Source organism: Bufo bufo, chromosome 1, assembly GCF_905171765.1.
Source record: "Bufo bufo chromosome 1, aBufBuf1.1, whole genome shotgun sequence".
Taxonomy (NCBI): Eukaryota; Metazoa; Chordata; class Amphibia; order Anura; family Bufonidae; genus Bufo; species Bufo bufo.
In genome coordinates this window covers 521,261,918-521,550,275 of record NC_053389.1, presented here as the reverse complement: position 1 = coordinate 521,550,275, position 288,358 = coordinate 521,261,918, and positions in this window count along the sequence as shown.

The following is a 288,358-nucleotide window of genomic DNA, read 5'->3' as shown; positions in this document are numbered from 1 at the left end:
GAGCTGGGGGTCACGGCTGGAGGCAAAATGGCTCACCCCGGATCAGCAGCTGGGGGGTTTGTGGGGCTCTAAGGACCTCCCCCGTTAGGAGGAGTCATTGTTATGGTTTATGTTATGTTGTATTTATATTAATAAACGGCTGCTGTGGCCAATATATTCCAACAGGTGTCTGAGTCTTTTTGGGATGGTTGGGTATGTTGGTATATGGTGGGGGCGGAACAGGTAAGAACAGTTAGTGGTAGTAGGGGCGAGCAAAATATGACCAATACCCCGTCATGAATATGAGCTTGTCCACATTGGCTGTGGACAGGCGGCTGCGCTTGTCTGTGATGACGCCCCCTGCCGTGCTAAATACACGTTCTGATAATACACTGGCTGCAGGGCAGGCCAGCACCTCCAAGGCGTATAGGGCAAGTTCAGGCCATGTGCCCAATTTGGAGACCCATAAGTTGAAGGGGGCAGACCCGTCATTCAGTATGTGTAGGCGTGTGCACACATACTGCTCCACCATGTTGGTGAAATGCTGCCTCCTGCTAAGACGTTCCATATCAGCTGGTGGTGCTGGTTGTTGTGGCGTGCTGACAAAGCTTTTCCAAATTTCTGCCATGCTATTCCTGCCTTCTGAGGTGCTGGCGGTCGTTGCGGAGACACTGCAGCATGTAATCGCTCATGTGTGCCAGGCTGCCCAGAGGCAACGAAAAGCTGTCCTCTATGGGAGGTGTATCGTCTGTGTCCTCTGTATCCCCCCAGCCACGCACCAGTGATGGCCATGAGCTGGTCTGGGTGCCACCCTGCTGTGAACATGGTTCCTCCTCCTCCATCTCCTCCTCCTCATCCTCCACCTCGTCATCCTCCAGAACTGTGCCCTGGCTGGACAATAGTGTACCTGGCTTTTGTGGGTGCAGGAACCCACCCTCGGAGCCACTTGTAAATGACTGGCCGGAAACCCTACAAAATTATCCCTCTTCCTCCTCCTCCTGTGCCACATCTTCTTCCATAATCGCCAGCAGCGTTTTTTCAAGGAGGCATAGAAGTGGGATAGTTACGCTGAGAACGGCGTTATCGCCACTACCCATGGCTGTGCTGAAGTTGGTGGTGAAGGTGTTACGCTGACTGGATGAGGAGCTGGTAGAGGATGAGGAAGCGGAGTAGGAGGAGGAAGCTACAGGAGGCAAACTGAAGTGCCCTGCAATCCTCGGTGGTGGAAGGACATGCGCAAAACTGCTATCTGCCTAAGGCCCAGCCACCACTGCATTTACCCAGTGTGCTGTTATGGAGATATAACGTCCCTGACCGTTCTTACTGGTCCACGTATTCGTAGTGAGGTGCACCTTGCCACAGATGGCGTTGCGCAGTGCACACCTGATTTTGTCCCCCACTTGGTTGTGCAGAGAAGGGATGGCTCACCTGAAAAAGTAGTGGCGGCTGGGCACGACGTACTGTGGGACAGCCACCGCCATAAGGCCGTTAAAACTATCCGTCTCCACCAGACGGAATGACAGCATTTCAAAGGACAGTAATTTTGAAATGCTGGCATTCAGGGCTAGTGATCGTGGGTGGGTAGGGGGGTACTTCCTCTTCCTCTCCAGCGTTTGGGAGATGGAGAGCTGAACGCTTCCATGGGACATTGTGGAGATGCTTGGTGACCAAGGTGGTGGTGTTGCTGGAAGATCCTCTGTTTACGGGGTGGCAGGTGGCACTGTCACTCCAGAGGTGGATGAAGAGGCCGAGACTGCAGATTTGTTTGCCCAAAATGGCTGTATTTCAAATACCTGAATCAAACCCTTGTATTTAAAGGGTGTATATCACACGCCCTGAACCAGACTAGGCCTCAATTAAAGATTTGTGCACCAAATGGCGGTATTTCAAATATCTGAATAGAACCACACTATGTAAAGGCTGTATCTCACAATGACATATGTAGCAATGGCTGCAATTTTTTTTATTTTTTGCCCAAACGGGTGTTAGTTTAATAACTGAATATGACAACAGTATACAACACTGGAATTTCAAACGTGCTTATGCTGCAAGGCCTGAAAAATTGTGTATTTTGCCCCAAAAAGGGTGTTTTATTAATAGAAGAAAATAAGCCCTGTATATACAGGCTGTATCTCACATGGCCCGACCCACACTAGGCCTCAATTAAATTTGTTTGCCCAAAATGGCTGTATTTCAAATACCTGAATCAAACCCCTGTATTTAAAGGGTGTATCTCACACGCCCTGAACCAGACTAGGCCTTCTTTTAATTTTGTTTGCCCAAAATGACTGTATTTCAAATACCTGAATAGAACCCCTGTATATACAGGCTGTATCTCACATGGCCTGAAACAGACTAGGCCTCAATTAAATTTGTTTGCCCAAAATGGCTGTATTTCAAATACTTGAATCAAACCCCTGTATTTAAAGGGTGTATCTCACACGCCCTGAACCAGACTAGGCCTTCTTTTAATTTTGTTTGCCAAAAATGGCTGTATTTCAAATACCTGAATTGAACCCCTGTATATACAGGGCGTATATCTCACACGGCCTGAACCACACTAGGCCTCAATTAAAGAGGACCTTTCACCAGAAGAAAGCCTCTAAACTGACTATACAGAAGTGTAGAGCGGCGCCCAGGGATCCCGCTGCACTTACTGTTATCCCCGGGCGCCGCTCCGTTCTCCGGTTATAGCCTCCGGTATGTTTGTAGTTAGGCTCCACCCACTTGATCCTGCCACGGTCTTCTTCTCCTATGCTGTAGCGCTGGCCAATCGCAGCGCTCAGCTCATAGCCAGCTCATATGGTTCCACGTATAGTGTGAGTGCCCAGTATATTGTTTTATATTGTTCATTTGTTAAAGGAGGGGCGAATCCTTTATTACTGAGAGCACCTCCCTCTGTGGTTTCACTCACTCCTGTGCGTCTCATATCAGTTACTTAACTATTCCTGAAATCGCCTTTGTGACTGCACGGAGAGTCTGACACCATGGATATGTGGAATCATATAGAAACCAAAAATCAAAAAGTCAGCAATTACAATTTTGAAGATAAATTATACACTGAAAATAGAGAAGAAATATGTATAGGAAGAATATTTAGAGATTTAGAAGGGTTACTTATACGCCAATTAAAACAGAGATGGGAAATTAAAACCCTTCAGAGATGCATAGATATTGACCAGATACCAAAAGGGCTAACACATAACAAAAATCCGGCCCAGGATTTATGTAGCGTAGAATTTGACTTGGAATGGAACAAACTGCTACATGAACAGTCTGTAGCACTTACAAGTTTGATTATTAAAAGACGCGGCATAATCTTGGAAGAGACCACCAAAAAGATTGCAGATATGAAAATTTTGACGGACAAACTCCCTCAGACAGAAGAATTAGTTATACTACAAACCAAAGTATGTAGTAATCTTGATAGGATTGAACGGGAAATTATGGAGAAAAAGATCAAAAAACTTTTCTTTTATAGGAAGGATAGGAAAGACAATAAAGATCAACAGATGGAGAGGAGAATAGTAGAAGACACTAGAGATGATAACAGTAGCACGACTAATAAATCACGGGAAAATTACACTAATGACACTAATAGACACACGAATTTTAGTATACCTATTCAAAATAGGTTTGACATTTTTGAAGAGAGAGATTCTTTTTTAGATCGGACCCCGCCTCACCACCGTATACGTACAAGACACATGTCACCACAGAGGGGAGCACAGAAAGCACAACACGAATCCCAAGCAGATCACCAGTACAATTTGAGAGACAGGACACAGTCACACAGAACACCACAGGAATACAGGACCCAACAAACAGGGAGATATCACCAGCAACACAAACAGCACAATCACAATACACAATCCAATGCACAGTATCACAAAGAAGTAAGAGTAAAATACGGAGAGGAAGGAGGAAGGGAACGTCACCATCACAGATAATAGACCCTTCAATAACTAATGACTCCATCATAAATTTAAGTTCAACCATAATATCAGATGTTCAGAAACAACTCCTTAACAAAGGTCTCAAATTTGCCCCTACAGAGAAACTAAACAAGTTTGCGACCTTCATAGGGGTGGAAAAGTTTGTACGGCGGTTGTGCCTTAAAAAATACTTTGCTAAAAACCCAATTGAAAAACAAGTAATGGACACAATGCACTGCGGAAAGTATAACCATACTCAGTTAAAAAATCGCTCAAAGAAGTACCCAAGATGCGAAATAAGTCAAGAAATGGCGACATTTAAAGAGAGTGTTGCAAATGATATACGAAAAGTGAAAGATACCAATAAATATAGGCGAAAGAATTTAACAAAAAAAGAGATTGACGTGTTAAAACAATTACAAAAAGATAATAACATCATCATCCGCCCTGCTGATAAAGGGGGGTCAATAGTCGTACAAGACACAGACAAATACAATTTAGAATGTTATAGACAACTGACAGACGCTGACACATACCAGAAATTAAATGGGGATCCCACAGATGGGTTTTTCATGGAATTAACTAGTCTAGTACAAGACGGCAGAAATAAAGGGGTTTTAACGGACGATGAATATAACTTTATATTGAATAGATACCCAAGATTGCCGGTATTCTATTGTATACCAAAAATTCATAAAGATATTATTAATCCACCCGGTCGCCCTATTGTTTCTGGTATTCAGTCATTAACTTGCAATCTGTCAAAATACATTGACGTCTTATTACAACCCACGGTCAGGAAAATCCCATCATATACCAAAGATTCCACACAAATAATCAATATTATAGAAAATTTGAAATTCGAGGATGAGTGGTGGATGGGCACCCTTGATGTTCAATCATTATACACAGATATAAGACATGAACAAGGAAAAGAGGCAGTGGATACACAATTGAGGAAGGAAGGAAGATTACAAGAAGGACAAATAGATTTTTTAATACAGAGTGTAGATTTTATATTAACTCACAATTATTTTATTTTTTAATCGGATTTGTACCTACAGACACGGGCCACGGCCATGGGTACCAGGTTCGCCCCTAGTTATGCCAATTTGTTTATGGCAGAGTGGGAAGAGCGAACTATAGCCCCCCGACTAGGGGTGGACCTGGTACCATGGCAAAGGTACATAGATGACGTGTTTTTTATTTGGAAGTCGGGTAGGGAATCATTGGATAAGTTTTTATTAGAGATCAATTTTAATAATTTTACCCATAATATTAACAAAGAAAGAGTTGAATTTTTGGATTTAAATTTTGTTACAAAAGACACATCATTACAAAGCTGTACTTATATAAAACCCACAACTAGGAGCAGCTATATTTTATACAGCAGCTGTCATTTACCTAGCTGGCTAATAAATATACCGCAGGGCCAATTCCGTAGAATAAAGCGCAATTGCACAGCAGATGTTAATTTTGAGGAAGAAGCTAGAGAAATGAAGAAGGCATTTTTGGAGAAGGATTATCCTGAGGAATTAATTAATAGTTCCTTAAATAAAGTTAGGAGTATGAAAAGAGAAGAATTTTTCCTAGAAAGTAAAAAGGATAAAGAAAGAGAGAAAGAAGATTTGAGGATTATTTTGCCCTTTAATGAGGAATACAGAAAGATACAAAAAATAATAGGCAAACATTGGCATTTACTCCAAAAAGATAAATTAATAGGTTCCCTAATACCAATGAAACCACAAATCTCCTTCACTAAAGCCCCCAGCCTAGGCACTTTAGTAGCACCAACGATAAAAAGAAAAGACACAAACAATCAAAGTATACAAAAATGGTTGAATATGGAAGGCTTCCATAGATGTGGTAAATGTGGGAACTGCAAGGAAACCACATTTCCCCGTAAAACTAAAGAAATCACGTCTAGGACAAACAATCATAAACATATAATAAAAGAATTCCTCACTTGTAACTCGGATAACGTCATATACATTATTGAATGCCCATGCGGACGTCAGTATGTGGGAAGAACAAAAAGAACCTTAAAGAAACGCATCTCCGAACATGTTGCGAACATTAGAAAAGGCTTGGACACGCATGCTTTGTCCAAACATTTTAAATTGAAACATGATAAGAATCCAAAAGGATTAATATTCGCAGCAATAGACAAAGTGGATAAAGGATGGAGGGGAGGGGACCATATAAGCAAGATGTCCAGGCTAGAAACGCAAAGAATTTACAAACTGAACACTTTAATGCCGGGGGGACTGAACGCAGAATTTGAATTGTTCGGGTTTCTGTGAATTTGGGTGGATGTGCCCCACGGATGGCAAAACCCTTTCCAGTGTACATAAGCTGGGGGGTTCGGCCCTTCGCGAGACACATCCACCTATACATCATACCTTCAGAGCCACAGACCATTTAGTCCCACACTACCATTGTCGGCAAGAAGTAACATAAGTGAATTATCAAAGTTAATAAGAAATGATCAAAAACGCCAAGATTGTCAAAATACCAAAAAGATGCAGTTCATAATAAAGAAGACAACTAAAATTAATAAAATTAATGCATTTTTGGGCAATAAGGATCGCTAACTATTATGTATTAATCTTATTGATGATTTCATTGAGTTTTATTACTAGTAATGTTAGATTTCAATTCGTTTTAGATTATATAATGGAATTTATTGTTATAGATAATAAGGTCATTAATTCAAATATTTCTAAATATTTATTGATTACCCTTGTATATACATATATTTATCAGTATCGCTGTATGCTTAGTAATAATCGGTTATCGAATATATGGCCATTATAGATGTTTTAGACTTCAATTTAGCGACATTGATTAATACTGGGCGAAATATAGAAACATAGAAATAGCCTAGTTAATAAATAGGGAAATAGGATGTATTGGTCTATCTTTTTATTTTATTTTATTGTATTTATATGGATGTTATACACATATATTTATGGAGTTTGTGACTATTATTCCCTGATAATTGTTGTACAGGCTTGTCCCTTATCTATGTAATATTACATCTTGCCGTATAAATGAATAAGCGGCTTATATATAGATTAAACTTAACAATGTGACTGGTAATAAGGTAGATCCAGATAGAGTAACAAAGACTTGGAAATGCACATCGTACTGACTGACATCACAATGTGAAAAATAGGAGGAGCAACATCATATTGGATAATTGGATTCAGCATCACATTTTGGCATAAAAAGGTCTTTTGTAAGGGGAATTGTTCATCACTGAGGAAGGAGCAACGTGAAGCCCCGAAACGCGTTTGATCCAAGACCCCCAGCTTACCTTCACACGAACTCCTGTTGTACCTAGTGCCGCAGTTATTCTAGGTTGGCGCTATAAATCCGGAACGCTTCACAAGCAAAGAGGACCTGGCACGCTGACACACGAGGAGCCTGTAATTCTCATATCCAGAGAACAAGCCCTTTTTTCGTGACCGCAGAGTTATACCAGTGTGGAAGCAGGCAAACAGAGGCTTGGAGGACATCGGCTCTTCAATTGTACGGAGCGGTGCCCAGAGCCTTATAGACCGGAGGCGGAGACAACCAGAAGGCGAGCAGTCGGTGACACAGAGAACCGGAATCCCAGCAGTGAAACTTATACCAGCAATTACTGAACAGTGAGTAGAAGCGGGACGCCGCAACCAACACTCACTATAACAGAATACTGCCTTTCATTGCTCCTTTGGTCCTTTGGAATATTCAGAGACTTTTTTCCAACATATTATCCATATTCCATAGATTGGAATGAGACATTATTTATGAATTACCACCCCTGCTATTTAACATTTAGCTACATTATTAATTCCTTGCTATTGTCTACTATAAATTGTCTAATAATTGAGTTTTATATTTTATCAATTTTAGTCTATTGTATATTCTATTCTATTATACACTAATGTATTCCATTTTTTGACTTTTAAATAGCACAGTCTATTGTATTGTATTTTATTATTATCAACATCAAGCTACATTAATAAATTGTTTAATTACTATATTATCGCCTTATCTTATGGTTCCACGTATAGTGTGAGTGCCCAGTATATTGTTTTATATTTTTAATGTGTGGGACTTATTTTAATGAATTACTAACATAAAAGTTAAGTTGTAGTAGGATAACTAATCAGTGATATACTGTATATATTAAACTTTAATTTAACACTTGCATATCTAGAAAATAGTGGTTTTGGGCAAAAAAGTGTGTTTTTAAAAACCCAGAAAATGATGGCTCAGGTGAATACCGTAAAAAAATAAATAAAAAATCTGTGTAAAAAAAGCAATTATTTGTCACCTTACATCACAAAAAGTGTAATAGCAAGCGATACGCACCCCAAAATAGTGCCAATCAAACAGTCATCTCATCCCGCAAAAAATGAGACCCAACCAAAGATGATCGCCCAAAAACTGAAAAAACTATGGCTCTGAGACTATGGAGACACTAAAACATGATTTTTTATTGTTTAAAAAATGAAATCATTGTGTAAAACTTAAATAAATAAAAAAATTGTATACATATTAGGTATTTCCGAGTCCGTCACAACCTGCTCTATAAAAATACCACATGATCTAACCTGTCAGATGAATGTTGTAAATAAAAAATAAATAAAAAAACGGTGCCAAAACAGCTATTTCTTGTTACCTTGCCTCACAAAAAGTGTAATATAGAGCAACCAAAAATCATATGTACCCTAAACTAGTACCAACAAAACTTCCATCCTATCCCGTAGTTTCTAAAATGGGGTAACTTTTTTGGAGTTTCTACTCTAGGGGTGCATCAGGGGGGCTTCAAATGGGACATGGTGTAAAAAAAACAGTCCAGCAAAATCTGCCTTCCAAAAACCGTATGGCATTCCTTTCCTTCTGCGCCCTGCCGTGTGCCCGTACAGCAGTTTACGACCACATATGGGGTGTTTCTGTAAACTACAGAATCAAGGCCATAAATATTGAGTTTTGTTTGGCTGTTAACCCTTGATTTGTAACTGGAAAAAAAATATTAAAATGGAAAATCTGCCAAAAAAGTGACATTTTGAAATGGTATCTCTATTTTCCATTAATTCTTGTGGAACACCTAAAGGGTTAACGACGTTTGTAAAATCAGTTTTGAATACCTTGAGGGGTGTAGTTTCTAGAATAAGGTGGTTTCTATTATGTAAGCCTTACAAAGTGACTTCAGACCTGAACTGGTCCTTAAAAAGTTTTTTTTTTTTTTTATTTCTGAGTAATTTCAAGATTTACTTCTAAACTTCTAAGCCTTGTAACGTCCCCCAAAAATTAAATGTCATTCCCAAAATGATCCTAACATGAAGTAGAGATATGGGAAATGTAAAGTAATAACTATTTTTGTAGGTATTAATATGTTTTATAGAAATAGAGAAATTAAAACTTGGAAATTTGCAAATTTTTCTAAAATTTGGGCAAATTCGTTTTTTTTTTATAAATAAAAATGAATTTTTTTTTACTACATTTTACCAGTGTCATGAAGTACAATATGTGACGAAAAAACTATCTCAGAATGGCCTGGATAAGTAAAGCGTTTTAAAGTTATCACCACATAAAGTGACACTGGTCAGATTTGCAAAAAATGGCCTGGTCCCGAAGGTGAAAATGAGCCCGATCCTTAAGGAGTTAAAGCCCAATGATGTAAATGTACTGCATGGTGATTGGGCGGCTTCATGAGCTGCGCCCGCCCGATCGGGGTCAGTGTTCCGGCAGTAAATGATAGCCAGACCCCTGCTGTTTGCGCCGGCATCGGTGAAATCACCAATGCCGGCGCATTTACCCCTGCATGGCCGTGGTCAGCGATGACCGCAGATCGTTCGAGATTCAGACATGTGCGGGGTGTCCATCGGGTTCCTGCGCTGCGTGACGAGGACCCGATGGCAGTGAAGGTAGCCCGATGATTTCCTTAGGCATCTTGTTTGCCCTCCGGGAGAGCCTGTGAGATCAAGACCCCTGTATTACACCGGTAAAACACTTAGGCCCCTTTCACACGAGCGAGTATTCCGCACGGATGCGATGCGGGAGGTGAACGCATTGCACCCGCACTGAATACCGACCCATTCATTTCTATAGGGCTGTGCACACGAGCGGTGATTTTCACGCATCACTTGTGTGTTGCGTGAAAATCGCAGCATGCTCCTCTTTGTGCATTTTTCACGTAACGCAGGCCCCATAGAAATGAATGGGGTTGCGTGAAAATCGCAAGCATCCGCAAGCAAGTGCGGATGCAGTGCGATTTTCACGCACGGTTGCTAGGAGACGATCGGGATGGGGACCCGATCATTATTATTTTCCCTTATAACATGGTTATAAGGGAAAATAATAGCATTCTGAATACAGAATGCATAGTAAAACATTGCTGGAGGGGTTAAAAAAAATTAAAAAAAATTTAACTCACCTTAGTCCACTTATTCGCGTAGCCCGGCATCTCCTTCTGGCTTCATCTGATCTTTGTGCAGCAACAGGACCTTTGGTGACGTCATTCCGGTCATCACATGATCCATCACCATGGTAAAAGATCATGTGATGGATCATGTGATGACCGGAATGACGTCACCAAAGGTCCTGTTGCTGCACAGAGATCAGATGAAGCCAGAAGGAGATGCCGGGCCGCGAACAAGTGGACTAAGGTGAGTTAAATTTATTATTATTTTTTTTTAACCCCTCCAGCGATGTTTTACTATGCATTCTGTATTCAGAATGCTATTATTTTCCCTTATAACCATGTTATAAGGGAAAATAATACTATTTACAGAACACCGATCCCAAGCCCGAACTTCTGTGAAGAAGTTCGGGTTTGGGTACCAAACACGCGCAATTTTTCTCACGCGAGTGCAAAACGCATTACAATGTTTTGCACTCGTGCGGAAAAATTGCGGGTGTTCCCGTAACGCACCCGCACATTTTCCCGCAACGCCCGTGTGAAAGAGGCCTTACAGTCAATGCAATTAGGGTTGTTGCGATACCAAAATTTTGATTCGATTTCGATACCATAAAAAAGTATTGCGATACTCGATACCATTCGATACCACGCGAAAAAAATTAAAACACCAAAAAAGCTGTGTGCATTCTGCATTTAAAAAAAATGGTGAATCGCGCAGTTTTAGTTAATTTCTTTTTTTGTTTCGGCTTTCACCGCATAGATTTTAAGAGTTTGGACTTTTTAGACATGGCGATAAGTGATATGTTTATTTATTTATTGTTTATATATATTATATGTAAAATTGGGAAAAGGGGTGATTTATACTTAATAATATTTTTTTTTAGCTTTTTTTTAAATAACTTAGCCACCTTAGGGGCTAGAACTTGGGATCTTTTCATCCCTTGTCCTTTTTACCCTGATAGAGCTCTATTAGGGTAAATAGGACTTTACACTGTCCCTGCTGCCCTGTGCATAGTACACACAGCAGCAGGGAGCTAACCATGACAGCCAGGGCTTCAGTAGCGTCCTGGCTGCCATGGTAACTGATTGGAGCCCCAGGATTACACTGTTGGGGCTCCAATCAAAAGCTGCCACTGCACCACCAATGACGAGGAGGTGAGGGGACCCTGTGGCCACTGCCACCAATGATTTTAATACTGGGGAGGGGGGTCGCACCACCAATATTTTTAATACTGGGGAGGGGGGTCGGGCGCACTGCGCCACCAATGATAATTAACCTTTAATACAGGAGGCAGGTGCCGGCAGAAGAATCACATAGCTGGGAGATGCGATCAGCGGCAGTTAACCCCTTAGGTGCCGCACCTCAGGGTTTAACTGCCGCTGATAGCGGCTATGTGATTCTGCTGCCGACACCTGTATTTGTATTATATGTTAACTTTCATTGGTGGCGCAGTGCGCCCGCCCCTCCTCCTCCTCCCCTCTCTCTTCTTATTGGCAGCAGCGGCACAGGGGGGAGGGAGAGAGTGATTCCTTCTCCCCTGTGCTGCTGAGAACACAGAGCGCACTCCATGTTCTCTGATGCTAGGCTGCACAGTAGCGCAGCCTAGTATCGATAAATGTCAAATCGATACCGGGACAAAAGTATCGATTGGGTATTGATATTTCGATACCCGCAACAACCCTAATTAGAATACAGAAGTATATTAATGCATTGAAAAGAGGATCAGACCCCCAAAAGTTGAAGTCCCAGAGAGGGACAAAAAGTAAACCGAAAAAAATATATATAATAAAAATAAATCTTTAAAAAAAAAAATGACATTTTCAAGTCCCAGAAAAAAAAACTGTTCCCAAAATAAAAATAAATAAAAATTTGAAAAAATAGGCAAAAAAAGAAAAGTAGACACATTATGTATTGCCGCGTCCATATAGACCGGCTGTCACGGATGATGTTGCAGATAGCTGGAAGTTATAGATAAACATCCGACTGACTTGATCCCAAACTAAGGAGCATAAAGGTGACCCCTATAAAACCCTAAGAGCTCACCCTGACTACTAAGCACATACAAGGGTCTCAGAGGTAGATGATTGCATGCCCTCGTACCTAGACTGTCTGACACCTGAAAACCCTATAATAGTGAGGGGACACGACCACCGGCTCCCTGCACTTAATACGAAGGGAGTCAGGGTCACCTAGAATCAAGCCAGCAAGAAAACACAATACATGAAAGGACTTATCTGAACAAGCAGCAACAGAACAACAGAAGTCTCCAGCAGTGAACACATTCAATCCAGGAAGTAGTATAAACCGCAAAGTGAGGCAGTATGGGAGGGAATATAAAGGAAAGAGGATTAGTCTAAATAGGTGACACCTGGGAGAAGGAAATGAGATGACAAAGTGAAACCAAAAACAAAGAACATCATGCAAGAGGTAGAAAAGGACGTCTGTCAGACCTTCTCACAGAAGTGGCTGTGACAGTACCCCTCCCTCTACGGGTGGACTCCGGACACCCAGAACCCACCTTCTCAGGATGAGACCTATGGAAAGCCTTGATGAGACGAGTGGCCTTAATGTCCGCCACTGGGACCCACATCCTCTCCTCCGGACCATAACCCTCCCAATGAACAAGGTATTGGAGAGAAACGAGGATAATGCGAGAATCCACAATCCTAGAGACCTGGAATTCAAGATTACCATCAACAAAAATTGGAGGAGGAGGCAAAGATGAGGGTACAGTGGGTTGAACATAAGGTTTTAATAGGGACCTATGAAAAACATTAAGGATCTTCCAAGTCTGAGGAAGATCAAGACGGAAGGCAACGGGATTGATGACGGACAAGATCTTGTAAGGCCCAATAAACTTAGTACCCAACTTCCAGGAGGGAACCTTCAGTTTGATATTCTTTGTAGACAACCACACCAGATCACCCACATTCAGGTCCGGACCAGGCACACGTCTCTTATCCGCCACACGCTTATATCTCTCACTCATCCTCTTCAAATTACCCTGAATCTTTTGCCAAATAAATGACAAAGACGAGGAAAATCTCTCCTCATCAGGTAAACCAGAAGACCCCTCTCCAGAGAATGTCCCAAACTGTGGATGAAACCCATATGTACCAAAAAATGGTGACTTATCAGAGGACTCCTGGCGACGGTTATTTAAAGCAAACTCAGCAAGGGACAAAAAGGAATACCAATCCTCCTGATTCTCCGCCACAAAACAGCACAGATATGTGTCCAAATTCTGATTGAAGCGTTCGGTCTGACCATTCGACTGTGGGTGAAAAGCAGAAGAAAATGACAACTAAATCCCCAAGCGAGAACAGAAGGCCTTCCAGAATCTTTAAACAAATTGCGTGCCCCTGTCAGAAACAATGTCTGAAGGAATGCCATGCAATTTAACAATGTGATCAACAAACGCTTGCGCCAACGTCTTAGCATTGGGTAACCCAGGAAAGGGAATGAAATGTGCCATTTTGCTAAAACGATCGACTACCACCAGAATCACAGTCTTCCCCGAGGAACGAGGTAGGTCCGTAATGAAGTCCATAGACAGATGCGTCCAAGGACGGGAAGGAATGGGTAACGGGAGGAGAGAACCCAATGGCCGTGAATGAGGGACTTTGGCACGAGCGCAGGTCTCGCAGGCTGCCACAAAACCCTTAACCGTCTTACGAAGAGCCAGCCACCAGAATCTCAGAGCAATGAGATCTACTGTGGCTCTACTCCCCGGGTGCCCAGCAAGGACAGTATCGTGGTGCTCCTTAAAAACCTTGTGTCGTAAAGCGAGAGGCACAAACAACCTCCCAGGAGGACAAAGATCAGGAGCCTCTGCCTGCGCTGCCTGAACCTCTGCCTCCAAATCTGGATAAAGAGCAGAGACAACCACCCCTTCAGCCAAAATGTGACAGGGCATCCGTCTTCACATTTTTAACCCCAGGGCGGAACGTGACAACAAAATTAAACCTAGAAAAGAATAAAGACCATCTGGCCTGTCTCGGGATCAGACGCTTGGCTGATTCCAAGTAGGCCAGATTCTTATGGTCGGTAAACACGGTTTCTGGCTCCCTCTAGCCAATGGCGCCATTCCTCAAAAGCTAATTTGATGGCCAACAACTCGCTATCTCCCACATTGTAATTTCTCTCTGCGGAGGAGAGTTTCCTTGAGAAAAAGGCACACGGTCGCCATTTGGCAGGAGAGGGACCCTGAGATAAGACCGCACCCACACCCACCTCAGAAGCGCCCACCTCAACAATAAAAGGTAGAGAGACATCAGATTGTACCAAAATGGGAGCGGAAGCAAAACTCTCTTTGATACTAGAAAAGGCCTTAAGCGCATCTACCGACCAGGAGGAAAAATCTACCCCCTTTTTAGTCATATCAGTGACTGGCTTAACAACAGAGGAATAATTCAAAATGAACTTTCTGTAATAATTGGCAAAACCCAAAAACCGCATCAGCGCCTTCTGATTCTCAGGAAGCTCCCAATCAAGCACAGCGCGGACCTTCTCAGGGTCCATGCGAAAACCAGAAGCGGAGAGAAGAAAACCAAGAAATTGAATCTCCGGAACCGCAAACACACATTTTTCCAGTTTAGCGTACAATTTATTCTCCCCACAGAATGAGCAAGACCTGACGTAGGTGGTCCCTATGAGTTTTGAAATCAGGAGAAAAAAATCTAAATGTCATCTAGATACACCAGTACAAATTTCCCCATTAAATGATAAAAAATGCTGTTCACAAAATGTTGGAAGACGGCCGGAGCATTCATCAAACCAAAGGGCATAACACTATTCTCGAAATGACCCTCAGGGGTATTGAAGGCCGTCTTCCATTCGTCCCCTTCCCTGACCCTGACTAGGTTGTATGCCCCTCTTAAATCCAACTTAGAAAAAACTTTAGCCCCAACAATCTGGCTAAACAGGTCCGGGATCAGAGGAAGTGGATATGGGCCACTAATTGTGATACAGTTCAGCTCCCTGAAATCTAGACAAGGTTTTAAAGAACCATCTTTTTTCTTAACAAAAAAAAAAACAGCGGCAACAGGTGACTTCGAGGGTCGGATGTGTCCCTTTCTCAGGCTCTCAGAGATATAAGTACGCATAGCGACTCTTTCAGGTTGGGAGAGATTGTATAAACGTGATTTTGGCAGCTTGGCGCCTGGGATGAGATTAATAGGGCAATCGTACTCCCGGTGAGGAGGCAGCTCCTGGACACCACTCTCGGAAAACACAGAGAGAAAAGATGGTACAGTCTTGGTAGAAACCTCTGAAAGAGACGCCGTGAGGCAATTCTCTCTGCAAAAGTCACTCCAACCATTTATTTGCCTTGCTTGCCAATCAATGGTGGGGTTATGTTTAGTGAGCCAGGGTAGCCCCAACACTAGAGGAGTAGGTAATCCGCTTAGGACGAAACATGACATATCCTCAACATGAGCATCACCCACAGTCAAACGGATATTGTGAACTATGCCCTTTAACGATTTTTGAGAAAGTGGAGCGGAATCGATAGCAAAAACAGGTATATCCTTTTCCAAAGTGCATACCTGGAAACCATGTGTTATAGCAAATTGATTATCAATGAGATTGACAGCTGCTCCACTATCTACAAAAATCTCACAAACAATGTTCTTGCTATCTAGCGCGACCCTGGCAGGTAGGACAAAACGGGAACTACAAGCAAACGGCAAGCCTTCAATTTCCGCATCAACCTTGCCAATAGTAGCAAATGGAAAGTTTTTAGAGGGTTTTTTTCTTTTTGTTTCTTTATTACCTTCAGAAAACTCCCTGAATCTCCTAGAGGGGCAAACATTAGCCACATGATTTATACCCCCACAACAGAAACAAACCCTCCTCTGAGAACTGAATCCTCTACTATCAGAGGCAAGCAAACCCAGCTGCATGGCCTCCTGCTCAGAGGGGATTGAGAGAGACTGAGACCCCTGCGCACTGAATGAGACCGCCCCACTGTCCTTGGACTGAATATGACAGGAAGGAGTGGTCTCTCCTCTCTCTCTAAGACGCCTGTCAATACGAACAGCTAGAGACTTGGCAGACTCCAACGAGGCAGGTTTCTCATGAAAAGCAAATGCATCTTTCAATCCCTCCGAAAGACCATGGCAAAATTGACTTCGGAGTGCAGCATCGTTCCAACCAGTATCAGCTGCCCATCTCCGAAATTCAGAACAATAAATCTCTGCAGGCTGTTTACCCTGGCATAAAAGACGCAGTTTAGATTCAGCCAGAGCAATACGATCCGGGTCATCATATACACATTATGTATTGCCGCGTCCATATAGACCGGCTGTCACGGATGATGTTGCAGATAGCTGGAAGTTATGGATAAACATCCGACTGGCTTGATCCCAAACTAAGGAGCATAAAGGTGACCCCTATAAAACCCTAAGAGCTCACCCTGACTGCTAAGCACATACAAGGGTCTCAGAGGTAGACAATTGCATGCCCTCGTACCTAGACTATCTGACACCTGAAAACCCTATAATAGTGAGGGGACACGACCACCGGCTCCCTGCACTTAATACGGAGGGAGTCAGGGTCTCCTAGAATCAAGCCAGCAAGAAAACACAATACATGAAAGGACTTATCTGAACAAGCAGCAACAGAAGTCTCCAGCAGTGAACACATTCAATCCAGGAAGTAGTATAAACCGCAAGGTGAGGCAGTATAGGAGGGAATATAAAGGAAAGAGGATTAGTCTAAATAGGTGACACCTGGGAGAAGGAAATGAGATGACAAAGTGAAACCAAAACAAAGAACATCATGCAAGAGGTAGAAAAGGACGTCTGTCAGACCTTCTCACAGAAGTGGCTGTGACACCGGCTCTATAGAAATATTACATGACCTAACCCCTCAGGTTAACACCGTTAACATCACTAAAATTGCAACACCTACCTAAGACAATTACCCAAAAAATTTAACAAATATTGTGTAAAAATATCACATGAACTAAAAACTGTTTCAAAAAATCCATTTTTTTTTGTCACCTAACATCACAAAAAGCGTAATAACATAGAGATCAAATTTTCGTTACTTTTTTTTTTTTTTTTTAAACCAACAATGAAATTTTGTGCCTGAGTTATACCTATGTCATGAAATACAGTATGTGACGAGAAAACAGTCTCAGAATAGCCTGGATAAATAAAAGCGTTTTAAAGTTACTACCACATAAAGTGACACATGTCAGATTTGCAAAAAATTGCCTGGGAAAAAAGGTGAAAAATGGCCCGGTCATTAAGGGGTGAATTTGCATTTGTTATGAGTTCTGAGTTGTTTCTCTAAATTCTGAACATTGTGTGATTACAGGGGTTCCAGTTCCCATTGCGCGCCGCCGGACTTCCTCTGAAGTAATGGAGGTTGTGGGTGGTGGTGTCTGCAGAGGAGGAGGTGGGCAAGGGAGAGCAGGCTGGACCCTCCCAGTATGCCGATGCTCCAACACCACCTGATGTTGGAGAAAATGTGGAGGTGGAGGCCGAAGAAGATGGTCCCTCTCACCAACCACACCCCCCCAGTTCCTGATGAGGAAGAAGAGGAGGAGCTCACCAGCACCCATCAGGAGGGTAAATATGTGCACACAGCAATATAATTCTTTATCCATAATAACATGTACAGAAACAAAGGGCCAACAATGAAGGGAAAGACACACACTACAGTAATATAAAACAACAACACTAGACACTAACTCTATAGTTTACATAAAAATCATTTACTAACCAACTAAATAACATTTGACTCTACATAACTATAATAAACTAACCAACTAAATACAATTATACTCTACTGAACTAGCACTAACTAACCAACTAGATAACATTATACTATACAGAACTATCACTAACTAGACAACTAGATAGGCATCATAAATATCATAAAAAAAAGTTATGTAAATCATCAGTGCTTTAACAAATACTCCACACAATGCACTAATTGCCTCTAATTCTTAATTAAAAGTAATTATATATATTTTTTTTTATCCTAACAGTTCTTCGTAAATTGAAAAAAATAATAATCCAGCAGCAGTATGAGGATAAAAAGAAATACTGGAGATAAAAAAAAAACATAAAAAAAAGATTAAGGAGCAGCAAAGGCGTTTGAATCATCAGCTGTGCCATCTCGAAAAGAAGGTGCTGCAGCTGGAAGAGAGGCATAGTAAGGGCAACCAGAAGTTGCTGGACCTCCATAAGGAACTAAAACAGTTGCCTTAAAGGCATTTTTGGTCCTCTACATTCTTAATAAATATTTTGTTACGTTACGTGTGCTTTCGTTTGTTTAGATTTTCATGTTTTTGAATAATTTTAACCTATAAGGTTGCAGGAAGTAACCTTTAGTCCTTGGCCAAACTCGTCAGGATCCGGACAGGCAGCAGCAGCAGGTGAAGGTAACGGTGGAGTAAACGGCCTACACAAAACTCAGCAGGATCAGGTCAGACAGTAGCAGCAGCAGGCACATTGTAACGTAGTATAAGGCCTATACATAGCTCGGCCACACTCATCAGGACAAACAGCAGCAGGTAAATGATCATGTGTAGTATAAGGCCTACACATAGCTCGGCCACACTCATTGGGAGAGACAGCAGCAGGTACATGGTAAAGGTGTAGTATAAGGACTACACATAGCTTGCCAAAACTCAGTCAGAACAGACGGAAGCCTGTTCTTTGTTTCTAGGATGAATATGTTCCCACTAATGGGCCCCCACTAGACCAGGGCAACCACACCTTTGACAGCAACATGTTCTTTGTTGGCAGCAGGAATGTGTTCCCATACATACAAATTTTAATATATTCCTTTTACTATTTTTATTTTAAATGATTTTGAATTCAGTAAAGACCACAATAAATATACAAATAAATAAAAATGTATATATATTGTGGGGGTTAAGCTCGGGATCGCCTTTGCTGGTATCAAAGGACACTTGTCTGTTTCATACAATTCCGACCAGCCACCAAGGTATAAGTTTTCAGCTCAGGTTTATTAAGCAGGTTGTATAAATAAAGTAGAACAACAAAAGAAAAATCTTGCCTGTCCGGCACTTACTAAACATCAAAGGTTCCTATCTATCCACTGGAGGGCTTTTGCCGGCCAGCTCACAAAACAAGGCTTCAGCAACCTAGTACCCTCAGTGCTGCTTCATTAAATACCTCACAGGTGAGAGTCTTTCACCTGCTACTTCATATAGGAGAGGAATCTTGGGGAAATATACCTCCCTTCCACTACCAATCCAGCATATATATATATATATATATATATATATACACTGCTCAAAAAAATAAAGGGAACACAAAAATAACACATCCTAGATCTGAGTTAATTAAATATTCTTCTGAAATACTTTGTTCTTTACATAGTTGAATGTGCTGACAACAAAATCACACAAAAAAATAAATGGAAATCAAATTTTTCAACCTATGGAGGTCTGGATTTGGAGTCACACTCAAAATTAAAGTGGAAAAACACACTACAGGCTGATCCAACTGTGATGTAATGTCCTTAAAACAAGTCAAAATGAGGCTCAGTAGTGTGTGTGGCCTCCACGTGCCTGTATGACCTCCCTACAACGCCTGTGCATGCTCCTGATGAGGTGGCGGACGGTCTCTTGAGGGATCTCCTCCCAGACCTGGACTAAAGCATATGCCAACTCGTGGACAGTCTGTGGTGCAACGTGACGTTGGTGGATAGAGCGAGACATGATTTCCCAGATGTGCTCAATTGGATTCAGGTCTGGGGAACGGGCGGGCCAGTCCATAGCATCAATGGCTTCATCTTGCAGGAACTGCTGACACACTCCAGCCACATGAGGTCTAGCATTGTCTTGCATTAGGAGGAACCCAGGGCCAACCGCACCAGCATATGGTCTCACAAGGGGTCTGAGGATCTCATCTCTGTACATAATGGCAGTCAGGCTACCTCTGGCGAGCACATGGAGGGCTGTGCGGCCCTCCAAAGAAATGCCACCCCACACCATTACTGACCCAATGCCAAACCGGTCATGCTGGAGGATGTTGCAGGCAGCAGAGCGTTCTCCACGGCGTCTCCAGACTCTGTCACATCTGTCACATGTGCTCAGTGTGAACCTGCTTTCATCTGTGAAGAGCACAGGGCACCAGTGGCGAATTTGCCAATCTTGGTGTTCTCTGGCAAATGCCAAACGTCCTGCACGGTGTTGGGCTGTAAGCACAACCCCCACCTGTGGACGTCGGGCCCTCATATCACCCTCATGGAGTCTGTTTCTGACCATTTGAGCAGACACATGCACATTTGTGGCCTGCTGGAGGTCATTTTGCAGGGCTCTGGCAGTGCTCCTCCTGTTCCTCCTTGCACAAAGGCGGAGGTAGCGGTCCTGCTGCTGGGTTGCTGCCCTCCTACGGCCTCCTCCACGTCTCCTGATGTACTGGCCTGTCTCCTGGTAGTGCCTCCATGCTCTGGACACTACACTGACAGACACAGCAAACCTTCTTGTCAAATCTCGCATTGATGTGCCATCCTGGATAAGCTGCACTACCTGAGCCACTTGTGTGGGTTGTAGACTCCGTCTCATGCTACCACTAGAGTAAAAGCACCGCCAGCATTCAAAAGTGACCAAAACATCAGCCAGGAAGCAAAGGAACTGAGAAGTGGTCTGTTGTCACCACCTGCAGAACTACTCCTTTATTGGGGGTGTCTTGCTAAGTGCCTATAATTTCCACCTGTTGTCTATCCCATTTGCACAACAGCATGTGAAATTGATTGTCACTCAGTGTTGCTTCCTAAGTGGACAGTTTGATTTCACAGAAGTGTGATTGACTTGGAGTTACATTGTGTTGTTTAAGTGTTCCCTTTATTTTTTTGAGCAGTGTATATATATAGAATGGGCATTTTCGCACGCGGCGATCCCCATGAAGTTTTTATTGGTTAAGTATTTAAATTTTTCTTTTAAGGAAAGGGGGGTGATTTGAACTTTTAGCAATTTATTTTTTTTTTTAATATTTGTAAAAACTTTTTTTTCCTTTTTTTTCCCCTCTTTTTAAAGTCACCTTGGGTGACAATAACTGGCAATCATTCGATTGCCCATAGTATTCAGTGATGGCTAAATAGCCATCATTGAAGACTTCATTTGCACTATATCAATACAAGGCTGCCACCTAGTGGCCTGTATTGATATAGACATCTAATAGACTCTGAAGCCTGCTTGACGCTTCGGTCAATTACTGCAAGGTAACAGGTTCCCCAATCTCAGCCGGGGAACGCTGTTACCGGACCGGAAGCGCATGACTTCCGCTTCCAGTCTGCGCAAATGACCATGGCACATTTGACCACGGCATCTGAAGGGTAAGATGTATGCGATCAGCCTTATGGCTGGTTGCATACATGTGCCGCGGGTTAAGGCGCCCACTGCCCGTGCGAGCGGGCGCCATGTTTAGGGATCGGACCCATGACATACAGTCATGGGTCCTTAAAGGGTTAATAAACCTTGTCATACATTTCTACTATTTATACTCTTTTGTTTAGCAGCTGTGTCTTCAGAGAATTAAGCATCTGTCAGCATAAACTGTCCTATGAAAACAGGCATAATTCCTGGTAGAGATGTTCCTGTGGACTAAAAGTATGTATATTGTACAAACCCATTATGCCATTCTGTAGAAAACTGCATTTTTATGCTTCAGTGTACTGAAGGGGGTGAACCTAGCCAATTGGTGCAACTTAGCTCCTCTGCTTTCAAGGTCTGGTAACTCCACTGTCCACTTGACTGACAGGGCCAGGTTTCTTAAATGTCCTCTCGTCTGACCCTGCCACTCTGCACCTGTGCAGTGCAATACAATTTTATTGCATGCGCCGTATAGTGCTTCAACTAGCCCCACTGAACAGATGCTTACTGAATGGGATTCTAAGGCTGGTTTCACACGGGCGTTGCGGATTGGGCCCGGATGAGTTCAGAGTGCGTTCAGTGAAACTCACACTATTTTGCAACCAAGTTCAGTCAGTTTTGTCTGCGATTGCGTTCAGTTGTTTCCGCGCGGGTGCAATGGGTTTTGATGCGTTTTTCACGTGCGTGATAAAAAACTGAATGTTTACAAACAACATCTCTTAGCAACCATCAGTGAAAAACGCATCGCACCCGCCCTTGCTTGCGGATGCAATGCGTTTTTCACGCAGCCCCATTCACTTCTATGGGACCAGGGCTGCGTGAAAAACGCAGAATATAGAACATGCTGCGATTTTCACGCAATGCAGAACTAATGCGTGAAAAACAACGCTCATGTACAAAGCACCATAGAAATGAATGGGTCAGGATTCAGTGCGGGTGCTATGCGTTCACATCACGCATCGCACCCGCGCGGAAAACTCGCCCGTGTGAAAGGGACCTCATGCCTAGCGAGAGGATGCTGATGATGCCTGGCCCAGTCAGTCAATTGTGGGGATACAGCTTGAACGCGTAGAAGCTAGGGTGCACTGAGGGACTAAGGCCCACCCTTGGTGTACTGAAGCCCTCACTTGCATGAAAATAAAAATGCACTTTTCTACTGAACAGCACAGCAGATTTGCTCACTTAAAGGTATTCTTTTAGTCTGCAGGATCATTACTACCTAGCATTATGCCTGGTTTAATATGGTTAATCCTGCTGACAGATGCTCCTTAATCTGCAAGGAAGTTCTGATTATGTCACATCAAAATCTCTGTTCTGCACTACTTTTTTGTGACATATTTATAGCCACTGATTTGACCATTTGACAATGTCTCCTGTTTAATCAATTAGTAGAAAAAATACCAAACCATTCCACATCATAGCTCACAGTGAACATACGTAAAACAAAATGAATACTCAACAAATTGGAAAAAAATGCATATTGTGTGGTGAGACATTCATAAAGATTGTAGCCTAGCAGTTACATTCCTGTATATTTGTAAATTATAAATTGGTGATAGGTTGAATTTGGTTGCTTGCTTTAGGAATGCCTCTATCATTCTGTTTCTGTAGTTTTCACAAATTTTATTAATTGGGAAACAAAAAATCATATCTAACACTTCCCTCAGTCAATGTGAGTGAGTACTCACTTGTAACCAGTGCTTTAAGTGGGCCAAAAGAGGTGCCGGTACTCTATTAGGCGCCGGTGCTCCCCCCCCCTGCACATCAGACCCCCCCATCACACACATATATATTAGTTCCTCTATGTACCAGTACAGTACCCCCCCCACCACCGCACATTCGTTCCTCTCTGTACCAGTACCCCCCTGCACATCAGACCCCCCCCCCCACTCATCACACACACACACATTAATTCCTCTCTGTACCAGTACCCCCCTGCCAGGGGGGTACTGGTACAGAGAGGAATTAATGTGTGTGTGTGTGTGATGAGGGGGGGGTCTGATGTGCAGGGGGGTACTGGTTCAGAGAGGAACGAATGTGCGGTGGTGGTGGGGGGGTACTGGTACATAGAGGAACTAATATATATGTGTGTGATGGGGGGTCTGATGTGCAGAGGGGTACTGGTACAGAGAGGCACTAATGTGTGGTGGTGGTGGGGGGGGTACTGGTAAAGAGAGGAACTAATGTGTGTGATGAGGGGGGGGGGTCTGATGTGCAGGGGGGTACTGGTACAGAGAGGAACGAATGTGTGGTGGTGGGGGGGGGGTCCTGGTACATAGAGGAACTAATATATATGTGTGTGATGGGGGGGTCTGATGTGCAGGGGCCCCCTACACATCAGACCCACCCATCAGACACATATATATTAGTTCCTCTATGTACCAGTACCCCCCCCCCCCACCACCGCACATTCGTTCCTCTCTGTACCAGTACCCCCCTGCACATCAGACCCCCCTCCCCCCCCTCATCACACACATTAATTCCTCTCTGTACCAGTACCCCCCTGCCAGGGGGGGGGGGGGGGGTACTGGTACAGAGAGGAACTAATGTGTGTGGGGGGAGGGGGGGTGCCTGTCACTCACCAGTACTCTTCAGAAGTTGGATTCCAAAGCAAAGTCGATGTTCTTTGCTGCACCGTCCGACTCCTGACTCCAAGGAGGACCAGTCACTGGTCGCCGCACTGATCGCTCCTCAGTCACAGGCGCGCGGGAAGGAGTTGACGTCACCTAACGTGAGGTCAACTCCCTGCCTGCGCCAGCCTGAGCCGTACTCTGCAACGACCCGCCCCCCTCCACTAGCTGCCCAGCCAACGACATTAGGGAGGAGATACTGCCAGCTCTCCGCTGCGCTCCGGTACCGGAAACCCACGTACTGGGCGCACGGAGAGGTGCTGGTACTCTCCAGGGCAATTTTTGGAAGTGGCGTTCCGGCCCACTTCAAGCACTGCTTGTAACCCTCAGATGCAGTCTGAGCTTGCTTGAAAATAATCTAATCAATCATGTCCAAACAGCAGAGCAAAAAGGATGATTGAAAAAGGATTGTGATGCAAAATGAGCACTGATGGATGCACATGCTTGAAAGCCTAACACCCCGGGGAAGAATGAGATTAATGAGCGCAGTTTTACAAATCCTTCTTTTCCATCTTTCAGTTTGGTTATTACAGTCTGCTGCTTTCAAAACCTTGGAGATCTTGGTGCTGCAATTTATACGTAGAATTGCTGGAATGCATAATTTTGCAGATAGAGATTTATGTTGATAACTGAGATATCTTTTACTTTCTTTAAAAGTACTTTATGCTGTGATATTTTTTCTTCTTCTTTTAGATTCTTTATGTTCCTAATTAGTGTTGGGCGCGAATATTCGAATCGCGAATAGTAATCGCGAACATCGGCACTTCGAGAATTTGCGAATATTTAGAATATAGTGATATATATTCGTAATTTCAAATATTCTAGATTCTTTTTCATCAGTAACCTCCCTTCTTGCTTGTGGGACAATGAGAAGGCGGCAATATCTTTGTCAGAGCTTAGCAACATCCCTAGCAACCCATAGAAAAGTTGCCTACCCCTTACTATATAAGAACCTCCCCAGCAGCCATTTTTTTCTACAGTTTTTTAAAGTTCTGAGAGAGACAGCAGATGTCATTGCTGTGCTCTGTGCTTTCCTGTGTCATTACATTAGATAGATAGTTATATATATAATATAGATAGTTAGTGGGAGATAGTCAGTGTAGGTTATATCCTGATACAGTGTAGCTGTTGCAGTGCAGGGTGTTAGGTAGTGTGATAGGTTCTGCTGTCCATACATACATGCAGACCTGCTAAAATGGGAAGTTTCACATATTGCGCCAAAATATTTGCATCATTAGTGGCGATTAGCGCAATCATGAATATATTGGAGCACTCTGCATATAAAGCCATTTTTAATGTTCTGCCGTGCCAACCATTCTTTCCAGTCTCAGGAAACTTCTAGCAGCTTGGAAAATGTAGCAAAAGGGACCGACGCCTGTACTTCTCGCGCATTACACAAATATTACATTGCCGATTTTTGGCAATCAAGAAAATCATCTCTAATTCGCGAATTCGCGAATATATGATGAATATTCGCCCAAATGTTCGTGAAATATCGCGAATTCGAATATAGCCCCTGCCGCTCATCACTATTCTTAATGATAACTGTAGCTTATTTTACAGATTATAGTCTGTGGTAACAAGGCTATTAAATGCCTTCATGAAGCAAAACTGTATGATATTACTTTTCTAACAAAAAAGCCTAGAAAGCGGTGACACCCATCTTTATAATCAGCTGAATGCTCCTACAATGTAGTGTGGCAGCAAAAATAAAGACAGTCCCTTTAATCCCACACTAAGGACCCATTCAGAGGGCTGTAGTGCTTTGCGGATCCGCAAAAATGCTGAATAGTGATGAGCGGCAGGTGCCATATTCGATCTAGACGAAATTTGCGAATATTCGATAGAATATTCGTTTCATATTCGTCAAAATCGAATATTCGTCATTATTCTAGTTATCGCGATTATTAGCCGATATAAATAATCGCGTATTGCGATTTTAACTTTAGGCTACTTTCCTATTGGTTTGATATCTAGAATTAGCGAATATGACGAATGTATTCGTCATATTCCTCAAAACGAAGATAACGAAGTATTCTCCATCTTCGTTTTAGCTACCTATTTGTCAACTTCACTAATTCTAGCAATCAAATAGGAAAGTTGACTATAGAGACAGCTAAGTTTAATTCACTATGCGATTATATTACTTTGCTTTTTTTTTTTTTAAATTAATAGTTAAATACTTGATTATTATAATGATTCTACTTATAAAAATAAAAAAAAGCTAAGTAATATAATCGCATAGCGAATTAAACACAGCTGTCTCTATAGTCAACCTTCCTATTTGATTGCTAGAATTAGCGAAGTTGACGAATAGGTAGCTAAAACGAAGATGGAGAATACTTCGTTATCTTCGTTTTGAGGAATATGACGAATACATTCGTCATATTCGCTAATTCTACCAAGCCAACCATAGTAAACCAGATCCAAGTTGAAATAGCAATGTGATTTTATTCAAGTTATAATAATCGAATTTCGATTTCAACTTAGCACTGCTATATTCCATATTAGGCTAGAATTAACGACTATGGAATATAGCAGTGCTAAGTTGAAATCGAAATTCGATTATTATAACTTGAATTAATCGAATTGCGATTTCAACGTAATTCTCAAATCCGACAGTACATTCTAGTATGGAGACGTTCCCATGGTGATGGGGACGCTCCATGAGCACGGAAGTCGTCAGAAGCGGCAACAGGCACTGACTTGAGCAGCCAGGAAGCCAGGAATCCTAAGGACAGGTAAGAACTACTTTTGGGAAGTGGGAAAGAAAAAAATATAACAATAAAAAAACCGAATATTCGAAATATCGAATTTATAGCACTATATTAAAAATATTCGAAGTGCCGATATTCGCAAAAAAAAAATTGGATATTCGAATATTCGCGCTCAACACTAATGCTGAACCGTTCTTCTGCAAAAAAACGGAAGGTGTCATTTTTAGGCTACTTTCACACTTGCGGCAGAGTGATCCGGCAAGCAGTTCCATCGCCAGAACTGCCTGCCGTATTCGGCTCAACTGATGGCATTTGTAAGAACGATCAGGATCCTGATCAGTCTGAAAAATGCCTGATCAGTCTAAAGAATGCATTGAAATGCCAGATGTGTCTTTCCTGTGTCATCTGGCAAAACGGATCCGGCATTTATATTTTTCACCTTTTATTCGGTCTGCGCATGCGCAGGCCGGAAGGACGGATCCGGCATTCAAAATACGGAATCGGCACTCAAACATTCCTATGGATCCGGCATTCAGGCAAGTCTTCAGTTTTTTTGGCCGGAGATAAAACCCTAGCATGCTGCGGTTTTATCTTTTGCCTGATGAGTCAAAAAGACTGAACTGAAGACATCCTGATGCATCCTGAATGGATTACTCTCCATTCAGAATGCATGGAGATGAAACTGATCAGTTCTTTTCCGGTATAGAGCCCCTAGGACGGAACTCTATGCCGGAAAAGAAAAACGCTAGTGTGAAAGTACCCTTAATATTTTATATAAAGATTTCTTGGGTGAATAAAAAAAAGGTGACATGTATATAAAAAAAAATCCTGTTAGATTGCATTAGCGCCATTTTCTCTTGCTTTGACTACACGGAGAGCTTTGTGATAAACTTGTGCTTGGTTGGCATCTGTTTGAGACTTTATTTTTTGGTGTTATCATGGCTAATGTCGAAAGCATCTTCTGTACTGGCTAATTTCTCAGAGATTTGGACGGCAGCCAGCTATGCTGTCTGAAGAACCGAGAAGGAGGAGGCAGTGGGTTCATCCCATTGTCTCCCAGCACCTACAGAAGGGCCACTTTCATACTTTATACTTTGACTTGCGACAAGTACCTGATAAATTTTAGGGTTACTGCCGTATGTCAGTTGGTACATTTGATTTGTTGCTTGCGTCTCTATGTTCTGGACTTACTTTCCAGGACACAAACATGAGGCACAACATTTCACCTGAAGAAAGACTTCTAGTATGTTGAGGTAAGGTTATTTGTCGATCCTTAATTTAAACTTGTGATTTTTAGCTTTCAAGAACTGATAATTGTATTTTCTCTCTTCACAGGTTCCTTGCCACTGGGAACTCTTTTGCTTCATTGCATTATGAGTATCTGCTGGGAATCTCAACCATATCTGGGAACGTCTGTCACACATGTCAACTTATCTGGTAGCGACTCAGAGATGTGGCGATGCCCCAACCGAAGGCAGAAAATTGGCTTAAAATTGCTGATGTTTTTTTTTCAATCTGCGCAGTTTCCTAACTGCATAGGGGCATTGGATGGCAAGTACAGTCGTGTAAAGAAGCTGCCTCACTCAGGGTGACAATATTTTAATTTCAAACAATATTTTTCTATAGTGCTGTTAACCTTAGTTGACAGTAATTATAGATTTATTATTGTTGATATTGGGGCCTATGGAAGCACAGCAGACGCTTCTCGCCAACCAACTTGCCTTGCCAGAGCCCAGACGACAAGCAGGTTCTTCTGCTTCAGCCGCTCCATTTGTAATCGTGGCAGATGAAGGGTTTGCATTATCTCCACATGTAATGCGAGCTTTTACCCGACGTGATTTGGATGACCGGAAGCGCATATTCAATTATTATCTGTCTTGTGCACGTTGATATGTTAAATGTGATTTCGGAATACTTACCAATAAATGGAGAAAGTGTTCATGTCATACTTTCAAATGAGTCCACAAAATGCTACTCTGGTGATACAGACATGTGCGATTTTACACATCTTCCCCAGGATTCATGATGGACCAGCAGTTCGAGTACTCTTTGCTGATTACTTCATTAGTACAGAGGGTGCATTATCATGGCAGCTGGACAGCATTTCTGGTTATATAAAATTATTTTAAATTAAGATTTTTTTTAGCTCGGCTACTTTAGGGGGCTTCATAAAAATGAATTGAGGGCGGCTGCGCCTCCTTGTAGGTGTGTTTACCAGAGGTGGGACCATCACCAATCAGACAATGGGGGTACATCCAAGCCGTATGCCCCCACTGGCTATGATGAGATAACCCCTTTAATTGACAGAGCCGAGCCCTGAAATATTTCACTGATGAGGCTTCATTGCTGCTTGCACTGTAGACCTCAGGCGAAAAAAAAAAACAACCCTCTGGCGAAGGTGACTATCAAGGAAGTCAATGCCTGACCCCAACTGCAGTGTGTATGGTCTGTACTGGAGCTGTGATGGCTAACCTCTGGCACTCCAGCTGTGGTAAAAATAAAACTCCCAAAATGGAAACTTGTTTGCTGTTTAACCCCTTAAGGACACAGCCTTATTACACCTTAGGACCAGGCCATTTTTTGCAAATCTGACCAGTGTCACTTTAAGTGCTGATAACTTTAAAACGCTTTGACTTATCCAGGCCGTTCTGAGATAGTTTTTTCGTCACATATTGTACTTCATGACACTGGTAAAATGAAGTAAAAAAAACAGATTTTACAAACTTTGTTAACCGTTTAGGTGATGCACAAGATTTAATGGATAATAGAGATACAATTTCAAAATTTCAGGTCGATTTTCCATTTTAATATTTTTTTCCAGTTACAAAGCAAGGGTTAACAGCCAAACAAAACTCATTATTTATGGCCCTGATTCTGTAGTTTACAGAAACACCCCATATGTGGTCGTAAACTGCTGTACGGGCACACGGCAGGGCACAGAAGGAAAGGAATGCCATACGGTTTTTGGAAGGCAGATTTTGCTGGACTGGTTTTTTTGACACCATGTCCCATTTGAAGCCCCCCTGATGCACCCCTAGAGTAGAAGCTCCAAAAAACTGACCCCATTTTAGAAACTACGGGATAGGGTGGCAGTTTTGTTGGTACTAGTTTAGGGTACATATGATTTTTGGTTGCTCTATATTACACTTTTTGTGCGGCAAGGTAACAAGAAATAGCTTTTTTGTCACAGTTTTTTTTGTTATTTACAACATTCATCTGACAGGTTAGATCATGTGGTCATTTTATAGAGCAGGTTGTCATGGACGCGGCGATACCTAATATGTATACATTTTTTTTTATTTATGTAAGTTTTACACAATGAATTAATTTTTAAAACAAAAAAAAGGTTTAGTGTCTCCATAGCCTAAGAGCCATAGTTTTTTCAGTTTTTGGGCGATTATCTTAAGTAGGTCTCATTTTTTGCGGGATGAGATGACGGTTTGATTGGCACTATTTTGGGGTGCATATGACTTTTTGATTGCTTGCTATTACACTTTTTGTGACGTAAGATGACAAAAAATTGCTTTTTTTACACCGTTTTTTTTTTTTTTTTTTTTACGGTGGTCACCTGAGGGTTTAGGTCATGTGATATTTTTATAGAGCCGGTCGATACGGACGCGGCGATACCTAATATGTATACTTTTTTTTATTTATGTAAGTTTTACACAATGATTTTATGTTTTAGTATTTCCATAGTCTAAGAGCCATCGTTTTTTCAGTTTTGGGGCAATTATCTTGGGTAGGGTATGATTTTTGCTGCAAAGGCACAGAAGCCCCCCGATAGGAGAGGGAGGGAGCTCCCTGAACTGTTAACTTTTTCCATACAGCGGTCCGTACGGACCGCGGTATGGAAAGGGTTAAACGGCTGACATCGCATCGCAGATGTTAGCCGTTTATACCAGGGTGTCAGCAATGTGCTGGCACCCTGGTATACCCACTAGACGCCAACGATTATTCACGATCCCGCCTGCCGCACCGCCCGCAACCCTCCCCCTGCACCTCCCACCGGGCTAAAATCACTCAGGGGTGCAGGGGGGGGGGGATACAGATATATTTTAGGAATACTAAAGTTTCTGATCAGATCGGATCAGAAACTGCAGAAATCGCAGCAAACCGCAGGTCTGAATTGACCTGCGGTTTGCCGCGATCGCCGACATGGGGGGTCACGGAACCCCCCTGCGCATTTAGCCTAGGTGCCTGCTCAATGATTTGAGCAGGCACCGGGTTCCGATCACTGCCAGCCGCACGGCAGTGATCGAAAATACACAGGGCGTACATGTACGCCCTGTGTCCTTAAGTACCAGGGCACAAGGGCATACCTGTACGCCCTATGTCCTTAAGGGGTTAAAGAACTCCATAGAAATGAATGGAGCATGCTGGGAGTCGCAGTTTTACCACAGATGGAGTGCCAGAGGTTGCATACCCCTGCACTAGCAATTCTAACACATGTTAATATACCTTTTTTTGAATAAAAATTTTTAGGAAATAAATAGATGCAAATTTTTTTGTTTATAAAACAAAATATTTATTTTACAGAACAAAATAAAAAATATCATAATTCATAAAGGTCACGGGTGAATGAATATGGGTCTGTAGCAGAGGTAAAGGCCTCAGGGAAGACCCGTATAGCCCTTTGACCCTGATACATAGCAGGCTGAAAGGGCTGCTGTTGCATCTGAGAAGCAGCTGAGATATGTAATTGTTTCCCGGCCTCATTTAGAAAATTGTACACATGCATAGGCATTGTAGGGCCTGCAAAAAGCTCCAAAACAGCTGTGACTGAAGCAACACACATATGCTGCCTGGATCGTGGAACCCTTTGCAAAAAAGGCCCCATTCCCAACATAATAGAGTCCTCCTGACACTCAGGCCTGTTTCGGGATAAATACTTGAGAACCTGACTGTCTACCAGGTCAGGGCCGGCGCCTCCCAAAACAGAGTAGGCAACCGCGTAGAGCGCACTCTGCCTGGGGGCGCCAGCTGCCGCCTGCGCCCCGCCCCCTACTTGTCATCCCTTTGACATCATCTCCTTCTGTTCCTGTACTTGCCGGCTGGATGCGCTCCGATGAGTGCGAGCATGAGTTTGTTCACTTTGGGCAGAGAGAGCGGTACGCAGCTGACACACAGCTACGAGACCCTGGTGTATTTAAATCTCATTTAGGCTTTCTTTCAGAAAAGTTTCTCCTGGGATTTGAACTCACGACCTTTACACATCAGTGGCAAAGCATTTACCCTCACAGATATGAAAGCTGTATTACCAGTTGCCTAAATAAAAAAAAATATATATATAAGACTTCTACTGTAGGTAACTTTGATACCTAGTGTACGTCCATATACATGTCAGCTGCCCCAACACACCCAGCTCTGCTACATCCATACACAGTGTACTGGGGCAGCTGTCATGTGTATGGATGTACACTAAGTATCAAAGTCATCTACAGTAGAAGTCTTATATATATATTTTTTTTAAGTAACTATCTATACAGCTCTCATAGCTGTGAGGGTAAATGTCTTGCCTCTGATGTGAAAGGTTGTGAGTTTGAATCCCAGGAGAAACTTTTCTGAAAGTATTTTTTTTTTATTTTTTATTTTTAAATACCGGACTGCTACTTAACGTTTTTTTTTTAAGTAACTGGCTACACTGCTTTCATAGCTGTGTGGGTAAATGCCTTGCCTCTGATGTGAAAGGTTGTGAGTTTGAGTCCCAGGCGAAACTTTTCTGAAAGTGTTTTTTTTTTTTTTTTTAAATACCGTACTGTTACTTTACTGCCACGGGGGAGGGGGAGGGGCTATTGGCGCCATGATACTGGCACATGGAGGGGGGAGGAGAGAGGCACTTGATACTGGCACATTAGGGGGCAGGGGGAGAGGATGGCACTATGATATTAGCACATGGGGGGGCAAGAAATGGACATGAATCATGAGGGGCAGAAATGTGAAATGATGGGGGGGGGCAAGAAATGGACATGAATCATGAGGGGCAGAAATGTGAAATGATGGGGGGGGGGGCAAAATGTACATTTGCTTCTGTTGACAAAAATCCTTGCACCGGCCCTGACTTCAGGCACGCAATCCCGCGAGACCAGTGACCTCCAGAGGTGGGTCTCGCAGGATCACGCGCCAAAGACACATGATCTTGGCAAGAGCCAAGGCAATGTGGACCTGGAGCACAGCGAGGAGCAGTACCTGGTGAGCACCCCTGGCAACCGCACTCTGACAACCTGCACTAGGGTGTCAGAGGCTGCAGGACAGTGACTGGCAGCAGGGTGGCACACACTTGTGTACAGGGGTCAGGGCACACCTGCTGCTTAACTAGGGGCCATAGATTCTGACTGGCACAGGGTGCCCAGCAGAGGCACATGGAGCCTAATAGGTGGCACAGCTTGTCTAAAGGGCTATGAATGGTACAGGATGCAGGACAGAGCCAGACTGGCAGAGGGCACAAGGCAGCATACTGTTTTATGTTGCCCTGGTGGCACAGGATTTCATACATTGGCTGAATGGCGCCTGGCAGTGAATAGGTGGCACTGCTCGTGTTTGGTGTGCCAACCTGCTGAACAGCGCAGAGTGATTGGCATCACTGGGATGGTACTAGGTGGCAGACAATCGCTGGATATTATATATACATGACCATAGTCAGACTGGCACAGGGTACGCGACCATAGTCAGACTGGCACAGGGTACATGACCATAGACTCGCACAGGGTACACGACTATAGTTAAATGTTGCATACAATAGGTGGCTGAAAAAGGGGCGGGAAAAGGGTGTGGTCAATGGGCGGAGTCAATGGGCGGCAAAATTAGCTTTTGCCTAGGGTGGCAAAAATCCTTGCACCAGCCCTGTACCAGGTCTGGAGTATTTGATCCCGAAACAGGCTGAGGAGGAGTAGGACGTTTACACTTTGTAGCCCTCCTGTCACCATTCGTTAGTTCTGGTGTATTTGGTATCTCCGCCGGTGGTGTTGCTGGCATTGGAGGAGTTGATGCTGGAGAGGAGGGCTCCTGCGGGGACATCACCAGCATACTCTCCGCAGACTGGATTGCTGCAGGTTCCTCTTCCAGACTGTCAACGGTTCTTTAGAAGGAATAAAAAAGAAATATTAATAAATTATTTGACAATTTGAAAATTGTTATTGAATAATCCAAATATAAAAAATAAAAACTTATGGTCTAAGATCGAATATTGGTTTTAAAAACTGCAGCTGTTGTGTGTACAGGTAGAGTTTCTTTTTTTGGCCTCCACTATCGGCACTTTGCCCTTTCCGGGCAGTTTCCACTCTTCTGAACTAATCCCGGCAGGAATGCCATCTTGTCTTAAGATTTTTTACTGTGAAATAAAATTTAAAAAAACAATTAAATAATTTTGCAAATTTTTTAGTGATTTTTTTTTTTAATGATGAGGATGTCAGTTTAATCTAGTGTACATGCATGTAGTATATAGCATGTGCAGCATACTCAGAGAAGTTTGCAAACCTCTCTGAGCATGCTGCACATGCTATACACTACATGCATGTACACTAGATTAAGGCTAGGTCTACACGTCAACATTTTGTTGCACCAATGTCGCGCGACAATATTTATAATAATAATCTATGGTGTCACACTGCGACATGCGACATGCTGCGACGCGAAAGTCGCAAAAAAACATTCGAAATGGATTTTTCTGCGACTGTCGCGTCGTAGTCGCAGCATGTCGCAGTTCGACACCATAGACTATCGGTATAAATATTGCTGCGCGACATTGGTGCGACATCAATGTCGCGCGACACATGTTGCAGTGTAGTTGTGCCCTATGTCATCGTGTAGACCTAGCCTAAACTGACATCATGTTTATGGACTTAGAAAATGAAAGCAGGATGCTCAGAAAACTTTACAAATCTCTATGAGCACGCTGCACATGCTAGACAACATTTTAATGTAAACATTTTTTTTTATCTATTAATATAAAAGAAAGTTTACTTACTAGGATTTCTGCGACTTCGTACCACGACCTATCCTTATGGACACTGTCGTGGTACAATTCGGAACGCGTGTCCCACAGTTCTACTCTCTCCTGAATGAGCACTATCAGTCGCTCAACAGAGAATGTCATGGCTGCTAACTCTCAAAATGGTTTTCTCTATCTGAATTAATTTCTCTCTCTAGACATGGATTGTCTGATAAAGTATCAATTTTTGGGGGGGGACTGGGTCAATAAAATTGCGGACATCTATCCGCATGAATGCTGATTACATACGGATATGTTTCCGTAGTAATCCGCATTTTTGCAGACTCATAGTCTTGTATGGGTCCATGGAACGTTTTCTGTGGACAAGTATAGGACATTGAAGTTTATATTTGCACAGCCGCGGTACGGAATAACAGATGCGGACAGCACACAGTGTGCTGTCCGTATCTTTTGAGGGCCCATAGAAATAAATGAATCCGCAGACCATCCGCAAAATTGCGGTATGGGTGCGGATCCGTTCATACGGCTGTCTGAATGGGCCCTTTAACCCCTTAGGGACGCATGACGTACCGGTATGGCATGTTTCCCGAGTCCTTAAGGACCCATGGCGTACCAGTACGTCATGGATTTAAACCGCGATTGCGGCACGGCGGGGGCTAATCGGAACAGGATGCCCGCTGAAATCATTCAGCGGGCATCCTGTCACAACGCCGGGGGGGGTCATGTGACCCGCCCATCATGTGACCCGCCCTTTTTGCTTCAAAAAGGAAATCATTCTGTAAAACTTACATAAATAAATAAAAAGTATACGTATTAGGTATCGCCGCATCCGTGACAACCTGGTCTATAAAAATATCACATGATCTAACCTGTCAGATGAATGTTGTAAATAACAAAAAATAAAAACGGTGCCAAAACAGCTATTTCTTGTTATCTTGCCTCACAAAAAGTGTAATATAGAGCAACCAAAAATCATATGTACCCCAAACTAGTACCAACAATACTGCCACCCTATCCCATAGTTTCTAAAATGGGGGCACTTTTTTGGAGTTTCTACTCTAGGGGTGCATCAGGGGGGCTTCAAATGGGCCATGGTGTCAAAAAAAACAGTCCAGCAAAATCTGCCTTCCAAAAAAACGTATGGCATTCCTTTCCTTCTGCGCCCTGCCGTGTGCCCGTACAGCAGTTTACGACCACATATGGGGTGTTTCTGTAAACTACAGAATCAGGGCCATAAATATAGAGTTTGGTTTGGCTGTTAACCCTTGCTTTGTAACCGTAAAAAAATTATTAAAATGGAAAATCTGCCCAAAAAGTGAAATTTTGAAATTGTATCCCTATTTTCCATTAATTCTTGTGCAACACCTAAAGGGTTAACGACGTTTGTAAAATCAGTTTTGAATACCTTGAGGGGTGTAGTTTCTTAGATGGGGTCACTTTTATGGAGTTTCTACTCTAAGGGTGCATCAGGGGGCTTCAAATGGGACATGGTGTAAAAAAAAAACAGTCCAGCAAAACCTGCCTTCCAAAAACCGTATGGCATTCCTTTCCTTCTGCGCCCTGCCGTGTGCCCGTACAGCGATTTACGACCACATATGGGGTGGTTCTGTAAACTACAGAATCAGGGCCATAAATATTGAGTTTTGTTTGGCTGTTAACCCTTGCTTTGTAACTGTAAAAAAAATTATTAAAATGGAAAATCTGCCAAAAAAGTGAAATTTTGAAATTGTATCTCTATTTTCCATTAATTCTTGTGGAACACCTAAAGGGTTAACAAAGTTTGTAAAATCAGTTTTGAATACCTTGAGGGTGTAGTTTAAAGAATGGGGTCATTTTTGGGTGGTTTCTATTATGTAAGCCTGACAAAGTGACTTCAGACCTGAACTGGTCCCTAAAAATTGGGTTTTTGAAAGTTTCTGAAAAATTTCAAGATTTGCTTCTAAAATTCTAAGCCTTGTAACATCCCCAAAAAAATAAAATATCATTCCCAAAATGATCCAAACATGAAGTAGACATATGGGAAATGTAAAGTAATAACTATTTTTGGAGGTATTACTATGTATTATAGAGGTAGAGAAATTGAAACTTGGAAATTTGCAATTTTTTACCAATTTTTGGTAAATTTGGTATTTTTTATAAATAAAAATGATTTTTTTTACTTCATTTTACCAGTGTTATGAAGTACAATATGTGACGAAAAAACTATCTCAGAATGGCCTCGATAAGTCAAAGCGTTATAAAGTTATCAGCACTTAAAATGACACTGGTCAGATTTGCAAAAAATGGCCTGGTCCTTAAGGTGAAATAGGGCTGAGTCCTTAAGGGGTTAAGCATATCTCTGCAAAAAGTTTTGGTATAATTTTTGAATAAAAGTTACTACAAACCGGATTCCAAAAAAGTTGGGACACTAAACAAATTGTGAATAAAAACTGAATGCAATGATGTGGAGATTGGCAAATGTCAATATTTTATTTGTAATAGAACGTAGCTGACAGATCAAACGTTTAATCCGAGTAAATGTATCATTTTAAAGGAAAAATATATTGATTCCAATTTTCACGGTGTCAACAAATCCCCAAAAAGTTGGGACAAGTAGCAATAAGAGGCTGGAAAAAGTAAATTTGAGCATAACAAAGAGCTGGAAGACCAATTAACACTAATTAGGTCAATTGGCAACATGATTGGGTATAAAAAGAGCTTCTCAGAGTGGCAGTGTCTCTCAGAAGCCAAGATAGGTAGAGGATCACCAATTCCCACAATGTTGCGCAGAAATATAGTGGTGCAATATCAGAAAGGTGTTACCTAGCGAAAAATTGCAAAGACTTTGCATCTATCATCATCAACTGTGCATAACATCATCCGAAGATTCAGAGAATCTGGAACAATCTCTGTGCGTAAGGGTCAAGGCCGTAAAACCATACTGAATGCCCGTGATCTCCGGGCCCTTAAACGACACTGCACCACAAACAGGAATGCTACTGTAAAGGAAATCACAGAATGGGCTCAGGAATACTTCCAGAAACCATTGTCAGTGAACACAATACACCGTGCCATCCGCCGTTGCCAGCTGAAACTCTACAGTGCAAAGAAGAAGCCATTACTAAGCAAGATCCACAAGCTCCGGCGTTTTCACTGGGCCAGGGATCATTTAAAATGGAGTGTGGCAAAATGGAAGACTGTTCTGTGGTCAGACGAGTCACGATTCGAAGTTCTTTTTGGAAATCTGGGACGCCATGTCATCCGGACCTAAGAGGACAAGGACAACCCAAGTTGTTATCAACGCTCAGTTCAGAAGCCTGCATCTCTGATGGTATGGGGTTGCATGAGTGCGTGTGGCATGGGCAGCTTGCATGTCTGGAAAGGCACCATCAATGCAGAAAAATATATTCAGGTTCTAGAACAACATATGCTCCCATCCAGACGTCATCTCTTTCAGGGAAGACCCTGCATTTTTCAACAAGATAATGCCAGACCACATTCTGCATCAATCACAACATCATGGCTGCGTAGGAGAAGGATCTGGGTACTGAAATGGCCAGTCTGCAGTCCAGATCTTTCACCTATAGAGAACATTTGGCGCATCATAAAGAGTAAGATGCAACAAAGAAGGCCCAAGACGATTGAACAGTTAGAGGCCTGTATTAGACAAGAATGGGAGAGCATTCCTATTTCTAAACTTGAGAAACTGGTCTCCTCGGTCCCCAGACGTCTGTTGAGTGTTGTAAGAAGAAGGGGAGATGCCACACAGTAGTGAAAATGGCCTTGTCCCAACTTTTTGGGGATTTGTTGACACCATGAAATTCTGATTCAACATATTTTTCCCTTAAAATGGTACATTTTCTCAGTTTAAACTTTTGTTCCGTGATTTATGTTCTATTCTGAATAAAATATTAGAAGTTGGCACCTCCAAATCATTGCATTCAGTTTTTATTCACGATTTGTATAGTATCCCAACTTTTTTGGAATCCGGTTTGTAGAAATATTTTACATGTCATGATCCAACCTAATTTCTAAATTATACATATTGTCAAATAAATAAAAAAATAAATAAATAAGACACCAAGGAGTCAAATTAAACCTTATATGGAATGTAATGATTATATATGTAATGTAAGTGATTACAATATTTTACCTCAAGAATATGTTTATTAGGGAAAACTGTACAATTGAAAAAAGGCTGTAATACCCTGTTTGGCCACCTCTAGCCTGAATACAAGATGAAATATGGTTGGACAGAGGCATACAGGTTCTGTATGGTTTCCTTTGGCACATTTGCCCACAAATGTTGCAGTTGGACTTGTAGATCCTGCACATTTGTAGGTTGTTGAAGCTGGTGTCCCAACTGGCCTCATTAATGCTTGATTGGTGATAAATCTGATGATTAATCAGGCCAAGAACTAGGAAATCTGGCAGAGATATTCCTGGGAATCCCTACCTGTGTGTGGGCATTATCCTGCAGAAAAATGCCTGTTGGAAACCCTGCCATGAGAGACAACACATGTGGCAACATATATCGCTGAGCTGTTAGTGTCCCTCGTATCACTAGTAACGGTGACCTACTGTCATATGTGATGGCTCCTCAAATCATCACACCAGCAGTTGGGGCAATGTGTCAGATTGAAACGCTCACAGGAGACCTCCTTACTCAAACCCAACTCTTGTAAGATCCCAAGCAGAGGTTGGATTCATCGCTACAGGTGATATGGTTCCAGTCCATTGCAGTTTATGTTTCTCTGGTTATCAATGGCAGGATAGATAATAAATGCCATACTACTACATTTCCTTCTGCTAAGTTCCTGACAATGCTCCAGGCAGAGAGAGGGGTGCGGTGGACAACAAAACTTTGGTATCTGCTCATGCTTGTCGACAGATCAAACAATCCTGTCTACTGGTGGTTGTAACAACGGCTGCTGTGCGCCAATGTTCTTTTGCTTACCGCCACGGTCCTGAGCACCATGTTCAGCAGTGATCTGCTGCCTGTGCTTCCCCATTCACCGCTGCAGTCCTGGGCTCTGTTCTTGCAGGTACTGTTTCTTCTGGGATCCGCTACACAGTTTCTTTTCAGCTTTGGCCGCAGCATGCTTGCTGCTTCGTTCCTGCATCACTTCCTTAAGGGCCAGCGCACGTCACTTCCTGTGCTTTATGGGTTAGATCATGTGACCTCGGTGACCAATCCTAGCCCTCCAGCATGTATATAAGTGGCTTAGCCCCCTTCCAAGATGCCTTAGTGTCAAGGTCCTTGTGTCCTGCAAAGGTTGCTGATTTCTCTGCTTGCGTACCTGAACCATGGTTGTGTTTCTGGACTCTGCTACCTGTTTGATCCCTGCCTGCTTGCCTTGACTCTCCTGTTGCTGACTTGGACTGCCTGACTTATACCTGTGCCGCCTCCCCTGACCTATTGCTTGTTTGACTTCGGCTATGCCTCATCCTTCAGTCCTGCACTGTTGCTCCTGGTTACGATTTAGCCTGCTGACTATGTCTGTACCTCTGGTACTTTGCTCAGGTACCCCCTGGTACGCCTGGACCAGCTGCCTCGTGTGCCAATCCTCCTCAAGAGGTAGCGACCTGGTGTTCCTCTTGGGAAATCCTATCCCCACCATCAGGGGTACTGTGAAGAATGAGAGGTTCACTTAGACAAAGCCCTTAGAGGAGGTAGGAACGCACGGCACAGTATCTTCACACCCGCTGGTTCGTGACAGTGGTCTGTCTAGACCATCTGTAACCTGTTCACCATGTGTGTGCCCTCCAGTAACCACTGCTCTCAACACCTCCTATCAGCTACATTAGAGTAGCTAGTTGGCGGCAATTTGTTGAAATGATCATCCTGTTACTCTCAGGATGCACCCCCTCTTAAATTTGGTCAACTGGGCAGAATGTCTTTGAGTGCAGAATAGAGACATGACCCAGTGACTAATCAGACCACACGTGTAATCATATCTGTTTTTTATTTTGTTAGTGTTCTTTATTAGCCAATTTTGTTTAAAAAAGCATCTATAATGTCCCCTCTTGAGCATTACTAAGGATAATCCATATTTAACACGTACTATACACTGATTATAGACAACTGTAAGATGCAGTTAGGCTTCTATGTCCCTGGACACTTACTGTCAAGGCTAATTGCTGACAGTCCCTCTCTTCTCTACTATCCTGGTGCTTGTTAGTGAGCAGTATGAGGGTAGAGAAGAGCAGGACTATCAGAGTTTAGCACTGACAGTAAGTGTTACACACAGGGACAAAAGCAGAATGCCTCAGTCCCTGTGTGTAACGCTTGCTGTCAGACCTAATCACTGACAGCCCTACTGTCCTCTACATTTCTGGCACTCACTAACTAACAAATGTAGCTGCTTGGATGCACAGGGAAGATAGAGGGGCCGAACTCAGTTTGTACAAGCAGAATAGGACAATGCTGTTTTGAATGCCTCTGGCTCGGGCTGTGCGAATGCAAAGGTGAGGTGCCTCTAAGAGCTCTATAATCTAAAATAATGAAGGGGAAGAGGCAGCACCCTAACTTGATGCAGACAAAAGATTCTCTTTAATCCCAATGCACTATTTCGGCTGACAGACTTTTTAAGCTATGTCACCCAAAACATTGCATCTGGATTAAAGAGAATCATTTGTATGAATTAAATTGATGTGCTGACTCTAACCCTTCTTTATTTTTGACTTTCTACTGGTGGGGCAAGTTGGACAAAACCCCATTGAGGAGTGCACCCACACACTTTAACTGCTAAAAGTGCTGTCTGCTGCATACAGGGAGTGCAGAATTATTAGGCAAATGAGTATTGTGACCACATCATCCTCTTTATGCATGTTGTCTTACTCCAAGCTGTATAGGCTCGAAAGCCTACTACCAATTAAGCATATTAGGTGATGTGCATCTCTGTAATGAGAAGGGGTGTGGTCTAATGACACCAACACCCTATATTAGGTGTGCATAATTATTAGGCAAATTCCTTTCCTTTGGCAAAATGGGTCAAAAGAAGGACTTGACAGGCTCAGAAAAGTCAAAAATAGTGAGATATCTTGCAGAGGGATGCAGTACTCTTAAAATTGCAAAGCTTCTGAAGCGTGATCATCGAACAATCAAGCGTTTCATTCAAAATAGTCAACAGGGTCGCAAGAAGCGTGTGGAAAAACCAAGGCGCAAAATAACTGCCCATGAACTGAGAAAAGTCAAGCGTGCAGCTGCCAAGATGCCACTTGCCACCAGTTTGGCCATATTTCAGAGCTGCAACATCACTGGAGTGCCCAAAAGCACAAGGTGTGCAATACTCAGAGACATGGCCAAGGTAAGAAAGGCTGAAAGACGACCACCACTGAACAAGACACACAAGCTGAAACGTCAAGACTGGGCCAAGAAATATCTCAAGACTGATTTTTCTAAGGTTTTATGGACTGATGAAATGAGAGTGAGTCTTGATGGTCCAGATGGATGGGCCCGTGGCTGGATTGGTAAAGGGCAGAGAGCTCCAGTCCGACTCAGACGCCAGCAAGGTGGAGGTGGAGTACTGGTTTGGGCTGGTATCATCAAAGATGAGCTTGTGGGGCCTTTTCGGGTTGAGGATGGAGTCAAGCTCAACTCCCAGTCCTACTGCCAGTTTCTGGAAGACACCTTCTTCAAGCAGTGGTACAGGAAGAAGTCTGCATCCTTCAAGAAAAACATGATTTTCATGCAGGACAATGCTCCATCACACGCGTCCAAGTACTCCACAGCGTGGCTGGCAAGAAAGGGTATAAAAGAAGAAAATCTAATGACATGGCCTCCTTGTTCACCTGATCTGAACCCCATTGAGAACCTGTGGTCCATCATCAAATGTGAGATTTACAAGGAGGGAAAACAGTACACCTCTCTGAACAGTGTCTGGGAGGCTGTGGTTGCTGCTGCACGCAATGTTGATGGTGAACAGATCAAAACACTGACAGAATCCATGGATGGCAGGCTTTTGAGTGTCCTTGCAAAGAAAGGTGGCTATATTGGTCACTGATTTGTTTTTGTTTTGTTTTTGAATGTCAGAAATGTATATTTGTGAATGTTGAGATGTTATATTGGTTTCACTGGTAAAAATAAATAATTGAAATGGGTATATATTTGTTTTTTGTTAAGTTGCCTAATAATTATGCACAGTAATAGTCACCTGCACACACAGATATCCCCCTAAAATAGCTAAAACTAAAAACAAACTAAAAACTACTTCCAAAAATATTCAGCTTTGATATTAATGAGTTTTTTGGGTTCATTGAGAACATGGTTGTTGTTCAATAATAAAATTAATCCTCAAAAATACAACTTGCCTAATAATTCTGCACTCCCTGTACAGTTGTATTCTGAGAGCTCTATATCAAGCTAGACAGGCTAGGATCTTGACTTTAAAACAAGACCTGAACAATCTATCCTGAATTAGAACAGGTACATTTGAGGGCAGGAGAAGAGGGTGGGTTAGGGAAGGTGAAGTAGGCAGTGTGAAGGGAGAGGATCCCACACACGTGAGGATGATTGATCCCACACAATTAAAAAACTCTGAATTAAAAAAAAAGATTGCTAGTAAAAATGTCATGCATAATTTTTATTTTTATTAAAATGCTTTGGACATGGTGTTATTCAACTCCAGTATAGATGACTATATGAAAAAACACCAGCCTACCTAGAGTTTGGTGCAGTTTGGGAAAAAAAAAAACACCAAGCATGGCAAGAAATGCCCAAAAACAGCACAATAAATAAAAGGCAAAAAACACTATCTGTAGTGCATTTCATAATGCAATATAGAATTTAAAGTAACATCAGGATATAAAAATGAAAAATTAACAAAGCTGAGAAAATGCTTCAAAATGTTGTACAAAACAGTAAAATGGGCAAAAACACCAAAAAGTGTTTAAAACCACTCTACTAGTGTGCATTTTAGGCCTCATGCACACGACCGTTCCATTTTTTGAGGGTCCGCAAACCGCAGATCCGCAAAAAATGGAAGCCGCCCGTGTGCCTTCCGCAATTTACGGAACAGGCAATTTACGGAATTGTAGACATGCCTATTCTTGTCCGCAAAATGGACAAGAATAGGACCTGCTATATTTTTTTTTGCGGGGCCTCGGACGGAGGAACGGACGCGGACAGCACACGGAGTGCTGTCCGCATCTTTTGCGGCCCCATTGAAGTGAATGGGTCCGCATCCGAGCCGAAAAAACGGATGCGGCTCGGATGCGGACTCGAAAAACGGTCGTGTGCATGAGGCCTAACAGAGGGACTATTGCAGTGGTGTTATTTCATTTTTACTTGAACAATGCTTCTATTTATATGTAAATATAAGGCAGGTAATACAATGTCATATGTCAGTTTCACACGTTCAGTATTTGATAAGCATTTTTCATCACTACCTGTACACCATAAGCAGGAGTGGGTCCAAAACACAGAAAAGGTAAAAATTATTTCTATTACATGTAGAGATGTCCCGAATAGTTCGCCAGGCCACCACTCATACCGTTACAGGGTGTCACTCACAATACCTTGCAGATAAAAAAAAGCTAATTTATTTTTTCTCTGTGATATAATCGCAGTTGCCAGACAGTGAGAGGCTGCAGGCTCACAGACTGTACTGTGGCCACTGGCCAGGCCACCACTCATACCGTTACAGGGTGTCACACTCACAATACCTTGCAGATAAAAAAAAGCCAATTTATTTTTTCTCTGTGATATAATCGCAGTTGCCCGACAGTGAGAGGCTGCAGGCTCACAGACTGTACTGTGTCCACTGGCCAGGCCACCACTCATACCATTACAGGGTGTCACACTCACCTTACCTTGCAGATAAAAAAAAGCCAATTTATTTTTTCTCTGTAATACATATAATTGCAGTTGCAAGCCAGTGTGTGTCAGGCCCACACAGACTATACTGTGCCCACTGCCCACCACTTATATAGGGTGGCACAGTAGCTTGCACGCATAGTACCACTTATCTAAAAAAAAATGACAGGCAGAGGCAGGCCACCCCGCAGGGGCCGTCGTGGTGCTGTGATTTCCACTGGCCCTGGAATAATGCCCAGTGTTCAGAGGCCACGTACCCTGAACCCGAAAAATTCTGAGAAAATAGTTGACTGGCTTACACAGGACACCCAATCTTTAACAGCTTCCGCTAAGAACCTTGACGCACCATCCTCCTCCAGCTCAGCTTCGGTTACCTGCTCTCAAGTTACCACTCTCCCGCCCGCCGCCACCACCACCACTACCGCCAGAGCCACCACAGCTGCTTCACTTGATCCGTCAGAGGAGTTATTTACACATCAGTTGGATGAAATTAGTGATGCGCAACCATTATTGCCAGAGGATGTAGATAGCAGGGATATGTCTCAGTCAGGCAGCATAACACACATGGACGTACAGTGTGATGATGATAATGATGTTGTACCCGCTGCTGCTTCCTTTGCTGAGGTGTCAGATACAAGTGAAGTGGTTGATGATGACGATGTGTCCGTGGATGCCACGTGGGTGCCTGCTCGAAGAGAAGAAGAAGAGGGGGAAAGTTCAGAAGGGGAGACAGAGAGAAGGAGGAGACGAGTTGGAAGCAGGGGGAGGTCGTCGCAAGGAGCTAGTGGCACAGTCAGACAGCATGTATCGGCACCCGGGGTCAGCCAGACAGCACGCCAATCAACGCATGCTGTTGCCACCACCAGAATGCCGTCATTGCAAAGCTCTGCAGTGTGGTATTTTTTTTTGTGTGTCTGCCTCTGATAACAGCAATGCCATTTGCAACCTGTGCCAAAAGAAACTGAGTCGTGGGAAGTCCAACACCCACCTCGGTACAACTGCTTTGCGAAGGCACATGATCGCACATCACAAACGCCTATGGGATCAACACATGAGTACAAGCAGCACACAAACTCAAAGCCGCCATCCTCCTCCTGGTCCAGCATCTTCAGCCGAGTCAACCACTGCTGTCCTCCTTGCCCCCGCTCAACCATCCGCCACTCCGTCTCTCGCCTTGAGCAGTTCCTGCTCATCTGCCCACAGTCAGGTGTCTGTCAAGGACATGTTTGAGCGTAAGAAGCCAATGTCACAAAGTCACCCCCTTGCCCGGGGTCTGACAGCTGGCTTGACGGAACTCTTAGCCCGCCAGCTTTTACCATACCAGCTGGTGGAGTCTGAGGCCTTCAAAAAATTTGTCGCTATTGGGACACCACAGTGAAAGGTACCCGGACAATTTTTTTTTTCAAAAAAGGCAATCCCTGATATGGGACGTAACAGGGATTAAACTGATAGGAATAGTACTAGTTAAGACACCACTCATATAGGGTGTCACAGCACATTGCTCTGTGCACGCGCAGTGCCCCAACTTGGGAGTAAGAGGACCGACCAAGCTGCTTTTTCCATCTCCCGTTTCCTAAAATCAATTCAGTTTGGTGTATCAGAGTTTGGTCTGTCACTGTGAAGGCAGTCGAAGGTACCCGGCCTAAATTTTTTTTCACAAAAGGCAATCCCTGATATGGGACGTAACAGGGATTAAACTGATGAGAATAGTACTACAGAAAATACCACTCATATCGGGTGTGACAGTAAATTGCACGGCGCAGACGCAGTGACCGTGGATTAAAACAAAGGGGAGGGAGCCAGCGTTTTTTTAACCATCTCCCCGTTTGAAAAATCTATTCAATAAATGGACCCCAGATTGGGGACGTAACAGGGATTAAACTGATGAGAATAGTACTACAGAAAATACCACTCATATCGGGTGTGACAGTAAATTGCACGGTAAATTGTAAATCACATGTAAATGTGGAAAGGAATATGTCGGCAAGACAGGTAGGGAATTGAGGAGAAGGATAGGAGAGCATGTGAGCGATATCAGAAATGGTAGAGACACATCGGTGGCACGACATGTGAACACCGAACATGACGGTAGGGTGGATTGCCTTTCCTTCATGGGGATTGAAAAAATTAAGCCAGGAATGAGAAGGGGTGACTTTGATAAAAGGATCCTTCAATGCGAAGCGAAGTGGATCTTTTATCTCAGGACGGTCCACCCCTCTGGTCTAAATGAACAACAGAATTACTGCTGTTTTATATGAGTATCACCTACTTGGAATAAATACAGTAGGATTCCACCATTCAAAAGTGGAACTAGTAGGGATGTACAGGGTGGGCCATTTAAATGGATACACCTTAATAAAATGGGAATGGTTGGTGATATTAACTTCCTGTTTGTGGCACATTAGTATATGTGAGGGGGGAAACTTTTCAAGATGGGTGGTGACCATGGTGGCCATTTTGAAGTTGGCCATTTTGAATCCAACTTTTGTTTTTTCAATAGGAAGAGGGTCATTTGACACATCAAACTTATTGGGAATTTCACAAGAAAAACAATGGTGTGCTTGGATTTAACGTAACTTTATTCTTTCATGAGTTATTTACAAGTTTCTGACCACTTACAAAATGTGTTCAATGTGCTGCCCATTGTGTTGGATTGTCAATGCAACCCTTTTCTCCCACTCTTCACACACTGATAGCAACACCGCAGGAGAAATGCTAGCACAGGCTTCCAGTATCCGTAGTTTCAGGTGCTGCACATCTTGTATCATCTGAAGGCAATCGTCTATGCTGTGAAGATACGAGATGTGCAGCACCTGAAACTACGGATACTGGAAGCCTGTGCTAGCATTTCTCCTGCGGTGTTGCTATCAGTGTGTGAAGAGTGGGAGAAAAGGGTTGCATTGACAATCCAACACAATAGGCAGCACATTGAACACATTTTATAAGTGGTCAGAAACTTGTAAATAACTCATGAAAGAATAAAGTTACGTTAAAACCAAGCACACCATTGTTTTTCTTGTGAAATTCCCAATAAGTTTCATGTGTCAGATGACCCTCTTCCTATTGAAAAAACAAAAGTTGGATTCAAAATGGCCGACTTCAAAATGGCCGCCATGGTCACCACCCATCTTGAAAAGTTTCCCCCCTCACATATACTAATGTGCCACAAACAGGAAGTTAATATCACCAACCATTCCCATTTTATTAAGGTGTATCCATATAAATGGCCCACCCTGTAGTATCTGGCCAAACTTCCCTTATACCCACATTAGCTCGTCTAAAGTGACGAGCATGTGGGATGTGATGGTTGATTTGGCCCGAACACTGATTAGCCATTTGGATGGAATATAAATATCATATTTCGCATTGAAGTTTATGTATTTGTCTCCATGGCCCAGTTGGTGGCTGTTATGCCGAGCGCGGTGGCGTGGGCTCGGCGGTCCTGTCAAATAAATCCAGTTTTGCGATTGTGCACATATACAAAAAGCAGGCAAATTATCATTTGCGTTGCGATCAGGCCGTGCGGAGATGAGCCTAGAAGTTGCTATGTAACTAGTGACGCTTAGATGCAGGCCCCTACCTCACTTCCGGTTAGCCCGCACCATGTGACTCCAACTTCCGGTCCGGTGGAACGCATGCGAGCGGCGTGCGTTCCACATGCAGCAACATACACCTCTATGGATACGGACAGGTGAAGCAGGTAATCAGGGGGGCGTACATTCACTGGGAGGTGAGGTATATAAAGAGGTGGATAACAACTGTTGAGTGCTCACCCAAACTCATTGCTGTTTGTGGTGAGACACCAGCTGTCATGGGACCCTTCCCATGTTACAGCAAGGATAAGAACTACCCACTATCCTGAGAGAAGATACGAGGCCAAAACTACCTTGATCTTTAGTAAGTAACCTGAGTCTGTTGAAAATTATCTTATATGCGGTACTCAGTGATATGTGTGACCTGTATTTAGTGTATGTTTGTGATTTTATTTTTAGTTGCCCTTGAATACATGTGAGAAGTCCCCTGATGATGTCTCAAAAGCAAGACAGAAACGTGGCATGTAGGGCTTTGTAATTATGGCCATATAGAACACTAGACCCATACTGAGGGAAAGGATCAATGTGGGGTCGCCCCTGTCGGGGCAGGTGCTCCATGTGTGTTAGGCAGGCACTGATAATAGCCCCCAACCCTCTTTGAGGTAGGAAAGACACAATAGGGCCTAATAGGAGCTATTTACAGTGCCAATACCAACACAAGCACCCTGGTTGCGCTGGTTCCCGGTATCATCTACCACCAGGACCTCCTCCACTGGTTGTGGATTTTGCAAAAGACGTGGTAAGATCCACCTTTTTTTCATTTATTTGAATTGGTATAGTGGAGGTATATGTTGTTGTCCATCACTTTGTGATAAATCAATATTTTAAATGACCTAGTAAATGTTACGTTTTAAGAATCCCAGTTTACAAAATTAATCTGTTATATATTTGGGTGTAATCAGATACCACCACAGATATATCCAGTGTGGTGATATAATTAATTTCATCTAAGTTTAATTAAAATTTTTATTTTTTTAACCCCTCCATCCCCAATTTCTGTATTAAGAATGCTATTATTTTCCCTTATAACCATGTTACAAGGGAAAATAATAAAATTTACACAACACCGATCCCAAACCCGAACTTCTGTGAAGAATTCTGGGTTCGGGTCTGGGTACCAAAGATGCCGCTTTTTCTCACGCGCGTGCAAAACGCATTAAAACGCTGTGCACTCGCGTGGAAAAATCGTGCATTTTCCCGTGACGCACCCGCATCCTTTCCGGCCCTCACATGCGACGCCCGTGTGAAAGAGGCCTAATAGTGACGCCTGGCATCTGCATGTCATACTGACTGACAGTATTATTTCACTACCCCAGCACATCCCCTATGTGTGTTACTGCAAGGCACAGTGTTCTACACCCATATAAAGGCTCTCTGCAGCCAGGAAGTAGCAGTTTTTTATACGATTTGTCGCAAATTAATTCGGATCAAAGTAAATTTTTCAGGAAAATTCGGCGAACCGGCTGAATCGAATTTTTGAGAAATTCGCACATCTCTAGCTACAATAATTCATTAAAAATTATTTGGTAAGCAGTGTCAGAAAAAAAATGTCAAGCCCTGTTTTACCCCCTGTACTCCCCCCTGTACTCCATAGGGCTCCCCCATTCATTGGCATTGCTTACTGTATTCTGTACAGTTTAAAGCTTTGGGCCAACTATTTTCTATGCTGAGTTAATTTATGAGCACTGCAATCATTAATTTTACATTGTGCTTATGATTCATAAAGATATATGGTATTTGCTATGAAAATGTTTCTGTGTATGTTTAAACACAACAGGTCAAGGAACTTATAAATTATGAATTAAGAGGACATACATTAGAGTACAAAATGACATTTGCTATCTGGCCAAACTCCTTAAGAAATTTAATTTCAAGATTACTGTAAATAACAGTTTTTAGTTGAAAAATATTAGCAAATCTTTTCCTTCCACAAGCAGGAACAATCCGAAAATAAGGCATGATATTATGGCAATCTTTACTTTGTGCCCCTGACAAAAATTTAAAGAAGGGGGATTAACCAAAAGGACAGAAAAACAGTATAAAAATATTTTTTTTTGTATATATATCTATGTATATATATATTAATAATAATATTCAACTCAGGCTGCTTTAGGCAGGGGCCAGTAGCATGCCTTCCATGGAGGCAGACCACGAGAGTGCTATGGCCCCAGGGAAGAAAGGCCTCAAACTGAACGTTTTCTCTTGTTCCTGACATGAACGCACTTCAGTGCAAAATCAATGCTGTCTGTATAAATTCTGTATAAAGTACTGAGCTCCCCCTAGTGGTGGCTTCAGACAGACAGTTTTATAATACACTGTGTGATGGACTACACAGGCATAGGACTGTATAGGAATATATTTAAGAGAGTCGTCTAGTTAATACATTGAATAATATGGTGTACAGAATGAGCATCGTATTAATAAAATACCTGCTCCAATATTTCTGACATAGATGTCGGATAAATTGTGTAAAGAGGAACTAGAAAAGGCTGGGTCCCATAGCAAACTTTTAAATAGGGACCCCTCCATAGAGCATGAACACCCCAAAATGCACTATATGGTGTACATGAGGTGTAAATCTGTCAAAAGAGTTTTAAAAAAATTGCCCTGTGTGACCTGACAGTTCCAGTCGGCTCAGGAAGGAGGGGACTCTGGAGGAAGTGCTTTATACACTGCGTAGTGTTGCACATACTCCTCTCTTTTGATTGTGGGCCAGACAGGGCCCCCTTGACATTGTGGGCCACTATAGCTATAGCAGCTAGCTATAGCAGCTACTATGGCCCGGGGTGGAAGTTGACCTTTTTTTATCATTAGAATTTCTTCTGTTAAATAAAAAACAACAACATTAATTCATCAGAAATTTGAGCCTCATGTTGTGTGTTGTCTTGAAGTATTTTATGCACATGTACTGGGAAACTGGGTGGGGCATGGCGTCCCTATGAGATCTGTGTATTCTCCTATGAGGGGATATATCAGTCCCTGCGCTCTAGAATTCTGGCTTTAAAAAGTCGCAAAATAGGGCTTTTGGGACTTTTTACACTGCTCACTCCAGTTTTGAAAATTAGGTGCAAACGTGGGCATGGTTTGCTATACTGCTTAGTTTTACTCTAGATTTATCACTATGACATTTTAAAAAAGTTACATTAAAGTAAAATAATTCACTCCAGTTGATAAATTTGGCGTAAAGTACTCCAACACAGCCCTTACGCTTATGATAAATTCTGCCCCTTAGACTTTTTGTAGTACTGTTAATTAATACTATTGAACTACAGCTATAGTCCAAAGCAATGAGGCTGGGGTAACACATCTCATATGTCATGAAGATCGCATTGTTTCTTTGGGACATTGCATCTAATGATTGTCAATAGGGTTGTGATACGAAACGCGACATGCTCTAAAATAGTCGTGTGACAACAAATTGCAGACAACTTCCAAATCATTTTAGAATTTTCTGCAGATGAAAAGACCCATTTCCAGCTGCATTGGGCTCATGCGCATTGCACATATGAAGCAGAAGACAGTACACTTTACTTCATGACGCAGCTGGAGATGGGTCCCTGTATTATCTCTAGTAGGGATCGCAAATATTGTAATCACTAATTTTTTATCGCGAATATTGTCACTTTAAGAATTTGCGAATATCTAGAATACAGTGCTATATCTTCGTAATCTCGAATATTCTAGATTTTTTTTCATCAGTACCCATGATCCCTCACTGCTTCTTGCTTGTGGGCTAAGGAGAAGGCTGCAATATCTTTGACTTTAGGAGTAGTGTTAATCGCGAATTTTCCTATTGCCGATTTTCGCAATCAAGAAAATAATGACTGGAGATAAAGAATTCACGAATTTGCAAATATTCACCTGAAAATTCGCAAAATATTGCAAATTCGAATATTGCCCCTGCCACTCATCACTGCTTATTAGGGATGAGCGAACCCGAACTGTATAGTTCGGGTTCGTACCGAATTTTGGGGTGTCCGTGACACGGACCCGAACCCGAACATTTTCGTAAAAGTCCGTGTTCGGGTTCGGTGTTCGGCGCTTTCTTGGCGCTTTTTGAAAGGCAGCCAATCAACAAGCGTCATACTACTTGCCCCAAGAGGCCATCACAGCCTTGCCTACTATTGGCATGGCTTTGATTGGCCAGTGCAGCATGTGACCCAGCCTCTATATAAGCTTGGGTCACGTTGCGCTGCACGTCACTCTGCTGATTCAACCATAGGGAGAGGTTGCAGCTGCGACGTTAGGGCGAGATTAGGCAGTGATTAACTCCTCCAAAAGACTTCATTCTGTGATCGATCTGCAGCTGTGGATCATTGAAGTGCTAGTATTGACTTGCTCACTTTTTTGAGGCTGCCCAGAGCGTTTTTAGATCACTTTTTTTCTGGGGTGATCAGCGGCCATTTTGTGACTTGTGGTGCGCCAGCAAAAGCTATCACCAAGTGTATTTAACCATCAATAGTGTGGTTATTTTGTGCTATATCCTACATCAGCTGCAGGCTGAGCCTGTGTCACCGAAGTGCATTTAACCATCAACAGTCTGGTTATTTTTTGGCCATATACTACATCAGCTGCAGGCTGAGCCTGTGTCACCGAAGTGCATTTAACCATCAACAGTCTGATTATTTTTTGGCCATATACTACATCTGGTGCAGGCTGAGCCTGTGTCACCCAAGTGCATTTAACCATCAACAGTGTGGTTATTTTTTGGCCATATACTACATCAGGGGCAAGTTGAGCCTGTCACCCAGCGCCTAAAAAATAGACCTGACATTTCTATTCAACCAAATCTGTACTGTTTTAGCTGGTCAAGTTATTTGTAGTGACCGTAAAAGCACACTTTTTTTTCTGGGTTGAAAAACTATTCCCAAATTTGCCATTCTCCAAATAACTAGTTTCTGGTATTTGAGGCCTACTTGAAATCTATCCCAAAAAGGATATCTTACATTGAAGGTACTGATAGTGTCATTCAGAAAAACCTAAGACACACGCTACCGTGCAGATAGAAGTCTGATTCTGAGATTAAACCTTAACCTGTCACACAGTGCAAAAAAAAACAGGTCTCACATTTCTATTCAAGCAAATCTGTACTGTTTTAGCTGGTCAAGTTATTTGTAGCGACCGTAAAAGCCCTTTTTTTTTTCTGGGTTGAAAAACTATTCCCAAATTTGCCATTCTCCAAATAACTAGTTTCTGGTATTTGAGGCCTACTTGAAATCTATCCCAAAAAGGATATCTTACATTGAAGGTATTGATAGTGTCATTCAGAAAAACCTAAGACACACGCTACCGTGCAGATAGAAGTCTGATTCTGAGATTAAACCTTAACCTGTCACACAGTGCAAAAAAAAACAGGTCTCACATTTCTATTCAAGCAAATCTGTACTGTTTTAGCTGCTCAAGTTATTTGTAGCGACCGTAAAAGCACACTTTTTTTTCTGGGTTGAAAAACTATTCCCAAATTTGCCATTCTCAAAATAACTAGTTTCTGGTATTTGAGGCCTACTTGAAATCTATCCCAAAAAGGATATCTTACATTGAAGGTACTGATAGTGTCATTCAGAAAAACCTAAGACACACGCTACCGTGCAGATAGAAGTCTGATTCTGAGATTAAACCTTAACCTGTCACACAGTGCAAAAAAAAAACAGGTCTCACATTTCTATTCAAGCAAATCTGTACTGTTTTAGCTGGTCAAGTTATTTGTAGCGACAGTAAAAGCCCTTTTTTTTTTCTGGGTTGAAAAACTATTCCCAAATTTGCCATTCTCCAAATAACTAGTTTCTGGTATTTGAGGCCTACTTGAAATCTATCCCAAAAAGGATATCTTACATTGAAGGTATTGATAGTGTCATTCAGAAAAACCTAAGACACACGCTACCGTGCAGATAGAAGTCTAATTCTGAGATTAAACCTTAACCAGTCACACAGTGCAAAAAAAAACAGGTCTCACATTTCTATTCAAGCAAATCTGTACTGTTTTAGCTGCTCAAGTTATTTGTAGTGACCGTAAAAGCACACTTTTTTTTCTGGGTTGAAAAACTATTCCCAAATTTGCCATTCTCAAAATTGTGGTGAACGGGAACAATGAGGAAAACATCTAATAAGGGACGCGGACGTGGACATGGTCGTGGTGGTGTTAGTGGACCCTCTGGTGCTGGGAGAGGACGTGGCCGTTCTGCCACAGCCACACGTCCTAGTGTACCAACTACCTCAGGTCCCAGTAGCCGCCAGAATTTACAGGGATATTTGGTGGGGCCCAATGCCGTTCTAAGGATGGTAAGGCCTGAGCAGGTACAGGCATTAGTCAATTGGGTGGCCGACAGTGCATCCAGCACGTTCACATTATCTCCCACCCAGTCTTCTGCAGAAAGCGCACAGATGGCGCATGAAAACCAAGCCCATCAGTCTGTCACATCACCCCCATGCATATCAGGGAAACTGTCTGAGCCTCAAGTTATGCAGCAGTCTCTTTTGCTGTTTGAAGACTCTGCTGCCAGGGTTTTGCAAGGGCATCCACCTAGCTCTTCACCAGGGGTGGAAGAGATAGAATGCACTAACGCACAACCACTTATGTTTCCTGATGATGAGGACATGGGAATACCACCTCAGCACGTCTCTGATGATGACGAAACACAGGTGCCAACTGCTGCGTCTTTCTGCAGTGTGCAGACTGAACAGGAGGTCAGGGGTCAAGACTGGGTGGAAGACGATGCAGGGGACGATGAGGTCCTAGACCCCACATGGAATGAAGGTCGTGCCACTGACTTTCACAGTTCGGAGGAAGAGGCAGTGGTGAGACCGAGCCAACAGCGTAGCAAAAGAGGGAGCAGTGGGCAAAATCAGAACACCCGCCGCCAAGAGACTCCGCCTGCTACTGACCGCCGCCATCTGGGACCGAGCACCCCAAAGGCAGCTTCAAGGAGTTCCCTGGCATGGCACTTCTTCAAACAATATGCTGACGACAAGACCTGAGTGGTTTGCACGCTGTGCCATCAGAGCCTGAAGCGAGGCATTAACGTTCTGAACCTTAGCACAACCTGCATGACCAGGCACCTGCATGCAAAGCATGAACTGCAGTGGAGTAAACACCTTAAAAACAAGGAAGTCACTCAGGCTCCCCCTGCTGCCTCTTCTGTTGCTGCCGCCTCGGCCTCTTCTGCTGCTGCCGCCGCCTCGGCCTCTTCTGCTGCTGCCGCCGCCTCGGCCTCTTCTGCTGCTGCCGCCGCCTCGGCCTCTTCTGCTGCTGCTGCCGCCGCCTCGGTCTCTTCCTCTGCCTCTGGAGGAACGTTGGCACCTGCCATCCAGCAAACATGGGATGTACCACCAACACCACCACCTGCGTCACCAAGCATCTCAACCATGTCACACGGCAGCGTTCAGCTCTCCATCTCACAAACATTTGAGAGAAAGCGAAAATTCCCACCTAGCCACCCTCGATCCCTGGCCCTCAATGCCAGCATTTCTAAACTACTGGCCTATGAAATGCTGTCATTTAGGCTGGTGGACACACACAGCTTCAAACAGCTCATGTCACTTGCTGTCCCACAGTATGTTGTTCCCAGCCGCCACTACTTCTCCAAGAGAGCCGTGCCTTCCCTGCACAAACAAGTGTCCGATAAAATCAAGTGTGCACTGCGCAACGCCATCTGTGGCAAGGTCCACCTAACCACAGATACGTGGACCACTAAGCACGGCCAGGGACGCTATATCTCCCTAACTGCACACTGGGTAAATGTAGTGGCGGCTGGGCCCCAGGCGGAGAGCTGTTTGGCGCACGTCCTTCCGCCGCCAAGGATCGCAGGGCAACATTCTTTGCCTCCTGTCTCCTCCTCCTCCTACTCAGCTTCCTCCTCCTCTTCTTCCACCTGCTCATCCAGTCAGCCACACACCTTCACCACCAACTTCAGCACAGCACGGGGTAAACGTCAGCAGGCCATTCTGAAACTCATATGTTTGGGGGACAGGCCCCACACCGCACAGGAGTTGTGGCGGGGTATAGAACAACAGACCGACGAGTGGTTGCTGCCGGTGAGCCTCAAGCCCGGCCTGGTGGTGTCCAATAATGGGCGAAATCTCGTTGCAGCTCTGGGACTAGCCGGTTTGACGCACATCCCTTGCCTGGCGCATGTGCTGAATTTGGTGGTGCAGAAGTTCATTCGCAACTACCCCGACATGTCAGAGCTGCTGCATAAAGTGCGGGCCGTCTGTTCGCGCTTCCGGCGTTCACATCCTGCTGCTCGCCTGTCTGCGCTACAGCATGACTTCCGCCTTCCCGCTCACCGCCTCATATGTGACGTACCCACCAGGTGGAACTCCACCTTGCATATGCTGGACAGACTGTGCGAGCAGCAGCAGGCCATAGTGGAGTTTCAGCTGCAGCATGCACGGGTCAGTCGCACTGTGAATCAGACACACTTCACCACCAATGACTGGGCCTCCATGCGAGACCTGTGTGCCCTGTTGCGCTGTTTCGAGTACTCCACCAACATGGCCAGTGGCGATGACGCCGTTATCAGCGTTACAATACCACTTCTATGTCTCCTTGAGAAAACACTTAGGGCGATGATGGAAGAGGAGGTGGCCCAGGAGGAAGAGGAGGAAGAGGTGTCATTTTTAGCACTTTCCGGCCAGTCTCTTCGAAGTGACTCAGAGGGAGGTTTTTTGCAACACCAGAGGCCAGGTACAAATGTGGCCAGACAGGGCCCACTACTGGAGGACGAGGATGAGGAGGAGGTGGAGGAGGATGAGGATAAAGCATGTTCACAGCGGGGTGGCACCCAAAGCAGCTCGGGCCCATCACTGGTGCGTGGCTGGGGGGAAACACAGGACGATGACGATACGCCTCCTACAGAGGACAGCTTGTCCTTAACTCTGGGCAGCCTGGTACACATGAGCGACTACATGCTGCAGTGCCTGCGCAACGACAGCAGAGTTGCCCACATTTTAACGTGTGCGGACTACTGGGTTGCCACCCTGCTGGATCCCCGGTACAAAGACAATGTGCCCACCTTACTTCCTACACTGGAGCGTGATAGGAAGATGCGCGAGTACAAGCGCACGTTGGTAGACGCGCTACTGAGAGCATTCCCAAATGTCACAGGGGAACCAGTGGAAGCCCAAGGCGAAGGCAGAGGAGGAGCAAGAGGTCGCCAACGCAGCTGTGTCACGCCCAGCTCCTCTGAGGGCAGGGTTAGCATGGCAGAGATGTGGAAAAGTTTTGTCAACACGCCACAGCTAAGTGCACCACCACCTGATACAGAACGTGTTAGCAGGAGGCAACATTTCACTAACATGGTGGAACAGTACCTGTGCACACCCCTCCATGTACTGACTGATGATTCGGCCCCATTCAACTTCTGGGTCTCCAAATTGTCCACGTGGCCAGAGCAAGCCTTTTATGCCTTGGAGGTGCTGGCCTGCCCGGCGGCCAGCGTTTTGTCTGAACGTGTATTCAGCACGGCAGGGGGCGTCATTACAGACAAACGCAGCCGCCTGTCTACAGCCAATGTGGACAAGCTGACGTTTATAAAAATGAACCAGGCATGGATCACACAGGACCTGTCCATCCCTTGTGCAGATTAGATATTAACTACCTCCCCTTAACAATATATTATTCTACTCCAGGGCACTTCCTCATTCAATACTATTTTTAATTTCATTTTACCATTATATTGCGGGGCAACCCAAAGTTGAATGAACCTCTCCTCTGTCTGGGTGCCGGGGCCTAAATGTGTGACAGTGGCCTGTTCCAGTGGTGGGTGATGTGAAGCCTGATTCTCTGCTATGACATGAAGACTGATTCTGCGCTGACATAAGGCCAGATTCTCTGTTACGGGACCTCTCTCCTCTGCCTGGGTGCCTGGGCCTAAATGTGTGACAGTGGCCTGTTCCAGTGGTGGGTGACGTGATGCCTGATTCTCTGCTATGACATGAAGACAGATTTTGTGCTGACATAAGGCCAGATTCTCTGTTACAGGACCTCTCTCCTCTGTCTGGGTGCCGGGGCCTAAATGTGTGACAGTGGCCTGTTCCAGTGGTGGGTGACGTGAAGCCTGATTCTCTGCTATGACATGAAGACTGATTCTGCGCTGACATAAGGCCAGATTCTCTGTTACGGGACCTCTCTCCTCTGCCTGGGTGCCTGGGCCTAAATGTGTGACAGTGGCCTGTTCCAGTGGTGGGTGAAGTGATGCCTGATTCTCTGCTATGACATGAAGACAGATTCTGTGCTGACATCAGGCCAGATTCTCTGTTACAGGACCTCTCTCCTCTGTCTGGGTGCCGGGGTCTAAATGTGTGACAGTGGCCTGCTCCAGTGGTGGGTGACGTGAAGCCTGATTCTCTGCTATGACATGAAGACTGATTCTGTGCTGACATAAGGCCAGATTCTCTGTTACGGGACCTCTCTCCTCTGCCTGGGTGCCTGGGCCTAAATGTGTGACAGTGGCCTGTTCCAGTGGTGGGTGACGTGAAGCCTGATTCTCTGCTATGACATGAAGACTGATTCTGCGCTGACATAAGGCCAGATTCTCTGTTACGGGACCTCTCTCCTCTGCCTGGGTGCCTGGGCCTAAATGTGTGACAGTGCCCTGTTCCAGTGGTGGGTGACGTGATGCCTGATTCTCTGCTATGACATGAAGACAGATTCTGTGCTGACATAAGGTCAGATTCTCTGTTACGGGATCTCTCTCCTCTGCCTGGGTGCCTGGGCCTAAATGTGTGACAGTGGCCTGTTCCAGTGGTGGGTGACGTGAAGCCTGATTCTCTGCTATGACATGAAGACTGATTCTGCGCTGACATAAGGCCAGATTCTCTGTTACGGGACCTCTCTCCTCTGCCTGGGTGCCTGGGCCTAAATGTGTGACAGTGGCCTGTTCCAGTGGTGGGTGACGTGATGCCTGATTCTCTGCTATGACATGAAGACAGATTCTGTGCTGACATAAGGCCAGATTCTCTGTTACGGGACCTCTCTCCTCTGCCTGGGTGCCTGGGCCTAAATGTGTGACAGTGGCCTGTTCCTGTGGTGGGTGACGTGATGCCTGATTCTCTGCTATGACATGAAGACAGATTCTGTGCTGACATAAGGCCAGATTCTCTGTTACAGGACCTCTCTCCTCTGTCTGGGTGCCGGGGCCTAAATGTGTGACAGTGGCCTGTTCCAGTGGTGGGTGACGTGAAGCCTGATTCTCTGCTATGACATGAAGACTGATTCTGCGCTGACATAAGGCCAGATTCTCTTTTACGGGACCTCTCTCCTCTGCCTGGGTGCCTGGGCCTAAATGTGTGACAGTGGCCTGTTCCAGTGATGGGTGACGTGAAGCCTGATTCTCTGCTATGACATGAAGACTGATTCTGCGCTGACATAAGGCCAGATTCTCTGTTACGGGACCTCTCTCCTCTGCCTGGGTGCCTGGGCCTAAATGTGTGACAGTGGCCTGTTCCTGTGGTGGGTGACGTGATGCCTGATTCTCTGCTATGACATGAAGACAGATTCTGTGCTGACATAAGGCCAGATTCTCTGTTACGGGACCTCTCTCCTCTGCCTGGGTGCCTGGGCCTAAATGTGTGACAGTGGCCTGTTCCAGTGGTGGGTGACGTGAAGCCTGATTCTCTGCTATGACATGAAGACTGATTCTGCGCTGACATAAGGCCAGATTCTCTGTTACGGGACCTCTCTCCTCTGCCTGGGTGCCTGGGCCTAAATGTGTGACAGTGGCCTGTTCCAGTGATGGGTGACGTGAAGCCTGATTCTCTGCTATGACATGAAGACAGATTCTGTGCTGACATAAGGCCAGATTCTCTGTTACGGGACCCTTCTCCTCTGCCTGGGTGCCTGGGCCTAAATGTGTGACAGTGGCTTGTTCCAGTGGTGGGTGACGTGAAGCCTGATTCTCTGCTATGACATGAAGACAGATTCTGTGCTGACATAAGGCCAGATTCTCTGTTACGGGACCTCTCTCCTCTGCCTGGGTGCCTGGGCCTAAATGTGTGACAGTGGCCTGTTCCAGTGGTGGGTGACGTGAAGCCTGATTCTCTGCTATGACATGAAGACTGATTCTGCGCTGACATAAGGCCAGATTCTCTGTTACGAGACCTCTCTCCTCTGCCTGGGTGCCTGGGCCTAAATGTGTGACAGTGGCCTGTTCCAGTGGTGGGTGACGTGATGCCTGATTGTCTGCTATGACATGAAGACAGATTCTGTGCTGACATAGGGCCAGATTCTCTGTTACGGGACCCTTCTCCTCTGCCTGGGTGCCTGGGCCTAAATGTGTGACAGTGGCCTGTTCCAGTGGTGGGTGACGTGATGCCTGATTCTCTGCTATGACATGAAGACTGATTCTGTGCTGACATGAAGCCAGATTCTCTGCTATGGCATGAAGAGACTGATTCTGTGCTGACGTGAAGCCAGATTCTTTGCTATGGCATGAAGAGACTGATTCTCTGCTGACGTGAAGCCAGATTCTCTGCTATGGGACCTCTGTCCAATTGATATTGGGTCATTTTTATTTTTTTGTTTTTTATTTTAATTCATTTCCCTATCTACATTTGTTTGCAGGGGATTTACCTACATGTTGCTGCCTTTTGCAGCCCTCTAGCTCTTTCCTTGGCTGTTTTACAGCCTTTTTAGTGCCCAAAAGTTCGGGTCCCCATTGACTTCAATGGGGTTCGGGACGAAGTTCGGGTCGGGTTCGGATCCCGAACCCGAACATTTCCGGGAAGTTCGGCCGAACTTCTCGAACCCGAACATCCAGGTGTTCGCTCAACTCTACTGCTTATCTCTACTAAATTCAAACTTCTTTGTTTAGTTAATACTGTATGTAATGTCTGGGTTTTATGTGGCATCATTAGAAAGCTGAACCTCAGCTATACAGCAGAATGCTGACAGTTTAGTGGTCCCCAAGGCTTAAACAGTGTACTTAAAGGGAACGTGTCATTAGAAAATCACCTTTTGTTTAAATCAAGTTTTTAGGTTAAACATATTTTTTATGAATTTTTGGTATCTACAGTTAAAAAAAATCCTCATCTGCAGTTTTCACATCGTTCACTAAGTTTAATCCGTAGTTTCAGGTGCTGCACATCTCGTATCATCTGAAGGCAATCGTCTATGCTGTGAAGATACGAGATGTGCAGCACCTGAAACTATGGATACTGGAAGCCTGTGCTAGCATTTCTCCTGCGGTGTTACTATCAGTGTGTGAAGAGTGGGAGAAGAGGGTTGCATTGAGAATCCAACACAATGGGCAGCACATTGAACACATTTTATAAGTGGTCAGAAACTTGTAAATAACTCATGAAAGAATAAAGTTACGTTAAAACCAAGCACACCATTGTTTTTCTTGTTAAATTCCCAATAAGTTTGATGTGTCACATGACCCTCTTCCTATTGAAAAAACAAAAATTGGATTCAAAATGGCTGACTTCAAAATGGCCGCCACGGTCACCACCCATCTTGAAAAGTTTCCCCCCTCACATATACTAATGTGCCACAAGCAGGAAGTTATTATCACCAACCATTCCCATTTTATTAAGGTGTATCCATATAAATGGCCCACATTGATATGCAACTGACAACACTGGCTAATCCCTCAGGCTGATGTTAAGAACTGAGACTATAGCCAATGTAATCCTGTCAGGAACACATCGGAGCAAATATAAAAATACATAAATCACTTCTTAAGGGATTAGCCAGTGTTGTCAGTTGCATATCATTGTGGTGCACCTTTCGCAGTAATTTATGTATTTTTATATTTGCATCCACACATTATCCCATCTTGTGTAGGATGCCATTGTGGTGCATGTGGTCCGCTGCCGACATCCTCCATTGAATGCATTTTTGCTGGGGATTGCCGTGAGCAACGAATCAATTGTGGAGGAATTGCTCCCCCGGTTATAAACACGCCACAGTGTTTGGGGTTTCTGAGCATTTCCTCCCATTTAGGCCACTTTATTTCAGTTATTTTTCTTGATATTTTTAGAATGTGCCATACTGCTGGTAGCATTCTGTTGCACCTGGTAGCCTGTGTCACATGGCCTGTTATAGGTGGGGCTTACAGCCTTATCATCTCTCCCACTACCTGAGTGATCTCACTATGGAGGTATGTGGGAGCTTGGCTGTAAGTTGTATCTTAGCACCTCTCACCGTATGTAGTCTAGTGGTAGGACCCATGCCACACTCAGATACCTTGACGGTGGTGCAAAAGGGCTACGATGTGTTCCTGACAGGAATACATTGGCTAAAGATTCAGTTCTTAACATCAGCTTGAGGGATTAGCCAGTGTTGTTAGTTGCATATCATTGTGGTGCACCTTTCGCAGTGATTTATGTATTTTCATATTTGCATCCACACATTATCCCATCTTGTGTAGGATGCCATTGTGGTGCATGTGGTCCGCTGCCGACATCCTCCATTGAATGCAATTTTGCTGGGGATTGCCGTTAGCAACGGATCACATGAGGAAGAATTGCTCCCCCGGTTATAAACACGCCACAGTGTTTGGGGTTTTTGAGCATTTCCTCCCATTTAGGCCACTTTATTTCAGTTATTATGCATAAGTATGACTAAATTAATTAAGCACTTGGAAAGCATTGAATAATTTTAAACAGAATTAATTTTACTCCAACAATTACCTGATCTACATCATGCGTAGTAAACAGTGTATGAAAATGTAAGGGAATAACAAAATTTCTAAAAGTCTTGTTTTTCAGTTAAAAAGTCTTACTTGACCAAGGCCCAGTACTGTTAAAAGTGCTTCAGGCATCTGCTTTTGCGTTTGTGAATGGTCATATTTTCCCATTGCAAAAACCAGCAGTAGTCCCCCATCATGTTGGGATTCCAGCGGCCTTGATACCTGTTCTCCATTGTAGAAATATCTTTATCTAACCGCTCTCCATGTTCGTCACTTACGTGTCCCACTTTGGGTGGGAAAAAGTCAAGATAGGAATGTAAGAAATGCACTTTCAATGACATTTGGCAGCCAAGATGTTCATATGCTGTAAGCATGTTGTCTACTAATTTAGCATAGTTTGCAGCTCGTCTATTCCCAAGGAAGTTCTGCACTACTAGCACAAATGCATCCCAAGCTGCAAGTTCCAGAGGGTTGAGTTTTGTTCTGACTGTGTCATCATGCATTAGTTTGTTGATTTCGGGGCCAATAAAAATTCCGGCCTTTATTCTAGCATCAGTTTTCAGTGTGCTAAACTGCTCCTTCAAATACTGGAAACCATTTCCATCACGATCAAATTTTCCATTAAACCAAGTTTAATGTGAAGTGGTGGAATATAAACTTGAAGTGGATCGACCAGTGATTTGTGTTGTACATTGTACTGACCAACCGTGTGCTCGACTCTGAGAGGCCACTGTCTCATTTTGTAATGATTGTTGTCATCACGACTGTTCCATAGGCACAAGAAACACATATGCTTTGTGTACCCTAACTGCAGGCCAAGCAGCAGAGCTATCATTTTCAAGTCAGCACAAATTTTTCATTTATGTTCTGAGTATTTGATCATTTTCAAAATTAACTCCATAGAAGCATGGGTCTCTTTCATTCCAACCACATGAGCCAATGGAACAGATGGTTTTCCGTTACCATTGTGCAACAAGACAGCTTTCAAACTTGTTTTGCTAGAGTCTATGAATAGCCTCCATTCATCGGGAACATGTGTACCATCTAACTCCATCATAAGACCATTTAAATCAGTACAGAAACAGACATCGCTTTCCATTGCATAGTATGCAGCTAACTTGGTGTGTCAATGACGAAAGTGTGAAGTTGTGGTGCCTCGTTGTAGCAAATTCCATTCCTGTAGTCTAGAAGCTAGTAGTTCTGACTTTTCTTTAGATAATGACAGATCTCTTACCAGATCATCTAAATCAAATTGACTCAGCAAGTGCGGCTGACCTTCCAGTTGTTCTGGATCAGGAAATACATTGTGACAATCAACATCTTCTTCTTCATCAGGATCAGAACCGTCTGTTTCAATTGCAGCTCCTGCTGTGGGAGGGGCAGGCACTGGATTCTCTACATCGTGTGTTACTGGTTTAAGAGCAGACTCGCAGTCAGGATACACAATTTGTGACTTGTTTCTCTTTGAATATACGACAATTTTAGCCATGCAAAAGTAACAGCCCGAATGGGGATTTTTCTGCTCATTCCAAACCATAGGCACTGCAAAAGCCTTTCCTTTCCTTTTACCATTCAACCATTGCGTTAGCCCAGAGTAACACACAGTGCAACAAACATGAGGTACCCAGCTTTTATCTTGATCTCCAATTTTACAGTCAAAGTAATACTTGTAAGCAAGACAAGTATTACCACAAATGTAACAAAAATTGTCTTCATTGTTAACACATTTGTGTTTATCCATCTTAAGTTTCAAAACTGATAACACTATAACAGATCACTTTATAAAAATCTGTCCCACTTGCCTTATATACTTACTGATGACATCAGCCTGAGTGTGTCCAGACAGGTCTGGACATGACCATTGGAATATTTCCAATATATTGCATTAATATTATAACTGAATAGGCTTTGCATGTATAACTTAAAATCAAGACGTGTCAGTCAAATTCCAAGTTCATATTTGGAATCAGCATGCTCATTTTAGTATAAATCACATGTTTTTCTCTCAGCAGCAAAATCATTGTTGTGTGGTGAAAAGGCATCACTTGTTGGTCAATGAGGTCAGCTGCTGTCAATTGTGTCTATGGCCTATGGTTGGTGTTGGAAAGCATATGTCTAAATGCTGTTAAAGGGGTTATCCCATGATTAATGTAAAAAATGAAAAATATTACATAATCTAGAACATGACAACCTCTATCTAAGGGTATGTTCACACGAATGTAAGGGCTTCATGCCCGTGCATCGACCGTGGAGAAGCCGCATGCGGACCACAGACCCATTCACTTGAATGGGGTCCGCGATCTGTCCGTTACGCAAAAATAAAGAATAGGTTCTATCTTTTTGTGGAACGGAACACCACAGAAGCACTCCGTATTGCTTCCGTGGGGTTTTGTTCCGTGCTTCTGTTCCGCACAGTATCTCCGGATTTTTGGACAGGAGTGAATGGGTCCGCATCCGTGATGCGGAATGCACACGGCTGGTGACCCATGTATTGCGGAACCGCCATATGCGGCCCGCAGCATGGACATGGAGCCTGTAACGGGGTTCCGAATGTGCACTCGGTCCCCCATTACCCGCAGACCTGTTGCTTAGCTTTGGGAATGAGGATCTGTGTTTGACCTCATTCCCAGGGCGGCTTTACTGCTGGTTAGCTCCCTGCTCCTAAGTCTGCCTTGAGCGCCGAGCTGATCACTCGGTGCTCAACTGGTTGGTCTGTCGGTCATATGACGCTGGCCACGTCACATGACCCTCACTCCCCACTATAGATACAGGCAGCCTGCTAGCCACAGGTTGCCTGTTAATTTCTAGGTTCCTGGCTATTTGTTGGACTACTGAATACTCACCTGATTCCGTTCCCTGACGATCCTTTGCCTGCTCCTCCTGTACTGCATATCCGTCCTGGTATTGTGACCTCGGCTCCCACCTGACTACTCTCTTAGGACTCCTCTTGTACTTCTCTACTCTCCAGGTATTTGACCCCGGCTTCTCCTGACCATTCTTTGCTTAACCCTTTGTACTGCGTAGCTCTCTTGGTTCTGACCCGGTCCGTTCATGTTCCGTATTTTGTCTTGTCTGTCTTCCCTGCACGTATCCTAAGTTAGGGACTGTCGTCCAGTTGTCCCCTGTCATCAGGACTCGTGAGGCAAGTAGGCAGGGCCAGGGATGAGGGTGGAGCGCAGTGGTCACTATCCTTCCCCCTGTGTGTGTGTGTGGACGTGACCGTTACAGAGCCCTTGCGTTCGTGTGAACAAGCCCTAACAAAGCTAAAACTAGCAAAGTACTTCACATGGATCCAGAGATCTCCCCATTAATTGCTCCAATTGTTCGGCTAGATTCATTTCAAGCTGTAGTTGCATGTCCTTTCTTAGAGGGAGTGTCCATCATACAGAACCAGGTCATGAGCAAGCTACTCTAGCAAGTCCTCAATGAAATAAATGGCTGCTCTCGACCATGCAAGTCTTCCTTTGCTGCACAAAAGATGCAACTAAAGAAAGAGACAGCATGCCTGCAATAAACACTGCAAGTGTCACTGGAAAAGGATAGAGCATGCCTGCAAACGTCACTGGAAAAACTCGCAGCAGAGAAAGAAGCAGCAGCTGCAATAGCCAAAGCAGAGTTCCTAGAAGCCTTGGAGTTCCCTGGATCCCAAGACAGATGACAACTATGATCCAGTATATCAGCCATCTTTTACAAAGTGCCAAAGATCCTACCTTGAACCACAGTACCTCAAGCAGGACGGTATGCGACAACACGATGCTGACCACAACTACCGCCCTGCAGAACGAAACCTACCTACCTACCAACCTTGGCTTCGACTCAAAGGGACACATTTCGCGTAAGAATGGTATTATACAGACTTCCGTAAGCCAGAAACCCCTAAAAGGTATAGTCATACACCACATATGCAGTATAACAACAACACCCCGGGTAGTATTGGCTCTAACCAGGCCGTCATGGACTTCGCTCAGTTCTTTGCTAAACGTGAGCTGGTTACCAAAGGACTTATAAAGTTCACCGATCACCCAGCGAACTACAGGGCATGGCAAGCCTCTTTCCAAAATGCCATAAAAGACTTAGATCTTTCCTATAGTGAGGAGTTAGATCTCTTTATATAGTGGCTTGAAAGAGAGTCTGCTGAACACGCCAAAAGAATCAGAGACATTAACATTAACTATCCTGACAAAGGCCTAAAGATGGTGTGGGAAAGACTTGATGAGTGTTATGGGGTCAATAGAAGCTATAGAAAATGCTTTGTATAAGAGAATTGATAATTTTCCCAGAAAAGTGGGTAGGGGTTACCAGAAGCTCAGGGAACTCAGCGACCTGTTAATAGAGGTACAGGTTGCTCAAGCAGAAGGAGATCTGCCGAGGCTAGCATTCCTGGACACCGCCAGAGGTGTCAATACAATTTTCAAAAAACTCCCTTATAATATACAAGAGAAGTGGATCATGCATGGTTACCATTATAAACAGTTTCATAATGTACCATTCCTCACTTCGTGGTGTTTTTAGACTTTGCCGCTGAACATGCAAGGATCAGAAACTATCCCAGTTTTGATTTTACATTGTCATGTCCCACTACCCCTGGTGTCAAAACTCATAAAACACTAGTGGCAGTCCACAAAACTAACGTTGCCTCCAGAGGTTCTCCTTACAGGCAGTTTAAGTCTTCTCAAGAAGAGAACATACCCAAATATCTTACTAAAAATGCCCCCTGCACAAGAAACCACATTCTCTACTAACATGCAGAGCCTTCAGGGAGAAGTCTTTAGAAGACCGCAAATAATTCCTGAGAGAAAACATCTGCTTCAGGTGCTGCGCTACAACATTGTACTTCACCAGGAACTGTAAGGTCAGTGTGACATATACATAATGCGGTAGCACAGAACACAACATGGATTTACACCCTGGACCACCCTCTCAGGTATCATCCCAAGCAGAGGAGCATGACGGAAATCAGATATAGACACTGACATAGATACCCAAGTAGTCACTTCTCAGCGTACAGAGATCTATAAAGGACTCGCAGGAGGGAAGTCCTGCTCAAAAATATGCTTTGTCAGAGTTTATCTGGTTGGCCACCGAGATTAGGGGATCAATGTATATGTAATCTTAGATGGTCAAAGAAATCCACCTTCTTCGACACTTTAAACATTTTAGGGCCCGGTTCTCCCTACTCCTTAAGGACATGTGCTGGTACTGTTGAGATGGCAGGGAGAAAGGCAACTGGGTACAAGGTAGAGTTCATAGATGGTCAGACCTGTTTGTGCCTGCCAACCATACTGGAGTGCAACCACATTCCTGACAACCGGTCTGAGATAGCTACACAAGAGGTGGCAGGATACCACCCCCACCTGAGGAGTATAGCTCACCTGATACCAGAACTGGATCCAGAAACCCCAATAGTCTTACTCCTTGAAAGAGACATACTACAAGTTCATAAGGCTAGAACACAGATTAACGATCCCGAGAACGCTTTGTATGCCCAGAGACTTGACCTAGGGCGGGTCATCATAGGGACATCTGCCTAGGAGAAGCACACAAGCCAACTTCAGTCAACAGTATGCTCACCAACACACTTGAGAATGGACGTCCTTCCCTTCCAGCCATGTCAGAGCAGTTTCCTGATAAAAAAATTGCCACATAGAGCTCCTGTGGTTGTCTTTTCACAGATCCTTCCTGTGAAGACCACGCCTGCGATGGTGAGCAAGATCAATTAGGGTGCACAGTCTTCCACAGGACAAGAGAAGACAACAGGGTAGCAATGTCCATAGAAGACAGGCTGTTCTTGGATATCATGGATCAAGGAATAGCAAAAGACAAGTCAAAAAGCTGGGTTGCACCTTTGCCGTTTAAACCCTGGAGACAACGTGTCACGGCGGGGAGTGGGGAAAACCCCCCACCATACGATGACTGGGGATAAGGAAAGCAACTAGGTCTGAACACAAGGATAAGGGAGCAGGTCACCTCCTAATGCATCCCTATACCTAGCCCTAACTCCTGACCGTATGAGCGGACGTGGATGGTAGGACGGCTCATACCCTGGATACCTGAGGCCCTGAGTCGCCTTGAGAATCCCTCACAAAGGAGCTGAGGAGAGGCGCCCTGTTCTTCCAGGACACGGAAGAACAGGAGTCTCAAAAGGCCTAGGCTTTTGAGAAGCTTCTAGAAGCAGGGAAAGGAAAAGACCATATGCAGCAAGAGAATCGGCAGGTAAGAAAACAAGACAACACACTTACCTGCCGCTGCCACCACAACTGGAACCCATGAATACGTACCGGAGTCCTAACACCAAACAGGACACCATACCAGCAACTCACACAGGTATCCAGCACACCAGACTCCGCTAGGACCCCCATGCCGCAAGGTGCATGGCAGCCCCATGCCGCTGGAGACCTCGATGTCCCACTAGGAGGTCCTCACTCTGGGAGATGGAACATGAAGACCAGGAGAATAATTCCAACACACACCATGGCTGGAGTACCATTGACTCCTGGCATCTAGCCACAGGTAAGATGAAGCACCTAGTGACCACGACCAACAAGGTGGTTAACCCCTCCAGCACCAGACAATAGAGGAAACAACTGAAAGGGGAAGTGTACACACCAGCATAAAAAGCTACCCATTGCCGCAGGCAACAACATGCAAGGCAACCATGTCACGGCACACACCACACAGGCAACAGCAAGCGTGGCATAAGTGTCACAGCGCACACCAAAGGCCGTGACACAACGCTTACCTAACAACAAAGAACTTGTCTACAGTCGATTCATCTCCCTCAAACACAAACTTCAGAGGACACCAGAGACGAGAGAACATTTCTTTACTTTCATGGAAAGAATCCAGAACAACCATGCAGAAAGGGCACCTGCTCTCCAAGACTCCGAGGAGTGTTGATACTTACCCATATTTGGCGTGTATCATCCTAAAAAGCCAGGGCAGATAAGAGTAGTATTCGACTTGAGCGCCAGACTTCTACGCTTCTGCAGAGATTCCGTAGCATTTATGGCCGACATACAACAGATGTTCCACTGCTTCCTCATCAAGGAAGAACACAGAAACTACTTGAGATTCTTCTGGTACCGCAACAATCACCCCAATGAAGACATTATAGAGTACCGAATGAGAGTGCACATCTTCGGAAACAATCCTTCCCCTGCAGTCACTATCTATGGTCTCAGACATTCAGCCCAAGAGGGTGAAGCAAAGTATGGGTCGGATGTCAGATCCTTTGTGGAAAAAGATTTCTACGTGGACAACTGCTTGAAATCGACACCCACGAACGAGACCACAATCAATCTCCTGAAAAGGGCTCAAGAAATGCTTGCACTATCTAATTTGAGGTTGCACAAAATCGTCTCCAACAGCAGTGAGTTAATGGAAGTTCTTCAGATCATTCAAGTGATCTAAAGAACCTGGATCTTAGTACCGACTCCCTTCCCATGCAGCGGAGCCTCGGTTTGCTCTGAGATTTGAAGGCAGACGCATTCACCTTCCAAATCAGCAAGGAAGAAAAGCCTTTTACATGTAGAGGAGTCCTGTCCACCATAAACAGCTTATATGATCCTCTGGGATTCGTAGCGCCTGTTACCATCCAAAGTAAAATGATACTAAGGGACTTCACCACAGATATATCTGATTAGTATGATCTGCTTCCCATTGAGAAAAAGGATCTATGGAAAGGTTAGAAGAAGTCTCCTGAAGCTTTGACCAGCCTTTATGTGGCACGACCCTATGCTTCCGTGCCATCTACTGAAGTCAAGATACAAAGACTATACGTCTTCTGCGATGCTTCAGTCAAAGCAACCGCTGCCGTAGCATAACTAAAGACCATTGACGTCAAAGAACAATGCCATATAGGATTTGTCATGAGCTGGCGCCACTCCGCGAAAACACGATTCGCAGGTTAAAGCCCTGTGCTGCTGTGCTTGCAGTGGAGTTGGCTGAACTCATAACATCAGGAATGAATACAGACAGCAAGGTAGTCCTAGGCTATATCTGCAACAAAACCAGACGTTTATAAGTTTATTTCTGCAATTGGGTGCTAAGGATTATGAGATCCACTTGTCCTAAACAATGGTACTACATGCCCCCACAGCATAATCATGTGGACCACGCGACTAGATCCGTTGCACCAAGCCATCTTAAGGACACAACATGGTTTATGGGTCCTGCATTCCTGTACCATTCAACATCTTGCAGTACCAGAGTCGACATATTTAAATTGGTAGACCCAGATACAGATAAAGAAATCAGACCTGAAGTATCTGCTCTACGCACAGTGACTTCAAACCACCAACTCAAATCCTATTGTTTCAGCAAGTTCTCCATCTGGATGATGCTCTTTTTTTTTTTTGCTACAGCCTGTGTAGTTCATACAGCTCAGACATTACCTGTGAGCCAGATGCCCTGAAAAGGTTGGCATCACTGTGAACATGTCTTTACCGCTCCTAAACTGAAAAGGTCCAAGAACATAATAATTTGCACAATACGTGAATGGACTACCTCAGCAAAAGCCAAGCAGTCTCCAAAGACAACACTTTGGAAAAGCTTGGTCCCACCATTGACCAAAATAGGTTGCTAAGAAGAAGGATTTAGTGGTGGCAACTGTTGATGCCAGACAGGGAGTGTTCTTCCTCCAGCAGAGGTAGATTCATTTCAGTTCACGTCTATTTCATTTCAAACTTTTGGTGCTGCAATTTCTGTATTCCTGTAGTTATTAGTTAGGTAAAAATGTATTGCACCTTGTTTTTTTGTTAATAAAGATTATTGCTTTGTGGGAGGTGCTAGGCATTGTGGGTAGCACCTGAAATCCTTTTGCCTGATTTTCCTTTTTGTATTAGTGGTATTCCCCTTCCTTCTTTTGTTAGTTCTTAATTCTTATTTCTTCACTTCTTTTGTATGTGTTTGGATAAGAGCGTCCTCCTGGATCACCTACTAGCACGAGCGCTGCCCCGGCCGGAAGCACGCGCGGTGCGAGGGAGCTTGTTGTTCTGGTTGCCCGGGAAACCGCTTCGGTGACGTCACCTCTGAAGATACCGTAGCCTCTGTGGGACAAAAAACCTCCGACGCGTTTCGGGGCCTCTCGGGCTCCTTCGTCAGGGATGGTTTGTTCAAAGTGTCCGTGGAGGTTAAATAGCTGGTTCGGTCTCCATGGCAACTGTATCAACAGGTTTTAAAGGGACGGACGTTCCATTTTCTAGTCCTATGTAAAGCGCTGTAAGTAGAGTCGTTGTTTGTATACATGCGATGATGGTTATTATTTCTTTGATTGTCCAAACACATACAAAAGAAGTGAAGAAAGAAGAATTAAGAACTAACAAAAGAAGGAAGGGGAATACCACTAATACAAAAAGGAAAATCAGGCAAAAGGATTTCAGGTACAGGCTGCATTACTATACATACAGTACAGACCAAAAGTTTTTGACACACCTTCTCATTCAAAGAGTTTTCTTTATTTTCATGACTATGAAGGCATCAAAACTATGAATTAACACATGTGGAATTATATACATAACAAACAAGTGTGAAACAACTGAAAATTTGTCATATTCTAGGTTCTTCAAAGTAGCCACCTTTTGCTTTGATTGCTGCTTTGCACACTCTTGTCATTCTCTTGATGAGCTTCAAGAGGTAGTCCCCTGAAATGGTCTTGAAGGAGTTCCCAGAGATGCTTAGCACTTGTTGGCCCTTTTGCCTTCACTTTGCGGTCCAGCTCACCCCAAACCATCTCGATTGGGTTCAGGTCCGGTGACTGTGGAGGCCAGCACCCCATCACTCTCCTTCATGGTCAAATAGCCCTTACTTTCAAAGTTTTCCCAATTTTTCGGCTGACTGACTGACCTTCATTTCTTAAAGTAATGATGGCCACTCGTTTTTCTTTACTTAGCTGCTTTTTTCTTGCCATAATACAAATTCTAACAGTCTACTCAGTAGGACTATCAGCTGTGTATCCACCTGACTTCTCCTCAACGCCACTGATGGTCCCAACCTCATTTATAAGGCAAGAAATCCCACTTATTAAACCTGACAGGGCACACCTGTGAAGTGAAAACCATTTCAGGGGACTACTTCTTGAAGCTCATCAAGAGAATGCCCAGAGTGTGAAAAGCAGTAATCAAAGCAAAAGGTGGCTACTTTGAGAAACCTAGAATATGACATATTTTCAGTTGTTTCACACTTGTTTGTTATGTATATAATTCCACATGTGTTAATTCATAGTTTTGATGCCTTCAGTGTGAATCTACAATTTTTATAGTCATGAAAATAAAGAAAACTCTTTGAATGAGAAGGTGTGTCCAAACTTTTGGTCTGTACTGTAGGTGCCCAACATTTATGTCCACAATTGCTGTACATATACCAATACCTTCTCACACAGATAGTCGGCTGACATACTGTATTTAGCCTGTGTATTTTTTTCCCCCTTTTCTTTTTCCAGTGCCATTGATCTATTTATTTTATCCATTTAGAGGGTAGTAGTTGTTTAGTTTGCAATTCCAGCGCTGATGTCCAACATCACCCACGGGTGATATATTAGCATTTATCATATGGTTTTCACTAGAGCCTCAGATGGTGAGGGTGGACTTGAGCTGTTAGGCTAGTTACCAGGCGCTACTCCAGATCAATCCCCGAGTCAGTGGAAGCTGGTCCAGGTGGACCAGAAGATACCTGGGTAGGTACCAGAAGTACACACGTAGTCAGGCAGGCGGGGTCGTTACCAGGAGCAACAGTGCAGTACCGAAGGATGAAGCAGAGGCATAGTCAGACAGGCAAAAGGTCGGCGCAGGCGGCACAGTTACAGGTCAGGCAATCTGCGTCAGCAACAGGAGAGACAAGGCAAGCAGACAGGGATCAGATGATAAGCAGAGTCCAGGAATGAAGTATAAATCAGGAGAGAGTATCAGGAACCAGCAAACTCTAGGACCTTGACACTGAGGTATCTGGGAAGAGGGCTGAGCCACTTAAATACCTGCAGGACAACCAGGGTTGGTTAGCGAGGTCACTTGACCTAACCCACACAGCCCAGGGAGTGATGCGCTCCCCCCTTAGAGCAGTGTAACACGAAATCAGCCGACCTCATGCTGTGTCCAGGGCTGAGTGGAATCTGTGGAGTGGAATCCTCAAAAGCAATACCACCTACAGAAACAGAGCCCAGGACCGCAGCGGTGAAATGGGAAGCACCGACCACTGGTCACCGCTGAGAGCGGCGCCCATGACTGTGGCAATAAGCGGGGGAACAGCGCCATACAGCAGCCGCTGTTACAGTACCCCCCCCCCCGTACACCCCCTTTTCTTGAGTCCACAACAGGACAAGAGCCTTTTTATCAGGTCAGGAGCATGAATATTCTCCTCCGGCTCCCAAGACTACTCTTCCGGACCAAAGCCTTTCCAATCCACCAGGTAGTACGTTTTCTTACCACGTTTCCTGAAGACCATGATGTCCTTGACCTTGAATGTCTCTTCTTAGTCTTCAGACACCGGAGTCGCCATAGACGGAGCTGTAGAGAAGTGGTTAAGAACTACCGGTTTGAGCAAGGATACATTGAAGGAATTGGGGACACGAAGAGTGAGAGGTAGCCATAGATTATAGGTCACTTCATTGATCTTCACAACTACGAAGGGTCCCAGGAACCTAGGAGCAAACTTGAAACTAGGAACCCTTAAACGGATGTTTCTGGAGGAGAGCCATACCTTTTCTCCCGAAAAGAACTAAGGTGGTTTTCTTATTTTCCTGTCCGCATTCGTCTTCATTTGGGTCACTGCTTTATCGATTCAAATCTTGTTATCCTGCCAGATCTTCAAAAAATCCCTAAAAAAGGAATCCGCCGCTGGTACCCCAGAAGATATAGGAACAGGGAGAGGAGTATGAGGATGCTGTTCAAAAATGACAAAGAAAGGAGATGACCATTGTGGGGTTTCGCTCTGGTAGTTGGGATAAGCGGGTGCAGTTCAGAGGCAGAGGCAAAGTACAAGTTCGTAATTAAAAATGTCCGTGTTTATTCACACATAAGGTCAAACAAAAAACACTCTTTGCAAGGTTGGTGTTTGTTTACAACAAGTAGAAAGTTCGTGCACAACAAAAAAAAACATCACCTTGTTGGTGGTTCTGCCTCCAGCAGTAAAATTGCAGGCTTTAGGTGGCCTGCTCTCCCAATACACAGGTCTCAGCTTTTCAGCCCAGCACAGGGCTCAGTTCCCACACCAGCGATTGCTAGAGCTCCTCTGTCAGAGCGAGATAATCACTCACAGCTGACGCTGCTGGCTGGGTTTTTTATAGGCCAGTCAAGACTCGGCCTGGAAAGTGGGGAGTAGTCACCCACCCATCACTTTGAATACTCCCAGTAATAGCCGTCCCGGATCAGCTATACAGCCATACTAAAATAGCAAAGTGTCAATCAGCATTAGCTGCCGCTGTCGCCTGAAAGTACCAGCTCTTACTTCACCGAGGCTAGGGACCTCTGTGACACATACCTTCCGTCAACGACGGACCCTTGTGCCATCCTACATACCTCCCCCCTTTGCTCAATCCTGAAGGGGTGAACACTTGCCAGACAGTGTACCCGGGACAGGGTATCCGCGTTTCCCTGTAAGTGGCCTGCCCTGTGTCCCACTGAGAACGTGACCAACAGATAATAGCGGAGAAACTTGAGTGCCCATTTGATAGCCTGGCACTCTCTCTCCACTATACTGTACATAATCTCGGCTGGGGTGAGTTTGCGGCTCAGGAAAACAATGGGATGTTCCTCCCCATTGATTTCCTGAGAGAGTACAGCTCCAAGGCCTACTTAAGAGGCATCGGTCTGTACCACAAACTCACTCTTGAAGTTGAAAACCGGTGACCCGCACAGGACCGACTTCAACGCGCAAAAAGCCTCTTCTGCCAGGTCATTCCAGCGGACCATCACGGACTTCCGTCCCTTCAAGAGCCCTGTCAACGGAGCCATTAAAGTGGCAAAATGGGGAACGAACCTCATATAATTCCCAGGAACGACTTTACTTACCTAGTGGTGACAGGTCGGGGCCAATTCTGAATCGCCTCTATTTTATTCACTTGGGGTTTGATAACTCCACGTCCAATGACGTACCCCAGGTACTTAGTCTCCTCTAACCCTATCGCGCATTTCTTTGGGTTAGCGGTCAGTCCTGCCTTCCTAAGGGAGTCCACTACAGCCTGCACTTTGAGTAGATGACTTTCCAAGTCGGTACTGTGGATGACGATATTGTCCAGATAAGCCGACGATTACCGACCATGTGGATGAAGTACATTGTCCATGAGTTGTTGTAATGTGGCGGGGGCACCATGCAGACCAAAGGGTAATACTTTATACTGATACAGCCCCTCAGGGGTGACAAAGGCAGTTTTCTCTTTGGCAGCCTCCTTTAAGGGCACGCACCAGTAGCCCTTCGTGAGGTCCAAAACAGAAAAATATCGGGCTTGTCCTAACCTTTCGATTAGCTCATCTACCCGGGGCATGGGATACGCATAGAACTTGAAGATTTCTTTTAGTTTGCGAAAATCATTACAGAACCGTAATGTCCTGTCTGGCTTGGGTATTAAGACTATCGGACTGGCCCATTCACTTTTGGACTCCTCAATGATGTCTAGTTGCAGCATTAGCTGAACTTCCTCTGCGATGGCTTGTCACCGAGCCTCGGGTACCCGGTATGGTTTTAACCTGACTTTTGCCAGAGGCTCAGTGATAATGTCATGCTGGATTATGGAAGTTCGTACAGGGAGGTCCGAGAACACATCCGTGTTCCGACTAATGAACTCCCTGGCTTCTTGAGCCTTTTTAGAGGAGTGGCTGTCAGCAATTTTTACTGTGGCAACTGCTTCTCTTGCATCAGACCGAGGAGCCTGAACCTTTTCTGCTACAAAACCTGGCCGCGGGCTGTCTTCAGTAGAGGACTCCCTATCTTTCCATGGTTTTAGTAAGTTCACATGGTACACCTGCTCCGGCTTTCGCCGCCCCAGCTGTTGTACCTTGTAATTTACCTCTCCCACGTTCTCGAGTATCTCGTAGGGCGATATATGATGAATATTCTACAAAATATTCGTGAAATATTTGCAAATTCGAATAGAACCCCTGTCGCTCATCACTATTCGGTACTGGGCCTATGAGATCCATAGCCATTCGCTCGAACGGGACCTCGATAATTGGGAGAGGCACCAGGGGGCTCCAAAAATGTGCCTGGGGGCTATTTATCTGGCAGGTTGGGCAAGACTAAACTCTTCTACCTCTCTGAACACACTGGGCCAGTAAAACCGCTGTAGTATCCGGTCCTGCGTTTTCTGCCACCCCAAGTGATTCTCAAGAACATGTTGGTGGGCAAGCTCCAATACAAGATTGCGATACGCCTTGGGCACCACCAGCTCCAGCTGTTCAATATGTTCCCCCCGTAGTTGGTTTACACGATACAGCATTTCCTGGTGAACGACAAAAACGGGGAAACATCGACTCGGCCCCAGGTTTTTGTGGTTCATCATCATTGTTGCCACATTCTCCAAGGCCCGGGATAAGGTTGGGTCCCGATGTTGTGCGGTTCCGAAAATTTCATCGGAGACATTGAGGTCTGCCAATTCAGGACACTGCGGCAAGTCCTCAATGTCTCCTACCAACACACTCAGCGGGGTTGTCTCCCCCTCTTCCACCTCGTGGGTCCACTTGCTGCCTCCCTTGGATAGAGACACCAGGGCGGTGGGATAGTCCTTGAAATCTCCATGTATGCACACGACCCTGATTTTTCGGCCGCACCAGGGTAGCTCTTACCAGGGACACCAGACTCCCTGAGTCCAACAAAGCCACTGCCAGAGTGTCTCCCACTTCTACCTGGCACAGGTGGTTATTGTCTATAGTCTCTGGGATAGCTGATACACACGGCTTCCTGGCGTACAACGAGTTGCGGTATCCATAATTAGTATCCATGTGTTCGCGCCAATGGGGACAGTCGGCCCTTACGTGGCCAGGCTCCTGACACTGCCAGCATACTATCAGAGCCAGGTCTATGGGGGGGTACACCCTGGGTGGGCTTGGTTGGCACAAGTCTCTGGGTCTGATATGGAGATTGCTGTGGTTTGGCTGCCCTCCTTCTAAATTCCTGGTATCCTCATAGCGTTCCACCAGGTCCACCATCTTAAGGTCATTACCAGGAGACACCTGGCCGATCCAGTGCTAGAGGGGGTACGACAAAACCCTCGAGAACACACCAGCCAACAGATGGTCTAACATAGCAGTGGGACTCAGCACGTCAGGTTGCAGCAATTTTTGCAACAGGTATAATAAGGTATAATACTGGGGCCTCACGGGCTCAGCCAGGTTAAACTCCCACTGATGCACCTGCTGGGCCCGGACTAATACATTTACCCCCAGTCTCGCCAGGATCTCACCCTTTACTGTTGGGTAATCAGCTGCTTGATCATCCAGTAAGTCAAAATACACCTGCTAGCGTCAAAACGCCAGGAACGGAGCGATGACCTCAGCCCATTGCTCCCGGGGTAACTTCTCTCTCACAGCTACCTTCTCGAAGATCACCAAATAGGTCTCGATTTCCAGGCATCTTGGACGCTCTGTGATGCTCCTGCTGCTTATAAAGCCATTACACAAATAACTGGAATGGGGCAACTACAGTACCCTGAAAGATTATCAAAATTAGCGTTATTCACTTTAGAAAAAAGATGACTGAGAGAGATCTAATTACTATGTATAAATATATCAGGGGTCATCACAGAGATCTATCCCATCATCTATTTATCCCCAGGACTGTGACTGTGATGAGGGGACATCCTCTGCTTTTCTAGGAAAGAAGGTTTGTACACAAACATAGAAGAGGATTCTTTACGGTAAGACCAGTAAGACTATAGAACTCTCTGCCTGAGGAGGTGGTGATGGTGAGTACAATAAAGGAATTCAAGAGGGTTCTGGATGTATTTCTGGAGTGTAATAATATTACAGGCTATAGCTACTTGAGAGTTGATCCAGGGAGTTATTCTGATTGCCTGATTGGAGTCGGGAAGGAATTTTTTATTCCCCTAAAGTGAGGAAAATTGGCTTCTACCTCACAGTTAGTTTTTTTGTCTTCCTCTGGATCAACTTGCAGGATGAAAGGCCGAACTGGATGGACAAATGTTTTTTTTCGGCCTCATGTACTATGTTACTAAGTTGTATGTTGTAACAGCAGATGGTTTGTTTCCTGCTGTTGCTTATTGGCCTCTCGTTGTTGCAGGTTAGCTTCCACGAGGGCTTTCACGACAGCTTCCATTTTGTCGAGGGACACTGGTTGTAATCTCACTGGTTTGATGTAAGATATACAACTGTGCCTGGAAAAACTAAAATATTTCGGCCTTCACGCCAGCCTCACTGCAATGCGCACATCCTCCACCAATTGTGAGGTTTCTCTCTGGTAGTTGGGATAAGCGGGTGCAGTACAGAGGCAAAGTACAAGTACGTTATTCAAGTGTCCGTGTTTATTTACACATAAGTCGAAACAGAAAACACTCTTTGCAAGGTTAGTGTTTGTTCACACCAAATAGAAAGTTCGTACACAACAAAAAACGTCACCTTATATCACCTTAGCAAGTTCTGCAGCCGAGGGCAATCCATCGAGCCAACTTACCCGAGATCTCGCGGGAGTTGGAGCGATGGCTCGGATTTACCTGGATCACATGACTTTCATCCAGCGTAATAGGAAAAGAGAGTGTCTGTCTCAATTCTTGATATTGGTTATAGTCGTTATTTTTGTTCAGTTATACAGCATGGCCATGCTTGTTATTGCGGAGGTGCTTCTAGTCAAGTGTGCGATCCAGACCAGACGCGTTTCGGGAACTCTCCTTCCCTTCATCAGTGGTACAGAGATCTCGGGTAAGTTGGCTCGAGGAGTACGTAGCGAGACGCCGGCTCTGTCCTGCGCCGCCCGGCTCTCGCCAAACTAAATAGAGGCACGAAAGAATAAAAGGAAGGTAAGAGGAATCAGCTCATATGAGACTGTAAATTACTGGCACAAGAGTGATTACAGCTGAAAAAACGCCACATACAATTTGCCATAACATCCACTAACAGTCCTTCTATAGAGACATAAGGAACTTAACTATATGTGTAACACCGTATAAAGTGAAAACCTACTTCCGGCGGTTGCTAGTAAACCAGGGATCAGACTGGACACTTATATATATATATATATATAATCTGATTGCAAACAACTACAAAGCACTCTTACTATTCTGTTGAAGTACTGAATTACTTAGCGAATCTGTTGTTGGATACTAGAGACTATTCATACCCGCGATTTTCCAATTGTATGTGAATTTTATTTTATTTTATGCTATATAAGAATTTGATTTTATGATGTTTAATTAAACTGTTTTACTACTAAGACCAAATGTAGAGTGTTCACCCATTGCTTTGGTTCTTCTTACAATATTCACAATTAGGCCCCATTCACACGTCCGCAATTCTGTTCCGCATTTTGCGGAACGTAATTGCGGACCCATTCATTTCTATGGGGACAGACTTTGTCCCGCTCGGATCCGGAATTGCGGATCTGCACTTCCGGGTCCGCACTTCCGTTCCGCAAAAATATAGAACATGTCCTATTCTGGTCCGCAATTGCGGACAAGAAAAGGCATTTTCTATATAGTTCTGGCAATGTGCGGATCCGCAAAATACGGAAAGCACATTGCCGGTGTCCGTGTTTTGCGGATCAGCGGATCCGTGGATCCACAAAACACATACGGACATCTGAATAGAGCCTTAGAGGGTGGGTGTCCCTCTATTCTGGGGTTTGCAGCACCATATCCATAATTCGACCCAAAGTGAGCCACCGTTATCAAGTTGTAACTTATATTTCAAGACTAGACTTCTTATAAAACTGGAGGTGGAAAATGAATATTTGAAAGGTAAAAAATAAGGATTCTGGATTGATTTGTTTGTAGAGAAGATTCCAGAGACATAGGCTTCTTTCACACGAATGATACGGATTGGCACAGGGTGCGTTCAGGGAAACTCAAACCATTTTGCAAGCAAGTTCAGTCAGTTTTGCCTGCGATTACGTTCAATTTTTTCCGCTCTGGTGCAATGCGTTTTAATGCATTTTTCCCACGCTTCATAAAAAAACTGAAGGTTTACCATCAACATCTCTAGGCAACCATCAGTGAAAAACACATTGCAACCGGATTTGCTTCCGGCTGCAATGCGTTTTTCACTGAAGCCCCATTCACTTCTATGGGGCCAGGGCTGTTTGAAAAATGCAGAAAGTAGAACATGCTGTGTTTTTCATGCAACGCAGAAGTGATGTGTGAAAAAAACAACAACTCATGTACATAGATCCATTGAAATTAATGGATCAGGATTCAGTGCGAGTGCTATGCATTCACGTCACGCATTGCACCTGTGTGGAAAACTTTCTTGTGTGAAAGGGGCCATATGGTTTAGGCCTCTTTCACACAACCATTTTTTTTCCGTTTACGGGACGTTTTTTGCGTTCCATATACGGTCGGTATACGGAACTATTCATTTCAATGGTTCTGCAAAAAAATGGAATGTACTCCGTACTCATTCCATTTCCGTATTTCTGTTTTTACGTTCCGTAGAAAGATAGAACATGTCCTATTATTGCCTGCAAATCGCATTCCGTGGCTCCATTCAAGTCAATGGGTCCGCAAAAAAAACTGAACACATACGGAAATGCATCCGTATGTCTTCCGTATCCATTACTTTTTTTCTGAACCATCTATTGAAAATTTTATGCCCAGCCCAATTTTGTCTATGTAATTACTGTATACTGTAAATGCCATATGGAAAAACGAAACGGAATAACGGAAACAGAAACGGAAACACAACGGATCTGTAAAAAACGGACCGGAAAACACTGAAAAAGCCATACGGTCGTGTGAAAGAGGCCTTATTCAGTGTTTAATGTACTGCAAATCTGACATTGCAGTAAACAAGTATTAATAAACACAGGGGCAATTCCTGCCATTATAATACACATTAAAGGGAATCCATCATTAGCGACCATCTTATCCAACTGGTTGCATAGACACATAATGCGGTTCACCTGATGAAATATCAAACACTGTTTTCTTTTGCTGAGGCTTTGTTCTTGAGTTATGATACTATTTCTTAATATTCAAATTGGGTATTGGGTGCAATGAGACCATCACTATTGCTCTTGTTGCACCTAAGCTCCACTCACTTCTGTGGCCAGCCCCTCTCTGGTTGCTTTGCCACTACCTGTCTCTGTCAATTCAAAGCAGCAAGCAAGGTGCTGGCTAGAGAAATGAATTGAGCTTGGGTGCAGCAAGAGCAACGCTGATGCCCTCATTGCACCAAAGGTCTAATTTGCATATTAAGTAAAAGTATCATAACATTGATGACCAAAAGAAAAACTGCTTTTTGATCAGGTGAACTACATCTATGTGTCTATGGAAACATTAGGGTGGAGAGGTCTCAGGTGACAGATTCCTTTTAATGAATAATCTTTCACTACTTCTGATCATTATGTAACATTCTCCTCTCTCAAGCTGATAAAGACAATTTACTTTCTCCGCTATTTGACAACTGTGCATAATTCACTTAAACAATGAGTGTTTTATTAACACACAGACTGTAACTCAATTTATTTCAGTGTATTCTCCTGAATATTAAGTATAACTTGGAAAATCCATTTCTGTGAATTCATTTTATGGTACATTGGTTTAAATGACAATTAACACCTGCTTTTTCAGAAATCCTTGCATAGATCTTAGAGAATTTGTTATAGTAAAACTAAAATTGAATTACACCATACCATGACCAATTATGTGATGAACTCTATCAAATGCTTGGTTCAGGCAACACATTAATGTTTGATAATATTTTAAGGGAAACATTCAATTGAAGGACAAAATGATGTCTTCAAATGGTCTTTTTATATATTGCTTAGTGCAGCGCTTATCTTCACAGACCATAGTTTTTGTCTTTTACTTAACTACATATTTGGCAGTGATTGGAACAATTACTTCTAGATATGTCAGTCTTTTGCTCCACTTTGTTCTTGATTTGTTCATTTTCCTCAGCAGATGTATGACTAGATAACGGCTTCCATTAATTTTATACTTCCTTGGCATCACACTCTTTTAATTTCTACAAATAGCTTTGCTCCTTGCGCCCTTCAATATTTCGTATCTACTGCAGTTTCTTTAAAATGACTCCTATCTTCCTTTAATAGGTCTAATTACCTCTCTATTGATTTAGCATCATTATTATCTCTTACGGTGTCTATCCATTGTTGAAATAATGATGAAGTGAGAAATTAATACATTAAGAAAATTAAATATGGCTGTTGTTTAATCTTGTTTATACACATATCAGTTCTCTGATTTGGCGTCATAAAAACATAAATAACTGCCTAAATGCAATTGGTACTACAACTATAAAATACAGGTAATAACATGCCATGACAAGGCAGTTGTTTTTAATACTGCTGAGCACTATAGATGTAAGTAACCCAGAATCCTTTATTCCCTTCTCCATAGTTGTCTTCAAGGACTTCTGTTACATCATATAGACATCACAGACGGTGTCATCCATTTGGAGCCCCTTTCTATGATCCAGAGTAGAGAACTTCTTTGTGGTTCCCACCTTGGCGGACTTAACCCATCCACATATTACATGATTGGCCATTGGTGGCTGTCTAAAGAGAAAAAAGTTGTCTTCTCATTTTAGTGTTTGATGAGCTTAAAGAGTTATTCCCATCTCAGACATTGGGGGCATATCGCTAGGCTATGTCCCCAATGTCCGATAGGTGTGGGTCCCACCTCTAGAATCTGCACCTATGCTTACAACGGAGCTTGCAAAGTCCCTGAGAGCACACTGTGTATGCGCGGCCACCTTCCATTCATTCCCATGGGGGCGCTGAAAATAGCTGAACGACACACTCTGCTATTTTTGGAACTCCCATTAAAATGAATAAGAGGCACACTGCGCAAGCGCGGCCACCACTCCGTTCACTTCTGTGGAGACAGCACTCAGCTATTTTTGTTGCTCTTATAGGAATTAATGGAGAGCAGCCATATTCAAACAGGCGCGTGACAGATTTCCATGGTATCCATCCAACCCAGGGTTTTTCAAGGTGCACCTAACTTTAATTCCTGAAGTTCACAATAATAGTTGTGCTGCCAATGCTGTCCCGTTTCTAAATAATCCCCAGCATTCTTATTTACAATCCATACTTCCTATTTCTTTTCTACTCCCATCCCTTTACACATGTACAGTATTGAATGCAGGTGTTGCCTGGCCACTCAACATGACTGTATCTGTGGAAGGGTCCGCTGGCTCCATCTATCAAATGTTTTTCGTACACTGCTGGTTGCTTACTTTCTTCATTCAGCAGCTTTCTTTTATAGGGAAGTTTATTCCTGTGGCACAAGCACTAGAGATGAGCGAATCAAAGTTGACAAAGTGGAATTCAGTCTGAATTTCAGTAAAAATTCGATTTGCACCAAATCAAAATTTCCTGGCGCTTCACGGTAACGAATTGCATTTTTTCCTAAAATGGCTGCTGCACATGTTAGGACATGGAGCAAAAAACTCTGGGAAAGAGGGATCAGCCACAAAGCCATGCATGCGGCCAACAGCAGCCAGCCAGCCCTGTGATGTCACACACCTATAAATAGCCTCAGCCATCTTGGATTCAGCCATTTTTCAGCATACTTAGTGCAGGGAGAGATGACAGCAGGTGCCAGGGACAGTGCTAGGAAAGACTTTAAAACTTTTATTTTGCTGAATAGAAGTTCAGGAAAAGATCATTAGAAGTGTAGGGAAAGGATGAGGAAGAATTATTCCACACTATAAAAGCAGAACAGGTTCCAATAGGGGAGTTTACAGCCTGGGTAATAGGAAAAATCCTATTACACCTTGCTGCACTGACTGGGGACCCAAATTGCAATTATACTGCTGCTTTCAGGTTTGCAATAGATAATACCTTTGTAATTCCAGCATACCGTTCTTTATATTGGGGTGCAAGTGCTGTGTGATACAGTCATTAACAGGGTGTATTAATAGGAAATATTTATATGTCTTATTAGCCCTTGTTCGGTGTAGTTATATGTTCTAAAGTCTTTTTTGGAGTGTATTAGTGTAAAAAAAAAGTATTATTTGACGTTCAGTGGTGCATTTATATGTTCTAAACCTTTTTTGGCCTTTCAGCATTGCAGTTCTAAGTTAAAAAATTTTTTTTTGCTGTATATTAGTGGCAAAAAAAAAGTATTATTTGCCGTTGTGTGGTGAAGTGAGAAAATGATAGCCCTTTTTGGCATGTATAAGTGGCAAAAAAAAGTGTTATTTGCCTTTCAGCGGTGCAGTTATATGTTCTAATGCCTTTTTTGGCATGTATTAGTGGGGGAAAAAAGGCTTATTAGCCATTATGTGGTGAAGTGTAGTGATGAGCGGCAGGGGTCATATTCGAATTTAAATATTCGTTAGGAGTAGTGTTGATTGCGAATTTTCTGTAATACGAATTTTCGTAATGAGAATTTTCATGATGCGAATTTTCAAAATGAGAATCAATGATATCGTGAAAACTCAGATCCGATGGTATATTCTAACCCCCAGGCGTTCCCATGGTGACGGGGACGCTTGTCGGGGAGGAGTATTCCAAAGTGGAACAACTACAGATTAAAAAAAAAAAGATTAATATTTTAGAAAACGAATATATTAGTTTTTTTTAGAATATTCGTAATATTCAAAAACAAGAATATATAGCAATTAGAGTTGAGCGGACACCTGTATGTTCAGGTTCTATGGGTTCAGCCGAACTTCGGAAAAAAGTTTGAGTTCGGGACCCGAACTTAACCTGAAAATGACCCCGAACCCGAACCCGAACCCCATTGAAGTCAATGGGGACCCGAACTTTTGATCACTAAAATGGCTGTAAAAATGTCATGGAAAGGGCTAGAGGGCTGCAAATGTCGTCAAAATGTGGTTAAGAGCATGGCAAGTGCTCTGAAAATAAATGTGGATAGGGAAATGACTTAAAATAACATAAAATACGTAAAAATAAAATATAATAATCTTGATCTAGGAGGACCAGGTCCATATGGAGTAGGAGGTTGAGGAGGCAGTGGATGTGGCAGTGTAGGTGGAAGTGGCGGTGGAGGAAGAGGAGGTAGCCTACACTGCTTTTTGGTTTAAAATAAATTTTTATTTTTTTAAATTAAGGTACACTCCAAAACATTGGGAAATATAACCCTCCAGTCGTGCTAAACACACGTTCAGACAATACACCGGCTGCAGGGCAGGTCAGCACCTCCAAGGCGTAAAGGGCAAGCTCAGGCCATGTGCCCAATTTGGAGACCCAGAAGTTGCAGGGGCTGATCCCTGTCAGTCAGTTTGTGTAGGCGTGTGCACACTTACTGCCCCACCATGTCGCACGTCCCCGTGATGTTCACCATCCAATTTGATATCTGATCTATCAACTTTCGATGTTCTTTTATGAGCCTACCATGGTGATCACGAGTGGTGGGGAATCAGTGTTCCAGGCCAGAGAGGGAGCATGAGAAAGAGAGACCACATCCAACGGAGGATTCATTTTTTCAAATTTAAAATTAGAGTTGAAATATGGGAGGAATTATTAAAGCATAAAAGTGTAACAACTTTTCAAAGTTTAACCATTGAATGAAAGATTGTGGTGCGCATTAATTGCTGAATAATTTATTAAATTTTATTCCCTGTCACCTATGCATAGCAGGTGTTTATTCACATCTAAAATTGTATAATGTCAACCCAAGAATGTAACAGAAAAATTATTGAAATTTATTAAGCTGTCAACTAGGTAGAGGAGGGGTATATTACACCCAACAATTTGTGAATTTCACCAAAAAATGTAACTGACAAATATTTTTTTTTCACCGGTCCACTAGGTATAAGAGTGGTACATCACACCCAAAAATTAGTGAATTTCACCAGAATATATAACTAACAATTTTTATTTTTTTTAACCTGTCTACTATGTATAGCAGTGGTACTATACACCCAAAAATTTGTTTATTTTGCCAGAAGATGTAAATGACAATTTTTTTTTTTTTTTTTACCGGTCCACTAGGTATAGCAGTGGTACTATACACACCAAAATTGTTGAATTTCACCCTAAAATGTAAATGACATTTATTATTTTTTTAACTGGCCTACTAGGTATAACCGGCCTACTACTGCTATACCTAGTAGACAGGTTAAACAAAAGAAAAAATTGTCATTTACTTTTTCGGGTAAAATTAACAAATTTTTGGGTGTATAATACTTTCACCATAAAATGTAATTGACTATTTTTTTTTTTACCGGTCTACTAGGTATATCAGTGGTAATATACACACCAAAATTGGTGAATTTCACCCTAAAATTCAAATGAAATAATTTTTTTTTTTAACGGGCCTACTAGGTATAGCAGTGGTACTATACACCCAAAAATTGGTTACTTTCACCCGAAAAAGTAAATGACAATTTTTTATTTTTTTGCTTAACCTGTCTACTAGGTATAGCAGTGGTACTATACTACCAAAAATTTGTTTATTTCGCCAGAAAATGTAACTGACAATTTTTTTATTTTTTTTTACCGGTCCACTAGGTGTAGCAGTAGTACTATACACACCAAAATTTGTGAATTTCACCCTAAAATGTAAATGACAATTTATTTATTTTTTAAGTGGCCTACTAGTTGAGCAGTGGTACTATATACCCAAAAATTGGTTAATTTCACCTGAAAAAGTAAATGACAATTTTTTTTTTGTTTAACCTATCTACTAGGTATAGCAGTGGTACTATACACCCAAAAATTGGTTAATTTTACCATAAAATGTAACTGACAATAAAAAAATTTTTTTTACCGGTCTACTAGGTATAGCAGTGGTACTATACACCCAAAAATTTGTGAGTTTCACCCGAAAAAGTAAATGACAATTTATTTTTATTTTTTTAACCTGTCTACTAGGTATAGCAGTGGTACTATACACCCAAAAATTTGTGAATTTTACCATAAAATGTAACTGACAAATGATTTATACTTTTTAACGCTCTACTAGGTATATCAGTGGTACTATACACCCAAAAATTTGTGAATTTCACCCGAAAATGTAAATGACAAAGTAGTGAAATGATATAAAATAAAACACGTACAAAAAAATAAAATGGATTTATGAGGTGGAGTTCCATATGGAGTAGGAGTTTGAAGAGGCGGTGGATGTAGCGGAGTAGGTGGAAGCGGCGGTGGAGGACGACGAGATAGCCAACACAGGTTTTTGGTTTTAATTTAATTTTGCAAAATTAAGGTACACTCCAAAAGAGTGTGAAATATCCAAAATACAAACATGAGCAATTGCGCTGCAGTATAACAATGGCTGCTTAGTGCCGGTATACATGTCTATTCTGCACAAGGTACGGACAAGTCCTGTGAGATCCATGCCTGGTTCATTTTAATGAACGTGAGCTTGTCCACATTGGCTGTGGACAGGCGGCTGCGCTTGTGCAGCGTCCCACTACGTGTGTGTGGGCACTGCTCAAAAGCACTTTTTACCTTATTAAAAGCACTAGGTTGTAATGTATGATTTTGTATGTATGTATCTGCAAAGTCCCTGTTTACAGGCCTATTAGGTGTAATTTATACATCCCACCACTAGATGGGGATAAGGTTCAGGTCAGGGTATATATATAGGTTAGGCCTAGTGAGGGGGTTCTGAGTCCAGATCCTTGGAGTAAAGATGTAGTTCAGAAGAGAGCAGATCTGAGGTAGTCAGATCAGATTAGTGGGAGAGAAGATAGAGTGAAGACTTCATGACACAGATTAGTGAGTGGAGCCAACTTCGCTAGTAGGTGATATTCAGATGTGAGGCGCAGAAGAATGTTTTCCTTCTGTGGCCGGACTATAGACTTGCATCCCTGACCAGTAGTAGAAGAGTTTGCCTCCCTGGAAAAGAAACAAGCATTCCTAGGAATTCATCGGTGATAAGAGCCATTATTGAGGTATACAGACACCTTTGCGGTCGTTGCGGAGACACTGCAGCATGTAATCGCTCATGTGTGCCAGGCTGCCCAGAGGCAACGGTTTTATAGCTTCAGGCAGCCACACCAAACTTCTAAGAGACAGTTGAGTTTTCCTGTCTAAAATATTCAGCTTGTAGGGAAAGACAAGGAATAGGATCTAACGCATCTAAAGGAACCAGGTACACCTAACCCACTGCTCCAAAACCACGAAATCTAAACAGCCTAGAGACAGTGGATTTGCAGAATTAACTCTGTACCATCAAGAGACTGCATATTTGTACTGCTGCAACCAAAAGACATCCAAAGTAAAAGTTGTGAGTTGCATCTTATCACTGTCTACCTCATTATTACTACTCCGCTTTTGCACCCTGCTCCCTCTTCTGCTGTGCTGGTGGCTCTGTGCGACCACCGCCTCTTCCTCCGAACTACATAGGTCACTCGCATGACCTTGATTCCATGTGGGGTCGAGGACTTCATCGTCCTCCACATCATCTTCCACCCAGTCTTCACCCCTACCTTCCTTGTCGGTCTGCACACTTTCGAAAGCCCCAGCAGTTGGCATCTGTGTTTCATCATCATCCCAGACGTGCTGCGATGGTCCTCCCATGTACAGCTACAACATGGTTAGCACTCCTTTTTTCTGAGATTTATGATTTTGGTTATCTAATCTAAGCAAACACCTTCAATTGCTTTTGTCTCAAGATAATTAAATTAGTTAAGATATTTGAGTTAACAGAGGGAGTGCTAACCATGGTACATCTGTACTCATCTTGAAAGATAAGTGGTTGGACATCGGTGCACTCAATCTCTTCCACTTCTGGGGCAGGGCTAGGTGGATGGCCCTGGGAAAACCTGCTAACAGAGTCATCAAAAAGCAGAAGAGATTGCTGCATGACTTGGGGCTCAGACTGCTTGCCTGATTTGCAAGGGGGTGAGGTGAAAGACTGATGGACATCGGCTGCAGGTGCCAACTGTGGTCTTTCAGCAGGAGACTGGGTGGGAGACAATGTGAAGGAACTGGATCCACTGTCAGCAACCCAATCTACTATCGCCTGTACTTGTTCAGGCCTCACCATTCGTAGAGCAGCATTAGGCACGACCAAATACCGCTGCAGGTTTTGTCGCCTACTCGGTCCTGAGGAAGGGGTTTCACTTGTGCGTGTAGCTGGCACAGATCGACCATGTCCTCTCCCTGCAACAGGTGGTCCACCAGCAGCACCACGATTTGGGCCACGTCCCTTATTTGACGCTCTCCTCATATTTTTCTAATTTAGGATCTTACCCTAAATGGGTGTTTAATTAATAGTAGAATAGAACGACAGTATGTAAAGGGTGTATCTCACACGACCTGAACCAGACTAGGCCTCAATAAAAGATTTTTTTGCCCAAAATGGCTGTATTTCAAATCCCTGAATCAAACCCCTGTATGTAGAGGGAGTATCTCACATGGTCTGAACCAGTGTAGGCCTGAAGTAAATATATCTTTGCACAAAATGGCTGTATTTCAAATGGCTGTATTTCAAATGCCTGATTCAAACCCCTGTATGTAGAGGGGGTATCTCACACAGTCTGAACGAGTGTAGGCCTGAAGTAAATATATCTTTGCACAAAATGGCTGTATTTCAAATGGCTGTATTTCAAATGCCTGATTCAAACCCCTGTATGTAGGAGGGTATCTCACACGGTCTGAACCAGTGTAGGCCTGAAGTAAATATATCTTTGCACAAAATGGCTGTATTTCAAATGGCTGTATTTCAAATGCCTGATTCAAACCCCTGTATGTAGAGGGGGTATCTCACACAGTCTGAACGAGTGTAGGCCTGAAGTAAATATATCTTTGCACAAAATGGCTGTATTTCAAATCCCTGAATCAAACCCCTGTATGTAGAGGGAGTATCTCACACAGTCTGAACCAGTGTAGGCCTGAAGTAAATATATCTTTGCACAAAATGGCTGTATTTCAAATGCCTGATTCAAACCCCTGTATGTAGAGGGGGTATCTCACACAGTCTGAACCAGTGTAGGCCTGAAGTAAATATATCTTTGCACAAAATGGCTGTATTTCAAATGGCTGTATTTCAAATCCCTGAATCAAACCCCTGTATGTAGAGGGAGTATCTCACAGGGCCTGAACCAGTGTAGGCCTAAAGTAAATATTTCTTTGCCCAAAATGGCTGTATTTTAAATGGCTGTATTTCAAATCCCTGAATCAAACCCCTGTATGTAGAGGGAGTATCTCACATGGTCTGAACCAGTGTAGGCCTGAAGTAAATATATCTTTGCACAAAATGGCTGTATTTCAAATGGCTGTATTTCAAATGCCTGATTCAAACCCCTGTATGTAGAGGGGGTATCTCACACAGTCTGAACGAGTGTAGGCCTGAAGTAAATATATCTTTGCACAAAATGGCTGTATTTCAAATGGCTGTATTTCAAATGCCTGATTCAAACCCCTGTATGTAGGAGGGTATCTCACACGGTCTGAACCAGTGTAGGCCTGAAGTAAATATATCTTTGCACAAAATGGCTGTATTTCAAATGGCTGTATTTCAAATGCCTGATTCAAACCCCTGTATGTAGAGGGGGTATCTCACACAGTCTGAACCAGTGTAGGCCTGAAGTAAATATATCTTTGCACAAAATGGCTGTATTTTAAATGGCTGTATTTCAAATCCCTGAATCAAACCCCTGTATGTAGAGGGAGTATCTCACAGGGCCTGAACCAGTGTAGGCCTGAATTCAATATTGGTGCACCAAATGGCAGTATTTAAAATCTCTGAATGTAACCCAAATGTATTAAGGGTGTATCTCACAATGACATCTGCATCAAAGGCTGCCAACAAATTTTTTTGTGCCCAAACGAGTGTTTGTTTAACAACTGAATTTGACAGCAGTATATAAGCCTGTAATTTCACACGTGCTGATGCTGCAAGGCCTGAAAATATTGTTTTTTGTCAAAAAAGTGTGTTTTTCAAACCCCAGAAAATGATGGGTGTAGTTCTAGCTTAAATTGCACACTGACTAATCAAGATGTTTTAGATTGCCAAAAAAGTATATATTTTTTTATAACAGAATATGAAAGCTGTATATATTAAACTTGAATTTAACACTTGCAGATCTGGAAAATACAGGTTTTTTTTTTAAAAAAGTGTGTTTTTTAAACCCCAGAAAATGATGGGTGTATTTCTAGCTTAAATTGCACACTGACTAATCCAGATGTTGTAGATTGCCAAAAGTCTTTTTTTGGTAACAGAATATGAAAGCTGTATATATTAAACTTGAATTTAACAGTTGCAGATCAGGAAAATACTGTTTTCTTGGCAAAAAAAGTGTGTTTTTTAAACCCCAGAAAATGATGGGTGTATTTCTACCAAAAATTGCACACTGACTAATCCAGATGTTGTGGTTTGCCAAAAAAATAGTGATTTGCAATGTCCCAAAAGCTCAGATGCAGTGCTGGTGCACTGAGCTTGCATAAAATGGCTGCCGCCGCCTTTCACCTAACTAACAGAATTCTAAAAGTTACTTTTTTTTGGTCAATGGCCTCAGGGCAGGGTAAAACGATTGTGTCCTGCACCCACACAACTATTTCTCTGTAGATCGCTGAGTTAGATTCTCTCCTATTCTCTCCCTGAAATCACAAGTCCAGCAGCATCCTCTCCCTACACTTGTAACAGCAGAGTGACGTGCAGCGTTACGTGACTCAAGCTTATATATAGCCTGGGTCACATGCTGCTCTGGCCAATCACAGACATGCTATTAGTAAGCATGGCTGTGATGGCTTCTAAGGTCAGACAGTTAACTGCTTGTTGATTGGCTGCTCTGCAGCCTTTCAAAAAGCGCCAAGAAAGCACCGAACACCGAACCTGAACTTTTACGGAAATGTTCGGGTCCGGGGTCCAAAAATCCTAAAGTTCGGTACGAACCTGAACCTGAACTTTACAGTTCGGGTTCGCTCAACCCTATTCATGATATATTCATGAATTTTAATATTTGTTATATTCGACTTACCGATTTTTACGTGAAAATCGGGAACGTAATGATCGAGTGAGTACATGATACTGTAGAAAGTCTGTCTGATAAGAAAAAATGGTGCGCAACTACTTTGAGAAAGCTGAGGAAGAAATTGTTATAACTGTAAGTAATATTATATTACAGCACTTTTTTGTTTACATATTGCATGCATGCAGAACAATTTTTATATGTAGATTGAGTCTTGCAAAATATTCGTACATTCGACTATTAGCGATATTGATACGAATTTTTATTTTTCGCAATACAAACACAGTTTATATGGTAAGAGTAGATATTATTGATTGGTGCACTAAGTATTCTTGTTACTTCACAGCACTATGTGTGTAGCATGTATGTATGGACAACAGATAAATATCTCTCACCTGCACATAGCACATCCATTTTCCTGCCACTCAATATATACCACACACTATATACCATACACACACATACACACGCACAATATATATAGATTATATTTTATGTCCATGAGCTTGTCTGACCGTAAGTATTTGCTGTTTTCTTTTGCGTTACCCAGGGTGCACCACGGGGTGGCAAACCAGCAGTACACCCCATACCGTACAGTCACTTAACTAGACAGTCTCTTCAATAAAAAATAATAAATAAATAAAATTAAGGATAAAAAAAAAAAATGGTAAAAGTTCACCACTGTGTTTTCTTCTTTTTTTTGGCGTCGCAGACAACCGTGTGGTGCGGGCTTATTCACATTCAACAGACAGTTCAAAGAAAGAGTCGAGCTGCCTCACTTGGCTGTGATTTGAGAATCTTGATCAGGATAGGATACAACAGCTTTTTGGTGATGCCAAACAACGAGGTTCCACAGGAGGATAATCTCGGTCACAAAACCACCCCTCTGTGGATATAAAGGTTCAGTCACATAGTGAAGGTCCACCAATGTTTCCAATAATAATAGATTTTATTATACTCACGGAGCGTGTTATAACCACAGAGATTTTATTCTGTTTTATGCCTACTGATTTTATACCTTTGTGAGTATAATAAAATCTATTATCATTGGAAACATTGGTGGACCTTCCCTATATGCCTGACCCTTTCTATATAATGTAACACTATAATGTAACATTAAATCTAATATTTCCCCTTCAACGACGTAACTACTTTTTGCTGTTTTGAGGAGGAATTTTTTTGGAAAACTTGTATTTTAAAAAAATTGGGATTATATGCTTGCATTTTTATCCTGCAGCAAATGTTGGTGCGGGGCTATGACAGGACCCGGAAAAGAGGGGAGAAGCGGGCCATCATCCGGGCTCTCTGGTTTGAATTGTCACAAAAATGTGGAATCTGGCACAGAAAAAATTGCTTAATGCATTTAATTGCATTTAGTTTACATAACATGTCTTCTAAAGCATGTGTGTTAACTCTACTACATCCGTATTTCATCCCTTTAAAAAATGATTACTTAATACCTGGTGTGACACAAACAAATTTATCTGGTTACATCATATATCTCTACCTCGTTGTGAGTATATACAGCCAGGTCCATAAATATTGGGACATCGACTGGCTCTATACACCACCACAAAGGATTTGAAATGAAACAAACAAGATGTGCTTTACCTGCAGACTGTCAGCTTTAATTTGAGGGTATTTACATCCAAATCAGGTGAACGGTGTAGGAATTACAACAGTTTGCATATGTTCCTCCGACTTGTTAAGGAACCAAAAGTAATGGGACAGAATAATAATCATAAATCAAACTTTCACTTTTTAATACTTGGTTGCAAATCCTTTGCAGTCAATTACAGTCTGAAGTCTGGAATACATAGACATCACCAGACGCTGGGTTTCATCCCTGGTGATGCTCTGCCAGGCCTCTACTGCAACTGTCTTCAGTTCCTGCTTGTTCTTGGGGCATTTTTCCTTAAGTTTTGTCTTCAGCAAGTGAAATGCATGCTAAATCGCATTCAGATCAGGTGATTGACTTGGCCATTGCATAACATTCCACTTCTTTCCCTTTAAAAACTCTTTGGTTGCTTTTGCAGTATGCTTTGGGTCATTGTCCATCTGCACTGTGAAGCATGGTCCAATGAGTTCTGAAGCATTTGGCTGAATATGAGCAGATAATATTGCCCGAAACACTTCAGAATTCATCCTGCTGCTTTTGTTAGCAGTCACATCATCAATAAATACAAGAGAAACAGTTCCATTGGCAGCCATACATGCCCACGCCATGACACTACCACCACCATGCTTCACTGATGAGGTGGTATGCTTAGGATCATGAGCAGTTCCTTTCCTTCTCCATACTCTTCTCTTCCCATCACTCTGGTACAAGTTGATCTCGGTCTCATCTGTCCATAGGATGTTGTTCCAAAACTGTGAAGGCTTTTTTAGATGTCGTTTGGCAAACTCTAATCTGGCCTTCCTGTTTTTGAGGCTCACCAATGTTTTCCATCTTGTGGTGAACCCTCTGTATTCACTATGGTAAAGTCTTCTCTTGATTGTTGACTTTGACACACATACACCTACCTCCTGGAGAGTGTTCCTGATCTGGCCAACTGTTGTGAAGGGTGTTTTCTTCACCAGGGAAAGAATTATGGACCTTTTATCTGCTCATTGTAATTGGGATAATGAGTGAATAACACACACCTGGCCATGGAGCAGATGAGAAGCCAATTGTCCCATTAATTTTGGTTCCTTAACAACTGGGAGGCATATATGCAAACTGTTGTAATTCCTACACCGTTCACCTGATTTGGATGTAAATACCCTCAAAAATGTTAGAATTGTGTCGATGTCCCAATATTTATGGACCTGACTGTATATAGTTATATGATTTTATACGTTTCACACACACATAAATATATATAGGTCTTTTTGTTTATATATACAAACCGGATTCCAAAAAAGTTGGGACACTAAACAAATTGTGAATAAAAACTGAATGCAATGATGTGGAGATGGCAAATGTCAATATTTTATTTGTAATAGAACGTAGATGACAGATCAAACGTTTAATCCGAGTAAATGTATCATTTTAAAGGAAAAATAAGTTGATTCCAATTTTCACGGTGTCAACAAATCCCAAAAAAGTTGGGACAAGTAGCAATATGAGGCTGGAAAAAGTAAATTTGAGCAGAACGAAGAGCTGGAAGACCAATTAACACTAATTAGGTCAATTGGCAACATGATTGGGTATAAAAAGAGCTTCTCAAAGTGGCAGTGTCTCTCAGAAGCCAAGATGGGTAGAGGATCACCAATTCCCACAATGTTGCGCAGAAAGATAGTGGAGCAATATCAGAAAGGTGTTACCCAGCGAAAAATTGCAAAGACTTTGCATCTATCATCATCAACTGTGCATAACATCATCCGAAGATTCAGAGAATCTGGAACAATCTCTGTGCGTAAGGGTCAAGGCCGTAAAACCATACTGGATGCCCGTGATCTCCGGGCCCTTAAACGACACTGCACCACAAACAGGAATGCTACTGTAAAGGAAATCACAGAATGGCCTCAGGAATACTTCCAGAAACCATTGTCAGTGAACACAATCCACCGTGCCATCCACCGTTGCCAGCTGAAACTCTACAGTGCAAAGAAGAAGCCATTTCTAAGCAAGATCCACAAGCTCAGGCGTTTAACTGGGCCAGGGATCATTTAAAATGGAGTGTGGCAAAATGGAAGACTGTTCTGTGGTCAGACGAGTCACGATTCGAAGTTATTTTTGGAAATCTGGGACGCCATGTCATCCGGACCAAAGAGGACAAGGACAACCCAAGTTGTTATCAACGATCAGTTCAGAAGCCTGCATCTCTGATGGTATGGGGTTGCATGAGTGCGTGTGGCATGGGCAGCTTGCATGTCTGGAAAGGCACCATCAATGCAGAAAAATTCAGGTTCTAGAACAACATATGCTCCCATCCAGACGTCATCTCTTTCAGGGAAGACCCTGCATTTTTCAACAAGATAATGCCAGACCACATTCTGCATCAATCACAACATCATGGCTGCGTAGGAGAAGGATCCGGGTACTGAAATGGCCAGTCTGCAGTCCAGATCTTTCACCTATAGAGAACATTTGGCGCATCATAAAGAGGAAGGTGCAAAAAAGATGGCCCAAGACGATTGAACAGTTAGAGGCCTGTATTAGACAAGAATGGGAGAGCATTCCTATTTCTAAACTTGAGAAACTGGTCTCCTCGGTCCCCAGACGTCTGTTGAGTGTTGTAAGAAGAAGGGGAGATGCCACACAGTGGTGAAAATGGCCTTGTCCCAACTTTTTTGGGATTTGTTGACACCATGAAATTCTGATTCAACATATTTTTCCCTTAAAATGGTACATTTTCTCAGTTTAAACTTTTGTTCCGTGATTTATGTTCTATTCTGAATAAAATATTAGAAGTTGGCACCTCCACATCATTGCATTCAGTTTTTGTTCACGATTTGTATAGTGTCCCAACTTTTTTGGAATCCGGTTTGTACATAAACCGCAAACATCATTCAGTATTCCGGTGAAAGGCCCCATCCATTATATACATCCCCCCACTTAATTTGCATGCTATTATATATATATATATATACACACCCCAGTAAATTAACCATATAAACCACTAATTAAATGCAATATGAGAGGTAATATTGTAATAGGGGGAAGGTAAGGGAGATCATGATGTTAGTGGTGTAAAATGATGATTTTATGTGAAAGACTCCCTCTAACCACTGAATAGACCAGCGATAAACTCTGCCTAAATAGCATATAAAAACCTAGACAGCTTGCCACCTATTGGCTAGCGACTTTACCCCTCCTTCTAATAAAAAAGTGACTGACAACTAAATCAACAGGGAGGGAGGGCGGGCTGGCAGCAGATCTTCAAAATGCGGCTTGGCAGACAGTATAACGCTGGCAGCCACAAAAAATTATATACCCAACATAACACCATCCAATAACCCCTTATCCAATTTCCGAACTGTTGCTTGTGCAGCACAAGGGAAAACACATGAGGCTCACAGTGGGCCGATGGAGGTAGTGGTTGTTTGTACTCACGGTTAGCAGATGCCTCCCTGAGTCAGCAGTGCAGTGGATGGGAAGACAGCACAAGATCTTCCGGGGCTCTCTCCGTTGCAGGGAACACCAGCCAGATGTCGATTGAGGTGCCCTTGTGTCACGGCCGCTATCCCAGCAGCAGTCGTGTCGCACCAGACGGAGTTGAAGGGGGACCCTTATCTACGGATGGGAAATAGAATTGCCACCCCTGACTAACCCTAAGCTGGCACCTGTCTGCCCTGATACCCTAGACGGGGTGTGAACCCGTGCGGCGAGCAGTATGCCTAAACCCTCAGTCACCCTAACAAGATTAGACTGGGGAAAGGCCAATGGGAGCACTAGTCACCATCACTCACGTCTAGGAGAACAACAGGGGAAGACAGCAACAAACAAACAATCAACAGCAGAGATAGACTTATCCAGTCACGAGCAGAGAAGGCGATCCCAAACAGGACAGTCCACGCCGGACAAGAGCTCCACAGCAACACCGTCAAACGATCTCTTTCAAAGGTCAGAATAGCACTGGAAGTAAGGACTATATCTGGCAATGACTGCAAGTGAAACTGAAACTAATATAGTATCTGGGAGTGGCAGACAGGACTCACCTGAGAAGGATGCCTACAAACTCCCAGTCAGTCTGGATCAGTCACAGTCGTGACACCTTGATGGTGGTGATGTTTAGGGTGCTTGTGGCTAGGCCCCTGTGTACGTGATGCCAGCATCGTTAGGTAAAAATGTTGAGAACAGTAGTTGTAAGAATGAGGAGTCAGCAATTGTAAAACAGTTGAACGTTTACGGAAGAATCAATAGTCTCTGGACAGTTGGTACAGTTTATTAATGGACAGCTTTGGTATGCATAACAAGTTCAAGGGTATTCTATTTTCTGGTAGTGGAAAATGTCTATGAGAAATTGTCCTTTTAGGAGTAGACTCTTGACAGGCAAGGATCCTGATAGAAATCCTATATTTAGTTCACAGCACACTGGCACTGAAGATGCTACTAAATTATTCATCTGAGTATTCCTTTAAGGGCGTCCCCCTCACAGCAGCCAAACACATCTGCTTCATTCTTTGCCAGGAACCTCTTCTAGAAATGTTTTTTATGGTTTCCCACTACCACCCGGAAGATTAAGTCAGTGATGAGGACAACTTGGCCTAAGCTGTCTAGTTGTGTCCAGGCACTCTGTAAGCTTCTCCTGGTCACTGGTGCTAATGAGGTTTATAAGCCTTGGTTAGCTGTTACCCTCAATAGTCTCCTTGCATCTCTGTGTATAGATTCACTGTCTGGTGCTGGTCTTCTGCAATGATCTTCTCCAGGCTTGATCAGGGCCCAGAGGAACATGAAGCAGCTACATGGTAAATTTGGACTTACTCCTTCCTCCATGGCTTTGCTTCTTACTCTGACTACATTCTAGTCTCCCTCTCTTCTATACTTCACTCTAAGCTAGACACCCCCCCAACATATATACTATGTGGTGCCAGCACCATCTAGGGGAAAATAGATGTAAATGTCATTGCCAGACAGAAAATAAAGAATATTATACATTACAATTACAATAAGTACAGATAAATATCTGTACTTATTGTAATTGTAATGTATAATATTCTTTATTTTCTGTCTGGCAATGTCATTTACATCCATTTTGTGTTTGAAGTGTTTGAAGTGTCCCTTTTCCACACATATGTGGGAAACTGCATTTGGTTTCCCTAAATGTCAATAACCCAGCCACAATACCCTATAGGGCACCTTCCTAACAAATCCCATGTCACCTCATCCTACCTTGTAACTTAGGCTAGTTTTACCCATCTGTAACACCGGTTTTGGCATTTTATTTAACACCAAAATGAGGCAAATACGCCATATGGATAATCATATTCCCATGCAGATCCCTCCATATAGTAATTTCTTAATCTTTACCTTTGTTATGATTTATGAGTTGTCTAAATTCTTTAAAAGCAATAAAGTCAGGGGGGCGTGGCTAGGCTGCCGAACGAGATGGCTGCTTGAGTGAAGAGCTCCTGCACCTCAGCAACTATAATCTAGCCTGCTCGTTACTATCCACTGCAAAGGCTTCAATCTCCTACCTTCCCAGATGCTCTACTCCTCTGCAGTCACAATGGGGAAATCGAGGAAGCTGCAGGGTGGGAATCTTGAAAATTACTTTGACTGGGGACGGTCTAAAGATGGCGCCGAGGGTACAGACAGGCCGGCATTGGGATCCCCCATTAGCGCGATGTCACCAGCGCTCACAGCCCACTCACCCTCCCCACCGATTCTACCAGGTAGTACTGACCTGCTGCATGTGTCTCCCCCGTCGCTTCCACCGACTCCAGAGGAAGCCAGAGTCCTGCAGCACAGCATACAGTGGATCCAAGATGGCGCCCGTTCTCTGGCGCAGCAGGAGCAGCCGCTCAGCCTCCAACGCCAGCAAACGAGTCAGCGGCGAGTGAGTACACCCCGCATATTACTGCGCCCCTGGACCCATTTCAATCACTCCCTACCTCAGATAAGCCAGTCACTGAGGATTCGCTTAAGAACATGCTTCTTGCCCTGAAATCCTCCCTGCAGGCAGACATAGCAGGACTGATTAACCCTCTATCCGCCAGGCTGCAATCCACAGAAGATAAAGTGCAGCATGTGGAGGTGAAAATGGGCGAATTTGCCGATTCACAAAACGCCATAATCGATGCCCATAACGCCATGGCTGATGAGCTGGAGGCTATTAAATGGAAAATGGCGGATCTAGAGGACCGTTCCAGACGGAACAATGTCAAATTTAGGGGTATTCCTGAGGATGTAGCCCCACAAGATCTGCAAACGTATCTCAAAGGGCTAATAAAAGCTCTATTGCCACAGATCCCAATCCCGGATATGATCATTGATAGAGCACACAGGCTACCCAAACCTCCACATCTGGGCCCTAATATACCGCGTGATACTTTGGCGCGTATTCACTTCTTCCATACCAAAGAAGCAATCATGGCTGCAGCAAGAAATAAAACTGCACTGCCTGCGCCATATCAGAAGATTAAACTATTCACAGACCTCTCTATGGTCACCCTCCGTCGACGCAGAGCACTTCAACCTATCACAACAGCCCTCAGGGATAATGACTTTCCATACAAATGGGGCTATCCTCTAAAGATCCTCGTCCGCAAGAATGGACAAACGCACGCCATCAAAACCCTGGAAGAAGGAAAGCAATTACTTCATCTCTGGCAGATTCCACTGTCCTCCAGCAATGTGGGAACTGACCCCACCACCAAAGCTTCTGAGGATTCACTTATAATGGAGAGCTGAACCCTGGAGCCCAGTAAATAAGAACTTTTCAATGGAGCTGAATAGCTTTGTTCTCCACCATATTGGAACTCCCTGTGTTTTTATGTTCGGGCGCTGAACCAGCAGAGTCCATATAAATGGGTGCAGGTCCCTCTGTCACCATCACCCTTTTGAATTTACCTCAATCTAGTGTTGAACTTTCGCCCTGTCTTCACCTAGACGGTTATATCTGTCTTGTTCAATACCTACTAAGCCTTAGACGAATACTTAAGCTACATTCGTTGTTTGTTATTCTTTCCTCCCTCCCTCTTTTCTCCCTCTCTTCCCCTTGTTTTTGTACCACAAGTGCCAGCAGTCCCTGCCTCATTGATATTGAATTCTAGTACGGTATTCTCACACCAAAATCTGAATTGGTAGTTCCCTCTTGACATCATGGGTCTTAAAATCATGTCCCTTAATGTTAAAAGCTCAGAAAAGGTCTTATATGTGGAAAGAAGCTTTAACAGCTAATGTTGATGTTTTGTGTATTCAGGAGACTCACCTACTACGAGCAGATGCTGACAGAGTGCGCCATCGCCTATTTCCTGAGGTCCTGCATTCACATTGTAACAAGAAAAAGAGAGGTACCCTGATTGCGATAAAAAACACTGTCGCCTATACTCACATCAAATCTAAAATTGACCCACAAGGTCGATATATTATCCTAGTCTGCTCCATCAATAATATTACATATACGCTTGTTAACCTATATGCCCCCAATTCACACCAGCTAGCTTTTTTACATAAACTGGTGCGCAACGTGAACAGGCTTAAACAAGGGGAATTGATTGTATGCGGGGATTTCAATACTGTTTTGCATCCCAATGTCGATTCCTCATTTTCCGCCAGACGCTCTGACGCGGGAGTTGCTACTTTCCTGCAATCTGAGGGTCTCACGGACGTGTGGAGAGCGCAACACAGCCTTGAGAGAGACTATACCTTTTTCTCTCCAATACACATGTCCTACTCAAGAATAGACATGTTTATGGTAGACCACACAACCTTACTTCATACTATTTCAACTGAGGGTAGCACGGAAGCACTGAAAAACTATAAGGAAAAAAACAGAACATGTAAAAAACAAATAAAAGCGGCCAAACTAGAGACCGAGAGATTAATTGCCAAACAGAGTAAAACTAACCCTAAAATGTTCTTCAATTATATAAATGTTAAAAAGTATAAATCTGAAGGTGTCGGCCCTTTAAAGAGTAATGAGGGGGGAGTCGCAGAGAGCGACGAGGAGAAAGCAAAGCTGTTAAATATTTTTTTCTCCAATGTATTCACTGAGGAAAATAAACTGTCAGATGAAATGCTGAATGCTGAAATAAATTCGCCATTAAAAGTGTCCTGTCTGACCCAGTAAGAAGTACAACAGCGACTTAAAAAAATCAAAATAGACAAATCGCCAGGACCGGATGGCATACACCCCCGTATCCTAAGGGAATTAAGTAATGTCATAGCCAGACCCTTATTTCTGATATTTGCGGACTCTGTACTAACAGGGAATGTCCCACAGGATTGGCGCATGGCAAATGTGGTGCCAATATTCAAAAAGGGTCCAAAAACAGAGCCTGGAAACTATAGGCCGGTAAGTTTAACATCTGTTGTGGGTAAACTGTTTGAAGGTTTTCTGAGAGATGCTATGTTAGAGCATCTTATGGGAAATAAGCAAATAACGCCATATCAGCATGGCTTCGTGAGGGATCGGTCATGTCAAACTAATTTAATCAGTTTCTATGAGGAGGTAAGTACTAGACTTGACAGCGGCAAATCAATGGATGTCGTGTATCTGGACTTCTCCAAAGCATTTGACACTGTACCTCATAAAAGGTTAGTATATAAAATGAGAATGCTCGGACTCGGAGAAAACGTCTGTAAGTGGGTAAGTAACTGGCTCAATGATAGAAAGCAGAGGGTGGTTATTAACGGTACATACTCAGATTGGGTCACTGTCACTAGTGGAGTACCTCAGGGGTCAGTATTGGGCCCTATTCTCTTCAATATATTTATTAATGATCTTGTAGAAGGCTTGCATAGTAAAATATCAATTTTCGCAGATGACACTAAACTGTGTAAAGTAATTAACACTGAAGAGGACAGTATACTACTACAGAGGGATCTGGATAGATTGGAGGCTTGGGCAGATAAGTGGCAGATGAGGTTTAACACTGAGAAATGTAAAGTTATGCACATGGGAAGGAATAATGCAAGTCACCCGTACATACTAAATGGTAAAACACTCGGTAACACTGACATGGAAAAGGATCTAGGAATTTTAATAAACAGCAAACTAAGCTGCAAAAAACAGTGTCAGGCAGCGGCTGCCAAGGCCAATAAGATAATGGGTTGCATCAAAAGGGGCATAGATGCCCGTGATGAGAACATATTCCTACTACTTTACAAATCACTGGTCAGACCACACATGGAGTACTGTGTACAGTTCTGGGCTCCTGTAAACAAGGCAGACATAGCAGAGCTGGAGAGGGTCCAGAGGAGGGCAACTAAAGTAATAACTGGAATGGGGCAACTACAGTACCCTGAAAGATTATCAAAATTAGGGTTATTCACGTTAGAAAAAAGACGACTGAGGGGAGATCTAATTACTATGTATAAATATATCAGGGGGCAGTACAGAGATCTATCCCATCATCTATTTATCCCCAGGACTGTGACTGTGACGAGGGGACATCCTCTGCGTTTGGAGGAAAGAAGGTTTGTACACAAACATAGAAAAGGGTTCTTTACGGTAAGAGCAGTGAGACTATGGAACTCTCTGCCTGAGGAGGTGGTGATGGTGAGTACAATAAAGGAATTCAAGAGGGGCCTGGATGTATTTCTGGAGTGTAATAATATTACAGGCTATAGCTACTAGAGAGGGGTCGTTGATCCAGGGAGTTATTCTGATTGCCTGATTGGAGTCGGGAAGGAATTTTTTATTCCCCTAAAGTGAGGAAAATTGGCTTCTACCTCACAGGGTTTTTTTTGCCTTCCTCTGGATCAACTTGTAGGATGACAGGCCGAACTGGATGGACAAATGTCTTTTTTCGGCCTTATGTACTATGTTACTATGTTTATATTGGCCTCATTAAATGGTCTGACCACACCCCGATTACTATCACTCTAGAAGAACAGTTTCAATCCACTAGACCCCCTATTTGGAGGAATAATACATTTCTCTTTAATAATCCAACCCATATCTCTGAGCTTTCTACACAGTTAAATGAATACTTCCAATTTAATAATGGTTCGGTTTCTAATAAATTTATCTTATGGCAAGCCCATAAAGCATATATACGAGGCTCTCTAATCAAACTGAACTCTATTGTGAGGAAGCGCAGAGAACAGGACATTACACAAACCTTAGAATGTATCGCCAGACTGGAGGCAACTAATAAACCAGCCCCAACATATCAATGCTCCAATGAGCTTAGAGAGGCACGTAATAAGCTTAGTAGCCTACTTCTTCAAAACTATCACAAGTCTCTCTTAAGGCTCCGCTCTAAATATTATCACCAAAGCAACAAAGCTGGCAGACTTCTAGCACAACAACTAAAATCTCAACAATCAAAATCTAAAATTCCACATCTGTTACATCCCGAGAACAAAGCAAAACTGACAGACCCCGAGAAATTGCTAACCAATTCAAATTGTATTACCAGTCGCTTTATAATTTGAAGGAGACCACCCCTCTCCCCGGCGACTACTCTACTTTGGTGGAGAATTTCCTCACCCACGCATCTCTCCCGACTCTCTCTCAAACACACTTGCATTCCCTCAATGCACAAATCTCGCTAGCTGAAATTAATAAAGTTATCAAATCTCTTAAGATAGGTAAGTCCCCAGGTCCGGATGGACTCTCTTATGAATATTTTCGCCACTTCCAGAGTACTCTTGCTCCCTACATGCTTGAAATATTTCAATTAGTGCAAGAAGGTCATCCTTTTCCCTCAGACATGTTGGAAGCACTAATAGTCACTATCCCGAAACCAGGAAAATCCCCAGATGTTCCTCAGAACTTCCGCCCCATCTCGCTGCTTAATTCAGACATAAAAATTTTCGCAAAAATTATTGCCAATAGATTAGCTCCACTCCTCCCCTCTCTGATTCACCCCGACCAAACTGGGTTTGTGAATGGCCGACTAGCATCTGACAACACTAGAAGGATCGTTGACTTATTTAATTATGCTGAAATACATAGCCTTCCAATGCTTGCGATTACACTAGATGCGGAAAAGGCATTTGACCGCCTGCATTGGGACTACACATTTTCTGCTCTCCGTCAGATGGGTTTCACAGGACAGATTCTGCAGACTATCTCTAGCTTATATTCATCTCCATCCGCGAAAGTCTGGGTTAATGGTGTAGTGTCAGATCCGTTTAAAATTACTAATGGAACCAGACAAGGATGCCCCCTATCCCCCTTATTGTTTATCTTGGCATTGGAACCCCTAGCTCAATCTATAAGAAACTCACCTTCAGAATAAGCCTTTAGATGCGAGGCTTGTCTACTCCCGGGGAGGGGGGGGGGTATAAAAATAAAGAATATTCGTCATTCCAAATATATATTCAATTAATATAGCACCATATATTCGTAATGACAAATACTCCTTTTTCTTTTTTACAGTACTCAAGCGGACACTGATCCCTCCCTCCTGAATTGGTCATTATGGATGATCTGTGGTTGTTTATCTTAATTGTGCAACTGGGGAGGAGGGAGGCTTGACCTTGCTCAGCCAATCACTGTCCACAGCGCTAAACCGCTTTAGCCAGTGATTAGCTGAACCAGCATTTCCAGCCTTATCCCGTGTTTCAAGTCAGGGCCATGACTGCAGAGCATTATGGAGCAGAAGAATATCAGTATGGCAGTGGAAGGGGGAACTATGAGGTGAGTAACACTTATATTTTAATTTTTAACTCATCCTGACTATTAAAAAATATGTATTTTCTACATATTCGCCCACAAGCTAAAAGTAGGGATGGATCAGTGTCCAGCGCTATATTACTATATATTATTTTTTTTGAATATTCGTAATATTCTAAAAAAAGAATATATACCAATATAGCAAACATTCTAAAAAATGAATATAGAGCAATATAGCTAATATAGTGCTATATTAGTTTTTTTGAATAGTCGTCATTTTCTTTTCCATCTGAACATGAATGATTCCTCCCAGCTTCTTGCTTGTGGGCCAATGAGTCATTGGCCCACAAGCAAGATGCAGGGAGAAATCATGATTAAAGAATTAGATCGGCACTCACAAGGGTCACGCAGATGCAACAAAAGTTAAAATTTATTTGCCTAAAATTCCCTATGCATAAATATTAACACAAAATGTATTGGCCAATACTCAATTGCTAAAAATTAAAAACATTGTACAGATATTAGTCAACCTGGATGGTTCTTAGAATAATATTGTATCAAATCCGAGGCTCATATACAATGGGTTTGATTAAATCCACATATATACAGTCATAGGCGTGCGCACGGGGTGTGCCAGGTGTGCCTGGGCACACCCTAATCACACCTCCGTGCTCAGCCTCCTGCACTGCCGCTTGAGCCCTGTCTGTCCCGCACAGCCACAATGACATCTTCAGACTGCTACCGTGCTCCCGTGCTCCCATGCTGCGTGTCCCAGCGGCCGGCCGCGTAACGTCACTCCGACGTCACGCGCCTGCTCCACCTGCTTCATTAATAAAGTGGGAGGAGCAGGCGCGTGCGGCGTGACGGAGTGAGTGATGTCACGTTACGCTGCCGCCAGCCTTGTTTGAATGTTTAGAAGTTGAGAAAGAGACGCGGCACTCACCGGACTTCTTGATGCTGGTGGCTGTTTATTTCAGATAAAGCATCATGCGCAGGCAGGGGGGCGGGATGGCCACAGTGTGCGTCGGCGGCGACGGCAGTTTCGCGCTGGAATAGCCCTTCTTCTGGCTTGTTTGAATGTTTGAGAGCCTGCCCAGTGCCCAGTGATTGTGGAGTACTAGCTGGAGTCTCCCAGTAAGTAGTACAAGTTTACAACACCATTTTTACAACACTTTACATAAGACCCTGGCGGCCTCCACCCCCTGTTGGGGGTCAATAGAGATGGCCCGAACTATCCGACGGCGAACAGTTCCCGGCGAACATAGCTTGTTCGCGTTCGCCTCTGCCGGGCGAACACATGCGATGTTCGGTCCGCCCCCTATACATCATCATTGAGCAAACTTTGACCCTGTACCTCACAGTCAGCAGACACATTCCAGCCAATCAGCAGCATACCCTCCCTCCCAGACCCTCCCACCTCCTGCACAGCATCCATTTTAGATTCATTCTGAAGCTGCAGTCTTAGTGAGAGGAGGGAGACTGTAACTGCTGCTGATTTAATTGGGAAATCGATAGCTAGGCTAGTGAATTCAGTGTCCACTCCAGTCCTGAAAGACTCATCTGATCTCTGCTGTAAGGACAGCGTCCTGACAGCACCCCAAAAAGCCCTTTTTAGGGCTGCAACATTAGTCTGCTTTTTTTTTTTCCTTTATATACATATTGCAGTTGCCTGGCCTGCCTGTGTGTGAGGAGCTGCAGGCCCACAGACTGTAGTGTGCCCACTGCCAGTGCTCACCCCTGTCATTCCGTGTGGCACAGGACTTTGCTTAAAAAAAGGCACTTAATTTTTACACTTTAATCTAAGGTTAGTTGCCTGCCAGTGTGTGTCAGGCTGACTTCCACTGACTGTAGTGTGCCCACTGCCAGTGCCCACCACTCATACCGGCTGGCACAGGACTTTGCATAAAAAAGGCATTTAATTTTTACACTTTAGTGTAATTTCAGCTGCTTGCCTGCTGCTAGTGTGTGTCAGGCCGACTTCAACTGACTGTAGTGTGCCCACTGCCAGTGCCCACCCCTGTCATCCCGTGTGGCACAGGACTTTGCTTAAAAAAAAGGCACTTCATTTTTACACTTTAATCTAAGGTTAGTTGCCTGCCAGTGTGTGTCAGGCCGACTTCAACTGACTGTAGTGTGCCCACTGCCAGTGCCCACCCCTGTCATCCCGAGTGGCACAGGACTTTGCTTAAAAAATAGGCACTTAATTTTTACACTTTAATCTAAGGTTAGTTGCCTGCCAGTGTGTGTCAGGCTGACTTCCACTGACTGTAGTGTGCCCACTGCCAGTGCCCACCACTCATACCGGCTGGCACAGGACTTTGCTTAAAAAAGGCATTTAATTTTTACACTTTAATGTAATTTCAGCTGCTTGCCTGCTGCTAGTGTGTGTCAGGCCGACTTCAACTGACTGTAGTGTGCCCACTGCCAGTGCCCACCCCTGTCATACCGAGTGGCACAGGACTTTGCTTAAAAAATAGGCACTTAATTTTTACACTTTAATCTAAGGTTAGTTGCCTGCCAGTGTGTGTCAGGCTGACTTCCACTGACTGTAGTGTGCCCACTGCCAGTGCCCACCACTCATACCGGCTGGCACAGGACTTTGCTTAAAAAAGGCATTTAATTTTTACACTTTAATGTAATTTCAGCTGCTTGCCTGCTGCTAGTGTGTGTCAGGCCGACTTCAACTGACTGTAGTGTGCCCACTGCCAGTGCCCACCCCTGTCATACCGAGTGGCACAGGACTTTGCTTAAAAAATAGGCACTTAATTTTTACACTTTAATCTAAGGTTAGTTGCCTGCCAGTGTGTGTCAGGCTGACTTCCACTGACTGTAGTGTGCCCACTGCCAGTGCCCACCACTCATACCGGCTGGCACAGGACTTTGCATAAAAAAGGCATTTAATTTTTACACTTTAGTGTAATTTCAGCTGCTTGCCTGCTGCTAGTGTGTGTCAGGCCGACTTCAACTGACTGTAGTGTGCCCACTGCCAGTGCCCACCCCTGTCATACCGAGTGGCACAGGACTTTGCTTAAAAAATAGGCACTTAATTTTTACACTTTAATCTAAGGTTAGTTGCCTGCCAGTGTGTGTCAGGCTGACTTCCACTGACTGTAGTGTGCCCACTGCCAGTGCCCACCACTCATACCGGCTGGCACAGGACTTTGCTTAAAAAAGGCATTTAATTTTTACACTTTAATGTAATTTCAGCTGCTTGCCTGCTGCTAGTGTGTGTCAGGCCGACTTCAACTGACTGTAGTGTGCCCACTGCCAGTGCCCACCCCTGTCATACCGAGTGGCACAGGACTTTGCTTAAAAAATAGGCACTTAATTTTTACACTTTAATCTAAGGTTAGTTGCCTGCCAGTGTGTGTCAGGCTGACTTCCACTGACTGTAGTGTGCCCACTGCCAGTGCCCACCACTCATACCGGCTGGCACAGGACTTTGCATAAAAAAGGCATTTAATTTTTACACTTTAGTGTAATTTCAGCTGCTTGCCTGCTGCTAGTGTGTGTCAGGCCGACTTCAACTGACTGTAGTGTGCCCACTGCCAGTGCCCACCCCTGTCATACCGAGTGGCACAGGACTTTGCTTAAAAAATAGGCACTTAATTTTTACACTTTAATCTAAGGTTAGTTGCCTGCCAGTGTGTGTCAGGCTGACTTCCACTGACTGTAGTGTGCCCACTGCCAGTGTCCACCACTCATACCGGCTGGCACAGGACTTTGCTTAAAAAAGGCATTTAATTTTTACACTTTAATGTAATTTCAGCTGCTTGCCTGCTGCTAGTGTGTGTCAGGCCGACTTCAACTGACTGTAGTGTGCCCACTGCCAGTGCCAACCACTGATACCGGGTGGCACAGTAGCTTGCCGATAAATAAGGCATTTAATTTTTAGACAGTAGTCTAAATTCAGTTGCTTGCCTGCTGCCAGTCAGTGTGTCAGGCCCTCTTCCACTGACTGTAGTGTGCCCACTGCCAGTGCCAACCACTCATACCGGGTGGCACAGTAGCTTGCCGATAAATAAGGCATTTAATTTTTACACTTTAGTGTAATTTCAGTTGCTTGCCTGCTGCCAGTGTGTGTCAGGCCCGCTTCTACTGACTGTAGTGTGCCCACTGCCAGTGCCAACCACTGATACCGGGTGGCACAGTAGCTTGCCGATAAATAAGGCATTTAATTTTTAGACAGTAGTCTAAATTCAGTTGCTTGCCTGCTGCCAGTGTGTGTCAGGCCCGCTTCCACTGACTGTAGTGTGCCCACTGCCAGTGCCAACCACTGATACCGGGTGGCACAGTAGCTTGTCGATAAATAAGGCATTTAATTTTTACACTTTAGTGTAATTTCAGTTGCTTGCCTGCTGCCAGTGTGTGTCAGGCCCGCTTCCACTGACTGTAGTGTGCCCACTGCCAGTGCCAACCACTGATACCGGGTGGCACAGTAGCTTGCCGATAAATAAGGCATTTAATTTTTAGACAGTAGTCTAAATTCAGTTGCTTGCCTGCTGCCAGTGTGTGTCAGGCCCTCTTCCACTGACTGTAGTGTGCCCACTGCCAGTGCCAACCATTCATACCGGGTGGCACAGTAGCTTGCCGATAAATAAGGCATTTAATTTTTACACTTTAGTGTAATTTCAGTTGCTTGCCTGCTGCCAGTGTGTGTCAGGCCCTCTTCCACTGACTGTAGTGTGCCCACTGCCAGTGCCAACCACTGATACCGGGTGGCACAGTAGCTTGCCGATAAATAAGGCATTTAATTTTTAGACAGTAGTCTAAATTCAGTTGCTTGCCTGCTGCCAGTGTGTGTCAGGCCCACTTCCACAGACTGTAGTGTGCCCAGTGCCAACCACTCATACCGGGTGGCACAGTACCTAGCACGCGTAGTACCACTTATCTAAAAAAAAAATGACAGGCAGAGGCAGGCCACCCCGCAGGGGCCGTCGTGGTCGTGGTGCTGTGATTTCCACTGTCCCTGGAATAATGCCCAGTTTTCAGAGGCCACGTACCCTGAACCCGAAAAATTCAGAGGACGTAGTTGACTGGCTTAGACAGGACACCCAATCTTCAACAGCTTCCGCTAAGAACCTTGACGCACCATCCTCCTCCAACTCAGCTTCGGTCACCTGCTCTCAAGTTACCACGCACCCGCCCGTCGCCACTACCACCACAGCCACCACAGTCGCTTCACTTGATCCGTCAGAGGAGTTATTTACACATCAGTTGGATGCAATTAGTGATGCGCAACCATTATTGCCAGATGATGTAGATTACGGGGATATGTCTCAGTCAGGCAGGATTACACACATGGACGTACAGTGTGATGATGATGATGTTGTACCCGCTGCTGCTTCCTTTGCTGAGGTGTCAGATACAAGTGAAGCGGTTGATGATGACGATGTGTCCACGGATGCCACGTGGGTGCCTGCTCGAAGAGAAGAAGAGGGGGAAAGTTCTGAAGGGGAGACAGAGAGAATGAGGAGACGAGTTGGAAGCAGGGGGAGGTCGTCGCAAGGAGTTAGTGGCACAGTCAGACAGCATGTATCGGCACCTGGGGTCAGCCAGACAGCACGCCAGTCAACGCATGCTGTTGCCACCACTAGAATGCCGTCATTGCAAAGCTCAGCAGTGTGGCATTTTTTTTGTGTGTCTGCCTCTGATAAAAGCAATGCCATTTGCAACCTGTGCCAAAAGAAACTGAGTCGTGGGAAGTCCAACACCCACCTTGGTACAACTGCTTTGCGAAGGCACATGATCTCACATCACAAACGCCTATGGCAGTGGTCGGCAAGCCGCGGCTCGCGAGCCACATGCGGCTCTTTACACACTTTAATGCGGCTCTTCTGCAGGGCTCCAGATGCCATTAGCGACTAGACCCGCCGCCGCAGCTCTGCTCAATACAGCGGCGGGCACAGGAGATGATCGTTCTCAGCAGCGCAGGAGGAGTCTCTCCCTCCCCCCTGTGCTGCTGCTGTCCCCGCCGCTGCCAATAAGAAGAGGCAGGAGGAGGAGGGGAGGGGCTGTGGCCACTGCGCCACCAATGAAGAAAACTGACCTGTTAATACAAATACAGGAGGCGGGTGCCGGAATCAAATAGCCGGCACCCGACCTCTGTGACAGGGAGCTGCGATCCGCTGCAGTTGAGTTAACCCTTCAGGTGCGGTACCTGAGGGGTTAACTGCCGCTGATCGCAGCTCCCTGTCACAAAGGTCGGGTGCCGGCTATTTGATTCCGGCACCCGCCTCCTGTATTTGTATAAGAAACGTTGGTGGCACAGTGCCCCCCCCCCCCCCAGTATAATAAACGTTGGTGGCACAGTGCCCCCCCCCCCCAGTATAATAAACGTTGGTGGCACAGTGCGCCACCCCCCCCCCCCCCCAGTATAATAAACGTTGGTGGCACAGTGCGCCCCCCCCCCCCCCAGTATAATAAACGTTGGTGGCACAGTGCGCCCCCCCTCCCCCAGTATAATAAACGTTGGTGGCACAGTGGGAAGTGCCAATGAGGGTTAAAAATAATAAAAGAAAATTAACTCACCTCCTCCAGTTGATCAGGTAGCTGCCGGTCTCCTGTTCTTACTTCTTTCTAGTTTCTTCAGGACCTGTGGTGACGTCACTGAGCTCATCACATGGCCCATTACCATGGTGATGGATCATGTGATGAGCACAGTGATGTCACCACAGGTCCTGCGTCCTGAAGAAACTAGAAAGAAGTAAGAACAGGAGACGATCAATTGGAGGAGGTGAGTTAATTATTTTTTTATTTTTTAACCCTCATTGGCACTGCCCACTGCGCCACCAATGTTTATTATATTGAGGGGGGGCGCACTGCGCCACCAATGTTTATTATATTGGGGTGATGGGGGGGGCGCACTGCGCCACCAATGTTTATTATACTGGGGTGTTGGGGGGGCGCACTGCGCCACCAATGTTTATTATATTGGGGTGATGGGGGGGGCGCACTGCGCCACCAATGTTTATTATACTGGGGTGATGGGGGGGGCGCACTGCGCCACCAATGTTTATTATATTGAGGGGGGGCGCACTGCGCCACCAATGTTTATTATATTGGGGTGATGGGGGGGCGCACTGCGCCACCAATGTTTATTATATTGAGGGGGGGCGCACTGCGCCACCAATGTTTATTATATTGGGGTGATGGGGGGGGGCGCACTGCGCCACCAATGTTTATTATATTGAGGGGGGCGCACTGCACCACCAATGTTTATTATATTGGGGTGATGGGGGGGCGCACTGCGCCACCAATGTTTATTATATTGACCTTGTACTAAGCATTCTGTATTCAGAATGCTATTATTTTCCCTTATAACCATGTTATAAGGGAAAATAATACAGTGAATAGACTTTCATCCTAGGAACCATGCGTGAAAATCGCACTTGCTTGCGATTTTCACACAGCCCCATTAACTTCTATGGGGCCTGCGTTGCGCGAAAAACGCACAACAGAGCATGCTGCGATTTTCACGCAACGCACAAGTGATGTGTGAAAATCACCGCTCATGTGCACAGCCCCATAGAAGTGAATGGGTCCGGATTTAGTGCGGGTGCATTCCGGTATTTTGAATGCCGGATCCAGCACTAATACATTCCTATGGGGAAAAATGCCGGAGCCGGCATTCAGGCAAATCTTCATTTTTTTTCGCCGGAGATAAAACCGTAGCATGCTACGGTTTTATCTTTTGCCTGATCAGTCAAAATGACTGAACTGAAGACATCCTGATGCATCCTGAACGGATTACTCTCCATTCAGAATGCATGGGGATAAAACTGATCAGTTATTTTCCGGTATAGAGCCCCTGTGACGGAACTCAGTGCCGGAAATGAAAAACGCTAATGTGAAAGTACTTTAAAATATTAAGTTTAAATCCCCCCTTTCCCAATTTTACATATAAAATATATAAACAATAAATAAATAAACATATTACATAGCCTTTTTAGTCACCTTGTCACCCCAAAAAATAGCATAGGACTGTTCTATTATGGGCCGAATGTTTCATAAAATGCGAAATGCACACAGCTTTTTTTGTTGTTTTTTTTTTTTTGCACGGTATTGAGTATCACAATACTTTTTTATGGTGACGAAAGCGAATCAAAATTTTGGTTTCAAAACAACCCTACGCCGATCTGATCGGCGTAGCGTTGTCACGATACCAAAATTTTGATTCAGTTTCGATTTGGCAACTAAAAATTTGATTTGGCTCCTAAATTTTTCAGTTCAGGAGCCAATGGCTACTTGGAATTTTTTTTTAGTCTGGAGCACTGTTCTGTGTGCCCGGCGCCCGCTCCCCTCCCTCCTCTCGGGGGCGGCAGCCTGCGGCTGTCCTGCCTACATGTGTGCCGTGCGGCGCTCAGGCCAAAGGAGGCGTCACTGACTGTCAGTGGGGCCGCGGCGGAGGGAGGCGAGGAGGCGGAGCTGCTCTGTCTGCTATGACCTGTAAAAGCTGCCCCTCCAGGCTGGCAGCAGAAGAACACAGTCACAGAGTAACACTGAGGCACGACTTGTTGGAACTTGGCCGACCCTGCTGGACTCTAGTCTGGACTCTGGAGAAGACACCTTAAGGCAGAGCCAGCTGAGATTGGAGCCAGGACCAGACCGACCCCACTCCAGCCAGACCCCAGTGATATATCAGGTACCGACTTCAACATTGTCCCTCATCATGTCACCCCCCCGATGGTGCAGACTCCAACATTGTCCCCCATTAGGGAGCATAATGGATGGGGGCTGACGGCTGTCATGGGGGGCATGATGGCTGACATGGGAGTAATGATGGATGGGTGCTGACGGCTGACATGGGCATGATGGATGGGGTGCTGACGGCTGACATGGGCATGATGGATGGGGTGCTGACATGGGGGGCTGACGGCTGACATAAGGTCATGATGGCTGACATGGGGGGCATGATGGATGGGGGCTGACGGCTGACATGGACATGATGGATGGAGTGCTGACATGGGGGGCTGATGGCTGACGGCTGACATGGGGTGCTGACGGCTGACATAGGGGCATGACGGCTGACATGGGGGGCATGATGGATGGGGGCTGACAGCTGACATGGGCATGATGGATGGGGTGCTGACGGCTGACATGGGGGGCATGATGGCTGACATGGGGGGCTGATGGCTGACATGGGGGGTAATGATGGATGGGGGCTGACATGGGCATGATGGGGTGCTGATGGCTGACATGGGCATGATAGATGGGGTGCTGACGGCTGACATGGGCATGATGGATGGGGTGCTGACATTGGGTGCTGACGGCTGACATAAGGTCATGATGGCTGACATGGGGGGCATGATGGATGGGGGCTGACGGCTGACATGGACATGATGGATGGAGTGCTGACATGGGGGGCTGATGGCTGACGGCTGACATGGGGTGCTGACGGCTGACATAGGGGCATGACGGCTGACATGGGGGGCATGATGGATGGGGGCTGACAGCTGACATGGGCATGATGGATGGGGTGCTGACGGCTGACATGGGGGGCATGATGGCTGACATGGGGGGCTGATGGCTGACATGGGGGGTAATGATGGATGGGGGCTGACATGGGCATGATGGGGTGCTGACGGCTGACATGGGCATGATGGATGGGGTGCTGACGGCTGACATGGGCATGATGGATGGGGTGCTGACGGCTGACATGGGCATGATGGATGGGGTGCTGACGGCTGACATGGGCATGATAGATGGGGTGCTGACATGGGGGGCTGACGGCTGACATAGGGGCATGACGGCTGACATGGGGGCATGATGGATGGGGGCTGACATGGGCATGATGGATGGGGTGCTGACTGCTGATATAGGGGGCTGATCTGAGGTATGATTAACATTGGGGGTCTGATTGGTGGTCTGACCTGAGGTATAATGGAAAATATTGTTTCTGATTATACTCCTCTAAAACCTATGTGCATCTTATAGGGCGAAAAGTACAGTCCTCAAACCAGATCGAAGATATCAGGACCACACAGAGGAGAAGCCAGCTGCTGCAGACAGAACCAGGACCAGGTGAGCTGCGGGCGGGGCGGTGGGAGAAGGGGGTCACCGAGATGTAGCTTCGCTTGTGTTGCCAAAAAATCCTTGCACAGGCTCTGGTCACGTCCACGTGACAGGGCCGGTGCAAAGAGTCCCACAGTACCCGACCTATGTGGATACTTGCATGCACAATATTCTCAATAAAAACTTATTGAAACTAAAAACAGTGTACCATCCTATGTATTTTCGGTTTTAAAAATGTGGCTCTCAAAATAAATTTCAATCGTGGTTTTGGCGAGATTTGGCTCAGTTGAAAAAAAAGGTTGCCCACCACTGGCCTATGGGATCAACACATGAGTACAAGCAGCACACAAACTCAAAGCCACCATGCTCCTCCTGGTCCTGCATCTTCAGCCACGTCAACCACTGCTGTCCTCCCTGCCCCCTCTCAACCACCCGCCACTCCATCTCTCACCTTCAGCAGTTCCTGCTCATCTGCCCACAGTCAGGTGTCTGTCAAGGACATGTTTGAGCATAAGAAGCCAATGTCACAAAGTCACCCCCTTGCCCGGCGACTGACAGCTGGCTTGACGGAACTCTTAGCCCGCCAGCTTTTACCATACCAGCTGGTAGAGTCTGAGGCCTTCAAAAAATTTGTCGCTATTGGGACACCACAGTGGAAGGTACCCGGACGAAATTTTTTTTCATAAAAGGCAATTCCTGATATGGGACGTAACAGGGATTAAACTGATGAGAATAATACTACAGAAAATACCACTCATATCGGTGGAGGGAGCCAGCGTTTTTTTAACCATCTCCCCGTTCAAAAAATCTATTTAATAAATGGCCCCCAGATTGGGGATGTTAGAGGGATTAAACTGATGAGAATAGTACTACAGAAAATACCACTCATATCGGGTGTGACAGTAAATTGCACGGCGCAGATGCAGTCACCGTGGTTTAAAACAGAGTGGAGGGAGCCAGCGTTTTTTTAACCATCTCCCCGTTCGAAAAATCTATTCAATAAATGGCACCCAGATTGGGGACGTTAGAGGGATTAAACTGATGAGAATAGTACTACAGAAAATACCACTCATATCGGGTGTGACAGTAAATTGCACGGCGCAGACGCAGTCACCGTGGTTTAAAACAGAGTGGAGGGAGCCAGGTTTTTTTTAACCATCTCCCCGTTCGAAAAATCTATTCAATAAATGGCACCCAGATTGGGGACGTTAGAGGGATTAAACTGATGAGAATAGTACTACAGAAAATACCACTCATATCGGGTGTGACAGTAAATTGCACGGCGCAGACGCAGTCACCGTGGATTAAAACAGAGTGGAGGGAGCCAGCGTTTTTTTAACCATCTCCCCGTCCGAAAAATCTGTTTAATAAATGGCCCCCAGATTGGGGAGTCGGGGACGTTAGAGGGATTAAACTGATGAGAATAGTACTACAGAAAATACCACTCATATCGGGTGTGACAGTAAATTGCACGGCGCAGACGCAGTCACCGTGGATAAAAACAAAGGGGAGGGAGCCAGCGTTTTTTTAACCATCTCCCCGTTCGAAAAATCTATTCAATAAATGGCACCCAGATTGGGGACGTTAGAGGGATTAAACTGATGAGAATAGTACTACAGAAAATACCACTCATATCGGGTGTGACAGTAAATTGCACGGCGCAGACGCAGTCACCGTGGATTAAAACAGAGTGGAGGGAGCCAGCGTTTTTTTAACCATCTCCCCGTCCGAAAAATCTGTTTAATAAATGGCCCCCAGATTGGGGAGTCGGGGACGTTAGAGGGATTAAACTGATGAGAATAGTACTACAGAAAATACCACTCATATCGGGTGTGACAGTAAATTGCACGGCGCAGACGCAGTCACCGTGGATAAAAACAAAGGGGAGGGAGCCAGCGTTTTTTTAACCATCTCCCCGTTCGAAAAATCAATTCAATTGACCTTTCGGGGACCCTTGGTGTTGTACGTGGCTGGGTGGAGGAAGAAACCTTCAATGACATCACCGGGACGTGGCTAGCTTGGTATCCAACCTTGTGCAAATGGGGAGTTTGCGGTTGTGCAAATGAACTGTTTGCGGTGCATTAAAAGGGGAGTTTGGTCTGTCAATGTCTGTGATGCGGGCGTAACCCTTACACTACCTGATCGATACAACATCATACCTGATCGTATACACACACTGGATGTTTTAAAGCACGTTATTCCAAACAATTTAGGAATGTTAGTTGATTTATGCCCTTTATGGATTAAAACCCGACTCTGCGTCCACTACGTAATTTTCCATGGGAGTTTTGCCATAGATCCCCCTCCGGCATGCCACAGTCCAGGTGTTAGACCCCTTGAAACAACTTTCTCATCACTATTGTGGCCAGAAAGAGTCCCTGTGGGTTTTAAAATTCGCCTGTCTATTGAAGTCTATGGCGGTTCGCCCGGTTCGCCAGTTCGCGAACATTTGCGGAAGTTCGCGTTCGCTGTTCGCGAACTGAAAATTTTATGTTCGCGACATCACTAGGGGTCAATGTCAGGGACACTGTTATGGGGGAAGGGAGATCTGTGGATGATGACACATATATAGCACAAGATGCTGCTATATATGTGTTATCCACAGATCCCCCCGGCCCCACATAACAGTGTCATTCACAGACCACAGATCCCCCCGCATCTGTGTCAGATTCCACACAGATACCTCCATAACAGTGCCATCCACAGATATCCTCTTAATAGACTGTTAAGGGGATATCTGTTGTCTGTGGATGACACTGTTATGGGGGCATCTGTGTGGAATATGACACTGTTATGGGGGCATCTGTGTGGAATATGACACTGTTATGGGGGATCTGTGTATGACACTGTTATGGGGGTGATCTGTGGATTATGCACTGTTAATAACAGTGCGTCATCCACAGATGATCCCAATAACAGTGCAATCCACCGATATCCCCTTAACAGTGCATCATCCACAGATGCCCCCATAACCGTGCGTCATCCACAGATGCCCCCATAACCGTGTGTCATCCACAGATGCCCCCATAACCGTGCGTCATCCACAGATGCCCCCATAACAGTGCGTCATCCACAGATGCCCCCATAACAGTGCGTCATCCACAGATGCCCCCATAACAGTGCGTCATCCACAGATGCCGCCATAACAGTGTCATCCACAGATGCCCCCATAACAGTGTCATCTACAGATGCCCATAACAGGGCGTCATCCACAGATCCCCCATAACAGTGTCATCCACAGATCCCCCATAACAGTGTCATCCACTGATGCCCATAACAGTGTCATCCACAGATGCCCATAACAGTGTCATCCACAGATGACCCCATAACAGTATCATCCACAGATCCCCATAACAGTGTCATCCACAGATCCCCCATAACAGTGTCATCCACAGATCCCCCATAATAGTGTCATCCACTGATGCCCATAACAGTGAGTCATCCACAGATGCCCATAACAGTGCGTCATCCACAGATGCCCCCATAACAGTGTCATCCACAGATCCCTCATAACAGTGTGTCATCCACAGATCCCCCATAACAGTGCGCCTGCGCACTGAGGAGAGACAGAAAGGAGGGGAAAGAATCTGCGGAGGCAAGCAGAGGACGGCACAGCAGACGACTGAATAGCTTCTTTTGTTAGTAAATTGTTTTATTTTTTTGTCTATTATTATAATCTGGCTTTTGATTAAAGGGACAGTAAAAAATGTTTGTTTTTTAGCTATGTATGATGCTTTTTGATAAATAAATGTAAATGTAGTGGTGCTGTAATGTGGACCCCAGGCCTCTCTGATGTCCTGCAGGCTGGGCTGGCGCTGTGAAAGCATACGGTTGGTCAGGCAGCAGAAAGACAAGGGGGCTGTCATTGTGTGCTCTGGAACTTTTCCCTTCACAGTCACTGCTATCTCTCTCTTGTACAGTGCGGACTCTGCCAGAGGCATTCCGTTTGCTCTCCGTCCTAATAGAAGTCTACGGGAATCAAAACAGATCCATCTGGTTCCCGTTATGCAAGACGGAAAACAAAGTCCTGTCGACAGGACTTTGTTTTTCGTCTTGCATAAGGGGACCCAGACGGATCAGTTATGCTTTCTCATAAACTTCTATTAGGACAGAGCAAAACAGAATGCCTTAAAGGTTTCCATTTTGCATTCCATCTGGCCATTCCGTTATATTCCGTTTGAAACGGAACCTATAACGGAATGGCATAACGCAGATGTGAACCCACCCTTAATACTCAAGCGTACCGAGGAAGAAAGGAAAACTCTTGAAAGCTTGTCTTTAAAGTATTAGGGTAGTACAATAAAAATTGACACACTGTTATGGAGGATCTGTGGATATAATATAGATATACATACATATACACGCGCGCGCGCGTGTTTGTGCTTTAGGGTGCACACCCTAATGCAATAGGCTGCGCACGCCTATGTATACAGTACAGACCAAAAGTTTGGACGCACCTTCTCATTCAAAGAGTTTTCTTTATTTTCATGACTATGAAAATTGTAGATTCACACTGAAGGCATAAAAACTATGAATTAACACATGTGTAATTATATACATAACAAACAAGTGTGAAACAACTGAAAATATGTCATATTCTAGGTTCTTCAAAGTAGCCACCTTTTGCTTTGATTACTGCTTTGCACGCTCTTGGCATTCTCTTGATGAGCTTCAAGAGGTAGTCCCCTGAAATGGTTTTCACTTCACAGGTGTGCCCTGTCAGGTTTAATAAGTGGGATTTCTTGCCTTATAAATGGGGTTGGGACCATCAGTGGCTTTGAGGAGAAGTCAGGTGGATACACGGCTGATAGTCCTACTGAATAGACTGTTAGAATTTGTATTATGGCAAGAAAAAAGCAGCTAAGTAAAGAAAAACGAGTGGCCATCATTACTTTAAGAAATGAAGGTCAGTCAGTCAGCCGAAAAATTGGGAAAACTTTGAAAGTTAGGGCTATTTGACCATGAAGGAGAGTGATGGGGTGCTGCGCCAGATGACCTGGCCTCCACAGTCACTGGACCTGAACCCAATCGAGATGGTTTGGGGTGAGCTGGACTGCAGAGTGAAGGCAAATGGGCTAACAAGTGCTAAGCATCTCTCGGAACTCCTTCAAGACTGTTGGAAGACCATTTTCAGTGGACTACCTCTTAAAGCTCATCAAGAGAATGCCAAGAGTGTGCAAAGCAGTAATCAAAGCAAAAGGTGGCTACTTTGAAGAACCTAGAACATGACATATTTTCAGTTGTTTCACACTTGTTTGTTATGTATATAATTCCACATGTGTTAATTTATAGTTTTGATGCCTTGATAGTCATGAAAATAAAGAAAACTCTTTGAATGAGAAGGTGTGTCCAAACTTTTGGTCTGTACTGTACGTCTTAATTATGAGACTAATGGTTCTCAAATATTATAGTTGTGCAAACATCACACTTCTTACATAAATAGCTGTGTCTCTTTAAAGCAGACAGAAATAGCTGGATGACTTTCAAAGGGTTATGCAATTCTGTTATGAGAGCTTAATAAAGCAAACGTTCAGTAAGAACTTGGTGAATTGGAAGTTCAGTATGCACCAGTATTGGATGTCCATAGATATTTATCGATCGAACATTCGCGTATTGTATTTATGTGAACCTTCTGATCGAAGAAATTTGATATGGACACAATGAAACAACATTCATGAGGTGCTCACGATTTTTTCAGCCTTATAATACAAAAGTTCATATGTTGTATTTATGCAGACTTTCAGATCTGAAAGATTCAATATAAGCACAATGGAACAACGTTCATGTAGTACTCACGATTTTTTCGGCCTTACATACGATTTAATATAGGCACAATGGAACAACATTCATGAAGTACTCACGTTTTTTTTTTAGCCTTACGTATATTCCAAGGCTTCCGAATTACCGCATGCTGTTGATGTGTGTTGCATTCATTACCCGAATGTCCCGGGTTTGTTATCGCGAGATTACCTCTGTGTCTCACTTCCTGGTTACTTGATGTCTTTTAGTGAAGGTTTGCTTGGCTTTCTTATCAGGTTGATGTTTTTCAAAGATGTTCACTGCCGGCAGTATTTCTTAAAGTTGTTTATTCTTCTGATGGCACTGGAGACCAATTTATTTGAATGAACCAAACGCGTTTCGGAGTACAATTTCTGGTCTTACTCCTTCCTCAGTGGTGGAATCATGTTCATATCAATATTTGTCGTTACAAATATACAGCAGTATATTCTAAATATTCGTGAATTCTCGAAGTGCCGATATTCGAGATTAAAATTCGTAATTCAAATATTCGTGCTCAACACTAGTTGTGAATCACTTGTTAGAGTGTCAGTAGGGGCTTGTGGTGGCATACCTTGATGACATTGCAATGTTCAACCAAACCTGAGAGGAACACATGAGTCATTTGAGCAATGTGCTAGATAAACAAGTGGAGGCAGGTCAGATCAAACCTGAAAAATGCCAAATTTGCAAGAGTGAGGTGCAGTACCTGGGACAAAGGGTAGGGTGAGGTACCCTGCAACCAGAATTGACTAAGGAAGAAGCTATTACTGCGTTATTTAGGGGCTAATTTTTTGTGGGATGAGGTGACTGTTTGATTGGTAATAATTTTAGGTACATATGACTTTTTTGATCACTCTTTATTAGGAATGAGCGAATCAACTTTGGATGAAACATCCAAATTCGATTCGCATAAAACTTTTTTTTAATACTGTATGGCGCTCCGTACAGTATTAGAATGTTGGCTCTGATGAGCCAAAGTTATTACTTTGCAAAGTCTCGCGATGATTTTTTACAGTCTAAATAAATTTCTGAAGTTATTATGCGAAGTCTCGTGAAACGCTGCGAAGTAATAAGTTCGGCTCATCGGCACCAATACATTCTAATACTGTGCGTCACTCTGTACAGTATTGAAACAAAGTTTTATGCGAATCAACTTCGGATGCTTCATCCGAAATCGATTCGCTCATCCCTACTCTTTATACAATTTTTTTAATAGTTAGGTGGGCAAAATTGCAATTCTATCAGTTTTTCTTTTTTTTATGACATTCACCGTGTGGTAAAAGTAACATGATCTTTTCATAGTTCTGGTCATTATGGATGCAGTGATACCAAACGTGTAGTGTTTTTTATTTTTGAAAATTTTAACCAATTATAAATGTGCGGATATAGGAAAAAGTTAGATTTTTTTTTCTTACTTTTTAACTTTTTCTTTTTTTTTTACACTTTTTGGACCCAGACCCACTTGGTTAGTGAAGATCCAGTCGGTCTGATGACTCTACAATACACTGCAGTACACTGTATAGTGTACTACTGTGTATTTTCATTTACACTAAGCCACATCCGGATCAGGCTCAGATATACCATGGCAAGCAGTAATCTGGTTGCCATGGTAACCATAAGGATGCTGCCACAGCTCCCTCCTTCTGTTAACCCGTCAACCATCGGGCCGCTTCCATGGCAGCGCAGCTGCTCGATGGGAGTGGGAGGGTGCCAGCACCGATGTCAGCCATTTCAAGCAGAGTGTCAGCTGTATGTTACTGCTGCCAGCTATCCTGAACAGGGAGGGGCGGGCTACATTGCAGACTGTGGAGGTTATGGGGGATTGGCACATCATTTAAACATTTTACAAGGTTCTGATCTCCACAGCCACCCCACAGTCAATCCTCTGGAAAAAGTCAATTCTATCTATCTCTCTATCTAGCCATGATTGTAGCAGTTTGTATGAAACTACTATAAATGTCTAGATGTCTGTGCTCTTGACATAATTAATCTTTTTCCCACATTTGCAGTTTGTATTGACAAATGCGATCGCGGGGTGCCGATGTGTGTAAAGGCTGGCTGGTGCCTGATATAGGCCCCAAGCCAGCCGGGTGTTTTCCAGCAGGCTGTGCCTCTCTGGCGCAGCCTGTTGGTCAATGTAAAAAATAAAATCTCCATCATATGTTTGGTATTGCCACATCCATAACAACCCACATAAATATCATGTAAATTATCCTTTAAGATTGAACGCTGTAAAATAAAAATAAATGCTAATTTATTCTTAGTTGACCAAAAAAAACGAGCGATCAAAAAGTGTAATGATACCAATGAAAACTACAAGTCGTCCCGTAAAAATCAAGCTCTTACATAACTCCATAAAAATAAAAAAAGTTATGGGTCTTGAGAAGCGGCGATGCAAAAAGATTTCTTCCTTTTAAAAAAAGGGGTTTTATTGCACAATAGTAGTAAAACGTAAAAAAAAATATATATATATATGTATTTGGTATCTCGTACCCAGAAAATAAAGACATTATTTTATTTATAACGTAAAAACTCAGTGGCAGTATTGCTGTTTTTTCCCATCTCCCTCCGAGAAAGAGTTAATAAAAGTTAATCAGAAAGTTATGTGTACCGCAAAATGACACCATTTAAAACTACAACTTGTCCCATAAAAAAACAAGGCCTTATACAGCTACATAGATGGAAAAATAAAAAGGTATAACTCTTGGAAGACGACGAAAAAAGTAAAAAAAAAACGCTTGGTCAATAAGGCCCAAAATAGACTGGTCACTAAGGGGTTAAATATTAGCAGTCACTAATACCTGTCTTTTTCCCGGGGTCAATTAGATTACCATACATCTAGAACTGAGACTTGCACGAAGCTGCCACTGTGCAATGACTGTCTGTGAGCTACCTAAAAACTCAAGACAGAATTTACATAGCAACATAGTTTGTAAGGCTGAAAAAAGACATCTGTCTATCTATTTCAGCCTGGTATCCTGCAAGTTGATCCAGATAAAAGCCCCCCAAAAAAACTGTGAGGTAGAAGCCAATTTTCCTCATTTTAGGCAAAAAAATTCCTTCCCGACTCCAATCAGGCAATCAGAATAACTCCCTGGATCAACGACCCCTCTCTAGTAGCTATATCCTGTAATATTATTACGCTCCAGAAATACATCCAGGCCCCTCTTGAATTCCTTTATTGTACTCACCATCACCACCTCCTCAGGCAGAGAGTTCCATAGTCTCACTGCTCTTACCGTAAAGAATCCTCTTCTATGTTTGTGTACAAACCTTCTTTCCTACAGACGCAGAGGATGTCCCCTCGTCACAGTCACAGTCCTGGGGATAAATAGATGATGGGATAGATCTCTATACTGACCCCTGATATATTTATACATACTTAATATATCACCCTTCAGTCGTCTTTTTTCTAAAGTGAATAACCCTAATTTTGATCATCTTTTAGGGTACTGTAGTCCCCCCCCATTCCAGTTATTTTAACTTAGTTGCCCTCCTCTGTACCCTCTCCAGCTCTGCTATGTCTCTTGTTTACATATACCTAGAGTTTAGTGTAGTCCATAAAATTGAAAGTGTTATAGGAAGTGTTAGGGCTATATTACACTGACCAAGGGTCGGCCAGATCATTGGTAACAAACATTCATAGGGATGCAAGTCTTGTGACTTGTTCCACAGCAAGGCCACTTTCACACAGTCAGTGGTTGGTCAGTGTTTGATCAGTGATTTCCAGCAGTGATTCTATGGCAAAACCAGGTTTGGGTAAAAAAAACACAGAATATGTGCAAAACTTTTCATTATACCTTATCTTTGTGTGTGCCCATTCCCGGTTTTAGCTAACAATCACTGCTCAAACACTGGCCAAATCACTGATGTGTGAAAGTAGCCTTAGGCCTTGTTCAAGCTTCAGAGAATCACAGATGTGTGCTATCCATATTCTCCATGGGCAGTTCACATACCCATTGATATATATGTTCGCACATCAGTGCTTTTCCACTGACCGTGGGTTAGTAAAAAAATAATGGGAGCATGCACTACTTTAATTCGATACAGACTAGACAAGCCCATTAAAGTCTATGGGTCCATAAAAAAAACACTAACACAACAAGGAAGGCACCCATCATTTGGGAATTTTTCATGGATTATTAGTAGGAGATACTCTGGAAATATAAACCTTTTTTTTTTTCAGCTCTGAAATATCAACAGAATATGGATGACACATAGTGGGCCAAAAAGTGACAAATGGACGAAATACAGATTCTTTATGGAAATCTTCATGGATGAAACACAGAAGGATTTTCCAGTGAAATATGAACGAGGCCTTACAGATGATGGACAACTGATTTGTGTGGGATTGACATGCTGTGGATTTTAAAACCTGGATCATTTTACATATTTTATGACACAAAAAGAACCTTTTTCTAGTGTGGGAGGGGTTATCAAGGGACAAATCTACTGCAAATGCAGCGGTCTCCTCCACTGATTAAGCAGCCAACTGTTGGGAAGGAACGCGTCCTTCCCGACAATTTGCTTCTCCTCAGTGCATGTAAAAGTGCCTTTAAACTCAATCTGCAGGTTTTAGCTATTAACAGAATGCATCGCCTGCTATCAGTTGTATTGTAGGCACTTTTGGTATTTGTAAACACGCTTTATCTTCAGATATTGGGTCAGATTTATCATGACTCTGACAGCTCACTCCACTTTAACATATGGCTAAAGTCAGTTTTAGCCAAGTCAGATTTATGATCGGCCGTTTAAGACTGTAATAAATGTGGTTTGACGGTAGCAGTTTATCCGTCAGTAAGCAGCTTTACAAAAGTCACACATCTTTACGAAAAAGTCGCATGTTTTTATGAAAAAGTCGCATGTTCTATTAAAAAGTCTTATAAGATAAGCATGGTCCTCACTGGAGTGAAATTGCGACTTTTTTGCGACTTTTTTAATAGTCCCAATAGTAAATCTGTCTAGAGATTCATTTACATAAGAAAACACGCCCACTTTCAGAAAACTGGCGAGCAGTTTTAGCGTTTGGGACTTTTTTGGGGACTTTTTCACTCCATTATTCTGACCTGAGCTAATGATAAATCTGGCCCTTTGTGTTCAAATTAGTTACACTGCATGTCGTGTTAGGCTACTTTGACACTCGCGTTTTGTCATGGACGGATCCGTTCGCATAGTATAGCTGTCTGCATCCGTTAAGAACGGATCAGTTTGTATTATCTTTAACATAGCCAAGACGGATCCGTCTTGAACACCATTGAAAGTCATTGGAGGACGGATCCGTTTTCTATTTTCCAGATTGTGTCAGTGAAAACGGATCCGTCTCCGTTGACTTACATTGTGTGCCAGGACCTGTTTGGCTCAGTTTCATCAGACAGACACCAAAACGCTGCAAGCAGCGCTTTGGTGTTCATCTCCAAAGCGGAATGATGACTGAACTGATGCAAACTGTTGCATTCTGAGCAGATCCTTATCCATTCAGAATGCATTAGAATGCAAACTGATCCGTTTTGGACCACTTGTGAGAGCCCTGAAAGGATCTCACAAACGGAAAGCCAAAACGTGAGTGTGAGGGTAGACTTACACATATCTCACCATGTTGAGATAAATGAACAGTTAAGTGTGGACACATCTGTAGGTATTTAATGTTAAAATGTGTGTGGGGTGTGTCCATCAGAAGATCATAGATCAATCACTGCATAAATGTCACTCCAAGGGATGCTAGGAAATCTAGATGTACAAGATCCCACTCTAGTCAGAAGTAGGAGGAAAAAAAAAGGACTACCACTTTCATTCTGAAGGCAGCAATAAGTAGAGTTTCATTGTCCTTTCAATAGCAAAACTGTGAGGATAACACCTTTCAGTAGTTTTATACTAATGATTAAGACTCCTTACATGTTATATAAATCATCAGGTGATATGATATTATCTAGACTGAATATCATAATTAACTGTAACTTCCAGGATATTAAAGAGGTTAATTAGGTAATATTCCCATCATTGGAGAACAGAATTATTAATTGCTGTACCGCAATGTCATTGTCCAATAGTTATAGTAATAGAACAGACAAATCAACCTGCCATAAGAACATATGTTAATTGGGCATTCTCTATAATTGCAATTAATGACTAATTATTAAGGGAACATATAACATGTAGGTAGATAAATTATAACAGATTACGAAACAGACTGATGAATCCACCTTAAATAATGTCTTCAGCAACAGAAACTATTTAAATGTATATTTTATGAACTTGTAACATTGTATTTAGTTATATGTCTTTTCAAGCATTTTATTTGCACTTTTATGATCTGATTGAAATTGATATGATGTTTTATTAATGCAACTGTTGACCTCCAGTGACATCTGTGGGAGGGTTTTGTGTGTTTGTCCTGTACAAATATCAATCAGTTCATTGTATTTAATGTTTTATCCTACATCAAATTATTCAGTCAAGAGTGTAACTTGGTGCCTAGTCCTCTGCAAAAAATTTAACCAATCCTCCAACACTCAGTTAATGGCCAATAAATCACTATTGTCAATGTCATGGTTCCTTTCATTTTAAATATTTGCTCCCCCTTCTTTGTGAGATCAGTTAAAGGCATAGCAACAGAAGAGAACTTACCAATGAATTTACTGTACTTATTTTTTTAGCCTGTGGGCATTGGTATTGGGTTCCTGGCAAATGCGCTCGCAAGGTATCTTGAGATGTTGCACACCTGGGAATCCATGGTCACATTGGTTTGTTTCATGGGTGGCACCATGATGGAGAGCAATTCAGGAGGTAATGAACTAATGACAGCGGTCGATTATTTAGTTACAATGGCTTGGTGGGTTTTAAAAAGGAAGGGGTAGGATTGTTATTAGTGTTGATCGAGCACCAAAGTGCTCGGGTGCTCGAGTAGAACAACTTGGGATGCTCGGGTGCTCTACCGAGCACCCGAGCACAATGGAAGTCAATGGGAGAACCTGAGCATTAAACAAGGCACTCCCTGCTCTGAAAAGGGGAGGGTGTCTGGTTCACATGAAAAGGTCAGAAATTGATGGAAACACCACTGAAATGGATCTGGAACAGCATGGGGATGTTGTCTGGATGCATCTTGGACTCCGAGGTAGCTGCTGGAAACGATGTTGTCCGAGTAGTACGCCAATTTTACAAACTGACAATAATATGCACAAAACCGAAGATAAAATCTATTTTAGAGGAAAAATTGTTAGGAAACATTCTTTCCTATATATTTACTTGTATATAAAGTGCAAGTGCTGCCAACAATTGCAAGGAAGAGGCACTCCTATACAACCTGTATATCACATAAAAGAGGGCCTTGTTCACATTGTGGTACAATAGAGGGACTCCTACACTCATAAAGCGTATGCACTAAGTGAAAGGGCTGCCAAAAATTGCAAGAAACCGGCACTCCAATACACCCTTTATTACACATAAAGGAGGGCATCATACACACCTTGAAAAATTATGATTGATGGCCTGCTGGTGAACCTCAAAAACATTAGGAGCAAGGGTCTGCTGCTGACCCTCTAAAACATTATGGGCGAGGGCCTGCTGCTAAGCTGACCATCTAAAACATTATAGCGAGAGCCTGCGGCTGAGATGACCATTTAAAACATTATGGCCGAGGGCCTGCTGCTGAGCTGACCATCTAAAACATTATGGGCGAGGGCCTGCTGCCGAGCTGACCATCTAAAATATTATAGGCGAGGGCCTGCTGCTGAGCTTACCATATAAAACATTATGGGCAAGGGCCTGCTGCTGAGCTGACCATCTAAAACATTAGGGGTGAGTGTCTGCTGCTGAACTGACCATTTAAAACATTAGGGGTGAGGGTCTGCTGCTGAGCTGACTCTCTAAAACATTAGGGGCGAGTGCCTACTGCTGATATGACCATCTAAAACATTATGGGCGAGGGCCTGCTGCTGAGCTGACCATCTAAAACATTAGGGGTGAGGGCCTGCTGCTGAGCTGACCATCTAAGACATTATGGGTGAGGGTTTGCTGCTGAGCTGACCATCTAAAACATTATGGACGAGGGCCTGCTGCCGAGCTGACCATCTAAAACATTATGTGCGAGGGTTTGCTGCTGAGCTGACCATCTAAAACATTATGGACGAGGGCCTGCTGCTGAGCTGACCATCTAAAACATTATGGGTGAGGGCCTGCTAATGAGCTGACCATCTAAAACATTATGGGCGAGGGCCTGCTGCTGAGCTCACCATCTAAAACATTAGGGGCGAGGGCCTGCTGCTGAGCTAACCATCTAAAACATTATGGGCGAGGCCTGCTGCTGATCTGACCATGGAAAAAATTATGGACGAGGGCCTGTTGCTGAGCTGACCATTTAAAAAATTATGGGCGAGGACCTGCTGCTGAGCTGACCATCTAAAACATTATGGGCGAGTCCCTGCTGCTAAGCTGACCATCTAAAACTTTATGGGCGAGGGCCTGCTGCTGGGTTGACCATCTAAAACATTATTGGCGAGGGCCTGCTGCTGAGCTGACCATCTAAAACATTATGGACGAGGGCCTGCTGTCGAGCTGACTCTCTAAAACATTACTGGCGAGGGCCTGCTGCTGAGCTGACCATCTAAAACATTAGGAGTGAGGGCCTGCTGCTGAGCTGACCATCTAAAACATTATGGGTGAGGCCTGCTGCTGAGATGACCATGGACAAAATTAAGGGCGAGGGCCTGCTGCTAAGCTGACCATCTAAAACATTATGGGTGAGGCCTGCTGCTGAGATGACCATCTAAAACATTAGGGGTGAGGGTCTGCTGCTTTGTTGACTCTCTAAAACAGGGATGCCTAACTTGTGGCCCTCCAGCTGTTGCAAAACTACAACTCCCAGCATACCCAGACAGCCTACATCTATCATCCTACAGCAGGGCATGCTGGGAATTGTAGTTTTGGAACAGCTGGAGGGCCGCAGGTTGGGCATCCCTGCTCTAAAACATTATGGGCGAGGACCTGCTGCTGAGCTCACCATCTAAAACATTAGGAGTGAGGGCCTGCTGCTGAGCTGACCATCTAAAACATTATGGGCAAGGCCTGCTGCTGATCTGACCATGGAAAAAATTATTGGTGAGTGCCTGCTGCTAAGCTGACCATCTAAAACATTATGGGCGAGTGCCTGCTGCTGATCTGACCATGGAAAAAATTATGGGCGAGAGTCTGCTGCTGATCTGACTCTCTAAAACATTAGGGGCGAGTGCCTGCTGCTGATATGATCATGGAAAAAATTATGGGCGAGGGCCTGCTGCAGAGCTGACCATCGAAAAAATCATGGTTGAGGGCCTGCTGCTGAGCTGACCCTCTAATACATTAGGAGCGAGGGCAGCTTAATAAGCATGTTGATATGATGGAGGAGGAGGAAGAGAAAAGGAACATTGAACCATATACCCTTTTTTTGTGGTCAAAGGGGTGTATGGGAATACACTGTATTCAATACACCATAAAAACCTTATTTAAAGTGCCTTTATGTTGGAGTAGAGAAGTCAAGGGCAATCGAGGCCTTGTTTATTTTGATAAGAGTCAACCGGTCAGCATTTTTAGTTGATAGGTAGCTTATCAGTTATTATGACCCGAGCAGCACTAAATTCCCGCTCTGACAAAATGCTGGCGGCAGGGCAGGTCAGCACCTCCAAGGCGTAAAGCGCCAGTTCATGCCACGTGTCCAGTTTGGACATCCAATAGTTGTAAAGCATAGAGGGATCATTGAGGACGCAGACACGGTCTGCTACGTACTCCACCATCTTCCAAAATGTTTTCCTCCTTGTGACAGTAGGCCGCGCATCAGGGTGAGGGTGCTGGTGTAGAGTCATGAAACTGTCCCAGGCCTTGAAGAGTGTTGCCCTGCCTCTGTTGGAACTGCTGTGTGTTCCCCTCGTCTCCCCTCCTCGGTTGCCCAAGAAACTACGTACTGTGCTGCCAGCGTTGTCAGCTGGAAATTTTTGGAGCAATTTTTACACAAGGACCTTCTGGTATTGCACCATTTTGCTAGTCCTCTCCACCACAGGAATGAGAGATGAGAAGTTATCTTTGTAGTGGGGGTCCAGAAGGGTGAACAACCATTTATAGGAGTTGGCCAAACTGCGTATAACGCGAGGGTCACAGGAAAGGCAGCATAAAATAAAGTCAGCCATGTGTGCCAGAGTCCCAACAGACAAGACTTCGCTGTCCTTATCAGAAGCATGACTCTCAATCTCCTCATCCTCTTCCTCCTCTTTGGCCCATCCACGCTGATCAGTTGGAATAATCCTGCTATGGGTACTACCCTCTGTAGCGGAGGCAACCATCTCCTGCTCCTCCTCATCAACATCCAATTCGCGCTGAGAAGATGAACTGATGGTGGTCTGGCTATCACCTTGTGTACTGTCTTGCCCCATTTCCACTTCTTCCACATGAAAAGCATCCGCCTTCATTATGAGCAGCGAGCATTTCAGTAGACACAGAATTGGGATGTTACGCTGATAATAGCGGCATCGCCGCTCACCATCTGTGTTGATTACTCAAAGTTGCATAAAACCTCACAGAGGTCAGACATCCATGCCCACTCGTCGCTTGTGAAGAGCTGACGAGTGGGCATGGAAAGGCGACGACCATGTTGCAGCTGGTATTCCACTACTGCCCTCTGCTGCTCACAAAGCCTGGTCAACATGTGGAACGTGGAGTTCCAGAATGTGCTCAAGTCGCACAACAGTTGGTGAGCTGGCAATTGCAAGTGCTGCTGCAGCGCTACCAGGCCGGCGGCGGCTGTAGATTACTTTCGGAAATGAGCACACACACCTTCACCAGTAGCTCAGGCAAATTAGGGTAGGTTTTGAGAAACCGCTGAGAACACTAATTTGAAGACATGGGCTAGTCATGGTATGTGTGTGAGCTTGCCGAGCTCCAAAGCTGCCACCAAATTACGGCCATTATCAGACACAACCATGCATGGTTGTAGGTTGAGTGGCGAGAGCCACAGCTCAGTCTGGTCCCTTATACCCTGCCACAGCTCTGCGGTGGTGTGCTGTTTGTCACCTAAGCAAATACGTTTCTGGCTGACTGGTGCTGCAAGATCACAATTCAGAGGTGGAAGTGGAGGAGGAGGTGGAGGAGGAGGAGAAAGGGGGTGTTGCAGCCACTAATGTAGGTGGTGGCGGAAATCCTGATGGAAGTAGGGCACGCAATCCTTTGCATCGGTAGCACCTGTGCCATCCCAGGGTATGACTCGCTCCCAGGCTCCACAACGTTCAGCCAGTGTGCCGTCAGGTAAATGTAGCGTCCCTGGCCACAAGCACTTGTTGTCACGACCATGGTCATGGTCGTGACTCCTTGGGAGCCGCATGCAGTTGCCCACGGTTTGGGTGTTGTGTCAACCGCAGCTGGGGGCACTTAGTTGTATGCCTCAAGTGCGGTTGCCGCGGAAAACAGATATGCGTGCGGTTGTCTTTGGCAACGTGTAGTTTTGTGTATGCACTTTGTCTGTTTGTTGTGCACGAGGTTATGTTTGTATGCACTGTGACACCTCCCTTCACTTGTAGTTGTCCGCGGTAACGTCTGGTGTTGTGTGCATGTGGTGGCAGTGTCTCGGCCTGCTGGCTGTTCCTCAGGACATGGTTGCCACGCATGCCGTTGCCGGCGGTAACAGGTGAGTGTGTTTATGTGCCTTTCCCTTTAAGTAGCTTCACTACCTTGCCTGGTGTAGGAAGGGTTAACTTCCTTCTTTCTGTGTGAACACTGGGTGTGTCTGAGTGTGGGTGTGGCTACTTTGGGCTATAAAGCCTTTCTGGAGACCAGATGCTGAGGGGTACTTCAGCCATGGTTGCTGGAGACATCCTCCTGGTCATTTACCATCTGCTAGTGTGGGCCACCCTTGTGGTCATAAGTTTATGTCACACATGATGTCATTAAGGTGTGTTTTTGGTATGGTATGTGTGTTTATTGCAGCTTATGGTCCTGGGTTCCTGTGTAATGTCTGGTGTGTGCTGTGTCCGTGTGTGTTCTTTGGACAGCAGCGCTTCTGCATGGGTTCCAGGCTTTGTGTCTGTGGCAGGTAGGTGCTATACTTGTTGCATTTACCTGCCATTGCCATAAGTTGTTTATGTTTCCCCTTTTTGGTAGCCTGGCCTGTGAGACTCCTGTTCCTCCGTGTCTAGGAGGAACAGGTAGTCTTACCCTGCTCCTAGCTTTAGGGATCTGCGGAGGGTTACTAGGGATCCGAGGTTCTGGAGCATGAGCCCTCCTACCTTCAAGGTCGGCTCATGCAGCTAGGAGTCAGGGTCAGATTAGGGATGCGATAGGAGGTGACCTGCTCCCTAATTCTGTGCTCCTGGCCAAGCAGCGACTATCATCTTCGACATCGCACGGCTGAGGGTTTTCCCCATCCTCAGCCGTGACACTTGTCCATGTGTCAGTCAGTCCCTTTTGCCACCCCACTGCTTTCCAGCCTGTTGCAGTACTGCAAATACCTCCCCCTCTGTACTGCTGTTCTCGCTCGGCTTGCTACCTTCCCAGGTTGGGTCAGTAATTTCATCTTCCACTTCCTCTGGTCATCCTCCTGACTTGTTGACCTAGCAACACCCTCACTTATTGACAACTGTATCTCATCCTCATCATCAATCTCTTGAGACACTAATTGCCGTTCCCCACCGCCATCTTCTTCTGACTGTGGATGCTCAAGAGGGCACAAGATCTCTTCATGTCCCTCTTCAAGCTGATATGGCGAGAGGCCCAAATTAAGGAATGGCGCTGAAAAGAGCTCCTCGGAATATCCGGGTGTGGGATTACTTGTTTGCAAAGACTCTCCATGGTGGGAGAAAGTAGGATCAGGGCGAGGATTCTGTTGACCAGTCTCTTGGCTACTGAGACTGGACTTTGTGGAAGACAGGGTGGTGCTTAACAAACTGGAAGCATTATCTGCTGCAATCCAACCGACCACCTGCTCACACTGGTCTGACTTCGAGAGTGGTGTCATGTGCCTCCCTGCAAACTGGGACATGAAGCTAGGTATCGTGGATGAGTGTATTTCTTGTGCTCTGCCAGCAGGCACAGTTTCAACGCGCCCAGGGCTACGGCCTCTGCATGCTCCATCAGCAGCACGGCCACTTCCACGTCCCTTACTGCTCGTCTTCATCATATTAAATGGTATATATGCTTGCAAGTATGTCACACGTACAGTAGTGCAGTTTTTTTTAAAGTGTATGCGCAAATAAATTACAGTCAATGTCACAGATATTTGGGATGCGGAAACGTTATACAGGAGATTTAGCGCAGGTAATGTCACTGTTCGCAGCGTCTACGGAAAATGTACACTGATGTTGCAGATATTTTTAATATGCGCTCACGTTAAACAGGAGATGTAGCACAGATAATGTCACTGTCCGCAGCGTCTACGGAAAAAGTACACTGGATGTCACAGATATTTTTAGTGTGCGCACACGTTAAACAGGAGATGTAGCACAGATAATGTCGCTGTCCGCAGCGTCTATGGAAAAAGTACACTGAATGTCACAGATATTTTTAGGATGCGCAAACGTTAGAGAGTAGATGTAGCACAGGTAATGTAACAGTCCGCAGCGGACACCGTCTACGAAAAAAGTACACTGGATGTCACAGATATTTTTAGGCTGTGCAAACGTTATAGAGTAGATGTAGCGCAGGTAATGTAACTGTTCGCAGGGGAAACCGTCTATGGAAAAAGTACACTGGATGTCATAGATATTTTTATTATGCACACACGTTAAACATGAGATGTGGCACAGATAAGGTCGGTGTCTGCAGCGTCTACGGAAAAAGCACACTGGATATCACAGATATTTTTAGTATGTACATACGTTAAACACGATATGTAGCGCAGATAATGTCACTGTCCACAGCGTCTACGGAAAAAGTACACTGGATGTCAGATATTTTTAGGCTGTACAAATGTTGTAGAAGAAAAGAAAGTTCAGCAGCTCTCACCTGCCCCAACTTCACCTGTGAGCACGAAGGACCCGTGTCAGGCCCGGGTAACGTATTGCAATACGGTGTCATGAGTAAGGGCACGAATTGTCTTCAGTAGCCCGAAACGCGTAGACAACGACTTTGTAACTGTAACTGGATGTGATTTTACCGCAAGCAAAATACATTTTTCCTTTACCGAAGTGGAGCTGGATTTCTTCAACCATATTGCAATATAAATGTTGTAGTGCAGATAATGTCACTGTCTGCAGCGTCTACGAAAAAAGTACACTGAATGTCACAGATATATGCTAAAGCTGATTTCAGCCTGTAATTGTGGGAGGGGCAGAGGCCCTATAAATTCTCACCTGCACCGTCCATCCAGGCGGGCGTCTGTCATGCTGAGGGCTGTTTCCGTTGAAGAGCGTCCTCCTAGCTACTTCACTCTCAGCGCTCCTACTACCCCTTTATTTTCTTTCAAGGACCTCTGGTCTCCCTCCCCCTGCTTTCAACCGACGCTGCCTCGCTCAACCCTTACTTGGTGCGGGGGGTTTATGTCCGAATCCATATGAGGGGATCGGTCGGTTTGGCAGCACTCACAGGTAAGCCAAAGGCGGCTGAAGCGCTGCTCTCATGTCTCATTCCTGCCTGGCTCTGGGTCACGTCTGCAGCATGAGTAGGCGCAGGCTTCAGTTTGATCAAGAATCCAGCACCTCTAGTCACTTTCCCTGTGCCCAGCCTCAGCAAAATGTTTGGATACCGCAAGTCAAGTCGTTTTTTTCTGATACTGTACCGATGATTGTTGAGGCGGGTTTTTAACTCAGTAGATATCTCACCCACGTAAAGTAAATTGCATGGGCAAGACAACACATATATGACAAAACTTGAGTCGTAGTTTAAATGAAACATAATATCATAAGTCATGCCTGTAGCTGGATGTGTAAATTTCTTCCCTTTGAGAATATATCTACAATTGACACAGCCTAGGCAGGGGAAACAACCCAGCCCAGGCTGTGTCGACGTAGTCTGTCTAGAGGCCCCCTTGGAACCAATATCAGCCTTAACCAGCTGGTTTTGCAGGTTCCTGGAGCGTCGATATGAAAACAACGGTGGATGTTTGAACTCAGGAATGTTCTTAAAACAGGTACTCAATATGTCCCAATGTTTCCTGATGATTCTGTTAATGGAGGGACTAAGTTCATTATATACCTGTCAGAATTCTATCAGGTTTCTCAACAATTTTCTGTTTGGATAACATATCTTTCCTATCAAGGCTACGAACCCTATCCATATGTTCCACCAACAACCAGTGGGGATAACCCCTATCTGAAAATTTGGTGGCCATGGAATCAAGGGCCAGGTTAAGTTTACTCTGGTCAGTCACAATGCGTTTTACCCTGAGAAATTGAGAAAAGGGAAGCGACTGGATCATCTTACTGGGATGGGAACTATTTTAACACAAAAAAGTGTTAGTGTCAGTGGGTTTGGTATACTATTCCGTGTGAAGTGTACCTCCACTGTATATAGCCCTGGTATCCAAAAACTGGATCTCAGTATTGGAATATACAAGTGTGAATTGCAGATTCTTATCGTGATTGTTCATAAACACATGAAAGTCCTTCAGTTCAGTCTCATTACCAGTCCATATGAGGAAGATGTAGTCGATATATCTCCACCACCCCAGAACATGTCTGAAGTGGTGGGACAGATAGACGTCATCCTTCTTATAACAATGCATAAATATATTTGCGTACGTGGGGGCCATGTGAGACCCCATAGCCACTCCACAATTCTGCAAATAAAAAACATCCTGGAAAAGAAAGTAATTATAATGTAGAATAAAGTTCAGCAAATCAATAATAAATTCAGATGCATGAAAAGTAAAGGATGACAACATAAGCATTTTTTTTAACAGCCAAGATACCTCTCTCTTATGTACAATCGACGTGTACAGCGAGATTACATCAAAAGAGGAAAGTAGCACAGGGGAGAAGTGTACCAAATCGATCTCCCCAAGTTTAACCAGGAAGTCTGATGTGTCCTGTATATAAGAACAACCCCCTGTAGAAAAATGACGCAAAACTTTGTCCAAGAAAATGGCTATATTACTAAAGATGGAATCAGACCCCCGAGACAATGGGACGTCCCCGGGGATCAACCAGGGTCTTGTGAATCTTGGGTAACACATAAATCACAGGAGTGACAGGATGTGCCACCTCAAGATAATCACGTAGATCCCTGTCAATGGTACCAGCCACCATTGCATCTGTTAAGCATTTACGTAAAATACCAGCAATCTCAAATTTGGGGTCAGAGTCTAACACCTTATAGACTTCTTGGTCCCCCAGTTGACTCATTATTTCTTGGATATATTTGCTGGTATCCATAACAACGACCGCACCCTCCTTGTCGGCCGACTTCAAGGTGAGGGTGGGGTCGGACCTGAGCGACTCAAGAGCATCAATCTCAATAGTAGTCAGGTTGGGGTGTCTGAAGTCAAGATCCCCCCGAAAGGAGGACCTGAGCTCAGACACCCCCTGCCTGACTGCATTATTATAGGCTTCAACTGCTGGTCCATTAATGACTGGTGTAAAATAGCTTTTTTTAAACAAATTGAGAGACCCCAGCGTGAAATCACTGGGTCTGGGGTTCACAACCTCTCTTTATCACAAAACCAAATTTTTAATTTAATGCGGCGAAAAATGGAATGCAGGTTAGAGTCAAGTTCAAACCAATTCATGTGTGAACTGGGACAAAATGAAAACCCTTTAGACAAGACACTCACATGTGGGGAAGTTAATTCCTTAGAAGACAAGTTAACCACAGTCACTTTCTCTTCGCCAAGTGACCCTTGCTCACTGCGGGTCGGTTCCTGTTGCTGCGTAACTTGCCCATTCCTTCGGTGTCCACGACCACCTCTCCTGACGCGACGTCGTGTTTTTCTTGTGTCTGTGGAGTGTTGTCTAAAAAAACTTGTTCCTCAGGTGAAGGTGTCTGTGCATTCTTCCTCCTCTTTCTCATATATCTCTGCTCGGTATTGCTCTATCTCTCTGTTTGCCAGATATAGACATTACCCTTCTTGTAGTCCTCGGTATCCCTGTACCATTTAACTTGTTTGTTCTCCTCAGATTCAGCCTGGAAATGCTTCAGCTGAGCAGAAGAGTCCTCCATATATTTAACAAAATCATCAGTAGATAAGAGGGATTGAAGATTAACTTCCATATCACGCAACTCGGAATTTAAAGCCATTAATTCATGCTGGAAATACTCAATATTCAATAAAATAAAGTCCAGGGAGTAACGATTGGAGAGTGCCTCAAATTTCTTGCAAAGAATAGGTTTATTGTGAAATAAATTTGGTCGAAGATGTGACCGCATACCTCAGTGTCATCATGTGCAGGCGAAGGGATACTACACGTTTGGATGTATTCTCAAATTTTCTTTTCAATTCCTTGATGGAAGGGGTATTTAAAAAGGTGGCATCTCCTCCAATTCCCAGTAAAATGCGCTCGGTGTCCTCAGGTAGGTACACAAAACAGCCGGGTGAAGCGGATTCAGAAACAGACATAAGGTACACAAAGCGGAGATGATACATGGATTGTGTGCCTTACCCGATTGGTATGTCTGCGCTATCTTTTCTTTTGCTCCTCCCCCTGCATTTTAGGTCATTATTTATCACCTGACATGGTCAGCTCTGTATATGATTAATATGTTTTTTTTGCCACAAGATTAATATAACATGTATCACGATTGATATATATGACCATATCCTTATTACATATTGTACTTTGTATACATTGTATGCACTTTTTTTCTATTGTATTGTGTTTTTATTGGTGCACATCCACTTACTGGATTGGATCACATGATTTGTATGTTGATTGTTTTACCTATATAGTCCTCTGCTTGAAAAAGGCTCTAGTATTGAGCCGAAACGTTGTACCGCACGGGTGATTAAAGGAGTCATTTGTTCATGATTTACTGGAGTGCCATTCATTTTCTGGACTGTTTCATTGGGGTAAGGAGCCTATTCCCTTAAGAGCGTGCACCCAACTTTTCATCATTTTCCAGTGCCACAATTTTTCTCAGATATATATATTTATTTATATATATATATATTCCATTTGGCCTGTTTGCGTCACTCAGGCCACTCTTCTTACTTTTCTACCGCCTGTTTACGTTAATCAGGCCGTGTGTTTGTTCCTTAGCCTGTATACCTTATTCAGGCTACGTTTGGTCTTTCTCTCGTCTTGTGCCTGTTTGCGTTACTCAGGCCATGTTTTTTGTTACTTCTATGTCTACCGCCTGTTTACGTTATTTAGGCAGTTGTGTCGTCCATAGCCTGGTCATGTCACCCAGGCTACGTTTGTTTTTTCCATGTCTCCTGCCTGTTTGCGTTACTCAGGCCACGTTTTTCGTCACTTCTCTGTCTACCGCCTGTTTACGTTATTCAGGCAGTTGTGTCGTCCATAGCCTGTTCACGTCAGTCAGGCTACGTTTGTTTTTTCCATGTCTCCTGCCTATTTGCGTTACTCAGGCCACGTTTTTTGTCTTTTCTATGTCCACCGCCTGTTTACGTTATTCAGGCCACGCTCTCTCATCTTTAATTCTCAAACCGCTTTTCTTCAGGGCACGCTCATCTATGTTTTTAACCTGTTTATGCTATTCAGGCCTTATTCCTCATCTCCATTCACCCCTCACACCACTCAACGCCTATCATCATCTGCACAATTCATGGTTTCTTGGGTCTCGTTTCAGTCCGTCTAGAAGCTGGTTCATTTTTTCTATACTCCGACTTAGGGCATAGCTATTTCCTGGTTTAAGGCTTTCAGGTTCCTTCATCACCACTAACTCGCCTGGTATTCAGCTATACGCCCACGGACAGCCGCACTTTTAAATACTATTTCATGGTTTCTTCAAACTGTCTCCAGGGTCACACATCTAGACTGTCGGGTGCTCCCGTTTCCAGCTTTTTTCCCAGGCTAAAATTGATTTATAAATTTTATAATGCTTTCATTTAAGTTGATTGCGGTTCGTATCGGTGATACAATCCAGCTTCAAGGTCATCATTCCAAGCATCGCTTGCCAGCTTCATGATCAGGTATTTAACCTCCTTTTACTAGGTTCTTATTTCACAGGTTCCATTTTAGGGTACTTTCACACTAGCGTTTTTCTTTTCCGGCACTGAGTTCAGTCCTAGGGGCTCAAATACGGAAAAGAACTGATCAGTTTTATTCTAATGCATTCTGAATGGAGAGTAATCCGTTCAGGATGCATCAGGATGTCTTCAGTTCAGTCTTTTTGACTGATCAGGCTTTTCAGAAAACCGTAGCATGTTGTATTTTTACCTCCGGCCAAAAATCCTGGACACTTTGACTGAACGCCGGATCCGGTCTTTTTCCCATTGACTTGCATTAACGCCGGATCCGGCGCCGTGTGTTCAGTCAAACCGGATCCGGCTTTTGCATGTTAAACCCGAAAAATGTGAAAAAAAAGTTAAAGTCCATAAATGGCGGATCCGTTTTTTCCAATGCATTTTTTCATTGTGATCAAAATCCTGATCAGGATTCAAATGTAATCTGTTTTCACACGTTTTTACGGATCCGGCGGGCAGTTCCGGTGGTCGGGAATTGAATGCCAGATTTAAACAACGCTAGTGTGAAAGTAGCCTAAGTCTTCCGCACTTCATTCACTCCGTCTCTTCTCACCGGACGACTATACACCCTGCAGCAGAAATAACTTTAGTCCACGGGTTTAAGGTTCTCCATAATTAGGGGGGGATTGTCTTAAAGGGTTGTCCGGGTTCAGAGCTGAACCCGGACATACCCTTATTTTCACCCAGACAGCACCCTGAGGCTAGCATCGGAGCATCTCATGCTCCGATGCACTCCCGTGCCCTGCCTAAATCGCTCAGGGCACGGGCTCTTTTGTTTTTCAATAACACACGGCCGGGCGGTAACTTCCGCCCGGCAGTGTGTTCGGTGACGGTCACCGGCTCTGAGGGGCGGGCCTTTAGCTTCTGCCCTAGCCGTTTTTAACTGGCTAGGGGCAGAGCTAAATTCCGCCCATCAGTGCCGGTGACGTCACCGGGGTTCCCTGGCAGCCCCATGGAGAGCCCCGGTACGTCACCGGAACTCCTAAAAATGCCTTAACCCTGCGCAATTTAGCGCAGGGCAAAGGAGTGCATCGGGAGCATGAACTGCTTCCGATGCTCATGTCAGGGGGGCTGCCGGGGTGAAAATGGAGGGATGTCCAGGTTCAGCTCTGAACCCGGACAACCCCTTTAATGGTATTCCCTTACACTCATTTATTTCAGTTTCAGCATGTCACACCTGGCAGATATCGAGGAGGCCTCGTCAATTCCAGAAACCCCAGCATCTGAGCATGCAAGTAATATGTCTCTAAGAAGCTGGACGGTTCCCAAGCTAGTCGCTGAACTGAACAGAAGAGGCATCCATTACCCAGCTATGTCAACTATACAATTATCCTTGACACAACTGCATGCCCAATATACTGCCTAAACTTCCTCAATCTTGGACATTCAGAATAGGCTGCAGTGGGTGAATCTAGAGTTTCGGCAGCCAGCTTATCTGCGCCTCCTCTCCCAGCCACTTCCATGTCACAATCAACCTCCCCAGGTAGAGTCCTCAACATGACTGAATTAGCTCCGTCCCATTTAATCACAGATGGCATTAAGAGAGATATATTGGAAGGGAAAGATGTTAACCTAGCTGCCATTCTTATAGCCACACACGATACAGTGGAAAACAAAACAATCGCTTGCGAAAATGTTTCCATAGTTCTTAAGTCCAGGGATGCCCGTCTGAACAAAAAATTATCTGTCCCTGAGTTCGTATTAGCGATCAGTCTATTTAGGGATATAATCTGTTCTGCCCACCCAGAGAGAAGGGAGGAACTTGATCTTTACATGTATAGGGTCACCGACTTGGGGTACAAGTATTGAGGGTATGCTTTTTACGATTATCATCGTTCTTGTTTCAGCAAAAGCAGCCGCAGCTTTGCTCAGTTCCATTGGGTCACCAATTTGGGCATCCCTGGAACTTTTCTGCCATAATTTTGCTGGGCTAAAAGCTCCAGCGTATATCACTTGTCAATCGATCCTCCATTCCTCAGAGTGGTGCCCAAATGCTCATCCGGTGGCCATAAGTCGACCTTTCGTCAGTTCCTCAGGTTCCTACAAAGGCAAGGAACATTAACACAGATAAACTGGTGGTCACCCCATAGTGTTTTTAGGAAATAGTCAGGTCTGCAATAATTACAATTTAGCTTCATGCAATTATAATCAATGCAGATCACTCCATGTCTGTTCCTCTTGCTTTAGAGCTCACCCATAGTGGCTTGCCCTCAAAGAACATCCAAGTATAAATGACTAGGTGGAGTTAACGTTGAACCTGCTTGGGGCTACTGCTTTCCGGGACCATCATAGCCTTGATTCGCTAATTTTTGCTGGATGGGTTCACAAACGGTTTCCAACACGGGTCTTCGATACCCTTCCTTAGTCCAACTGGGAAGGTCCCAATCTAATGTCGGCAGTCACGACACCAGTTCGACGTAGATTCTTTAATCAAGGCAAGTAGTGGAAAAAGAGTTTCCTTAGGGTCCAGTTCACAACGTCCGCAAAATAGGTCCGCATTCTCCGTTCCGCAATTTTCAATGGGCCGGAATGTGCTGTCCGCATCCGCATTTGCGGATCCGCATCCGCATTTGCGGGATTTCACACTTTCGCATCCGTGCTTCCGTTTCAGCAAAAAAATAGACAAGTCCTATTCTTGTCCGCAATTGCAGACAAGATTAGCATTTGGCAAGTTCTGTATAGTGCCGGCGATGTGTGGTCTGCAAATTGTGGAATGCACATTGCCCGGTGTCCCGAGTTTGCAGGGGTAATATTCGAATTTGCGATATTTCGCAAATATTTGATAGAAATATTATCGAGTGCGCAAAGTAATGCTGCGATTATATTTGGCGCAATGCATATAATTTTATCTTTTATAAAGTCAGATTAGATTGTTTTCACATCACAGCACATTGTAATGTATGTAATGGACAGCAAAGAAATATCAATCACACATGCACATTGCACATCCTGCCACACACTATATACATGTACCATACGTATGTATATAGTGTCCTTTTTTTGTCTGACTGCCAGTATTTCCTGGTTCATTTAGTGTTACCCCATGGTGCACCATGGGGAGGCGAACCAAGCAGACTACACCCCTATAACGTACCGTCACTTCACTATACAGGTACCGTACATCTCAGCTTAGCAGGCCAATATATGATTGCTTAGTCCCCATACAGCATACACATACAATTGAATACAATTTAGATCTTATTACGGTAACATTAATCTAATATTTCCACCTTCCAACAATTAAATACTTTGTGTGTGTGTTGTTTTAATTCTTAATACTTGTATTTCAAAAATGTATGATTATATGCTTGCATTCTTTATCCTGCAGCCGAATGTTGAAGAAGGGGTATGATCAGACCCAGTAAAACAGACCGAGAAGCAGGCCATAGTGACGGGGGTAAAGAAATCTTCTTCAGAAGAAGTTTCGGCGGAGTCACACTTGAAATGGCTATAATAAAAAAATGGTCAGATCTCAAGAGGAGGCACCCGGACTGGATCACATAGCTCAGTCAGAGAGTCTGCCCAGGTACAATGCTTTTTTCTTCTCTCAACAATCTGTACTGTATGTATACACCCGTTACCAATGATTACTTAGTACCTGGTGCGACACGTAGCAAATCATCCATTTCATGCATCTCTACCTCGCTGTGAGTGTATAAATATATTTATCCACACAGCGCGGTAGTGATGTATGATGTAACTGGCTGTTTTTGTACTTTGCACACACACATAATAATAAATATATGTGTCTGTGTGTGTATCTACATAAACAACAATCATCATTCTATGCGCTAGTCCAGGGTCACACGTGCACTAGCGGAGGTCCCTGGGTGGCCAACCAATATTTATCCCTCTCCTTTATTTTCTTGATCCGGGGGTCCCTCCTGAGGCATTGTAGCATGCGGGCAGCCATGGGGAAGAGGACAGCCCGCTGGTCCTCCTGCTGTTGCTGCTGCTCCCGGTGGAAGCTGCCCCACCCCCGGACTAACGGTGCCCCCAGCAGTAGCTCTCCCTCCTCACCAGGCCCAGGTTCCTGGACGTCAACAAATTCTTCCTCCTCCTCCTCGTCCTGGGCCTTTGCTGCCTCTTCTTGCTCCACCAAGGCACTCTTCCCAGCCTCGAGCAAGCGATCTAGTGTCCTGTCCAGCAGGAACACTATGGGGAGCACGTAATTAAGGCCGACATGCTCCCCGCTGACCATCTTGGTTGCCTGCTCAAATGGGGCCAACACTTGGCAGACCTGCTTTATCTGCCCACACTCCGCATTAATGATGTAGGGGAGTGGGTGTGATGACACTGGAGTGCCTAGGTCCAGCAGGTATTCCCTCACCGCCCGTCGCTGCTCCCACAACCTCTCCAGCATGTGGAGGGTGGAGTTCCACTGCAACACGCTGTCCACGATCAGCCTGAAAGGGGGCAGACTGTTGTCCTGCTGCAGTTTGGACAGGGACGCGGCGGCGGTTGGGGAGCGTTGGAAGTGGCTGGTTATCCTCCGTACCCTTGGCACAATGTCGCTCAACCCTTGGTATATGCGGAGGAACTTCTGTACAACAAGGTTGAGGACATGTGCCATGCAGGGCATGTTTGTGAGACTGGCAGCATGGAGGGCGGCAAGTAGGTTGCTGCCATTGTCACAGACAACCATACCTGCCTCTAGCCTGCGGGGTGTCAGCTACTTCTGGACCTGAGCCTGTAGTGCGGCCAGTACATCAGGTCCAGTGTGTCTCCGTTCCCCTAAGCTCACAAGCTGGAGCACGGCCTGACCGCGGATGTGCCCCACACTTGCGTAGCTACAGGGATGCTTGCTGGGGGTCTCAGCTGCCGTGGAGAGAGTGGCTTGTGGGGGGAGAGCAGCAGTTCTCCCCTGGACACCCCGGGTCTGCACCACTAAGTCAGATGTCGCTGATCCCTCCTCGGTGCCTCGGAGGGACACCCAATGGGCAGTAAAACCTATGTATTGTCCCTGCCCATGTCTGCTGGTCCAAGCATCCATTGTCAGATGCACCCTGTCGCTGACAGCATGATCCAGCGACAGGGATACATTCTGCACAGTGTGCTGGTGTAGGGCAGGGATGCCGTTCCTGGCAAAGAAATGGTGGCTGGGGACATGCCACCTGGGTTGTGCCTGCTCCAACATCTGCCTGAATGGATTGCTGTCCACAAGATTTAAGGGCAGCAGATGTTGGGCAATAACCCTTGCCAGGAGCCCATTGAGTGAACGCATGCGTCAGTCCCCAGGGGCGTAGGGCGTGGTACGTTCAAAAGCGTTGTCAATCGATGGCTGGCGCCGGACGGCACTGGAGGACATAAAGGAGGGTGCAGTGGAGCCAGAGGTATGGCTGCTGGTACCAGTACCTCTTGGAGAGGGAGCGGGGGAGTGGGAATGCCTTGTTGGAAGGGGTTGGGGTGGCTGCAGTACAGTGGCAGGAGCTGCTGTCCCCTGCACACTGCTGGTGGCACTGCTGCTATGACCAGCCTACATCTGTTCCCACTCCCACCAGTGGTTGACTCGCATGTGCTGGGTGAGGGCAGTGGTACCCAGCCGAGCCACAGACCTCCCTCTCCTCACCCTGGCATGTCACAGCTTACAAATGCCAATTGTGACATCATCTGCTGCCATGGTGAAGTAAGCCCAAACAGGCGACTGTTCGGGCTCGGTGTACACAGGTAGAGCTGGCTGCTGCTGCCTCCTTCTACTGCCATTGCCAGTGGAGCCCCTGACCCTGTTGCATCGTTTGCCTCGGGTGCCTACCTTTCTCCTCATCAGTGCTGCTGATGCCTGACAAGGGAGGTGGCACCCATTCTCAGTCACAATCCTCTTCTTCCCCGATATGTCAGACCCAGGGCCAACCAGTGGCAGACTGAGAGGAACAGCAGACGTGGAGCCCCTGAACTGGCTCCTTTGTCCCCTCGCTGATGCCTGCGTCTGACTAGGTGCGGGGTTTTGCTAGCTGAAACCACCCGCACCTGTTCGAAGGGATGTCACTGGGGTACTGACAGACGGTGCCCCCTCCACCTCCTCCAAAAGGTCCTGACCATGTGGACTGAACTGCAATTCAGCCTCCTGCATTACCTCCCCCAAGATGTCCTTCTCACTGTCGCTTTCAAACAGGATCAGAGAAGATTCTTGGTGGCTGGAGGTTGGTCCTACAGGAGCCGGGGAGGAGGACTCCGTGTCACTGGCTTGTGCCACGAGAGATACTACTTCCTCGGCATCCTGAGAGGAAATGGGCCGGCTGCCACGGCCCAAAAAATAACGAATGAGGCGGACGCTCCTGACACCTGCATCTGCCCCTCAGTGGGTAGAGGATCGCGCCCGTGCTGGCAGCAGTCAAGCACTGGAAACAACTACTCCCCTAGGTCTGCTGCTTGAACACCCATGAGAAGACCTCATATTTTTATATTACAAAAAAAAAAATTATAATAAGGGAATTAGGGAAAAACTTTATTGGGATGGGGACTTTTGTACAATAATTAAAAAATATATATATATATATATAAGCAATAACACAATAACAGTAAAAATCTATTTTTTCTTTTGTGTTTTTTGAAACTACCTAAAGAGGCAGACACTGACTCAGACACAAATCACAAGACCAACTAAACGATAAATAAACAATTGAAACTAACCCTAATAAACTTTTTTTTTTACCTAACAAAAGACGCAAACACAGATGGAGACACTACTCACTAAACCAACTAAACAGTAAAAAAAAACTATTTTTTTTTGTTTTGTTTTTTATAAACTAAATACGTAGACACTGACGCAGACACTAATCACTACACCAACTAAACAGTAAAAAACTAACCCGAAAACTAAAAAAACACTTTTTTTTAATTAACGGATGACGCAGACAATAACGCAGGCACTATAACAACTAACCAGTAAGAAACTAACACTAATAAACTTTATTTTATTTTATTATGCAGACACTAAACTAAAACACTAAAACACACCTAAAGCCTACACTATACTATACCTAACCTACAACCTGCACTTGAACCTATCAGCTACACTATTCACTATTAACCTATACTATCTCACACTAAATAAATGAATATATTTTAGCTAACTATACCCTACACTACACCCTGCACTTGAAACTATCAGCTACACTATTCACTATTAACCTATACTATCTCAGACTAAATAAATGAATATATTTCAGCTAACTATACCCTACACTACAACCTGCACTGTTCCCTAACCTATACTATTTCACACTAGCTAAACGGATTATATCTTTCACCTAACAGTATACCCTAAACTAGAACCTATCTGCTACATTAACCTACCCTATCGAACACTATCAGTTCAGTATCAATTAGATTTTTGATTTGCTTTTAAAAAAGCACAACACAGGACAGTATTCAGCTCCTCTCACAACCAACACCGCATGAAACTGCACAAAATGGTTGCTGTGAAAAAACCTGATATATTAAGGGGTGGACAACTTTCTTATTGGTTGCTAGGAATGTTGCTAACCTCTTTGACTCCTTATTATTGGCCCACAAGCTAAAAGAAGGGAGGGATTAGTGTCCTCTAAAAGTGCCGATATTTGCATCGCTTCAATCACTTACTCGTCAATGTAAGTGAAATTGGAGCCTTAGGACTTTTGGAACACAATCAAGAATATGTAATAATGTGTACTGTGAATTTGTGTAATAAAAAAAATGAATATATATTGCTAATATTCTAATATTCTAAATATTCTCAAAATCGCGAAGTGCCGATATTCGCGATAAAGCCGATATTCGCGATAAAAATTCGCTTTTCGAATATTCACGCTCAACACTAATGTAGAGCAGATAATGTTGCTGTCCACAGCGTCTACGGAAAAAGTACACTGGATGTCACAGATATTTTTAGTATGCGCACATGTTAAACAGGAGATGTAGCGCAGATAATGTCGCTGTCCGCAGCGTCTATGGAAAAAATACACTAGATGTCACAGATATTTTTTGGATGCGCAAACATTATACAGGAGATGTAGTGTAGGTAATGTCAATGTTAATGTTGAGCAAGCATGCTTGGCCGAACACCATGTGTACTGGAGCGCGATGCGGGAGTCAATGTATTTAAATCTAATTTAGCCTCTATTTCTATGCAGAAGATCGCTGTACAGTAAGGGAATCCCTCAGTTTGAGTCCTTAGTAGTCTCGGCTCTGACTCCATATATAGCTATATCCATATATGGAGTCAGTGCTTGGGGACACCCCAGTGTATTTAAATCTAATTTAACCTGTATTTCAGAAAAATTTCTGCCAGGATTCAAACTCACAACCTGTTGCATTAGAGGCAAGGCACTTAACCACTCAGCTATAATAGCTGCATAGCCAGTTACTTTAGCCATAATATATTTACATATATTATAATATATTATATATTCTAAATATATAATAATATGTGTAAATATATTATGGCTAAAAACTTGACAGGATTTGAACCCACAGCTTCTGCATCACAGCCCAGAACTTTAACTACTACACTATATAGCTGCATATATAGCCAGTCTTTTAAAATATATATATATATATATATATATATATATATATATATATATGAGACTTCTACTGTAGGATCTATTTTTTTTATTTTTTATTTTATTTTTTAAGTAAACTGCTATGTAGCTATTATAGCTGAGTGGTTAAGTGCCTTGCCTCTAATTCTGAAGGTTGTGAATTTGAATCCCGGCATAAACTTTTCTGAGATACAGGCTAAATTAGATTTAAATACACTGGGGTGTCCCCAAGCACTGACTCCATATATCGACATAGCTATATATGGAGTCAGAACAGGGACTCCTAAGCTGAACTAGATTCCCGACAACCCTCCCCTCTTTAGAGCAGGGGGTGCCTGGGGCTCTCTCATTGATTTCCATTGTGCTTGGTTGCTCGGTAGAACACCCGAGCATCGCAAAGTGTTCTACTCGAGCACACAAGCACTTTGGTGCTCGCTCAACATTAGTCACTATCTGCAGCATTTATGGAAAAACTGCACTGCATGTCACAGATATTTTTAGTATGCGCACATGTTAAGCAGGAGATGTAGCGCAGATATTGTCGCTGTCTGCAGCGTCTACAGAAAAAGTACACTGGATGTCACAGATATTTTTAGGCTGCGCAAACGTTGTAGCGCAGATAATGTCATTGTCTGCAGCGGCCAAACAATTGCAAGAAATATATATTGCTGCCAGATACAATCCTTAAAAGGACTTTTGGGTCTCTAACAACATCCTTGCTAACAATTTTTTTTTAATTAAATTCCCCACACTATCTGTCCCTTCTACAGCACAGCTCTCTCTGACTAAGACTGAGCCAAACCACGTGTCATCAGGTGCTTTATAGCATCGATAACGCGTTCCGGCCAGCCAATCACTGCAATGCCAGTAACCAACATGGCTACGGCATTACAGTGAGTGGCAGCACTTACGTGCATTTTTATTGGCTGTGTAGGCAACAAACATGTGGGGAGGAGACTTGAGCACTGGTGTTTGGCCGAGCATGCTCGCTCAACACTAATTGTCATGACACGCCCCAAGAAGAAGCTAGGCGAAACATACGTCAGGGTGTCACCATCTCCCAAGTGCTCTGGTCTGTATTGTCTTTAACTTTTTGCCCTAGGTGATAAGTCATTTGATATTATGCCATTTATTGTATTCATGCCACTGTCACTTAAGACTGTTTAGGAATATTGTTTACACTCATTGGGGCACATTTACTTATTGTTGATTATTTTCTAGTTGGTATAGCGTCGCGTGTGCATTGCTGGAAACCCTATCAAGTGTGCACGCAATTTCACTCAGTTTTGACTGCGATTGCGTTGCATTGTTCAGTTTTTAACTGAATGTGATACCCAGACCCGAACCCGGACTTCTTCACTGAAGTTCAGGTTTGGGTTAGGTGTTCTGTAGATTTTATTACAGTATTTTCCCTTATAACATGGTTATAAGGGAAAGTAATAGCATTCTTTCAGAACCTGCAAAAGGTCCTTTGATTATGTAATCGCGCTCACCACGTGGTGAGTGCGGTGATGTCAGTGAAGGTCCTGCTCAATGAAGATAGATCTTGGTGAGCACAATTGGTGAACGCGATTACATTCTCAAAGGTCCTTTTGCAGGTCCTGAAAGAAGAAGAAAGAAGACAATGCCGGCTGCGCGAACAAGAGGATGAGGTGAGTTATTTTTATTTTATTTTTTTAACCCCTCAAGCCACATTTTAGTAAGCATTCTGTATTAAGAATGCTATTATTTTCCCTTAGAACCATGTTATAAGGGAAAATAATACAGTGATTAGACTTTAATGGGGTTGATCATCCCTATCATCTCCTAACAACCATGCGTGAAAATCGCACTGCATCCACACTTGCTTGCGCATGTTAACGATTTTCACCGTAGACCCATTCATTTCTATGGGGCCTGAGTTGCGTGAAAAATTGAGAATATAGAGCATGCTGCGATTTTCACGTAACGCACAAGTGATGCGTGAAAATCACCGCTCATCTGAACAGCCCCATAGAAGTGAATGGGTTCGGATTCAGTGCAGGTGCAATGCGTTCACAACGCAGGCCTCATAGAGGTGAATGGGGCTGTGTGAAAATCGCAAGCATCTGCAAGTAAGTGCGGATGCGGTGCAATTTTCACGCATGATTTCTAGGTGACGATCGGGGTGGGGAGATGGTTATAAGGGAAAATAATAGCATTCTTAATACAGAATGCTAAGTAAATTTAATTTGGGATGGGGGGGTTAAAAAAATAAAATAAAAGCTTTAACTCACCTCATCCACTTGTTCGCCCTGCCTGGCTTGTCTTCTTTCTTCTTCTATGATGACGTAGGAGGAAAAGGACCTTTGGTGACGTCACTGCGCTCATCAAATGGTCCATCACCATGGTGATGGACCGTGTGATATACCATGTGATGAGCGCAGTGACGTCACCAAAAGTCCCAGGTATCAAAGAAGAAGAAATAAGACGAGCCGGGCAGCGCGAACAAGTGGATGAGGTGAGTTTAATATTTTATTTTTTAACCCCTCCATCCCTATTTTACTAAGCATTCTGTATTAAGAATGCTATTATTTTCCCTTATAACAGAAAAATATTAAAATCTAAAGAATACATAACCCAAACTTCAGTGAAGAAGTCCGGGTTTAAGTCTGGGTACCACATTCAGTTTTTTCTAACATGCGTGCAAAATGCATTGCACTCGCGCGGAAAAAACTGAAGAACGCAACGCAATCGCATGATTTTCCCGCGACGCACCCGCATCCTATCCGGCCCTCACACGTGACGCCCGTGTAAAAGAGGCCTTAAGAGTATATTTTCTTGGCCATGTGATTTAGCAAGCAAATACACAGTGTATCAGGAAGTTATTTTGAGTTTGACCTGTGAGGAAAGTCACACATTTGTCTTCTAGCTGTGGTTTTTAAAGATATTTACTTCATTTGTCTGCTACTTGGTCTTTAACCGAAAACCTGCTGCTTGAAAGAGAGAGGCCTTACCTCTGAGCCATAGGCTAAGCTATTGAGGTGGGATTTTCTTTGGCTATATTATCAATCTAACAAATACACTGTGTATGTGAAACTCATTCTGACTTTGACCCTGACAAATGAGAAAAGTCAGACATCAAAGTCAAACATCATTTGAATTTGTCATCTAGCTAGCATATTTCAAAAAGTATATCCAACTTTTTAAAATTATCTGCTGGCAGGCTGAACACAAAATCTACAATGTATTAGACATATGCCTTACCAGTAAGACATAGGCTTTCTGCCTATTTGCTTAGATATTCAGGCAGCTAATATATAATAGACAAACAATAAACATTTATAAGTATAGGTACTGAGTAGTCACATATCAGAGTCATCTATCAGAGCCAGTTATCAAAGGCAGATATGAGAGTCAGATGTCACAGTGAGGTGTTAGTGTCAGGTTTCAAAGTTACAGTAGTTGTCAAAGTCAGATATCAAAGTCAGATATCAAAGAGAGTAATTAGTTTCATTTTTGCAGCTTGATATGGCTGATGACAGTTAAAGATTTAAACTGAACATGTGCCACCACCAAATTGAGGTGGAAAAGAAATATGGAAAAGAACAAACAGCAGGTGGCGCTATACAGATACAGAGGCTCTACAGCACTGTTAAGTACGTCTTAGTAGTAACCAGATATTTAACTCACATTGATTTGATTTTGATTTCTGACATGTTATTCTAATATGTTTATTGTATCTTCATATGTAATTTTAAATAAAAAGACAAATGAAAAGAGTAATTTATCTCAAGCTAACATTATTCTGGTATTTGACTATGATAACTGATCATGTCCTAAACTGAACAATGTAAATATGCTTTGCATTGGTCAGTGTAACAGGCTGATATAAACAAGTGTTGATAGAGGCATTTATGGTCAATCAGCTGTCATGGTGAACAAAGATTGGACAGTTTAATGTGACCCTTACTGTTCCTGTTGCAGCCAGAGAAGTGGGGGAAGAGTGTGATAAGAGTGTGATTCTTTATATATGTTTTTTACTGTTTTGAGAGGAATATGCATTAGGCCTCTTTCACACGACCGTTTTTTTTTCCATTTTGTGGGCCGTTTTTTGCGTTCCGTATACGGACCATTCATTTCAATGGTTCCGCAAAAAAAACGGAATGTACTCCGTATGCATTCCGTTTCTGTATTTCCGTTTTTCCGTTCCGTTAAAAGATAGAACATGTCCTATTATTGCCCGCAAATCACGTTCTGTGGCTGCATTCAAGTCAATGGGTCCGCAAAAAAAACGGAACACATACGGAAATGCATCCGTATGTCTTCCGTATCCGTTCCGTTTTTTGCGGAGCCATCTATTGAAAATGTTATGCCCAGCCCAATTTTTTCTATGAAATTACTGTATACTGTATATTGCCTACCGGAAAAACGGAACAGAAAAACAGAACGGAAACGGAAACACAACGGACACAAAAAACGGAACAACGGATCCGTTTAAAACGGACCGCAAAACACTGAAAAAGCCATACTGTCGTGTGAAAGAGGCCTTATTATGTGATCCAAACAGATGAGGAACTTAAATTGTGGTGTGGTTTCAATATTTACTGTTCATACATTAAAATTTGTTGTAAAAATGTAATGTACATGAAATCATAACTTTTTCTTGCATATAGTAACAATACAGAACTTTTCCCAAATTAGCTGGGCTATTTGAGAATAATGTTAAATATTAGAGATGAGCACATTTTTAAAAAATTCTATTCGCCGTTTCGCCAAATTTTTCGGCAAATTACGTTAAAAACTGGTATTTTCTGGCTGCTGAGAGCCTTTATAGTGGTGTAGAACACTGTGCCTTGTAGTAACACACATAGGGAATCTGCTTTGGTAGTGACATAATACTGTGAGTCCGTATGACATACAGATGATAGCCGTCGCTCTTAGAATCACTGCACACTTCACTTATTAGGGCAGTCACGGGGCCAAAACCGACCAAATAACTCAAGTATGATCTCAGCGTTACAGGTCGATGTTAGCGCCAAGAAGAACCGCACTCCTTTTACACTGTCGCCAGCTGATTCCACATAGATGTCTACAGAACTTGTTCTATTAAACCCGTATACAAGTAGAGCCCCCCCGGACAGCAGAGTGGAGAGGGTGTCAGCAGTAAGTTTGTGTTGACGTCACTGATTAATTTGCCCTTCCTCTGATCCATCAGAACAATAACCCACAAAAAACTGATCTTGTCTGTGGAGCATATGCCTTAACTCGGTCAGCATTTGCTCAATAATTTATCACTATTGCTAATGCCAAAAAAAAAACTGTAGTGGATCTAAAACAGAGATGACACATGAATTGAATATTTGCATGTCTTCTGAGTTTTGTACCCACTCCTGCTTTTGGCTACCAAATCATAAGCCAATTCTCATGGGACCATAGAGACCATACAGGCTGCTACACAGACAGGATCTGTTGTGCGTCTAATTTTTCCCTCCTTCTGACAGATAAGAAGTCCACAGAGTGGACCTATGACATAGTGGTGAGGTGGAAGCAGCATGAGGATATCATAGAGTGGCCCAATGATACCATAGAGTGATACCATAGAGTGGCAAGACGATGAAAGATTGTGGAGGTGGCAGCAACAGGAGGAGGCCACAGAGTAGCATGACGATGAGAGATTGCGAAGGTGCAGCAGTATGAGCAGGCCACAGAGTGGCATAAAGACAAAGTGTGTAGGTGGCAGCAGCATGAGGAGGCCAGAGTAGTAGGACGACAACAGATTGTGGAGGTGGCAGCAGCATGAGGAATCCACAGAGTGGCACAATGACAGAGTCTGAAGGTGGTGGCAGCATCAGGAGGCCACAGAGTTGCACAATGACAGAGTCTGGAGTTAGCAGCAGTATGAGGAGGCCACCGAGTGGCACAATGACAGAGTCTGGAATTGGCAGCAGCATGAAGAGACCACCGAGTGGTACAATGACAGAGTCTGGAGGTGGCGGCAGCACCAGAATGCCACAGAGTAGCACGATGACGAGAGATTGTGGAGGTGGCAGAAGCATGAGGAGGACAGAGTAACACGACGACGAGAGATTGTGGAGGTGGCAGCAGCATAGGGAGGCCACAGAGTGGCACAATGACAGAGTCTGAAGGTGGCAGCAGCATCAGGGGGCCACAGAGTGGCACACTGACAGAGTCTGGAGTTGGCAGCAATATGAGGAGGCCAGAGTAAAAATGATGACAAATGATTGTGGAGGTAGCAGCAGCATGAGGAGGCCTCAGAGTGGCTCGAAGACAAAGTGTGGAGGTGTCAGCAGCAATGAGGAGGCCAGAGTAGCATGACGAGAGATTGTGGAGGTGGAAGCAGCACAGAGTGGCACAATGACAGAGTCTGGCGGTGGTGGCAACATCAGGAGGCCACAGAGTGTCACACTGACAGAGTCTGGAGTTGGAAGCAGTATGAGGAGGCCACCGAGTGGTACAATTACCAAGTCTGGAGTTTGCAGCAGTATGAGGAGGCTACCGACTGGCACAATGACAGAGTCTGGAGTTGGCAGCAGTATGAGGAGACGAGTGTGGAGGGGGCAGCAGCAGTAGTATGAAGAGACCACCGAGTGGCGCAATGATACAGTCTGGAGTTGGCAGCAGCATGAGGAGACCACAGAGTGGCCCAATGACAGAGTGTGGAGGTGGCAGCAGCAGCATCAGGAGGACGTCACAGAGTGGCACAATGACTGAGTCTGGAGGTAGCGACAGCAGTAGCATCAGGAGGATACCACAGCGTGGCAAGATGACATAGTGTGGAGATGGCAGTAGCAGCAGCAGCATCAGGATACCACAGAATGGCAAGATGACATAGTGTGGAGATGGCAGTAGCAGCAGCAGCAGCATCAGGATACCACAGAGTGGCAAGGTGACATAGTGTGGAGATGGAAATTGCAGCAGCATGTCTCACCGGTGACAGGTTTGAGACGATCTGAAAGATTATCTGCTCATTAGTGATCTGACAGCATCTTTTGGTTTCACTTTGTCTGTGTGTTGCTTGTATGTCCACACCTCCTGTTCAGGTGTGGATCATGTGACCTTTACCTTCCCCTATTTAGTTTGACTCCACCCATCACTCCTTGCTCTGGATAGCTTCATTTGGTGTTGGAAGAGCTGGAGTGTGGTTCTAGTTGAAGTCCTGATCATCCATCATCCTTAGAAGTTAAGTGTTCCGCTGTCACAAGGGGGTCGAGGACCACACCTGACTCCGTTATACCCGGGGTCAGGAAGTCGCAGCGGTTGGCTGCACGCTCTATTTAAGATAGGGCTGTTTTCCTTATGGTAGCTTTCTGGGTTTGCTTAGCAAACCCTTTTGGCTCACTCAGGGATCCGTAGCTCCTTCTCCTCAGCTGTTCCTTGTCCAGCACTCCCAGACCTCCTTATATTTCTCTCTCACACTTCTCTGGTTGCCAGAGATAGAGCTTCCTGCCTGGACATCTATTCTGACCTTCTGGAGCTGTGTTGCTGCGTTCGCTGGTAGTTGGTCCAGTACGCTACCCTCCAGATCCCTGTTGGACCTTTTTTGGTTTAACTTTGTGATTACCTATCGTCCTGGGGCAAAGAACACCAAGGCTGATGCACTATCTCGTTGTTTCCCTGGAGGGGGTAATGTGAGTGATCCGGTACCCATTCTTCAAAGAGGAGTGGTTGTTTCTGCGGTACACTCTGTTTTGGAGGGGAAGGTGTTAGAGGCCCAGGGGGACGCCCCGGTCTCTTGCCCCTCAGAGAAATTGTTTGTACCGTTGAACTTACGTTTCGAATTATTAAAGGAACATCATAATTCGGCACTTGCTGGGCACCCGGGTAGTAAAGCAACCTTGGAACTATTGTCTCATCGTTTTTGGTGGCCAAGGTTGCGTCAGGATGTATTGGATTTTGTGTCTTCTTGTTCTACCTGTGCGCGCGCAAAAGTTTCACATACACGTCCTGCAGGGTCTCTATTACCACTCGTCATTCCCAATAGACCGTGGACACATCTGTCAATGGATTTTATCACTGACTTACCTTTGTCTGCGGGTAAAACAGTTATTTTGGTAGTAGTGGACAGGTTTAGCAAAATGGTACACTTCATTGCGTTACCCGCACTACCTAATGCTAAGACTCTTGCTCAGGTATTCGTCAGTAAAATCGTGAAGCTTCACTGGGTCCCCTCCGATGTTGTTTCGGATCGGGGTACCCAGTTTATTTCTAAATTTTGGAAAGCTTTTTGTTCTCGTTTGGGGGTACACTTGTCCTTTTCCTCTGCTTTCCATCCTCAGTCGAATGGACAGACTGAGCGTACCAACCAAAACCTTGAGACATATCTAAGATGTTTTGTGTCTGAAAACCAAGAGTTGTGGTCATCATATTTACCGTTAGCTGAGTTTGCCATAAATAATCGTCGTCAGGAATCCACTGGCAAGTCACCATTTCTTGGTGCATATGGTTTTCATCCCCAATTCTGTACTTTCAAAGAGGGGGGGTCTTCTGGGGTTCCCGAAGAGGAACGGTTTTCGTCATCTCTTTCATCGGTATGGCAGAAGGTGCAAGCTAACTTGAAAAATATGGGAGGTAAATACAAATGCATGGCTGATAAGAGACGGTCGCCAGGTCCGGACCTAGGAGTAAATGACTATGTGTGGTTGTCTACTAGGAATATTAAATTGAAGGTTCCCTCTTGGAAACTGGGTCCTAGGTTTATTGGCCCTTACAAAATTGTAGCCATCATCAACCCCGTGGCTTTTCGCCTGGAGTTACCTCAGACTTTTAAAATTCATAATGTTTTTCATAAGTCGTTACTCAAAAAATATGTTCCACCTCTAGAACCATCACCGCTGCCACCCCCTCCTGTTGTCGTGGATGGTAACCTAGAATTTCAGATATCCAAAATTGTTCATTCTCGTCGGGTCCGCCGCTCTCTTCAATATCTGGTGCATTGGAGAGGTTACGGTCCCGAGGAAAGAATGTGGGTTCCTGCGTCTGAGGTAAACGCCGACAGGTTAGTTCGGGTTTTTCATGCCTCTCATCCTGGGAGACCTGGTACTGAGTGTCCAGAGGCCCCTCGTAGAGAGGGGGGTACTGTCACGAGGGTGTCGAGGACCACGCCTGACTCCGTTATACCCGGGGTCAGGAAGTCGCAGCGGTTGGCTGCACGCTCTATTTAAGATAGGGCTGTTTTCCTTATGGTAGCTTTCTGGGTTTGCTTAGCAAACCCTTTTGGCTCACTCAGGGATCCGTAGCTCCTTCTCCTCAGCTGTTCCTTGTCCAGCACTCCCAGACCTCCTTATATTTCTCTCTCACACTTCTCTGGTTGCCAGAGATAGAGCTTCCTGCCTGGACATCTATTCTGACCTTCTGGAGCTGTGTTGCTGCGTTCGCTGGTAGTTGGTCCAGTACGCTACCCTCCAGATCCCTGTTGGACCTTTTTTGGTTTATTGTGGTCGCCCACCTGGGTGTATGTGTTTGTATGTTTTGTCTGTCCTCTCCCTGGTGTTTCCCTCTTAGTGATAGTGGTGTGGACTAGCGATCCCACCGGCCTGTTCACTATCCAGGGCTCATATTAGGGAAAGCCAGGGTTTAGGCACGCGATCGCCGCACGGGTGAGGAACCCGTCTAGGGACGTCAGGGCAGTCAGGTGCCAGCCGCAAGGTGAGTTAGGGGTCACCACCTTTCCCTCTCCCTTGGGCAGGGCTTTCCCTGTTTTCCTCCCTGTGCGTGTCGTCGGTCATTACATCCGCTTGTTGTGTTTTGTATCCCCCCCTCTGTTGTTTACTAGGCCTCAGTGAGACGCTGGTTCCTTCTCCAGGGAAGGAACGGGTTGTCTCTGCCCTGTCATAAGTCTAGGGCATCTGAGGGCCACCAGGGTTTTCTAGGTTCCTGTGTATGGGCATCTCTACCATCGAGAGGTGCCCATACGGATAGGAGTTAGGGCCAGGAGCAGGGTTTCATAGGTGGTGACCCTTTTCCTTCCCTAGCGGTGATGCCTAGTGTCTTTTCCCTTCCGTCTTGTTGTCTTTTGGTGTTCTCCCCTACAACATCCGTGACACAGCATCAGGAGAATACCACAGAGTGGCAAGGTGACCAAGGTCACATTCATTGCGAATTGAATTTTTCCTGAAATTCGGATCGAATTCCACTTCGTCTGATTCGATCCGCTCATCTCTATTAAATATCTCAAAAATAATATAAACACTGTAAATACACTTAATAGATTTAACCCTTAAAGCATTGGTTGAATTTGCAAATAGTTATGCATACTATTTAAAATTTTTAGATGCTCACTAGTGATGATCGAGCATGCTCGGCCGAACACCTGTTCGGCTCGAGCATATCGATGCTCGGCACATGGCGGTACTTGGCCGAGTACCGCATGTGCTCGAGCACAATGCTCGAGTCTCCTCCCCGCACGTTTCTTGGCTGCTATGCAGCCAATATATGTGCAGGGAGGTACTGGCACCCACTGTAATGCCGTAGCCATGTTGGGGGATCGTGACCGATAAGTGCACTCGCCTACCTCACGACAGTGTGGACTAACTCAGATTTCTAAGGCATGGATCTCAGAGGAATTCAACACCTGTGACGACCACGTTTAATTAAATTTCCTCATGCCAGCTCACAAATATCCGCCACCACCAAGAACAAATATCGGTCCCTGTCTTAGGTAAATACAGCGGCATAAAAGGCCTTTTCTGTCCGTTGAATGCCTAATGTTTTGGGCCTCGGAAGAATTCAACACCTATGACGACCATGTGTTTCAATTATTATCATTAGTGTTTTTTCAAGAATGAGGATTTCTTTAGCCATGTTTTTAATCCAATTTTATCATTTTAGTTCTTTTAAACATATGTGTATATATTTGACCTGTATTTGTACTGGCCTTCAGTAAAATTTATATCCATTGACCATCTAATAGACCTCCAGCCACATACTTACTTGTTCTTCTATGTACCCTGAATGCATAATTTTTGGGGCCTGTAGTACACTGGCCTGCTGTAAAATTGATATCCAATGACCATGTAATCAACCTTTAGCCACTTACTTACTTGATCTTTTATGTACGCTGAATGAATAATTGTTGCGGCCTCGGAGGAATTCAACACCAGTGACGACCACGTGTTATCAAATTTCAACTATTATCATAATGATATCCATTGACCGTGTAATATACCTCCTGCCACATAATCACTTGATCTTTTCTGTCCGGTGAATGTCTAATGTTTGGGACCTGTAGTCCAGTAGCCTACAGTAAAAAAAATTATCCATTGAATGCATAATGTACCTGAAGCCACATAATCAGAATTTCTTTTATGTCAGGTGAATGCCTAATTTTTAAGGCCCGTACTCCCGTGGCCTAAAATAAAAATTTTCTAGGCCCCAACAGGGCACATTTCAGAGAGTTTCCCTTTAAGACGCATAAAAATGTCCCCTGATTAAGATACATATTTTTTGTTGAAATTTTTTTCATTGATCCCCCTCTATTATGTCACTGTTCATGTTGTGCGACTATTTGTACACTTCTACTAAGTATTTGGTGGCTGCAAATATGAGCTGAAGTTTTTTCAGGTTCGCCTGCCATTATAGTGAATGGGGCCCGCCGCGAACTTGCGATTTGCAAACATTTAATTGCGCTCGAGCGATCGCGTTCGCGAACTGTCCCGGCCGATGTTCGTCCATCACTATTCAGGAGAGCAGACTGTGCACATATAGGGTACATATAGCTGTGCATGCTCTTCCTTTCATATATTGGCTGAGAGTCTCAGATCAAGTAGTTTTTTTAATCTTTTTCTGTGATTTTTGTTTAGTCTTTAGTAAACACTTGAAGGAGAGGCATCTTCAAGTGTGAATGTGCTTCTATTATCTTGGGATTAGCATTTTCGTGCACTTTTGCCCCGTCTATCCCACAGGTGACCTTGATTTAGGTGGTACATTTAGCTGTGCGGGCTCCTCCTCTCATTGGTTGCTTGATGCACACAGAGGTAACTAGGAATCTGCTCTCCTTAATGTAGATGCCTAATGGCATAGATAGGTTTATAGTAGGACCTGCCTGACTGAGACCACCTTGGTGCTGGTAGCCGGGCACAGATGTATTTTGATCAAAATATAGAGTCTCAGATTTTATTATACCAGAATTAGGGCATTTTCCATATATAATGTTTGAATTTATTGTGTTAGCACATTATTTTCTGTGATTTTTTTTTTATAAATGTACATCAGCATATTCATTTATTACATTGTGCGGGATGTTTTTTTTTAATCATTTTCTGTGATTTTTGTTTATACCAAATTTTTTGTTACATGAAATTACAAAACTATTCAGATCCAGGTGCTGTTTTGAAAAATGTAGAATATTATTTGTGGCACACTGCAGATTATGCAGTATCCTAGCTTCCTTGAGCTATAGAGCTCAATTTTTAAAGTTAGGCTTTAAAGACCAACTGGCTTCCTTATCAATCCTATTTAAACCAGGCACACTGCCTGGTGGGATTGATTATGGTGATGAAAATCTGTATTTTTCCCCTGCAATCAGTATTAACAATGTAGATTGCTGAGGAATTCTTATCTTTAGTTATTTGTAAATTAAGTGCTAGAAGCATTGCCCCTCGGAGGACTGCTTCACCTCCACCTTTCCCTGTTGACATTTCCCCTACCAGTTAGAAGGAGTTCATATCACTGTTTAGCTTTCCATTCTTCTGATCCTTAAGAAGAAGAGAAAAAACAAACAGGATCCTGTAAAAAATCAGATACTGTTGCATCAGTTTTCATCTGTTTGAGCCATTTCCGTCTGAGATACGTTTTTTTAGATGGGAAAAAAAAAAAAATTCAGTCTAAAAAAGGGATCTTTAGGCAAAGGTGTAGTGGTTCTCAGAGGGGCTAGTCTCTCAATGCTCAGAGAACCAAATTTACATATACTAAAAATAAGAATTTCTCTGCATTGCTAATACTAGTTGCAAATAGAAAGGACTCATTTTAGTCACCATGATGAACACAGCTGGGCAGTATGGCAGGTTTAATCGGGCTAATCATGTTGACAGATTATCTTTTAAGGGATTTGCCCCTTTGTTGCTAAATAACATTAATGCATTACACTAACGTGTGATGGAATTAAAAGCTGCTAAGTGGCCTCTGGGTTTACCTTGAAAAAATACTTAAAAGTGGCCCAATGTTGTAGAAAGGTCTAAATTGACAGGAGACATGGCAACAAAAGTAGGGGAGGGGGGGGGGGGTCAGCGATACCATACCATCAATAGTGGCAATTTTCTGTCCTCCTCCTCCAGTTGTCTGATTAAGATATGGAGCAGGGTGAGGAGGTTCGGTTCAGGAAATAGTTAAATTCAGAGGAGAATGTCTCTGGCCAGGTACATGAGTAACTGATTCTCACAGCGCTAATTACCACCAGAGCTTATTATGTACCCAGCCAGCAGCAAAGATGGGCGCTTGGGCAGTCCCCTGGGCATTGGCCCACCGGGAAATTTCCCTGTAAGGTCTATGGCCATTCCGCCCCTGCCCCCATGGATCAAAAAGTTTGATATGTCCTTATAACAGATGAAATGTTTTATGAAAACACAGTGACCTTTTAAACTTCTAGAAGTAATATATAGAAGTGGGTGATTCTACAAAAATATCAAGGTTTTGTATGAATAGATGAGAACACATAAATGTGCATAGCTTACCTACAAGTAACAATACATTAGACAGTAAATACACATTTAATTGCCAGCCTTCGTGGCTTATAAAAGTATGATTAAGAGATGTAACCTGTACTTGGAATGGGAACACAGAGCATTTGGTTTAGTCAGAAAGCATTCAACTCTAATAAAGGCCTTTATTAGAGGGATTATCACCAAATACACCATATTATATAGGAAGAGCATAAGGAAAAAAATTAGGGATTTAGAAAGTGAGGTATAAAAATCGGAAAAAAAAAAAAATATCGACGACCCTAAAGTTCAAAATTAGGATCGATAAACAGATAAAGTGGCCAAATTGGAAACGGATTTGCTTCTAATGGCGGAACAACAGAAAGAGAACTATGTAAGGGACAACTTCATATATGCACATATACCTGGTAAAAAGTTGGCCGCCATGGTGGTAAAATAATAAATACATTCATTGCCTGATAATAAATTTGGCCATAAAACTACGGAACAATCAGCTAAAATAGTTCTCCTCAAGGAATACTTCGAAGATATGTATAGTAGTAAGATAAATAAGAAGGGGTGGAACTACAACACTTTTCTTAAATAAAATTACTTTTACCATGCTAACTGCTGATCAAAGAGAAAGATTAGAAGCCCCTATAGACTTGGTAGAAGTAGAGGCATTATTGTCAAGGATAACTAAGAACAAGACCCCAGGAATAGACGGGATACCAGTTGAAATTTATGCACAATATAAAGAGCTATTAATTCCGAAACTTCTTACAATGTGGACCGCTTCGCAGGAATTAGGAAAAATCCCAGATTCGGTGAGAGAATCTTTGATAACACTTATTTTAAAACCAGGGAAAGATTCAACACTTCCAGACTCATACCGTCCTATTTCACTAATAAACACTGATAATAAAATATTAGCAAGAGTCCTAGCAAATAGACTCGGGAGTGTAGTTCCTGGGATTATTCATGAGGATCAGTCAGGCTTTATGTCAGGTAAAACTACAACTGACAAAATAATTTGATACTTTACGGGCACCCAGTTGGAACCCACAAATTGTGGAGAACGTATGATTGTAACAATAGACGCATCTAAAGCTTTTGATATGATAGAATGGCCCTTTCTATTTGCTACATTGAAGAGAATGGGATTTGGAGATACTTTTATATGTTGGGTCAAGTTACTATATACTGAAGCCTCTGCAAGGGTAATATTGAATGGTGAGTACTCGGATAAAATATATATTGGTAGGGGGGTTAGGCAGGGTTGTCCCCTATCCCATCTGCTATTCGCCATAGCTATGGAACCCTTAGCTGACTTGATTAGACAAGATAAAAAAAATTGTGGGTTTCAGGTTTGGGGTCCATGAGGAAAAAATTTCCTTATATGCAGATGATATCATGTTGTTTGTAGGATCACATGGTTCACTTAGGAAGATTTTACAAGTATTTGAAGATTACAGTAATTATGCTAGACTGAATATAAACTGGTCTAGATCAGCCTGTATCCCGATTGATCCCTTGAATGGTTTTTTAACAGGGCTACTTGAAATTAAAGAGAGGCAGGAACCGGTTAAGTATCTAGGTATACAGATAACATCTAACCCTAGGGATTATGTACAGTTGAATGTACCCCCCAAAATACATGAGTTGCGTAAAAGGATAGAGGTTTGGAAAAAAATACATATTTCGATGGCGGGTCGCATTTCGCTCGTGAAAATGTGTATATTGCCCTCCCTGAATTACATGCTTTGAAATACACCTATAACAATTCCTAAGAGAATTTTTAAAATAATAGCTCCTTTAATAACTGACCTGATATGGCGAGGGAAAAAACCGAGAATAAGAGCACAGATATTGTATATTCATGAGAAAGAGGGTGGACTATCAGTTCCCGATTTGGATCTTTATTTTATCGCTGGACAGATAAAAAATATCATAATGTGGAGTAAGTCACATAGTTACTAGAGTATGATAGCAGGGATCAATATATATATCAAACTAAATCTTGGAATAGAGTAAAGGAACTGTGGTCCCAGAAGGGACTACACTCAGATACGCTGTTATGGGATAATATTCATCTAAGGGAATTAAAATTAATAGAACAAAAAGTCTGGTGGAAATATGGAATTTTTAAACTGGGCCAGATATGGAAAGAGGGAGATATAATTAATTATCAAGACCTTAAGAATGAATATTTATTTGGAAATAGAGATTATTTTTTTTTTGCAATTAAAACAAGCTGTATGAGCAGAGATAAAAAAGCAATGCAAATTGTCCCCCTCCCACCACCCTTAGCTAATATCACCAAGCTAGTCGCAGGGAAGAAATTGGTTTCCAAGATATATGGAGCTTTACTGCATCAGAAGACAAAGAAAAGAGCTGTTACTACTCTAAATTACAGATGGCAAGAGGTATTAAATCTGCAACGGGAAGAATTCTGGGAAAAGACTATACGGTCCAAAAATAGTGTGTCAAATAATTTCTCTTAAAGAATTACACAATTTAACATACTATATCGTCTATATTACTACTCCCCCAAGATATTAATGAAATGTTATAAAACTAAACAATTTAGCTGTAAAAAATGTGGGAAAGAGGGAGTAGATGATGTCCATATACTTTGGACATGTATTAAAATTCAGCAATTTTGGAGGATGGTGAATGAAAAAAGAGAGGCATCATTTGTTTAAAGTTCCGGCCTGCCTTGAGGTTTGTGTTTTGGGAGTGATGGATAAAATAGATACTGTTCAAGATCGAGAAGTAGCATCCAAGCTTCTTTTTTTTGCAAGAAAATGTGTTGTAGCAAACTGGGGAGCCAGAACAACACCAACAGTTAATGAATTGGAGAATTTGACTAGACTCTCGCTTGTCAGAGAGGAATTTCATCTGGTATCAATTAAAAAAATATATACATTTGCTAAAAAATGGCAGAACTGGCTGAAATAGCGGGCTTGGCTGGTGGTGGGCTCGGGGAGTGGGGGGTTGGATACACGGTGGGTGCAGATGGGGGGAGGAGCGGGAGAAGTAGGGATGCAATATTTTCTATATGTTTTTCTCCTTTTTTTTTTTTTTTTCCCCCTCCACCTCCTCCAGGAGAGAACTAAGCAACAGGTAAGTTACAATGGGATATGCAATTTGTATTGATGTTTACTGTTCATATTGCAATGAAGAAGAGAATGGGAAAAAGATAATGCTTAATATATCAGTATTAAATATTTATTAATAAAGAATAATAAAAAAAAAGAAAGCATTAAACTATGTTTATGATCAAACTTACAACACAACATTCAGCCGTCTACAGGGTTTGAAGAGAAATGGATATCAAACCATATATTCCAATAAAGCAAATCCTTTCTCCATCAGTTCTGTGATATCAAATCATTAATTAACTAGAAGACAGGAAAGTGAAGGCAACATTATCAACATAATAAATCTTTGTGATTGATATTAAAAAGTAATTGCTTAATGATATGCATTAGTCAAGGTGTAATATCTAATCTTTGATGGACAATTACTGACATTATGGATGGAAAAGATTTTACAGCTATTGTGAATAATCTTATCCTGTGGAATCTCAGGAAGGTAAATCATAGCAAAAGCTCTAACTCTTCCAACACCTTTGCTGGTCACATGGAACCTTTAAGCTTAGGCACCCTCTGCCCGGCGAATGTGCCTTAAATACCTAGTGATCTTTAGACATTGGCTAGGGAAAGTTTAGTGAGTGTACACACTGGTCCTTTAAAATACCGGACAAGAGCACGCGCGCACCCTAAGGGAACACTAGGCAAGATGATGGAGGCTGCAACATGGAGGGGACATTGACGACCCGGACATCAGATTGCATGGTGAGTGGTGCAGTGTCTGTGCCCACTGCGCTACTCACCATGCCATCTGACATAGTGTCTGTGCCCATGTTGGACACTGCGCCACTCACCATGCCAGATGGCACGTTGAATGGCGCAATGTCAGTGCCCACAAAGGACAACAGGAGAGAGGTTACTTTCCTACTTTAAAATGCTGCTTCAGGTACAGCCACACATGAGAGAAATGTCTGCAGTGAAAACTCTGCTGTGGTTTTGTTGTGGATTTGATCCATATTACAGCAGTTATCTACAGTATAAATTGACACACCACAGGTCAATTTACACTGCAGATATTTTTCACAGCATGTGCATGAGGTTTCTTAAAATTCCATCCATTATGCTAGTACTGTTAAATACTGCTGATTTGTCATATGCAAATCCATAACAGGAAATCCGAAGTGTATCTTTTACATACTCTTTCACTTCTGATCAGAGATAGCTGTTTATTTTATACAAATTTATATTTATGTCCCTTTGACCCCTATAAAGACTACATAATTCCAAGGAATGCATTTCACCTTTGGTTCAGTTGCAGAAATAGAAAATAATTCTTTATCCTTCTTTGCTAAACAATCTGTACCAATAGTAAATATTCATACATGTATTAAATTTTTTAAAATCACTTCTAAATTTTTAATAAGCCTGTAAATACACAATCTCAAAAAAGTGCCTGACAAAGAAAGCTTTCTGCCCTCCAAACATGTTGGCAAATAAAGAACACTTCATGTTTTCAACTTACCTGTCCAAGAAGTCTTCTGGGGAGTGAGCCGTGAATTAGGTCCCGTTTCTTTTGTTTCTTCTATGTTTAAATGTTCAGCCGGCGAGCCTGCAGGGAGACCTAGGTTGCCACCCAGTTATACCGCTAGCTGTTCGAGATAAAAATACATCTTGTCATCTAAGGTGTTGTGTCCCACACAACTCATCAAGGTTAGCTCATTACCTCTCTGCATTCGCCCATTACATGGTATGATCCTGCACATGAGGCGCTGCCTCTGTTTTTACTATTATTATTACACTCTCTATAATAGGCAAAGTCAACTTGATTAAAATAGTTTTAATGCAGCAAATTTTATATACAGTGGGGGGATTTATGAAGACTGATACTAAGGGAAATTGAATAGTGGTATAAAAAACTTAAGGGGTGAGGAATACAGGTGAGTAGATAAATTCTAAACTAATCAAATTTGGGATTCTAAGGAGTCTGAAACTGATTCCTTTTGGACGCATAGCTCAAAATGGAAGCCACCATTTTACATGTCAGAGAAGGCAACAGTTACAGAGGAACTCATGGGATGCCATGTTGATACTTACCTAATGATCTAACGATGATAGGTACGTAATGAGCTAACATGATTCTCTACTGTATTCGATTGTGCAAAAGGAAGTAATGGCATGTCTGGCACACAGTGTTGGGGCAAGGGTCCATCTAACCACTGATACCTGGTCTGCAAAGCACGGTCAGGACAGGTATATCACTATCACGGTCGGCGTGACTATCACATACGTGACGCAGAGGGAGGGAACAAGGAAGGCCCTGCCCAAGTGAGAGGGAAGGTGGTGACCCCTGACTCACCTAGCGGCTGGCACCTGGCTGCCCTGACGTCCCTAGACGGGTTCCTCACCCGTACGCCGATCACGTGCCTAAAGCCCTGGCTTTCCCTAAGCTGAGCCCTAGATAGTGAACAGGGCGGTGGGAACACTAGTCCGCACCACTAGCTCTAAAGGAAAACACCAAGGGAAGGACAGACAATACAAACTCAACATATAATCCCAGGTGGGCGACAACAGGAGACAACAAGAAGCCCAACAGGGATCCGGAGGGTAGCACTCTGGAACGACAACCAGGATTCACAACTCCAGTGGGTCAGTATAGATGTCCAGGCAGGAAGCTCTATAACTGGCAACTAGAGAAGTGTGAGGGGAGAATATAAGGAGGTTGGGAGTGGCAGACAAGAATCAGCTGAGGAGGAGAAGCTACGGATCCCTGATTGAGACAAAAAGGATAGCAAGGCAAACACAGAAAACAATCACTAAGAAACAACGTGATCTTTAGATATAGAGCGCGCAGCCACCCGCTGCGACCTCCTGACCCCGGGTATAACGGAGTCAGACGTGGCTCTTGATACCCTCGTGACAGTACCCCCCCTTTCACGAGGGGCCTCCGGACACTCAGGACCAGGTCTCTCCGGATGAGAGGTATGGAAAGCCTGAATTAACCTGTTGGCGTTTACCTCTGACGCTGGAACCCACATTCTTTCCTCGGGACCGTAACCCCTCCAATGCACCAGATACTGAAGAGAGCGGCGGACCCGACGAGAATCAACAATTCTGGCTATTTGAAACTCCAGATTACCATCCACAATAACAGGAGGAGGTGGCAGTGGTGAAGGTTCTAGAGGTGGAACATACTTCTTGAGTAACGATTTATGGAAGACGTTATGGATCTTAAAAGTCTGAGGTAGCTCCAGGCGAAAAGCCACAGGGTTAATGACGGCTACTATTTTATAAGGACCAATGAACCTAGTGCCCAGTTTCCAAGAGGGAACCTTCAACTTAATATTCCTAGTAGACAACCACACATAGTCATTCACTCCTAGGTCCGGACCTGGCGACCGTTTCTTATCGGCCATGCATTTATATTTACCACTCATCTTTTTCAAGTTAACTTGCACCTTCTGCCATACCGATGAAAGAGATGAAGAAAACCTTTCCTCTTCGGGAACCCCAGAAGACCCCCCCTCTTTGAAAGTACAAAATTGGGGATGAAAACCGTATGCACCAAGGAATGGTGACTTGCCAGTGGACTCCTGATAATGATTATTTATGGCAAACTCAGCTAACGGTAAATATGATGACCACAACTCCTGGTTTTCAGACACAAAACACCTTAAATATGTTTCTAGGTTTTGATTGGTACGCTCAGTCTGTCCATTCGACTGAGGATGGAAAGCTGAGGAAAAGGACAAGTGTACCCCCAAACGGGAACAAAAAGCTTTCCAAAACTTAGAAATAAACTGGGTTCCCCGATCCGAAACCACATCGGAAGGGACCCCGTGAAGCTTCACGATTTCACTGATAAACACCTGAGCAAGAGTTTTAGCATTAGGAAGTGCGGGTAGCGCAATAAAGTGTACCATTTTGCTAAACCTGTCTACTACTACCAAAATAACTGTTTTACCCGCAGACAACGGTAAGTCAGTGATGAAATCCATTGACAGATGTGTCCATGGCCTATTGGGGATAAAAAGTGGCAATAAAGACCCTGCTGGACGTGTATGAGAGACTTTCTCGCGTGCACAAGTAGAGCAAGTAGACACGAAATCCATTACATCCTGACGCAACCTTGGCCACCAAAAACGACGAGATAATAGCTCCAAGGTTGCTTTACTACCCGGGTGCCCAGCAAGTGCCGAATTATGATGTTCTTTTAATAATTCAAGACGCAGGTTTAACGGTACAAACAATTTCTCTGAGGGGCAAGAGGCCGGGGCGTCCTCCTGGGCCTCTAACACCTTTCCCTCTAGAACAGAGTGTACAGCAGAGACCACCACTCCTCTTTGTAAAATAGGTACCGGATCACTAACATTACCCCCTCCAGGGAAACTACGAGATAACGCGTCTGCCTTGGTATTTTTTGCCCCAGGACGATAGGTGATTACAAAGTTAAATCTGGTAAAGAATAGCGACCACCTAGCTTGTCTAGGGGTGAGACGCTTAGCCGATTCTAGGTACAGAAGGTTTTTGTGATCCGTAATCACCGTGACGGGGTGGATTGCTCCCTCTAAGAAGTGACGCCACTCTTCAAGCGCCAGTTTAATCGCCAACAGTTCCCTATTTCCAACATCATAGTTCTTCTCTGCAGAAGATAATTTTTTGGAAAAGAAAGCGCAAGGGCGCCATTTGCCAGGAGACGGACCCTGAGACAATACAGCCCCCACTCCCACCTCTGACGCATCTACCTCAACAATAAAAGGCTGGGAGACATCAGGTTGAACTAGAACAGGTGCCGAGGTAAACCTCTCTTTTAGAGAGGAAAATGCATTTTTTGCGGCGTCAGACCATTTGGAAAAATCAGTCCCCTTCCTAGTCATGTCGGTAAGGGGTTTAACGATCACTGAATAATTCTTAATGAACTTTCTATAGAAATTTGCGAAACCCAAAAACCGTTGTAGGGCTTTAAGGTTCTCAGGAAGATCCCAATCTAAAATTGCCTGGACCTTCCCAGGATCCATACGGAAACCTGAATCAGATAATAGATATCCCAGGAACTGTATTTCCTGAACGGCGAAGACACATTTTTCAATTTTCGCATATAATTTATTCGTCCGTAGGACCTGCAGTACTTGCCTGACATGCACCTCATGTGTTTTCAGATCAGCCGAATAAATTAAGATATCATCTAGGTATATGACTACAAACCTGCCGATGAGATGACTAAAAATATCATTAACGAAATGTTGGAAGACAGCGGGGGCATTGGTCAGACCGAAAGGCATAACTAGATTTTCATAATGCCCCTCAGGGGTGTTAAAAGCTGTCTTCCACTCATCCCCTTCCCTGATACGAATCAGATTGTAGGCCCCCCTAAGATCAAGTTTGGAGAGCCTAAGCACCCGCAATATGATTAAAAGGTAGGATATGAGAGGAAGAGGGTATGGGTCTAGGATGGTTATCTGGTTTAGCTCACGGAAATCTAGGCAAGGACGCAGGCCCCCATCTTTCTTTTTAACAAAGAAAAACCCTGCAGCCACGGGTGAAGAAGAGGGTATGATGTGTCCCTTAGCCAGACTCTCGGAGATATAATCTTTCATGGCTTGTCTCTCGGGACCCGAAAGGATTATACAACCTGGACTTGGGTAATTTTTGCACCGGGAATCAGGTTAAACCGGGCAATCATAAGGACGATGAGGTGGTAGCTTCTGACAACCCTTTTCAGAAAAAACGTCCTCAAGTCCGAAATAAATGAAGGTAGGGAAGCTATGGAGGCGATTAAAGCAATTGTTATTTAAGCAATTCTCTCTGCAATGCTCACTCCACTCCAATATCTCCCTGGCCTGCAATCCACCACTGGATTGTGCGCTACCAACCAGGGAAGACCCAATACCACAGGAGAGGGAAGGCCCTCCAGAACGTAACATGAAAGACACTCATTATGGCGGTCCCTACCCGAAGGTGTAAATTATGAACAATGTGGGTGAGGTTTCTCTGAGACAGAGGAGCCGAATCTATAGCGAATACGGGAATAGGTCTCTGCAGCGTGCAGAGAGACAAACCCATAGTGCGGGCAAAATGGGCATCTATCAAATTTATCCCTGCTCCACTGTCTAGAAAAAAAGAAATAGACTCCGTCTTAACACCAAAAACAATAATCGCTGGTAACACAAAATTGAGATGTTCGTATGGAGGATAGTATACCCCCCGGCTGACATCCTCCGCACAGCCTGGGGTTAGTAGTTTTCCGACGGTCTTTTGTTTTTGAGAAAGGAGGGACAGACATTAATGAAATGACCCTTCCCCCCACAGAAAAAACAAGCCCCCCCCCTGCGGCGAACCTCAGGAGGACGGACCTGACGAGAAGTTCCGCCTAGCTGCATAGGCTCATCTAAGTCAGTACAGACTAATTGTTGTTTGGGAGAGGTAACCAATTGCTCAGGAATTTTCGATCTCTCCCTAAGACGCCTATCTATTCTGATAGAGAGGGACATAACAGCATCAAGGGAAAGGGGGGTCTCATACAGCGCCAGTGCATCCTTAACCCTTTCAGATAACCCAGAGCAGAACTGACTCCTGAGAGCCGGGTCGTTCCACTGAGTATCCGTAGCCCACCTACGGAACTCTGAGCAATATTCCTCTGCTGACCGATCTCCCTGTAGGAGTCTCCGTAACTTCGACTCAGCCAGGGCGACTCGGTCAGGGTCATCATATATGAGACCCAAAGCCCCAAAAAATCCCTCCACTGACCGGAGAGCCTAGGGAACCAGGGGGTAACGAGAACGCCCAGAGATTGTGGGTCAGCCCCTCTGAAGCAGGGAAATGACAATCCCTACCCGCTGTTCTTCATTACCTGAGGAGTAAGGGCGCAACTTAAAGTATAATTTGCAGGCCTCACGGAACGTCGCAAATTTGTCCCCTTCCCCAGAAAATCTGTCAGAGAACAACCTTGGGTTCTGTAACAACCTGGTTACCCATAGCAACCGCTGGGGGGCGGTCTGCTGCATTTGCTGCTGTTGTTGGAGGACAGACGACTTCAATCCTGCCACCCTCCAAAGACAGGCCTTGAAGCTGTTTGCCAAGGCAGCAATAGGATCTATATTGGATTCTAAGTAGAGAAAAAAATTTTTTTTTTTTATTTTTTTTTCTCAAAAAGTAATGGCCAGTTATAATATCACGGTCGGCGTGACTATCACATACGTACGCAGAGGAGGGAACAAGGAAGGCCCTGCCCAAGTGAGAGGGAAGGTGGTGACCCCTGACTCTCCTAGCGGCTGGCACCTGGCTGCCCTGACGTCCCTAGACGGGTCCTCACCCGTACGCCGATCACGTGCCTAAAAGCCCTGGCTTTCCCTAAGCTGAGCCCTAGATAGTGAACAGGGCGGTGGGAACACTAGTCCGCACCACTAGCTCTAAAGGAAAACACCAAGGGAAGGACAGACAATACAAACTCAACCTATAATCCCAGGTGGGCGACAACAGGGAGACAACAAGAGCCCAACAGGGATCCGGAGGGTAGCACTCTGGAACGACAACCAGGATTCACACTCCAGTGGGTCAGTATAGATGTCCAGGCAGGAAGCTCTATAACTGGCAACTAGAGAAGTGTGAGGGGAGAATATAAGGAGGTTGGGAGTGGCAGACAAGAAACAGCTGAGGAGGAGAAGCTACGGATCCCTGATTGAGACAAAAAGGATAGCAAGGCAAACACAGGAAACAATCACTAAGAAACAACGTGATCTTTAGATATAGAGCGCGCAGCCACCCGCTGCGACCTCCTGACCCCGGGTATAACGGAGTCAGACGTGGCTCTTGATACCCTCGTGACAATCACCTACACTGCGCATTGGGTAAACCTGCTGACGGCTGCCAAGCATGGAATGTGTGGTTCTGCAGAGGAGTTGGTGACACCGTCCCGACTTGCAGGCAGGCCTGCTGCCACCTCCTTTACTCGTCCTACTCCATCCTCTTCCATAACCTCCTCGGCTGAGTCCTCTTCTGCTGCTGCGTCTTGCACCACATCAACGGCACCCCCCCCAGCTCCCCAGGGGCTATTCCACATCTCAGATACGGCAGTGTCACGCTGTCTTAGGGTTGACTTGCCTGAAAGCAAAGAGTCACACAGGACCAGCACTCCTGTCCGCCCTGAACGCACAGGGGGATCAGTGGCTGACTCTGCACCAACTGGAGATCGGCAAAGTGGTGTGTGACAACGGAAGCAATTTGTTGGCGGCATTGAATTTGGGCAAGTTGACACATGTGCCGTGCATGGCACATGTGTGTAATCTGATCGTACAACGCTTTGTGCATAAGTACCCAGGCTTACAGGACGTCCTGAAGCAGGCCAGAAAGGTGTATGGCCATTTCATGCATTCCTACACGGCCATGGCGCACTTTTCAGATATCAGGTTGCGAAACAACATGCCAGTGAGGCGCTTGATTTGCGACAGCCCGACACGTTGGAATTCAACACTCCTAATGTTCGACCGCCTGCTCCAACAAGAAAAAGCCGTCAACGAGTATTTGTATGACCGGGGTGCTAGGACAGCCTCTGCGGAGCTGGGAATTTTTTTGCCACGTTACTGGACGCTCATGCGCAATGCCTGTAGGCTCATGCGTCCTTTTGAGGAGGTGACAAACCTAGTCAGTCGCACTGAAGGCACCATCAGCGACATCATACCATTTGTTTTCTTCCTGGAGCGTGCCCTGTGAAGAGTGCTGGATCAGGCCGAGAATGAACGTGAAGAGGAAGAGGAAGAGTTGTGGTCACCATCACCACCAGAAACAGCCTTATCAGCATCGCTTGCTGGACCTGCGGCAACGCTGGAAGAGGAGTGTGAGCAAGGAATGTGGCTTTGAGGAGGAGGAGGAAGACCAACCACAACAGGCATCCCAGGGTGCTCGTTGTCACCTATCTGGTACCCGTAGTGTTGTACGCGGCTGGGGGGAAGAACATACCTTCAGTGAGATCACTGAGGACGAGGAACGGGACATGAGTAGCTCGGCATCCAACCTTGTGCAAATGGGATCTTTCATGCTGTCGTGCCTGTTGAGGGACCCTCGTATAAAAAGGCTGAATGAGAACGACCTGTACTGGGTGTCCACGCTACTAGACCCCCAGTATAAGCAGAAAGTGCTTGAAATGTTACAAATTAACGCAAGTCGGAAAGGATGCAGCAGTTCCAAAATAAATTAAAAAGTATGCTTTACACAGCGTATGAGGGTGATGTCACAGCACAACGGGAGTCTAACAGGGGAAGAGGTGAAAGTATTCCTCCTCCTCCCATGACCATGCCGGCAAGGACAGGATGCTTTACAGACATGTTGTTGATGGAGGACATGCGGAGCTTTTTAAGTCCTACGCATCGCCACAGCCCTTTGGGGTCCACCCTCAGAGAACGAATCGACCGACAGGTAGCAGACTACCTCGCCTTAACTGCAGATATCGACACTCTGAGGAGCGATGAACCCCTTGATTACTGGGTGTGCAGGCTTGACCTGTGGCCTGAGCTATCCCAATTTGCGATAGAACTTCTGGCCTGCCCCGCTTTAAGTGTCCTGTCAGAAAGGACCTACAGTGCAGCAGGAGGTATTGTCACTGAGAAGAGAAGTCGCCTAGGTCAAAAAAGTCTAGATTACCTCACCTTTATTAAGATGAATGAGGGATGGATCCCGAAGGGACTGACAGTGGGCGATACAAGGCCTAAAAAAGGCCTGATGAGATGAGCTGACTTGGGTTAAAAATGGTCCACACGCTGCTGTATTTTATCTCTGAATGCCGGGTGACTTGCGTGACTTATCCGCCATCAACTAGGGTTCAAGCTGCAATGTTTTAGGACACATTCTGCGTGGGAAGCAAACATAAATTTTTCTGGCGGCTGCAACAATACCTAATTTTTCAGGCATGTGTACATGCCTAATTTTTCTGGCCTCTGGTGCTGCACTGTGGCTGCAAAAACAAAACAAAAAAAAGGCACATACATGTGTCAATTCCCCTTTGTGATCGTTACCTTGTTGTGGTGAAGGGGCTTGCGTATCACAATGAAGCGACCACCTCTATGAGTGTGTTGGCAATGGCAATGTTGGCACACCCCAGATGATAAGGTTCGTTGCTTCATTGTGAACAGACCAAAAGCGATCTGCTGGATAATTTTGCATATAAAAAACATTAATTTTCTTTGTGATCATCTAAGGTGATCATTAAAGCCTACTAGGCCAATAATGGGCCCACACTGCAGAATCATTGTTTTCTGGGTCACTTTACTGTCTACCTCAGCACGACCATAGGCTTTGTAAAACCCCATCGCCTGCAATCTCCCAAACGTGCGCACGAGCACAGTCATAACTACACCAAGATTGACGTATAGAGGTAAAAAATTTATGTCATGAGTTTGTCAACTATTGACAACTCTTTGCGGTTGTCTAAAATCTATTCCATACACGTCCCCTTATAGGGGACGTAACAGGGATTAAACTGATAAGAATAGAACAACAAAACACACCACAACTATCTGGCGGCACATTAGATTGCACGCGCAGTGCCCCAAATTTGAAGTAGGAGGACCGACCAAGCATCTTTTTCCATCTCCCGATTCCTACTAGGCCAACAATGGGCCCACACTGCAGAATCATTGTTTTCTGGGTCACTTAACTGTCACTGAACTACCTCAGCACGACCATAGGCTTTGTAAAACCCCATCGCCTGCAATCTCCCAAACGTGCGCAGGAGCACAGTCATAACTACACCAAGATTGACGTGTAGAGGTAAAAAATTTATGTCATGAGTTTGTCAACTATTGACAACTCTTTGCGGTTGTCTAAAATCTATTCCATACACGTCCCCTTATAGGGGACGTAACAGGGATTAAACTGATAAGAATAGAACAACAAAACACACCACAACTATCTGGTGGCACATTAGATTGCACGCGCAGTGCCCCAAATTTGAAGTAGGAGGACCGACCAAGCATCTTTTTCCATCTCCCGGTTCCTAAAATCAATTCCATATACACGTCCCCTGATAGGGGACGTAACAGGGATTAAACTGATAAGAATAGAACAACATAACACACCACAACTATCTGGCGGCACATTAGATTGCACGCGCAGTGCCCCAAATTTGAAGTAGGAGGACCGACCAAGCATCTTTTTCCATCTCCCCGTTCCTAAAATCAATGCCATATACACGTCCCCTGATAGGGGACGTAACAGGGATTAAACTGATAAGAATAGAACAACATAACACACCACAACTATCTGGCGGCACATTAGATTGCACGCGCAGTGCCCCAAATTTGAAGTAGGAGGACCGACCAAGCATCTTTTTCCATCTCCACGTTCCTAAAATCAATGCCATATACACGTCCCCTGATAGGGGACGTAACAGGGATTAAACCGATAGGAATAGTACTACTTAACACACCTTATAATAACGCAGAGAGAGGCAACGCAGAGAGAGGAGTCTGAAGAAGAGGAGTCAGAGGAGGAAGGTGGCTTTGAGGAGGTGGAAGACCGTTCGCGAACGGAAAATTTCATGTTCGCGACATCTCTAGTTATTGATAGTTCAATAAAATAAAATGTTATTTAGTTAGTTGTTTTCATGTAAATAACAGAGTTAGTGTCCAGTGTTGTTGTTTTCTATTACTGTAGTATGTGTTTTTCACATCATAGTTGCCCCTTTTAACCCCTTAATGCCCAGGGGCGTACATGTACAGCACAACCGACCATGACTTAACGCCCAGCGCCGTACATGTAAAGCGCAATGTCTGTGGGGCTCTGAGAAAGGATCGGGGGGGGGGGGGCAAGAATTGAGGCACCATGCCTGCTCTTACCGGCAGGCAGCCCAGACCTAGGAAATTTATGTAATGCGATATGGCAGCTAAAATCCATATCTGTTTATTCAGGCCTGCAAAAAACATATTTTGCACTTTGCCTCTAGAGCCCTGCTGTGCTCCCATACAGCAGGCTACAAGCACATATGTGGTGTTTGCTAAATGGTGAGAAAATGGAGAACATATACTAGGGTGTATTTTCTACTTTAACCACTTCTGAAAGTGAGAAATTAGTGTCAGCTAGTAATTTTTCCTTTTTTACAAATGTGTGCTTTTAAATGCTGTCACAAGTGTTTCTGTCTTCTGTGAGACACCGGTTTGCTGAAAAGTACCCTTTCCACCACTTAAAATGTTCATACGATGGTGCTCTTTCACTTCTTGGGGTTTTTAATTTCTGAGGACCTCGGGAATTTATTTAATGCGACATGGCAGTTTAAATCCATGTCTGCCAATTCAGGTGAGCAAAATCCATATTTAGCTGTTTGACTATAGAGCCCTGTCATTTGCCCATCCTCATTTTTGTAGCACATATTGGGAGTTGGCGTATTCAAGGGGAAATAGGGAACAAAATGTGCGGTGCATTTTGTCCTGTTACCCCATGCGAAATGGAAAAATGTGGGTGTAAAACAACTTTCTCTCGAAAAAAATGCAAATTTTTCATTTTCAAAGCACAGCATTTCCTAATTCGGTGAAATGACTGATGGGTAAAAGTGATCACTACACAACTTTAAATATTCCTTGAGGGGTGTATTTTGCGGAATAGGGTCCCTTTTTGGGGCTTTTCACTCTAGGGCCACCTCAGGGTGTCTTCATATGCGACATAGCTCCCAATTACCATTCCAGCTACAGTAAATTCGCTCTTCAAAATGGTGCTCCTTCCACTCTGAAGCCTGCTGTGGGCCCATACATCATTTTTTGAGCGCACATGGGGTGTTTCTGTAAACTCCAGATTCAAGGTAATAGATTTTGATTTTTGTTTGTCTGATAACCCTTGTTGTTTTGCTGGAAAAAAAAAATTTAAATTTAAAATCCGCAAAAAAAATGAAATTGGAATATGGGAATGAAATGTTGAAATTTCAATCCCATATTCATTTAATTCTCGTGTGACACCTAAAATCTGTTTTGAATAGCTTGAGGGGTGTAGTTTGTAAAATTGGGTGATTTATGGTTGGTTTCTAATACTTAAAGGGCTTCTGTCACCCCACAAAACTCTTTTTTTTTTTTTTTGGATAGTTATATTCCTTATAGCGCGATATAGGAGAATATAATAGTCTTACTTACTTTCATGTGGCCGATTCTTTAGAAAACGAAGTTTTATAATATGCAAATCAGGGCTCTACCAGCAAGTAGGGCGTCTACTTGCTGGTAGCCGCAGCAGAAATCCGCCCCCTCCTCTTGTTGATTGACAGGGCCAGCCGGGATCTCCTCCTCCGGCCGGCCCTGTCAGTATTTCAAAAATCGCGCGCCTCTGGTCATTCGGCGCAGGCGCTCTGAGATGAGGAGGCTCGTCTCCTCAGCACTCCCTCAGTGCGCCTGCGCCGATGACGTCTTCTCTTTCGGTGATGTCATCGTCGCAGGCGCACTGAGGGAGTGCTGAGGAGACGAGCCTCCTCATCTCAGAGCGCCTGCGCCGAATGACCAGAGGCGCGCGATTTTTGAAATACTGACAGGGCCGGCCGGAGGAGGAGATCACGGCTGGCCCTGTCAATCAACAAGAGGAGGGGGCGGATTTCTTCTGCGGCTACCAGCAAGTAGACGCCCTACTTGCTGGTAGAGCCCTGATTTGCATATTATAAAACTTCGTTTTCTAAAGAATCGGCCGCATGAAAGTAAGTAAGACTATTATATTCTCCTATATAGCGCTATAAGGAATATAACTATCCAAAAAAAAAAAAAGAGTTTTGTGGGGTGACAGAAACCCTTTAACCACCTCCGGACCGCTGTACGCACAGACGCGTCCTGGAGGTGGTTGATTTATTCCTCCTGGACGCGCCGGCGCGTCCTCTCGCGAGACACGAGATTTCCTTTGAACGCGCGCACACAGGCGCGCGCGCTCACAGGAACGGAAGGTAAGAGAGTTGATCTCCAGCCTGCCAGCGGCGATCGTTCGCTGGCAGGCTGGAGATGTGTTTTTTTTAACCCCTAACAGGTATATTAGACGCTGTTTTGATAACAGCGTCTAATATACCTTCTACCTGGTCCTCTGGTGGTCCCCTTTGTTTGGATCGACCACCAGAGGACACAGGTAGCTCAGTAAAGTAGCACCAAGCACCACTACACTACACTACACCCCCCCCGTCACTTATTAACCCCTTATTAGCCCCTGATCACCCCTGATCACCCCATATAGACTCCCTGATCACCCCCCTGTCGTTGATTACCCCCCTGTCATTGATCACCCCCCTGTCATTGATCACCCCCCTGTAAAGCTCCATTCAGACGTCCGCATGATTTTTACGGATCCACTGATAGATGGATCGGATCCGCAAAACGCATCCGGACGTCTGAATGAAGCCTTACAGGGGCATGATCAATGACTGTGGTGGTCACCCCATATAGACTCCCTGATCACCCCCCTGTAAAGCTCCATTCAGATGTCCGCATGATTTTTACGGATGCACTGATAGATGGATCGGATCCGCAAAACGCATCCGGACGTCTGAATGAAGCCTTACAGGGGCATGATCAATGACTGTGGTGATCACCCCATATAGACTCCCTGATCACCCCCCTGTCATTGATTACACCCCTGTCATTGATCACCCCCCTGTAAAGCTCCATTCAGATGTCCGCATGATTTTTACGGATGCACTGATAGATGGATCGGATCCGCAAAACGCATCCGGACGTCTGAATGAAGCCTTACAGGGGCATGATCAATGACTGTGGTTATCACCCCATATAGACTCCCTGATCACCCCCCTGTCATTGATTACACCCCTGTCATTGATCACCCCCCTGTAAAGCTCCATTCAGATGTCCGCATGATTTTTACGGATGCACTGATAGATGGATCGGATCCGCAAAACGCATACGGACGTCTGAATGAAGCCTTACAGGGGCGTGATCAATCACTGTGGTTATCACCCCATATAGACTCCCTGATCACCCCCCTGTCATTGATTACACCCCTGTCATTGATCAACCCCCTGTAAAGCTCCATTCAGATGTCCGCATGATTTTTACGGATGCACTGATAGATGGATCGGATCCGCAAAACGCATCCGGACGTCTGAATGAAGCCTTACAGGGGCGTGATCAATGACTGTGGTGATCACCCCATATAGACTCCCTGATCACCCCCCTGTCATTGATTACCCCCCTGTAAAGCTCCATTCAGACGTCCGCATGATTTTTACGGATCCACTGATAGATGGATCGGATCCGCAAAACGCATCCGGACGTCTGAATGAAGCCTTACAGGGGCATGATCAATGACTGTGGTGATCACCCCATATAGACTCCCTGATCACCCCCCTGTCATTGATTACCCCCCTGTAGAGCTCCATTCAGATGTCCGCATGATTTTTACGGATGCACTGATAGATGGATCGGATCCGCAAAACGCATCCGGACGTCTGAATGAAGCCTTACAGGGGCATGATCAATGACTGTGGTTATCACCCCATATAGACTCCCTGATCACCCCCCTGTCATTGATCACCCCCCCTGTCATTGATCACCCCCCCTGTCATTGATCACCCCTCTGTTAGGCTCCATTCAGACATTTTTTTGGCCCAAGTTAGCGGAATTATTATTTTTTTCTTACAAAGTCTCATATTCCACTAACTTGTGTCAAAAAATAAAATCTCACATGAACTCACCATGCCCCTCACGGAATCCAAATGCGTAAAATTTTTTAGACATTTATATTCCAGACTTCTTCTCACGCTTTAGGGCCCCTAGAATGCCAGGGCAGTATAAATACCCCACATGTGACCCCATTTCGGAAAGAAGACACCCCCAGGTATTCCGTGAGGGGCATATTGAGTCCATGAAAGATTGAAATTTTTGTCCCAAGTTAGCGGAACGGGAGACTTTGTGAGAAAAAAATAAAAAATATCAATTTCCGCTAACTTGTGCCAAAAAAAAAAAATTTCTATGAACTCGCCATGCCCCTCATTGAATACCTTGGGGTGTCTTCTTTCCAAAATGGGGTCACATGTGGGGTATTTATACTGCCCTGGCATTCTAGGGGCCCCAAAGCGTGAGAAGAAGTCTGGTATCCAAATGTCTAAAAATGCCCTCCTAAAAGGAATTTGGGCACCTTTGCGCATCTAGGCTGCAAAAAAGTGTCACACATCTGGTATCGCCATACTCAGGAGAAGTTGGGGAATGTGTTTTGGGGTGTCATTTTACATATACCCATGCTGGGTGAGAGAAATATCTTGGTCAAATGCCAACTTTGTATAAAAAAATGGGAAAAGTTGTCTTTTGTCAAGATATTTCTCTTACCCAGCAAGGGTATATGTAAAATGACACCCCAAAACACATTCCCCAACTTCTCCTGAATACGGCGATACCACATGTGTGACACTTTTTTGCAGCCTAGGTGGGCAAAGGGGCCCATATTCCAAAGAGCACCTTTAGGATTTCACAGGTCATTTACCTACTTACCACACATTAGGGCCCCTGGAAAATGCCAGGGCAGTATAACTACCCCACAAGTGACCCCATTTTGGAAAGAAGACACCCCAAGGTATTCCGTGAGGGGCATGGCGAGTTCCTAGAATTTTTTATTTTTTGTCACAAGTTAGTGGAAAATGCTGATTTTTTTTTTTTTTCATACAAAGTCTCATATTCCACTAACTTGTGACAAAAAATAAAAACTTCCATAAACTCACTATGCCCATCAGCGAATACCTTGGGGTCTCTTCTTTCCAAAATGGGGTCACTTGTGGGGTTGTTATACTGCCCTGGCATTCTAGGGGCCCAAATGTGTGGTAAGGAGTTTGAAATCAAATTCTGTAAAAAATGACCTGTGAAATCCGAAAGGTGCTCTTTGGAATATGGGCCCCTTTGCCCACCTAGGCTGCAAAAAAGTGTCACACATCTGGTATCTCCGTACTCAGGAGAAGTTGGGGAATGTGTTTTGGGGTGTCATTTTACATATACCCATGCTGGGTGAGAGAAATATCTTGGCAAAAGACAACTTTTCCCATTTTTTTATACAAAGTTGGCATTTGACCAAGATATTTATCTCACCCAGCATGGGTATATGTAAAAAGACACCCCAAAACACATTCCTCAACTTCTCCTGAGTACGGAGATACCAGATGTGTGACACTTTTTTGCAGCCTAGGTGGGCAAAGGGGCCCATATTCCAAAGAGCACCTTTCGGATTTCACAGGTCATTTTTTAGAGAATTTGATTTCAAACTCCTTACCACACATTTGGGCCCCTAGAATGCCAGGGCAGTATAACTACCCCACAAGTGACCCCATTTTGGAAAGAAGAGACCCCAAGGTATTCGCTGATGGGCATAGTGAGTTCATGGAAGTTTTTATTTTTTGTCACAAGTTAGTGGAATATGAGACTTTGTATGAAAAAAAAAAAAAAAAAATCATCATTTTCCACTAACTTGTGACAAAAAATAAAAAATTCTAGGAACTTGCCATGCCCCTCACGGAATACCTTGGGGTGTCTTCTTTCCAAAATGGGGTCACTTGTGGCGTAGTTATACTGCCCTGGCATTCTAGGGGCCCAAATGTGTGGTAAGGAGTTTGAAATCAAATTCTGTAAAAAATGACCTGTGAAATCCGAAAGGTGCTCTTTGCAATATGGGCCCCTTTGCCCACCTAGGCTGCAAAAAAGTGTCACACATCTGGTATCTCCGTACTCAGGAGAAGTTGGGGAATGTGTTTTGGGGTGTCATTTTACATATACCCATGCTGGGTGAGAGAAATATCTTGGCAAAAGACAACCTTTCCCATTTTTTTATACAAAGTTGGCATTTGACCAAGATATTTCTCTCACCCAGCATGGGTATATATAAAATGACACCCCAAAACACATTCCCCACCTTCTCCTGAGTACGGAGATACCAGATGTGTGACACTTTTTTGCAGCCTAGGTGGGCAAAGGGGCCCATATTCCAAAGAGCACCTTTCGGATTTCACAGGTCATTTTTTACAGAATTTGATTTCAAACTCCTTACCACACATTTGGGCCCCTAGAATGCCAGGGCAGTATAACCACCCCACAAGTGACCCCATTTTGGAAAGAAGAGACCCCAAGGTATTTCGTGATGGGCATAGTGAGTTCATAGAAGTTTTTATTTTTTGTCACAAGTTAGTGGAATATGAGACTTTGTAAGAAAAGAAAAAAAAAAAAAAAAATCATCATTTTCCACTAACTTGTGACAAAAAATAAAAATTTCTATGAACTCACTATGCCCATCAGCGAATACCTTAGGGTGTGTACTTTCCGAAATGGGGTCATTTGTGGGGTGTTTGTACTGTCTGGCCATTGTAGAACCTCAGGAAACATGACAGGTGCTCAGAAAGTCAGAGCTGCTTCAAAAAGCGGAAATTCACATTTTTGTACCATAGTTTGTAAACGCTATAACTTTTACCCAAACCATTTTTTTTTACCCAAACATTTTTTTTTTATCAAAGACATGTAGAACAATAAATTTAGAGCAAAATGTATATATGGATGTCATTTTTTTTTGCAAAATTTTACAACTGAAAGTGAAAAATGTTATTTTTTTGCAAAAAAATCGTTAAATTTCGATTAATAACAAAAAAAGTAAAAATGTCAGCAGCAATAAAATACCACCAAATGAAAGCTCTATTAGTGAGAAGAAAAGGAGGTAAAATTAATTTGGGTGGTAAGTTGCATGACCGAGCAATAAACGGTGAAAGTAGTGTAGGTCAGAAGTGTAAAAAGTGGCCTGGTCTTTCAGGGTGTTTAAGCACTGGGGGCTGAGGTGGTTAAGCCACATAAAGTGACTTTATAACTTATCTGTTCCAGAAAAAATTGGGGTTTTGAAATGTTCTTAAAAATTTCAAGATTTGCTTCTAAACTACTAAGCCTTCGAACGTCCCAAAAAAATGAAATGTCATTTTCAAAATGATCCAAACATGAAGTAGACATATGGAGAATGTAAAGTATTAACTATTTTTGTAGGTATCACTATCTCTTATAAAAATAGAGAAATTGAAATTTTTGGTAAATGTGGTATTTTTTTATCTAAAATTTAGATTTTTGGACTAAATTTTACCATTGTCATGAAGTTCAATATGTGACGAGAAAACAATCTTCGAATGGCCTGTATAAGTAAAAGCATTTTAAAGTTAGTATCACATAAAGTGACACATGTCGGATTTGCTAAAAATGGCTTGGGCAGAAAGGTGAACAATGGCCTGGTCCATAAGGGGTTAATATTTATGTACATGTTATGGATACAGAATGATATTGTTGTATCCACATATTTACCCTCCTGCCAGGGGCTGTAGACATTCTCCTCCTCCTCTTCTTTCGCATCTGGAGCTGGGGTGAGGATATCTAACTGCTAGGAGGGTCCGGCCTCCTCCACCTCCACCTCTTCGCCCACATCAGGAGGGGGTGGTGCATCCTGCTGTGGCTGGCAGGGTCCTGTCTACTCCTCCTCGGCGGACACCACCACCACCTCCAGATCCTCTGTTGAAGACCTGTAGCAGACGGAGGGAACGGGAACACCTGCAATCACACAATGTTCAGAATTTAGACAACTCAGAACTCCTAAAAAAAGGAAATTAAGTGTGGGATGTATCTAATGTAATGATGGACGGGGCCTTTTACTGGAATACAGAATGATGATTGCAGTTTATGTATATATTCTGTGCTTATTCTGTGTAATTGAATCACTAATTCAAAGCGGCATGTTCAAAATAATAACAGTGTGGACTTCAATTAGTGAGGTCATTCATTCTTTGAAAAACAGGTGGAAATTATTGCCCTTATTTAATACCTCAACTCCCATAACTTAAACCCCCTTAATGACCAGACCACTTTGTCACGGGGTTCCGAAGGTGCACTCGGTCCCCCATTGCCCGCAGACCTGTTGCTTAGCTTTGGGAATGAGGATCCAGCTGTTTGGGGAGTGTCACGATTCTGCCTTTTGTGGACATCCGGGTGTTGAGGGCACTAAGGATCTGGTTTCTAGATCTTATTGGTGGCCCACTCTGACCAGGGATGTTAAGTCCTACGTGTCAGCCTGTGAGGTTTGTGCCAGGTCTAAGACACCTAGGACTCGCCCTGCTGGTAACCTACGACCCCTACCCATTCCCAGTAGACCCTGGTCCCATATCTCGATGGACTTTATAACTGACCTACCGCTGGCGGAGGGTAAGACTGTAGTTTGGGTAGTGGTCGATAGGTTTAGCAAGATGGTTAATTTCATTCCCCTGTCTAAACTTCCGAATGCTAAAACCCTGGCGTCTATTTTTGTGAGAGAGATTGTTCGTTTACATGGCATCCCGGAAAATATTGTTTCTGACAGGGGTGTGCAGTTTGTGTCCAAATTCTGGAGGGCCTTCTGTCAAAGATGTAAAATTTCATTGTCTTTTTCTTCCGCCTACCATCCTGAGAGTAATGGGCAGACTGAACGCCTTAATCAGTCTGTGGAACAATTCTTGAGGTTGTATGTTGCTGATGACCAGCAATTATGGGTCAAATTCCTTCCGTTGGCTGAATTTGCTTTGAATAACTGTGTCAATTCTTCCGCTGGGGTCTCCCCTTTCTTTTGTAACCATGGTTTTCATCCCCGTTTTCATTCTGGGTCGTCCGTCTCCTCCTCTAACCCTGAAGCGGTTAAACTCTCCTCTGAACTGTGCACAGTTTGGGCCTGGGTTCAATCGAACCTAGAAAAGGCTCAATGTTCTCAAAAACTCAAGGCCGATAGGAGACGTTCAAGGGGGATAAACTTTCAGGTTGGGGATAAAGTATGGTTGTCCTCGAAGAATCTATCTCTCAAGGTAACTTCTAAAAAATTTGCTCCTCGTTTTATTGGACCATATAAGATCATGGAAGTGATTAACCAGGTATCTTTTAGGTTGGAGCTGCCCAAGTCATTCCACATTCATAATGTGTTCCATAAATCTCTGCTTAAAAAATATTTTGAACTGGTAGTACCATCAAAAGCCTTGCCTCCGCCGGTTCTTGTTAATGATGCTGTCGAGTATGTGGTGTCTAAAATAGTGGATGTCAGGAAGGTGCGTAATTCCTTGCAGTACCTGATTCACTGGAAGGGATATGGACCTGAAGAGAGATCTTGGGTACCTGCCAGGGAGGTTCATGCTCCTAGACTTGTTCGTAAATTTCATTTAGAACACCCTGAAAAGCCATCGCCTGAAGTCTTGGGTCCGGTGGCCCCTCGTAAAAGGGGGGGTACTGTCACGGGGTTCCGAAGGTGCACTCGGTCCCCCATTGCCCGCAGACCTGTTGCTTAGCTTTGGGAATGAGGATCTGTGTTTGACCTCCTTACCAGGGCCGCTTTACTAGCTGGGTGGCTCCCTGCTCCTTGTCTGCCTTGAGCGCCGCGCTGATCACTCGGTACTCGACTGGTTGGTCTGTCGGTCATGTGACGCTGGCCACGTCACATGACCCTCACTCCCCACTATAAATACAGGCAGCCTGCTGGCTACAGGTTGCCTGTTAATTTCTAGGTTCCTGGCTATTTGTTGGACTGCTGAATACTTACCTGATCCTGTTCCCTGACCATCCTTTTGCCTGCTCCTCCTGTACTGCGCATCCGTCCTGGTATTGTGACCTCGGCTCCCACCTGACTACTCTCTTAGGACTCCTCTTGTACTTCTCTGCTCTCCTGGTATTTGACCCCGGCTTCTCCTGACCATTCTTTGCTTAATCCTTTGTACTGCGTAGCTCTCTTGGTTCTGACCCGGTCCGTTCATGTTCCGTATTTTGTCTTGTCTGTCTTCCCTGCACATATCCTAAGTTAGGGACTGTCGTCCAGTTGTCCCCTGTCATCAGGACTCGTGAGGCAAGTAGGCAGGGCCAGGGGTGAGGGTGGAGCGCAGTGGTCACTATCCTTCCCCCTGTGTGTGTGTGGACGTGACCGTTACACACTTTTTACAATTCTGCACTACACTACTTTCACGGTTTATTGCTCAGTCATACAACTTACCACCCAAATGAATTTTACCTCCTTTTCTTCTCACTAATAGAGCTTTTATTTGGTGGTATTTTATTGCAGCTGACATTTTTACTTTTTTTGTTATTAATCGAAATTGACCAAAATTTTTACAAAAAAATGACATTTTTCACTTTCTGTTGTAAAATTTTTCAAACAAAACTACATTTCTATATAAATTTTTCTCTAAATTTATTGTTCTACATGTCTTTGATAAAAAAAATGCAATAAGTGTATATTTATTGGTTTGTGCAAAAGTTATAGCGTTTACAAACTGTGGTACAAAAATGTGAATTTCCGCATTTTGAAGCAGCTCTGACTTTCTGAGCACCTGTCATGTTTCCTGAGGTTCTACAATGCTCAGACAGTAGAAACACCCCACAAATGACCCAATTTCGGAAAGTAGACACCCTAAGGTATTCGCTGATGGCCATAGTGAGTTCATGGAAGTTTTTATTTTTTGTCACAAGTTAGCGGAAAATGATTTTTATTTTTTTATTTTTTTATTTTTTCTTACAAAATCCCATATTCCACTAACTTGTGACAAAAAATTTTTTTTTACATGAACTCACCATTCCCCTCACGGAATACCTTGGGGTGTCTCCTTTTTTGCAGCCTAGGTGCGCAAAGGGGCCCAAATTCCAATGAGTACTTTTAGGATTTCACAGGGCATTTTTTACGCATTTGGATTCCAAACTACTTCTCACGCTTTAGGGCCCCTAAAATACCAGGGCAGTATAAATACCCCACAAATGACCCCATTTTGGAAAGAAGACACCCCAAGGTATTCCGTGAGGGGCATGGCGAGTTCCTAGAATATATTTTTTTTGGCACAAGTTAGCGGAAAATGATTATTATATATTTTTTTCTTACAAAGTCTCATATTCCACTAACTTGTGACAAAAAAATAACATTTTACATGAACTCACCATACCTCTCACGGAATACCTTGGGGTGCCTTCTTTCCAAAATGGGGTCACTTGTGGGGTATTTATACTGCCCGGGCATTTTAGGAGCCCTAAAGCGTGAGAAGAAGTCTGGAATCCAAATGCGTAAAAAATGCCCTGTGAAATCGTAAAGATACTCTTTGGAATTTGGGCCCCTTTGCGCACCTAGGCTGCAAAAAAGTGTCACACATGTGGTATCGCCGTACTCAGGAGAAGTAGGGCAATGTGTTTTGGGGTGTATTTTTACATATACCCATGCTGGGTGAGATAAATATCTCTGTAAAAGACAACTTTTCCCATTTTTTTATACAAAGTTGTCATTTTACAGAGATATTTCTCTCACCCAGCATGGGTATATGTAAAAAAACACACCAAAACACATTTCCCTACTTCTCCTGAGTACGGTGATACCACATGTGTGACACTTTTTTGCAGCCTAGGTGCGCAAAGGGGCCCAAATTCCAATGAGTACCTTTTAGGAGGGCATTTTTAGGCATTTGGATTCCAGACTTCGTCTCACGCTTTAGGGCTCCTAAAATGCCAGGGCAGTATAAATACCCCACAAGTGACCCCATTTTGGAAAGAAGACACCCCAAGGTATTCCGTGAGGGGCATGGAGAGTTCATAGAAGTATTTTTTTTTTGCACAAGTTAGCGGAAATTGATTTTTTTTTGTTTTTTTCTCACAAAGTCTCCCTTTCCGCTTGTGACAAAAAGTTCAATCTTTCATGGACTCAATATGCCCCTCAGCGAATACCTTGGGGTGTCTACTTTCCGAAATGGGGTCATTTGTGGGGTGTGTTTACTGTTTTGGCATTTTGAGTGGGGCTAAATTGTGAGCAACCCTGTAAAGCCTAAAGGTACTCGTTGGACTTTCGGCCCCTTTACGCACCTAGGCTGCAAAAAAGTGTCACACATGTGGTATCCCCATACTCAGGAGAAGTAGGGCAATGTGTTTTGGGGTGTATTTTTACATATATAATCATGCTGGGTGAGAGAAATATCTCTGTAAATTGACAACTTTGTTTAATTTTTTTTTTAAAGTTGTCATTTACAGAGATATTTCTCACACACAGTATGGGTATATGTAAAAATACACCCCAAAACACATTGCCCTACTTCTCCTGAGTACGGCGATACCACATGTGTGACACTTTTTTGCAGCCTAGGTGCGCAAAGGGACCCAAATTCTAATGAGTACTTTTAGGATTTCACAGGGCATTTTTTATGCATTTGGATTCCAAACTACTTCTCACGCTTTAGGGCCCCTAAAATACCAGGGCAGTATAAATACCCCACAAATGACCCCATTTTGGAAAGAAGACACCCCAAGGTATTCCGTGAGGGGCATGGCGAGTTCCTAGAATATTTTTTTTTGGGCACAAGTTAGCGGAAAATTATATATATATATTTTTTCTCTTACAAAGTCTCATATTCCACTAACTTGTGACAAAAAATAAAATTTTACATGAACTCGCCATGCCCCTCACGAAATACCTTGTGGTGTCTTCTTTCCAAAATGGGGTCACATGTGGGGTATTTATACTGCCCTGGCATTTTAGGGGCCCTAAAGCGTGAGAAGAAGGAATATAAATGTCAAAAAAAATTTACGCATTTGGATTCCGTGAGGGGTATGGTGAGTTCATGTGAGATTTTATTTTTTGTCATAAGTTAGTGGAATATGAAACTTTGTAAGAAAAAACAAAAAAAACAAAAAAAAAACAATTTCCGCTAACTTGTGCCAAAAAAAAAAAAAATCTTCTATGCACTCGCCATGCCCCTCAAAAGTGATCTTTATAGCGCCGCAGCGATTTTACGGTGTTTTTGCAGTGATCAGAAAAAAATTATATTCTGTCACTGCGGTGGGTCAGACTGAACGCAAGTGTGCGCACAAGTTCAGGCCTGATCGGGCGAACACCGTGTTTTTTGTAGAGCCTATAGAACATGTCCGTGTTTTGTGGATCCGCGGTGTCCGTGTTTTGCGGATCCGTGGATCCGCAAAACACATACGGACGTCTGAATGGAGCCTTACAGGGGGGTGATCTATGACAGGGGGGTGATCAGGGAGTCTATATAGGGGGGATCACCCCCCTGTTATTGATCACCCCCCTGTAAGGCTCCATTCAGACGTCCGTATGTGTTTTGCGGATCCACGGATCCGCTGATCCGCAAGACACATTCGGACGTCTGAATGGAGCCTTACAGGGGGGGTGATCAATGACAGGGGGTGATCAGGGAGTCTATATGGGGTGATCACCCCCCTGTCATTGATCACCCCCCTGTAAGGCTCCAACACTGTAGTATGAGAAACATCCCCATATCATGATGCTTGCGCCACCATGCTTCACTGTCTTCAATAGTATACTGTAGCTTGAATTTAGTGTTTGAGGGTCATCTTACAAACTGTCTCCGGCGACTAGACCCAAAAAGAACAATCTTACTTTCATCAGCCTACAAAATGTTGAACCATTTCTCTTTAGGCCAGTCAATGTGCTCATTGGCAAATTGTAACCTCTTCAGCACATGTCTTTTTTTTTAAACAGTGGGACTTTGCAGGGGCTTCTTGCAGATAGCTTGGCTTCACATAGGCGTCTTCTAATTGTAACAGTACTCAAAGGTAACTTTAGACCTTCTTTGATCTTCCTGGAGCTGATTGTTGGCTGAGTCCTTGCCATTTTGGCTATTCTTCTATTCACAAATTTAAAACGAATATTTGATTACATATTCACGAAATATCGCAAATTAGAATATTGTCCCTACCACTCATCACTAGCAAACTTGGGCAGGGAAGCCACATAACTTTTTCTGCCCACTGGGTGACCCTTTTGACGGTCATCAAGTATGTAACATGTAGCACCCGTGTGGATTTGGTGTTACCGCCAAGGATTGCATGCAGGCCTGCCTCTTCTTCTCCTCCTCCTACTCCATCCTCCGCCTCCTCCTCGGCTGACTCCTCTTTTTCCACCGCCTCTTCTGTTGCACCCCCCAAGCTCCCCAGAACCTATTCGACGTGCCAGGTGAGACGTTACCTTGCTGTGCTGCGGCTGTTGTGCCTGGAAGCCAAAAGCCACACCGGTCCTGCACTGCTTTCAGCTCTGCGGTCACATGTACCATGCATGGCACACGCCCTGAACTTAGTCGTGTAGCGATTTATTGCCAAATACCCTGGGGTCCAGGACGTTTTGCGCAGGCCAGGAAAATCTCTGGCCATTTTAGAAGATCTTAAACGGCCATGACTCGCCTTGCTGACGTTCAGCGGTGACACCATTTGCCCGACAGACGCCTGATTTGTGACTGCCCAACGCGCTGCAACTCCAACTTGTATATGCTTAATCGGCTGCTCCAACAGAAACGTGCCGTTAACGACTACCAGCAGGACAAATTCTGGGGAGCTTGGTTTCTTTCCACCACACCAGTGGCTGCTCATGCGCGACGCATGCAGACTTCTGCGGCCATTTGATGAGATCACCAAGCTGGTCAGTCGCAGCCATGGCGCCATCAGTGACATCATACCTTACGCCTTCTTTCTAGAGCATGCATTGCGTCATGTCATTGATCAAGCTGTCGAGGAACAGGAGCTGGAAGATGAGGAAGTCACAATGCTAAATGAATTACCAGGGGGCGCTACTGCATCTGAGACAAGTCAGCAGGAGTCTAAAGAGGAGTCAGAGGAGGATGGTGGCTGGGGGGAGGAGGAGGAGCAGGAGCAAGAAGAGCAGGCTTTAAACTTTTCAGAGATTCCTGGTGTTGTCTGTGGCTGGGGGGAGGAGACCGAGGAGAGCACTCCACGGCTTCCAATTTAGTGCAAATAGGGGCCTTTATGCTCCAGTGTTTGAAGAGGGACCCCCGTATAAACAGCATAAAGGTCAAGGACCAGTAATGGGTGGCAACGTACTTAGACCCCTGGTACAAACACAAAATGGCTGACATGTTACCAGCATCACAGAGGGCTGCGTTGCTGCAAGATATGCTGAATTCTGCTGTTGTGGGCACTAGCAGAGGTATTATCACCCTAGCGGTTTAAAGATGTGTTGGTCACTTCGGATATGAGATCATTCTTGCAATCAACCCATTGACAGCCTTCCTCCAGATCCAGCCTCAGGGAACGCCTAGACTGATAGGTGTCCGACTACATCAGGTTAGCAGCCAATGTGGATGCTCTGAGAATCGAGGAACCTCTAGACTACTGGGTGTGCAGGCTTGACCTGTGTCCAGAGCTGGCACAATTTTCCATGGAACTTTTGCCTAGCCCTTCGTTGAGTGTCCTGTCCGAAACGACGTTCAGTGCAGCAGGGGGGATCGTGAACGATAAGCGCACTCGCCTAGCTTATGACAGTGTGGACTACCTCACATTTTTAAACATGAATGAGGCATGGATCTTGGAGGAATTCAACACCTGTGATGTCCACGTGTAATTGAATTTCGTCATGCCAGTCCACACATATCCGCCACCACCCAGAACAAAGAATGGTCCTTGCCTTATGTATATACAGCGGAATAAAAGCCCTTTTATGTAAAGTGAATGCCTAATTTTTGGGGCCTGTACTGGCCGACAGTTAAATTTTTATCCTTTGAGCTCCTAATGTACCTCCAGCCACAGAATGCAAAGTTCTTTGCTGTCAGGTGAATGCATATTGGCAAATTTTTGGGGCCTGTACTGGCCAACAGTTACATATTTTTCCTGTGACCGCCTAATGTACCTCTAGCCACAGAATCAAAAGTTCTGTGCTGTCAGGTGAATGCCTATTGGCTAATTATTGGGGCCTGTACTTGCCGACAGTTACATTTTTATCCTGTGACCGTCTAATGTACCTCCAGCCACACAATCCAAAGTTCTTTGCTGTCAGGTGAATGAATGCCTATTGCCTAATTTTTGGGGCATGTACTGGCCGACAGTTACATATTTTTCCTGTGACCGCCTAATGTATCTCCAGCCTCAGAATCCAAAGTTCTTTGCTGTCACGTAAATGCCTATTGCCAATTTTTTTGGGCCTGTACTGGCCGACAGTTACATTTTTCTCCTGTGACCGCCTAATGTACCTCCATCCACAGAATCCAAAGTTCTTTGCTGCCAGGTGAATGCCTATTGCCTAATTATTGGGGCCTGTACTGGTCGACAGTTCAATTTTTTATCTCTAGACACATAATCACATCCCTGTCTCACTCCTCTGCCTCCCATTGTGGTGGCTTATGAACCGCATTCACCATAAGGACCTTTTAATGTCGCAGGGTCATGTGACTGTGCCCTTCACCCTGTACTGTGCCCCTCACCCTGCACTGTGCCACCTTATACCCTGCATTGTGCCCTCTTAACACACCCTGTGCAGTGCCCCTAGTCATTCCCTGTACTGTGCCCTCTTATAGCCTTTTATCCGGTCACGGTATGGCAATGTTATCCAGTCACTGTACAGAGGTGTTATCCGGTCAATATATGGCAGTGGTATCCAATAACTGGATGGCCATAACTGTTTCCTTTTCCCTGCCCATGCCATCCTTTTTTAGACCTGGCATGAGCGGGAAAAATATGCAGATTGATTTGCTAAGGACCTCTGCGCCACAATCAGTGTCAGAAATATGCCTAACATAGACGTATTTCTATAGAATAAATGACCACCTAATTGTATTATTATTCGGGGGTAGGGCTAATATCTTTCTATTATATAGATTCTAGTGTATTATACTGTGCCCTGTATTTCTCATTAGAAAATGATCCTTGGGAAACACAGTCCTCATCCCTGACACCAGGACCAGGTAGCTCTCTGTCAGTACATGGCGGCCTCCCCTCTCAGCCACGCTGCTCCGCTGTGTAATGGTGCTTATTCTGACACTAGGGCTGGGTTCACATCCTATTTTTGCCATCCATTTAATGCATACCAAAAATGTATGCTTTAATAGAGTTGAGCGGACACCTGGATGTTCGGGTTCGGCAGGTTCGGCCGAACTTGAAAAAAAAGTTCGTGTACGGGAACCGAACTTGACCCGAACTTGAACCCGAACCCGATCCCCATTGAAGTCAATGGGGACCCGAACTTTTGGCCACTAAAATGGCTCTAAAATAGCCCTGGAAAGAGCTAGAGGGCTGCAAAAGGCAGCAAAATGTGCTTAAGAGCATGACAAAAGCTCTGCAAACAAATGTGGATAGGGAAATTAATAAAAAAAAACATAAAAGACCTTAAAAAAAAAAAAATAGGAATGATGTAGGAGGAAGAGGTTGAGGAGGCATTGAAAGGGTGGATGTGGCGGTGTAGGCTCACGTGGCGGTCTAGGTGGAAGTGGCAGAGAAGGAGGATTAGGTAGCCAACACAGATGTGTGTTATTTTGCATTTTTACGTAGGGGTATCCCCCAAAATATTGGGACATATAAAAAAAAAAAAAAAAAGGAATAAGTGCACTTGAGTACAATGATGGATGGTTGAGGCTGTTAGAACTGTCTATTCTGCACAAGATACAGACAAGTCTTGTGGGATCCAGGCCTGGTTCATTTTAATGAACGTGAGCTTGTCCACATTGGCTGTGGACAGGCGGCTGCGTCTGTCTGTAATGACGCCTCCTGCCGTGCTAAATACATGTTCAGAGAGTACACTGGCTGCAGGGCAGGCCAGAACCTCCAAGGCATACAGGGCAAGCTCTGGCCATGTGGACAATTTGGAGACCCAGAAGTTGAATGGGACAGAACCATCAGTCAGTACATGTAGGCGTGTGCACAGGTACTGTTCCACCATGTTGTTCAAATGCTGCCTCCTGCTAACACGCTCCATATCAGCAGTTGGGGCCGGTTGTTGCGGCGAGGTGACAAAGCTTTTCCACATGTCGGCCATGCTAACCCTGGCTTCAGAGGTGCTGGCGCTGACACAGCTGCATTGGCGACCTCTTCCTCCTCCCCTGCCTTCGCCTTGTGCTTCCACTTGTCCCCCGGCGTCAGTCGGGAATGCTCTCATGAGCGCGTCTACCAGCGTGCGCCTGTAGTCGCGCATCTTCCAATCACTCTCCAGTGAGGGAATTAAGGATGGCACATTGTCTTTGTAATGGGGATCCAGCAGGGTGGCCACCCAGTAGTCAGCACACGTTAAAATGTGGGCAACTCTGCTGTCGTTGCGCAGGCACTTCAGCATGTAGTCGCTCATGTGTGCCAGGCTGCCCAGAGGTAAGGACAAGCTGTCCTCTGTGGGAGGCGTATTGTCTGCGTCCTCCGTATCCCCCCAGCCACGCACCAGTGATGGGCCCGAGCTGCGTTGGGTGCCACCCCGCTGTGAACATGCTTCATCCCCATCCTCCTCCTCCTCGTCCTCAGTAGTGGGCCCTGGCTGGCCAAATTTGTACCTGGCCTCTGCTGTTGCAAAAAAACTCCATCTGAGCCACTTCAAAAAGACTGGCCTGAAAGTGTTAGAGATGACCCCTCTTCCTCCTCCTCGTCCTAGGCCACATCCTCTTCCATCATCGCCCTAAGTGTTTTCTCAAGGAGACATAGAAGTGGTATTGTAACGCTGATAACGGCGTCATCGCCACTGGCCATGTTGGTGGAGTACTCAAAACAGCGCAACAGGGCACACAGGTCTCTCATGGAGGCCCAGTCATTGGTGGTAAAGTGGTGCTGTTCCGCAGTGCGACTCACCCGTGCGTGCTGCAGCTAAAAACTCCACTATGGCCTGCTGCTGCTCGCACAGTCTGTCCAGCATGTGCAAGGTGGAGTTCCACCTGGTTGGCATGTCGCATATGAGGCGGTGAGCGGGAAGGCTGAAGTTACGCTGTAGAGCAGACAGCCGAACGGCGGCAGGATGAAAACGCCGGAAGCGCGCACAGAAGGCCCGCACTTTTTGCAGCAGCTCTGACATGTTGGGGTAGTTGTGAATGAATTTCTGCCCCACCAAATTCAGGACATGCGCCAGGCAAGGATGTGCGTCAAACTGGCTAGTCTTAGAGCTGCAACGAGATTTTGCCCATTATCGCACACCACCAGGCCGGGCTTGAGGCTCACTGGCAGCAGCCACTCGTTGATCTGTTGTTCTATACCCCGCCACAACTCCTGCGCGGTGTGGGGCCTGTCCCCCAAACACATCAGTTTCAGAATGGCCTGCTGACGTTTACCCCTGGCTGTGCTGAAGTTGGTGGTGAAGGTCTGTTCGCTGACCGGATGAGGAGGTGGTAGAAGAGGAGGAGGAAACTGAGTAGGAAGAGGAGGAAACAGGAGGCAAAAAATGATGCCCTGCGATCCTTGGCGGCGGAAGGAGGTGCGCCAAACAGCTCTCCGCCTGGGGCCCAGCCACCACTACATTTACCCAGTGTGCAGTTAGTGAGATATAGCGTCCTTGGCCGTGCTTACTGGTCCACGTATCTGTGGTTAGGTAGACCTTGCCACAGATGGCGTTGCGCAGTGCACACTTGATTTTATCCGATACTTGGTTGTGCAGGGAGGGCACGGCTCTCCTGGAGAAGTAGTGGCGGCTGGGAACGACGTACTGTGGGACAGCAAGTGACATGAGCTGTTTGAAGCTGTCCATCTTCACCAGTCTGAATGACAGCATTTCAAAGGCCAGTAGTTTAGAAATGCTGGCATTCAGGGCCAGGGATCGAGGGTGGCTAGGTGGGAATTTACGCTTACTATGAAAGGTTTGTGAGGTGGAGAGCTGAACGCTTCCGTGTGACATGGTGGAGATGCTTGGTGACGGAGGTGGTGTTGTTGGTGGCACATCCTCTGTTTGCTGGGCGGCAGGTGCCAACGTTCCTCCAGAGGCGGAGGAAGAGGCCGAGGCAGCAGCAGAAGATGGAGCAGGAGGGGCCTGAGCCCTTTCTTGGTTTTGAAGGTGCTTACTCCACTGCAGCCCGTGTCTCGCATGTAGATGCCTGGTCATGCAGGTTGAGCTAAGGTTCAGAACGTTAATGCCTCGCTTCAGGCTCTGATGGCACAGCGTGCAAACCACTCGGGTCTTGCCGTCTGCACATTGTGTGAAGAAGTGCCATGCCAGGGAACTCCTTGATGCTGCCTTTGGTGTGCTCGGTCCCTGGTAACGGTGGCCAGTAGCAAGCAAACTGTTTTGGCGACGGCTGCTTTGCTTTTGCACCCTGCTCCCGCTTTTGCTACGCTGTTGGCTCGGTCTCACCACTGCCTCTTCCTCCGGACTCTGAAAGTCAGTGGCACGACCTTCATTCCATGTGAGGTCTAGGACCTCATTGTCCCCTGCATCGTCTTCCACCCAGTCTTCCTCCCTGACCACCTTTTCGGTCTGCCCACTGCAGAAAGACGCAGCAGTTGGCACCTGTGTTTCGTCATCATCAGAGACGTGCTGAGGTGGTATTCCCATGTCCTCATCAGAAAACATAAGTGGTTGTGCGTCAGTGCATTCTATGTCTTCCACCCCTGGGGAAGGGCTAGGTGGATGCCCTTGAGAAACCCTGCCAGCAGAGTCTTCAAACAGCATAAGAGACTGCTGCATGACTTGAGGCTCAGACAGGTTCCCCGATATGCACGGGAGTGATGTGACAGACTGATGGGCATGGGTTTCAGGCGCCACCTGTGCGCTTTCTGCAGAAGACTGGGTGGGAGATAATGTGAAACTGCTGGATCCACTGTCGGCCACCCAATCGACTAGCGCCTGTACTTGCTCAGGCCTTACCATCCTTAGAACGGCATTAGGCCCGACCAAATATCGCTGTCGATTCTGGCAGCTACTGGGACCTGAGGTAGTAGGTTTAGTAGGACGTGTAGCTGTGGCAGAACGGCCACGTCCTCTCCCTGCACCAGAGGCTCCACCAACACCACCACCACGACCATGACCGTGTCCCTTATTAGATGTTTGCCTCACAGTTAGCGTTCACCAAGCAAAGTAAAAAGTGGTTAAGTCTGGTAAAAATAATTAACCGCAAATAAAAACCATGATGTAGGTTATTGCACTCAATATTTTTTTTTTAAACTCTGTATGACAGCGGTATTTGTGGCCTAAATTTCACAGTAACTTATGCACCTCTAATCCCAGATGTGCAGTATATCAGAGTTTTTTTTTTAACCCCAGTAAGCAAATGCCGTATTTCTGGCCTAAATTTCACAGTAATTTATGCACCTCTAATCCCAGATGTGCAGTATATCAGAGGGTTTTTTAACCCCAGTAAGCAAAAGCCGTATTTGTGGCCTAAATTTCACAGTAACTTATGCACCTATAATCACAGATGTGCAGTATATAAAACACAGTGTTTTTTCCACCCCGGTATGTGAAAGCCGTATTTCTGGCCTAAAATGAACAGTCCCTTATGCACCTATAATTCTAGATGTGCACTATATGAAACAGAGGGGTTTGTTTCACCCAGTATGCCCCAGTATGCCAAAGCTGTATTTCTGGCCTAAATGTGACACTCACTTATGCTCCTCTAATCCTAGATGTGCAGTATATCAGAGGTTTTTTTAACCCCAGTAAGCAAAAGCTGTATTTGTGGCCTAAACTTCACAGTAATTTATGCACGTCTAATCCCAGATGAGCAGAATATCAGAGGGTTTTTTAACCCCAGTAAGCAAAAGCCTTATTTCTGGCCTAAAATGAACAGTCCCTTATGCACCTATAATCCTAGATGTGCACTATATGAAACAGAGGGGTTTGTTTCACCCAGTATGCCAAAGCCGTATTTCTGGCCTAAATGTGACACTCACTTATGCACCTATAATCCTAGATGTGCACTATATGAAACAGATGTTGTTTTTTCACCCCAGTATGCCCCAGTATGAGAAAACCGTATTTCTGGCCTAAATTTCACAGTAACTTATGCACGTCTAATCCCAGATGAGCAGAATATCAGAGGGTTTTTTAACCCCAGTAAGCAAAAGCCATATTTCTGGCCTAAAATGAACAGTCCCTTATGCACCGATAATCCTAGATGTGCACTATATGAAACAGAGGAGTTTGTTTCACCCAGTACAGTATGCCAAAGCCGAATTTCTGGCCTAAATGTGACACTCACTTATGCACCTATAATCCTAGATGTGCACTATATGAAACAGATGTTTTTTTTTCACCCCAGTATGCCCCAGTATGAGAAAGCCGTATTTCTGGCCTAAAATTCACAGTAACTTATGCACGTCTAATCCCAGATGTGCAGTATATCAGAGGGTTTTTTAACCCCAGTAAGCAAAAGCCGTATTTCTGGCCTAAAATGAACAGTCCCTTATGCACCTATAATCCTAGATGTGCACTATATGAAACAGAGGGGTTTGTTTCACCCAGTATGCCAAAGCCGTATTTCTGGCCTAAATTTTTTTTTAACCCCAGTGTCTCAAAGCAGTATTTCTGAACTTGCAGACATCCTGTGCTGGTGCACTATCGTTGCATAAAATGGCTGCCGATTATGTATTGATATTGACTAACTGAAGGAAAAAAAGTTCGTTTTCAGTAGTAGTTGGCTCAGGGCAGGCTTAAAACAATTGTGCACTGCACCCACAAAACACATTTGCTGTAGATCGCTGAGTAAAGAAGCAGTTCTTCATAAGATTTCTCCCTGATCTCTCTCTCACAGCAGCTGCAGCCTATCCCTACACTAATCCGAGCAGAGTGACGGGCGGCGCTACGTGACTCCAGCTTAAATAGAGGCTGGGTCACATGCTGCAGTTGGCCAATCACAGCCATGCCAATAGTAGGCATCGCTGTGATGGCTTTTTGGGGCAAGTAGTATGACGCTTGTTGATTGGCTGCTTTGCAGCCTTTCAAAAAGCGCCATAAAAATCGCCGAACACCGAACCCGAACTTTTACGTAATTGTTCGGGTTCGGGTCCGGGTGCCAAAAAACCTAAAGTTCGCTCAACTCTATGTGTTAACAGATGCCTCAGACTGATGACGTACAGTGGTGTCCATTCACCATACAGTTCCATGGCAGAAAAAAAAATTACATTAATGTATGCATTTTTTAAATGGACTCTGCAGGATACAAAAACGTGGAGTGCTGCACATTTTTATACATCAAACCGATAGGAAATAAAAAAATTCTAGGCTCCAGCAGGGCACATTTTTGAGAGTTTCCCTTTAAGACACATAAAAATGGCCCCTGATTAAAATACATATTTTTTGTGGGAATTTTTGCCAATGATCCCCCTCTGGTATATCACTGTCCATGTTGTGGGACTATTTGTGTACTTCTATTAAGTTTTTGCTGGCTGCGAATATGACCTGAAGGATTTTCAGGTTCACCTGCTATTGAAGTCAATGGGCGCAATGCAAACGCACTGTTCGCGAACATTTGATCGCAAACGTGCATTCATGTTTGCGAACCGTTCCGGCCGATGTTCATCCATCACTACCTAGGAGCACAAGATGTGACTGTGCATGGTGGATGGCTCGCTCCAGATACATTTTCAGTCTGCTTTTTGCCTCCTGTGCAGTTCTGCCTGCTTCTTCTCCTCCCTATCAGCTGCTCCGTCTTTCCCTCTGAACTCCCCTCCTCTTCCTCTCTTGTGGGCACCTACTTGATGTCCATCGACATGTCATCATCGTCACCTTCACCACCCCTGAAATTAGAGATCTTGAAGTAGGCAGCAACAGCTGGGACTGCTGGGTGGCGGCCGTTGCTACCTCCTCTTTCTCATCCGTCGCCAAGAATGGCTGCGCATTGGTAAGGTATGGGAAAGGATGGGAAAATAATTCCTCTGACTCGAGTGAAAGGCTGAATGAGCTACTCAACCAACTCTGCTGCGTCCTTTGACTTAATTGCACGCACCTTCTCCAACTTCTCATTTAGGCTCCGGCCTGGTGCACCTGACCGACCCCTACCACCCCTGCGGAACGGCCTGCCTCTTCCTCTGCCTGTCATCTTCAAAATGACCCTGTGCCAAAGTCCCTAGAGAAGAGCAGTATTTGTGGAAGCAGGTATATCGCAGGCCTCAATCAGCATTTGGTGAAAGCTGGTATATCAAACCCCTTAATCAGTATTTTGTGGAAGCAGGTGTATCGCAGGCCTCAATAATTTTTTGGTGGAAGCAGGTATATCAATCCCCTTAATCAGTATTTTGTGGAAGTAGGTGTTTCGCAGGCCTCAATCAATATTTGGTGGAAGCAGGTATATCAAACCCCTTAATCAGCATTTTGTGGAAGCAGGTATATAGAACCTCTTAATTAGTGATGGACGAACATCTGCCTCGGCGGTTCGCAAATGTTCGCGAACCACAAGTTCGCGGTGGGTCCCATTCATTTTAATGGCAGGCGAACCTGAAAAACCTTCAGCTTATACTTGTAGCCAAGAAATAATTACTAGAAGTGCACAAATAGTCCTACAACATGGACAGTGACATTCCAGATGTATTATTCAAATTTGCGATCTCCATTCATTTTTGTTTTCAATGCGAAATATCGGCAATATGATTTTCGCGCATGCGCAAATGCACTATAAAGAAAGTATATTGGTATATAACACCCTGCTTCAATCTGTTTTTTTGGGGGACGACTGGTATATCACACCAGTAGACATTATTTGTTCCAATAACGCTTGTCCCTCTATATACCTGCAGTATCGCAGCAGAACCGGACACAACTGCCGCACAATACAAATGCACTATAATATACTTTCTAACATAGAAAGTATATTACAACATTGTACAAAGAAGGCAATCCATAAGAATATACATGAAGATAAAACGTAACCTTTAATAATTTTACTAGGGTCCATTCAGACGTCCATAAGTGTTTTGCGGATCCGCGAAACACGGACACCGGCAATGTGCATTCCGCAATTTTTGGACCGCACATCGCCGGCACTATAATAGAAAATGCCTAATCTTGTCTGCAATTGCGGACAAGAATAGGACATGTTCTATTTTTTTGCAGAAACGGAAGCACAAATGCGGAAGTGCGGACAGCACATTCCGGCCCTATTGAAAATGAATGGGTCTGCACCTGTTCCGCAAAAGTGTGGAATGGATGCGGACCCATTTTGCGGACGTGTGAATGGAAAAGATATCCCTCAAAATGAAAATAAATGAAATTATTAAAGTTAACCAAAAAGCATAGATGTGGTAGGCAATAACAAGTGCTCGGCGGCACTAAATCAGGTGCTGGGCGGCACAAAATCAGAAACCATATGTCCTACCACAATCCGGGGGGTTCCAGTGCACATCGATGAATCCAGGAGGGAAAGCAAAAAAAAACATCCATCCCTGGGCTAGATGATGATGTGGTATTGAAGGACAGGGTGGGCAAAGAACTATCCCTGATATTGCCCTACAAGGTGGTGCTATTCTTTCCTGATAGCCTAACCACATGACCACCGCCCTGATAAGAGCGACCCCGTCCGGAACCTTACCCTATATAAAAATGGCCCTAGTAAGCCCCTAGCCCCTAGGCCCCTGACTTCCAGGTGATCACTATATAGATCTATGTGTTTTTGACTCATTATAACAGTATAAGTATATCGCACCCCTCTGTGTATCACACATATTGATAGCACACCTATACTAGGGCTTAAAATGATTTTTGTGGCCCTATTAGCTAGCGTTTGGCGTCCCTAACAGTCTGTCCCTGCTCCACACAGCAACTTCTCCCTCCACTGGCAAAACACTGAATGTAAAATGGCGGCCAGATCAGGTTTATTTATAAGGTAGAGGGTATGTCCATGTGCTGAAATGTCTCAATTGGCTCTCCTGTACCACCTGATGGATGTGTCATGGGTCAACGTTCTTCACAATGTAAAAGAATATGGCGGGCGCGAGTTTCTCCATATGTTCGCATGTTCGGCGAATCGCGAACACGCAAAGTTCGCCGCGAAACGACCGCCGGGCGAACCGCAAGGCCATCTCTACTCTTAATAAATATTTGGTGGAAGCGGGTATATTGCAACCCTCAATCTGTATTTTGTGGAAGCAGGTATATCAAACACCTTATTCAATATTTTGTGGAAGCAGATATATCGCACCCCTCAATGAGTATTTTGTGTAAGCAGGTATATCAAACCCCTCAATCAGTATTTTGTGAAAGCAGGTATATCTCACCTCTCAATTAGTAGTTTGTGGAAGCAGATATATAGAACCACCTAATCAATATTTGGTGGAAGCAGGTATATCAAACCCTCAATTTGTATTTTGTGAAAGCAGGTATATCAAACCCCTTATTCAATATTTTGTGGAAGCAGGTACAGTGGGGGAAATAATTATTTGACCCCTCACTGATTTTGTAAGTTTGTCCAATGACAAAGAAATGAAAAGTCTCAGAACAGTATCATTTCAATGGTAGGTTTATTGTAACAGTGGCAGATAGCACATCAAAAGGAAAATCGAAAAAATAACTTTAAATAAAAGATAGCAACTGATTTGCATTTCATTGAGTGAAATAAGTATTTGAACCCTCTAACAAAAAAAGACTTAATACTTGGTGGAAAAACCCTTGTTTGCAAGCACAGAGGTCAAACGTTTCTTGTAATTGATGACCAAGTTTGCGCACATTTTAGGAGGAATGTTGGTCCACTCCTCTTTGCAGATCATCTCTAAATCCCTAAGGTTTCGAGGCTGTCTCTGTGCAACTCTGAGCTTGAGCTCCCTCCATAGGTTTTCGATTGGATTAAGGTCCGGAGACTGACTAGGCCACTCCATGACCTTAATGTGCTTCTTCTTGAGCCACTCCTTTGTTGCCTTCGCTGTATGTTTTGGGTCATTGTCGTGCTGGAACACCCATCCACGACCCATTTTCAGTTTCCTGGCAGAGGGAAGGAGGTTGTCGCTCAGGATTTCACGATACATGGCTCCGTCCATTTTCCCGTTTATGCGAATAAGTTGTCCTGTGCCCTTAGCAGAAAAACACCCCCAAAGCAAAATGTTTCCACCCCCATGCTTGACGGTGGGGACGGTGTTTTGGGGGTCATAGGCAGCATTTTTCTTCCTCCAAACACAGCGAGTTGAGTTAATGCCAAAGAGCTCTATTTTGGTCTCATCAGACCACAGCACCTTCTCCCAGTCACTCTCTGAATCATTCAGGTGTTCATTGGCAAACTTCAGACGGGCCTGCACATGTGCCTTCCTGAGCAGGGGGACCTTGCGAGCCCTGCAGGATTTTAATCCATTGTGGTGTAATGTGTTTCCAATGGTTTTCTTGGTGACTGTGGTCCCTGCTAATTTGAGGTCATTAACTAACTCCTCCCGTGTAGTTCTAGGATGCTTTTTCACCTTTCTCAGAACCATTGACACCCCACGAGGTGAGATCTTGCGTGGAGCCCCAGAGCGAGGTCGATTGATGGTCATTTTGTGCTCCTTCCATTTTCGAACAATGGCACCAACAGTTGTCACCTTCTCTCCCAGCTTCTTGCTAATGGTTTTGTAGCCCATTCCAGCCTTGTGCAGGTCTACAATTTTGTCTCTGACATCCTTGGACAGCTCTTTGGTCTTTCCCATGTTGGAGAGTTTGGAGTCTGCTTGATTGATTGATTCTGTGGACAGGTGTCTTTTATACAGGTGACTAGTTAAGACAGGTGTCCTTAATGAGGGTGACTAATTGAGTAGAAGTGTCTAACCACTCTGTGGGAACCAGAACTCTTAATGGTTGGTAGGGGTTCAAATACTTATTTCACTCAATGAAATGCAAATCAGTTGCTATCTTTTATTTAAAGTTATTTTTTCGATTTTCCTTTTGATGTGCTATCTGCCACTGTTACAATAAACCTACCATTGAAATGATACTGTTCTGAGACTTTTCATTTCTTTGTCATTGGACAAACTTACAAAATCAGTGAGGGGTCAAATAATTATTTCCCCCACTGTATATCACACTCCTCAATCAGTATTTTGTGGAAGCAGGTATATCAAATCCCTCAATCAGTATTTTGTGAAAGCAGGTATATCGCAACCCTCAATCAGTAGTTTGTGGAAGCAGATATATAAAACCGCTTAATCAATATTTGATGGAAACCGGTATATTGCACCACTCAATCTGCATTTTGCGGAAGCAGGTATATCAAACCCCTTAATCAGTATTTTGTGGAAGCAGGTATATTGCACCCCTCAATCAGTAATTTGTGGAAGCAGGTGTATCGCAGGCCTCAATCAGTATTTGGTGGAAGCAGGTATATCGCAACCCTCAATCAGTAATTTGTGGAAGCATGTATATCAAACCCCTTAATCAGTATTTTGTGGAAGCAGGTGTATCACAGGCCTCAATCAATATTTGGTGGAAGCAGATATATCGCACCCCTCAATCAGTATTTTGTGGAAGCAGGTGTATCGCAGGCCTCAATCAGTATTTGGTGGAAGCTGGTATATCAAACCTTTTAATCTATATTTTGTGGAAGCAGGTGTATCGCAGGCTTCAATCAATATTTGGTTGAAGCAGTTATATCAATCCCATTAATCAGTATTTTGTTGAAGCTGGTGTATTGCAGGGCTCAATCAATATTTGGTATAAGCAGGTATATCAATCCCCTTAATCAGAATTTTGTGGAAGCAGGTATATCAAACCCCTTAATCAGAATTTTGTGAAAGGAGGTGTATCGCAGGCCTCAATCAGTATTTGGTGGAAGCAGGTATATCAAACCCCTTAATCAATATTTTGTGGAAGCAGATGTATCGCAGGCCTCAATCAATATTTGGTGGAAGCAGCTATATCAAACCCCTTAATCAGTATTTTGTGAAAGCACGTGTAACGCAGGCCTCAATCAGTATTTTGTGGAAGCAGGTATATCAAACCCCTTAATCAGTATTTTTTGGAAGCAGGTATATAGAACCCCTTAATCAATATTTGGTGGAAGCAGGTATATCGCACCCCTCAATCTGTATTTTGTAGAAGCAGGTTTATCAAACCCCTTAATCAGTATTTTGTGGAAGCAGGTATATCGCACCCCTCAATAAGTATTTTGTGGAAGCAGGTATATAGAACCCTTTAATCAATATTTGGTGGAAGCAGGTATATCGCACCCCACAATCTGTATTTTATGGAAGCAGGTATATCACACCACCTAATCAGTATATTGCGGAAGCAGGTATATCGCAGGCCTCAATTAATATTTGGTGGTAGCAGGTATATCAATCCCCTTAATCAGTATTTTGTGGAAGCAGGAGTATCACAGGACTCGATCAATATTTGGTGGAAGCAGGTATATCACATCCCTCAATCATTATTTTGTGGAAGCCGGTGTATCGTAGGCCTCAATAAGTATTTTGTTGAAGCAGGTATATCGCAAACCCTCAATCTGTATTTTTTGGAAGCAGGTTTATCAACCCCTTTATTCAGTATTTTGTGGAAGCAGGTATATCGCACCCGTCAATCAGTATTTTGTAGAAGCAGGTATATCAAACCCCTCAATCAGTATTTTGTGGGAGCAGGTATATTGAACCCCTTAATCAATATGAAAAGAATATGGCGCCGGTGGACATCGCCATATGTTCGCATGTTTGGTAAAACGCAAACGCGCAAAGTTCGCCACGAAACGACCGTCGGGAGAAACTGCAAGGCCAACTCTAGTTGTAGATTTCAGCTATAATCTAAACCAGTTTCTAGTGTAAATTTACAGCAAATTTTTCCCACTAAGACCAATCCATGTCCACCCCCTTTTCAGAAAATTTGCGAATGTTAAGTGGAGTGCTGCCATTCTTTATTCCTATTTCCTCTTTTATTCTATTATTGCATATACGGTTTAACCTTTAATAAAAATAGAATACATACCTACACCTATCTCTAAAAAATAAGAAATCATGAATATTTCAGAGAGCCCCCTACTGTTACTTTGAATATTGTAATAATGCTAGTTTATGAGAAAAAAAGTTAAAATAATACAACTAATCTGGCAAGGTCATCCCCTTCATAATAATGTTTTATTGAATTGCTTTTATGGAAATGAGAAAATAGATCCATCACATTTTTATGCTAATTGATATTAAAATCCTGATGAAATATATTCAAAGACTAGCTAAGTTCAGTATGAAGTGATGACCCATCATTAAGTATAATTGTATTTATCTATCTGATGAACGCCTGTAAACTTCTGTTAGGATCATGCATCCTTCATGAATAAGTAATGGGAGAGACAGACAGTATTTCAATATCTTTTCAGAAGTATGGAATGGAAAACAACATAACCAGCATAATTGTATCAGAAAAAGAACTAGCACAAATGTTTTATAAGGCATCTTTATGTAGTAGCTATGCATTCATTAAAAAAAGGAAAACAGATGGCCTTAGCTGAACATTTAATTTTTGTGAACGATAACTACATAAATTCATGTGAAGAGCTCCTCAATGATTCATTACATAATTATGCAACTTGAAGTGTAAATAAACTTTCCAAACACAGTATATCGATATATGGAAGGCAATTACACGTCTTTATATTGGAAACTTTCATAATAATTCTACTTTAAAATGTTATTTTAAAGACAAAATAATACTTTGTATAGTATGTTATGCGAAAATAAAATAAGCACTGTTCACAATGATGTCTTTCTCTACATTGTTTCATTCCAGTTAGTTAAAGGGGTTGTCCATAGCTTTTATGGGATGGCCTATCTTAAGGACAGTGAATTATTGGTACTATTTTGGGGTGCATACAACTTCTTGATTGCTCTTTATTTTGAGAAACAGGTTAAAGAAAAGGCAGCTATTAGTGTTGATTGAGCATGCTCTGCCAAACATCAGTTCAGCTCGAGCAGGCAGTATTCAGCCGAATACCGCATGTGCTCGAGCGCAAAGCTCGAGTCTCCTCCCTGCACGTTTTTTGGCTGCTAAGCAGCCAATAAACAAGAAAGTAAGTACTACCCTTCACTGTAATGCCGTAGCCATGTTGGTTACTGGCATTACAGGGATTGGCTGGCCGGAACGTGTCATCGGGTGCTATATAGCACCCGATGACACGTGTTCGGCTCAGTGTTAGTCAGGGAGAGCTATGCTGAAGAAGGGAAACATAGTGTAGGGAGCGAATATTTTTTTTGTAAGTTTAAAAACTTGTCAGAGAACAAAAAGTCCAGAAAAGAAAAAACAATGCTTTACAGAGTCCTGGAGTTAGTTCACACAGCAAGAGCTCCCAAAATAACATAAATCACCTGACAGACCACAGCAGGCTTTAGGGCGCCTGACTCCCAGCAAGCGGCTCTCGTGCAGCTCTCAGCAGTGCAGTATGGCGGATCTCCTCAGCTCCCAAAAACACAGAGCTTCCCCAGCTCCACTATTACTTGGAGGAACATACCACACCCAGCTGAGCTGCTGGCTGTTTTTTTTTTTTTTGTTTATAGTTTTTATTTTCATATTCAATGAAACATAGCAATGAGTTACAGAATAAAGTGTAACATGGTACAAGGTACATAATACCAGCGAAAAACAGGATTCATCATGTATGTAAAGGGTGGCAAATATAAAATGACACGGTTCTACAGGTTCAAATTAAAAGCAAAATGACGATTAGAACACTTATTAAAGCTTGTATTCGAGTTATCTCTTCAAACATGTTTCTAGAAAGCTTACTATGTCTGATTATGTTGGAGCAGGGATAAAGTATAGAGGGGGTTTATGAAAAGAAGGCATCTGGAATGGAGCCACGGTGGGTCTAGCCTAGCATCCGTGGGTAGAGAAAGAGTATGTAATAGGACTACTATTAATGAGACCGTGAAGGACCTAGAGTTAGAAGTATGACTATCTGAAAGACCAGGACCGTCAAGGACTAGAGAATATGTATCTTGACCAAAGAGACCAGCGTTTTAAGAAAGCTGGGTGTGTACGGGATTCCCTAGAGGAAAGTTCCTCAAATCGGTAGAGCTGGTCTATCTTGAGCTTCCATTGTTCACATGGATGGTAAAGAGGTCTGGAGCCAGCACTTGGGAACCAAGAGGCGTTCTGCAATTAGTAGTTGTTTAAAAAGGTAAGTAGGAGGGGGATGATTTGCCTCATTAAAGTAAGATAATAAGGCTCCATATGGAGACATCTTCACTGAGGTCAAACAAATCTGGTTGCTAATTTGAAAGATATCTGACCACCATTTGTTTATCGATGGACAGTTCCACCAGACATGGAGGAAGGTTCCAATTTCCCTTGAGCACCTCCAGCATGTGTCCGAAGAAGCACCAACGAAGTGTGAGGATCTAGCAGGAGTGATATACCATTGGGTTAGGATTTTATATCCATTTTCCTGAATACGAACACAACGTGAAGCTTTATGTGGAAGGCTGAATATTTCTGGGAGTACAGGAGTAGGTATGTCTATTCCAGTTTCTCTTTCCCAATTACGTATGAAAGCCGGTTTGGTGGTGAGGAGGGGGGAGCGTAATCTGCTATATAGTTGTGAGATTTGGGGGGGTTTAGGATTTGTAATTAGGGCTTCGAACCACCCCAGGGGGCGAAAAAGTTCCCCATTAGTGTTATTCCCAATAATGAAGGATTTGATGTGCGGTATTAAGGTAAGGTCACAGGGGTGGGGGTTGAGTAATGTTTGCAGGGCATCTGCGTTGATCAGCATTCCTGGTGATTCAAGGAGGTGGTTAATAGGTAAGGTGGATGATCTAACCCCTTTGGAAGAGGATTCAAGCATAGTTGGGGATGATATGCCTAAAATATATTTAACTGTCAGTGGGGAGGGGAAGGGTACTGAGCAGTGGGAGGTACTCAACCACCTCCATGTGTCCAATGTGGCTTTTATGATTGGATAAGAAGGCAATGGGATATGAGGAAGGGCTTGGTGACCCAAAAGGATGGTTCGGAACAGCAGGCCTAGTATGCCTTGTTCCAGATCTACCCAAGGCTTATGGCTTGAGTTCCGGAGCCAGTCCACTACCCTAGCCAGCAGTATAGCTTTTCCATACAGTTCCGGGTCAGGAAGTCCAATACCTCCTAACTGGCACGGATGGGATAGAAGCTTATAAGAGAGTCGTGCTTTCTTACCATTCCAGATGAAGGTTCTACATTTTTCTTTTAGAGAGGTGTAATAGGATTTAGGTATAGGGATTGGTAAAACCTGTTGAAGGTATGTGAGGAGAGGGAGGATTAGGTAGGTAAGAAGGTTTTTTTGCATCCAAACCAGGAGAGTGTGGGGGCAGAAGTTTGTAGTTTATCGATGGCTTTGAATAATGATGTCTTAAGAGGGGTATAGTTGAGAGAAAAGAGGTCTGGGATATGGGGACTGATTTTTACTCCTAGATATGTAATAGTCGGAGAAGACCAGTTGAAAAGAGAATCTTTCATCAGTAGGCATTTTGTTTGTGTGGATATCCCAGTACTAAGAATCAGGGATTTACTAGCATTAATCTTGAAGTTAGAGATGATACTATACTGGTGTAGATGGTTTTGTATGTTATGTAGAGAAAGTTTTGGGTTGGTAGTCAATATCATCACGTCGTCTGCAAATGCCGCTATTTTATGTTCCTTGCCTCCCAGGCTGAAGCCCTTAATTTTATGGTCTGAGCGTAGGGTAGCTAGAAGGGGTTCCATTGCTAAAATAAAAAGGAGGGGGATAGGGGGCAACCTTGTCGGGTACCGTTGTGTATGCGGAAGGGCAAAGACAGACCGCCATTGACTATGACTAAAGCTGTAGCCTGTGCATACATAGCAAAGACTGCTTGAACATAGGGACCAGGTAGACCGAAGCCCACTAATACTTGTTTCAGGTAGTTCCAAATAATTCTATCAAATGCTTTCTCAGCATCAGTGCTAAGAAGTAGAAGTGGAGAGGAAGTGTGCTTGGCATGGCATAACACATTGATTACTCTAGTCGTGTTTAGTGTTGAGCGCGAATATTCGAATTGTGAATTTTTATCGCGAATATCGCAACTTCGAGAATTCGCGAAGAATAAGAATATTTGCCTCTATATTCGTTAAAACGAAATTTCGTTTCCTTTTAAGCTAAAAAAAAATAGAAATATAATTTATTAGGCCCAATGCATTTAGAACAACTCACATATTATAAATCACACACAAGCTGTAAGCAAAAGCAGCTAACAGTAGTTTGGATGAGCCAGCTAACCATTACACGAACAGAATTTTTTTACAAATTTAATGGTAGCGAATTTTCGCATACAATATAAGAGAGTCAAAATTATATGAGTATTGGGAAGAGCCAGCTAACCATTACACGAACAGAATTTTTTTACGAATTTAATGGTAGCGAATTTTCGCATACAATATAAGAAAGAGTCAAGATTATATGAGTAACTGAACGCTTTTTACATGTCAAGTGAATTCTCGGCACGGTTGCTTGTCATGGAACATAACCTAGCCTTTGCGAAAAAAAAAACGTCTTTACAACATGCGATCCGAACACAAGCTTTAAGCATTAGCAATAAGCATAGTAATACTTGACTGATGAAATGACTCGAAATTTTTCGAAAATAGTGCTATATACGAAAATCAAGAATATAGCACTATATTCGAAAAATACGAAAAATACGGCATATTCGTAATATTCTAAAAGATGGAGTTAGAGCAATATTACGAATATTCTAAAAGACGAAGTTAGAGCAGTATTAAGAAATTTCGTAAAATACACATATAGATTGTAATTTAGCTAATATACTGCTAAAGTAATTTTTTTAATAGTGTACATATTTTCCAAAAACTGAAGTTCAGAAGAGGCCAAAAAAATTAGATAAGAAAAAAAAAAGGATTATAGCACTATATTAGCTAAATTACAATCTATGTGTATTATACGAAATTTCTTAGTATTGCTCTAACTTCGTCTTTTAGAATATTCGTAATATTGCTCTAACTCCGTCTTTTAGAATATTACGAATATTCTAAAAGACGAAGTTAGAGCAGTATTAAGAAATTTCGTAAAATACACATATTAGCCTAGCCATAGTCATAGGAACGTTGCCTTATACAGGAAAAAAATTCGTCCGAAAAATTTATTCGCATATTATTCGCGAAAAATAAAATAATTACGAATATTCGATTTCGACGAAAATAATGCGAATATTCATTCGAATATTCGCGAAATATCGCGAAATCGAATATGGTACCTCCCGCTCATCACTAGTCGTGTTATCTCTGCCCTCTCTATTGCGAACGAAGCCCACCTGGTCCCCATGTACTAAGAGAGGTAGGAAGTTCGCAAGGCGGTTAGCTAGCATTTTGGCTAAAAGTTTGAGGTCTATGTTTAGGAGAGAGATAGGTCTGTAGTTTGAGCATAGTTTAGAATCCTTTCCCTCTTTGGGTATCAGTTCTATGTGTGCTGTTGTCATGTCTCTTGAAAGTGGACTGCCTTGGAGTGATAGGTTGCAGACAGTAAGAAGATGAGGTAGAAGTTGTTTCTTGAATGTTTTGTAATAGGATGCTGGGGGGCCATCAGGACCAGGGCTTTTGCCTAGAGGCATCTGGGAAAGAGCCATATATAATTCCTCAATAGCAAAGGGGGCTGCTAATGAGCTTTTTTGAGGTTCGGTGAGTGAAGGAAGAGTGGTCGCTTCAAGGAAAGAGGAGATTAGGGAAAGATGAGAGTCAGGGGATGAGGGAGGGGGGAGATTATATAGTTCCTCGTAAAAGTCTTTGAATTGATTGGCTATTTGATTAGTAGAGAAAAGGGGATCTCCATTAGGTGAAGATATTTGATGTATGTAGTTATCTGCTCTTCTGGCCCTGATTCTACTCATCAGGAACTTAGTGGTTTTGTCACCGTGAGCAAAGAATTTATGCTGTGAGTTGAGGTAATATTTGGCAGATTTAGCTAGAAGTAAAACTTTTAATTCCGCTCTTAGATTAGAAAGGTCTTGAAGTTGTGAATCGGCCAGAGAGCGTTTGTGTGTAGTTTCAAGATTTTTTATTTTAGAAAGGAGGGTTTAAATATTTTTTTCTCTAAGTTTTTTTAGTTGAGATCCTATACTGATAAATTGTCCCCTTATAAAGGGTTTATGAGCATCCCATAGGGTCGTGGGAGAAAGAGGAGGGTGGTTGTTTAACTTAAAGTATTCATCTAATAAGGAGGAGACTTTGTTCATGGTATTGGGATCTCCTAAAATAGATTAGTTAAGGCACCAATTAAAGCATGTGGGGTTGCGTGAGGGCGATAGGATCGAGAGGAATACAGGTGCATGATCGGAAATATGGATAGAGCCAATCTTGGCTTCAGGACAATGCTGGAGGTGCTCCTTGGAAACAAATATATAGTCAATGCGATGGTAAGTGTTATGGACATGGGAGAAGAAGGTATAGTCTACATCATTTAGGTGTAGTGTACGCCAGGCGTCCACCAAGTGCAGTGCAGGCTCCAGAATGTGTCTCTTATCAGTCTTAGAGAGTGTAATGAGTGGCCCGATTTGCGGGAGGATGAGTCTATTTGAGGGTTAAGTGCAACATTAAAGTCTCCTCCTACTATCACAATACCTTCTTTGAAGGACGCAATAGTCTGGGAGATGTTGGACAGCCAAGAGGCTTGTTTGGTGTTGGGAGCATATAGATTTATGAAGGTGTATATTTGAGGACCTATATTCCCCTTGACTAAAAGAAATCTCCCTTCTCGATCTTGGGTATGATTGATATATTTAAATGGAACTTTTCTCTTAAAACCTATGCTCACCCCCCCCCCCCCCCGGATGCCGATGAGCTCCCCCCACAGTGGAACCACAAAGGATAATGTGAGAATTCCAGGTTTGGGTAATGGTTAAACCTGAAATGCGTCTCCTGGAGAAGCAACACATCTGAGCCTTCTTTGCGTAGCATTGCAAAAATGTGGCTTCTCTTGGATGGGGAGTTGAAACCCTTTACATTGTAAGTGGCGATATGAAGATCAGCCATGGTCATGGGTTCAGGTTGAATACAAAACGCAGCAGTGTGTTGGTCCCCCAGAAGAAAGCACTCACAAGTTGGTTGGTACTCATCTGATCCGGTGGAAAGACCTGGGTCCAAAATTTTAAGTGCCATTGTCACGGCTGAGGATGGGGAAAACCCTCAGCCGTGCGATACCACAAGATGTAAGTGGCTGCTCGACCAGGACGACAGAATTAGGGAGCAGGTCACCTCCTATCGCGTCCCTAATCTCACCCTGACTCCTAACCATATGAGCCAACCCTGATGGTGGGAGGGCTCATACACCGGAACCTAATAATCCCTGCTAGCCCTCAGGATTGCCCTGGAACAAGGAGCAGAGTAAGACGACCTGTTCCTCCTAGGCACGGAGGAACAGGAGTCTCACTGGCCAAGCTGCAAGGAAAAGGGGTACCAAAAACAGACCTATGGATATGGCAGGTGAACTGCACTAGTTCCACCTACCTGCCACAGCCTTGCTGACTGGATCCCTGCCAGGAGCAACCGCATGCAGATTGCAGCAAGCTGCCTAGCAACAGCTCAGGCTGCTATACTGACAAGTACAAACATGTTGCCAGCGGCAACCACATGTGAGGCAACAATCCAGCCGCCCTCACAATGTGATTGACAAAAACCAAACCGCAGGCAACTGCATGCGGATCAGGAGTCACGACCATGACCATCTACAGAGCTGAGGTAGACGTGTCATGTACCTTAAATCAAACAGGGGAAAAGGGGAAAACATAAGAACATAAGATAGAACCAAATAATAACAATTCAAAAGTAGGGTCACCCCTACACCAATCATGATGGGGGATGAGGTCAGAAGACCTGATTGTGTGCCGTCAAGCACATTGTAGCACAGCTAGTATGGTAAAATAATCATACTACAATGGAGGAAAACATTTGTGTGACTAGGAGAATGACACTAGGTCTGACATTGGACAAAGGACAAAGGGGCGGGCAGCAAGGTGGTGGAAGTCAATTAAGTGGAACACATAGACAAGTGGGTTTGGAGACAGGAGACAGAAGACAAAGGGGATCTGGAGACATGTAATAAGGAGGGATTAGGTAGTTCAGAGGAGAGATAAGAGGAGGGTCATAAGATATCAAACCAGCTGTTATCACATGTCAGTTGCTAATGACTCCCTCAGATCTCTCTGCTATATCGCAGTATGTTGGTGCGTCAGCTGTCGTCTGGTCCCGGTGTGGGCGACGTCATCTTAGGAAAAAGTTCTCAGGTGGCGAACCGAAGTAAGGTAGAACTAACTTGGAAAGGACTTATGGTTCTTGAGCAAGTCTCTTTGGAGTTAGCTGACATCCCCTTTTAATAGCTTTTTGAGCTTTAGGGGTTTGTTGCATTGTGAAAGGCGTTATAGTAGGGACCTCTGGAAGTGCGGCAATGTCCTGAAATAAGTCCCAGTTTTCAATCTTCAGAGGTGGAATTTGTAGAACTTCATACATTTCATCCAGATCAGAGTGGGTCGAGATGTTGAATCGACGCCCAGCCTGGGAAAAGGAGAGACCGAACGGAAAGTTCCATTTATACTGAATTCTATTGGAGCGTAGCCATTCTGTCAGGGGTTTCAGGGTTCTGCATTTTCTAAGTGTGGAAGGGGCTAGATCTTGGTATATGGATACCTGCGCACCTTCAAATAAAATTTCCGGATGATTCCTAGCAGCCTCTTGGACTACCACTTTAACTTGAAAATTGAGGAATTTGCAGATCACGTCCCTAGGAGGGTCCTCTGGCTTGGGTTTGGGGCGCAGTGCTCTGTGAGCTCTCTCAATAGTTATGTCAAGAGCATAATCCGGGCCCAAAAGTGAGGCACAGAGATTTTTCCATTGCTGCCGGTATGTCTCCAGGGGTGACGGCTTCTGGGATCCCCCTTAGGTGTAAGTTATTTTGGCGCCCCCTGTTTTCCTGGTCTTCCAGGGTATTATGCAGCTCGTTGAGGTATGTGCTGCACTTTTGAAGCGAGCTGGTGGTGGCTTTCTGATGCTCTAAAATCATAGACTGGTGAGTCTCAAGTGCTTCCACCCTATCTCCCACTTGCCTCATGTCCTGGCGCATAGCTGCGATTTCGCTGAGCATCGGCTCCATGGCCTTGCATAAGGTTTGTTTTAAATAGTGCCTGGTTATGGGAAGGGCCCCCTTACCTTGCGGCTCTTCAGCATCGCTGTCTTCTTTCGATCTCTCCGGCGCGCTGGCTCTGTGTGGCTGTGCCGGCACCATCCTGGAGTCTCGTGCCACAAAAGAGGAGGCCGCTTTTTTAATGAATTTATTCATTTCACCCCCTGTAAAGTGGGTTATGTTCGGATTCGGGTATTCCCCCGTCTTAGGGTTCCCAATTTTCACCATATTCGGGCTGGTAGCTTCAGTTAGCAGGTGCTAATGACGGCTTGTGTAGCGGAGCTCAGAAGTGTGCAGCCATCTCTGACCAGCGCAAGCTCCGCCACCCCAAAAAGTCCTTTTAAGGACTATTATTGTGTGTGGCAGCAGCAATATATATTTTTAGCGCAACCTGAACTAAATTGCTAAAACTTTACAGACCCAAAAGTCCTTTTAAGGACTATTGTTGTGTGTGCAGTAGCAATATATATTTTTTGCGCAACCTGCGCTAAATTGCTAAAACTTTACAGACCCAAAAGTCCTTTTAAGGACTGGTGTGTGGCATCAATAGTGCAATAGTTAGGCTGCTGCAGACAGCGACATTATCTACGCTACATCTCCTGTGTAACGTGTGCACATCAAAAAAATATCAGTGACATCCAGTGTACTTTTTCAGTAGACGGTGTCCAAAGTACCGCATGTTGCAAGTATTTGTCCGTACATGGATTTATGTTACATTAATAAAGAGGAAGTTTCTACTGAAAAGTATCACAGTGCCAGAAACCTTTCTTCTCACATGCTATATGGACTACCTGGTTATTCCGGAGCATTTGTAAAAAGGTGAGCTGGAAATGTAACGTTTTCGACCTGGGGTACATCTCCCGTGTAACGTTTCCACATCCCAAATACCTGTGAAATTTTCTGTAATATTTTATTAGCCGCTGGTGACATCAGCAACATTATCAGCGGTATTTCTCCAGTGTAGCGTTTCCACATCTCAAATACCTATGACATTCCCTGTAATTTTATATTAGCCGCTGCTGACATCAGCGACATTATCTCCGGTGTTTCTCCTGTGTAACGTTTCCACATCCAAAATACATTTGACATTCCCTATAATTTTATATTAGCCACTGCTGACATCAGCGACATTATGGTGGTATTCCTCCTGTGTGATGTTTCCACATTCCAAATACCTGTGATATTCCCTGTAATTTTTTATTAGCGGCTGGTGACATCAGCGACATTATCTGCGGTATATCTACTGTGTAACGTTTTCACATCCCAAATGCCTTTTTTAATTTTTTTGCGCATACACTTACAAATCCTACACTACTGATCGTGTGACATACTTTCAAGCATATATAACATTTAATATGAAAAAGGTGAGCAATACGGGACAGGGAAGTGGCCGTGATGCTGATGGTGCACGCAGAGGACGTGGCCCTGGGTGCATTGAAACTGTGCCTGCTGCCAGAACACAAGAAAAACAATCATCCACGATACCTAGCTTCATGTCCGAGTTTGCAGAGCGGCGCAGGACAACACTCTCGAAGTCAGACCAGTGTGACCAGGTGGTCGGTTAGATTGCAGCAGATAATGCTTCCAGTCGGTTAAGCACCACCCTGTCTTCCACCAAGTCCAGTCTCAGTAGCCAAAAGTCTGGTCAACACAATCCTCACCCTGATCCTCCTTCCTTCCACCATGGAGAGTCTTGCCAAACAAGGAGCTCCTTTCAGCGCCATTCCTTCATTTGGGCCTCTCAACAAGCCCGCAGCACCGAAACAGGCGGGAAGAGGCAGAGGGGTGGCAAAAGGGAGAAGGCAGTTCTCCAAGAAACCCATTTCAAAAATAATAACTACCCTAACCTTTCCTACTCCAAATTTCCGATATGGTATCATTGTGGGGCAGACGGTGCCGCCTCGAGGGGGGGTCAGTATTTGATTTCGCAGAGGCACCCCATTCACCTATCTGAATCATATCCAAGACCCAGAAGGTCGTTACATCATTCTGAAAGGTCGTGTAGGCCAGGTTCTTTACACATTTGTCAATGCTTATGCGCCTAATACTGACCAACCTCGCTGGATTGCTGACCTCCCATCCCTAGTGGAGATTCATAGGGAGGGCATCCTTATCCTAGCAGGAGATTTAAACCTAACTCTCAACCCCTTGATAGATACTTCCTCAAAGAAAAGTTTTTTGCCCACGTCGATAAAGCCACCAAATTCCAAATGCAGAGAATCAAACGCAAGAAACTTGCTAACTATGTTCAAAGCATCACTAGCTCTTCAGGTAAGACACTTTTTATATCAAAGGACATAGCAGAACAATTCAGACTATATTATGAATCCCTCTACAACCTCCCCTCCCCCCCCTTCCAGACCCTAGATATGATAAAGATCATAACATCTCTTCCTTCCTTAATAAATTAAACCTCCCAGCCCTCACTCCTCCCCAGCAGGATAAACTTGCCGCTCCATTCACACTGTCTGACATAATAGAGGCACTCAACTCCTCCCCCACTGGGAAATGCCCAGGACCCGATGGTCTCCCTCTATCTTATTACAAGTTCTTCTCAGAAACTCTCCTGCCTCATTTCCTCCCAGTCTGTAACGGAGCCCTACTTAATTCCCCTGTCTCTGCAGATATGTCCAGAGCCACTATAACTATTATCCCCAAACCTGGTAAGGATCCATCTTACTGTTCTAATTATCGTCCCATTTCTCTATTAAACACTGACGTTAAACTTATGGCTAAAATGTTAGCTAATAGACTGCAACAATTATTACCCTCCCTGATCCACTAAAACCAGGTAAGATTTGTCAAAGGAAGAGAGGGTAAAGACAACGTAATGAAAATATTAAACGCCTTATTCTTCTCATCCCATAAGACGATCCCTTTGGTCATGCTTGGCACAGATGCCGAGAAAGCCTTTGATAGAATTGACTGGACATATATCAGGCTTACTCTTGCAAGGTTTGGTATCCCGGATCCATTCTCCAATGCAGTCGCGGCCATGTACCATTCTTCCTCGGCATCTGTGGCAGTAAATGGCATCCTCTCTCCATGCTTCCATATTAAAAACGGCACTAGGCAGGGCTACCCCCTTTCCCCACTTATCTTCGTACTGGTTATGGAGACTTTATTGCAAGCCCTAAGGCAACAGACAGATTTTAAAGGACTTAGTGTTGAAAACCATGAAATCAGCTTTTGCCGATGATCTCCTAATCCTCACGACAAATCCTAAAAAATCTCTCCCAATTATCTTATCCACACTAGAACTATTCGGCTCCCTCTCTAACTTCAAAATTAACCCAGCCAAATCCCAACTTCTACATAGAGGTTTTTCCCCGTCGGTGATTAGATCACTCCAATCTCAATCTCCATTCAACTGGTCCACACAACAACTTACATATTTAGGTGTAAAACTATCCCCCAATTTTGCAGATTTATATAAACTTAACTACCTCCCTCTCTTTCACTCTACGGTTGCCCAGCTGGACTCGTTGGACCTCCCGTACCTCTCCTGGTTCGGCAGAAAAAACATGGTATCTGCCCTGGTTCTTCCCAGATTGACATACCTTATGCAATCTCTCCCAATTAAAATCCCAAAATCCTTTTTTATTACTTTTAATAGAGCAATTCGCAAGTTCATCTGGAAGGGTAGACGCCCTAGAATCTCCTTTAACACTCTCACAAAACCTAAACGGCTGGGAGGTATTGGACTTCCTGACCCAGAAATGTTCAGTACAGACCAAAAGTTTGGACACACCTTCTCGTTCAAAGAGTTTTCTTTATTTTCATGACTATGAAAATTGTAGATTCACACTGAAGGCATCAAAACTATGAATTAACACATGTGGAATTATATACATAACAAACAAGTGTGAAACAACTGAAAATATGTCATATTCTAGGTTCTTCAAAGTAGCCACTTTTTGCTTTGATTACTGCTTTGCACACTCTTGGCATTCTCTTGATGAACTTCAAGAGGTAGTCCCCTGAAATGGTTTTCACTTCACAGGTGTGCCCTGTCAGGTTTAATAAGTGGGATTTCATGCCTTATAAATGGGGTTTGGACCATCAGTTGCGTTGAGGAGAAGTCAGGTGGATACACAGCTGATAGTCCTACTGAATAGACTGTTAGAATTTGTATTATGGCAAGAAAAAAGCAGCTAAGTAAATAAAAACGAGTGGCCATCATTACTTTAAGAAATGAAGGTCAGTCAGTCAGCCGAATAATTGGGAAAACTTTGAAAGTAAGGGCTATTTGACCATGAAGGAGAGTGATGGGGTGCTGGGCCAGATGACCTGGCCTCCACAGTCACCGGACCTGAACCCAATCGAGATGGTTTGGGGTGAGCTGGACCGCAGAGTGAAGGCAAAAGGGCCAACAAGTTCTAAGCATCTCTGGGAACTCCTTCAAGACTGTTGGAAGACCATTTCAGGGGACTACCTCTTGAAGCTCATCAAGAGAATGCCAAGAGTGTGCAAAGCAGTAATCAAAGCAAAAGGTGGCTACTTTGAAGAACCTAGAATATGACATATTTTCAGTTGTTTCACACTTGTTTGTTATGTATATAATTCCACATGTGTTAATTCATAGTTTTGATGCCTTCATAGTCATGAAAATAAAGAAAACTCATTGAATGAGAAGGTGTGTCCAAACTTTTGGTCTGTACTGTATATGAGAGCTATACACCTAGCCAGAGTAGTAGATTGGATCAGATCCCCTCCCCATAAAGTTTGGGTTCACATTGAAAAGGTTTTTCTCCCCTCCTCCCCAAGAGCCGAGCCTTTCTGCTATCAGGTAAACCTCCTCCACCACTACAGAAAGTGCCAAACCCCATGATACAGAGCACACTATCAGTCTGGAATTGGTTTTCCCCATGCAACAACGTGTTAACAACTCCATCTCCCCTCCTCACCCTGAGAGATTTGATTGACCTAGCACCAGCAGCTTTGAAAGAGAGTTGCCCCCTTTCAATCAAACTCTTAGATATTCCCCTTCCCGATCTGTTAGATAAGGAAGGATGTCTTAAACCCCTACAAACACTCACTGAAGACTTGAAGAGTCCTGCAGCTCTTATATTCCTGCAAAGGTTTCTCAACTCTGAAGTCACCACAATGCTCAAAGAATCCCCTCTATCCCCATTGTCCTCTTGGTTTGACACGATAGTAGGTACAAAACAACTTCCTAAAACAATTATATCAACTACACTCACCTAAAGAATTATTAGGAACACCTGTTCTATTTCTCATTAATGCAATTATCTAGTCAACCAATCACATGGCAGTTGCTTCAATGCATTTAGGGGGGTGGTCCTGGTCAAGACAATCTCCTGAACTCCAAACTGAATGTCAGAATTGGAAAGAAAGGTGATTTAAGCAATTTTGAGCGTGGCATGGTTGTTGGTGCCAGACGGGCCGGTCTGAGTATTTCACAATCTGCTTAGTTACTGGGATTTTCACGCACAACCATTTCTAGGGTTTACAAAGAATGGTGTGAAAAGGGAAAAGCATCCAGTATGCGGCAGTCCTGTGGGCAAAAATGCCTTGTGGATGCTAGAGGTCAGAGGAGAATGGGCCGACTGATTCAAGCTGATAGAAGAGCAACGTTGACTGAAATAACCACTCGTTACAACCGAGGTATGCAGCAAAGCATTTGTGAAGCCACAACACGCACAAACTTGAGGCGGATGGGCTACAACAGCAGAAGACCCCACCGGGTACCACTCTTCTCCACTACAAATAGGAAAAAGAGGCTACAATTTGCACGAGCTCACCAAAATTGGACTGTTGAAGACTGGAAAAATGTTGCCTGGTCTGATGAGTCTCGATTTTCTGTTGAGACATTCAAATGGTAGAGTCCGAATTTGGCGTAAACAGAATGAGAACATGTATCCATCCTCTGATGGCTACATCCAGCAGGATAATGCACCATGTCACAAAGCTCGAATCATTTCAAATTGGTTTCTTGAACATGACAATGAGTTCACTGTACTAAAATGGCCCCCACAGTCACCAGATCTGAACCCAATAGAGCATCTTTGGGATGTGGTGGAACGGGAGCTTCGTGCCCTGGATGTGCATCCCTCAAATCTCCATCAACTGCAAGATGCTATCCTATCAATATGGGCCAACATTTCTAAAGAATGCTATCAGCACCTTGTGGAATCAATGCCACGTAGAATTAAGGCAGTTCTGAAGGCAAAAGAAGGTCCAACACCGTATTAGTATGGTGTTCCTAATAATTCTTTAGGTGAGTGTATATATAGTCATCTAAAATCTCCCTCATCCCTTATTAAACCAGCTATAATTGGTTACTGGGAGAAAGATTTGGGGCGCTTTCTATCTCCTACAGAAATTTCTACAGCACTTATGATCCCCCACAAGATATCCAGATGCATACGTATCCAAGAAAATGGCTATAAAATTCTGATGAGATGGTATAAGACTCCCGAATCGATCTATCTCTATTCCCCCAACTACTAAGGCTTATGTTGGAGATGCAAGACCTCTAAGGGTTCCTTTTTCCATATTTGGTGGAATTGTCAACCCATTAACGATTGGTGGCGCACTATAATTAAAAAATGCAACCACATATGCCAATCCACTCTCTCCTGCTCTCCTGACTTAACCCTCCTGAATTTAGGCATCAAGGGTTTGAATAAATGGCGTAAATCCCTATTCCTCATGCTTGTGGCTGCTGCCAGACTACTAATTGCATCTCATTGGCTCTCTCCTGAGGTTCTTGATGTGGCGAAATGGATCCAGAGAGTAGACCAGATCTATAGTCTAGAAGAACTCTCTCATTGGGAACTCTGCTCCAGGTCCACTTTTCTAGCCATTTGGTCTCCCTGGAAACAATATAGAAGATTCCATTGACCCTTCCATATCTTAGGTTAGCTTACTCACCATCACGTACATGTCCGATCACTCTCTCCTTATGGTCGTACTCGAGGCTTTGTGGTATATACTACTTTACTCTTGCCCCTTTTGTTATTTTGTTTTGTTTACTTTACAGTTTTCTTTACTGTGAAAGATTTCAATGTGTCATCATTACCTCATTTATTTGATCTACATTAAGCTCAACTTGATTAATGTGTCCTTTATATTACTTTAGTTTAATTGTGTTCAATTTGATACTGTCTTATCATTGTCTAGATAGTAATGTACATTTAATAATTGTATCTTATTGTTTACTATCATATGACATATGACTTAAAAAAACAATAAAAATTGTTTATACAAAAAAAAAAAAAGGAAGAAGGCAGGCCACAACAAACAGGCCCGCAACTGTTCCCCGGAGAACACCCTTGCGGAAATCTCCCTTGCCAAGGGGTAGGTGTTCCACAATCTGGTGCTTTTTTGAGGAAAGTGCAAACGACAAAAGAGTTGTAATTTGCAACCTGTGCCATACAAAAATGAACAGGGGCGTGAACACTAGCAACCTCACCACCACCAGCATGCTCCACCACATGGCATCAAAGCACCCTAATAGGTGGGCCGAACGCCTGGGTCCACAATCTGTGTTTGTGCATCACACCACTGCCTCTTCTTCCCCTGTGTTATGTGCTGGCCAATCCCCTGTTGAAGGTCGAAGGCCCGGAAGCCTCCCGCCCTGCACCTGGCCTTTTGCAAGCACCATCAGCGACCACATCCACTTCTGTGTCCCAGCGCAGCATACAAATGTCCTTACCCCATGCCTTTGAAAGCAAGCGCAAATACCCAGCCACCCACCCACAGGGCACAGCACTAAATGCGCAACTTTCCAAATTACTGGCCCTGGAAATGTTGCCATTTAGGCTTGTGGACACTTATGCCTTCCGCAGCCTGATGTCGGCGGCCACTTCTTCGTTACGCAGTCCGCAGCTGCTACTATTTTTCACAGTGTGCCATGCCCGCTTTACACCAGCATGTGTCCCGTAACATCACACAACACAGTTACTGGGAAGGTCCACTTAACCACTGACACATGGACAAGTGCTTTCGGCCAGGGACGCTACATTTCCCTGACGGCACATTGGGTGAATGTTGTGGAGGCTGGGAGCGAGTCATACCCTGGGATGGCACAGGTGCTACTGACGCCAAGGATTGCGGGCCCTAAATCCATCAGGGCTTCCGCCACCACCTATGTTAGTGGCTCCAACTCCCACTTCTCCTCCTTCCCCTCCTTCTCCACTTCCACCTCAGAATTATCCTCTTGCAGAACTATTCAGCCATCAGTCGGTAGCTGGAAGCAGTGTAGCACTGCAGTGGAGAAGCGTCAACAGGCCGTGCTTAAGCTGACCTGCTTAAGTGACAAACAGCACACCGCCGCAGAGCTGTGACAGGGTATAAGGGACCAGACTGAGCCATGGCTCTCGCCACTCAACCTAGAACCAGGCATGGTTGTGTCTGATAATGGCCGTAACTTGGTGGCGGCCTTGGAGCTCGGCAAGCTCATACACATCCCATGCCTTGCCCACGTCTTCAACCTTGTGGTTCAGCAGTTTCTCAAAACCTAGCCCAATTTGCCTGAGCTACTGGTAAAGGTGTGCCGCTTGTGTGCACATTTCCGCAAGTCATAGACATCTTCCACCGGTCTGTCAACGCTGCAGCAGCGCTTACAATTGCCAGCTGAACGACTGTTGTGCGACGTGAGCACGCGTTGGAACTCCACTTCCACATGTTGGCCAGGCTTTGTGGGCAGCAGAGGGCAGTAGTGGAATACCAGCTGTAACATGGTCATCGTCTTTCCAGTCAGTTTTCGCTATTCACAAGCGTGGTTTGGGCATGGATGTCTGACCTCTGTGAGGTTTTAAGAAACTTTGAGGAATCAACACAGATGGTGAGCGGCGATAATGCTATTATCAGCGTCACCATCCCACTTCTGTGTCTACTCAAACGCTGACTGTTCAAAATTAAGGCCGACGCTGTGCATGTGGAAGAGGTGGAAATGGGGGAAGAAATTACACAGGGTGATAGCCAGACCACCCTCAGTTCGTCTTCTCAGTGCAAATTGGATGATGATGATGATGATGAGGAGGAGGAGCAGGAGCATGGAAGTTCAATTCTATCTGTTTAGCCTAGATGGGCAGAAGAGGAGGAAAAGAATGAGGAGATTGAGAGTCATCCTCCTGATGATGACAGCGAAGTCTTGCCTGTTGGGATTCTGGCACACATGGCTGATTTTATGTTAGGCTGCCTTTCCCGTGACCAACACGTTTTGCGCATTTTGGACAACACCAATTTCTGGTTGTTCACCCTTCTCGACCCCCACTACAAAGATAACTTCTCATTTCTCATTCCTGTGGTGAAGAGGATGAGCAAAATGGTGCAATACCAGAAGGTCCTTGTGGATAAATTGCTTAAAAAATTTCCAGCTGACAAAGCTGGCGGCAGAGTACGTAGTTCCTTGGGCAACTGAGGAGGGAAGACGAGGTGAACACACATCAGTTCCAACAGAGGCAGGGCAACACTCTCCAAAGTTTGGGGTAGTTTCATGATACCTCGCCAGCAACCTCACCCTGCAACCGCAGCCTAGTGTATCAAGGAGGGAAAATTTTTGGAAGATGGTGAAGGAGTACATAGCAGACCGTGTCAGCGTCCTCAATGATCCCTCTGTGCCTTACAACTACTGAGTGTCCAAGCTGGACACGTGGCACAAACTGGCACTCTACGCTTTGGAGGTGCTGGCCTGCCCTGCTGTCAGCATTTTGTCAGAACGGGTATTTAGTGCTGCTGAGGGCATAATAACTGGTAAGCGCATCCGCCTGTCAACTGAAAATGCTGACAGGTTGACTCTTATAAAAATGAACAAGGCCTGGATTGCCCCTGACTTCTCTACTCTACCAGAGGAAAGCGACTGAACATAAACACACTTTAAATGTGTTTTTTTTTATAATTTACTGAATACACTGTATTCCCATGCACCCCTTCCACCACGAAAAATTGTATATGGTTCAATCTTCCTTTTCTTTTCCTCCTCCTCTTCCATCATATCAACATTCTTATTAGTCTGCCCTCGCTCCTAATGTTGTAGAGGGTCAGCTCACCTGCAGGCCCTCTCATATAATGTTCTATAGGGTCAGCTCACCAGCAGGCCCTCACCTAAAATCTTTTAGTGGGTCAGCTCACCTGCAGGCCCTCGCATGTAATGTTTTTGAGGGTCAGCTCACCAGAAGGCCCTCAACCATAATCTTTTACAGGGTCAGCTCACTAGCAGGCCTTCACCCACAATCTTTTAGAGGGTCAGATTACCAGCAGGCCCTCGCATATAATGTTTTTTAGGGTCAGCTCGCCAGCAGGACCTCAGCCATAATGTTTTAGAGGGTCAGCTCACCAGCAGGCCCTCACCTACAATATTTTAGAGGGTCAGCTCACCAGCAGGCCCTCGCATATAGTGTTTTTGAGGGTCAGCTCACAAGCAGGCCCTAACCTACAACCTTTTAGAGGGTTAGCTCACCAGCAGGCCCTCGCATATAATGTTTTTTTAGGGTCAGCTCGCCAGCAGGACCTCAGCCATAATGTTTTAGAGGGTCAGCTCACCAGCAGGCCCTCACCTACAATATTTTAGAGGGTCAGCTCACCAGCAGGCCCTCGCATATAGTGTTTTTGAGGGTCAGCTCACAAGCAGGCCCTAACCTACAACCTTTTAGAGGGTTAGCTCACCAGCAGGCCCTTGCATATAATGCTTTTGAGGGTCAGCTCACCAGAAGGCCCTCAACCCTAATGTTTTACAGCGTCAGCTCACCAGCAGGCCCTCACCTACAATCTTTTAGAGGGTCACTTTCCAGCAGGCCCTCGCATATAATGTTTTTGAGGGTTAGCTCAACAGCACGCCCTCAACCATAATGTTTTACATGGTCAGCTCACCAGCAGGCCCTCACCTACAATCTTTTAGAGGGTCAGCTAACAACCAAGCCCTCGCATAAAATGTTTTTGAGGGTCAGCTCACTAGTAGGCCCTCAACCATATTGTTTTACAGGGTCAGCTCACCAGCAGGCCCTCGCCTATCATTTTTTCAATGGTTAGCTAAGCAGCAGACACTCACCCATAATTTTTTCAATGGTCAGCTCAGCAGCTGGGACTCGCCGCTAATGTTTTAGAGAGTTAGCTCTGCAGCAGACCCTCACCCCTAATGTTTTAGATGGTCAGCTCAGCTGGCCCTTGCTCCTAATATTATTGTCAGTCTGTAAAAGTGGCGTACTACTCAGACAACATCGTTCCCAGCAACGACCATTTTGGTAGTGTTTCCATCAATTTCTGACTTTTTCCTATGAACCAGACACCCTCCCTTTTCAGAGCAGGGGGTGCCTGGTTTAATGCTCGGGTTCTCCCATTGACTTTCATTGTGCTCGGGTGCTTGGTAGAGCACCCGAGCTTCCCGAGATGTTCGACCCGAGCACCCGAACACCCGAGCACTTTGGTTCTCAATCAACACTAGCAGCTATTCTACCATAAGTTTTTTTTTTTATTGCTGCGTGCACAGAAAAATTACATATTAACTTTATTCTGCTGGTCAGTATGATTACAGGGATACCAATTTATATATATTTTTTTACGTTTTGCTATTTTTACATGATTCAAGCTTTTTTTTTTAATCATGCTTTTGTGTGGTCATTTTCTGAGAGCCATATTTCTTTTATTTTTCTGGCAGTGGTCTTAGGTGAGGGCTTATTATATAAGATTTTTTGATCAGTTGATATTATGTTTTTTGCAGGGCAAGGTAACAAAATAATGGCTGTTCTGGCATAGATTGTATTTATATTTTGGAACTGTCATGCCCTGCTCAGGATATGTGCGGAGGTCTGCCAGGTTAGTAGCACGTGTGTAGCCTTTTGTTTTTGTTTTGGAGTTGAGCTATATCCGTCTCCCTTCAGGTGCACTGGGTGGGGTCATTGGTTTGGGTTTAAATTACGCCCACTCCCAGTGTCCTGTGCGGGTTATAGCTTCTGTCTGGCTCAGAGGAAGGAAGGAAGGATTTGCTGTTCCTGCTCAGTAAAAGATAAGTTGGTTTTGCTTTCTTGTGGTTGTCTGTCTAGGCTGTTAGAGAGACGCCTGCCCCCTCCAGGTCCTGAGGGAGCAGGCTGCCTCTTTCCCCTTTTTACCATATTAGGGATTTTAGGGAATCTTCAGCCTAGGCACGGGGACACGTTTATTCCCACCTTCAGGGTCTGAACGTGGGCATAGAAGTCTAGAGAGATCTGGTAGGGATTTGTCAGGAGGTGATCTTTATCCCCAGCTTCTTGCCTAGACACTTGTTTGTTGATATTCTGTGTATCTTGTATCCAGTCCGCCGTGACATTATAACCCGCCAATACTTTGACTGCCATTTCTCAGCTGTTTTGAGATGGAGTCAATTGATGCGCTAGTTGATCGCATGCAGGAATTATCCCTAGAGGTTGCGGATCTGCGTAATTCGGTCACACGGTGTCAGAATGCTCTGGCATCAGGTGCAATAGGAGGAAGTCAAATTTATGGGGAGCCTAAAGTCGCTCTCCCTGATAGATTTGCAGGGGGTGTGGATGACTTTATCCACTTTAAAGAGTCATGCAAGTTGTATTTTCGGCTGTGTCCATCTTCGTCTGGTGATGAGAGTCAGAGGGTAGGGATAATCATTTACCTGCTTAAAGGGGACGCGCAATCCTGGGCCTTTTCTTTGCCGTTCGGTTCTCTGGCCCTCCGGTTGGTGGAATAATTTTTTAAAGCCTTGGGATTAATTTATGATGATCCAGGGTCTCGATGGCGGAATCTAAATTGCGAAATTTATTACAAGGTGAACATACCGCAGGGGCTTACTGCGTTGAGTTTAGGAGATGGGCTACCGAGTCAGAGTGGAATGACCCCGCGTTACGTAGTCAGTTTTGTCAGGGGTTTTCTGAGAGATTGAAAGATGCCCTTGCTTTTCGTGAGTACCCGGATACATTGGAGAATGCTATGTCTTTGGCAGTACGGTTAGATAGACGTATTAGAGAGAGGTGTAAGGTTCCCTCCGCGCAAGGGATCCCTTCTGTGAGTGGTTTCGTCTCACCTGCTCCCCAGGGTGATATGACATGTAACTCTGGGGTAGGGGAGGAACCCATGCAGCTGGGTCAGGTATCTATCCGTTCTGGTAGTAGGAACTTTAGGAAATTGCATAAACTATGTTATTACTGTGGAAAAAGTGGTCATTTTATTTTTGCTTGTCCTTTTGTTAAACCGCATGTTGATGAGAAAAAATCACAAAGAGGTTTACTTAAAGGAAAAAAAAAAACATCCCTGACTCTTGGTAGTGTGAATGGGGTGGTAGAGCAAGCAGGTATGCAAGCTCCCTGTAATACTCGTTTTCTCCTTCCAGCTATGGTGGTGCTAGACTCAAGATTTTTTTGTTGTTGAAGTATTCATTGACTGTGGTGCTGGGGTAAACCTTATTGATTTTCTTTTTCTTCAAAATCTGGGTCTAAGTACTTGCACTTTAGAAAGAGAGATTCCGGTTTTCGCAATTGATTCTTCCCCTCTTTCTCAAAGGAGTCTCACTCATATTGCTCATGGTATTCTGTTAAGGGTGGGTGATTCACATGTTGAGATCATGTCTTGTTTTGTCATGAAGGACTTGCCCGCTCCTATAGTCTTAGGGTTACCGTGGTTGACAAAACATAACCCAATTATACAGTAGATTGGCAAGCAAGACAGATCATTGGTTGGAGTGAATTTTGTTCGGACAATTGTCTTGGCACAGCTATCTCTGGTGTGTCTACTACGGCTTTACCCAGGGGCGTACCTAGAGCATTTGGCACCCGGGGCGAACCCTTTGTTTGGCAACCCCCCCCCCCCCCCCCCCCAAGAAAGTTAAGAAAACATGCACAAACTTTTTTCAATGTTTTCAATAATATTTATAAATAAAAATAAAACCCCTTAATAAAATAAACCTCTGCACACCCCCTTAACGAAATAAACCCAATTACCCCCCTTAATAAAACCCATTAACCACCCCTTAATAGACCCCTTAACCCTTCCTTAATAAAATAAAAACCTGCACCCCCTTAAACCCCAGTATAATAAACATTGGTGGCGCAGTGTGCCCCCCCCCAACATAATAAACATTGGTGGGCAGTGCGCCCCCCCTCCCTAGCATGATAAACATATAAACATTGGTGGTGCAGTGCGCCCCCCCCAACACCCTAGTATAATAAACATTGGTGGCGCAGTGTGCCCCCCCAACATAATAAACATTGGTGGGCAGTGCGCCCCCCCTCCCTAGCATAATAAACATATAAACATTGGTGGCGCAGTGCGCCCCCCCTTCCCTAGCATAATAAACATATAAACATTGGTGGGCAGTGCGCCCCCCCTCCCTAGCATAATAAACATATAAACATTGGTGGTGCAGTACGCCCCCCCCAACACCCTAGTATAATAAACATTGGTGGCGCAGTGTGCCCCCCCAACATAATAAACATTGGTGGGCAGTGTGCCCCCCCTCCCTAGTATAATAAACATATAAACATTGGTGGTGTAGTGCGCCCCCCCCCCCCCCCAACACCCCAGTATAATAAACATTGGTGGCACAGTGCGCCCCCCCCCCCCCAACATAATAAACATTGGTGAGCAGTGCCAATGAGGGTTAAAAAAATTAATAAAAATTAACTCACCACCTCCAATTGATCGCGTAGCAGCCGGTCTCATGTACTTTCTTCAGGACCTGTGGTGATGTCACTGAGCTCATCACATGATACATCACATGATCCATCACCATGGTAATGGACCATGTGATAGAGGCTGGAGCTCAGTGACGTCACCACAGGTCCTGAAGAAAGTACATGAGACCGGCAGCAGCTACGCGATCAATTGGAGGAGGTGAGTTAATTTTTTATTTTTTAACCCTCATTGGCACTGCCCACTGCCCACCAATGTTTATTATACTGGGGGGGGGGGGGCCGCACTCAATGTTTATTATACTGGGGGGGGCGCACTCAATGTTTATTATACTGGGGGGGGACGCACTCAATGTTTATTATACTGGGGGGGGCACACTCAATGTTTGTTATACTGGGGGGGCCGCACTCAATGTTTATTAGACTGGGGGGGCCGCACTCAATGTTTATTATACTGGGGGGGGGGCCGCACTCAATGTTAATGAAGATAACTGACCTGTTAATACAAATGCAGGAGGCGGGTGCCGGAATCAAATAGCGGCACCCGACGTCTATGACAGGGAGCGGCACCTGAGGGGTTAACTGCCGCTGATGAGGCTGATAGCAGCTCCCTGTCATAGAGGTCGGGTGCCGGCTATTTGATTCCGGCACCCGCCTCCTGCATTTGTATTAACAGGTCAGTTATCTTCATTGGTGGCGCAGTGGCCACAGCCCCTCCCCCGGCCCTGTCCCTCTACTTATTGGCCGCGGCAGCAGCACAGGGGGAGGGAGAGACCATCTGGAGCCCTGCCCCTATCACAGCGCCACGCCTGGCCCACTCGCCACATTTTATTTATTTTTTTCCTCAGTCGCGGCTGGCACCCCCCTTTACATCACCATATTCTGACCCCCATAACTTTGTTATACTTATGTCTACTGAGCTGTTTAGGGTCTCACTTTTTGTGGAACAATCTGTGGTTTTTACTGATACCATTTTGGAGTATGTGTGTGCCACTACCAGAGCTTTGGGACGTTCTCACAGCTCTGTTTCTCCACCCCTGTGATGATGTCACTACTATAGCTGGGAGGAGTTCTCACTACTCTGTTTACTTTTGGTTTCTTTCACCACAGCTGTTCTTCATGTGTTTGATTTCCCTCTCTTTATATCACCCCTCCTCCTATGATAGGATGTGGATTATAGTTCTCACTTCAGTTGTAGCTCTTGCTTTAGTTTCTTCACTTGTAGCTATCAGTTCACTGGACCTGTGTTCTGCTGCAGCTAGTACTCCGGATATGGCCAGCCTGTCCTTGGATCCGTCTTCTCTGTGGCTGCAACACCTTCAGCTAAGTCTGCAGACATTGTTGTGTTCCTGTTTGTTTTCTGACTGGATCTGAGGTGGCCACGGTTCCCTCCATATACTGAGTAGGGCACTGGTGGCCGTGCCCCTTCCACTATTGTAGGGGTTACAGTGGTCATTAGTCTTAGGCACGTGGGCATGCCTCGTTCCGCCATTGGGATCCGGGCATGTGCTTTAGCAGAATAGGGAGAGCGTTGAGGGTCGGACAGGGGTCACCCTTTATCCTCCCTAGTTCTGGGTCCAGTCAGTTGCTCTGTACTGTGTATTTCTATTGTTGCTCACATACAGCCGTGACAGTGTGACTTTTTGATCACATTTTATTATATTTTTTGGGGCAAGAGAAGCATTAAAAAAATAGCAAATTGGCCATTTTGGCCCTTTTTCAGTTACACCATTCGCCGTATTTGAATTTCTTTTTTTTATATTTTAATAGTATGGGTGTTTTCGGTCGCGATGACACCCATGATGTTTATATTTATTTTTATTTAGGTATTTATTTTTTAATTATACAGAAAGGGGGTGATTTAAACATTTTTTTTATTTTTTATATATTTTTATTTTTTATTTTTTATGTTTTGTGATAATTTATAAGCTCTTATATAAACCAATAAATAATGTTTTTAATTTTTGGTTTTCTTCTATCAGGGATTTTTTTATTGATATTAAAAGCCTAATTTGCTCATTTCTTATCCTGGCCTGCCATCTGTTCGCCAAAATAAGAAATGCAGCATGAATACTATCAGTCTCGTCAGCGAGGCTGAAAGTATTCAGTGCAACTACCGATGCCCACTCTGGCCACCAGGGGAAAAAGTAGCAAGTCTGGAAGCACGAGCTTCCGGGTTTTTGCGCATATAGATGCCGTGACCTCACTTGGTCACGGCATCTAAAGCATTTAATTACCGCGATCGGCATTATTGCCGAATGCGGTAATTAGCCGCAGGTCTCTGCTGTTTGAAACAGCAGAGATCTGCCTGCCATGACTCCCACTGCACATGCGAGCGGGCACCATGTTTACACATCGCTCCAGCAAAGGGGTTAAATAATTTTTGTTACTTTTAATTTTCCATGTCAATATTTATATTTAAACAAAAACTATAATATCCTGCAGTTTTCACACTGCCAACTAGGTCTAGTAATAGTTGCCACTTCTTGGTCTATACATATCATTTTACAGCTGTTATCTCCTTATTAGTGTTGAGCGCGAATATTCGAATAGCAAATATTAATCGCTAATATTGCAACTTCGCTAATTCGCAAATATTTTGAATATGGTGCTATATATTCGCTATATCGAATATTCGTAATTTTTTTCCATATGAAAAGATGATTCTTCCTGCTTAAGTTGCTTGCGGGTCAATGAGTCATTGGCCCACAAGCAACTTAAGCAGGAAGGAATCATGTTTTCATATGGAAAAAAATGAATATTCTAAAAAGCCAATATATAGCAATATAGGGAATATATTCGTTATTTAGAATATTTGCCTTTTTTTCCAATCTGTACAGTTGTTTGCATACTCTTCCCCGACAAGCGTCCCCGTCACCATGGAAACGCCTGTGGGTTAGAAAATACCATCGGATCTGAGTTTTCCCTGAGATCGTGAAAACTCTGATCCGATGGTATATTAGAACCCACAGGCATTCCCATGGTGGCGAGGATGCTTGTCGGGGAGGAGTATGCCAAAGTGGAATAACAGTACAAATTGAAAAATATTGCAATAATAATTATTCGCGATAAATAGAATAATGACGAATATTCGATTTTGACTAATATAAGACGAATATTCAATCGAATATTCGCGAAATATCGCAAAATCAAATATGGCACCTCCCGCTCATCACTACTCCTTATCATTATAGGCAAGTTTAGAATGGCATATATAACCTCTGTGTATAGATGACACAGGATCTTCCATTCACAATAGTTGATCAAAGTTTATCTATTCTTTCCTTGTACAATGACCTCTGCACAGGTCACAGAGCATGCTTAGAAAACTCTTCCATATAAGTTATTAGGGTGCCCTTAAGACCATTGTCTGTTTCTAAATGCTGTTAAGAACAGCTCAGGCAAGACAGCTGCTCTACAATCATGTTAAGGAAATAGAAAAAATACATCTGCAATCATAGAATAAAAACAGATTAGAAAGAAATTATATGTGTTGCTATCTGGTTGTAACTGGCAGCAAACACAATGGTGACACATTCCCTTTAAACTACCTAATTGCCTGCTTAGTCCTAGTGTCTGCTCTCCATATTTCACACTTCTTGTAGAAAAGAATTTAGGACTGCCATTTAGTTATAAATATGCAGACATTCTGTTGAGTGTACTTACAACAATCTACAGCTCATTTGCCATTAAATACAGACTTCTTCTGATGTTTTGATAGCAGAAGAAATTGAAAGCATATGCAAACATTTTGTGCCTCTTCAGGAATTATTGACAGCAGATGGAGCAATATTGAAGAAACATCTATCTCAGAGTCACCTAATGAATAAAATTAATCTATATAAATATTGTAGTAGGAACCAATTTAAAGGATCATGAGATCATGTTGTATTTCCATACTGTGTTATCTTTTGGCGAGGTTAGACAACTCTGCAGAAAGAGATCTGAAACAGTCATCGGTGCCAGGAGGCCATCTGCTCTGTTGGCAGAGATGGACGGTTCTGAAAACTCAGCATAACTGGTGTCAAACAAATACTGACATTAGAAAAGACATTGAACTGCTACATTCCTTGGAGATATGACTTTAACTTGATAAGGCAGAAATGTAATTTTGAAGTGAGGTTTAGAATGACATATTGTTGATATGAATCTGTTAATAATACATTGTGTATAGAATAAGCTTCTTTTTGAAAAATATACACTGAGAAAGGCCAATTTTAGTGTACATAAAATTCACAAGAACAATATATCTCTAACCTTAGTCTAAATGTACATTTTCATAATCTAACTCTTTTCTGTCTATCGGGAATTAGCTTGTCTATCATTAAAATGCCACAAATCAGAATAATCATTAAATAATTAACAATAGTTAACAGTTGTTGGAAAGCTGAGATGGGGAATCATGTGAGTGTACAGTAGTAATTAAAGGGGTTTTCTGGGATCTTAATATTGATGACTAGGCTTGAGCGATCATAGATCTGAAGTCGATTTGTTCAAACACAACGTTTTCATTCAAACACTACCTGTCTCTGTACAGCATTAAAATGTTTTCCCTCCATGATGGCAAAGTTAGTTTCAGCCAAAGTCACGCTAGACTTTGGTGAATGAATTCGGTATTCATTTCTGCATCTTTAAAAACATTTAGAATTAGCAATCCAAAGTCAGGTTTGATACTGGCTAGTACCTCGGTACCAAATCTGACTTAGGATTGCTATTCAAATTTTTTTTTTAAGATGCAGAAATGAATACCGAATTACTTTACCGAAGTCCGACGCAACTTCGGCTGAAAATAATTTTATTGAGACAGCATTAAAATCAGAGTGTTAGACCTAATCGACTTCGGATCTATGATCTGAAGCTTGATTTGCTTAACACTATTGATGACCTATCTTCAGAATTGGTCATCAATGTCAGATCCTCAGGGGTGCTGGGAGTTGTCACCCCCTCCGTTGAGCTGGTTGAAGAGAAGGCCATGCTCTGTTTGAGCGCATCCTTCCTTTCATTGTTGACCTGTTTGCCGTAGACATCACACTGGTGAGCAGGTGTAATTACAAGCCATCTCATTAACTTCTACAGCACAGCTCGTTCTTAAGGATAGGTCATCAATATTAAAATCCCGAAAACCCCTTTAACGTTTCAATATGTAATTATATTATAATAACCTAATAAATATTTGTCCATTTTGGATTTCAGAAAACATTGACAATAAAAGTATTTTGTTACTTTATTTGTTTTATGATTATTCAAATGAATGCAATTCTTAGACTATGTATTTTATACCTTTATATGATCATTAATTGTAATTCATACTATTTTTTATCTAGGCTAGACTGTCTTTAAAGGAGTTTTGCAATTGAAGACATTTATAACATAGCCACAGGATATGACATAAATGTCTGATATATGCATGTTCCACCTCTGGTAAGTGCAATTATCTGTGGCTGCTTTGAATGGAATGGTGATGGCACATAACATAGTAACATAGTACATAAGGCCGAAAAAAGACATTTGTCCATCCAGTTCGGCCTGTTATCCTGCAAGTTGATCCAGAGGAAGGCAAAAAAAAACGTGTGAGGTAGAAGCCAATTTTCCTCACTTTAGGGGAATAAAAAATTTCTTCCCTACTCCAATCAGGCAATCAGAATAACTCCCTGGATCAACGACCCCTCTCTAGTAGCTATAGCCTGTAATATTATTACACTCCAGAAATACATCCAGGCCCCTCTTGAATTCCTTTATTGTACTCACCATGCATCGTTCTCTCTATTTATTTTCACTGGAGTTCCAAAAACCCATGCACAAGACCAGCATCTATCAGACATATATAGCATTTCCTGTTGAGAAAAACATGCTATAAATGTATAAGATGGGAAAACACCTTAAGGATGATTTAGAACATGGCTTAAAACAAACACTTTTTGAGCCAAAGCCAACAATAAGTATAGCAGGATGGAAAAGTATTAAAGCGGTTGTATGGGTTCAGAGCTAAATCTGGACATACCTCCATTTTCACCCAGGCAGCCACCCTGACTTGAACATCAGAGCAGTTCATGTTCCGATGCTCTCCTTTGCCCTATGCTAAATTGCGCTGGGCAAAGGCATTTTCAGGAGTTCCGGTGACAAACCGGGCTCTCCATGGGGCTGCCAGAAAGCCCGGTGAGGTCACCGGCACTGATGGGTGGGCTTTATTGCTTCCCTAGCCATCAAAATAGCTAGGGCAGCACTAGAGCATGCCCATCAGAGCGGGTGACATCACAAAGCACACTGCCGGGCAGAAGCTTCCACCCGGCAGTGTGTTATTGTAAACAAAAGAGCCCTTGCCATGTGTGATCTAGCATAGGGCAAGGGAGCGCATGAGATGCTCCGATGCTAACATCAGGGGAGCTGCCTGGGTGAAAATATGGGTATGTCTGGGTTCAGCTCTGAACCCGGACAACCCCTTTAATCCCTATATTTTTTCCTGCCTTTTCAATTCACTTTCTGGATTTGGATAAAAAAAATGCATGAGAAAAACTGCTGCTTTTTTCAACCAAAAAAATATATGTGCGATACCTACCTTAAATATCCAGGCAAATTGCAATCATGATTAGTGGGGTAGACGGCTCTACTTCTCAAGCAAATGATAGAGGTGCAAGAACTGTTAAATCTGACTCACCCAGTCAGAAGAGTAAAGATTGAGAAATAAACTGATAAGCAGGCACACACTTATATGGGTCAATCTATTTTGGTTTATTTTTAGTATTAAAATGATATTGTAGTTGTAGGATGTTTTTTTTCAAAAAGTTATATATTAAAATATGTATGGATGCTGGCAGTAAAATATAAGATATATAGGATCAATGGTAAAATATAAGATATATAGGATCAATGGTTCAAAGATAAAAGTCTATGAAAATGTCCTTTAGAGTAAAGATAATAAAATCTCGAAAAAATAAATAAAGAAAAAATAAGGAAAAAATAGAGAAAAAAAAAAAAAGGGTAGTAGCCACTAGGTAGAAGATGGATGATGCGCCTTTTATAATAATGCTTCTGTTTGTGGAATAGTCTTTCATAAATCAAATGGAGGTATGCATTGATAGTCTTGTATGGAGATAGGAATGGTCCTCTTTAAGTCAAGACTTCAAGGTGTAAGTGACGGTATATATATAGTACAAATGGCTGTATTATTGTACAATACTGTGGGAAGAAGAGATGCTCTGTGCCTCAGTGCGGCGTCCCGCACTGTCTCTGGCTGCAGAGATCACTTACCCACCAACCGGCGCTGTTGTACCCGATCCTCCAATGACGGTCGGCTGTTCCTGGGAGAGTTTGAGGAGTCCAGCACGATTTGGAGAAGTCGTCGGCGTACCTCGTGTTGCCTAGGACGCCGGGGGGCGTGGTTCGCGTGCCTGGAGTTTGACGCAGGCGGTCACATGATCGCGATCTTTTCAATGTCTCTTCAGAGTGCTCCTTTTGGTATGGTTAGGATGGTACACCGTAGTTGTACATCATATTGCTGGAAGAAGACTCCACTGTATTTTAATGAAACTGCTTAGAGATAATGACCCCAAAATTACAGTAACTATTGGTTTTCTAGAGAATAGTCAATATATGAGAATTGAAAAAGCCAGGTCATGAATGGATTTCTTAAAGAGTTGATTATTTGGAGAAGTATCACTTTGCATATCCATATATACATAGAAAAAAAGGAAATACCACATTTGCATACAAGATGTACTTTTTAGCAAGAAAAATCTTGTGACTTATAGTTCAAAGTCAGAGCAACCTGGTAGCTACTAATTATCTCAGACTGTATAGCAGCTCCAGATACAAGCCATGTTTTATTTTAGTTAAATAACAGTAGCTATGTCTTACATTAAAGCTAAGAATCTAAGGTTTAAAACAAATCTGTTACCTGCATTATAGAGGTAGAACCTTTAGAATCCAGATTGGGAGTGAAAGCTGCAGATACTGTATTACTGCATATCTCACTTCTGCCTGGTTTTTAAAATCCCCAGCTCTATTAAAGCTCACCTTATTAATACGATAATTAAACATTTGCCTTCATCCAGATCACAGTGACAAATAGGTCATACCAAACAATTGCAATTCTCCATATCCTTGTCCATACCTAATGTTTAGTGTAAAATGTTTTAACTGCCTTTCTAATGATACATGGCATACACTGCAGTAATAATGGTAACATTAGTAGAGAGGATTACTATTTCCAGAAGATAGAATAATAAATTCTGACAGACTGTTCTTTTCAATTAGATTCATTTTAAGCCTTATTCATATTCAGTGGTATTAATGCAGCATTTTTTTTTTTATTTTTTTTTTGCCAATTCAAGGTATGCTTGAAAAGTATACATTGAGGCAAATGAAATAAGTCAACAAATAGCAAAGCTTATCTCATCTACTTCAATATATAAGCTGTGGTAGAAAAACTGTAGTGCCAAACCATAGGAAAATGAGAATATATGATAGAGGCCAAAAGGAGAGTTCTAGAAATAAAGTGAGAAAAAAAGAAATGTATAACATTTAAAAATAAAATTTAAAAATTATTTGCTAACATTGCTGGGCTGTGAAGACTCCGGCAGCTAAAATTTAAAGGGGTTGTCTCATTATAGACAATGGGGCATATCGCTAGGATATGCTCCTATTGTCTTATAGGTGTAGGTCCCTATATCAAGAACAGAGCCCCGCAAGGTGGTGGCTGGAGGACTCTGGTCCAGCCACCACCAACCCGGCTCCCCATAGAAGTGAATGGGAGTGCAGCTATTTTCGCTGGCCTCATAGAAAATTAATGGAGGGCGGCTGAGCATGCACAGTGTGCCCCATTTTACTTTCAGGCTTCGTTATCGATATAGGTGCGGGTCCCATCGGTGGGACCCGCGCCTATAACACAATGGGGGCATATCCTAGCGATATGCCCCCATTGTCTGTCATGAGACAAACCCTTTAAATGAATACATTCCAAGTCTAAGGATTCTTTTACATGGGCTAAGTATCTGGCCAATTATTAGGAGCAAACATTCATATGAATACTAGTTCCCAGGAATTGGCTGTGTAAAGGTGTCACCTATCACCCGACAAACAAGCAAATGATCATTTGTCGGGTGATCTTATCTTTCATATGGTAACAAATATTTTTGTTGATGGTTGGCAGCAGTTGTACTGTCGACAGTATGCAAAGTGATGCAGGGGAGAACAATCATAATAAAATAGTTGGGCCATGTGGCCATGTGAAAAAGCCTTTTAAAAGAGTGCCGATTGACTTGTATATGATAGAGACATGTTCGTTAAGGGATGTAGAAGGACCCTATTCTGGGAACACACTTACATAGCTCTTTCTAAACTGTTGCTTTAATACATTTTTTAAATAAGAATTGCAGGCTATATATCTGTCACTTTGTGATAAAATGTTCAGTTTATTAGTAATGCATTGCACGGTAGATTAAAATTACTTTAAAGATAAAGATAATGCTTATTTTGTTTTACAGTGATTAAAATTGAATTTATATCAACCTTTAATACTGTAAATGATTTTATAGCACTTAAATAAACATTATTTATTAAACCTGCCTAATAGGTAAATTGCTTTTTGATCTCACTTTTGTGAAATTACTAGTGTTGAGCAAGCACCAAGTGTTCTACCAAGCACCCGAGCACAATGGAAGTCAATGGGAGAAACCCAGGCAACCCCTGCTCTGAAGAGGGGAGGGTGTCAGGACTCTAGTTCAGCTTAGGAGTCCCTGCTCTGACTCCATATATAGCTATATCTATATATGGAGTCAGTGCTTGGGGACACCCAGTGTATTTGAATCTAATTTCTAACAAGTTTCTGCTGGGATTCAAACTCCCAAGCTTGTACATGAGAGGCAAAGACCCGTTCCACTCAACTATAAAGCTGAATACTAAACTGTGCCAGAAAAACCTCATAGTAGTTTCTGATGTAGTGACTATTCCTATTCAACAGAAGACTTATTTAATATTTTTGTGCAGGTTAACATGTAGCTGTTTAGTGTAGTGGCTAACATCCTTGCCTGTAATGTACAAGCTTGGGAGTTTGAATCCCGGCATAAAAATTTCAGAAATAGAGATTAAAATAATATATTTTATATATTTTTTTTTGTAATTGTAAAAAATGTATGGCACAAAATAAATTGTAAATGCTAAAAATAAATAAATAAATAAATATATATATATATATATATATATATATATATATATATATATATATATATACTATGTACAGGGCGGGCCATTTATATGGATACACCTTAATAAAATGGGAATGGTTGGTGATATTAACTTCCTGTTTGTGTCACATTAGTATATGTGAGGGGGGAAACTTTTCAAGATGGGTGGTGACCATGGTGGCCATTTTGAAGTCGGCCATTTTGAATCCAACTTTTGTTTTTTCAATAGAAGAGTGTCATGTGACACATCAAACTTATTGGGAATTTCACAAGAAAAACAATGGTTTTAACGTAACTTTATTCTTTCATGAGTTATTTACAAGTTTCTGACCACTTATAAAATGTGTTCAATGTGCTGCCCATTGTGTTGGATTGTCAATGCAACACTCTTCTCCCACTCTTCACACACTGATAGCAACACCGCAGGAGAAATGCTAGCACAGGTTTCCAGTATCCGTAGTTTCAGGTGCTGCACATCTCGTATCTTCAGAGCATAGACAATTGCCTTCAGATGATCCCAAAGATAAAAGTCTAAGGGGGTCAGATCGGGAGACCTTGGGGGCCATTCAACTGGCCTACGACGACCAATCCACTTTCCAGGAAACTGTTCATCTAGGAATGCTCGGACCTGACACCCATAATGTGGTGGTGCACCATCTTGCTGGAAAAACTCAGGGAACGTGCCAGCTTCAGTGCATAAAGAGGGAAACACATCATCATGTAGCAATTTCGCATATCCAGTGGCCTTGAGGTTTCCATTGATGAAGAATGGCCCCACTATCTTTGTAACCCATATACCACACCATACCATCAATTTTTTTGTTCCAACAGTCTTGGAGGGATCTATCCAATGTGGGTTAGTGTCAGACCAATAGCGGTGGTTTTGTTTGTTAACTTCACCATTCACATAAAAGTTTGCCTCATCACTGAACAAAATCTTCTGCGTAAACTGAGGGTCCTGTTCCAATTTTTGTTTTGCCCATTCTGCAAATTCAGTGCGCCGATCTGGGTCATCCTCGTTGAGAGGCTGCAGTAGCTGGAGTTTGTAAGGGTGCCATTTGTGAGTAGCTAATATCCACCACTCTCCAGTGACATGCGGCGAGTGCTACGCTGTGGGCTTTTGCTGAATCAAGCTAGGACAGCCACTGATGTTTCTTCATTAGAGACAGATTTCATGCGTCCACATTTTGGCAAATCCAATACTGAACCAGTTTCACGAAACTTAGCAAGCAGTTTGCTAACTGTAGCATGGGAGATGGGTGGTCTCGTAGGGTGTCTTGCATTGAAATCTGCTGCAATGACCCTGTTACTGCGTTCACCAGACATCAACACAATTTCTATCCGCTCCTTACGTGTTAACCTCGGCGACATGTCAATGGCTGTAAACAAAGAGAAACTTGTAAATAACTCATGAAAGAATAAAGTTACGTTAAAACCAAGCACACCATTGTTTTTCGTGTGAAATTCCCAATAAGTTTGATGTGTCACATGACCCTCTTCCTATTGAAAAAACAAAAGTTGGATTCAAAATGGCCGACTTCAAAATGGCCGCCATGGTCACCACCCATCTTGAAAAGTTTCCCCCCTCACATATACTAATGTGCCATAAACAGGAAGTTAATATCACCAACCATTCCCATTTTATTAAGGTGTATCCATATAAATGGCACACCCTGTATATAAGTACTACTGATGTTTTTAGCCATAATATATTATATTATAATATATTATATATTCTAAATATTAGAGTTGAGCGGACACCTGGATGTTCGGGTTCGGGTTTGACGGGTTCGGCCGAACTTCACAAAAAAGTTCGAGTTCGGGGCCCGAACATGACCCCGAACCCGAACTCCATTGAAGTCAATGGGGACGCAAACTTTTGAGCACTAAAATTGAAAGGGTTAGAGGGCTGAAAATGGCAGCAAAATGTGGTTAAGAGCATGGCAAGTGCTCTGCAAACAAATGTGGATAGGGAAATTACCTAAAATTGCATAAAATACATAAAAATAAAAAATAATAATCTTGATCTAGGAGGACGAGGTCCATATGGAGTAGGAGGTTGAGGAGGCGGTGGATGTGGCGGTGTAGGTGGAAGCGGCGGTGGAGGAGGAGGAGGTAGCCAACACTGGTTTTTGGTTCAAATTTTTTTTTTCTTTTGTTTAAATTAGGGTACACCCCAAAACATTGGGAAATGTAACCTGTGATAACCCCCTCCAGCCATGCTAAACAAACGTTCAGACAATATACTGGCTGCAGGGCAGGCCAGCACCTCCAAGGTGTAAAGGTCAAGCTCAGGCCATGTGCCCAATTTGGAGACCCAGAAGTTGAAGGGGGGCAGACGCATCAGTCAGTACGTGTAGGCGTGTGCACACATACTGCTCCACCGGGTTGCACGTGATTTCCACAATCCAATTGGATATCTTCTCTATCAACTTTCGATGTTCTTTTGTGCAGCTACATGTTGATCACGGTTAGCGGCGAATCAGGGTTGCACGCCGGAGAGGGAGCGTGAGAAAGGGATACCACATCCAAGGGAGGTCAATGGCTGCAATGTGATCAAGCTGAAATGTGGGACAAGTTATTAAAGCGGAAGGATCGAATGAAATGGCCGGGGTTTTTCATCGGCAAAACTGTGTTCATGTCACCCACCAATTAAACAGACGATTTTTCAAAAGTTAGGTCCCTGTCACCTATGAAGAGCAGGGGTTTGTATACAGCAAAATTGGTAAAATGTCACCTGACAATGTAACAGACGATTTTTTTAAATTTAGGTCCCTGTCACCTATGCAGAGCAGGGGTTTATTCACAGCAAAACTGTGTTCATGTCACCCACCAATTGAACAGACGATTTTACAAAAATTAGGTCCCTGTCATCTATGCAGAGCAGGGGTTTGTATACGGCAAAATTGGTAAAATGTCACCTGACAATGTAACGGACAATTTTTTAAATTTAGGTCCCTGTCACCTATGCAGAGCAGGGGTTGATTCACGGCAAAACTGTGTTCTTGTCACCCACCAATTGAACAGATAATTTTACAAAAATTAGGTCCCTGTCACCTATGCAGAGCAGGGGTTTGTATATGGCAAAATTGGTAAAATGTCACCTGACAATGTAACAGACAATGTTTTAAAATTTAGGTCCCTGTTACCTATGCAGAGCAGGGGTTTATTCACAGCAAAAATGGTAAAATGTCACCCAAGAATGTAGCAGACGAATTAGTGAAATGTATTTCCTTGTCCACTAGGTAAAGCAGGGGTATATCACAGCCAAAAATTGATGAATGTCACCCAACTATGAAACAGAGAAATTAGTGAAATTTATTAACCTGTCTACTCGGTAGAGTAGGGGTATATCACAGCTAAAAATTGGTGAATTTCACCCGACAATGTAACAGACAAATTTGTGAAATGTATTAACCTGTCCACTAGTTAGAGCAGGGGTATATCACAGCCCAAATTTTGTGATATGTAACCTAACAATGTATCAGACAAATGAGTGAAATTACTTAAAATAAAATAAAATACGTAAAAATAAAAAATAAATATCTTGATCTATGATGTGGAAGTCCATTTGGAGTAGGAGGTTGAGCAGGCAGTGGACGTAGAGGTGTAGGTGGAAGCGGCGGTGGAGAAGGACGAGGTAGCTAACACTGGTTGTTGGTTTTATTTTATTTTTGTTATTTTATTTATTTTATTATTTTTTTGTTTAAATTAGGGTACATCCCAAAAGAGTGGGAAATATCAAAAATACAACAATGAGCACTTGCTCTGAAGTATAACAATAGCTGGGTAAGGCCGGTATACATGTCTATTCTGCACAAGGTACGGACAAGTCCTGTGGGATCCATGCCTGGTTCATAATAATTAAAGTGAGCTTGTCCACATTGGCTGTGGACAGGCGGCTGCGCTTGTCTGTGATAACGTCCCCTGCTAAACACCAGAGATGTCGCGAACATAAAATTTTCTGTTCGCGAACGTCGAACGCAAATTTACGCAAATGTTCACGAACGGGCGAACCGGGCAAACCGCCAGAGACTTCAATAGGCAGGCGAATTTTAAGACCCACAGGGACTCTTTCTGGCCACAATAGTGATGGAAAAGTTGTTTCAAGGGGACTAACACCTGGACTGTGGCATGCCGGAGGGGGATCCATGGCAAAACTCACATGGAAAATTACATAGTTGACGCAGAGTCAGGTTTTAATCCATAAAGGGCATAAATCACCTAACATTCCTAAATTGTTTGGAATAATGTGCTTTAAAACATCCATTGTGTGTATACGATCAGGTATGATGTTGTATCGATCAGGTAGTGTAAGGGTTACGCTCGCTTCACAGTGACAGACCAAACTCTGAAAGACCAAACTCCCCGTTTAACCCACCGCAAACAACCGCAAAGAGTTGTCATCAATAGTTGACACACTCATGACAAAAAATGTATTCCTCTATGCGTCAATCTTAGTGTAGTGATGACTGTGCTCGTGCGCACGTTTGGGAGATTGCAGGCGATGGCGTTTTTTTTTAAAGCCTATGGTCATGCTGAGGTAGTTCAGTGACAGTTAAGTGACCCAGAAAACAATGATTCTGCAGTGTGGGCCCAATGTTGGCCTAGTAGGCTTTAATGATCACCTTAGATCAGTGGTGGCGAACCTATGGCACTGGTGCAAGAGGCGGCACTCAGAGCCCTGTCTGTGAGCACCCGCACCCTGGAAAAAGTCTAAGGCATACCAATATGCCTTAGACTTTACCTGCCATTCATCAGCGCAGGGCGCAGTATGACCAGCACAAGCAGCGCACTAAATGTAGGCAGGTTATTATAGCCAAATGATAAAGTACATAGAAGATGTACTATATTGGACTGTAGTATTCAGGGTAAATTGCCGTGTTGGCACTTTGCGATAAATAAGTGGGTTTTTGGTTGAAGTTTGGCACTCGGTCTCTAAAAGGTTCACCATCACTGCTTTAGATGATCACAAAGAAAATTAATGTTTTTTCTATGAAAATTTATCCAGCCGATCGCTTTTGGTCTGTTCACAATGAAGCAACGAACCTTATCATCTGGGGTGTGCCAACATTGCCAACACACTCATAGAGGTGATCGCTTCATTGTGATACGCAAGCCCCTTCATCACAACAAGGTAATGATCACGAAGGGGAATTGACACATGTATGTGGCTTTTTTTTTGTTTTGTTTTTGCATCCACAGTGCAGCACCAGAGGCCAGAAAAATTAGGCATGTACACATGCCTGAAAAATTAGGTATTGTTGCAGCCTGAAAATTGATGTTTTCCAGGTAGAAAGTGCACTAAAACATTGCGGATTGAACCCTAGTTGGTGGCGGAGAAGTCCCGCAAGTCATCCGGCATGCAGAGATTAAATACAGCAGCGTGTGGACCATTTTTAGCCCAAGGCATCTCATCAGGCCTTTTTTTAGTCAAATGCATCCCTCACTGTCAGTCCCTTCGGGATCCATGCCTCATTCATCTTAATAAAGGTGAGGTAATCTAGACTTTTTTGACCTAGGCGACTTCTCTTCTCAGTGACAGTACCTCCTGCTGTGCTGAAGGTCCTTTCTGACAGAACACTTGAAGCGGGGCAGGCCAGAAGTTCTATCGCAAATTGGGATAGCTCAGGCCACAGGTCAAGCCTGCACACCCAGTAGTCAAGGGGTTCATCGCTCCTCAGAGTGTCGATATCTGCAGTTAAGGAGAGGTAGTCTGCTACCTGTCGGTCGAGTCATTCTCTGAGGGTGGACCCCGAAGGGCTGTGGCGATGCGTAGGACTTAAAAAGCTCCGCATGTCCTCCATCAACAACACATTTGTAAAGCGTCCTGTCGTTGCCGGCGTGGTCGTGGTAGGAGGAGGATTACTTTCACCTCTTCCCCTGTTAGATTCCCGTTGTGCTGTGACATCACCCTTATACGCTGTGTAAAGCATACTTTTTAACTTGTTTTGGAACTGCTGCATCCTTTCCGACTTCCGGTAATTCGGTAACATTTCAGGCACTTTCTGCTTATACTGGGGGTCTAGTAGCGTGTCCACCCAGTACAGGTCGTTCTCCTTCAGCCTTTTTATACAAGGGTCCCTCAACAGGCACGACAGCATTAAAGACCCCATTTGCACAAGGTTGGATGCTGAGCTACTTATGTCCTGTTCCTCGTCCTCACTGATCTCATTGAAGGTCTGTTCTTCACCCCAACCACGTACAACACCACGGGTCCCAGATAGGTGACAACGAGCACCCTGGGATGCCTGCTGAGGTTGGTCTTCCTCCTCCTCAAAGCCACATTCCTCCTCTGACTCCTCTTCCTCAGACTCCTCTTCCAGCGTAGCTGCAGGTCCAGCAAGTGATGATGATAAGGCTGTTTCTGGTGGTGATGGTGACCACAACTCTTCCTCTTCCTCTTCACGGTCATCTACAGCCTGATCCAGCACTCTTCGCAGGGCAAGCTCCAGGAAGAAAACAAATGGGATGATGTCGCTGATGGTGCCTTCGGTGCGACTGACTAGGTTTGTCACCTCCTCAAAAGGACGCATGAGCCTACAGGCATTGCGCATGAGCGTCCAGTAACGTGGCAAAAAAATACCCAGCTCCGCAGAGGCTGTCCTAGCACCCCGGTCATACAAATACTCGTTGACGGCTTTTTCTTGTTGGAGAAAGCGGTCGAACATTAGGAGTGTTGAATTCCAACGTGTCGGGCCCAAATTCAATGCCGCCAACAAATTGCTTCCGTTGTCACACACCACTTTGCCGATCTCCAGTTGGTGCGGAGTCAGCCACTGATCCACCTGTGCGTTCATGGCGGACAGGAGTGTTGGTCCGGTGTGACGCTCTGCTTTCAGGCAAGTCAACGCCAAGACGGGGTGACACTGTCATATCCGGGATGTGGAATAGACCCTGGGGAGCTGGGGGGGTGCAGTTGATGTGGAGAAAGACGCAGCAGCAGAAGAGGACTCAGACGAGGAGGTTAGCGAAGAGGATGGAGTAGGAGGAGTACAGGAGGTGGCAGCAGGCCTGCCTGCAAGTCGTGGCGGTGTCACCAACTCCTCTGCAGAGCCACGCATTCCATGCTTGGCAGCCATCAGCAGGTTTACCCAATGTGCAGTGTATGTGATATACCTGCCCTGACCGTGCTTTGCAGACCAGGTATCAGTGGTCAGATGGACCCTTGCCCCAACACTGTGTGCCAGACATGCCATGACTTCCCTTTCCACAATAGAGTACAGGTTGGGGATTGCCTTTTGTAAAAAAAAAATTCGGCCGGGTACCTTCCACTGCGGTGTCCCAATAGCTACAAATTTTTTGAAGGCCTCAGACTCCACCAGCTTGTATGGTAAAAGCTGGTGGGCTAAGAGTAGGGATGAGCGAACCCGAACTGTATAGTTCGGGTTCGTACCGAATTTTGGGGTGTCCGTGACAGTCCGGGTTCGAGTTCGGTGTTCGGCGCTTTCTTGGCGCTTTTTGAAAGGCTGCAAAGCAGCCAATCAACAAGCGTCATACTACTTGCCCCAAGAGGCCATCACAGCCATGCCTACTATTGGCATGGCTGTGATTGGCCAGTGCAGCATGTGACCCAGCCTCTATTTAAGCTGGAGTCACGTAGCGCCGCACGTCACTCTGCTATGATCAGTGTAGGGAGAGAGGTTGCAGCTGCTTCTGTTAGGGAGAGATTAGGCAGGGATTTAATTTAGTGATCGATCTACAGCTGTGGATCATTGAACTGCTGCTATTTAATTGCTCACTGTTTTTAGGCTGCCCAGAGCGTTTTTATGTCACTTTTTTCTTGGGTGATCGGCGGCCATTTTGTGTCTTGTGGTGCGCCAGCACAAGCTGCCACCAAGTCCATTTAACCATCAATAGTGTGGTTATTTTTTTGCTATATCCTACATCAGGGGCTTGGCTGTGCTTGCTATTTTATTGAGGGGTAAAATACAATTGGCCAAAATAGCAGTACCCTAAATCTGGTGTTTCAGCTATGCCTAGCCAATTGTAATACTGTCAGCTGTCTGCTGAAGCACAGTTTTTGTTCTGGGTTGAATACAATTCCCAACTTAGCAATCCCCTAAATATTTTTTTTCTGCTGTATCAGGCCAAGTTTAAATTGATCCATAAAAGGGTATATTAGATTGAAGGTGCGGATAATGTCATCCTCAATAACTTCACATGCTATCGTGCATTTCCAAGTTTAAATAATTCTGTCCGTAAACATATACCTGTCACCCAGCGCCTAAATAATAGGCCTAAAATTTATATTCAGCTAAATCTATGTTTATTGCTGAGGCTGGTCAATTTATTTAGTGTCCGCCAAAGCACAGTTTTTGTTCTGGGTTGAATATAATTCCCAACTTAGCAATTCCCTAAATCAGTGGTTTCTGCTGTATCAGGCCTACTTTAAATCTATCCATAAAAGGGTATATTAGATTGAAGGGGCGGATAGTGTCATCCTCAATTACTTCACACACACGCTACCGTGCATTTCCAAGTTTAATTCTGTCTGTAAACGTATACCTGTCACCCAGCGCCTAAATACTAGGCCTACAATTTATATTCAGCTAAATCTGTCGTTACTGCTGTGCCTGTATTAGTGTAATACGGTACCTAAATAGATAGCCAGATAGTGTTAGGTGCCTGTAAAAAAAGACCTGAATTTGAATTCAATACATTGGGCCAAATAATTTTTTTCTTATTGTGGTGAACGGTAACAATGAGGAAAACATCTAGTAAGGGACGTGGACGCGGACATGGTCGTGGCGGTGTTAGTGGACCCTCTGGTGCTGTGAGAGGACGTGGCCGTTCTGCCATAGCCACGTGTCCTAGTGAACCAACTACCTCAGGTCCCAGTAGCCAGCAGAATTTACAGCGATATTTGGTGGGGCCCAATGCCGTTCTAAGGATGGTAAGGCCTGAGCAGGTACAGGCATTAGTCAATTAGGTGGCCAACAGTGGATCCAGCACGTTCACATTATCTCCCACCCAGTCTTCTGCAGAAAGCGCACAGATGGCGCATGAAAACCAAGCCCATCAGTCTGCTACATCACCCCCATGCATATCAGGGAAACTGTCTGAGCCTCAAGTTATGCAGCAGTCTCTTATGCTGTTTGAATACTCTGCTGGCAGGGTTTCCCAAGGGCATCCACCTAGCCCTTCCCCAGGGGTGAAAGACATAGAATACACTGACGCACAACCACTTATGTTTCCTGATGATGAGGACATGGGAATACCACCTCAGCACGTCTCTGATGATGACGAAACACAGGTGCCAACTGCTGCGTCTTTCTGCAGTGTGCAGACTGAACAGGAGGTCAGGGATGAAGACGATGCAGGGGACGATGAGGTCCTAGACCCCACATGGAATGAAGGTCTTGCCACTGACTTTCACAGTTCGGAGGAAGAGGCAGTGGTGAGACCGAGCCAACAGCGTAGCAAAAGAGGGAGGAGTGGGCAAAAGCAGAACACCCGCCGCCAAGAGACTCCGCCTGCTACTGACCGCCGCCATCTGGGACCGAGCACCCCAAAGGCAGCTTCAAGGAGTTCCCTGGCATGGCACTTCTTCAAACAATGTGCTGACGACAAGACCCGAGTGGTTTGCACTCTGTGCCATCAGAGCCTGAAGCGAGGCATTAACGTTCTGAACCTTAGCACAACCTGCATGACCAGGCACCTGCATGCAAAGCATGAACTGCAGTGGAGTAAACACCTTAAAAACAAGGAACCCACTCAGGCTCCCCCTGCTACCTCTTCTGCTGCTGCCGCCTCGGCCTCTTCCTCCGACTCTGGAGGAACCTTGGCACCTGCCGCCCAGCAAACAGAGAATGTACCACCAACACCACCACCACCTCCGTCACCAAGCATCTCAACCATGTCACACAGCAGCGTTCAGCTCTCCATGTCACAAACATTTGAGAGAAAGTGTAAATTGCCACCTAGCCACCCTCGATCCCTGGCCCTGAATGCCAGCATTTCTAAACTACTGGCCTATGAAATGCTGTCATTCAGGCTGGTGGACACAGACAGCTTCAAACAGCTCATGTTGCTTGCTGTCCCACAGTATGTTGTTCCCAGCCGTCACTACTTCTCCAAGAGAGCCGTGCCTTCCCTGCACAACCAAGTATCCGATAAAATCAAGTGTGCACTGCGCAACGCCATCTGTGGCAAGGTCCACCTAACCACAGATACGTGGACCAGTAAGCGCGGCCAGGGACGCTATATCTCCCTAACTGCACACTGGGTAAATGTAGTGGCGGCTGGGCACCAGGCGAAGAGCTGTTTGGCGCACGTCCTTCCGCCGCCAAGGATCGCAGGGCAACATTCTTTGCCTCCTGTTGCCTCCTCCTCCTACTCGGCTTCTTCCTCCTCTTCTTCCACCTGCTCATCCAGTCAGCCACACACCTTCACCACCAACTTCAGCACAGCCCAGGGTAAACGTCAGCAGGCCATTCTGAAACTCATATGTTTGGGGGACAGGCCCCACGCCGCACAGGAGTTGTGGTGGGGTATAGAAAAACAGACCGACGAGTGGTTGCTGCCGGTGAGCCTCAATCCTGGCCTGGTGGTGTGCGATAATGGGCGAAATCTCGTTGCAGCTCTGGGACTAGCCGGTTTGACGCACATCCCTTGCCTGGCGCATGGGCTGAATTTGGTGGTGAAGAAGTTCATTCACAACTACCCCGACATGTCAGAGCTGCTGCATAAAGTGCGGGCCGTCTGTGCGCACTTCCGGCGTTCACATCCTGCCGCTGCTCGCCTGTCTGCGCTACAGCGTAACTTCGGCCTTCCCGCTCACCGCCTCATATGCGACGTGCCCACCAGGTGGAACTCCACCTTGCACATGCTGGACAGACTGTGCGAGCAGCAGCAGGCCATAGTGGAGTTTCAGTTGCAGCACGCACGGGTCAGTCGCACTGCGGAACAGCACCACTTCACCACCAATGACTGGGCCTCCATGCGAGACCTGTGTGCCCTGTTGCGCTGTTTCAAGTACTCCACCAACATGGCCAGTGGCGATGACGCTGTTATCAGCGTTACACCACTTCTATGTCTCCTTGAGAAAACACTTAGGGCGATGATGGAAGAGGAGGTGGCCCAGGAGGAGGAGGAGGAGGGGTCATTTATAGCACTTTCAGGCCAGTCTCTTTGAAGTGACTCAGAGGGAGGCTTTTTGCAACAGAAGAGGCCAGGTACAAATGTCGCCAGACAGGGCCCACTACTGGAGGACGAGGAGGATGAGGATGAGGATGAGGTGGAGGAGGATGAGGATAAAGCATGTTCACAGCGGGGTGGCACCCAACGCAGCTCGGGCCCATCACTGGTGCGTGGCTGGGGGGAAACGCAGGATGATGACGATATGCCTCCCACAGAGGACAGCTTGTCCTTACCTCTGGGCAGCCTGGCACACATGAGCGACTACATGCTGCAGTGCCTGCGCAACGACAGCAGAGTTGCCCACATTTTAACGTGTGCAGACTACTGGGTTGCCACCCTGCTGGATCCCCGATACAAAGACAATGTGCCCACCTTACTTCGTACACTGGAGCTTGATAGGAAGATGCGCGAGTACAAGCGCACATTGGTAGACGCGCTACTGAGAGCATTCCCAAATGTCACAGGGGAACAAGTGGAAGCCCAAGGCGAAGGCAGAGGAGGAGCAAGAGGTCGCCAACGCAGCTGTGTCACGGCCAGCTCCTCTGAGGGCAGGGTTAGCGTGGCAGAGATGTGGAAAAGTTTTGCCAACATGCCACAGCTAACTGAACCACCACCTGATACGGAACGTGTTAGCAGGAGGCAACATTTCACTAACATGGTGGAACAGTATGTGTGCACACCCCTCCACGTACTGACTGATGGTTCGGCCCCATTCAACTTCTGGGTCTCCAAATTGTCCACGTGGCCAGAGCTAGCCTTTTATGCCTTGGAGGTGCTGGCCTGCCCGGCGGCCAGCGTTTTGTCTGAACGTGTATTCAGCACGGCAGGGGGTGTCATTAGAGACAAAAGCAGCCGCCTGTCTACAGCCAATGTGGACAAGCTGACGTTCAAAAAAATGAACCAAGCATGGATCCCACAGGACCTGTCCATCACTTGTGCAGATTAGACATTTATAACTACCTCCCCTTAACCATATATTATTGTACTCCAGGGCACTTCCTCAATCAATCCTTTTTTTATTTTCATTTTACCGGGGCCGGGGCCTAAAAATATCTGACAATGGCCTGTTCCATTGGTGGGTGACATGAAGCATGATTCTCTGCTATGACATGAAGCCTGATTCTCTGCTATGGGACCTCTCTCCTCTGTCTGGGTGCCGGGGCCTAAAAATATCGGACAATGGCCTGTTCCAGTGGTGGGTGACATGAAGCATGATTCTCTGCTAAGACATGAAGCCTGATTCTCTGCTATGGGACCTCTCTCCTCTGTCTGGGTGATGGGGCCTAAAAATATCTGACAATGGCCTGTTCCAGTGGTGGGTGACATGAAGCCTGATTCTCTGCTATGACATGAAGCCTGATTCTCTGCTATGACATGAAGCCTGATTCTCTGCTATGACATGAAGCCTGATTCTCTGCTATGACATGAAGCATGATTCTCTGCTATGACATGAAGCCTGATTCTCTGCTATGGGACCTCTCTCCTCTGTCTGGGTGCCGGGGCCTAAAAATATCTGACAATGGCCTGTTCCAGTGGAGGGTGACATGAAGCATGATTCTCTGCTATGACATGAAGCCTGATTCTCTGCTATGGGACCTCTCTCCTCTGTCTGGGTGGCGGGGTCTAAATATCTGACAGTGGCCTGTTCCAGTGGTGGGTGACATGAAGCCTGATTCTCTGCTATGGGACCTCTCTCCAATTGATATTGGTTAATTTTTATTTATTTTATTTTTATTTTTATTCATTTCCCTATCCACATTTGTTTGCAGGGGATTTAACTACATTTTGCTGCCTTTTGCAGCACTCTAGCCCCTTCCTGGGCTGTTTTACAGCCTTTTTAGTGCCAAAAAGTTCGGGTCCCCATTGACTTCAATGGGGTTCGGGTTCGGGACGAAGTTCGGGTCGGGTTCGGATCCCGAACACGAACATTTCCGGGAAGTTCGGCCGAACTTCTCGAACCCGAACATCGAGGTGTTCGCTCAACTCTAGCTAAGAGTTCCGACAAGCCAGCTGTCAGACGCCGGGCAAGGGGGTGACTCTGTGACATTTGCTTCTTACGCTCAAACATTTCCTTGACAGACACCTGACTGTGGGCAGATGAGCAGGAACTGCTAAAGGTGAGAGGCGGAGTGGCGGATGGTTGAGAGGGGGCAAGGAGGACAGCAGTGGTTGACGTGGCTGAAGATGCTGGACCAGGAGGAGGATGGTGGCTTTGAGTTTGTGTGCTGCTTGTACTCATCATGTGTTGATCCCATAGGCGTTTGTGATGAGAGATCATGTGCCTTCGCAAAGCAGTTGTACCTAGGTGGGTGTTGGACTTCCCACGACTCAGTTGCTTTTGGCACAGGTTGCAAATGGCATCTCTGTTATCAGAGGCAGACACACAAAAAAAATGCCACACTGCTGAGCTTTGCAATGACGGCATTCTGGTGGTGGCAACAGCATGCGTTGATTGGCGTGCTGTCTGGCTGACCCTGGGTGCCGATACATGCTGTCTGACTGTGCCACTAGCTCCTTGCGACGACCTCCCCCTGCTTCCAATTCGTCTCCTCCTCCTCTCTGTCTCCCCATATGAACTTTCCCCCTGTTCTTCTTCTCTTCGAGCGGGCATCCACGTGACATCCACGGACACATCGTCATCTTCAACCGCTTCACTTGTATCTGACAACTCAGCAAAGGAAGCAGCAGTGGGTACAACATCATCATCATCACACTGTACGTCCATGTGTGTAATGCTGCCTGACTGAGACACATCCCTGTTATCTACATCCTCTGGCAATAATGGTTGCGCATCACTCATTTCTTCCAACTGATGTGTAAATAACTCCTCTGACAGATCTAGTGAAGCAGCTGTGGTGCTAGTGTTGGTGGTGGCGGCAGGCGGGCGAGTGGTAACTTAAGAGGTGCCCAAAGCTGAGCTGGAAAAGGATGGTGTGTCAAGGTTCCGAGCGGAAGCTGTAGAAGATTGGGTGTCCTGTGTTAGCCAGTCAACTATGTCCTCAGAAATTTTCGAGTTCAGGGTACGTGGCCTCTGAAAATTGGGCATTATTCTAGGGCCAAAAGAAATCACAACACCACGACCACGACGGCCTCTGCGGGGTGGCCTGCCTCTGCCTGTCAGTAGTGGGCACAGTACACTCTGTGGGCCTCACACACGCTGGCAGGCAACTGCAATTATATTACAGAGAAAAAATAGTTTTACTGTTTTAAATGCAAGCTACTGTGCCACCAAATATGAGTGGTGGGCACTGGCAGTAGTGGGCACAGTACACGCTGTGGGCCTGACACACGCTGGCAGACAACTGAAATTATATTACAGAGAAAAAATAGTTTTACTGATTTAAATGCAAGCTACTGTGACACCAGATATGAGTGGTGGGCACTGGCAGTAGTGGGCACAGTACACGCTGTGGGCCTGACACAAGCTGGCAGGCAACTGCAATTATATTACAGAGAAAAAATAGTTTTACTGTTTTAAATGCAAGCTACTGTGCCACCAGATATGAGTGGTGGGCACTGGCAGTAGTGGGCACAGTACACGCTGTGGGCCTCACACACGCTGGCAGGCAACTGCAATTATATTACAGAGAAAAAATTGTTTTACTGTTTTAAATGCAAGTTACTGTGACACCAGAAATGAGTGGTGGGCACTGGCAGTAGTGGGCACAGTGCATGCTGTGGGCCTGACACACGCTGGCAGGCAACTGCAATTATATTACAGAGAAAAAATAGTTTTACTGTTTTAAATGCAAGCTACTGTGACACCAGATATGAGTGGTGGGCACTGGCAGTAGTGGGCACAGTACATGCTGTGGGCCTGACACACGCTGGCAGGCAACTGAAATTATATTACAGAGAAAAAATAGTTTTACTGTTTTAAATGCAAGCTACTGTGACACCAGATATGAGTGGTGGGCACTGGCAGTAGTGGGCACAGTACACGCTGTGGGCCTGATACACGCTGGCAGGCAACTCCAATTATATTACAGAGAATATTTTTTTTACTGTTTTAAATGCAAGCTACTGTGCCACCAGATATGAGTGGTGGGCACTGGCAGTAGTGGGCACAGTACACTCTGTGGGCCTGACACACGCTGACAGGCAACTGCAATTATATTACAGAGAAAGAAAAAAAAAGAAAAGCAGACTGATGTACTAGCCCTAAAAAGGGCTTTTTGGGGTGCTGTCAGGACGCTGTCCTTACAGCAGATCAGATGAGTCTTTGAGGACTGGAGTGGACACAGAACACTGACCTAGCTAACAATTTCCCTATTAAATCAGCAGCAGCTGCACTGTCCCTGCTCTCAGTAACACTGCAGCTTCAGAATGAATCTAAGATGGATGCTGTCCTTGCTTTTTGATAGGAGGTGGGAGGGTCTGGGAGGGAGGGTATGCTGCTGATTGGCTGGAATGTGTCTGCTGACTGTGAGGTACAAGGTCAAAGTTTGCTCAATGATGACGTACAGGGGGCAGACCGAACATCGCATATGTTCGCCCGCCGCGGCGAACGCGATTAAGCGATGTTCGCCGGCGAATAGTTCGGGACATCTCTACAGTCCAATACAAGCGAGATATACCGCTGTTATATTCTGGTATTCCTAAAACACCCATTTTGGGCAAGATAATACATTTGTGGCCTTAGTTGCATTTGTGACAGTAAAATACAAGCTTGAAATACTGCAATTATACTCTGGGTTTAAAAAAACACAATTTTTTTGCAATAGCCTACATCTGGGGCATTTGCTGCATTTGTCACAGTGAAATACAACTGTTAGATACTGCTGTTATATTCTGGCATTAAAAAGCACCCATTTTGGGCAAGATAATACATTTTCTGCCTTTGCACATTTCTGACAGTCCTATACAAGCATGATATACCACTGTTATATTCTGGTATTCCTAAAACACCCATTTTGGGCAAGATAATACATTTGTGGCCTTTTGTTGTATTTGTGACAGTAAAATACAAGCTTGAAATACTGCAATTATATTCTGGGTTTAAAAAAACAAAAATTTTTTGCGATAGCCTACATCTGGGGCATTTGCTGCATTTGTCACAGTGAAATACAAGCTTGAAATACTGCAATTATATTCTGGTTTTAAAAAAACACCCATTTTTTGCAATACCCTAAATCTGGTGGCTTTGCTGCATTTGTCACAGTGAAATACAAGAGTTAGATAGTGCTGTTATATTCTGGTATTAAAAAAACACCCATTTTGGGCAATATAATACATTTGTAGCCTTTGTTGCATTTGTGACAGTGAAATACAAGCTTGAAATACTGCAATTGTATTCTGGGTTTAAAAAAAAACACCCATTTTTTTGCAATACCCTACATCTGTGGCCTTTGCTGCATTTGTCACTGTTAAATACAAGCGTTATATAGTGCTGTTATAGTCTAGTATTAAAAAAAAACACCCATTTTGGGCAAGATAATACATTTGCAGTCTTTGATGCATTTGTCACATTCCAATACAAGTGTTAGATACTGCTGTTATATTCTTGTTTTAAAAAAACACCCATTTTCGCCAAGATAATAAATTTGCGTCCTTTGCTACATTTCTGACAGTCCAGTACAAGTGTTAGATACTGCTGTTACATTCTTGTTTTAAAAAAAACAACCATTTTGGGCAAGATAATACATTTGCGGCCTTTGTTGCATTTGTGACAGTCAAATACAAACTTTAAATTCTGCTGTTATATTCTGGGTTTACAAAAACAAAAATTATTTGCAAGACCCTACATCTGGGGCCTTTGCTGCATTTGTCACAGTCAAATACAACCAGTCAATTCTGCAGTTACATTGTTGGTTGACAAATTAACATTTTTTTGTGACCGTGAAGTAATTGTATGAAATTCGCCTGTCACACTGTTGTGTGACCTCAAGAAATGTTTTCTCTTTATGACACCGGCACTGTCTTATTATCAGTTAACTTAATTGTTGACTATTGGAGGTTACATTGTCGCCTGACAAAAAACATCTGTTAGTTTGGAGGGTGAACGCAAAGAATGAGGAGAGCTTTAAAAAAGGGACGTGGCCCCGGTCGTGATGCTGCTGGTGGAGCACCTGTTGCAGGGAGAGAATGTGGTCGATTTGTGCCTGCTGCATGCACAAGTGAAACACCTTCCTCAGGTGCGAGTAGGCGACAGAAACTTCAGCGTTATTTGGTAGGGCCGAATGCTGCTCTGCGAATGGTGAGGCCAGAACAAGTACAGGCGATAGTAGATTGGGTGGCTGACAGTGCCTCCAGTTCCATAAAATTGTCTCCCATCCAGTCTTCTGCTGAACGATCAGAGTTGGCACATGCAGCCCATGTCCATCAGTCCCTTACCTCACTCCCTTGCAAATCAGCCAAGCAGTCTGAGTCCCAAGTCATGGAGCAGTCTCTTCTACTTTTCGATGATGAGTTTTCAAGATGAGTAAATGGGAGGACCACCGCAGCACGTCTGGGATGATGACGAAACACAGGTGCCAACTGCTGTGGCTTACTGCAGTGTGCAGACCGACAAGGAGGGCAGGGGACTGAACACACCAAAGCCAGCTCCAAGTTGTTTCCTGGCGTGGCAGTTTTTTATGCAATGGTGCTGACGACAAGACATGAGTGGTTTGCACGCTGTGCAATCAGAGCCTGAAGCGAGGCATAAACGTTCCTAACCTGAGCACAACCTGCATGACAAGGCATCTAAGTGCAAAGCAGGAGCTGCAGTGGAGTAGACACCTCAAAAACAAAGAAAGGTCTCTGGCTCCTCCCGCTTCCTCTTCTGCTGCATTCTCGGCCTCTTCATCCACCTCTGGAGTGACTTAGGCACCTGCCACCCCGCAAACAGAGGATCTGTAGTGTCCCACTAGGTAGGCGTGGGCACTACACAAGGGTCAATTGGGTGACGTGTTACTCCTGCTCACAAGGGACAGTAATATTATATTTGACTATGCATTTAATGTATTTTTCTATGTGTTTTTACATGCAATGTTTCCCCTGTGTTATACATAGCAGGCCTATTTGGGTGTAGTTAGGCATCCTAGACACTAGAGGGAGATAGGAAGCCCCTAGTATAAATGTTCAGGCCCAGACAGGAAGGGGTCAGATAATAGTCAGGAGTCTGTGGAGACAGAAGTGAGAAGGCACCAGCCCGAGATATGCTGAGAGCCTCCTCCTGACATGCAGCTAGATAGTCCTGGTTTCTAGTTGCACTAGGAGGCTAGGAAGAGTACAGCCTGCCTGGAGACCAGTCATCCAGCCAACACAGATGAGATACCCCAGTAGTAGGACAGCACCTCCTGGGAGAAACCTGCAGCCACCTTTCAAATCCAGCAGTGAAGACAGCTAGGAAAAGAAGGTATTGTAACCTTAAAGGGCTTCTGTCACCCCACTAAAGTGCTTTTTTTTTTTTTGGGCTAGTTAAATTAGTTATATTGCGATATATGAAAATATAATGGTGTTACTTACTTTGATCCAGCAGTTTCTTCCAAAAACAAAGTTTTATAATATGTTAATTAGGTCTCTACCAGCAAGTAGGGCGGCTACTTGCTGGTAGCAGCTGCAGAAAACCGCCCCCTCGTCGTGTTGATTGACAGGGCCAGCCGGGATCTCCTCCTCTGGCCAGCCCTGTCGGCATTTCAAAAATCGCGCGCCTGTGTTCATTCGGCGCAGGCGCTCTGAGATGAGGAGGCTTGTCTCCTCAGCACTCCCTCAGTGCGCCTGCGCCGATGACGTCTTCTATTTCGGTGATGTCATCGGCGCAGGCGCACTGAGGGAGTTCTGAGGAGGTGAGCCTCCTCATCTCAGAGCGCCTGCGCCGAATGAACACAGGCGCGCGATTTTTGAAATGCCGACAGGGCTGGCCGGAGGAGGAGATCCCGGCTGGCCCTGTCAATCAACACGACGAGGGGGCGGTTTTCTGCTGCGGCTACCAGCAAGTAGCCGCCCTACTTGCTGGTAGAGACCTAATTTACATATTATAAAACTTGGTTTTTGGAAGAAACTGCTGGATCAAAGTAAGTAACACCATTATATTTTCATATATCGCAATATAACTAATTTAACTAGCCCAAAAAAAATAATCACTTTAGTGGGGTGACAGAAGCCCTTTAACCACCTCAGCCCCCATAGCTTAAACACCCTTAAAGACCAGGCCACTTTTTACACTTCTGACCTACACTACTTTCACCGTTTATTGCTCGGTCATGCAACTTACCACCCAAATGAATTTTACCTCCTTTTCTTCTCACTAATAGAGCTTTCATTTGGTGGTATTTCATTGCTGCTGACATTTTTTGTTATTAATCGAAATTTAACGTTTTTTTTGCAAAAAAATGACATTTTTCACTTTCAGTTGTAAAATTTAGCAAAAAAAAACGACATCCATATATAAATTTTTCTCTAAATTTATTGTTCTACATGTCTTTGATAAAAAAAAAATGTTTGGGTAAAAAAAAAAAATGGTTTGGGTAAAATTTATAGCGTTTACAAACTATGGTACAAAAATGTGAATTTCCGCTTTTTGAAGCAGCTCTGACTTTCTGAGCACTTGTCATGTTTCCTGAGGTTCTACAATGGCCAGACAGTACAAACACCCCACAAATGACCCCATTTCGGAAAGTAGACACCCTAAGGTATTCGCTGATGGGCATAGTGAGTTCATAGAACTTTTTATTTTTTGTCACAAGTTAGCGGAAAATGATGATTTTTTTTTTATTTTTTTCTTACAAAGTCTCATATTCCACTAACTTGTGACAAAAAATAAAAACTTCCATGAACTCACTATGCCCATCACGAAATACCTGGGGGTGTCTTCTTTCCAAAATGGGGTCACTTGTGGGGTAGTTATACTGCCCTGGCATTTTAGGGGCCGAATGCGTGAGAAGTGGTTTGAAATCAAAATCTGTAAAAAATGGCCGGTGAAATCTGAAAGGTGCTCTTTGGAATGTGGGCCCCTTTGCCCACCTAGGCTGCAAAAAAGTGTCACACATGTGGTATCCCCGTACTCAGGAGAAGTGGGCAATGTGTTTTGGGGTGTCTTTTTACATATACCCATGCTGGGTGAGAGAAATATCTTGGCAAAAGACAACTTTTCCCATTTTCTTATACAAAGTTGGCATTTGACCAAGATATTTAGCTCACCCAGCATGGGTATATGTAAAATGACACCCCAAAACACATTGCCCAACTTCTCCTGAGTACGGAGATACCAAATGTGTGACACTTTTTTGCAGCCTAGGTGGGCAAAGGGGCCCACATTCTAAAGAGCACCTTTCGGATTTCACCGGCCATTTTTTACAGATTTTGATTTCAAACTACTTACCACACATTTGGGCCCCTAGAATGCCAGGGCAGTATAACTACCCCACAAGTGACCCCATTTTGGAAAGAAGACACCCCCAGGTATTCGCTGATGGGCATAGTGAGTTCATGGAAGTTTTTATTTTTTGTCACAAGTTAGTGGAATATGAGACTTTGTAAGAAAAAAAAAAAACAAAAAAAAAAAAAACATCATTTTCCGCTAACTTGTGACAAAAAATATAAAATTCTAGGAACTCTCCATGCCCCTCACGGAATACCTTGGGGTGTCTTCTTTCCAAAATGGGGTCACTTGTGGGGTAGTTATACTGCCCTGGCATTTTCCAGGGGCCCTAATGTGTGGTAAGTAGGTAAATGACCTGTGAAATCCTAAAAGTGCTCTTTGGAATGTGGGCCCCTTTGCCCACCTAGGCTGCAAAAAAGTGTCACACATGTGGTATCGCCGTATTCAGGAGAAGTTGGGCAAAGTGTTTTGGGGTGTCTTTTTACATATACTCATGCTGGGTGAGAGAAATATCTCGGCAAAAGACAACTTTTCCCATTTTTTTATACAAAGTTGGCATTTGACCAAGAAATTTATCTCACCCAGCATGGGTATATGTAAAATGACACCCCAAAACACATTGCCCAACTTCTCCTGAGTACGGCGATACCAGATGTGTGACACTTTTTTGTAGCCTAGATGCGCAAAGGGGCCCACATTCCTTTCATGAGGGCATTTTTAGACATTTGGATCCCAGACTTATTCTCACGCTTTAGGGCCCCTAGAATGCCAGGGCAGTATAAATACCCCACATGTGACCCCATTTTGGAAAGAAGACACCCCAAGGTATTCAATGAGGGGCATGACGAGTTCATAGAAATTTTTTATTTTTGGCACAAGTTAGCGGAAATTGATTTTATTTATTTTTTTCTCATAAAGTCTCCCTTTCCGCTAACTTGGGACAGAAATTTCAATCTTTCATGGACTCAATATGCCCCTCACGGAATACCTGGGGGTGTCTTCTTTCCGAAATGGGGTCACATGTGGGGTATTTATACTGCCCTGGCATTCTAGGGGCCCTAAAGCGTGAGAAGAAGTCTGGAATATAAATGTCTAAACATTTTTACGCATTTGGATTCCGTGAGGGGTATGGTGAGTTCATGTGAGATTTTATTTTTTGACACAAGTTAGTGGAATATGAGACTTTGTAAGAAAAAAAATAATAATTTCCGCTAACTTGGGCCAAAAAATTGTCTGAATGGAGCCTTACAGGGGGGTGATCAATGACAGGGGGGTGGTCAATGAGAGGGGGGTGATCAGGGAGTCTATATGGGGTGATCACCCCCCTGTCATTGATCACCCCCTATAAGGCTCCATTCAGATGTCCGTATGTGTTTTGCGGATCCGATCCATGTATCCGTGGATCCGTAAAAATCATACGGACATCTGAATGCAGCCTGACAGGGGGGTGATCAATGACAGGGGGGGTGATCAATGACAGGGGGGTGATCAGGGAGTCTATATGGGGTGATCACCCCCCCCTGGAAGGCTCCAGGGAGACGCCTGTATGTGTTTTGCGGATCCGATCCATCTATCAGTGGATCCGTAAAAATCATGCGGACGTCTGAATGGAGCTTTACAGGGGGGTGATCAATGACAGGGGGGTAATCAATGACAGGGGGGTGATCAGGGAGTCTATATGGGGTGATCACCACAGTCATTGATCACGCCCCTGTAAGGCTCCATTCAGACGTCCGTATGCGTTTTGCGGATCCGATCCATCTATCAGTGGATCCGTATAAATCATGCGGACGTCTGAATGGAGCTTTACAGGGGGGTGATCAATGACAGGGGGGTGATCAGGGAGTCTATATGGGGTGATCACCACAGTCATTGATCATGCCCCTGTAAGGCTCCATTCAGACGTCTGTATGCGTTTTGCGGATCCGATCCATCTATCAGTGGATCCGTAAAAATCATGCGGACGTCTGAATGGGGCTTTACAGGGGGGTGATCAATGACAGGGTGGTGATCAGGGAGTCTATATGGGGTGATCACCACAGTCATTGATCACGCCCCTGTAAGGCTCCATTCAGACGTCCGTATGCGTTTTGCGGATCCGATCCATCTATCAGTGAATCCGTAAAAATCATGCGGACGTCTGAATGGAGCTTTACAGGGGGGTGATCAATGACAGGGGGGTAATCAATGACAGGGGGGTAATCAATGACAGGGGGGTGATCAGGGAGTCTATATGGGGTGATCACCACAGTCATTGATCACGCCCCTGTAAGGCTCCATTCAGACGTCCGTATGCGTTTTGCGGATCCGATCCGTCTATCAGTGGATCTGTAAAAATCATGCGGACGTCTGAATGGAGCTTTACAGGGGGGTGATCAATGACAGGGGGGTGATCAGGGAGTCTATATGGGGTGATCACCACAGTCATTGATCACGCCCCTGTAAGGCTCCATTCAGACGTCCGTATGCGTTTTGCGGATCCGATCCATCTATCAGTGGATCCGTAAAAATCATGCGGACGTCTGAATGGAGGTTTACAGGGGGGTGATCAATGACAGGGGGGTAATCAATGACAGGGGGTGATCAGGGAGTCTATATGGGGTGATCAGGGGTGATCAGGGGCTAATAAGGGGTTAATAAGTGACGGGGGGGGGGTGTAGTGTAGTGTAGTGGTGTTTGGTGCTACTTTACTGAGCTACCTGTGTCCTCTGGTGGTCGATCCAAACAAAAGGGACCACCAGAGGACCAGGTAGCAGGTATATTAGACGCTGTTATCAAAACAGCGTCTAATATACCTGTTAGGGGTTAAAAAAATCACATCTCCAGCCTGCCAGCGAACGATCGCCGCTGGCAGGCTGGAGATCCACTCGCTTACCTTCCGATCCTGTGAACGCGCGCGCCTGTGTGCGCGCGTTCACAGGAAATCTCGCGTCTCGCGAGATGACGCATATATGCGTGACTCTGCGCAGGGCTGCCGCCTCCGGAACGCGATCCTGCGTTAGGCGGTGCGGAGGCGGTTAAGCAAGTGCCAATACTGGAGGAAGGATTTTTATCCCAAGGATTTAAGCCAACACTTAGGCATCTGGGCCTTGGGGATACAGCCAGCTAGAATAGCTGTGGGGATAGAGCAGCATTGCACTGCAAAGCATTAACTGTTTGCCCTCCAAGTATCTTGCAAGATTGAAACCTGCTGTGAAGTAAACCTGCTGTGCATTTAGTATTGTAAAGGACTGCATTATCATCTACTGCAACTGTATGTATAAAGTTGGACTGTTTCCTGAAGTAAAGCAACGTTTGGTTTACCAACTGTGTACTCTATTAATCGTCCTACAAATCGGTGTGCCACCGTTACAGGCACTGGCGTCACGAATCTTAAAGGGACCTTGCTTCAGGCACTCTAAACACCTGCAACATCCAGGGCACCTCACCCAACATCAGGCCAGGTCTCTCCATACAGAGTGTGCCCCAGAGGAACTTGTGTCTACCTCTCATTCACTGCCGCATGCCTGCCCAGGGTTCTCCTCCAAAAAGTGAGTAACCCTCGATTGCCCATAACCGTGACCTCACTGTCGCTATACCCTGCAGGTCTGGCGTGCTGCAGATCTGCCAGCAACGCCACCACCTGGGTGACCAAGCATCTCCACATGGAAACGTTCAACTCAATATCTCCCAAACTCTGGGGCGAAAGAGTAAGTACCCTCCTACCCACCCGCGATCCCTGGCCCTGAATGCCAGCATTTCAAAATGACAGGCCTTTAAAATGCTGTCATTCCGTCTGGTGGAGACAGAGAGTTTTAAAAGCCTTATGGGTGTGGCTGTCCCAAAGTACATCGTGCCGAGCCGCCACTACTTTTCCCGGCGAGCCATCCCTTCCTTGCACAACTACGTGGGGGTCAAAATCAGGTGTGCTCTGTGCAACGCCATCTGTGGCAAGGTCCACCTAACTACGGATACGTGGACCTGTAAGCATGGTCAGTGACGTTATATCTCCCTAACAGCACACTGGAAAAATGCAGTGGTGGCTGGGCCTGAGGCAGATAGCAGTTTGGCGCATGTCCTTTCACCACCGAGGATTGCAGGGCGCTTCAGTTTGTCTACTGTTGCTTCCTCCTCCTACTCCGCTTTCTTATCCTCTATCGCCTCCTCATACGGTCAGCGTAACACCTTCACCATCTGTTTGGGGGACAAACGCCAAACCGCGCAGGAGCTGTGGACGGGCATGGAACAACAGACCGATAAGTGGCTGGTGCCAGTGAGCCTCAATCCCGGCCTGGTGGTGTGCGATAATGGGCGAAATCTCATTGCAGCTCTGGGACTAGCCAGTTTGACTCACATCCTTTGCCTGGCACATATGCTGAATTTGGTGGTGCAGAAGTTCCTTAAAAATTACCCCAATATGTCAGAGCTGCTGCACAAAGTGCGGGCCGTTTGTGCATGCTTTCGGTGTTCTCACCCTGCTGCTGCTCGCCTGTCAGCGCTGCAGCTTAACTTCTGCCTTCCTGCTCACCGCCTCATATGCGACGTGCCCACAAGGTGGAACTCCACCTTGCACATGCTGGCCAGACTGTGCGAGCAGCAGCAGGTGATAGTGGAGTTTTAGCAGCAGCATGCACGGGTGAGTCGCTCTGCGGAACAGCACCACTTCACCACCAATGACTGGGCCTCCATGCGAGACCTGTGTTCCTTGTTGCGCTGTTTCGAGTACTCCACCAACATGGCCAGTGCCGATGACGCCGTTCTCAGAGTTAATATCCCATGGCATCTATGCCTCCTTGAAAAAAACGCTCCTGGCGATGATGGAAGAGGATGTGGCACAGGAGGAGGAAGAGCGATCATTTCATAAGGTTTCAGGCCAGTCATTCACAAGTGGCTCTGAGGCTGGGTTCCCGCACCCACAAACGCCAGGTACACAATTGTCTAGCCAGGGCACAGTTCTGGAGGATGACGAGGTGGAGGATGAGAAGGAGGAGATGGAGGAGGAGGAATCGTGTTCACAGCAGGGTGGGCACAGACTGTACTGTGCCCACTGCCCACCACTCATATAGGGTGGCACAGCACCTTGCTATTAAAAAATTCATAAAATTTTTCCTCTGTAATATACTTGCAGTTGCCTGCCAGTGAGTGTCAGGCCCACAGACTGTACTGTGCCCACTGTCCACCACTCATATAGGGTGGCACAGCACCTTGATGTTAAAAAAGTCATTTAATTTTTCCTCTATAATATACTTGCAGTTGCCTGCCAGTGAGTGTCAGACCCACAGACTGTATGGTGCCCACTGCCAACCACTCATATAGGGTGGCACAGCACCTTGCTGTAAAAAAAGTCATTTTATTTTTCCTCTGTAATATACTTGCAGTTGCCTGCCAGTGAGTGTCAGGCCCGCAGACTGTACTGTGCCCACTGCCCACCACTCATATAGGGTGCAACAGCACCTTGCTGTAAAAAAGTCATTAAATTTTTCCTCTGTAATATACTTGCAGTTGCCTGCCAGTGAGTGTCAGGCCCACAGACTGTACTGTGACCACTGCCCACCACTCATATAGGGTGGCACAGCATCTTGCTGTTAAAAAGGTCATTTAATTTTTCCTCTGTAATATACTTGCAGTTGCCTGCCAGTGAGTGTCAGGCCCACAGACTGTTCTGTGCCCACTGCCCACCACTCATATAGGGCGGCACAGCACCTTGCTGTAAAAAAAAGTCATTAAATGTTTCCTCTCTAATATACTTGCAGTTGCCTGCCAGTGAGTGTCAGGCCCACAGACTGTACTGTGCCCACTGCCAACCACTCATATAGGGTGGCACAGCACCTTGCTGTAAAAAAAGTCATTACATTTTTTCTCTGTAATATACTTGCAGTTGCCTGTCAGTGAGTGTCAGGCCCACAGACTGTACTGTGCCCACTGCCCACCACTCATATAGGGTGGCACAGCACCTTGCTGTAAAAAAAGTCATAAAATGTTTCCTCTGTAATATACTTGCAGTTGCCTGCCAATAAGTGTCAGGCCCACAGACTGTACTGTGCCCACTGCCCACCACTCATATAGAGTGGCACAGCACCTTGCTGTAAAAAAAAATATTTTAATTTTTCCTCTGTAATATACTTGCAGTTGCCTGCCAGTGAGTGTCAGGCCCACAGACTATACTGTGCCCACTGCCCACCACTCATATAGGGTGGCACAGCACCTTGCTGTAAAAAAAGTCATAAAATGTTTCCTCTCTAATATACTTGCAGTTGCCTGCCAGTGAGTGTCAGGCCCACAGACTGTGGAGGCGATAGAGGAGGGTGCAGAGGAGGCAGAGGTCTGGCTGTCGATACCAGTACCTCTAGAAGATACCAGTACCTCTGCGCACTGCTGCTGGCGCTGCTGCGACCACCCTGCATCTGTTACCACTCCGGTCGGTTGTTGACTCTCAGTTGCTGGGTAAGGGCAGTGGTACTCATCAAAGCAACAGACCTCCCTATTCTGAAATTGGCATGGCACAGCTGGCAGATGGCAATTGTCATATCGTCTGCTGCCAGGGTGAAGTAAGCCCAAACAGGCCACTTACGCACCGACATCCTGTCAGATGGGGTGGTGCTGGCTTGCGTCTGTTCGGGTTTGTTGCGCACAGGTGGAGGCGGCACCTGATGCTGCTGATTCAGCATCCTGCTGTTATTACCAGTGGAGCCGCTGCCACTAGTCTCCCTGGTGATCTGGCGCACCGTTTTCCTTGGGTGCCTACCTTCCTCATCAGTGCTGCTGTCATCTGACATGGAAGGTGGCACCCATTCTACGTCCCCCTCCTCCTTCTTCTCCAGTGGATGACTGAGGGGAACAGCAGACGTGGAGCTCCTGACCTGGCTTTGCTGTCCCCTTGCTGATGCCTGGGTCTAACTACAGTAGGTGAACCCGATTTTGTGTCAATCTCGCTCTCTTTCTCGGCGAGATTGAGCACCTACGAGCCCCATCGCGGGAGCCAGCGCCGAGCTGGCTTGCCGCGATGGAGACAGAGCCGTCATAGAAGCGACGGGAGATCCGACTTGGATTCCCGCCAATTCTACACGTGTGCGGCGTTTGTTATGAATCCTGAGGGGGAAGTCCCCGCCGGATTTTAAATAAAAATCCGGCCTGGGTCCCCCCCTCAGGAGCATACCGGGCCCTTAGGTCTGTTATGGGTTGTAAGGAGAGCCCCCCCTACGCCGAAAAAAACGGCGTAGGGGTCCCCCTACAATCCATACCAGACCCGTATCCAAAGCACGCTACCCGGCCAGCCAGGAAGGGAGTGGGGACGAGCGAGCGCCCCCCCCCTCCTGAGCCGTACCAGGCTGCATGCCCTCAACATGGGGGGGTTAGGTGCTCTGGGGCAGGGAGCGCACTGCGGCCCCCCCACCTCAGAGCACCCTGTCCCCATGTTGATGAGGACAGGGCCCCTTCCCGACAACCCTGGCCGTTGGTTGTCGGGGTATGCGGGCGGGAGGCTTATCGGAATCTGGGAGCCCCCTTTAATAAGGGGGCCCCCAGATACCGGCCCCCCACCCTAAGTGAATGAGTATGGGGTACATCGTACCCCTACCCATTCACCTGCAAGAAAAGTGGTAAAAACACAAATAAACCACACAGTGTATTAAAATATTTTATTTTTCTGCTCCGGAGGCCGCCCCCTGTCTTCTTTATTAGCTCTTTTACCAGGGGGGGCTCTTCTTCTTCCGCTATCCCGACGGGTCTTCTCCGCTATCCGGGGGGTCTTCTCAACTCTCCGGGGTTCTCCTTCTGTCTTCTCCGCTATCCGGGGGGGTCTCGCGAGACGAAGAACCGGGGTGCGCCGAGTCTCGCGAGACGAAGAACCGGGGTGCGCCGAGTCAACAAGACAGAAGGAGAAGACAGAAGGAGAACCCCGGAGAGTTGAGAAGACCCCCCCGGATAGCGGAGAAGACAGAAGGAGAACCCCGGAGAGTTGAGAAGACCCCCCCGGATAGCGGAGAAGACAGAAGGAGAACCCTGGAGAGTTGAGAAGACCCCCCGGATAGCGGAGAAGACCCGTCGGGATAGCGGAAGAAGAAGAGCCCCCCCTGGTAAAAGAGCTAATAAAGAAGACAGGGGGCGGCCTCCGGAGCAGAAAAATAAAATATTTTAATACACTGTGTGGTTTATTTGTGTTTTTACCACTTTTCTTGCAGGTGAATGGGTAGGGGTACGATGTACCCCATACTCATTCACTTAGGGTGGGGGGCCGGTATCTGGGGGCCCCCTTATTAAAGGGGGCTCCCAGATTCCGATAAGCCTCCCGCCCGCATACCCCGACAACCAACGGCCAGGGTTGTCGGGAAGGGGCCCTGTCCTCATCAACATGGGGACAGGGTGCTCTGAGGTGGGGGGCCGCAGTGCGCCCCCTGCCCCAGAGCACCCAACCCCCCCATGTTGAGGGCATGCAGCCTGGTACGGCTCAGGAGGGGGGGGGGGGGGGGGGGGGCGCTCGCTCGTCCCCACTCCCTTCCTGGCTGGCCGGGTAGCGTGCTTTGGATACGGGTCTGGTATGGATTGTAGGGGGACCCCTACGCCGTTTTTTCCGGCGTAGGGGGGGCTCTCCTTACAACCCATAACAGACCTAAGGGCCCGGTATGCTCCTGAGGGGGGGACCCAGGCCGGATTTTTATTTAAAATCCGGCGGGGACGTCCCCCTCAGGATTCATAACAAACGCCGCACACGTGTAGAATTGGCGGGAATCCAAGTCGGATCTCCCGTCGCTTCTATGACGCGCTTGCTGGGATGTGCTGTCACTATTCCAGTGAGTGCGAGATCTCGGCACCATGTTGCCGAGTATCAGCGCGACGCTGTCGTGCTAAAAGCACAATCTCACAAACACCTACTGTAGGTGCTGAAACCACCCACACCAGTTGGAAGGGATATCACTGGGGTGTGCAGCAGTTGTGTGAGGTTCTGCTGAGATAAGGCAGCTATACAGAGGGGCAAAATGCTATTGGAACAACTAATTGCAACTGGTGTGATATACCAGTTGACCCCCCAAAAAACTAAATAAAACAGGTGTGTAATATACCGATAATATAATTTCTATATAGTGCATTTGAACAGGGAGTGCAGAATTATTAGGCAAGTTGTATTTTTGAGGATTAATTTTATTATTGAACAACAACCATGTTCTCAATGAACCCAAAAAACTCATTAATATCAAAGCTGAATATTTTTGGAAGTAGTTTTTAGTTTGTTTTTAGTTTTAGCTATTTTAGGGGGATATCTGTGTGTGCAGGTGACTATTACTGTGCATAATTATTAGGCAACTTAACAAAAAACAAATATATACCCATTTCAATTATTTATTTTTACCAGTGAAACCAATATAACATCTCAACATTCACAAATATACATTTCTGACATTCAAAAACAAAACAAAACAAATCAGTGACCAATATAGCCACCTTTCTTTGCAAGGACACTCAAAAGCCTGCCATCCGTGGATTCTGTCAGTGTTTTGATCTGTTCACCATCAACATTGCGTGCAGCAGCAACCACAGCCTCCCAGACACTGTTCAGAGAGGTGTACTGTTTTCCCTCCTTGTAAATCTCACATTTGATGATGGACCACAGGTTCTCAATGGGGTTCAGATCAGGTGAACAAGGAGGCCATGTCATTAGATTTTCTTATTTTATACCCTTTCTTGCCAGCCACGCTGTGGAGTACTTGGACGCGTGTGATGGAGCATTGTCCTGCATGAAAATCATGTTTTTCTTGAAGGATGCAGACTTCTTCCTGTACCACTGCTTGAAGAAGGTGTCTTCCAGAAACTGGCAGTAGGACTGGGAGTTGAGCTTGACTCCATCCTCAACCCGAAAAGGCCCCACAAGCTCATCTTTGATGATACCAGCCCAAACCAGTACTCCACCTCCACCTTGCTGGCGTCTGAGTCGGACTGGAGCTCTCTGCCCTTTACCAATCCAGCCACGGGCCCATCCATCTGGCCCATCAAGACTCACTCTCATTTCATCAGTCCATAAAACCTTAGAAAAATCAGTCTTGAGATATTTCTTGGCCCAGTCTTGACGTTTCAGCTTGTGTGTCTTGTTCAGTGGTGGTCGTCTTTCAGCCTCTCTTACCTTGGCCATGTCTCTGAGTATTGCACACCTTGTGCTTTTGGGCACTCCAGTGATGTTGCAGCTCTGAAATATGGCCAAACTGGTGGCAAGTGGCATCTTGGCAGCTGCACGCTTGACTTTTCTCAGTTCATGGGCAGTTATTTTGCGCCTTGGTTTTTCCACACGCTCCTTGCGACCCTGTTGACTATTTTGAATGAAACGCTTGATTGTTCGATGATCACGCTTCACAAGCTTTGCAATTTTAAGAGTGCTGCATCCCTCTGCAAGATATCTCACTATTTTTGACTTTTCTGAGCCTGTCAAGTCCTTCTTTTGACCCATTTTGCCAAAGGAAAGGAAGTTGCCTAATAATTATGCACACCTAATATAGGGTGTTGATGTCATTAGACCACACCCCTTCTCATTACAGAGATGCACATCACCTAATATGCTTAATTGGTAGTAGGCTTTCGAGCCTATACAGCTTGGAGTAAGACAACATGCATAAAGAGGATGATGTGGTCAAAATACTCATTTGCCTAATAATTCTGCACGCAGTGTATAATATAATTTCTATATAGTGCATTTGTATTGTGTAGCAATTGTGTGCGGTTCTGCTGCGATATTGCAGCTATACAGAGTGACAAACGCTATTTGAACAACTAATTGCAACTGGTGTGATATACCAGTTGCCCCCCAAAAACATTTATTGAGGCAGGGGTGTGATTTAACTGTAATATAATTTCTTTATAGTGCATTTGTGTTGTGCAGCAGTTGTTTGCGGTTCTGGTGAGATACCGCGGCTATACAGAGGGACAAATGCTAATGAATCAACTAATTGCAACTGGTGTGATATAGCAGTTGCCCCCCCAAAAACACTGATTGAGGCAGGGGTGTGATATTCCCATAATGTAATTTCTGCTTAGTACATTTGTATTGTTCAGCAGTTGTGTGCGGTTCTGCTGAGATACCGCAGCTATGTAGAGGGACAAATGCTATTGAAATGACTAATTTCAACTGGTGTGATATACCAGTTGCCTCCCAAAAAAACTGATTGAGGCAGGGGTGTGATATACCTGTAATATAATTTCTATATAGTGCATTTTTATTGTGCAGCAGTTGTGTGTGGTTCTGCTGCGATACCGCAGATATACAGAGGGACAAACGCTATTGGAACAACTAATTGAAACTGGTGTGATATACTGGTGTAATAAAACTAATTAAGGGGTTTGATATACCTGCTTCCACAAATACTGCTTTTATAGGGACTTTGTCAAAGGGTCATTTTGAAAATGACAGGCAGAGGAAGAGGTAGGCCATTCTGCTGGGATGGTAGGAGTTGGACCAGTTTCACCAGGACGGAGCCTAAGTGGGAAGTTTGAGAAAGTGCGTCAAAGGACGCACCAGCCTTCCGCTTCTGCACCCTCCTCATCCTCTGTATCTGCACCCCCTCACTCTCTGCTTTGTGCACCCTCAAAATCACCACTACCACCACCATAGCCCTTCCACTCGAGTCAGAGAAATTATTTTCCTATCTATTTCCAGACTTTACCGATGCACAGCCATTTTTGGCATCAAATAAGGAAAAGGAGGTAGCAACGGTCGCCACCCAGCGGTCTGACAACAATAGCCAGATCAGCCCAATGACGAAGGTCCCCGCTGTTGCTGCCTAATCTGAGATCTCTAATGTCAGTGGTGGTGAAGGTGACGGTGATGACGTGTCGATGGACGTCATGTGGGTGCCCACAAGAGATGAAGAGGAGGGGTGTTCAGAGGAAGAGACAGAGCAGCAGATAGAGGGTAGAAATAGGAGAATTTGCAGTGCACAGGAGGCACAAAGCAGACTGCAAATGTATCTGGATCAAGCCATCCACCATGCACGGTCACATCTGGCGCTCTCAGGAAGCCTACACATGGCTCCGCAGTGTGGGCTTTTTTTTAACTTGTCAGCTGCTGACACTAGCGTTGCCATCTGCAGCCTGTGCTGTCAACTCATAAGTCACAGGAAGCCCAACACTCACCTAGGGACGACCGCCTTATGAAGGCACCTGGTCTCCCATCACCGAGCCCAATGGGAGCAACACCGTCAGGACCCACAAAGCCACACCCCTGGCACTCCACATCCTGCATCTTCTCCTTCTCCTCTCTCCTCCCATTTGTCCTCCACTCCACCTTCCACCATGCAGTCATCGCGTTTATCTGGCAAAAGGTAGGCTTCCGTGGCCCAAACGTAAAAAGTTGATGATGCCGGATAACCCTCTTGCCCAAAGGCTGAACGCTGGCTTGTCGGAACTGCTAGCCCGCCAACTACTTCCATATAAATTGGTGGACTCGGAGGCCTTAAGAAAATTTGTGGCCATTGGCACACCACAGTGGAAGGTCCCGGAAGGAAATATTTCTCCAGGAAAGGCATCCCAGAGCTATATGGCCATGTTCAACAGTAAGTGAATGTATCTCTGGCACATAGTGTCGGTGCCAAGGTACATCCGAACACAGACACATAGTATAGCAAACACGGGCAGGGAAGGTACATAACTTTTACTATACACTGGGTAAACCTTCTGATGGCTGTCAAGCATGCAACCCGTGGCACCCGTGTGGATTTGGTGTTACTGCCACGGATTGCATGCAGGCCTGCCTCTTCTTCTCCTCCTCCTCCTACTACTCCATCCTCCGTCTCCTCCTCGGCTGAATCCTCCTTTTCCACTGCTACCGCCTCTTCCACTGCCCCCCCTCCCAAGCTCCCCAGAACCTATTCAACGTGCCAGGTGAGACATTGCCATGCTGTGCTGCAGCTGTTATGCCTGGAAGTCAAGAGCCACACTGGTCCTGCCCTCCTTTCAGCTCTGCGGTCACAGGCCGATCAGTGGGACCTGATTTATTGCCTGTCTTAAATATTGGATGCATCGAGATTCAAGAGGTGCAACCTTCTGGATAGAGAACGCGCGGTCCCTCAAAAACGCATGAACTGTGATCTGTACCCACTTCACATTTGGGAATCGTGGCTACACACCATTGTCATACGTATTGGGACTCTTTTTGTTCTTCACAGGCCGATCAGTGGCTAACCCCACTCAATTTGACAGTTGGTAAAGTGGTGTACGACAACGGTGCCAATCTGCTGAGATGAGGAAGTCGCAATTCTGAATGAATTCCCAGGGGGGGCTACTCCATCTGAGACAAGTCAGCAGGAGTCTGAAGAGGAGTCAGAGGAGGATGGTGGCTGGGGGAAGGAGGAGGAGCAAGAAGAGCAGGCTTTAAACATTTCAGGGATGACTGGTGTTGTCCGTGGCTGGGGAGAGGAGAACAAGGACGACATTCTCCTGGGCGATGAGCAGGATCCAGGGCGCTCCACCAGTTCCAATTTAGTGCAAATGGGGGCCTTCATGCTCCAGCGTTTGATGAAGGACCCCTGTATAAAAAGCATAAAGGGCAAGGACCAGTTCTGGGTGGCAACGTACTTAGACCCCGGTAGAAACAGAAAATTGTTGACATGTTACCCAGGGCCAGATTAAGAGCATCATGGGCCTGGTGCTGAGGATTTTGCTGGGCCTTTTTATGGAACTGCACTCAGTGTCTTAATTACATATATATTTTATCGATACCATTAAAGTATTTTGTTCCTGCAACTACCCCTTCATTTGGCGTCTATCTTGGCAACATGGAGGGGGACCACGGGAGGGGGACCCTGAGGGTGGGGCACCCTCAGGGCACTATAGTGTCAGGAAAACCGCTGACTATGAAAATTACTGTTTTCTAGCTGCTGTGGACTGTGGACAACAGCAGCTAGAAACAGTAATTTTCATAGAGCTGTGTTATGATTTATGGACACAGCACTCAGCATGCTTAGCCAGTCAGATAGAAGGCTGGCTAAGCATGCTGAGAGCTGTGTCTAAATAACATAACACATTAAAGGGATTCTGTCACCAGGTTTGACCCCTGTCAGCTAAAAATATGCTGATGTTCAGGGCGTCTTCACGATTCCTAATGTGGGCTTCTAAATGTCATCTGTGGGCTTATTTAGCTAAAAAACTGCTTTTACTAACCTGTCAGTCAAACAAATAAGGTGCCCAAGGGGATGTTAATGAATGCAAGGTGTCGGCCGCACCCGCCGCTGTTCGTGCCCAGCGCCGCCTTTCCGGACTTCTGCGCCGCCTCCTAATCCTCTGTGCCGCCTCTCGCTCTCCCTCCCTCCCCCCTCCTCCTGCTGTAAGATCTCGCGCACACAGGGGTTGAGCGAAGTGCCGGCGCATGCGCACTTCGCTGTAAGAAGCCAAATGAAAAAGTCTGCACGGGCGCATCAGGCAGAGCCCTGTGCGCAAGCGCGAGATCTTACAGCAGAAGGAGGGGGGAGGGAAGGAGAGCGAGAGGCGGCACAGAGGATTAGGAGGCGGTGCAGAAGTCCGGAAAGGCGACGCTGGGCACGGCTGGCACCTTGCATCCCTTGACATCCCCTTGGGCACCTTATTTGTTTGACTGACAGGTTAGTAATAGCTGTTTTTTAGCTAAATAAGTCCACAGATGACATTTATAAGCCCACATTAGGAATCGTGAAGACGCCCTGAACATTAGCATATTTTTAGCTGACAGGGGTCAAACCTGGTGACAGAATCCCTTTAAAGAAATTACTGTTTCTAGCTGCTGTGGACTAGCAGCTAGAAACAGTAATTTCTTTAATGTGTTATGTTATAGAGACTGAGCTCTCAGCATGCTTAGCCAGTCAGTGATTTTCATAGTGCTGTTATGATTTATGGACACAGCTCTCAGCATGCTTAGCCAGCCTTCTATCTGGCTCTGCTTCTTGAGAGTCACAGTCCACAGGCTCAGAAACAGCCTGTGGACTGTGACTCTCAAGATGCAAAGCCAGATAGAAGGCTGGCTAAGCATGCTGAGAGCTGTGTCCATAAATCATAACAGCACTATGATTGCCCTCCCTTCCAACTGGATGAGTTTATCTGATACCTGCCCTGCTCCAGAAGCTCCTGCTGTCTCGCGGGCTGGTGTGGCTGAGCACTGTGGGCCGTGTGCTGGTCGAAACTGCTGAGTAGGTTGTACACAGCGCAGCGTGCAGGAGGGATAACCGCGGGCGCACTGAGGTCATATCCGGCGGGCCGGCATTACAGGAACCGCACCAGCTGCTCTGACGTCCTGCCGCCGGATATCCTGTGACGTATATCCGGTGGCAGGACGTCAGAGCAGCTGGTGCTGTTCCTGTAATGCCGCGGCCCGCCAGATATGACCTCAGTAGTGATAGGAAGTTCGGATCTTTCAGATGAATCGGTTCATTTGAATCAGCTCATTCAAATGAACCGATTCATGAATCGGATCTTCGGTTCACTTGCTGAGTCACTGACTGCTGAGCTGACTCGCAAGTGAACCGAAGACTCTAGGTGCCGGTGCGCATGCGCAGATGCTATCCATTCGATTCACTTGCTGCTGCTGACTCAGTCGGCTCTTCAGCTCTCTAATGAGTGAGTCCGGATCAGGAAGAGTGATTGATTATAGTGATAGTGAAGGGAAGCTGAGGCTGACGCCGGACAGGAGGACTCAGGAGCTGTCACTGTGGTGTGCATTGTTGTCTGTTGTGCATTATTACCCACAGTGACAACAGTCTGACACTGACAGCAGTACAACGAACCAAGTGAAGTGAAATGTGAATGCACAGGGAAAACTATGTGCTGAATTACAGTCACTGGCTGATAATAAAATAGTCCCCACAGTCCCCACTTAACGGAATCCATAAAGGAGATGTGAACCCACCCTTAGTTATATAGCTACTGAATGAGATGCCTTTAACATATATATCTCCTGAGAAGCCAATTTGATCCTAAAGGGTTAATTCAACCTGTAATCTAAACTCTGTGTCATCTGTCACTTCTCTTATCTCTCTGCTCCTGTCAAAGGCGTACATAGAAATCACTAGGCCCCATAGCAAGAATCTAAATTGGGCCCCCATTCCCCTTTTATAGCCCCTCCCACTACACATTCCAGCCCTCTCTCTTTGTTCCATGAACTATGTTCGCTGCTGTTTTATAATTTATGCCATCAGGGCCGGATTGGGATTACAAAACAGGCCTGGCACACAAACGAGGTATAATAGATACTGTACAGATGTATAGTGTATACAGCAGTGTACTGATATGTGAGGAACGTGGTATAATATATGCAGTGTGTTCAGGTATATAGTATATACAGCAGTGTACTGATATATGAGGTATAAATTACAGCTCGTACCTCACATATCATTCCAATACTGTATATACAATATACCTGTACACACCATCTATTATACCTCGTACCTAACATATCAGTACACTGCTGTATATTGTCATGGTCTTACCTTCTTGCTGTTCTCCTTCGTTTGACATGTGCTGGCGGCCATCTTGGTTTCTGGGTTTCTTGTAGCCTTCCACCCTGCGGCTCCTCCTTCCCACTGGGAGGAGCTGGATGCCTAGCTCATATATATAGGAGGTCTGTGGCTTCAGTTCCTTGCTTGGTCCTCTTGTGTTCACATGCTTCTAAGACTGCTGCTGCTTCTGGTTCCTGATCCTGGCTTCATCTGACTACCCTGCTGGTTCCTGATCCTGGCTTCGTCTGACTACCCTGCTGGTTCCTATTCCTGGCTTCGTCTGACTACCCTGCTGGTTCCTGATCCTGGCTTCGTCTGACTACCCTTCTGGTTCCTGACCTCTGGCTTCGCAAAGACTCTGCTCGGTTTCACCATCCGTTTGGACTTTTGCTTTACAGCTTTATTTTCAATAAAGCCTTCTTATTTTCACTTATCTCTTGTTGTACGTCTGGTTCATGGTTCCGTGACATTAGGACCAAGCCATGAATTCTGACGGTACAGGGCCATCCTCGCTACCCACGCTGGTTGCCAGACTTGATCAGCAGGATCACCTGTTGGGTCGGTTCGCTGTGGCGTTGCAAACCCTGCTTGAACGCACGGCTCATTTCGCTCCCGTTGCCGATGGGTCGGTTGTCGCTCCTGGGCTCGCTTCTACTGCCGCTCCGGTTGTTGCGCCAGATTCTGCCCCTCTTCCACAGCGCTTTGGGGGAGAGCCAACTCAGTGCCGAGGTTTCCTTAACCAGGTGGGCATTTATTTCGAGTTGCTGCCACATGCCTTTCCTACTGAGAGATCAAAGGTGGGCTTCTTGATCTCGCTGCTCTCGGACAAGGCCTTGGCCTGGGCCAGCCCTTTATGGGAGAACAACAATCCGGTGGTTGCCGAGTTTTCCGGTTTTGTTGCTTCTCTTCGGAAGGTATTCGATGTGCCGGCTCGTGCTGCCTCTGCTGCGAAGCTCCTTATGTCCATCAGACAGGGTTCACGATCCGTAGCTGAATACGCCATTGAGTTTCGTACCCTGGCAGCAGAGGTGGGCTGGAATAATGAGGCTCTGGTCGCTGCTTTCTCTCATGGTCTCTCGGATGCCTTGAAGGATGAGGTTGCAGCTAAGGACCTACCAGTTGAGCTCGAGTCTCTTATTACTTTCCTGATTTTGATTGACACCAGACTCAGGGAGAGACCTTCCTTTAAGGAGAACCTGCGGAGGTCTTCTAACAGATTGGTGCCTACGTTTGCTGTCCCACCCGTGCCTCCCTCTCCTCCCACGCCTCCTGGGGATGACTTGTCTGGGGGTGAACCCATGCAGCTGGGGTTTGCTCGCCTGTCCGAGGGGGAGAGGGCACTCCGGAGACGCGAGGGCCGATGCATGTACTGTGGTCTCGGTGGGCATTTTCGGTTGGCATGTCCGAACCGTCCGGGAAACGCTCGTACCCTGAGATCCTGTCGGGGGCAGATCTTGGGTGGAGTCTCCTCGTCCCCGGTTTCCCGTGTTGACAAACCACTGATCACTGTTGTCCTCTCCTGGGTCGGGGGCTCGGTGACGACCCAGGCGTTGGTGGACTCTGGTGCTGGTGGTTTGTTCATTGATAGTGTGTTCGCTGCCGCCAATTCCATTCCTCTGCAGGCTCGAGTTTCCCCACTGGCTCTTGAGGCGATAGACGGCAGACCCCTTCTGCCGCCACACGTGACTCATGAGACCCTTCCAGTGGGGATAGCCATTGGTGCCGTTCACAGAGAGTCGGTCTGCCTCCAGGTTATTTCGTCTCCACACTACTCGGTGGTCTTGGGGTACCCCTCTCTCCAGAAGCATAATCCGACTTTCGATTGGAGATCGGTCGAGATCCTCTCGTGGTCACCGCAGTGTGGGGCTAGTTGCATCCATGGGTCTGTCAAGTTGCTGTGTACTTCCTCGGACTCTCTGTTGCCTCCTGAATACGAGGAGTACCGGGATGTATTCGATAAGGTGCGCGCGGTTGCCCTACCTCCGCACCGCCCATACGATTGTGCCATAGAGTTACAATCTGGTGCCGTTCCTCCTCGTGGCAAAGTCTATCCACTGTCGGTAGCGGAGAATGAGGCCATGGAGGAGTACGTGAGGGAGGCGCTTTCACACGGACACATTCGCAAATCTTCGTCCCCGGCAGGGGCTGGATTTTTCTTTGTGAAAAAGAAGGGCGGTGAGTTGAGGCCTTGCATCGATTACAGGGGTCTCAATCGCATCACGATCAAGAACGCTTACCCGATACCCTTGATTTCCGAGCTGTTCGATCGCCTTAAAGGGGCCACGGTCTTTACCAAACTCGACCTGAGGGCGGCATATAACCCGGTAAGGATCAAGGCGGGCGATGAGTGGAAGACCGCGTTTAACACCAGGACCGGTCATTACGAATCCTTGGTTATGCCCTTTGGGTTGTGCAATGCGCCCGCAGTCTTTCAGGAATTCATCAACGATGTTTTCCGTGACCTGTTGCAGCAGTGTGTGGTAGTCTATTTGGATGATATCTTGGTATATTCTGAATCCATGGAGGCCCACATTCTGGATGTCAGACGAGTGTTGCAACGGTTACGAGAGAACAAGCTGTTCGGTAAGCTTGAGAAATGCGAATTTCACCGCTCCCAGGTAACCTTCTTAGGTTACATCATTTCCGCTGAGGGGTTCTCCATGGATCCTGAGAAGGTTTCGGCTGTCTTACAGTGGCCCCAGCCCAGTGGTCTTCGTTCCCTGCAGCGCTTTTTGGGCTTCGCCAATTATTATCGGAAGTTCATCAGGGACTTTTCCATGCTGGCCAAGCCTCTCACGGATCTGACCAGGAAGGGCAGTAATTCCCAGGTCTGGCCGCTCGAGGCCATCCGAGCTTTTGAGGCCCTAAAGTCCGCCTTTGTGTCGGCTCCGATTCTGTCGCATCCCAACCCTGGGTTGCCCTTTGTCTTTGAGGTGGACGCGTCTGAGACGGGAGTAGACGCCCTTCGGTCTCAGCGTAGAACACCAGAGGGTCCTCTGCTTCCTTGTGGGTTTTACTCCCGGAAACTGTCTTCCGCGGAGTGCAACTATCAGATTGGTGACAGGGAGTTATTGGCCATCGTGCAGGCCCTTAAAGAATGGAGGCACTTGCTCGAGGGTTCGGTGGTTCCGGTTCTCATCCTGACGGACCACAAGAATCTGACCTACCTTTCTGAGGCCAAGAGATTGACACCACGTCAGGCCAGATGGGCTCTGTTCTTGTCACGTTTTAATTACGTGGTCTCCTACCTACCCGGTTCCAAGAACATCAGGGCGGATGCCTTATCACGGCAGTACTCCGAGCTGTCCAGGGAGGAGTCGATTCCGACTTCGGTCATACCTCCGAATCAGATCCTGGCCGCCATTCGCACCAGCCTGACCTCTCCCCTGGGTGAGCAGATTTTGGCGGCTCAATCTGGTGCTCCCTCTGGGAGACCCAACGGCAGATGTTTTGTGCCTGAGGAGTTGCGCACTCGGTTGTTGCGAACCTACCATAACTCCAAGACCGCGGGGCATCCTGGAAAGAATCAGCTGTCCTGGGCTGTTTCACGTCTGTTCTGGTGGCCTTCCCTACGTTCCGACATCGCCGCATATGTAGCGGCATGCTCCGTTTGTGCCCAGAGTAAGTCCCCTCGGCACCTTCCGTTGGGCCTTCTGCAACCCATAGTCACCGGGAGACGCCCATGGTCACACCTGGGGATGGATTTCATTGTGGACCTCCCTGCATCCCGAGGCCATACGGTCATTCTCATGATTGTGGATCGGTTTTCCAAAATGTGCCACTGTGTTCCTCTCAAGAAGTTACCCTCTGCACAAGAGTTGGCCACGATTTTTGCCAGGGAGGTCTTCCGGTTCGCACGGTTTGCCCAAGGAGATTGTGTCGGATCGGGGGAGTCAGTTTGTGTCCAGGTTCTGGCACGCCTTTTGCTCCCAGTTGGGGATTCATCTCTCCTTCTCCTCGGCCTACCACCCTCAGTCCAATGGGGCCGCAGAACGATCCAATCAGGCCTTGGAGCAATTCCTTCGTTGCTATGTCTCCGATCACCAAGACAATTGGGTTGACCTCCTGCCTTGGGCTGAGTTTGCCAGGAACATGGCGGTGAACTCTTCCTCTGGGACGTCTCACTTCATGGCCAATTATGGGTTCCAACCTGCCGTATTACCGGAGGTATTCTCTCCCCAGGATATTCCGGCTGTGGAGGATCACCTTTCCGTCCTACGTGCTTCTTGGGTACAGATCCAGAAGTCCCTTGAGGTCTCTGCGCAGCGCCAGAGACTCCAGGCTGATCGCAGACGAGCGCCTGCTCCTTCCTACCAGGTCGGAGACCGTGTATGGTTGTCCACCCGCAACCTCAACCTTCAAGTGCCCACTCCCAAGCTGGCGCCTCGCTTTGTTGGTCCCTTCCGAGTGCTTCGCAGGGTAAACCCGGTAGCCTATGCCCTTGCGCTTCCTCCTGGCATGCGGATCTCCAACGTGTTTCATGTCTCCCTGTTGAAGCCACTGGTGTGTAATCGTTTCACTTCCTCGGTTCCTCGGCCTCGTCCGGTCCAAGTGGGCAATCGTGAGGAATATGAGGTGAGCAATATCCTGGACTCACGCCTGGTCCGCGGTCGGTTGCAGTTTTTGGTCCATTGGCGTGGTTATGGTCCAGAGGAGCGTTCCTGGGTTCCCTCCGCAGATGTCCATGCTCCTGCCTTGCTCCGAGCCTTCCACGCACGCTTCCCTCAGAAACCGTTTTGTGCTCCGCGGAGGAGGGGCCCTTGAGGGGGAGGTACTGTCATGGTCTTACCTTCTTGCTGTTCTCCTTCGTTTGACATGTGCTGGCGGCCATCTTGGTTTCTGGGTTTCTTGTAGCCTTCCACCCTGCGGCTCCTCCTTCCCACTGGGAGGAGCTGGATGCCTAGCTCATATATATAGGAGGTCTGTGGCTTCAGTTCCTTGCTTGGTCCTCTTGTGTTCACATGCTTCTAAGACTGCTGCTGCTTCTGGTTCCTGATCCTGGCTTCGTCTGACTACCCTGCTGGTTCCTGATCCTGGCTTCGTCTGACTACCCTGCTGGTTCCTATTCCTGGCTTCGTCTGACTACCCTGCTGGTTCCTGATCCTGGCTTCGTCTGACTACCCTTCTGGTTCCTGACCTCTGGCTTCGCAAAGACTCTGCTCGGTTTCACCATCCGTTTGGACTTTTGCTTTACAGCTTTATTTTCAATAAAGCCTTCTTATTTTCACTTATCTCTTGTTGTACGTCTGGTTCATGGTTCCGTGACATATATACAATATATCTATACACACTGCATATATTATACCTTGTACCTCACATATCAGTACACTGCAATATATATTATATACTGTATCTGTACATATTGCATCTATAATACTGTTTAATATATGCAGTGTGTGTGTGTGTGTGTGTATATATAGATGTGAGGCATACAAGGTATAATACTGTAGATGCAGTGTTTATAGAAATATGTGGTCAGTTATGCATTATGGTCACTGTGTGTGTGAGGTACATGAGGTAGTGGTCACGTCTGAAGTATTATACATGAGTGAGCAATGAGTAAAAACAGGGCATGGAGGGGGGTAAATGATGAAAAGTGGAGGACCTCCTCTTACCACTCCATTCCAGTCTGTATGGATCAATGCAGAGCTGATTGTGAACTTCTAATACTTGCTGTTAGGGGTTGAAGGACCTGTGATGATCTCATCACAGGTCCTGGCAGACAGCGATGGACTGGCCATCGGGAGTACCGGGAGAATCCCGGTGGGCCGATCGAATTATGGGCCGGCCAGGGCCGCCATCAGGGGGCCCTGGCCGCACGACCCCCCTGCACGCACAGTACACTCAGCGGCGGCATCACTACCAGACGGGGGCGGGGCGGTTATCAGCGAGGCCCTGATAGACTGAAGAGAGATGTTAGCCCCGCCCCCGGCTCAGCTGAATAGATGGATGTGAGCCCTGCCTCCTGCTTCGCCCTCCAGCGCAGCTGAATGAATGTGAGCCCCTCCCCTCCTGGTGCTCCGCCCCCGGCTCGCCTGAATAAATGGATATGAGCCCCGCCCCTACTGCTGCTCCGCCCCCCGTTTAGCAGAATGGATGGATGTGAGCCCCGCCCCTCTATTTGCTCCGCTGAATGGATGTATGTGAGCCCCGCCCCTTTATTTGCTCCGCCCCCGGTGGGCCGGTCAGTGGGCCGGTCTGGCTGAAGTCCAGGGCCACTTTATTGTCCCAGTCCATCCCTGCTGGCAGATGTACCTTTCAAACCTAGGAACTACACCATTTTTGGTGCAGTTCCTTTGCTAGATTCTGCAGGACCTGTGATGCTGAAGATGATGTCATCACAGGTCCTGGCAGATGCACTGTTCTAACCTGGGAACTACACTTTACACTGTGCAGTTCCCTTACAGGACCTGTGAAGACTCCCTGTACTACTCAGACGACTCAGAGCTGCTAGTGCTTGCCTTGCCTCAGCTCTGATTGGTTGGTGGGCGGGGAGGGGCTGGCAGAAGCAGCTTCCACTCTAGGATCATATTACGCTCCTCCCCAGGCCCGCCCTCAGGCTCCCTGCTGCCAGCATGAGGTGAGCGTCTCTGCATTGTCTGTGTGCTATGTGACGCTGCGCTGAGTACAACAGAGGACTTTTAACCCTCCCGACGGCCTTTTGGCTGGCAGATGGGCCTATTTTATGGTAGGGGCCTGGAGCTGCAGCTCCATCAGCCCCTACGTTAATCCGGCCCTGATGTTACCAGCATCACAGAGGGCTGTCAGAATGCAGCATTTCCAGGCCTTGCTGCGAGAGATGCTGCATTCTGCTATTGCGGGCACTGGCAGAGGAATTTCCACCCACAGAGAAACAGTACCAATCCTACCGTGCATGCAAGAAGAGGGCGGTTTGAAGATGTGTTGCTCACTTCAGATATAAGATCATTCTTGCAGCCCATCCATCGACAGCCGCCCTCCGGATCCAGTCTCAGGTAACGCCTAGACCGAAAGGTGTCCGACTAAAACGGGTTAACAGACAATTGCTGTTTTTCCCATCTCCCTCCCAGAAAAAGTTAATAAAAGTTATGTGTACCGCAAAATGGTGCCATTAAAAACTACAACTTTTCATGCAAAAAGCAAGCCCTCATAAAGTTATATAGACGGAAGAATAAAAAAGTTATATCTCTTAGAACGCGACGATGAAAAAAGGAAGAACAATGCTTGGTTAGTAAGGCTTGGTCAGTAAGGCCTAAAACAGGCTGGTCACTAAGGGCTTAATGTCAGATGCTGCGATCAGCTATGAACACAGCATCTGAGGGTTACAATGACAGGGGTCGGCGCAATAGCCGCTCCATGTCATTGCACCCACTACTTACAAAGAAATTGACTTTGCGACAAAGTATTTTGTCACAAAGCAAATTTGTTTGTGAAATTCGACTAAACAGCTCAGGCTACTTTCACACTAGCGTTCGGAGCGGATCCGTCTGATGTTTCATCAGACGGATCCGCTCCGATAATGCAGACGTTTGCATCCGTTCAGAACGGATCCGTCTGCATTATAACTTAGAAAATTTTCTAAGTCTGAAAGTAGCCTGAGCGGATCCGTTCAGACTTTACATTGAAAGTCAATGGGGAACGGATCCGCTTGAAGATTGAGCCATATGGTGTCATCTTCAAGCGGATCCGTCCCCATTGACTTCCATTATAAGTCTGGACGGATCCGCTCGCCTCCGCACGGCCAGGCTGCAAGCAGCGTTCAGGCGTCCGCTCACTGAGCGGAGCGGAGGTTGAGCGCTGGCAGGCGGATGCATTCTCAGTGGATCCGCCTCCCCTTCAAACGGAGCTCACGAGCGGACACCTGAACGCAGGTGTGAAAGTAGCCTTAATCAAATTTTTTAATACTTCGTTCATCACTAACTATATCTGCTAATTTACCCTTATTAAACAAAAGATAAAAAGTCCTTCCTGGTTCTATACTGTATTTAAATAAAATTACAGTATTTAAATGTAACCGTAAAAAAAAGTCATTCGGTTTTCATTTTTTCACTGCCTTACAACCTACATGGAAATGAATTCCGCAGTGCAACAATGCGAAAAATCATATAGCCATGTACAGTACATTACTTAGGACTCCCGAAATGTGGACATATACAGTGAGGAACAGAAGTATTTGAACACCCTACGATTTTGAAAGTTCTCCCACTTAGAAATCATGGAGAGGTCTGAAATTCACATTGTAGGTGCATTCCCACTCTAAGAGAACAAATAAAATTAAAAAATTCAGGAAATCACATTGTATGATTTTTAAAGAATGTATTTATCTTGCACTGCTGAACATAAGTATTTGAACACCTGAGAAACAGCAAGAATTCTGGCTCTCAAAGATCTGTTACTGTCCCTTTAAAAAGTCCACCTCTACTTCACTCATTAAGCTAACTTAGTAGCACCTATCTGAGCTCTTTAAAGACACCTGTCCACCCCACAGTCAGTCAGATGCCAGCTACTACCATGGGCAAGACTAAAGAGCTGTCAAAAGACACCAGAGACAAAACTGTGGACCTCCACAAGGCTGGAAAGGGCAACGGGGCAATTGCCAAGCAGCTTGGTGAAAATAGATCAACTGTTGGAGCAATTGTTAGAAAATGGAAGAGGCTAAAGACGACTGTCAGTCTCCCTCGGACTGGAGCTCTATGCAAGATCTCACCTCATGGGGTATCACTGATGATAAGAAAGGTGAGGAATCAGCCCAGAACTACAAGGGAGGAGCTGGTCAATGACATGAAAAGAGCTGGGACCACAGTTTCAAAGGTCACTGTCGGTAGAACACTATGCCGTCATGGTTTCAAATCATACATTGCACGGAAGGTTCCGCTGCTCAAGTCATCACATGTCCAGGCCCGTCTGAAATTTGCCAATGACCATCTGGATGATCCAAAGGAGGTATTGGAGAAAGTCATGTGGTCAGATGAGACCAAAGTAGTACTTTTTGGTCTAAACTTCACTCGTCGTGTTTGGAGGAAAAAGAAGGATGAGTTGCATCCCAAGAACACCATCCCTACTGTGACGCATGGGGGTGGTAACATCATGCTTTGGGTGTGCTTTTCTGCGAAGGAGACAGGACGACTGCACTGTATTAAGGAGATGATCAATGGGGCCATTTATTGTGAGATTTTGAGCAACAACCTCCTTCCCTCAGTCAGAGCATTGAAGATGGGTTGTGGCTGGGTATTCAAACATGGCAACGACACGAAGCACACAGCCAGGATAACCAAAGAGTTTCTCCGTAAGAAGCATATCAAGGTTCTGGAGTGTCCTAGCCAGTCTCCAAACCTAAATCCAATTTGGAGGGAGCTGAAACTCCATGTTGCTCAGCGACAGCCCCAAAACCTGACAGATCTAGGAGGAGATCTGTGTGGAGGAGTGGACCAAAATCCCTGTTGTAGTGTGTGCAAACCTGGTCAAGAACTACAGGAAATGTTTGACCTCTGTAATTGCAAACAAAGGCTCCTGTACCAAATATTAACACTGATTTTCTCAGGTGTTCAAATACTTATGTTCAGCAGTGCAAGACAAATAAATTCTTTAAAAATCATACAATGTGATTTCCTTAATTTTTATTTTTTATTCTGTCTCTCAGAGTGGGAATGCACCTACAATGTGAATTTCAGACCCCTCCAT